At 43.7% G+C, this 288358-nt stretch overlaps 3 protein-coding genes across 5 annotated transcripts; 1 reads left to right on the top strand and 2 right to left on the bottom strand.

The window, feature by feature from the left end:
* The first annotated feature begins 73419 nt into the window (after positions 1-73419).
* On the top strand, positions 73420-137304 carry ALX4 (ALX homeobox 4). Its single transcript, XM_074957008.1, has 5 exons — positions 73420-73615; positions 74888-75277; positions 119103-119413; positions 128815-128943; positions 136629-137304. The coding sequence occupies exons 2-5, from the start codon at positions 74890-74892 to the stop codon at positions 136950-136952; spliced, it is 1152 nt and encodes a 383-aa protein (XP_074813109.1). The 5' UTR covers positions 73420-73615; positions 74888-74889; the 3' UTR covers positions 136953-137304.
* Positions 137305-155508: 18204 nt separating this feature from the next.
* Positions 155509-248263, bottom strand: EXT2 (exostosin glycosyltransferase 2). 3 transcript variants are annotated; one of them, XM_074955313.1, is made up of 14 exons: positions 248111-248263; positions 243247-243812; positions 242978-243067; positions 236119-236235; positions 231406-231601; positions 227588-227727; positions 226722-226815; positions 206202-206333; positions 194213-194402; positions 178428-178594; positions 167284-167427; positions 165829-165957; positions 164649-164731; positions 155509-155816 (listed from the first exon to the last, which is right to left on the bottom strand). In XM_074955313.1, the coding sequence occupies exons 2-14, from the start codon at positions 243780-243782 to the stop codon at positions 155678-155680; spliced, it is 2157 nt and encodes a 718-aa protein (XP_074811414.1). In that variant the 5' UTR covers positions 243783-243812; positions 248111-248263; the 3' UTR covers positions 155509-155677. The 3 variants fall into 3 exon arrangements, with proteins under 3 accessions (XP_074811414.1, XP_074811415.1, XP_074811416.1); XM_074955314.1 differs by lacking the exon at positions 248111-248263 and adding an exon at positions 247760-247894; XM_074955315.1 differs by lacking the exon at positions 206202-206333.
* Positions 248264-259098: 10835 nt separating this feature from the next.
* ACCS (1-aminocyclopropane-1-carboxylate synthase homolog (inactive)) lies at positions 259099-282240 on the bottom strand. The gene is made up of 15 exons (XM_074955312.1): positions 281383-282240; positions 279078-279700; positions 277465-277524; positions 274937-275007; positions 274236-274305; positions 273636-273702; positions 272958-273055; positions 272201-272278; positions 270309-270409; positions 269553-269642; positions 268419-268464; positions 268126-268267; positions 267343-267485; positions 266536-266689; positions 259099-266326 (listed from the first exon to the last, which is right to left on the bottom strand). The coding sequence occupies exons 1-15, from the start codon at positions 282017-282019 to the stop codon at positions 266028-266030; spliced, it is 2679 nt and encodes an 892-aa protein (XP_074811413.1). The 5' UTR covers positions 282020-282240; the 3' UTR covers positions 259099-266027.
* Between the last annotated feature and the right edge of the window lie 6118 nt (positions 282241-288358).

Raw genomic sequence — 288358 nt, 5'->3', positions numbered from 1 at the left:
CCCAAGACGGACCTGACTGAGGGGTCCTGTTCTCTGTACCTACAAGCTCTGTTTTAGACCGTGTTCCTGTCATCTAATAAACCTTCTGTTTTACTGGCTGAGAGTCACATCTGACTGCGGAATTGGGGTGCAGGACCCACTGGCTTCCCCAGGAGCCCCACCTCTGCGGACTCGCTGTGGGAAGTGCACTGTGTGGACAGGGATGCTGAATGCTCCGAGGTCAGACTCAGGAAGGCCGAAGCTGCGTAAGCTTCTTGCCCTGGAGACAGCCTGCTCTCAGAGAGGAGGCTCCCCCAGAGCCCTGACTGGCTTCATAGGGAGTAATTCCAGAGCATCGCCCGGTGACTCCGTGACAGGGATCCACCATTGTTGGCAGGGCTGTAAACACATCTTTGCCAGACCAGGGGAAATGGCCAGTCATTAGAATTTAAATGGTCATCTATTCAGGTGGAAACACCTGATTGACAATGGATTAGCTGAAGCTAATGAAGGGGAGAGAGTGGAAAGTCCCTAAATAGGAGAATCAGAAGTGACAAAGCAGCGGGTTAAAAAGGACTCATGGAGAAGGCTTTGGAGAGTCACATAGGAGAGGGGAACAGACAGGTTTGTTTTCATATCAGGGGAAGCCTGGCATAGCTAGAGGACAAACCCAGGTCAAAGCAAGCTGATCTGCAGAGCGAGAGAGGCTCTATGGTTGAGAAGACAAACCATGAGCTATAGGAGAAGGATCCTGGCTGCCACAGAGAATTCTGACCCCAGCCCAAACAATGTTGCAGAGTGGTGAGGAAACTGAGGCAGGGAAATGCATGTAGAATTTATTACATCTGTGAATTTCTCATGCTATTAAATAAAGAATAATGGCATTTTAGCATCCTGTGCAAAGTCTGTGGTGTTGTGTGATACTTATCACATATCCTGGAAGAGTTAACCTGTGAATCCAAAGAGTCCACAGGACTGGAGTTCTAGGGGAGCAGGGGGTAGGGGGATGTTTAAACTAAATCTGGGGAGTCAGCACTGGTCCCAGGAGCTAAGCAGTTGTCTGAGATCTCAAGCAGGGCTGCTGGAGAGAGGATCTGCACCCCAAGCATGTGCCTAGAGATCCCAAATCCAGGGCAGTGCCTGAACTCTGTTCAGACTCCAGAGGCTTAAAGGACACAGGGATTTAGCATTTGGATCCCCTCACAGCAGTCTGATGATTGTCAAGAGGAAGTAGCTCATTTAGATCTGAGACAGCATTTAAACCACTTTGTCTCTTCAACATGTTCAAGGACTTTCTACTCTCTCCCCTTCATCAGCCTCAGCTAACCCCTTGTCATTTAGGTGTTTCCATCTGTATAGGCAACCATAAGGTCTAACAACTTACCATTGTCCCTGTTATGGCAGAGATGCTTAGAGTCCTTTCAGCAATGGTGGATTCCACATTTACATAGAGACATTCAATGATATGGCAATTTTCATAGTAACTCCTTATTAATATCAACCAGAGCTCATAAGTTGTACGGACAGATACCCCAAAGCTTCACACTCAAGCTTAACTTTAAGCATATGCTCACATACATCCCCGTTCAGCAAAGCACAGAAGCATGTACTTTGCTAACCTGGAGTCTTCAAGCATCTCCCAGGCCACCTCCATCATTGTGTCCCCCATAAAGCCCTGACTGCTTTAAAGAGGCACTACCTTGACAGAACGCCCAAGGGAGGGCAGCTGTGCTAACACCACTGCACTCCTCAAAGGACGAATGCTCTATCACATGACACTGCCCCCAGTGACACATAAGGGTACAATCTGCACGGACACACACACACACATACACACACACCCTTGTGGCAGTGGTTGTGGATCAAGCCCCATGGTTTCAGTTGCAGGAGAAATTGTTTCTGAATTCAGACTGGCTTAGAAAATCCCACAAATCATTCAGGAAGTTTGCAAAACCCTGAATCCCACAGTAATATTTCCCTATCCCTCTTCTATATGATCTCTGAGGAGAGGTGGGGAGAAAAACTATAGCTGATGACTTTTTAGATATGGACATTTGTCAGCCCCTGTGTTCTGCTCTTTCTACGCTACAGTAATGAGCTGCCAGTGAAAATGCTGATGACGTGCAATGAACTGACATCAACATGTGCTACAACACTTCTTACATTATCAATCACTTTGTATTAGTGCTATGCAATAATGAAAAGAGAATGATAACATGTACGGCCCTAGGCCGGCAACACTTAGAAATGCACACAGAAATTCCAGTGGGAGTTTTGTATACACAAGGACTACAAGCTCTGGCTCATTCTGAGCCTGTTCAAAAGCCCATTGAAGTCAATAGAAGGTTTTCTACTGACTTCAATAGGCTTTGGATAAGTGGTGCTGTTTGGGAAATTTTGGGCAAACTATTTTTTGAGAAGTGCTGATTCATCAAAACCAAAACTGGTTGTGAAACACATTTTTGACAAATCGCCCAGCTCAAACTTTTTTTGAAAAAACAAATAGTTTGAAATGTTCTATTTTGACATGGAAAGTCTCCATTTTTCAAGTTGAAATGACTTTTTCTTTAACATTTTTTACTAAATGTAGATTAAACAAGGCTTTTAGAAAAAGAAAAAAAAAGGTCAAAAATCAAAACAAACCATTCTGAAATTATTAACATGATATATTTCAATTGACCTGACCCAAGAAACTTCAATTGGTTGGTGTCAAGGTTCCTTCCCCACTCTGAATTCTAGGGTACAGATGTGGGGACCCGCATGAAAGACCCCCTAAGCTTATTCTTACCAGCTTAGGTTAAAAACTTCCCCAAGGTACAAACTTTGCCTTGTCCTTGAACCCTATGCTGCCACCACCAAGCGTGTTAAACAAAGAACAGGGAAAGAGCCCACTTGGAGACATCTTCCCCCCAAAATATCCCCCCAAGCCCTACACCCCCTTTCCTGGGGAAGGCGTGCTAAAAATCCGCACCAATTTGCATAGGTGAACACAGACCCAAGCCCTTGGATCTTAAAAACAATGAAAAAAACAATCAGGTTCTTAAAAGAAGAATTTTAATTAAAGAAAAGGTAAAAGAATCACCTCTGTAAAATCAGGATGGTAAATACCTTACAGGGTAATCAGATTCAAAACATAGAGAATCCCTCTAGGCAAAACCTTAAGTTACAAAAAGACTCAAAAACAGGAATATACGTTCCATTCAGCACAGTTATTTTACCAGCCATTAAACAAAAGAAAATCTAACGCATTTCTAGCTAGATTACTTACTAACTTAACAGAAGTTCTGAAGAGCATTCCTGACCTGGTTCCGGCAAAAGCATCACACAGACAGACAGACCCTTTGTTTCCCCCACCCTCCAGCTTTGAAAGTATCTTGTCTGGCCATTGGTCATTTTGGTCAGGTGCCAGCGAGGTTATCTTAGCTTCTTAACCCTTTACAGGTGAAAGGGTTTTGCCTCTGGCCAGGAGGGATTTTATAGTTCTGTATACAGAAAGGTGGTTACCCTTCCCTTTATATTTATGACAGTTGGTTTATGAAAATATTTGAGATTTTGTCCTCGTTTGGGATGGGAAAAAATTTCAAAATCTCAAAAAATCTTCATGGGACAGGAAATCCATTTCCCAGCCTGCCCTATGGAGGGTAATTTAGTAACCACTGTTAATGGAATACATTGTGTGTGATTATATACAGAGAAAACAAGACAACAAGGTATATTGCCATGACATGGGATGAGTGCATTAAACAGGAGTGACCAGCTATGTGGTTATTAGCTCATTCCAAACCTTACATGCATCGCAGCTGGTGAGATTCATCTCTTACTCCTCCCCAGCACAGCTCAGCTTCCTCAGGGCATGACTGAATGCAAAGGGCCTGATTCTGCTCCCACTGATGTCAGTGAGAGGTTTGTCATTCACACAATCTGAGCACAATCCATGCTCTAAAGGAGTAGTGTAACAACTAAAGCATCTGACTGCAAGACAGGAGTCTTGGATTCTATTCCTAGCTCAGCCACTGAGTCATTGTGGGTATGTCTACACTACAATTAGAAACCCATGGCCCATGCCAGCTGACTCGGGCTCACAGGGCTCGGTCTAGGCAGCTGTTTAATTGTGGTGTAGACATTTGGGCTCAGGCTGCAGCTCAAGCTGACCCTCCTGCCTCACAGGGTCCTAAAGCCTGAGTCTGAACATCTACACCACAATTAAACAGCCCATTATACCAAGCCGTGCAAGCCCGAGTCAGCTGGCACAGGCCAGCCACTGGTCTTTAATTGCAGTGTAGACATACCATGTGTGACCCTGTGCAAGTCACTTCACTCTCTGTGCCTTAGTTTTCCCATCCACAAACTGGCGATATTAACCTCTACCTATCCTATGGCAGACATTACAGGATTATGAAGTTAAATTCCTAAAAGCCTGTGATATCCTCTGCTGTGGGAGTGGGAAACATTCTAATATTATTATCGCTCTATAGCAAGCAGGAAGGCGCAGTACGTGTAGTAAATATACATTTCAAAGCAGTTTATATTTCCTTTAAAAATCATTTCACTTTATTCTCCTAGGTGCTGTTCAAGGCAAATATAGTCTTACTGCTCACACTTGAAATGAAACAGAGAGCATCCCTGCAGTGCTGGTGTGAGGCAACTATACTCTGCTCTTTTCGTCACTTGCATATTTTCTTACCGGACCCTTTCAAAATTCAGCTCTGGTTTGTTGAAAATCCCTTCTCCCCACAAAAATACCCAACTTTGTGACAATCAGAGCCACACTGGCAATACACCAGGAGTTTAGGGGTACCCCTAATTCACATATGAAATAAATTCATAGCTCTGCCGGTTACTTGTGCGTATATTTCCCTTGGTGGATGAACAGAAATTACTTGATTGAGTTTCCCAGTCGTAAAATCTAGAAAAAACATGACAAGCCTAGAACCACCACACACAAATAGCCAACTTGGGCTCTGGCCTGCGAGAATCCTTCATCTCTAAGGGTTTTTCCTCCATACCTAACCTACAGCAAACCAGAAGGTCACATTTCAGGGCTTTGCAGGCTATGTTTAGTCTGTGGGCAGCCTTTGGATGACCCTGTTTTAGAGGATTGTCCTTGGGACTTTCACAACCATTCTGACAGCCTGCAAACATATTTTATTAATTATTAAATTATTAACAAATCATTAATAATAATAATTAATTAATATAATCATGGCCTTCAATAGCCCCTTTCATCCAAGGATCTCCAAGTGTTTTACAAACATGCATGACTTCAAGCCTCATAAGCGCCTTGGAAGGCAGGTCAGTATTACTAACTCCCTTGTTTACAGATGAGGAACCTAAGGACCAGAGAGATAAAGTGATCTGTCCAAGGCCACTCAACACATCAGTAGTGGAGCTGGGAATAGAATCTAGGAGCCCTAGCTTCCAAACATAAGCACTAATCACTGGACCACAGTCTACACAGTATCAAACAAGGAAGGTAACTACATAACATGAAGAATTAATTCCATTGAGGGGGCATTAGTGAGTCATACAACACAGGATCAAAGCTGGGCTCAGGGCTGGCCCTATCACTATTGGTGTCCTAGATGAAGAATTCCTTGGGATTGACAAAGTGCGTCTCTCATTTCTATACTTTCCCCTTGCCAAGATCTCCTGGATCTTTCTCTCTTTTCCCTAGGTCTTCCCACCTCTCCTTCCTTTCCCCAACTTCTCTATCTGTTTTCCTTTTTCTCCTTATTAGAGAAAACTTGTCTTCTGACTAGCCTACCTCCTCCCACAAATCACCTTTTGGGTAAGGACTCCTAAAATGTGTGGGTGTTCTGGTAAGATAGCTTCTTTGCAGTGCCATTCGTCCAGAACCATGGCAGTCCCTGGAAATGCAGTCCACTATCCAGCTGATACTGAAAGCCATGCTCTGGCTAATAACCCCAGAACCCTCCTTGAATTTGCTTTGTAATGTATTATTGGGGTTAGAAGGATGAGATTTTTATCAGCAAATGTTGGTAAACGTCGATTTCACCATACACACAAACTGATGAAAAATATTTTCATCGATAACAGAAATTTACAGGTAGGCAAAATAAGAAAAATGTTGGTTGAGAACTTATTAGAATTTGATTTAAAGCTGTTTACTTTGTATATTTTGACATGCAGTGTTGACAATTTGTATTTTAATGTTTAAAATGGTTTTTGAATCTGAGTCTGTTGTCATTAAATAATTATTGTTTGACACCCCCCCCCATTGTCTGACCTCACTGTAATTTCCCACCACTGTGAAAATTTAAATCCATAAAAACATAAAAAATGCTTAAAAGCCATAATTTTGTGCAACTGTGAAAATTTAAATTGGGGAAAAAATGGGTAAAAATAAACATCAATATTATCTGGCAAAATTATAAAAAAATACAAATTGAATTGAATCTGCCAAGCCTATGTATTACTATTTAATTACACTGTATTGCACTGTTGCCTATTTGTTAGTTCTAGCTAAGTCTGGAGTATTTGCATCCAAACTATTTTCTGTTTAGATTCCCTGTTCCAAACCAATGTATCCAGATGACATGAATAACAATAGGTTTTCTGCTCTGCTCTGCTGCTTCATAAGAATTTCATGAAACCACATATCATGGGGTATTTACAGACGTGGCAGCTAGCATTTGGGGAAAACCCATGGAGAGCAATACTCTGAAAAGAGAAAGCTGCACATTTGGCTTAAGGAGAATGGTACATTTTCAAAGGTCTTCAAAACTACAGTCTCCCAGATCCTCAGGCAAGAATACAAGACAGCAAAGCAAGGGAGTAGAAGAGGAATGCCTGAGAATGAATAAGTTAAAACTGGAAATGGGTCCAAATCATGAACCTGGAAGATCAGATCCAAATACCACTGATTCAGTGTTTGTTTCAGACTCAGAACCCAAATCTGAATCCAAACTTCTGCATTTGGCCCCTATCTTCCTGTCAATCTAGATACCACAGGACTGGGTACCTAACTAATGCTAATGCTAATAAGCAGACCTGGTAAAAGCATGAAAAAATAGCATCACTGGATATTTGGAAACAGTTTCTGTTTTTCAGGGTTCAAATAGACCCAATCTCAATTTTTTATAAAAGCTTCAGTGTGTTTTTATCAATATTTTTAATCAAAAAAATTTTTGATATGAAAATGTCATGGCAGCTTTTACAAACAGTGCAAAAGCTCTGTTTTCAATAAATGGCCATTTTTTGTAAAAAAAAAAAATTTATTATTAAAAAATCTCAACTCGCTGTATTAATAAGTAATAATTATAATTTTACTAAATATTATAAGGTACAGCATTGTCTGGAACTCACAACAGAAGAGACACAGAAAAGTCTTCTTGCCACAGTGCAAATGGGTTGGCAGTGTCTCGGGAGGTACAAAGGAGTATGACAAGTTACTAAGTTATTTGCCTCATTAATGTCCTGAAGCAGTGAGTTCCGCAGCCAATCCACTGACTGCTACTGAAAATATCAAGTATACCCTAACAGTGCATTGGCTTCAATGGGGAAGCAGCACAGTGAGTAATATGGCAGACCGGTAGCAAAAAAGACACTACGTTAACAAACTGTGGTCCTCTCACGACTGCAGAATAGTAGTGGGGAATCAGCTCCAGGGCTGAACATTTATCTTGTTTTTACTAATGGAGATAGAGCAAACAATGCAATTTATTGATAGATTTTATTTCTCATGTGTGCAAGTATGACCAGTATATGGATACAAACTGCCCATACCTACTGTACAGAATCAGGTGGCCACTGATGCTTAGTGCCTACTTAGCTGAACAGAGTCTTCAATAATTGGCAATAAAATTTGGCCACCTGGTATCCATCAGCCCCTCTTTCCCCATTTTCACAAGTGTCTATTAGAAACCCTGTATGCAGGATTCCTGCATTTTGGTTGTTAGAAAAATTAGCTGTTAACTATCAGGAAATGATCTGTTTCCCCAGCACAGTCACTCAGACCTATTACAGTCCCTGTTCTAAGTCCTCTTCTTATTGAATACAGTTTACAAGAGGTTTGTCATAATCCCTTTAAAATTAGTTTTTGGGTTGTTGTTTTTTTAAACTATTCAGGTTGTTACATGAATAAAATCTCCGGTAACAGAGAGAAAGTAACACCAGGGTAGGCAATGTAATGTCATATGTATCCAGAGTAGAGCTGGTGGGGAATTTTTCAACAAAACGGTTTTTCATTAGAAAATGCCAATTTGTCAAAACCATTTCTCAGGTCCAGGATGGAATTTCTGGCCAAAACCAGAAAGAGAGAGAGAGGGAGAGAGAGAGACATGCACCCAAGAATTTGATCTGATTCTCAGTCTCTTCAGTTGAAGTTGTTCCATTTTGTATAAACATTACTGGACAAGGGATAGACAGTGGCTCCATTGCCAGTGGTTAGAGCACTCACTTGGGTTGTGGGTATCAAGGACTTGAAGCTGAGTCTCCCATCTCTCCGGTGAGTAACCCCACCACCAGGAGGCTGGCTACTCTGGGGTGGATTTTTCATGAAAAAATTCTAAAGCTCTAGTTTTTGTTCCAATGCCGATCGAAAACAGATGTTGAAACCTTGAATTTTTTTGCAGAATAGAGTTCTTGTTTTCCAGCCATTCATAATCCAGAGTTCCTTATGATGGCTCTGCAGGGCAGGTTGTTCAATCCAAGAGAACATTTGTACAAAGGTACTAGGACCAGTAGTTATTGGTGAACCTCAGGGGGTTGACAGTTTAGTTTCATTCTAGAGTTAATCCTCCAAGTGTTAATTCTTATCCAAACCCCATCAGTCTGCAACACTCATGAGATCAGCTTTCCTTGTGGAATTGTGGTTTATTTTGAGCTGCTCAAGGACAGTTCAAAGGTAACTGAACATTTCAGAACCTTCAAAGAGATTCAGTTCTACAAATGGGCAAAGGTTACATTTTTTTCCGAGGGCAGGAGGAGGTTGGTTTAGTTTGGTTTCTGAAACATTAGGTTCCCTTCCTGAGTATCAGAAAGATGAGGCAAAGGTCCAGGAGAGGCAGGCACAAAACTCCACTCCACATTCTTCTTCTTATCCCAAGAGAATTGCGGGATGGCTAGAGGGAGCATTCTGTCTGCAGAACACCTCAGCAGGCATTGTGAGTCAACACTTTCCACCTGTAAAGATCACAGAAAAATTCTAAATTGGAATGGGCCCATCAGGAACAGAGGCTGGAGCTGTGCTAAATTGTATGCTAAACAGTCACACTCCAACCACTTCCACCTATTCACTGCACCTTTTAAATTGGTTTGCTGTAAATACATTACAGAAAATATGTTCCCCGTTACAGACAAGCAGGGCAGGGAGGTGGAAAACAATACAGTAAGTGCATTATGAACTGTAATTATAGGAAACTGTGGAAAACTTTCCGACAATCAAATGTATCAGAAATTGGAATAGTGCCCCAGGAGACGTGGTAGAAGCTTGAATTGTTTAAAACTATATTGGACAAAGCACTAGAAAATGTACTATAAGCAACAAGCCTGCCTTGGCCAGCGTCAGTCATCAGGAGATGGAGCTGTAACTCCCCTTCAGTGCCAAAGAAAGTAGGCAGCATGCTGCAGAATAAAACTCATTGCCCATAGAAAGTCATGACTGTGCTGAATCCAGAGGTGCCCCTGGTAAGCGATGATGGATCGTTCCTAGAGTTCAGGAACAATGATGTCTCATGACTTTAAGTCTTAATATCAAAGGGCTTCTCAGAGCTTGCTCCCCCCCCCCACACCCCATATCTGCATTATACAATTATGGCCTTCTATCTGGGGCTTTTTTTTTTTTTTTAGTAAATTTAATCAAGAGTTTGCTGTGATCTCTAACTCGCTTCATGTGCATTCAGTTTCAAGCTCCATCAGTTACAAAAGAGTTTTCTTCATGAGATGCAGCTTCGGGGTGAAGTGGCGGAGGGGGGAACATTCAATTATTTTCCCTTTAAATTATCCATATTTCTCCATCTAGCTAAGCCTTATGTGTGTGAACTAAGGAGTTTCTGATCCTGGTTTTTGGGTTCTGGAGCTTTTCTTGAATTTCCTATTGAAACCCTTGTATTCTTCATCTTGTACCCTGGATCAGGACTCACATTCCAATGACCTTCTGAGCTTGCAGACCATGCCATTTGGGGTCTCCAGACTGTGCATATTGCTTTGTAGCAGTCCCATGACTGGCTCATGGTGTTATTAGGCATTAATTAAGTCATATTTGTGTTGTTGTGGGGGGAAATGGGGAGAAGAGAAAGAGAGGTATAAAAGGGGGGAAAGGAGAAAAATGAAAATTTGATTCCCCCCCCCTTTTTGAAAACTAAACCAAAATGAAAATTTTATTTTTGTTTCTAAATTCCCCTTCAAAAAAAAATGTGAGGGGTTGAAACCAACTGCTGACTTATACATAGTCATATGTTCCACATTCCTTTATGTGCTTTTTATCAATAGCTATTTTTAACAAATGTTCATTGCTCCTCGACTGCTCAAACAGCTTTATTTTTCTGGCTTATGACAGATTTTAACAAAAGTGAAGAAAAAATTAGCCTCTCACCAGTTTTAGAATATTTTTCCCCACCTCAGATAAAACAATAATAAGAGAAGCTGAGGGGGAGTTGATCACTATTGCAGCAAAATCTCAGCCCAGTGCTGGTCTCAGTCTCTGGCTCTCCGCAAGTCCTGCTGGAACACCCTCCATTTCCTCACCTCAGCTGCTCCAATCCTCTCACGAGTGCTCTTCAAAAGGTTCAGCAGAAACCTTTCTTTCTGAGCAAGTAGAGAATGGTGAGCATTCGTCCTGGCTGCCATTTTAAGAAATGTAGGAAATGGTACCAGCAGTCAGAGGTTTATGGAGCATCTCTCAGGAATTACGGGAGTTCCCCACAATGCTCCTGGGCTCCTAAAAAGCCTTTCAAATCTCCCATCAGTTGCTGCTTTGGACAGTTGTGCTGGTAACTGTGGAACAGGTACCTACAAGGTAGTATAACTGCAATGGTGCAGTAGAGTTCAAAAAGGAAAGCAGAATAATAGTCAAACCAAAACAGCATGACCAGTGTGGGCAGGCTGTTTGGCACCATTGCCCAGTGCTGTCCCTCTGGTTCATTTATTGGTCTGTACTTGCTGGTCAGGGGTGGGGGGGTGTTTGTTTTGTTTTGGAGTATTTTTAAGTTTGCTGGTAGGGGGCAGTGTGCTGTGAGAGAAGCAGCACCTTTGATCACAGCAGAGCCCTGATTAGGAGGTGGGACTTCCCTGATTAGGTGGCCTATAAAGGCGGCCAAGCTGCCAGCTAGCAGCACAGAAGCCAGCAAACAGAGCTGGAAACAGGAGAGTCTGAGGCTATGTCTATACTGTGCACCTGACGGCAGTGCCACTGTAAGGCACACCATGTAGTCGCTCTTTGCTAGCAGGACAGAGCTCTCCCACTGACAAAGAGCTGTCCACACCGGTGCTTTTCATCGGTAAAACTTTTGTTGGTCAGGGGTGCAGCGAGGAAAGTGCAGCGTAGACATAGCCTGAGTGGAAGTCTGTAAGGGAGAGGGAGTGTGTGGTGTTCTGTTTTTGTTTTGTTTGTGTCTTTATTTTTCCCCTTGACCAGAGCTTAGATGGGAAGGCTATGACAAATACAGAGGCAGCAGTGGTAAGGACCCATGGAATGGAAGAGACAATGAGGATGACTGGATGTGGAAGCTGCAGCATATACATTATCCTGGAGAGGATACCTGAAAAGCATTTGTATGAAGTGCTGCCTAATAGAGCTGATGGAAAAGAAGGTCTAAGGTTTGGATACACAGATAGAAACTATGGTTGAGGTTCAAAGGGGAAGGCTGGAGATTCGCACAAACACCAGGAAGAGGCAGCTCTATGTGACTCAGGATTCCCTACTAAGAAGAATGGACAGGCCTGTCAAAAGAGATGAACTGGAGAAGAAGAAGGGTGTGCTCTCTGCCAGGAGGTAAGATACAGGATGTGGACCTGAGGCTGAAGAGGATCCTAATGGGAACTGAAAAGAATCCACTGATTGTCTCTCATGTGGGAACAAATGATACAACTTGATTCTCACTGGAATGCAGCAAGGGAGACTATGTCAGTCTGAGAAAGATACTTCAGTGGGATTCTACCTGTTGCTAGAGGAGGAGAGTGAAGGCGAGACAAGATTATGATGATGAACAGTTGCATCAGGCAGTGATGCCAGGGCTTTGGGATGTTCAACCACTGGGACACATGCATGGCCATGGGACTGTTCTTGTGGGATGGATTCCACCTGAATAGGAAGGGAAACAGACTTCTGGGATGGAGGTTGTCACAACTGATTAAAAGAGATTAAAATTAGGAATTCAGGGAAGATGGGTGGGAGATATTCATGTAAACTCCATGCCTGTTCCAAACACTGACCCAGGGGTGTGGTGTGGGGGGGTCTAGGTGCGTGGGGTGAAGCTTGGTGGGGTTGGGTGTAAGGGGGTCTGGATGCATGGGGATTTGGCAGACAGGGAGAACAGCTCCCCATACAGTGACCCTTTCCCCCAGCCCCGGAACCCCCCCCCCCACCGAGTCCCCTCTGCATCAGGAACCCATTCACCCCCCCCCAAACCTCCCTCACCCCACTAAGCCTCACCCCCTGCAGCGGCAACCCCCCAAACCTGGACCCCCACCCTACTGAGCCCCAACCAGCTGCACCCTGACCCACCATCCAACCAAGCTCCACTTGCCAAGCCCCCCTCTCCCCCCAAGCCCAAGCCACCTTCACCTGGACACCCCTGCAAAGTCCCATTCCCCTTCAAACAGAAACGCCCTGCCCCACCAAGCCCCTCTGCATCCAAATTTCCCCCCCACCCGCACTCAGACCCCCCCCCCCCCCCGAGCTGCCCACACCCAGATTGTACCACACTCCCTGGTACTCTAGAGGGAATTCTGTGCCAAAAAAATAAATATTTTAAAATTCTACACAGATCTGTATATTTTATTTGTCAAACACACAGTAACACAATAACAATATAATCACACCATTTTCAATTATTTGCTGACAAGTATTTTGAAATAAATTGCCAAAATAATTGAAAATGGTATGATTATATTGTATTGTTTAGACAAATAAAATATGCAGAATTTTAAAATATTGTGTGCAGAATTTTTAAATTTTGGCACAGAATTTTCTCTTTTTTTGCGCAAAATTTCCTCAGGAGTAATTATCATAGTGGCTCATTCTAGCCTTGACATCTATGAATCCCTCTCTCCCATCCTTTGTCCATCTTTGTCTTTTTAAACTGTTAACTCTTTGGGGAAGGGACTGCCTTTCTTTCTGTGTATGGAAAGCTCTGAGCACAGATGGGGCTCTGCTGCAATCTGTATGATTGATAATGCTCATAATAGTCATTTGTGAAGGTTGGCACTGAGCTTCCAGATTATTCTCATGTTCTCAGTCAATTCCTCTTTATTGTTATAAAAGTACATTCAGGATGGCTTCTTTTCTAGTTGGATTCTCTACCTTCTGGATCATATAGTTATCTTCACTGTCACATAAGTATCTAATTGTTGATGCATATTTGATTGTATTTGCTCCACTAGGGCTGTCCAGCTAGCCAAAGTCAGTGACCCATGAGTATGTATTTTATGGTTTCAAAGACCATAATAGCTAGTCCAAAAATGTGTCCTTCTCTCTCACCTCCAGCCCTCATGGGAGCCTACTGTAGCTTCCTTTGTTTTTTTACTCCCTATATTCTTCACCCAAACAATTTCTTCACCACATTATTCATTGCTGACTGGCATTGTAGACACACAACTCACAGACAGCCAAGCCTCTCTCACTTTTCTCCTCTATAGACTGTACCTATCAATTTTTAACATTCCTGTTTCCGAAAAAAGAAAAGGAGTACTTGTGGCACCTTAGAGACTAACCAGTAGGTCATCTCCATCATTTATCATAACCTTCAGTTCTTCTCACTTATTTCTCCTACATCTTACAATTATGAATGGACAATCTTCTTAGAGTACTCTCTACTACTCTTCTCTTCTATCAGAGAACCTTCTTCCTTGCTTTTCAGTTGGAAGAATTTGTCAGATTGCTTGAGTTATGGTGAAAGTCCCCTGCCCTCCACCATACAATATTATTGAAGCCAGTCAAAAAAGCCCACACAGTTTTGACCCCAAGATATTGGTGTCCTTTACGTTGAAGCAGAGAGCATAGAGAAGAGAAATAACCTGCCCAACCAACTCTACGCCGGATCAAGGAAAAGAACTCTGGAATCCTGACTCTCAGTCCCAGGAATCTTGACGCTTAGTCCCATGGTCTTAGCTGTAGAGTACTCCCTCCATTGTTCTAGGAAACAATGGTATATCACCTGTGATATTCCAGCTCGTCTCTAAACTGTGGTTGCACCATCCTGGTTTGCTCCTGGATCCCATCAAAGGCTGAGATTCCCAATTCTGGACCTGTTACACAGGGGAGTGGGAGGACAGAGCAAGTTGGCATTATGTTTAATCAGTCCCTAAAGTGTAATACTTTCCTTTGCGTGCTCTTTCTTATTCACACATCTATAAAACTTGCCACATCCGGGTGACAGCATCCCTCCAGTCAACCAGATTGTTTACTAACTGGAAAAGGCATTCTCTCTTGCTCTCTGCAGGGCGGGGGAGGGAGAAAATTTAACAAGTTGCTTGTGGTTTTCTCCTTCCAGGTTGAGCGATCAGGTCTCTGTAGGGGGTACGCGGCAATTTAAGGACATTTTATACCTCAGAAGAATCGCAATCAGTAAATTGCCAGGAATGTATTTGATTCTTCTGCCCTCCTCCCCTCGGCAGTGTGCCACCATTGAGTCTATTGCTATGGACATCTTGTTGTTTGTGGTCTCATGGATCCCCTCCTTTGCCAGCGGACACCAAATGAATTTCCCAGAATGCTGGTTCTCAGCCCAGCTCTCCTTACATCATAAATTTAAAAATGTTTCTTTTATAAAACTAAGAAATGAAAAATGAAAAGAAAAGGGAAAAAAACACATAACCAACCTATAAACAGAACATAAAAGCTATTTAATGGAGTGCATAATGAAGCAGAGAGGAAACAGGCTTGCATTGATTTTCTCTGACATTTCACCTATTAAATTATAAGCTTCTTGAGGAAGAGCTTGAATATTTCTTTCAGTCAATTAAAGCCCTTTAATGAGTAACAAAGCCACTATTGTCTTCAGCAGGCTGAGGTTGCATGACAGGCAAAAATCAAAGAAGAATAAGCTTTATGTGGAGACCCCAAAGAAAATGTTCTTCTCAGAGCATTCAATGGAGGGAGATACCCCAAGACCCCCCGAAATTGGCTGCCTGGGTTACTGGCATTTCACAATGGGGGTTAAAGGAAAATTGAGCGCTAAAGAGTAATATGATCAGGGAAGAACAAAACCAAGAATTAGGTTCATGGTCTAGTGATTTGAGCACAGGCCTAACACCCAGGGAACTTTCTAATCCCAGCTCTAACATGGACTGATTCTAGGTGCAGGTCACTTCTTTGCCAGTCCTCAAAGGCATCTAGGTGCCTAACTCTTATTGACTCCCACTGATGTGAATGGGAGTTAAGTACCTAAATAGGTTCAAGAATCTGGACCTTCATGTTTCCAACAACTCAGTTTCCCAAATTGTAAAACTGATAATGATATTGACCCACCTACCAAGGATGCTGTGAGGATTAGTTAATATTTGTAAAGTACTTTGAAGACAGAGTTTGTTATTATAATTCTTGTGGAGGTCTTTGTAAGCTTTTGAAAGCAATAGTTCAGAGATCTCAGCATGTACCAGAGGGTAAAGGCAGGCCAGATGATGACAGCCCCTTAATGAGGGACAAGATGGGGAAAGAGTAGTGCAGCAGCAAAGTGAGAAACAATGTATTTATTTATTCCTTTGGGCATAAATGATTTTTTTATTGTAACCTCAGTTTCACAATTCAGCATTTTCTGACGCAAAGATTCTCTAGCAATACAAGTGAGAGAATATGTGCGTGTGTGTGCGCGCACACATTAACTGTAACCAGGGGTAAGTAAAAGCTGAGGGAAATGACACCACCTGGTTGGCACCTCAGCTGCTGCTGAAAAATCATTTCTAGAATACAATGTAGAACAAGGACGCAAGAGTATATATCCATAGTGGGATTACTTAGCAGACGGGCTAATATTCAAATGCTTCAAAAAATACAGTTGAATAATGTTTCTCTTGTGGTTTGCTGCAGATGAGCAATTCTTATTAATTATTATCATTAATAAATAACATTACAGTACCATAAATTAAACAAACTCTATTAAAAATACAGCAAAGCATGTTCCCTGCTGTGAAGAGCTTACGACATAATCTTACAACATTGCATTTCCTCCAGTAAGTTTTCTTGCAGTTTTTAAACTGTACTGGGTTTGATTAGCCATTTCCATGTACTTGTTTAGTTATTTCACCAGTGCACATACATAGCACACGGGCATAAAATGCTGCCATTCTGATGCAGTAACATTTTACACTGGTGTAAAATACTACAAGGGCTCAGGCAAAGGAGAATCACCCCTATTCCTTTCAGCCCCATTGCAACCTTTCAAGGCTGTTATCAGAGTCAGCTAAAGAGCTCCTACAAGTTTCTGTCTGAATTTCATCCCTCACGGTCCCAGCTGAGCAGTTTTGCTAATAAACTAATCTAGAGTCAGATGAGAAGGGGTCCCTTTTGGTCTGGAACTACCCAGTCATTGCCCCAGGTGAACTGCATTACCTAATGAATGCCAGTTTGGCATCAAATGGGTTCTACATTATACAGTGATGAGTGCCAGCAAAGATAGGCAGAAAGTTCCATTGGCTTGTTTTACTGTTTAGATGAATGAGCTCACACATGACAATCTCAGGTGTTATAAACTGCATGCTAGAGAGAAGTGAGAGTGAGTTAGTCAGCTCTTTGCTGCATAGGTTAGATTTTGAAGCTGTAGGGCTTCAGCTATGCACCCAGCCCACAGTTTTGTTTGTTTTCTCATAAATTGTTGAGTTTACTAAGACAACAGGAAAATGAGCTATTTCTTTTGCTTTGGCTGTGAGCTCCTGGTTGCTGTGATTTCTAAGTCTCTGTCACTGATCCTGGCATTGTTGATAGATTGGGGAGGGAGGGTAGTTTTCTTAAGTCAAGGCCTTAAGAAATTTAAATTTAAAGTAAGGAAGAGATGACCTTGTCTGTCTTCTTGAAAGGATTAACAAAGGGTGAATTTTAAAAAAAAAACTCTCAAAACAATATGTATATAAATATATTTTTAAAATCTGAAAATAAAACCCTAATTCAGTAAGTAAAGCAACCTCAATAGTATTAAATAATGTATTCATGTATTTATTTGTCTTTAATGTGAAGATCCAGGTGGGTAGAGAAGGATGAAGCAACCTATGGGGTGGGAGCACCATTATAGTTAAAGTCCAAGTGCTGGTCTACACTACAGAATTACTTTGGTATAACTATGTTGCTCAGGGGTGTGAATAATCCACACCCTGAGCGATGTAGTTAAACTGACCTAAGCACTGGTGTAGACAGTGCTGTGTCGGTAGGAGAGCTTCTCCCACCAACATAACTTAGGGTGACCAGATGTCCTCTTTTATAGGGACAGTCCTGATTTTGGGGTCTTTTTCTTATATAGGCTCCTATTACCCCCTCACCCCCGTCCTGATTTTTCACACTTGCTGTCTGGTCACCCTAGCATAACTACTGCCTCTCACAGAGGTGGATTAACTAGGCCAATGGAAGAGCTCTCTCCCATCAGCATAGATGCAGCATTTTAAGTGTAGACCTCCCCTGAGACTCACTTACTGTTTAACAGTCTATTATCGATCCACCGGGGGTCAATTTAGCAGGTCTAGTGAAGACCACTAAATCGACCACCGATCGCTCTCCCATCGACTACAGTACTCCACCAGAATGAGAAGCATAAGGTAAGTCAACAGGAGAGTTTCTCCTATCGACCCAGTACGGTGTAGACACTGCAATAAGTGGACCTAAGGTTCGTCGACTCCAGCTACGTTATTCAAGTAGCTGAAGTTGTGTAATTTAGGTCGACTTAACCCCATAATGTAGACCTGCCCTATGATTCTGCAGGAGCTCTTTCTGAAAGTTTTACCCTAAAAGCAAATTTTGTGGTTTAAGAACCTGTAGTGGGATGGATTCCCCACTCTAGCCCTTCAAGAGCTGTACTAAGCCAGGTGGGCCCAATCAGTTAATTAGGCTCCAGGCAGGGGAGCTTTAGGCTGGGGGCAGCTAATTAAAGATAGGCTCACCTGTGCAGGAACAGGCAGAGTCTGTATAAAGCCAGGTGGCCAGTGATAGAGGGGTGGTTGCTGCTGCTGGGAAAGGCTGTAGGGAAGTAAGCTGCAGTCACTCCCTGAGCGTAGGGCATTGGAGGCTGACAAACCTAGAGAGTGGGGAAGCCAGATATGTAGGAAGAAGTCCAGGGAAACAACAAATGGTTGGATTGTAGGAGGACTGTGGCTGCTTGTTATAGGGTCCATGGGCTGGAACCCAGTGGAGAGGACAGGCCTGGGTTCCCCTACCAGCCACTGCGGAGTGGCAAGGGTGTTGGAGGTGCTAGACAGACAGCAGGTCTGGAAATTCTGTGAATTTCTTGGAAAAGGACTTTAGTGACCTGGCTAGAGGGCTATGCCACAGAGCGGAAGCTGTAGATCTGGGAATGAGCAGGGCAGCAGAGTGAGACAAGATGGGAAAAGATAACACTAGAGAAAGAGAGCAAGCTGGGAGAGCTAATCACCAGGATGGCCAGCAGGAGGTGCTACTGTGGTGAGTGGACTCCTTGACAGAGCCAATATTGCAAAACGTTCTAAAGTCTATATGCATACTTAGATTTTACTCTAACAGTATTGTCAAGGAAAAACGTGTGGTATCAGTAGAGCGAAGATGAAAGACTCTCTCTCTCATAAGCAGCCGTTCTAGGGTAATGCAGTCATGCTACATGCACCTTACACATTTCAAGCACAATGGGACTATGTGAGATCAAACAAAAGCAAGTAGCTGCAACTCTCATCAATGTCAGTATGATCAAAGGATTTGTCAACCATTAGGACATGTACCCATAATAGAGGGCTCCATTCTAAGGCCTGGAGTAAGGTCAATATTGACTAATGCAGTGCTGTCCAACAGTCAAAACAGTAATTTGTTTATCATGGAACAATAAACACAGCCTTTTCTGATGATGTATCTAGTCTACATAAATCAAAGATTTATACCTATCAGTGTTCCCCCCTCAACATGCTATTGTTTTGGAGAGAAGAGATTCAAGCAAAATGTCAGACACTAGGAAAATTTGTCATGTGGCCCTTTTGAAAACAGTGATACTAAATGTCAAATGATACTTTTCTTTCACAAAGTGCTATAGAGAAATCAAGCTGTGCGTAAACTCTAATAACCATTTTAAAATGAGACTTTAACCCAACAGACAGAATTTCTTACAAGGGTTTTCACATGTTTTAAAGGAGATCTTGGGGTAACCTTGCCTGTAATGGTGCTACTGCCCTACCATAAAATTGTTGACACATTAAAGCCAGGGTTTTACTGGTTTTCAGAGGTTTAAATATAGGTACATTCAACATTCTGGAAAGGTACAAAGTATTGCTGATCAACCTTAACTCTGCACTAACAAAGTTTACAGCAGCAAATTAAAATCCAGGTCCTTATTCTGTGTTGCATGGGGTGAAAGTCAAAGCAGAAGTTAGTTCTATATCTATGTAAATGTCCTTAACAATCTTATTAATGACACATTGAGTTATAATAATGGAAAGAATATTTAAAAAGTGGTTAAATGTTTGTGGGGATGGGTTATTTTCCATCTTCCTTTAGTTTAGACAGACAAACCAGACAGGACAATTTCACTTTCTGGACTTAATTCAAACTGAGATTAAGGGCATTTTATTCAATCTATTTCAACCTAGAGTGAAGCTAAATTGGTGCAGTTTACACTTTCTTCTGGCATCCTGAACTCTTCTATCACATAACTGACTCTCCCTCTAGAATCTCTTAGGTCAGGTCTACACTCCAGACCTATATCAGTATAACTACATTGCTCAGGGGTGTGAAAAATCCACAGCCCTGCATGACGTAGTTATACCAACCTCACCCCAACCCACCCCAATGAAGACAGCATTATGTCAATGGGAGAGCTTCTCCCACCGACCTAGCTACTGCCTCTCAGGGAGGGGATTAACTAGGCTGATGGGAGATCTGAAGAGACATAGCTAAACCGATGTAAGTTTGTACTATAGACCAGCCCTAAGCCTGACTGATCTAGACTTCTTTAGAACCACCCCGACTCACCATCTGTAACTGGCATACCCCTCTGCACATTGTAGTAGAGAGCAAGAGAGAGCTTGGAGCACTGGGTCTGGTGCATGACCTGAGGCCTGAATCACAATCAGCAAAACCAGGCCATGCTATGAGCAAGTCAGGCCCTGTCATAGGGCAAATGCTTGCTTACAAGTTCACTGTCAGATACATGAACTTGACAAAGGTACTGCTAGCATTGCTAATACACAGGCACACCTAAGTACTAGGTACTGGATATTCATGTGAACACATTCCTGGGAACGCACTGACCCCAAGACAGACAAGGATGGGGAGACAAAATAATGAATGGGGAAGTTTTGTTCGAATCAGCTGGTACAAGGTGTCGGGTTGGTAACTAACCATGTCAGAAGGGTAATACAGACAAGTTGCATATCAATGTATAGAAGAGAAATCATAAGAGGGGCATCTCTGTCTGGCCTAGTGGGCGGTGGAAAGTCCTTCCACTGACTGAGCTGCTCCATTGTAACAGGCATACATGTGTTAATGTACCTGTAACCACCGAGTCAGGGCACTAGGACCGTGCTTGGTTAACAATAAACCTGGATGAGTACAAGTCTGTGCTCTTTCTGGGTAGTACTATCAAGGTGTGCCAAGCCAGCTACCTACGCAGAGCTGAGACAGCACACACAGAAAGACAGACACTTTATATGTAAAATGAGTCTGTTTTTTTGGTGTGTGCCTCAGAGGATCATCTCCCCACCACTCCCAAACCTAAGGCAGACCATGTGCATGACAGGGCCTGACTTGCTCATAGCATAGCCTGGTTTTGCTGATTGTGATTCAGGCCTCAGGTCATGCACCAGGCCCAGTGCTCCAAGTTGTCTCTTGCTCTCTCCTACAATGTGCAAAGAAATCAGTGAATTACATTTGGGAGGGCATAACAGAAAACGCTTTCACAAGCCCACCCCAGAATTCTGTGGCCAATTGTACTTGTTAATTTCTGCCTTCTCTGAGGCTGGGGCTATGCTGTCCCCATGGCTGCTGTGTCATGAGGCAACCCCTATTGCCATGGCAGCTACTGCAACCCGAACTTTTTTATTTCCCCCATCATGCTTTTAAGAGTTTGAAGGATGCACCATATAATCCCCTTCTCCTACCCCCGGTGAGATTTTCCAACAGGGCCCAAGGAGGAGAGGAGAGAGGCTCCTTCAGTACCTGCTGCTGCCTACTATGCCCAGATCCCCAAAGAACTTTAGGCATCTAACTTTGATTAAAATCAATGGGAGTTAGGTACCTAAATACTTTTGGGGATCTAGGCACTAGTGCCTGCCTTCGCACCCTGCGCCAGCATGGAGTTTGAAGGGCCAGTACTGAGATGGAACCTGGATCCCTGTTGCACAACCGGCACTAAAGCTCTCTGTGCCAGCTAGGAGAAGTTTCCTCCCACATTAGCCAGGGTAGACTCACTCTCTTCCATTTTGCTCTTACCTTCTCTAGAATTCCCCGCACAGTTTCGCCTTTTCTTTGTGTCCTAAACTTTTGTGTAGCATTGCTGGCCACAGATATATAACTGTCATGTTCCGTCCCAGAAATAGCTGCATCTCAGGGGTATGTGAAGTGTATTCTCTATGATGGCACCGATGTTTTATATTGCATCCATTGCTGTACTATCTGAGCACCTTATGGAACAGAAGAATTCAAACCAGTATAGTGTCTACATTACTCTAGGAATCTTCGTGCGCATCTCCAGCGTTGGCTCACCAGCAAAGGCACCGAAGAAGCAGAAGGTATCACTATTATCATTTACTAGCTGCTTCTCATGCAGTGGCATGTGATGCAGCACGTAGCATTTAAAAAGAAAGGCACTTTATGTCTTTATGGGGAGGTGTATTCTGCTCATAGCTGATTTGTAGATGGAGAAGAGAAGCGGGTTACGTGCAAACTAATTCCTGGCTATTGTTGTCCTCTTTGAGCAGGGATAATTGGGCACATGGCTGACTGCTAATGCCCTGGAAACATAAAGCAAAGTAGGTATCCAGAAATAGTATGGCAAAATTCATATGGATACAATGGAGTGAAACAATAAGCGTCTTCTCAGGGTCGTCTTTGCCCTGACATAGGATTGAACCTTGAACCACTAAATTGGGTGAGTTGGTCCAGGGCTAAAGGTGAAGCTAGACCACTTGAGGCCCACATGGTTTGAGAAATTAACTAATTAGGACCTTTCAGCAGTGACGTCAAAGGGAGTTCCTGGTTCCACAGCTGGTTTGACACTGGCAAGGTTTTTGGACGCTCAGAAGGTCTGAAAGGTCAGCCATTCCCTGAAAGCTAGTCTGTTATGCTCCCTGTCTTCTTCCCCCCTCTCAGGCAAGCAGCAACTAAAACAAACCACAAAAATCATTTATTTATCTTTTTTCTTTTCTAGTGCATTGCTAGGAAGAGACACTTCCAGTCCGTGTAATTATCAATTATGAGAGGGGAAGTTCAAAAATAATCAAAAACACTGGAGCACCCTCAGCTCCCCAAACCATGGCTCTGCTCCTATATTCAATTAATGTGGTCATTAACTGGCTGCATGTGACCACCAAAGGAAGTTGAACTGGAGTCTGTTTTAATCTTGGCCCTTGCTGGTGACTTTATGGCAATGGGCCAGGATTCAGTTAACCATGATAATGAGCTGTCCCCCCAGTACCAGTGTGCCAATGTTGAAGATGCACAGTTGCAGAGCACATGCTGAGCACCCTTTAGTTTGCAGGAATGAATATGGAGGGTGGAAAGCTCCCACATTCAGGTAAGTTCCAGAGGATACTTTCCAATCCTATTTGTGCTCTCAGCCCTATACAAGATGGAGGCCTCCTTGGCACTACTACCATCCGTCCATCGCTGCTGGGAAGACCCAGATGCCTGCATGATAAAGGCTCTTCCATGCTGCTCCTGTGTCTCCGTTAGAGTAAAAAAATATTTAATGGTCCAAATAAAAACAAAATGGTTCACTTGACCACACCCAAATTTTTTCCCTATTTTCAATTCATGAAAATATTCAAGATTTTGACTTTTCATCTTGATTCGGGATGGGAACGTCTTTTGATAGCTCAACAGCTTTTCCATTGTGCTAAAATGTTTTCCACTCAGCTCTACTCCTGTCCATTATGTTGAAGAATTTGCCAAAGCCTCACTTTGCTTAGCCAATAAATGGGTGGGTAAAGGGATGGAGAAAGGAAAGAATGTGGCAAGCCTCAGCTGGAGCCAGCTGCAAATTGGAAAGACTGTACAAGTCACTCTTTTCTGCCTTTGACTGGATCTGGGGATCATCTCCACCTTACAAGGAGGGAACACTAGCTACAGGAGGCCTTTTACTTAGGAAGTTTGGAGAAGCTCTCTGAACCCAAAATGTTGCCATTGTTTTCTTTAAACATGGCATCAACTCTCCTGTTTCCTCCTGGGTGCATCTCCAGCATTTTATCTATTCTCCATAAGTCTGTTTTTTTCCCCTTTGCAGCACTATTTAGAGGAGAATTTTGAGTAACTGTTTCTTTTTGTCCTCTGCAGAGAAGGGCTGCTTTGTTCTTTCTCTGTCTTAACAGGCACAGGGATCTCTGGGTAGCAGGCAGCCTGCCCTCCATGACTAACAGGGTTTGGATGGAATAACAAGCCATCTCAAATGACTTTTTCCTCAGTGGAAATGGCTGGGTCTGTAATCCTGGAGTGCTCAAACACGGTAGTGCTCAGTGAAGCAGAATTTGATTCAGGGTGACTGCTCAGTGAAGCAGAACTTAATTAAGGGCACAGTTTTCTCTCTGAGATTCAGCGGCCCAAGAGCAGAGCTGTCTACATGATCTTGTCTTGTTGCCTGGGGACTATTCATGTTCTGGGGGAAATTCTTCTATTGCCACTAGCGACCATTAGCTTTGGGATTAAAAATAAATTACCCCCACAATTCTCTTGCTCTTCCCAGAACACCCCCGCAATTCAGAAGGCATCTTCATTTAACTATCAGATAACCACATTGGGTGAAATCCTGGTCACTGACTTCAATGGAGCCAGGATTTCACTCTTTATTTCAAGTAATTTTAATTTTTCTTCTCAAGAATGTTTTTCTGGAGTTCATTCCTTCTGTTTTCTCCCGCTTGTTAACAAGTACCTCCCAGTGTTGGGGTGGGATACATCCAAGCAAAAATGTGGTACAAGAGCCTTTAATCTTTTGGTTGCCAGCACAAATGGAGATAGTGACTGAAAGACATTGCAATTGGCGATTCAACATCCTATATGAAACGAGTTGGCAGGTCTCAGTCCAGTTTTTATTGGATAGGTCTCCCCATCATAGCAATCAACATGATAACTGGCAGCTGACTGGCAGCCTCAGCTTACAACGTTTGAAGAGGTCAGTGAGAATTAAGCCCTCATAGAAGCGATGTCCATCCAGGATCCAGGCTGACACACATTGTGGGAATCTTATAACGTTGTACTTGCTCTGTTGATGGGATTTTGGTTTCCAGGGCCATCAGTCGGGCACCTTTGCCCAATTCTTAAAGAACAAACAAAAACCACATCACTCAAACTCTGCAAGATAAGGACTTAAAAGTTCTGGAAAACAAAGTAAAAACATGGGAAAATAGAGGAAAACAGAAGTTGAAGGAAACATTCACAAAAGCTTATGCTCAAATAAATTTGTTAGTCTCTAAGGTGCCACAAGTACTCCTTTTCTTTTTGCAAATACAGACTAACAGGGCTGTTACTCTGAAACCTGTTATTATGCAAGGAACTGCATTTAGCCGTATGGAGTGGAAATCTATCAACTTCATGAAAAAACTCGTACCGATGAAGTGAGCTGTAGCTCACAAAAGCTTATGCTCAAATAAATTTGTTAGTCTCTAAGGTGCCACAAGTACTCCTTTTTCTTTTTGAGAATACAGACTAACACGGCTGCTACTCTGAAACCATTTACTGGAAAGGGATTTTTAAGATTAAGTAGCAAAAGTGGTCAGCAGAACCAAGTGTTACTGAGTCTTTCGAAGACTGTATCCCATTATAATTGGTCTTTGCTCTGTTTGTTAACCATCACCCAAGGCAGTACAAAGAAACTCTTGAAAGATACAGGATCTTGTTATATGGCAACACACAGAGCTACCAAAATCTTCATAACTATTCACTTGACATGTTATCTTCCAAAGTATCTTGTATTTCCCCAAAAATCTACACAAATTTAAAATTTTTGGTTTTCTTAGTTTAAATTTCTCAGGTTTTCTTCTGTTGCCTTTTAAAAAATACACACCACATTTTTTGCCCAAGCTCTTAAATACACACATTTGCCAGCTACCCCCCAAGCAAAATCTCTGAGAGCTGATGACATAAAGAGAGAGAGAGAATCAGTTTGGGGGTATAAAAATCCTAGAAAACTTTGTGATAAATTCCTGGAATAACAGGACTGTGTGTATCTGAGCAGATGAGTGAGAGACTTTTTTGTTTCAATTCTTTATTTTGCAGAATGCCCCTTTTCCTGTATCCCCATAGAGCCACTGACTGACACTACCTGCATGATATAGCCAGCTCACCTGGAGAGGAGCTCATCTGTGAGAGCAGCTGAATATTAAATCCATAACAGTGGCAGTATCCATGTACTATGGCAGGATCCAGGTTAAATCTGTACCTTCACTGAAGGCCTCATTTTCCCCCTTATCTGACCTCTACCATGTTGTTCTGACTCTCAGCGTAGTAGACTGAACACAGCTCCATTTAGAATTCTGCTAGGGCCTGATTGTGCAAGGATCTGACCATCTTCAGCCCCCAAGATGAGAGCAGGGACCATCTTGCAAGATTGGGCCCATATATTTCAGCTAATGTACTCAGCTAATGCAGCTCCTGATCAGCCAGCAGGGGTCACTGTTTAAGTACTACCCTATGTAGTACTCTGCTTCCTGGTGAACTTCAGAGCTAGATACCTAGGGCTTGGTCTACGCTGCCACTCACATTGGTATAAATTTACATCACTCGGGGGGGGGGGGGGGGGTTGAATAAGCCACCCCCCCCGAGCGATGTAAGTTATACTGACCTAAGTGTCGGTGTGCACAGCACTAGGTCAGTGGGAGAGCTTCTCCTGCCGACATAGCTACCACCTCTTGTGGAGGTAGATTTATTATGCTGACAAGAGAGCTCTGTCTCGTCAACATAGAGCATCTTCACCAGATGCATTAATGCAGCTGTGCTGCTGTAGTGCTTCTAGTGTAGACTAGCCCCTACTCAGAAGCATGGAGAGTTGTTCAGGGAAGAAGGTGAGAGATGGAGGGGTGATCTGAGTGTCATCTCTGCCTTGTTGCTCACAGACTTATTAAAAAACGCCATGAAGAGCAGTCTCCCCTAGGGACATGTGGGTGCAAAATGACACATTTTGAAAGTAAATTCCCAACAGCTTTGCATAGCCATATCAAGGAGTTTGGGAGACTGTGGAATAATAAGCTCCTTCTTAGGGAAAGGAAACTTTATTAAAAAGAGGATCTTGAGAGCTGCATGTGATATATGAGAAAGTGTGTAAAAATTATATGCTATCACTTTTAATTCTCAGGTTTTCTGGTCCTCCTTGAAGACTAGTGGGCTCTGCAGAGGAGCATCTCTTCTGCATAGCTAAAGGAGCACTCAAGGAACACAAAGCCATTGCATAGAAGTTAAATGAATTCTTTGCATCAGTCTTCACTGCAGAGGATGTCAGGGAGATTCACACTGAAGCCAGTCTGTCTGGGTGACAAATCTGAGGAACTGTCTAGATTGAGGTGTCAATAGAGGAGGTTTTGGAACAAATTGATACATTAAATAGTAACAAGTCACCAGGACTTGGTCCTTGTTTTGTCCTGTCCTTGTATTCACCCAAGAGTTTTGAAGGAACTCAAATATGAATTTTCAGAACTACTAACTGTGGTATGTAGCCTATCACTTATACCAGCCTCTGTACCAGATGCCTGTAGGGTAGCTGATGTAATGCTGATTTTTAAAAAGGATCTAGAGTCAACTGGGGCAATTACAGGCTAGTAAGCCTAACTTCAGTACCAAGTAAACTGGTTGAAACTATGGGAAAGAACAGAATTATCAGACACATAGATGAACACAATATGTTGGGAAAGAGTCAATACAACTTTTGTAAAGGGAAATCATGCTCCTCAATCTATTAGAATTCTTTCAGGGGATCAGCAAACATGGACAAGGGTGATCCAGTAGATATATTGTACTTGGACTTTCAGAAAACCTTTGACAAGGTCCCTCATCAAAGGATCTTAAGAAAAGTAGGCAGTCATGGGATAAGAGGGAAGGTTCTCTCATGGATCAATAACTGGCTAAAAGACAGGAAACAAAGGGTAGGAAAAAATGGTCAATTTTCACAGTGTAGAGACGCAAATAGTGCTGTGCCCTAAGGATCAGTACTAGGACTGGTATTGTTCAACATATTCACAAATGATTTGGAAAAAGGGGTAAGCAGTGAGGTGGCAAAGTTGGCAGATGATACAAAATTACTCAAAATAGTTAAGTCCAAAGCAGAGCACAAAGAATTACAAAGGTACCGCACAAAACTGGGTTAGTGAGTAAGAAAAAGGTTGATGAAGTTCAATGTTGATAAATTCAAAGTAATGCACATAACATAATCCCAACTATACATACAAAATGATGGGGTCTAAATTGACTGTTACCAGTCAAGAAGGAGGTCTTGGAGTCCTTGTGGATAGTTCTCTAAAACATCTGCTTAACGTGCAGCAGCAGTCAAAAAAGCTAACAGACTGTTAGGAAACATTAAGAAAGGGATAAGAAAATAAGACAGAATATACCATAATGCCACTATATAAATCCATGGTGCACCCACACCTTGAATACCAGAACTGCAGTTCTGGTGGCCCCATCTCAAAAAATATCTAGTTGAACTGGAAAAAGTACAGAGAAATTGAAAAATTATTAGGGGTGAGGAACAGTTTCCATGTGAGCAGAGATTTAAAAAATTGGGACTGTTCAGCTGGGAAAGAAAATGACTAAGGGAGTATGATAGAGGTCTATAAAATCATGAATGGTGTGGAGAAAGTGAATAAGGAAGTGTTATTTACCCCTTCACATAACACAAGAACCAGGGGTCACCCAATGAAATTAATTGGCAGCATGTTTAAAAGAAACATAAGGAAGTACTCCTGGTTGCCAGGGCATATTGTGAAGGCCAAAAGTATAACTGGCTCCAAAAAAATTAGATAAATTCATGGAGGATTGATCAATCGATGACTATTAGCTAAGATTGTCATGGATGCAACTCCATGCTCTGGTTGTCCCTAAATCTGTGACTGCCAGAAGCTGGGGCTGGACAACAAGAGAATGGATCACATGATAAATTGCCCTGTTCTGTTCACTCCCTCTGAAGCATTTGGCACTGGCCACTATCAGAAGACAGGATACTGGGCTAGATGGACCATTGGTCTGACCCAGTATGGCCGCTCTTATGTTCTTATCTGATCTGGATCTTTCAGCAGTCAGTTTGCAGAGGGCAAGCTTAGAGTAAGGTAGATTGAGTTGTGCTTCTCTGTTTTAGGGAAGACCTGTTTTCTCTCTCTCTGGTTTGGGGTTCTTGTGTGTTGTTCTTAATTCTAAGAAATAAAGTAGGATAGCAACTTTCCAACAAGAGTACTTTGTTTTTATCTAACTACTCTGTGTGTTTGCTGTGAACATAACACAGCATTCAGCCCTTCTAGGGTGTGTGAATTGGGTGGAAGAAGGGTCTTTGAGGGACTGAGAATAAAGAAGAAAAAGATGTGATGCCAAAGAATGTCTTCCCTCTTTTAAAAAAACAGCAACAACATCTTTTGTAATAAGACAAGGATCTTTCTGGAGGTATAGCATTAACATCCCTTGCATCAACAGACTTCTGGTGTGGCTTTTCTCCACTCAAGAGCAGACCATATTCCCAATTTACAAATAATCTGTGCAGATACTGCTTGTTTATCCCCACACGCAGAGATCTTGCTTCCCAACAGCTTGTAATAACCAATAGTAGTGACAGTCTCCAGTTCATTGGCACAAACCCTGCAGTGGTTAGGTTTGCTAAAAGAGATACTGTTGATTAGTATTAGGCCCGAACTTCATATTTAACTAAGGTGGAGGAGGATTTTAATTAAATTAAAAACAATGTTTCTTTTTTCCCCTGAATCTACCACAACTGCACTAGGGCAGCATATGAGAACTGGAAAGATTCTCACTAGGAAAAAGAAGCCTCGTTCTCACCACACTTACACCAGTGAAACTCCATTGACCTTGGTGGAGTTATACCCAGTTCACACAAGTGTGAACAAATTCAGAAGCCAGCCCTGGATGTGAAACTGATCAAGCCAAGTACTATATAGTGCAAAAAGGAAAGAAAAATACCAAGGATGGACAGCAAATTTTACTTTGAAAATCTCTGCAGTTCTTTCATTCTAACATGTTATGAGTAGCAAAGATAAGGAACTTCCTGCTGCTTTTTTTTTTATAAAACATCTGGTCCAGATTCTCTTGCAGTTACAGATGGTGTAAATCCATAGAATCATAGAATCATAGAATATCAGGGTTGGAAGGGACCCCAGAAGGTCATCTAGTCCAACCCCCTGCTCGAAGCAGGACCAATTCCCAGTTAAATCATCCCAGCCAGGGCTTTGTCAAGCCTGACCTTAAAATCCAGTGTAACTCCATGGAAATCAATGGAGTTATTTCCCATTTATATGGATGTACATGGGGTCAGAATTTCTCCCTATAAATTTTACATATGTAGCATCCCTTACCGCCCACCACCCCAGGTTAGGTTAGGTTAGATCTGTGACCGTTTATGTGGTGTAGTTGAAGAGGATATATATACACACGCCAGGCTGATCATGCGTCACACCGGGTAATCAATTCCTGGCCAAAAAATCTAATCAAAATGGAAGATGTGGTGAAAGGCAAGGGCTTCACGCAGGGCAGCGCTGCTCTGGTAGGATTCGAGTCTGAAGATCATGTCCCAGTTTAGCCCAGGCTGCAGAACCCCATTTGTTTTCCTGCATGCTGTACCACCCTTACCTGGAATGTCCCCGTCTGGAACATTCTTCATCAAAAAACTGAAAAGGGGCTGGACAGTGTATTTCCCAGCTCCAAAGCCTAATCACGCCTGAGTTCCTCCTACCAAGAAGGAATGAAGACTGGAGAGAAGAGAACTGATCTGTGTCTCCTTTTCATTCCCCTCCCCATTCCCCCACCCCACCCCCAAGCAATCAAGCTGAAGCAAGGTAGCAGGGTGCAGAGAGTGATTTGAGTCAACCCCTTTTATATCAATTTCAGTTTCTGCTGGGCATTCTTCTGACAGATTTCAAAAGGCTGCATTGCTAATGAAAAACACACAAGCTCTTGAAATTAAGTTAACTCCTTTTATAAAAAAGGAAAGGAAAAATCCCTTTTTGGCTCCATTGTTGCATATTAGAACCATATTGTACATCGCGCCACTTTCTGCCTTATGAGCAGAAATACAGTAGTTAGTGCAAAGTAGAAGAGCCAAGGTTTCCCCCTCATCCCTTTTTTGTTTTGGGAAGCAGGAGTAAAATAATTCAGACAGGCCCTGTTTAGACAAAACCATCCTAGTTTTGTTCCACTTCTTGTTTTTTTCAATAATTCCCCTTAAATTTTTCTTTACCATCCACTATAATTGCTTTGAATTAATAGGCCAAATGCTTCTGAATGCTGGGATTTTTGACCCAGATCCAGTTTAGGCTAGGAGTTGGAGTTTAGGTTCACAGTGGAACCAGAGCTAAGGTTTGGGTTTGGCACTGAAGTCTCATGAAATCAGTGACTCTTGCAAGATTTCTGCCACTGTGGCCATTTATTGGGGTGAAATTTCCACTATCTAGAGTGGCGTCCACACTTTGAATCCTCTTACAGTTTTGACTGCAAACTGGAACCAAAGGAACATGGGTAAGTTTGAGTCAGACAATTTAAAAGGATTTTATTTATTTAGATTTACCTGTTGCAAGGATTTAAGGTTCTCGTTCTATTCCATCTCTAATTTTCATATAAAGAATGTCAATCTCATGCTGGGTTTCCCCTGGAATTTATTGCTGATTACAGGGATAGAAGGATAGAAGGAGGATGCATTTTATTAATTAGTGGAAAGTTGTTGGGAGGTTTAACAAATGCTACCAGCTTAGACTGTGAATTCTTCAGGGTAAGGCTCATGTCTTCCTATGTGTTTGTACAGCACCTTACACAGAAAGGCCTTAGTCCTGACTGGTGCCTCTGGGTGCTACCTCAAGAGCAATGCTAAATAATAAGAAATGCAGGTTGGAATAAAATGAGTTAACTGGATCCAAATCTAAAAGGAACCATTTCTGAAGTCCAACAAGGTCCAGCTAATTTGTGTTAGTTTTTGTGTGGGCTTCCTAGTTCTTCCTGGAAGCAGAATTGCTGCAGAAATGCTATACGAAAGGCCATTTGTCTGGAATTACCAGCCTATCCAGAAATGGAAGGAGCAAGTCTGTCGCCAGAGACAGTGTTACTCAGATAAGTCTCTAGTTGGGTTTTATTAGAGCTGAAAGACTATCCCAGAATGCATATTTTCAGACCAAATTCAGATCTGTCAAAAGCGGATGCAATTGCAATGGAAATATGTTAAATAAATAAACGCACAGGTCCAAATTCTTGCCCCTCTGCTCTGTGGCCACAGAGCTCAGACACAGCTCTAGGGCCTGGCTAAGAGTGGAGAGCAAAGGGCAGAGAACAAATCTATCACCGCACATCCCGCAGGTTCCAGGGCTGCAAATAAGTTTGCAGGTCTGGAGATCACTAATGGCACTAGAGACACTTCAAGCTGCTGTCTGAAGCTGAGCTAGTTCCACTGCTGAGCAGCCACTGTGACCTCTGGTCATGAGAATCAGCCGCTAAATAGCACAAGAAGTAATGTAGTTTAGTGGGCTAAGAACAGTGTGGGGAGATAGATATTCCTGCATTATAGTCCTGGCTCAGACACTGACTCCCTCTGTGGCCTTGATCGAGTCATTTCACTTTTTGGCCTTAATTTCTCCATCTGAGAAATGGGGCTAATAATGTTTACTCACCTCAAAGGGGGGGTAGGGATGGCAATTAATGAAGATTGATAAAGCATTGTGTAAGTGCTAAAATCTACCAGAGTATGCACAATGCCCAGCAGTGGCTGGAAGTCTAGTGAACAATTGCCCCTTTCTTATTAGGCAATTGCATCTTGCAAAAAGAAAATGAAAAGGTTGCCAGTTATGCATAGACCTACCCCAGGATTCTGGATTCTATTTCTCCTGCAGTAACAGATTGGAGGAACCTGGAGATCCACTAACACAAATACTCTAGTTCTACAAAATGAAGTGGGTGCAAATTATAATGCTGGACCAGTATCAAGAAGTCTTAGGATAGATGAGAATCAGACCTTAATATTTTGCTTTTCTATGGCACTTCTCATCCCAGGATCCCCAAATGCATGTCAAACATTATCTAATCTTTATGACACCCCAGAAGATAGATAAATGCTGCTGTCCCCATTTTACAGAGTACTCCGAGCCTCAGAGAGGAGAAGGGACCCAGACTCTCAGCCTAGATAGTAAGATCTTCAGGACAGGCTGCATCTTTATTCTATGTGTAAAAATGCCATGCACAACAATAGGATCAAGACCTCTGTGTGTTGCTTGGTGATTTAATTTTGAAAATGAACCACACCATTCAAAGTTTAACTCATCTTAAGGCTTTGGGTTGTGCTGGGTTAAATCAGCCCTGCTTCCCCCAAAAAGGTTTATGAAGTTTAGGGAGCCTTTTGGTGAACTTTGGCTGAAATTGAGTTTGTAAAAAAACATAAAAGCAGGTGTATTTGACTTTGTTTCTGATTTTGTAACTAACGTTTTAGTGATTTTCATGGTCAGCAAAGATGGTCTTGAGTCAAAATGGTGATTCCGAATACCCTGCAATTTGGGGATGGTTCTGATCCAGATCTGAATTCTGGGGCTCAGGTTCACATCTAGTTTCAAGGAAACAGAAAGATGAGATGTCACATCTGCTTCCCCTGGCAAAGTACTACGTTCTGAATAACTTTCTTCAGATCATTTCGAAAGATTCTCCTTGTTTAGCAATGGCAAAGGAATAGTATGGCTGGATCACTTTTAAGTGACTCCTTTATCTTTCACAATTTTTTTTATAATGTCTTTTTTCCCTTTGGATAAATCTGATTATTGAAAGTCAAAGCTTCTGCCATGTTGTATTAGTTATCAGCAAAATTCAACATAGTTAAACTATGCTGGAAGCTTCTTTTCTGCCCCCTTCTCCTCTGTGAAGAGAGAACAAAGGTTTGGAACCACAAAGTGGGGAATGACCTGTGCAGCTAACTGCAAGGCTTCACTTCTGCTTTTTTCTGTGGATGCATGAGGAGATTTGCCAAAGTCTTGCAAGAAAGATGGAGAGGAAGGCAGGCTAATGACTTAAAGGAAGGAGAGCAGAAAGGAATATGTGCGGAAAATTTCTGTCCAAACCCCTCAACATCACTGGAATAAAAAGACAAAAAGGAAAAACAATTTAGACATAAAGGGGAACTGTCCTTAAGTAAACTATTTCCTCTGGGATTAATTGCTGTCATTCAAAGGCATTTATCTCATTCTGAGATGTCAGGGGCCCCTGGGGACCCACCATATAGTGGCGGGATGTGTTCCCATGGTGTTTGGGGAAAAGGATGTTACAGTTTGTGGATTCTGCTTGAGGATGGGGTAAGCAGGAGAAGGGAGACAGCTCATAAGAGAGAAAAATAATCCCCCATTTCAGGAGTCCTTTCTGCTAAACACAGAAGCATTGATCACTGTCTGGCTTTCTAAGCTATTGGGTTAGGAGGGGCTGAGGACTTGTGGGAGCAGATGAAGTGGCAGAACAAACATGTCAATTCATAGTTCATGCTACGGTGTGTTAACCAACTCTAAGTAGCTTGAGGACTGCCTGAAACATAGCTCAGGGCTGTCTGTTTTGTAACAGTTCATCTTTCATGGCCAATTGACTACTATGAAACAGAATGTTTATGGCACAACCCAAATAAAGAGGTGAGTGATTCATCCATTTCCAAGGTTTGAAAGGTTGGCTTGAGGAGTTGGGTAGGTTTGAAGTGAAAAGATAAAACTTGAAAAGATTAGAAGGTGGGCTTAGATTGACACCGTAGGCCAAGTTCCAGGGCAAAAGAAACCGATTCACAAACAATACACCAGTGCTTTCCTTGTCCTTTGCTTTCCTAGTTCCCACAATAGGAGGGAAATAATAACACTTACTGCACAAACAGTGCCTTCTCCACAAGGATCTCAAAGCACTTCACAAACAGTACTTTAGCCTTCACAGCACCCCTGAAAAGCAGATAATATCATTGTCTCCATTTGACAGATGAAGAAACTGAAGCACAGATAGGTCAAGTGACTTGACCAAGGTCTTACAGAAAGAAATTCACCTCAATATAGAAAGTCATCACTCACCAAATACACTGCTTAATTTTCAATTAACCCCTCAAAAAAGCTTACGTGCAACTTACATGGTGCATAAGCCTTCTGTGCTGGCCCACAGCATGCAGTGAATTTCAGCCATAGTGATTAATGTGGGAGATCCCCTGGTTCCCAGTCCTCTGCTCTAACCACAAGCAAGTGCTGCTTCTCCTAGCATAGTGCAGCAATGTTTATTCTAAAAGCAAGGTGGCAATAAAGCATCAATGAAGACACTGAACACTGTGTTCTACTTCTGTACCCGCTCCTCAAACCAATTACACAGCTTCTCTTTGACCCTGCAGATCCCCCTCATCTGACTGCTCCTTCCCCATCACACACCTGTCTCTTCTGAACAGCTGATGTTCTGTGATTCAGGGCATATTGTTTCACGTAAGAAAGGCCATACTGGGTTGAACCAATGGTCCACTGAGCCCAGGATCTTGTCTTCTGACAGTGGCCAGTACCAAACGCGTCAAAGGGAATGAACAGAACAGGGCAATTATGGAGTGATCCATCCCCTGTCATCCAGTCCCAGCATTTGGCAGTCAGAGGCTTAGGGACACCCAGAGTATAGGGTTGTGTCCCTGACCATCTTGGCTAATAGCCATTGATGGACCTCTCCTGGGAGCTACTAGGGGGCAGAAGAGCTGTCACAGAGAAGGTATGACAGAACTGGTCAGAGCTAGGGAACCCTGATGGATAGCAGGCTCATGTGGAGGTCCCTAGGTAAAGAAGGAGAACAGGCTAACCCAGGGGCAGGTCAAAACCAAGAGCAGGATGTCAAAACCAAGAGCAGGGTCCTGGAGCAGTTTGGCAGAGGTAGGGCTCCCAGGTGGAGGGACCTGAGGAGTTGAATGATGTGGGGAGCCCACTTACAGAGCCCTGGTCTCAGAGTGTGGTGAAACAGCTGTAAAAAGTATGGTGAGTGGCCAGTGGTGTGGAGAACTTGGAATAGGGATGTAGGAATTACAAAATGGTGTTTATTCACTCACAGATAGGTGGCCTATAGAATGGGCCCTGGAATAAGGACAAGAGAACTGCTGGCTTTTACTTGGGTGTCCAGGAATGATCTCGTTTTAGAACTGTATAAACAAATAATGCCTAGAGGCAGACCTTGAATTGGACTTGGAGAAAGACATCATGCCTTTCCTGGGCTCTTGTGATGGTTACTGATTGGGTCTGTAGGCAAAAGGATGGGCAACTCAGTTGGCTCTGGGGACAGCAAAAGGGTAACTGAGGTAGGACTTATCTTATCCCACTGTGGTTGGATGCTTGAGGGTGCCCTGGTGGGGTGTGCACTGTAATATAATGTAATGGAGCTTCTAAAAAAATCCACTATAATTGGAAGTGTCAGATAATCTAAATATAGGGGTCACTACCAGCTCCCCCTTTCTTAATAGCAATAAACTGTGGTAAGGCTGCTGGGTTAGATTTGATCTCTGGAGAAAATTGCCCTAACTCTTTTCCCCTTCACAATTTTGCTATAAAAATGCTTCAGTTAGCTGCTGCTGAAGCTATTGTGTGTGGCCACACAGCGTTAGGCAACCCTCTCTGCCAACAGCAAGGAGGGTTCCAGAAGCAACAAGCCTCTTGTGTAAATGTAAATAGAAAACATTCCTCTATTTTAATATATTTCCTTTTACCTGGAAAACTGTTGTTCCTGCAAATGCATAAAGTGTTTGTTTTATTTAATTTTGTGTCATTTTTCTTACATTCCCCCTCCCCTCCCCTCCCAGAATCTTGTTTGCTACAATGTAGCTGAAGTCAGCAGGTGGCAGACTATATACTGAAGGTACCACATGAAGGCTCACATAGAGCTCATTCCATGATCAGGAGCTAAAAGTGGGGAGGAAGGGGAGGGAAAAATAGATGTCTCAAATACTAAGGTCTTGTGCAACAGCTAAAATGGCAGCAGTTAGCCTACTGAGGCTGCCCTAGTAGAGGTTACCCTGTTTGTACCATTTATTAGTCAGAAAACAGTTACAAAATATCTACTAAACAGATCAGGAGGCAATAGTTTCAAAACTTCTTTTGGCCAAGTAGCATTCTGCCCGCCAATTGAAATGCTGGACAATTCAAGTGTATAATAAATATATTTCCAAGGTATGTAGGCCAGGAGAGGATGGGATTACAATAGGAGGTTTTGCTGTGGATCCGGAGTGAGGGGAATTGACAGGGCTGTATGTGAAGAGCCCGGGACTGAGGTGCATTGGCATAGCTGTGTGGCGGGGGAGCCCAAAACTGAAATAGCTGGAGTTGCTGCAAGCCAGAAGTCTGGACTGAGGAAAACTGGCAGAGCTATGGGTGGGAGGTTGTGTGTGGTCTAAGTTTATTTATTATAAAGAAGAGAGCTTCTATTTGAACAACATCTTTTACCAAATCCTCAGTGGTATTTAGGATCCTCTCTTCCAGTAAAATCAATGGAAGTGAGAAACCTAAATACCTTTCGAGGATCTGGGTCTTTGTAATTAACAGTGATGAGGAAGCAGATAAAAAGAAAGTGAATGGGAAACATATCTGGGGATAGAAGGTGTTTGAGAACAAAATATTAAAATGTGGCTGTGCTGTGGTCCTTTGTGCCAAAGACTGACTTCTTGATATAGAGACAGAGAAACAGAAAGGAATTTTATTGGCAGAATCAATTAGACACGACTAAGAAATAACACCAAAGGGTGGGGAAAGGGCCTTAGAGGCTTTCTTGAGCCAATTGAACCTTCCTTTGAAGACTTCATCTTATGCACATGTTCTCCAGCCAACAGGCAAAGAAATAAGTTCTTCAATCCAGTGCAAGGGACTTCATAAAATGCAGGTTAAGAGAGGCCTTATGTCTGGAAATGTACCAGTACTGAACTTCAAATAGTCTGGAGATGCTCTGTTCTAAAGGAGAGCAAATCAGTTCTAATCTAGGACTATTACTGTCAACCTATTTTAACCCATCCATGAGAGCAAGTGTTCTTTTCCCCTTGTGTTGGAGGTCAAGAATGTTCCCATCTGGCCCCCTAAATGCTCACAGTGAGAAATGCAGCACCAAAGAGGAGGACAGATGTTTGGTTTTTCTAATTTAGGTAACATTTTTCTAAGATTCCATTTTATTTAGTTCCTGTGACAGGTTCAGGATTAGCGTCCTGGAGAATAGAACCCTCGGTTTACCCCCATGGAATAGACAGAGCATGGGCATTGGCAGTGCAAGCATCCTTATGCTTTCTGCTAATGTACCCGCTGCCTGACATGGAGGCACAACCTATAAGAGTGAAGAGGCAGTTCAGGGTTCTTTCGATCTTTAGTTTCTCTTCTGAGACAGCCTATTAGTAATTAATACCAGCTATAGTGGTGGGAGGTGTTGTGATTGTATTTTTATGGTCTGTGATGATGTCATAAATATAAAGGGAAGGGTAAACCCCTTTAAAATCCCTCCTGGCCAGAGGAAATCTCCTCTCACCTGTAAAGGGTTAAGAAGCTAAAGGTAACCTCGCTGGCACCTGACCAAAATGACCAATGAGGAGACAAGATACTTTCAAAAGCTGGGAGGAGGGAGAGAAACAAAGGTTTTGTGGGTCTGTCTATATTTTGTCTTTGCTGGAGATAGACCAGGAATAAAGCCTTAGAACTTTTAGTAAGTAATCTAGCTAGGTACGTGTTAGATTATGATTTCTTTAAATGGCTGAGAAAAGAATTGTGCTGAATAGAATAACTATTTCTGTTTGTGTATCTTTTTGTAACTTAAGGTTTTTGCCTAGAGGGGTTCTCTATGTTTTGAATCTAATTACCCTGTAAGGTATCTACCATCCTGATTTTACGGGGGGGGATTTCTTTATTTCTAATTACTTCTATTTTTATTAAAAGTCTTTTTGTAAGAAAACTGAATGCTTTTTCATTGTTCTCAGATCCAAGGGTTTGGGTCTGTGGTCACCTATGCAAATTGGTGAGGCTTTTTATCCAACATTTCCCTGGAAAGGGGGGGGTGCAAGTGTTGGGAGGATTGTTCATTGTTCTTAAGATCCAAGGGTCTGGGTCTGTAGTCACCTAGGCAAATTGGTGAGGCTTTTTACCAAACCTTGTCCAGGAAGTGGGGTGCAAGGTTTTGGGAAGTATTTTGGGGGGAAAGACGTGTCCAAACAGCTCTTCCCCAGTAACCAGTATTTGTTTGGTGGTGGTAGTGGCCAATCCAAGGACAAAAGGGTGGAATATTTTGTACCTTGGGGAAGTTTTGACCTAAGCTGGTAAAGATAAGCTTAGGAGGTTTTTCATGCAGGTCCCCACATCTGTACCCTAGAGTTCAGAGTGGGGGAGGAACCTTGACAGATGAAGACATCCATCCTCTGGGAACTGGAAAGATCCCTACGAACTCACTTCACTTGGGTCACCAAACAGCCATCAGATGATAACACATTTCAGTTACCACATTTCAGCTGACTTGTTCTGGATTTGAATGTCTGAGGTAGCTATGGAAAGTTCTATAGTCCACTAGCAACAGCTTGAGTTATCTAGCCCCTAAAAAGAATTAGAAATTATATAAATAAGTGGAGCTGCAGTCACACTAGCTAGTATGGAAAAACATAAAGGATGGCAACCCTCATGCTTCAGAATATAAACCAAAGATTAATTGCCTGAGGTTATGAAGAAAAATCTTCTACTCAAGTTATGCCATAATTGTCCACAATGGGTTTTTTCACTTTCCTCTGAAGCATCTGCTACTGGCCCCAGTCTACATTAACTAAAGCAAGAAGTGCCAACATCCTCCTGTGTGATGATTTCAAAGATACATAACTTCATTTTGTTTGGATTTTTCATAGCCCACATGAAAATAATACCTAGTGCTTTTCCTCAGTAGGTCTGAGGTCAGTATCCATCTCATTATCCCCAGTTTGCGGAGGTGTGCACACAGGAAGTGGCTTGCCCAAGCTTACCCAGCATGCTACTAATTAGGAAGGCCAAAAAAGAATTTGAAGAACAGGTAGCCAAACACTCAAAAAGTAACAGCACAAAATTTTTTAAGTACATCAGAAACAGAAAGCCTGCTAAATAACCAGTGGGGCCACTGGATGATTGAGATGCTAAAGGGGCACTCAAGTAAGATGAGGCCATTGCGGAGAAACTAAATGAATTCTTTGCATCGGTCTTCACGGTTGAGGATGTGAGGGAGATTCCCACACCTGAGCCACTCTTTTTAGGTGACAAATCTGAGGAACTGTCCCAGATTGAGGTGACAGAGGAGGTTTTAGAACAAATTGATAAATTTAACAGCAATAAGTCACCAGGACCAGATGGTATTCATCCAAGCTTTCTGAAGGGACTCAAATGTGAAATTTCAGAACTACTAACTGTGGTATGTAACCACATATCAGCTTCTGTACCAAATGACTGGCAGATAGCTAATGTGATTTTAAAAGGCTCCAGAGGCAATCCTGGCAATTACAGGCCTGTAAACCTAACTTCAGTACTGGGCAAACTGGTTGAAACTATGGGAAAGAACAGAATTGTCAGACACATAGATGAACATGATTTGTTGGGGAAGAGTCAACATGTTTTTTGTAAAGTGAAATTGTGCCTCACCAATCTACTAGAATTCTTTGAGGGGGTCAACAAGCATGTGGACAAGGGTGATACAGTGGATATAGTGTACTTAGGTTTTCAAAAAGCATTTAACAAAGTCACTCACCAAAGGCTCTTAAGCAAAGTAAGCTGTTATGGGATAAGAGGGAAGGTCCCCTCATGGATCAGTAACTAGGTAAAAGATAGGAATCAACGGATAGGATTAAATTATCAGTTTTCAGAATGGAGAGAGGGAAACAATTTGTCCACCAGGGCTCTGTACTGAAACTAGTGCTGTTCAACATATCATTCATAAGTGATCTGGGAAAAGGGGTAAACAGTGGGGTGGCAAAATTTACAGATGATACAAAGCTACTCAAGATAGTTAAGTCCCAGGCAGACTGAGAAGAGCTACAAAAGGATCTCACAAAACTGGGTGACTGGACAACAAAATGGCAGATGTAATTCCATGTTGATAAATGTAAAGTAATGCATATTGGAAAACATAATCCGAACTATACATACTGTATAAAATGATGGGGTCTAAATTAGCTGTTACCACTGAAGAAAGAAATCTTGGAGTCATTGTCGATAGTTCCGTGAAAACACCCACTCAATGTGCAGCAGCAGTCAAAAAAAGCTAACAGAATGTAGGGAATCATTAGGAAAAGGATAGATAATAAGACAGAAAATATATTGCCTCTATATAAATCCATGGTACACCCACATCTTGAATACTGCGTGCAGATCAGGTTGCCCCATCTCAAAGAAGCTATATTGGGATTGGAAAAGGTACAGAAAAGAGCAACAAAAATGATTAGTGGTATGGAACAGCTTCCATATGAGGAGAGATTAATAAGAGTGGAACTCTTCAGCATGGAAAAGAGACAACTAAGGGGGCACATGATAGAGGTTTATAAAATTGTGATTGGTGTGGAGAAAGTAAATAAAGAAGTGTCATTTACTCCTCATAACACAAGAACAAGGATCACTAAATGAAATTAATAGGCACAGGCAACCTGCAGAACTCCTGGCCAGGGGATGCTGTGAAGTCCAAGGCTATTACAGGGTTCAAAAAAGAACTAGATAACTTCATGGAGGATAGGTCCATCAATGGCTATTAGCCAGGATAGCAGGAATGCAAAGCCATGCTCTAAAGTGTCCCTAACCTCTGTTGCCAGAAGCTGGGAATGGGCAACAGGAGATGGATCACTTGATGATTACTTGATGACCTAGTATGACTTGCCTCTAAGATACATATAAGAACAATCAATGAGCTCTGATCCTAGGAGATACTTGACATCAGCTGTTTGAGGTTGCCACACTGTGTTCATTGAAAAATGCTCATAAACTGAGGGACAAAAGTGAGAAGCCCCACCATGAGAAGGCATGATTTGCACCTGCACTCCAGTTAAATCTTTCTTTCCTGATACTCTGACCACACATCTCCCAGCTTTATGTCCTTCAGGGGCTGCCATTCATCTACATTGCATCTCATCTTCACTTTCAAATCTCTGTGTAATACTCCTCTATCTGTAGGTCTGCTCTCTCCTCTTCCAACTGCTCATGCTTCCTGGTCTGTCCCTAAGCCACATACCTCAATGGCCGACTCTCCCCTGCATGTCTCTTGCCATGCCACCTTTTACACCTGGAACTTGGGCTTGTGCTCCACTTGATCACCCTCTCTGTATTTACATCCCTCCTAAAACTCTATCAGTGTTAATCAAACTTACATAGCAATGTGGGTAATGATATTGCTGTGACAAGCATGCATTTAAGGTTAGACCATCCATTGAATCATAGAATATCAGGGTTGGAAGGGACCTCAGGAGGTCATCTAGTCCAACCCCCTGCTCAAAGCAGGACCAATCCCCAGCTAAATCATCCCAGCCAGGGCTTTGTCAAGCCTGACCTTAAAAATATCTAAGGAAGGAGATTCCACCACCTCCCTAGGTAACACATTCCAGTGTTTCACCACCCTCCTAGTGAAAAAGTTTTTCCTAATATCCAACCTAAATCTCCCCCACTGCAACTTGAGACCATTACTCCTTGTTCTGTCATCAGCTACCACTGAGAACAGTCTAGTTTCTGAACTGCGCGTGGGATTTAGAAAGTCATCTCCTTTGAGCCTGGGCTTGTATTTTCTATTTTTCATAAAAGGAGCGCTCAATCCTCAGTAAATAAAAGTAACAAATATTTGCTCATGTGCACTGCACCTACAGCATAGCTGAGCCTGTCCTGAATAGGCTGGTGAGAGGAAATCCTTCTTGTTGGTGGTGGGTTCACCACAATCCTAGAAGTGCTGCTAGGACTACTCCATCAATACCACCAGGGAAGGACACAACAGGAGATAAGAAGACACATTTTTCCAAAGTCAAATGATCTGATTTTTCCTAGTTGCTGAGCACAGTAGCTCTCACAAATCGGAGCAAAATACTTCCCAAACAGTCCCCATGAACATAAGAACATAAGAATGGCCATACTGGGTCAGACCAAAGCTCCATCTAGCCCAGTATCCTGTCTTCCGACATGGCCAATGCCAGGTGCCCCGGAGGGAATAACCAGAACAGGTAATTACCAAGTCATCCATCCCCTGTCGACCATTCCCAGCTTCTGGCAAACAGAGGCTAAGGATACCATCCCTGCCCATCCTGGCTAATAGCCATTGATAGACCTATCCACCATGAACTTATCTAGTTCTTTTTTGAACACTGTTATAGTCTTGACCTTCACAACATCCTCTGGCAAAAAGTTCCAAGGGTTGGCCACGTGTCAAAGCAACAGAAAGAACTGCCCTTGATCTGTAGCAATACTCTAATGTAGAAGATACTAGAGTGGAGTCTCCAAGGGAAAATGCACCAATTTCAGGCAGATTCAGGTGGAAAGAAAAATTTCACAGGAGACTGGAAGAAGCTAGAGGCCTTTCCAGCAGGTGCGAAAGTGTTGGTAGTCATGAGAGAGGGATTGCTCTGCCAGGGCTCCATTGGGGGTGTAACCAGGAGTGTAGGTTTGGTCAGGTTAAGAATGACAACTGAGTTCTATATCATAAGGATCACAATCTTTTCAGGCCACTGTATCAGCTTAGCAGCCTAATAACCCAGCCCCAATTCAGCAATCTAACCCTGTGGTGAACTGCTGGCTAGATCAACATCTCTGAATGGGAGGTGTAGGGCTCAGCGTTACAGTTTGAGGAAAGTTCTGGGAAGTTCCCAGTTCTGGAAAGCACTTAAGCACATGATCGGTTTGTTCACCACAGAAGGATCCCCCTGGCACCAAGCTGATCCTCACATGGCTAGATGCACTGGCTCGATAGCCAGAATCTGCTAGCAGGCCAACATAAACAAGACAAAGGAGACAAAGGAGAATCTGGCCCTCTATGCTTATTACCCACTTCTGCCAGATCATGTACAGAGGCCAGGGAAATATTTAGAGCTGTAACACTGTGGACTTGTCAGATTTTACAAATACAAAAATGTTCACTATTTTCTTCTTTGCTTGGAAAACTATATCTGTTTTCTTCGTAGTGTGGGGCTTCGGTTTAATCTACATGCAGCAATTTCACCTGGTAGAAAGAGGGGTCCCTGCCCTCCTTTGCCCAGCTGGGCCGTGGTCCTACAGGGTGCTGAGCAGCCCTCAATTCCCATTAGTGATTCTATGGCTGAGGTTATGATACCAGGTTCCCATTTAGATACTAGGGGCCATGAGATAATCTAGTGCCTCTTACACCTTCCAGTCTCTGATGTATAAACTATGCTAACTTAGATTAATTTAGACTCAGTTACATCCAGCATGGGCCTGATTCAGAGGTGATGAGTGTAGGGGTACATATTACATATTAGTATCACTTACATAAGGACATATTGTACCCTAATATTTTAGCAGATCTCTATTGATCTCAAAGTGCACCGTTCTATGACTATTTATCATAATGAGGTTAGAGAGCAGCAGTGTGCAGAACAAAGAGGAAGATGGGCCTGACACTAGGGATGCAAATGGTTAGGAGGGAAAGATGAGGCATAGTTTTCATTCATCAGCATGAGCTCCAAATCAAATTCTGGCAAGACATCAAGAAGAGAGGTGCCCACATGGCAGACTCCTGGATCTGACCAGGGCAGGAAGAGTGGAAAGAACATGTCACTCAGTACAGTACAAGGACACTCTGAGGGCTACCTTTCCCAGACCTGAAGAAGAGCCCTGTGTAAGCTCAAAAGCTTGTCTCTTTCACCAACAGAAATTGGTCCAATAAAAGATATTAACTCACTCACCTTGTCTGTCTAATATCGTGGGAGCAGCATGGGTACATCAGCACTGCAGTCAATATATTACAAAGGGCCATAATCTGATCTCATTCTGTGAATCCAGAGTATCTCTACTGAAATCGATTTACATCAGTGTCACTGATACCAGAATCTGGCCCTCTAATCTCAGAGAGGCCCCTTCAATGTTGCAGATGGTCTAAAATGCATATGTTTAGCTTAACATTCCTAAGATCCTTTTATGCCAGCAGATCCTCCTCCATTAATTCATAGGCGCACTAGACAATCACGACTTGTGCTACAACTTTGCAGTCAAGGCCACTATTAGAAATGCATAGACAGTGCTAATGAGCCAGCTTGGTTGTGTCAGTTTCATTAATGTCTGCCTGCAAGGATTCAGGTGAGAAAGGAAGAAGGGGGAAAAGTGAAGAAAGGACTAAAGGATTGTACCCAGGACCTGTTGGAATAAATCAGCCCATTTGTCTCCAATGGATTGCCCCATGATGTACCTGCCTCTGTCTGACATCGTGCTTTCCTGATCCCAAGTCAAAGGATCCCACCCCAACCCCGTGTCAAGGAGCATGTTATAAAGGAAGTGTTTATTTTAAGGGGTTTCATTAACATTATGAGTCAGGATGAAGTGCCGGGAGACTCATACAGGCTCAGCAGAGGCCTCTGAATGGAGCAAAAAAGCCCTTGTGCTCTCACATCATTGGTCTGAACAGCTATCAGGCTGAAATCTAAACCTAGCCGCCTGCCTGAGGGGTGGGAGGAATAATGCTAAAATAAACAAGCCCCCTGTTCAGTTTTCCTGAGCCTAGATGGGAATTGCTTGCAATTATACAGCAAAACTTTGAACTGTTCCTGACCACGGTGAAAGCTCTTCTCCTTTGCTAGGGCTAGCACTATGTGAGTAATTCTGAGTCCTACATTTGGAAAGACTCAGGCTGCTCTCTTTGCTTTTATGCCCTGATTCAGGAAAACAGTTAAGCACATGCTAAAATCTTATTTAGGACAGCAGTTAAGCATATGTTTAACTTTAAGCACATGCTCATCACATCACTATCTCCTCCCCATTTACACCAGCCTCTTCCCTCTGATTCTCCTGCAAGCATGGCCACACCACCCACCCTCTGCATAGAACACTCTCCCCTGCCTCTGCTTTGCCAGGCCACCTCCTTCACATCCTTCTGTAGGACTAACACTGTGATGCCTAAGAGAAGTGAGGCAATAATAATAACTTATTTATATTAGAAATTACACTAAAACCCTCAGCTGAGCTACTAAGATGATCTCATGCCTGTTGGGACTTGTATGGCTATATCTCTCATCCTTCCTCACCCTAAACCCTCCCTGCTGTCTTTAATTCCATTCACTGTGTTCTCTACAATTGGATAGTAAACTCTCTAGGGCCGGAACTGTGTTTTTGTTTGTTCTGTCAAGTGCCCAGCACATGCTGGGGTGCTGTAAAAGTAAAAATAATAATAATTAATAGTAACAAAAGATCTACTATGTGCTCTCCAGTGCAATTCTTTAATGAATGCTAATATCCATTTGCATCATGCCTCCTATCACAAAGGATTTTGCAAACTTAGACTGACATACAAACTCTACACAAAGGTCACTTTGCCTGCCCACCACTGCAATACAGCCACCTCATGCAGGAATGATTCACAGAGCGGAATCTCTAAGAATTTCAACTTGCAGAGTATCCTATGCATTCCTCCATAGGGAGGCAGGGTTTGCCTCACACATTCCCAATGGGAATTCCATGCCTTAATGCACCAATCCCCCAAGATCTTCTTTGGATCTCTGGGGATCTTCAGGAGGCAAAGGCATCCACACACTGCACTTGGCCTCAATCTCACAGATCTCCCCCAGCTCCTGAGTAGCACAGTTCATCCAAAAGGAGTGTTCCTAGAGACCTTCCTAGCTATCTGACAGTTTTCTATAGCCCATCACTGTCGTATCTATGCCCTTACCGTTGCTTCCCCCAGAAATTCCTATGGCATGGAGGAGGAAACACCGTAAGTCAAACCTCATGGGGGCAGGGAGGAGAATACAAAGAGTTCCAGCTGGCTTCCCTTCCCCGTCCACAACCATCCCTCCAGCTCTCCAGGCTTGGAACCCGTCCAAGGATGCAGAGGGGAGTTGAGGACTTTAAAACCTTCTCCATGATAAAGAAGCCTATTTCTCAGCCCTTAATGTATAAACTCTTGGGAAAGGAAGGTAAATTTCCACCGGCCTCTGTTTTTTAAACTTCTGCTGCTTTCTTTCCCCTGCCACAACTTAGCGTTTCTCATTGAGTCAAATGAAACCTTCCCATCTCCTGTCATCTTCTCCAAGGTCTCTGACATTAGTTTATACACCTAGCGCCAACCCCATTTGGACACATGCTTGCAGGTTATTGTGTCCTCCTGCCTTCTTTTGACAGCATTGAAATTTTAACTTTCACTTAGGTGCAATAATAACTCAAGTGATACATCCCTCCCTCACCATTAACCCCTGCAGTCAAGCCTCCTCATGTGCCTTTTCTTTTTCTACTGTAGACACAATTCATAATGATGCGCTTAATTCATGGTAAATGTCCAGAGAATTCTTCTGGGCAACCATATGACAACCATATTAGCACCAGATGAACTCAGCATGTTTATTGTTATTACAATGAATACCAAAGTGAATTAAGAATGATTGATCAGCCACTTATTATGACTTGCCCCCCTCAAAAAAAATTATTTTTGGGAGGCCTGGGGAATGCCAGAGGAAAAGAAACAAAAATCTGCTCTGCTCTTTTAAGACAATTTCTTTAAAAAATTGATTAACCTCATGATGTCCCTTGAATGTTAAAGAAACAAAGCTATTAGCTATTTTCACTATCATTGTACTAACCCAAGGGGACAGCTATAGAAATAACTTGGAAGTGTCACAGGGCAATCAATCGGTTCCTTATGGTTAAGAACTCTTTAAACTAGAGTACCAAAGATATTAATAAAACTAATAGGGCATTTAAAATCGTGCTGAAAGACAGGATCACATTTAGCCAGGAGAAAGTCAAGAATAAAGTGCTATGCCCAAAGTTCCTTATGCCTTGCCCGGAGCAAAAGGTTAGGAGATTCAAATGTCTGCATTTTCCTTGGTGTGGAATGCCCCTGCTGTCCCTGGAAAAAAGCAGGAACCCTTATTGAAAAGATTATCTTCCCCATCAATAATCCCCCTCTAAGATTTCTTTATTAGCAAACCCCATGGCAAAACCTGACATATTTACAGCTTGTAGTAAACTTTATGTATCTGCAACAATATTAATAATAGAGAGCCAGTGACCACAGCAAATCATTCAAGCCTTCAAAAAGTGAAAGCTTAGCTGCATTGAAAAAAGAGAGCCCTGACAAGTTTGAAATCCTTCCCAAACACCCCCTCTGAAAAGAGAACTTTACCAAGATGAAAAAAGTGTGTTGGAGGATTGGAAACATAAGAATACATATTCTTTTTAAAAAAAAAAAAAACAAGCCTGATATCACAGGCTGAGGCTGAGCTGAGACAGAAACCTGATCTTTTACATGGAATGGGTAACATTTGGGTCTGTTTTATGTGAATTGCTCCAAGCTGTTTTGGTTAGAAATGTATAGATTTTAAGGTAAGGCGTACCATATAGGCAGTGCAGGTCATACCCACTTTTGGAACAAGTTCCCCCATTACTTTTCAGCTGAAAAAGGTAGGGTCCGAACTTTTCTTTCCTTGCTGGGAAACTTCATTGCTTTTAACATGGAGATGAAGCAGGCAAAGGGACACTTGCATTTCCAGTGCCTGATTGCACTTTTCATCACTCTGTCAGTTCACTGCCTTTCTTCCTCTCCCCTCTTATGAACTATCTAATTTTAGTCACAAACCTGCAGGAATTTTTGGTTATGGTTATTTCTTCCTTTTAAAAAAATTTGCTTTTGTTTTTTTTTAGTAATTCTACAAACCCTTCTGTGGTGGGAAGAAAATGTTCAACATAAAAATCTCAGAATAATATTTTGGAAGAGATAAAATGTAAATAGTCCAATTCTTTTTATTTGCTTTTCACTCTAAGCAATTCAATGGTCCAATATCATTTATTTTTAATTAAATATCATCCATATTTATTCAAATATTTCCTGGTTTCTTAACTGAGAAATGGAATAACTTAATGCTCACCCAGTTTTAAAAAATGGATTTTTATTATATTTGGGTTCATTGTTTGTGTCTATATTTATACTGTTTGGAAAAGGAAATATTCTTGGTTATGCAAATTCCAATAATATTTAGAAACTAGAAATACCAAATATACAGTAATAATGTAAATAGGAATTATAACAGCTTTCTTCAAAGGTTTTTTTGGTTGTTTTTAATAAGAGGCAGTTTGTGGGATATCACTACAAAAATCAACAACTAGTTTAATGTTGTTTTTATTATTATATTATGGTAGTTCCATGGTATTCTAAAACTGAACATTCAAAAATAGTCAAGACAAACATTTCCATTTATTGCTGAATAATTAAAAATTTGTCCCATTCAACATTACCCCTGAAAACTGTAGCAGCAAAAATTATAAGAATCCATTCAATATTTTAAGCATTTAACTCAGGATTACTTTGTTTATTTCTCTTAATAATTATGTAGATGGGTTTTTAAATATTTAATTAAAATAAAATGTCTTAAAGCATAAAATTCTAACTAGCATTCAGATTATTCATGTTCAGTGTAGAATCAATCATGGCTTTAATATGTGCAAACGATAATACTGTGACATTTCTTTGCTACACACTAATTTTTGTTTTCAGTCTGTCTATTTTCTTTTATACGAGTACATATTTGAATGACAATGTGTATACAGAGAGATAAAAATATACATACACATATGTATGTATGCCTAGACACATGGTGTGGCTTGATTCTAAAGTGAGAACAAGAAAAATATGCAAGAACATGTTATATAAATCTCACCTTTTAAAACCATAGGGTTTTACAATTAACATTTGTGAGCTTTGCACATAAAGATGTCCCAAGATTGTGCCTTCAGATTTTTATCTGTATCAGCCATTGTTTTTTCTCCCAGTATGAGGGCAAATCACTTTGGTTTTGTTTGTTTCACCAGTTCTCTTCTTCAGTATTTTCAGCAAGTCTTTTCTACTGCTCTGCAGCGTTTGGGTTCTTTGCTTACTTGCTTGTTTTTGTGGGGAGTGTTTGCTTTTTTGTTTTGTTTTGTTCTGTTCTTTGTTTGTATTTTCCTCCTTGTCTGGATGATATTTAATCCTGCTATCTGCAGAAAAATCTATAGATTGCTGAAAAGAGGGGGGAAATAATTCTCATCTTTAAAATAAAAATCATACAGACAACAAAGCTTTGGTGTCTAAAACCTATTCAAAATGTTAAGTATCTAGAGATTTGAGAAAAAAATCAGCTACTTTCTTCTTACTTGGCTTTCTCTTAAATATCACATTTATTTTAATTACTTATTATTATTAATTATTATTATTATGCTCTAATACCTCTCCATAAATAGGTTGCACTGATTGTTCCCTATCATAGCATACTAATTAGCTAAACCTCAAAAAAGACATTTTTCTTTAAAAGTTTTCACTTTAATAATTGTGCCAGATTTGGAAATGAAGATGTTTACATTTTTAGAATTTACAATACTTAGATTTTAAAATTTAAATAGCCTTCTTTAAAGCAAGCATCATTATTCTTAAGGATATTAAGATTTAGAATACTTTTGGATATTTGACTATTTTTAAAGACTGCATCCCTACAGACTTAATATATATAAAATATTATGGGGACGGTGTGTATACATGCATACATACACACAGACCCCTACCCTAAAGACAGGTTATAAACTGCACAATGTTGACAGCTAGCAAGAAAATTATATGTAGGGAAAGCACTTTACATCCTAGCCTAGGGACAGAGGTATTCTTAATAATAAGCAAGGGAAACTAAAATGTTTTCTTTAAATTAAGAATCAAACAGAATTGTTTTAATGAATATCTAGAGTTGGAGAGTAACTTACAGGCTTCAGTTTGCTCCTACTATAACAAAATTTCCTTAGTGGTTTCCCCTGTAAGATCAAAAGGAGTCAATTAACTTTTGTATAAGGTAAACAAATTTGTAACTTGAAATATCCTTTTGAATTATCTGGGCTGTGGAGTCAGGCCTTTTCTGTGTTGTGTCTCTTGTTTTTACATTACAGACATTTTCCACGGTGCTGGGGAAGGGACACTAGTGTGCTTGTCTGGTGGGGATGCTGGGGGTCATTTCTGTTTTACAGCAAACCAAATATTTAAATCCAAATGCTGTAATCCTGCCAAACTGAGAGCATTTGGAAGATTAATAGAGTATTGTTCTGATAATATGAATTCATTCTTCCAAATCCTCTTTAAGTGGAGCCTTAGTCACAAAGAAACATACTGCAGAGACTGTAGGAAAGCTGGATGTTCAGATAGAACAGAAAGAGATGAGATAAGGGACCTGAGTTTATTTTCAGTAAACCCCAGGTACTGAGTTCTCTTTGCTGAAAGGGATGGGGTAGAGAGGCAGCCTTATATACCTTTTCTAGCCAGCCAGAACTGGCTGAAAGAAGAGACTGAGCTCAAATCCTTCTGAGCATCCAGGGAAAACTACCACTGGCAAGGCATCTTGCTTCCCAATGGGTTTTATTTTTATTATTTATGTTACAGAAACGCTTGGAGGTCCCAAGAGCCTTATTGTGCTAGATGCTGTAGGCATGCTATAGTAAGAGACCATCCCTGCCCCCAAAAGAGCCTGCAACAGGCAAAACAAATGACGTCACACATCACCTCCATATTGGTGCACACAACAAAATTCGTTGTTGGGAGAAGGGAAGTACTGCTACACCCTTTTGCAGATGGGGAATTGAGGAACGGGGAGATCAAGTGACTTGCCCATGGTCACCTAGGAAATCTGTGGCAAAGCTTAAAACTGAACCCAGCTCTCCTGAGTCCCACAACAGTGCTTTAAACCCAAGGCTATCCTTCTTCGCTTAACACTTCAGCTGAGTCTTACAGGATAATATAGTCTGAAACTGTTTCTGAAAGGTGACCTGGAAAGGATTTTTTCAAACAGGTATTTAAAATGTTTTGGGGACCTGCAAACTCTCTGTCTGTCTCTCCCGGTACTTCTCTGGCTCACATCCCCATAGTATCTTTGCTCTCTATCCTGCAAACGGATTCAAAGAGCCTCCTGAGGCAAATGAGGCTCCATCAGCTTGGAGAAGGGGGGGCCTTCATTAAAGTTTCCCCACCTCTGGCCCGTAAGTTAAGAACTGAAAAACCAGCATAGAGACTTCAGTGGTGGGTACTACAGAAAACCCTAGACCAGGCAGAAAACTCCCAGGATGTATGGCTGAGACATCCAAGTAGTCCTTCCTTCAGCAAAATCATTGATTACAAGACTTGGCATTCCTGGTATTTCTAACAGTGGACAGAGGAGGAAGGGGGCTGAACAAAAAACATCTCAAGTGTTCTTCATATGTCATAATACAGAAGCAAATTAAAAAGGGAGAGGGCACAAAACCAGTCCCTCCTCCGCATTGCTGGTTACTAAGACCCTTGCTCTCTTTCACCTCTGTCTGAATATTTACTCCAAAATGCCTTTTGCCCTGTTATACATGAAACCATTGCATTGCATCCCTGATTAGAACAAGATAGATCCTAAGGAAGCTTGTTATGATGAACAGCCTAATGCAGCTTTGCTATATTATCAAAAGTATCCACTGGGCCAGGCATAGCCATTCGCTTGCCTAGGATGATGATGGGGAGAAAAATGGAATGCCATATGCCATTTGCCCAGGCAGGGTAACATAATGCAAGTTTGTTTGATGGTGATTACAATCTTGCAGTGTGGTTTCTTGTGTAATTGGACCTGGGTTTGAGTCTTACCTTCTTTATCCTTAACAGATGTAAAGTTACTGTGGTTTGAGGTCATTGGCTGTATTGGTAGATATGAATTGTAGAAAGCAATCATCCCAAAGGGAAAAGGAATGGAGTTTTTTGGAGCTTAACAGTTATGTTTAAGCTTATGTTTACCCATTTTATCTTTGAAAGTGCCACTGAGATTAATTCTCCCTTAGGTACAGCAGAAAGCTGTTAATTTTTCTTTTTTTAATCAAACCCTACCCAGCGCTTTCTGTTTCTTTAACTGCAAATTGAAATTAAATTGTCCATTAGTGAGAGAAGCAGCAGCCCTTCCCTGTTTGCTAGCTCAAGTTAACAGGAGAGTTTTTCATAGTTGCCCTCTCTCTTTACTCTTGATTTATTAGAAGTATTGAGGTAGTGTCCACAATGTGCTGGAGAAAGACACAATCCCAGCCTTAAGTAGCTTCCAATCTAAGTAAATGTGGTAACTTCTTGAGGGAAGTTCTGGGGGTACCTCTCCCCTGCTGTTGCCAGTTTTCTTTACTTGCCTTGCTAGTCTAGAACAAAGAGACCAATCCTACAAACCCTTTACTAATACCAAGTAACCTACTCTCATATAATTTGTCACATTGACTTATGGGACTGCTCATGCCTGTGTAAGAACTACTCCCATCCAAATCAGGAGCCTAGATGTTATGGTGCTGGAAGCATTTAAAATGTTTAAACAGAGCGCCAATTGCTAGCATATAGTGCCCAGTAATTCACTATATGGAGTCTCCTGAACTCCCCAGTGACTTGAGTCAAAGTTGAGGGCATTCAGTACCTCTCATGAGGCACTCAGCTGCATGTTTCTAGGTCAGATTTAAGGAGTGGGTTCATTTTTATTCACAATAGCTTTCTTAGTTTTCATCTCATCTCAGTGTTGGGCACTAAAAAAATACCTTAGACCAGTAGATTGTGTGGTAGATTCCAGGATAAGGATGGGAGCCACAAATTTCAACCCTGTATTCATTTTAGTATAAGGATCTCAAAGCACTTCATAAGCTATATTGATCACTGAAATGCAGCCATCTCCGGGGTAGAGAGCAGCAGCTAGGGGGTGCGACATGTTGTACAATAGTGGGAGAAGGGAAGATTTGGTCAAGGACACTGTGCAAGCTCCTGCTCTTGCAAAAAATGTCCCCTGGGATCTCCAGTGTCTGCACAGAACAGGGAGGACCTCACTTTTTAAAGTCCCATCAGAAAACGAAATAATGCTCCATTACTGTGTGAAACCTTGTAGTGATCCCATCCCTGTCTCCCCTTCCCACCCACCCTGTTGTCCTGGAAACTATGAAGCTCTGCAGCTTTGGCCCTGCTGTGTGTTAGTGGGCCCTTATTATCATTAATATCTTATTCTAGAGCTTGCTGAACAAATGCAGGCTGGAATGTGGTCTTCTAGGGCATCTTGTTGGGTTTTTAAAAAGCCCTTTGCTGGGCCTGCAAAATATTGACCTTTGTGATGTGAGTACAGAAAGATCTAGCAACTAAATGCTAAGAAGCAAGGTAAATCTGCAAATGAGGTTAGCGATACCTATTGCTTTCCCCACAAAAGTTGCACTTTCTGAAGTAAGTCTCCCTAAAATTCCCTTGGCAATTCCTTGAAGCACCCGCATCTCCACGATTAGGACATTTGAACCTGGAGTCCATGCTTACATTGAGGAAGGAAAAGGAACAAATGACTAGTATTGCTTAATAAATAATTATTATACTAGTCATTCAAATGAATGCCTAGCACTGAGAGCCTGAGTCTCCTCTCACATTCATTTTTACACCAGTGTCATTTCACTGGCAGTAGTAAAGTTATTCCTGATTTTCACTAGTGTAAGTGAGATAATCATGAGGCCCTACATGATGTGTGTAGGGTTAATCCATCAGGTTAATAAAAGCCCAGGTTTCTGCTGGGCAAACCAGCCCGTAAGCCCTTCTTTGGGGGTTTGAGGGTGCAGATAGAATGGGGGGATGATTGTATATATATGACTGGGTGTTTATTTTAACCCTCAAGTGGGTTTAACTGCTAGGGTTTTTTTGGAGGGTGGGTTTTTTTTGGAGGGGGGGGGTCTATTCCAAGGGGGACCTAATGGTTTCTTGGGGTCTTTAGAATAGACTTTTCTGATCGTGTCACCAGTGACTGAAATTAAGACACCCTCTCCCCCCCACCCCCAACCTCTTCCTGCCAGATCCCTTTGGTGTGGGAAACGAGTTAGTAATATTCACAGATCTCAGTCATTAGCCTTTCCTGAATGATTTCTGAAGTGCACCAAGCGAAAGAGGTGTGGGGAGAAATAAAGAAAACCCGCTTTATTGTTCTGATGCTCATAAATTCCCTGTGGGGTGATTTACAGCAGCGGAGTGGAGCACCTAACTCAAGTCAATGCAAGAGGTTAATATGAAAGGTTAAGGAACTCAAGTCTAGCTGATTTATGGTCAGTCTGTTGGCTTTTATCCTGACCACAGCTCTGCAACTGTAGCTTGGAACTCTACAAAGCACAAGAGAGGGTGATGGTGTTTGGAAAAAAAAAGTGAATATAGATGTTATCCCTGCCTATAAAATAAAAGGCCCAAAGTGCTTAAATGACCAGGGAGCTTTAGTATCACCACATGCTACTGCAGGGGGAAGGCCACTCCCCTCTGGCCTTTGTTTGTCTTAGTACAACTGACTATTCCCCATAATCTTTTGTACGCTGCATTGCAATTTAACCCAGCCGCTGTACAGCCATGCCTCAGCCACTGAGTGTATTGCTAGTCGTCTCAATAGTTAATTACTTATTTGCACCAAGGGCCATACGCACACCCTAGTGATGTCCAAGAGAGCCTTTGTCAGTGATCTTTGGATTAAGCTCCAACCACCCTAGCATTCTATGTCATCAAAAATAAATGCTGTTAAGAAGCTGTTGCAAAATATCCAGTCTGTGGCATCAGAGTCCTGCAGAATCCAGAGACCAGTAAATATCCTTTTCCTTCTCAGATTGGCTGCCTTGAAGCAAGATAATCAGGTTATTATTTGCTCAGTATTGCCTGGTTGACAGAATATGATAAGCTAAGAACTCAGGATCTGTCTCAAGCACTTGCCTTGTGGATTGACTTCATTTCCACAGCTTCTTACCAGCCCTTCAGTGAAGGTGTATGCTCCCTTTCCAAGCTCTGGGAAGGATGTATGTGGCCATCGCTAAGTAGTGCCCTGTGGTATACTAAGGAGATAAAGTAATAGGAAGAGAAAATGAGCAGGGTAGAAACAGAGAGCTGGGTTTGTGGAGTTACTCTACATTTACACCACTGTAATGGAGAGCAGAATCTGGGTCAGTGTGATTGCCACTTTGTGTTTGCAGGGGGCTGGGCAGGAGGCCTAGAAATACATCTCTACACTAATATTCCTCAGCAATCATCCAAACCCACAAGCAATACCCAGGCCTATAAATCTTTTACTAGATTACAGAGGGTTGGCTTTACCTTCCCCACAACCCTTCCATTCGGTTCTCAACATTTGGCCATACACCGCTGGGGAACTAAGATTTATTTAAGACCGAGCCTGTAACCATAAGTGTTGATTTCCCATTAAAGAGAGAGAGAGATTGAGAAATTAGGAGATTGTTTGATGGTTCTTGTCTTCTTCTTTTCCCAGCAACGCTGTAATAATTCAATTGCCATGAGGAGAGCATGGTGTTCTCCAGAATGATTTATTGAACCCATGTCAGTGTTAGTCTTTGCCCATACAATTCAAAAACACCATTCACATGACTTCCATTAGAGAGCTGCTTTCTCAACTGCTCCATTCCAGTATGGCTTAGAAAGGATGTTCATTTACCAACTGGGCAGCCGCACAGAGGAGACAGTGTAACTGTCTGTTTACAAATGCTTTTCCCTTTACTTGCCAAGAATACACTCTGGGTCAAAAATAGCCTTTGAGTTTATACGGGTTGGTTAAACAAATCATAAAGCTTTTAACCCCATTTGAAACCCAAGTCTCCTGGGGATTTCTGATCAGAGAGCTTTGGGAAAGGCATTGTTTGTTTCTTAGCCATATAACTTTTATTTTTAGTCAATTACTACAGAATTAGTCAGAAGGACTTTTAATATCTGTATATTTACACTGCTAGCGGCTGCTGCTGCTTCTAGAGAAGAGGGAATGTTAGGCTTATGATCAATATGAAAGAGACAATGAAATTAGTGAAAGTGAGAGATCAATTTTTTCCTGCCCATGTCCCCAGCTCCTCTGCTGTCCACTGGGCAGGGAGCTTGGGAGGCCGGAAGGCTAGGTGGAAGAGATGAGGTTTGCAGTTAGCTTTGAATGTGGCAAGGTTAATGATCATTCTTATTTCATCTAACAGAAAGTTGCATAGCCTTGGTCCAGCTCTGTTGAAAGTTTTGTCTTCCTCAGGCACAGAGCTCTCTCTTTTGGTCAGCAGCTTCATGGAATGAGTGAAATGTAGCTGTCATGGGAGGTCATTGTTATAGAGAGAGAGAGTGTGTGTCTTAGATAGTATCACCAGTCCCTGAAAGGGCTCTGGAATTCAGAACAGAGACCTTGAACTAGCCTCTTTGTTCAATAGGGAGTCAGTGCAGAGAGTGGGGTGAAGTGTTCACAGTGACCTGAGCTGTCAAAGCGGTAGACTGATGTGCTTTATACTGGTTGGAGCTTTTTCAGTGAGAGTGGCTTCATTTGTAGATATTATGAGATGTTATAAACCAGCCTGGAAGTCACAAATGTGTGGATCACTGTGGCCAGATCTGTGTCTGAAAGGATGAGGTGTGGTCTTCCAGTCTCAGATGAAAGTGAGCATTTTTTGCTGCCACAGCTCTTTAGGAATTGAAAGTAAGAGAGAATTTAAGAGGACCCTTTCTTTGGACCACTTGAACAATCTCAGAGCAGATGCTGGTGATGGAGGCATATGCCTGTGAGGCTATGATATATTGAGTTATATCATGTCCTTTGTGAGACTTAAAGCAAACTGCATCACCTGTAGGGTTCTCCTCACTTACTTCTGGAATGCAGAAGCCATTATAACAGCACCAGCAATGCTACCCAACAGTTTAGAGTTCAGCAGTGAGGAATAAAGTATCAATGTAATGTACAGAAGCATTTAGACAGACAAAATGTAAATACCCATTGTAGGTACCTGAGTTCTGTTCCCAGCTTTCTCAGTGACTTGCTGTGTGACCTTGGGCAGGACTCTTCCCCTCCCTGTGCAAGCATTTCCAATTTTGTACAATGGGAATAACTGTATTTGCATTCCTTTGGAAAGTGGTTTGACATCTGCAGCTGAAAAGTGCTAGACAAGAGCTAAGTATTATCATCACACTGGACTCCCTGATTCTTGCAGAAAGTGCCCTGAGATCTTTAAGGACTTTCACATCTTTTTTAAAAGACAGCACCTCCAGCAGCACAACACCCTGTCGCATCACACTGTGAAAATGGAGCTCAGCATTAATCGTAAAAAAGACTGTAACTGAATCATCCACTCCCCTTCCTGTAGCACATGGATGTCTCTTGGTATCTCCCATGCCCAAGCAGTAACTCAGCCTCACAGCTTGCAGCCCAGTGGAACACAGCTAGAAGCAAAATAAAAGTTTCATTGGGTTTTTGAACCTGAGACCTTGGATGTAATTTCACTTCAACCCCAACCAGCACGGTAATCAAGTTCTTGTGTGTGTGGTATCTGTGAGTCTCTGCCTGGTTGTGTGGTTCAGTGGGCTGCTCCTTGCTGTTTATCCAAAAGCAAAACAAATGTATGGCCATTCAGGGAGTCTGCAGCATTTAAAATAAATCTCTTCCTAGCCCCTCAAAAACTTTTAAAAAGTCTCATTTCACCTGTTTACATTGTTTAAATGATATCACACACACTCACACCCCAGTGAACCTCACCCTCAAGAGCTGCCTGGACTGTGAGGTGGATGGGTGCAGATGCAACTGAAGTACACCAGAATGACATGTTATTCCCATTCTCCAATAATAATAATTACACAATATTACAATTACAATGTTACAATAATATTAACACAGTAAAAAAAAAGTTCTAATACCAAATGAAATGCTGAGCGTCTTGGAACTGATATTAGTCCACAGGGTCAACTTAAGGGTCTTAGAGAATACGTTTCCTTCGTGCAGCTCAAGACCTTGAGGAGGAACTTCCTCTCTTCTCCCAACATTTTGTAGTTTCTCATAAAATAAAACAAAACAGATGAAGGCCTCCCTTGAGAAGGAAGATGGGAATAAATATAACAGGTAAGTGTTAGGATCCTGTGTCTTGAACTCTGTCTGCAACAGGGGTGTCAAACTCCTGGCCCATGAGTTGGATCCAGGCTGGTGGTTGTATTTATTAGAATAGGTCAAATGCTCCAAATAACATTAATTGAAAAAATGATTGTGCAAGCGTTCCTGCTATTCACTGCAGAGCATGTCTGATAAATAGTATTTTCCCAGCTCTAATACTTATCAGTCCTGCTTAACAGATTCAGGGTTTGCAGCATTTAAGCTTCTATTTTTAAAAATACAATAAATAATTTTAAAAGACGGACCAGATCCTTAACTAGTACAAATCCGTCTCGTTCCAATAATTTTCTAGCCCTCCTGGTTGTGAAGATTGCAAATGTGACCATGGCCCAGAACTGTCTTCTACGGCCTCAAAAACAGTTACAAGAGAGCTATGAGCTACTCTCATGTTCACTAACAGGAGCCTGACAATGATAGCAGAGGAGGTATATTTTCAAATTATGTAGGCATGCAACAGCCTGCACTTAAAGTTTTGATGCACAGTTACTCATGTGTAAATGGGGTAAATGCACATGCAAATGGCCAAATTAACCAAAAGCAGGAAGCAGAAAGCATTTACTAACTTTATAGCAGGAATACCCGCAGCACCTCCCCTTCTCCATAGCAATGCACCTGGCATCACATCTTGACACTTTGTTCCAAGCTGCCAAAGAGGGGTCATTCTACCTTAGTGTGAGTTTGACTAGAGTCTACTTGGCCATCAAAACTCTCTTTGTGGTTTGGATTGCATTAAGACTAGTGCCTATTTCCCAGGGTCCTGACATATGCTACTCAAGTGACACTGAGACAGCGCAAAGTTCTCCCCAGTAGTAACAAGATGTACTCCTGAGATCTGGTTTGTTCCTCTAAAGTCCTGTCACCTATGATGCAGTTTGTAAATATGTCAGAGGAGCTGAGCTCAAAAAGTCCTTTAGATATCAATAGGTGGTCACAGGTCCCAGTACTTCTGAAAATCAGGACCACAATCCATAATTTACCAGCTCCCACTGGACCAAGGAATACAGTGTAACATGGATTGAATCTACAGTGCCTCCATATATATCAGAGACTTAAGTATCTTTAACCCCACAATTCTGGATGTTGGTGACTAACTCAGAGCTGGCCTTACCATAGGTGAGATGGTCTCCAAAAATGAATCCCCAAGCCACTTGAACTGAATTGGATGGTGACTATTTAGTCCCTCAGCCCCAGGGTGGGAAATCGTTCCTCCCCATCTGATCTCATTACCAGATAGTGGGAAGATCAGATGATGAGTTGCTCATGTCCTTTGGACTCAGTCCAGAGAGGAAGATACCACAGTAATGGATGTTCAGATACCATAGTGATCAACACAGTATAAAAATCTATAGATGAGATAGAATTGACCTGGTCCCTAAATTACTGAGTCTTCATGGGGCCAGTGAACAGCTGCAAATGGGGGGTGTGGGGGGGGGGGTAAATATTTGTAGTTATGAGATGTCAAGGAGAAAAAATATTTCCTGCTTATGTTGTGTCCATTTGGGGTCTGGAATGATTTGGGGGATTATAAGATTATTTTTCTCTAAAAGGAGGAAGCAATCTGAAAAATCCAGATCTCAGTTGAGCTGGGTAGAACAAAGACAGTGACATGTATGCCCTTGTGTGATCCTCCTTATATTACTGTCCAGACTGCCCTTTAGTTGATACAGGGTGAAATTCACCCCTGTGCAGGCAGCAAGCACAAGGCCTATGCAGCGCTTAAATCCCACTTAACCCTAACCCCATAAGCTTTTTCTGGTCTTCTGCACAGTGCTGAATTTGATCCACAGTGAGTGACCCAAGATCTACCACATGTACAGTTTACACATTAACTATAAGCATGGGGCCCTTCAGTTGTCAGTCATCAGCCTGATTCTATGTTCTGTTGCAGTTCTCATCAGCCACAAGTCAATTTTTGCCTCCCTTGAATCAGGTACGGTACAAGGATTTCTGCTCCTGGGTAAGTGATCAGAAGCTAATTCCCACCTGGGTAAATATTCAGTGATGTATGGGGTTTTAATTACTCCTACTTGGGTCAATAATCATTGCTTGGAGCTTGCATACTAGGTAAACATTGTCGTGGCTCATTTGTGTGTGTCAGTGGTGGGTTTGTCTGGTTGATTTTCCTGTTTAATGATGAATGTGAGTTAGTGCTGGTGAAAGGGAGGAACTGATGGCTTAATATATGCAGGTCAAGCTTTACGCTGCTCCTCCAAGAACCTCAGAAGAGATCTGCAGCACCAGCTTCTATTCCATCACCTGATCCTGTGTAACTCTACCAATATCCCTCTGTCCTAACCTCCATCCCTCTGCTATTCCAGCCCTGTGCCTCCAAACAGTTCTGCCAACGCACTTCACTCATGACCTGCAGCCCACACAGTGTTCCAGCTCTGAGCCTTTTCTAAGCACAGCCACCAACTGTGCCCCGTTGGTTGGGATGTTCAGATATGATGAAATAGTGGAATAGAATGGGAAGCTGCCCAATACATTCCACTTGTGACTTAAGTCAAGATTTGAACCCAGGCCTCAATAAGTCACTGCATAAGAGTCAGTGACTTCCACAGGAGTTTTGCCCAAGAGTTTCACTAACCAGCTGCTCCAACTGATAAGCTCTCTTGTTTGCCTCCCTTCTTTTCCTAAGTGTTTGTTTCCCAGTTTGCACTGACTTTTATTGAAAACATCAGGCTAATAGCAACAGGGGGGGAAGTCGATTTTGCCTCTTTTCCCTTTTCTTTCTGGAATGCAGCCATCAAAATAAACATTAAATACAAAATGCTGGGGTTTGAGTTATTACTTGTGAGGGTGCTGGGAGGGAAATTTATGGCAGTATTACTGTGTTTTGCTAGAAATCTCTTAATGCACCAAAGTGGGGAGGTGTGTGTGTTTTTTATTAAAATGTTACACTCTATAAATCTGAGCAGCGGGGAGGACACAGGTGGCCCCGGGACTCAGCTGATTGGACTGTCATTTCTAACTGTCTTCCCACTCCATCCAACCACCAAATAAGTGCAACCCATAGTCCATCTCAATCCCAAACTGGAATTACTCTGGAGTGACTGATGTTAGCTTCAGTATTGTTGTTGTTGTGTTGTTGTTTTGTCTTGATTCCCTGCATTTTGTTCTCCTGACCTTTAACCCCCCAAAGATCACACTTCATAATCAATCCTTCCTCTGTCTTGTTCATCCTGCTGCATTACTGAATGTTGAAATTCTCTGCGTCTCTTCCTTGTGTTGTTCCAGGTTTGTCCTATTGACAGGGTTCCATTTTTGGGTGACTGAGGTTTTACAATTTGAGGATGACTACTGAGCATAGTTTGTTCTAGATTGCAATGGGAAATCACTCAGGCCACAATTTTCAAACCCGAATGCCTAAAGTTAGGTTTCTAAATGCACAGTTAGGGACCTAAATATGAGTGAGCTGATTTTCAGAGGAGCTGAGCTCCTGCAGCTTTAATGAACTTCCCTAGGATTTGTGGGTGTTCAGTGTTTTTGGAAATCAGCCACTTTTCTTTAGATGCCTAAATATGGATTTAGCAATCTAGCTGTAGGCACCCAGGTTTGAAACTCTGGAACACAGTTAATAGATTGTATGTATTGATTTGTAAATCACTTGTGATGGGAGATTTAGTGGTTAGAGCCTGGGACGGAGAATCAGGGCTCCTGAGTTCTATTGCCGGATCCGCAAGTGATTAGCTGTGTGCTCCTGGAAAAGTCACTTCACCCGCGTGCCTCAGTTTCCCCATCTGAAAAGCGGAGATAATCATGTTTTCCTGGTTGTAAGGTTTAATGCGTTAATAAGCCATCCTCTTCTGGTGTGTAAATGGGTAGCTTCTCTGGCTTATAATGGCAGAAGATCTGCCCCAGGGTTTGCACAATATTTTAAGATCAACACTTTGAAACGGGTTTTTTAAAACAAGAAATCTGATCATTTCTGCCTATTTTTATGCGCTGTGATTCTGGGTTGTTGGGGGGGGGAGTTTGTTTGTTTGTTTGTTTAATCAATGCAGTTCTCATTGTAAGATATAATTAATCTTCAAGTTCTTGTAAACAAAAAGAAGGAAAATGTTTTTGGAGGAAAAATGGAATGAGGAAAAGAAAAGAAAATGTCATTGAAGTGACCCCCAGGACCATAGCAAGAAGCTTCACAGGGGGACATTCAACCCCTGCTAGAATCACATCTTCTTGGCGGTCTTATCATAACGGCAGGGAAACGCTTGTAATAATAACAGGTTCGACCCTTTCGAATTATATGACAGTTTAATCAAAATACGACCTCCAATGATGTCTATATCATGTGCTCTGTTTATGGCAAAGGGAAACTTAACATTTATTCTCCTATTCAGGGGCTGAGCCTAGCAACAGATGCGATAGTGTTAAGGTTTCCATTCTCCTGTAATAAACTGAGAATTTGGGGCAACCTCCAATATTATCTAATAACTGGAAGAGTGGGTGGGTGCTGCCCGACTCATTGCCTGATTTAAACAGTGACAATGAGCCAAGCAAATTATTTTAAAGTGAGTCACTATTAAATGAATAAGAAAAGCTCAGGGCAGAAGGATGTTATAAATGCAGCGGCGGGGATGGGTTTGATTCCTCTCCTAAATTAAAGCCACTAAAATGTCTTGTCTCATCCTCTGGTGTTGCTTCCTTCTTCACTCTCGGGGGCATTTTGTTGTACTTTTGCAAGAGAGGTTTGGGTTTGTTCGCTTGTGTAACCCAAAAGCACTGTTTCTTCTCCTTTTCAAGTCAGCCTGACAGCGATCCTGTACGAGAGAGGATTTGCTTTGGGGGGAAGAGGGGATGTTTGCTACTGGCCAGAGCAGAGCTCACTATTCCACTGCAATGGAAATCAAGGCTTGTGCTCCAGGGCATTAGCTCCGATCGTTGGGCTAATTAAAATGTCTTTAGACGGGGCACATTTATTTTAACTGTGCAATTATGAAAGTGATTTCCCTTTACATAAATGGGAAGCGAGTTTGATCTCCGATACGTGTGAGCCACATGCTGTACTCACACACGGTGAGACTCTGTACATCTTAATATTAGTAATAAATATCCCCCAGGGAATAATGATGTAATAACTGCACTGTACATTATTTTACTATTAATAATCGTGCGCGTTCTGTTGCTGTTCTTACAATTAGTAATAAATACACAATTGGATTAGGATGTAGTGACCACATTGTGTATTACTTGTATTTTTCACAGCCCGGTGCTATTTATTACTCTTTTTTTGTTTCAAATGATCATGGAATTTAACCCCCATCAGAAATAAGTGACAACAAGAACGACAAACGAAAAAGAACTGCAGTGTGATACAAAATTCAGTTATATTTCTTTATTATATTGGCAAAATCGGCTCTAAAAGCCAGTCAGCGCCTGGGGAAGTTCGTACAAACTGCACAGGTCTCCTTTAAAAGGCGAACGCAAAGGGTTTAGTCATTTTCAAGTGTGAGATTAGCCTGGTACTGGGAATAAGGGATTCAGTGCCTGGAGAATATTGAGGTGTCGCTACGGCCTGGGGTTTTCTATCGCTGAGCACAGAATAATTACAAATATCCCCACTTCGCTTCTTCTCCTCAGTTCTCTGCAGCAGGCACCAGCTGCTCCCCAGTGAAGGGAAAGTGAGACGCTGCAAGCCAAGGGATGCTTTCGTTAGGAGCTGGGTTACAGGGTGAGCGGGTATCCGAGCGGGGGAGAAAACATTGTGCAGTGCGGGACTGTTCAAATCTCTGGGGGTGTCGTGCCGCGCTCCTGGCTCAGGGAGCGCACTGTTCACCTCCAATGCTGGCTGTTAGCTGCAGAAATATTAGCCCTGGAGAGCAATCAAATACTGATACGCCCTTAAAATCCTAGCCTTGCCTCTCCCATGCAACCTTTTACACGCATCCCTCCACGCTGCAGCTGTCTTCTTCCCCTGTAGTCCGTCACGGCCTCTCTCATCCCCCAGCTCTCATGGTCACAGAGTCTCTCTCTCTCTTCCCGCTCCCCTTTCCCTTTCCCCCCATCTCTTTCTTCCCCTTCACCGCCTCCCGCCTCTCCGCCCCCCATGCGTGGGCGGCCGCATTGGCTCGAGCTTGTCCCGTGCTTGTGAAGGTCATGGTGATCTGCTCAAGCTGCGCATTGACAGGTGCACGAAATGCCAGTAGATGCCTTTCGATATGAAGCCCCTTCGCCGCCCCCTCCCTCCCCTGCCCTCTTTGTATTGTGTCCCCGGGTAGAGGGCATAGAGGAAATTCCCAGGCTTGGGACGCATCCCACGGGGGCGGTAAATGCCACAACTGCGGGAGAGCTGATGCCAAGGGGCCGCCGCCGCAGCGCTTCCCACTGACCTCCAGGAAGGTCGCGGGCACCCTGGAGAGAAGTCCTGGCTGGGGCTGAAATACCCCATTCAGAGCGATCGGCCCTGCCACCCGCTGACCCCTCTCCTTGCCTGCACCATAAGGAAGCACGGAGCAAGCTCCCCTTCTGCTGCCCTCTCTAACGGGAAACTCCCCTCCGCCTTCTAGACTGTGGGTCCAGTCAGAGTTCACTTGAGGGAAAATTCATTTCGATCCCACAGATGAAGGGCTTGATTAAAACCCATTGAAGTCAATAGAAAGACTGCACTTGACTTCTATGGGCTTTGGACCAGGCTGAATTACTCAACACAAACTGTTCCCCAGTGTGGCAAAAAAAAACCTGTCCTGGTTTCTGATTCAAATACAACAGTGGGAAAGTGTCCCGGCTCGCCCCGTCTCCTGTATACGACTAAAGCTTGCACACCAGGAAGGTTTTTAAAAGCAATCTAGAGCTAGCTAGAAGGACCATACGAAAAATAGCCACAGCAGAGCACTGGCTGAGCATCACTCACTGGCTTTGGCCCAGGCAGCCTGTGGAGAAGTGAAGTGATCCTTAGCTGTGGACAGATGCCTAGCATATTGGTGGCTCTTTCTGTGTTAATTGTTGTTCTTAAGCTAAAGAGTAAAATGTATTAAAACGGCAACACTGGTCTGTAGAATAAACTAAATGGTGTATTCAGTAATTTGCTTTCTCAAAAATGACTTGACGATTATGGGGTGCCTTAGTCTTTCGGTCCCCTATTAGTGACAATTTACAGGGGGCTGATTTTCAGAAAGGGATGAGCAGCTACCCTCTGAAATCCAGGGCCCTTGAAATGTCTCAAGTTGGGCATAGTCAAAACCAGAAGCATCCAATCACCAGTCACTTTTGGAAATGGTAGGCCACTGAATCCAAGCTGGTTTTGTAAATGTGGGATGGGATCCTGGCTTTACTGAAATCAATGGGAGTTTTGGCACTGTTTTTCAGTGGGACCAGGATTTCATTCCATAAACACAATCCATTTTCTAAATCCATAGAAACAATCTTTTTAATCAACCTTTCCCCATTTTAGGGGATTCTTTTTTTATTCGGCTCCCTTGCACGTTGCTGTGTGGTTCACTGTAAAGAATGACTCTGGAAAGCCAAGCAGAAGCAATAATAAGGATGAGGGGGTGTTGTAAAAAAAAAAGTATAAACTAAAGTCTCACTCGCTCATCCTAAGCAAGCCCTTCTGGAGGGAAATATCTATAAGAACGTAAAAAAATAATGTGTAAAAATACTGTCAAACAAGACAGCTTGTCCCTGCACAAAGTCATTCCAGAAGAGGCCATAACATCATTCAGAACAGCTTCCGGGCCTCCTCCTTGAATTTTTAATCAACTTTATTTCTTATTATATGGCCTCTACTCAGACAAAATATCCACTGCCTTCAACAGGACTCTTGTCTCTGTAGGCTCAGACCTCCATTCAAAATAACAGCTTATAAGACAAAACTCCAAGGAAGTTAATAGCAATGGGATTTTTCTTTCCTCCAGCAAGATACCCATTGAAAATTCCAGTCCGCTGCTGCTGTTACATCAGAGAACTTTGAGCTAGCCTCTCTGGGGATCGTTGGAATTTGGATGAAGGTTGAAGTTTAGTTTTAAAACTCTGCGGCAGATCGGACTATCAGAACATCTTGGTGAAGTTTTGGTAAGATGTAACAATGGCCTGTACATCAGAGGAGTAGAAGAAGAAGGAGAAGGAGGAGGAGGAGGAAGGAGAAGGAGGAGGAGAAGAAGGAGAAGGAGGAGGAAGAACAAGGAGGAGGAGGAGAAGGAGGAGGAGGAGGAGAAGAAGAAGGAGAAAAGAGAGAATAAGTTTGTATATTTCTGGAAAATAAAGATCAGTTTTTCACAACTTTTAAAAAAATAGCCAGAGGAAAGAAGCTCCTTGGGGCACAGCTGGAGGATGGCTCAACCATGAATAAGTGAGCAATCTAAACCATCCAGGAGTCAGACGAAATCGAGTGGCCAGCTCTGCTTTAGGAGTTGAGCACCCAATGCTAAAAAGATTATTTCCTGGTTCTTTGAAATGATGAAGGGGTTTAGATAGGGAAATGGAGGGAAGGGAGAAAAAAGAAGGAAGGATAGAGGGAATAAGTTCAAGGGTTTGACTTGATTTGGTCTGTGGTGCTCCTTTCTGTTTCCCCACACTGCTTTGCTCCGCAGCTCAGTGTCAGGTCCCAGAAACTCTCCCATCTGCTGTACTCCACAGCTCAGTCCTCGGGCTGCAGCATTGCAGAAGCTCCCTTGCCTTTCTCATTTCTTCTTGTGCTCAGTCTCTACATAACATAAGAGATGCCCCCAACCTGCCTGTTTGCCAGGTCTTTTGTTTTTGTTGTTGCCATTCTGAGTTCTGCAAATGACCAGCTATTTCAAGATCTGGAATCTAATTCTGAAAACTGAAGACTTAGTTGCCTCTGAAGTTTGAATTGACACGCACTTTTGCAGCATTTCTTCATTTAATATAATTGAGGAGAGTTATTGATGTGGTCATTTACTATACAACATATGTAATGGGTGTATGTACGTGCCTAGACTTAAATCTCATCTACTCAGACTTTTAATTGTCCCTTATTTTTCTAAGTCGTTGGATGATATGAAGTCTTATGCAACATTTAATATTTTTCAGTTCTATATTTTTCTTGAGGTGAGGGAATAGTAACTGAAAGGACTTTTTGAGGCTTCGTCTTCTGGACATCAGCTACTCAGTTAATCACAAATAAAGGACAAATTTTCGTAGGGATTCCCTCCTGCCCAGGAATCCTTGGATACAGTCAATCTCAGTATTTTTCCTCACACAGCAAATCTTGGAAGATTTAAAAATGAAACATCACATTGTTACTATATCTCAAAATAAGAAGGTCCCGGTGCACGTAACATTCCAAATATTTATATAAATTTGCAAGAAATTCTTAAAGGAAACTAAACCAGTGTGCATCACACAGTTTGACCCATGGAATTGGAATCAGGACTCCTGGGTTTGTCTTTTTCTGAATCTGTCACTAAAATAGTGGCAAAAAACCCTTCCGTGAAACTTCTACCTCCAGTCTGTCCTTTGATACTTTCATCATTCATGGTTAAGGCTGCAGGTAAAAGAGTAGGGGAAAGTATATTCACTTCTTTCCCTGATAATTCACAAATCGATTCAAATATTAATTCTGGATTGAAGAGCAGGATCCAATCTGTTCTATTACATACATTCTTGTTGGTATATATACCTGCGTCTAAACAAGTAACACGCACACGAGTGGAATGAATATACCCAGCTTCATATCACATATCTGAAAACTCTACGGCTATTTTGGAAGGGGGGGGGCCCGGAGTTGCACAAACCTGTGATTAAAAAAGAAGGATCTCATCACCCCGCCTCAAATCAATGAGATTGATACATAATTCATAAAAGTGACAATAGGCTCCTGGACAGAGGAGAAGATGGGACGACTTGGCTTGTCATGGCCAGTCCCAATGGACAGTAAAATCTGAGGGGAATGACAAAGACACCGTGAAATCTGTAAAGTCTTTGCCTCCTGCAACAGAAAATAGCTGAACGGGAAATTTAAAGACAGAATTAGGGGATCCTTTCTGTACAGTTTTTAGAATTCTCCCTGCCAAGGGTGCATGCAAATGAGACCGAAGGGTCCCACGATAGTTTCTCTTCCGAAGCCCATTGATACTTTTATTTTGTTTTGCACGAAATTATTTTGTCGTTTGTTCCTGATGTTTCTCGTAACATCGGAGTAGAATGCAATCTTTAAAGCAGTGCGTCTGAAGCAGGGACCCTCTTCTCCACAAGCTTTCTAGAGGCTGCCCAGCCACTGAACAGGTGTTGAGTTTACCGGGAAATATTTGACTAGCATGAGCAAACTGTGTTCCAAAGCAAAACAGGGAGACCCAAAATGAAACAGTGGACAGAAGAAATTCTCTTCTCCTGGGATCAAAGTACTGATGGAAACCGCGCTTTGATCAGATACAAAAAATCGTTGTGCAAAGCAAACACGAAATAGCGTCTGTTCTCCTAAGAAGCTAGAGCATGTGGGAAAAGAGGGAGACCTCGATGCAAAACCCCAGCAATTCTTCAACAAGCCAGCCTCTCAGATCCACACTGGCCGCTCTCCGAAGTTTCTGTTTGATTGAAGTGGCGCTAAAAGGAAGCCGCAGAATAACCGAAATTTACGGAGCAGATGCGGGTACAAGAGCTACCGCTCTTTAACTCTTTGGTATCAGGGTGAAAAGAAAGGGGGGGTGACGATTAGTGCGGCATTTCGACAAGGTTGAGATTTCCCCGCTGAGGAAAGAAAGTCTCTGAACCCGCAGGGACAGCCCTTGACTCCTTAGGGTGGGGAAGTGGAGAGTGAGGTGGGATGGGGGAGAAACTTTGAAACATACCGCGGCGCTGTACCCAGAGTGGGGGGGGGGGACACCGCTCCGATGTTTCTGATTTTCTCTGAGTCCTAAAAGTGAAAGATTAAAAACAGCTATGTTATACAGCCCGTGCTTCAGGGGAAGCCCGTGCTCTGTGGGAATTTAGCAAACAGTTCAGAAGGTTCCCTCTAGATTAGCTATCGTGGAGGGGCAATTGAGAAGCCAGAATAGCAAGAGAGGAGCTGGATATATCATTGTATCCATCCACATGGGAAGGTAGAGGCGCGTAGTGACTTGATGCAAGGGAAAAAATGAGCCAAATTCAGCCTTGGTGTCAACTGTTTGGGTTGATGTTGAATTATACCAGGAAAGGATTTGGCCAGTAACGGACCAGGAGCCTGATCCAAAGTCAATTGAAGACTCCTACTGACTTCAGTGAGGGGGTTGGATCAGGTCCCATTTCCTCAGAGTGGCCTTTCATCACCCAAGAAATGTGCTTTAAAACAAAAAACAAAAACAAAAAAAACCCTCAGAGAAAAACCACCAGGACAGAGGAAGAGCAATGAAATCAGAGAGCAATGAAACCAGCTTCTCCCACCAGTACCCTGCATGGACTGCGTTAGTTTAGTAGGAGACAAAAATAAAAGGTAAAAAGCATAACACAAGGAAGGGCCAAGAGCTCTGTTGCTCTGCAAACTAAGCCGTGAGCTCCTGAAATAAAGATGCAACATTAATTCCTCTGCCAAAAGTTTTGGAGGTTAGCACAAAACGTATCCCACCATCACTACCCGCAGCACCAGCGATAGCGTTAGAAACCAGGTACAAAAAGGCGCTGGCGGCTTGGTAGTCTGGGGCAAAGCCGGTGAGAAAACAAACTCGGGATAGGTTCCAAGAGCAGGTCTCGGCCAAAAAAAGGAGGGGAAGAAAGTGTAAAAACCTCCCCCTCCCCCACGCTTTGAAAGGAGCCCACTCGCGGAATTAGGGGAATTTATTCACAACTTGGAACCATCTCCTCCTCTCAAAGACTAACAGGAGAAAGATAGGCAAGGGATTGCAGGAGAGCGCTGGAGCCGCCCCACCGCCTTCCAAGCTATTCCCCTGCACAGCTCCGGGCTGGAGCCAGTCACAATAAAAGGGGTCCTTTAGCAAAGCGAGGATGCAAAAGGGGAAGCAACCAGAGCCTGAAAAAAAGGATGATGGTTTTGGATGGGAAAGAGTGGCGGATTTAGCCTCACAATGAATATTTTAACCGGGAATCCCAGTCCTTCCCATTCCCATTGATTCCGCTCCGCTCTGGCTTTTAAAATAGAAATTGAATCCAGTCACTTGTTCAAAGCTGTATTGGTGAGCAGTTTGCCCAGAGAAATATGTTCTCTATCTGACAGATTATATCATTAAGAATCATTAATCCGAGAGATCAATACAAATGCCAGGTAGGTCATAAATCATATAATCAACCTTATATATATATATGAAAGGATATGCTAGAATCTCTGTAGATAACATCATATAAATGTGTATGAATAATATACGTCTCTGTATATACACGTATGCATATAGATTAATTGCTGACCACTGTATTTTTCATTAGATACCACACGAGCCTGGGTTTTCCATTAGACCGAAATAGACGTTTATTTTGGAGTCTGAACTGCCTGAATAATCCTCTATCAAAAGACTGCATCGCTACCATTTAAATCGACTCGTCTGTTTCTATTCCAATAAAGACTATCTGCTTGAAATTAAAACTTTGCAAGGATGCCACGCGCTATTTATTTCCCCAGCGAGAGGCTGCGGTGCAGCTGTGACAGCGTGGAGCTGATAAGCGTTATCAATTTCAGGGTACAGGTCTGATTTCCCAAAGTAGCCCAGACTCTGGTGGTTTGGAAAACACAATGGATTTCGCAAATAGGTCTGGTGCATTCAAAACTGTCTCGGTCAAACTCAACTGTTCATAGGCACGTGGAGTTTCAATATATCTAATCCTTACTCAGCAAGGACTTCTTTTCAAAACAACAATAAACTGTTGTGATCATGATTTGAATTGAAAAGCTATCCAGGATTTTTTATATTTATTTATTATAAAAGCAGGCTGGGGCTGATCAGAGAAAGGTGAGCTTTGGTTTTCGAATCGATTTTATACTGATCAACAGATAGTGGGGTCGCTTCAGTCAGATAATGGCCTGTTCAATAGCTTTCCTGCAAATATTAAATGCATTTGATAACATATTCTTGAGTCTGGCTTTCTAGGACTGCCGGAAAGTCGAAAAAGATTTTACTTTTTTCTTCCTTTTAAATATAGGAACGAAAATCTGTTCCCATTCAGTAAACCTGATAGTCTGGGGAAATCAGCTGTGTGCTTATATTAATTTGGAGCTGAGACCGTGTATAATTATAGACTTGGTGTTTGCTTCTATTTGTTTACACAGCTTCGTTTACAACCAAAAATAATCATCGTTCGGATTTGCTAAGGGACTTTGGACACAACAAAATAACATAGATATGAAAAGCAATTCTCCAATTATTTTTAATCGCTAGATTTCAATGTATTTTCCAAACACCCTTTAACTCGGTAACGGTTCCTGCGTTAACCTCTCACTTCCAGTGACACAAATTGGTCATTAGAGAGAGAGTTTTATAGCAAACCTTTTCACAGTGCTGCAGATTATCCTCGATTGGAAGCTAATTGAATTTTCGTTACAACAGAATGCAACTAGGGGCTGGGTTAGCGAGTGGTGAATAGATTCACTGCACAGAACCTTGCTTTCAACCATCGAGAGATGCAGTTTTGACCATTACCAGTGTATGTTTCTTGTTGTAGTTCAGGACCTTGGGAATCTCATTCCTTTTTAATGGTGGCTTTGTTGAAGAGAAATGCAAACGCCGAGTACCATGCCGTACATTCTTATTCCAAGCGTTTTGAAATACCCCCAGCATTTCTTGATTAGAGTGGTTGAGGCGGTGCTGATCCTTTGCCAATAGAATTGCCCTCGAAACCACTGGCTAGAAACCCCTTTATTCAACACGCACAAATATGTATTCTCCTTCATTTCTGTGTCTAGAAGTTCAATGAACTCGAGCTACTGGTTATAAAACTGGACCCAGACCTGGAAAAGATGTGGTTATCTTCGAGGCTAGATACTCACCCTGCAGAAAGAGACCCAGAACAGAATCCCAGGCTCGCATGGTTTAGTTTTCTCTGAGGATTTCCCACTGGACGTCCAGAAGCGGGTTTTTTTAGAAAGACGTGAATGCATTGAGTTGATTTGGTTTTTATTAAGTCATAAGAGAGAGGGAGAGCCGGGGGGGGGGGGGGGAGGACGGGGGACGGGGAGGAACAAAAAATGAGGAAAGAATTAAGCAGGTAATAAAGAGAATAGGGAAGGAAAATCCGCTGAAAGCTTTCTTGGACCAGAAACTTGAGCAAGCCCAGCTCTGCTGCTCTGCTCCGAGGGAGACTTGAAAATGTTTTGAAATCTAATAAATGAATCCATCTTTGGCTATTTAACTAGGACCTCACTAGAAACCCTGGCGTGTCGTTGGGATAAAGGGCAGCCCTCCCTTGCCGCATCGTAATGTACTTAGTACTAATGTGCGATATAGTTTTGTCAGACAACGATATTTACAATGCTGGTTATTATTGTAAAATCTCCCTGCCTACTGTAACAATCCCCTTGCAAGTGTCTAAACGGCTTCACTCCCCAATCCCCTCCCTTCCAGGTTATTCCCTTGCAATCAGGGTTATTATTCCCTGTTGAATTCAGGTTTTGCAAATTTGCTTTTCCGACTATGTAACTAAATCTAAAAACGTGAGTCTGTGTCCCCCCTAGTCCGAAGTGAGGGGTGGAGCAGGGAAAGGAGGGAAGAGAACACATCTGCAAAAGCCCCGAGTGTATATTTATAGACAAACGTCAATTCTCGTCTCCCCTCCCCCCTCCCTCACCACGCTTTGCACGGCCCTTGGGCCCACTGACTTCCTTAGGAGCAGGAGCCGGGCCTTCTGTCTTTAGCGATATTTGGGCTCATCTCCCTCTCGGCGGTGCGCAGAAATGATCGTCCGGCTACGGGCGGCGAGGAAAGGGTTAAGGGCCTTTTTGACTGAAGAGCTGTGGGTGCAGTTGGCGTAATATCTTTATTACTGAAAACTTCAAGGTAAGAGCGCGATAGAAACCAGATGTGAGGGATGGAAGAAAGGCCGGATAAAAAAAAATAAATAAATAAGTGTCAGGGGCAGCAGGAGTTAACTGGGGAAGCAGGAGTGGAGTCCGGTTCAGCTGATGGGACCGGGGCTGATACCGATTTGCGGTTGAACCCCTTTGAGGTTGCAATTGACCTTTCAGTCCCGAAAAGGCTTCTTCCAGTCCTAGTCCCCTCTACAAGTTCCAGTCTCGCCGGCTCGGAGGCAGGTTATCTAGTAAAACACTGCTCTGCTGCCAGAGGGATTTTAATAAAAACATCACGAGCAACAAAGAATTGTTTACATCTGATAGAAAAATGTGAAAATCTTCCCTGGCTTGTAATAATAATAATCAATTAATTCATTAATAATACCGCCAGAAGCAAGAACGAACTTGCCCTGGGTAGAGCTGTCTTCAGCTCGTAACAAGGGGCAGAAAAACACCTCACAAAGCAACGCTGAAAGGGTCTAACAAAGTCATTGCCAGTCCTGGAGATGGCAGAGGGAGCGGGGCTGCTGCCAAAGGGTTAATTGGGGGGAAGGGTGAGGGTCTTAAAGGGATATGGCTCGGGGGAGGGGGGAAATCCATATTGCTTTTAATAAAGGACCTAATGGGGAGGGAGGGGGTTACAAAGTCTAAGGTCCCTGCAGCTGCGTTGCAAAGTCAATAGTGAAGAGGGCCAGAACGAATCGAGTGTGTCATACCCATTAAATTGTTCCCTGCTCTTCCGCCGTGCACAGATCCCCATATTCATCCCCTAATTGCATTAATGTCATGTGTTTGATTTTCTATTTTTTAATCATAAAAAGTTTTTTTATGCAAAAGATCTGACCTCCCCCCCCCACACACACACACCGCGCGCGCGCTCCCCTCCTTCCCTGGCCCCCTCCCCTCCACTGTCATCATCTACATATTAATTGTGGGAGAGGTCTCGGGTTTTGTATGTGTGTGGGGGGAAAACTGTTGAGAAGAGTCTCTTTGGACTGTAGATAGCTTGGAGGGTGAGACAGAGAGTGAGTGTGAGAGAGAGAGGGAGGAAAGGGGGGCAGATCCCTTTCGCGCTGCAAGATCTTGAGGAGGCTTTGGAGATCTGGTCAGCTTTCAAGAACATCTGAATCCTCTTAGAGTTCCCTGGCCCAGCTGTGAGTGTGCATGTGAGACAGAGAGCGAGAGAGGGAGAGGGAGAGAGGCAGGCTCCTGGTGCCCCTCCAAGCGCATTAAGGACACTCGGGCCTTTTAATTTTAGGAATGAATGCTGATACTTGTGTTTCTTATTGTGATCCGGCTGCCATGGATTCCTACTACAACGCAGCCTCCCAGAGCACAGAGGGCTCCTCGCCTTTTAGGGCATTTCAAGCAAGTGACAAGTTCAGCCCTACTTTCCTGGCCAGCAAAGGACAAGGCTTTGGTGACAGCAGCAGTAAGTGCCGGAGCCGCTATAGCCAGCAGGAATGCCAGTCCCTGGATGGCAGCGGGCAGGCTCCCAGCTCTGCTGGGGCACAAGGCTCCTTTAACAAATACCAGCAGCAGCAGCATCTCTACATGCAGCGAGGCCCCTGCAAAACTCCCCCGGAGAGCAACCTCAAGCTGCAGGAGACCAGCAGCCACAACGGAGCCCTGCAGGTCTCCTGCTACGGTGAGTCCCGTGCACACGGCTCCGGTAGGGGTGTGTTTGCTGCTGAACGTGGCTGGGGCGGGGGAAAGGAAGGTGGGAAGAGGGGCTCGCAGATAAACTGAAGTGCCAGGAAAAGGGAAGAACGTGAAACAGAGAAAGCAGGGCGCCTTTGGTGGACAGGGGCCACATGCTTGGGACCCGCTTCTCCCTCACTGTGTGCTCTGTCCCTAGTCTGGCTAAAGCCCTGCTGGAGACAAGGGGGATCCGTGCCAGAGTAAGGACTGCGGGATCGGGCCTGTTTCTGTCGGAGAGAGGTCAATAGGTTCGGTGTCGTACCGGTGTCTTTCCAGCATGCTCTTTGAGCAGTAACCCAACGCGAGCCGTTCCCCTGATACCGTGCACCCTTTTGCCGGCTTCGGGATCCCGTCTTCCAGTGCCGAAGAGACCACATAACGGGAGAGGATGGAAGAAAACAACCGCATCCCCTCCCCTACAAATGCACATGCTCCCAGGAAAAGAGTGGGGTGGGATGTATAAAAGCTCCCCCCTACACGTTTTCCTGAGGTTGCTCTGAAATTGTCCCAGTAATGTCGGGGGGTGGGGGGATATGCACGTTTTGAAACAAAGCAACCACATGCCCTTGGGAGAAACAATGGGTTTTATTCTGGTTTTTTATTTCGCATAGAAAGACTTAAGTCATGTACAGACTCGCGTCCCTCGATTGTAATTTTATTGTTGTTGCTATTATTATTATTATTATTATTTATTATTATAAAATCAATGCCTCTTTGTGTTTCCAAACACAGCCGTGTTCCAAACAACTGTATTTTCTATGACAGCAGCTTATTTCCTTTCGGCCTGCTGCAATGTAGTGTTATAATTTCTCTAGATCTGATGCACACCTAGAGATTGCTATTCTGCCATTACAAATGAAAGAAAATCCGTAACTGTGTTCTTAAAAAAAGACAAGTTTTAGTTAATCCCTACTCAGAATATTCCCTAAAGTGGCCTTCTGTTTAAATGTGAATGCTGAGAGAAATCTGCTCTCCCCATCACTGGGTTATCTTTACTATTCGCCTCCACCCCCGTTGATTTCTGCCCTGCGTTTGAATCATCAAAGGTAACACACTTGCATCCTCTTCATTTCATTAGTGGCAATTAAGATATCTCACCGCATTGACGCTAACCTGAATAGAATTAAACCGGATTTATTCTCATTATCTTTCAGGGGATGTACTTAAAATGACAAACATTTGTTTAGGCGTTTCCGTTCTACTTGGAGGTTAAAAACAATCCTCTTCTTCTGGTTAAGGGAAAGTGAAAATAAAAATCTATCTTTCTCACTATCTATCTGTCTTCCCTGTTTCTACTCAAATGCTGGTTAATTAACTCCACCAGTCTGCATTCACTGCAGTCTGAATTCACTGCTATTTCAAAACCAAGTCTCAGTGAAAGTTCATTTTTTCCACTGTTCCATCAATCAAAAGTTACCCAAAGCAGCCCTAGACCGGGAACAAACTAGAGGAATAAAGAGAAAGCAAAACACGAGCGATGCCAGTCAAAGTGAGCAATGGAGAAGTATTACAAAAGGGAGATCAGAAGTGCAAGGGAAAGCTAAGTCTTCTGCAGCTCCTGCTTTTCCACGGTACAGCAGCGGTGTGCTGAGGTTACTTCCCTTCCGTCCTTCTTTAGTTCCATTTTCTTTGAACCCTGGTTTGGATTATGTCTGAGCTTCTCCAATTGCTTTTATTTTATTATTTACTTTCTCTCCATGCACCTCCCTTCCCCCTTTCCAGACTTGAAACAAGTCAAAGGCACCTACCTTCCCCCCTACTACCCCTCCTAAACATCTCCTGAAGGCTTGGAGTGTTTGCTGACTATAGGAAAAGCTGGAAGGGACGGGGCCTGGGGTTACATTAACAAGCCATCCATCACTCGTGCTGCAAGGAGCCGGCCTGGGCAGCCCCTCTCAAAGGGGTGCAGCGGAGAAAGATGCTTTGAAATATGTGTACGGCCAATCTTCAGCCGTATTGTACCTCGCCCTGTTAGCTTCATTTATTTCCCCGAATGACAGCTGACTCCAGAGACATAGATCGAACCAGAGACTCCTAACGTCCCATGGGGAAAGGTCTTCTTTGTCCCAGTAACTTGAAAGCTTCTTGCCTTTTGCAAAGGAGTTCCCCACCTTTGGTGAAGTGCAGGGCAAATCTGTACGCTGTGCACCCCCAAATGGCTCAGGCACCGCGCGCACTGTAGGGAGAAAGGCAGCTAGGCAAGGGATCTCTGATCCACAGGCTGCTAACCCCATCAATAATGAAAAAGCCAGACAGCACAACATGTAATCGCTGCAAAAAAAAGAAAGCAGCCCCTTAGAATGCTCCGAAGAAGCCCCTCTCCTCGCCTGCCAAGGGTCTGGCCTTGCGAGCTCCAGTCCCTAACTTTCCCATTCTGGATGGGAGGAATCTGGGACCTTCCTTCCCAGAAACGACCCCGCGCAGAAGAAACCAAAGCGATTTAGATTCATTTCCCCGATAACTGAAATTAAGCTACCAGCGCCCCAGACTTCACACCCAAACATTTTTCTTCAGGGGCTTTTGATGACACAGCGCAGTGAGAGGGGAGAATTCCCCCAGAAATGCTGCAGGGAAATGGGCAGTGGAGTTGCCTGGATTTTGTACGCCGTGGCTTGTAGCACGAGTTCTTCCCCCCATCGCATAAGGCCAGGTCTGGAAACTCATCGTGGCTGAACTTTCGGAAAGAAACAGTGCAGGGCAAATCCTTTGTGTCCATGTGGAATAGAGACAATGGGGACTATGTCTATTCTTCTTTACACTGCTCAGTGGAGCTACTCCAGACCTGCAGCGATGTAACCGAGATCAGCCTCTGGCCCTGGGTCACTTCATGGGCGGGAAGAAAGATTTAGTGCATAAGGGGGGGTTGCACGAGTCTGAAAAAGAAATACAGCTACAGCTTCCCCCATTCGGTGTGATTTCAAAGGCTGTTTCCAAATTCCCCACACCCCAGCGCTTTGAAATTCCCTTGCGCGGTTCTGTAACTCCGCGCACCACGAAGGGAATCCCAAGAGGGAATGCACCGTGTCAGAGACCGACACCGTGAGTTACAGCGCGGATGAAGTGTAATGCGTACGATGCCGAGCACTCCGAGTTACCTGATACAGAGTTGTAACAGCCACATGCTCACCTGGAACGGTACATGTCATTACCCTCAACCTTTCAGCCACTCATTTCCCAATACACCTCCCTGCGAATTTCAGGACGATAAATCAGAAGGCGCTGGGGGAGGGTGGGAAGTGTCTCTCGTTATACTCCCCAAACATATGCCATCGGTATGTTTTAAATAACGACTTTCATTATATTGGACTCCACTAAATAAGTCTCTGGGCCTTTAACATAGATTGTAAACTCTTTGGGTCTATCTGCATGATTTCTGGGGCAATGGACGTGGACGGCGCTGCATAAATCATTACTGAGTAATTAGCAGTGAATAAATAGTATTTGAGGCCATTCGTCAGAGGTGCCTGATTTCTCTGAAAACTCTCTGCTAACTGGATTTCTTTTTTTTTAGGTTGAAAAATCCAGGGCAACATCTTAGCATCCGATGACCCATTACAAGGCTGTATAGAACCAAATGAATGTATCACCCACATTAGTGCCACCAGGATTCTGCATGCCTATCGGTTGCATATTTAGGCGTTCGTTTATTTATTTGCTATTAAGCAGCATTCCCAATTGACTAGTGGTACCATGGAACCCCTAACCGGTTTAAAATACGGTGTGGTGTGGTGTGGCTCAGAATACATGGCAATGCAATAAAAGCCACCTGGGTCTGTGAGGACAATTAACACTACGAATAATAATGGCTAATGATTAAAATAGTTTCTGGTTAACAGTAAATATCCACTGTAAGATTTGGACTGATTGCTGCATAGAGGGAAGAGTGGCACGCCAGACCCATAGAATTTCTTCTTTTCTAAAATTAAATGAAAAGTTCTGAGCCGTGTGAGTTTATGGGGTTCTGTATCTGGAATTTAAAGGGAGGATTAACCCTTCCTTTGCGGGTTGCACCATGCCAGAGATAGCATTCCTGCTGCACAAGCAGCGAAGAGGAGGGGGTGGGAGAGAAGCGAGAATCTGCTGGGCCTCCTGCTCAGGAGACCGGGCCAGGGCGAGCTTCCCAGAGAGCCCGCGCTGTGTTTTTCGGAATCATTCCCCCACCGCTGTATTGAGTCGGCACTCGCACGCATGCCGCTGTACCCCGGAATGATTTGTATACATTGGAAATTAGCATAATTGCAATAATGAATAATCGCTCTCTTGTATTTCTGGTTAACCGAGGCTTGCAGTTTTGCCAAACCCCAGTCAGCGTTGTCTTTTTACTAATCTCGGGCTTTCGGAGTCCAGTCACTCTAGGCTGAGTTTAGCTCCAGAATCCATTGCCCTGTTAATAGGGCATAAATCTGCGGCGGGGAGAAATGTACCAATGAACAGAGCAGGCGACTGCCTGATATGAGGGGACCACATCTGTACGCAGTATTCAAGAGGTGGGCTTACCATGGATTTATATAAGGGCAATAAAATATTCTCCGTCTCCTTAAAAGAGGGATAGAGAATAGGACGGAGAATATCTTATTGCCCCTAATATAAATCCATGGTATGCCCACATCTTGAATACTGCCTACAGATATGTCCCCTCATCTCAGAAAAGATATACTGGCATTAGAAAAGGTTCAGAAAAGGGCAACTAAAATGATTCGGGGTTTGGAACAGGTCCAATATGAGGAGAGATTAAAGAGGCTAGGACTTTTCAGCTTGGAAAAGAGGAGATTAAGGAGGGCTGTGATTGAGGTATATAAAATCATGAGTAGTGTGGATAAAGTGAATAAGGAAAAGTTATTTACTTGTTCCCATAATATAAGAACTAGGGGCCACCAAATGAAATTAATGAGTAGCAGGTTTAGGAAGTTCTTCACACAGCACACAGTCAACCTGTGGAACTCCTTGCCTGAGGAGGTTGTGAAGGCTGGGACTATAACAGGGTTTAAAAGAGAACTGGATAAATTAATGCAGGTTAAATCCATTAATGGCTATTAGCCAGGATGGATAAGGAATGGTGTTCCTAGCCTCTGTTTGACGGAGGGTGGAGATGGATGGCAGGAGAGAGATCACTTGATCATTACCTGTTAGGTTCACTCCCTCTGGGGCACCTGGCATTGGCCACTGTCGGAAGACAGGATACTGGGCTAGATGGACCTTTGGTCTGACCCAGTATGGCCATTCTTATGTTCTTATGTCCTTTGGGGCAGCTGTTTCTATCTCTGTGTCAGCTCCTTCGTGGCTAGGCTAATCCCAAACCGTGACACTATCTATGCTGCCGGGCCCTATTCTATCCTCCAGGGCATCCGTTTTGGACTGGCGTTGCCCACTGGCCTCACCGGAGTTACTCCTCATTTACCCTGGTCTGAGGGGAGATTCGGACCTTGGTGCCATTGAGGGGTCACAGTTCGGGTGAGGATGAAACACACTTGTGGAAAGAGACTTATGCCAAAGGGGGGAAAGGGGCTGATTCTAGCGGGTTCCAGAATCTACAGGAACCATAGGGGGGACCCTTCTCAAGCGTCATCACAACCACCCTCCTGGATCGGTTAATGTCCATCGTGCAGTGCTGAGGCTCTGGGCGCCTTTGCCATGGAAGGATCCCTGTTCCCGCAGCTGGGCCAGAGTTCACCTTGCTCCTACGGAGCTGCTCAGAACGGTGTCTGCTGGAGCTCGGGCTGCTTGGGGTGCTGCCGCACCCCCTGGCTTGAAGTGGGTTCCAGGGTTCTATCCAGTTTGGTTCAATGGCTTTCAGCAGCCCCAAGATACACATCGTCCCAGCCGCCCGAGATGTGGGCCGTATCCGATCCCAGGCCGGGCTGCGGGCTTCAATTTAGAGATGGGGCTGCGAGAAGCCTTCATTTGGGTTCTCAAAACGCTGTAATAAGGCATTCCGGCGCACTACGTCGCCCGCTTCCTGCGGGCCCCACGCAGCTTTTCTTCGCTGGGCTGAGCGTGACCAACAAGTGTGGAGAGTTGAAGGTTTGGCGCTAATGGCCTCTGCAAACCAGGAAAAATGCAGTTTTATTTGCTTATTTGTCTCCCCGTTTACTGCTGAGTGATCCGGACTGTGTCTCGCTGGTAAGCTGGAGGGAGATCAGTTTAGGAGTGCCGAGAAAGTCTTTCTGGCAGTGCCTGCGCGGGTTTGTTGCACTGGCTTTATTCCCAATTCCCAGCTGAGCCTTTTCCTTGGCCCCTTTATCTCGCGGTACTGCCCTTTCTAACCTCTCCACTTTGCCCCTGCTAATGCCTCTCAGCCGATCCTTTTGGGCCTCCGTGTAGCGTAGTGTATCCCGAATCTGAACAATAAGGTCCCATCTTCCCCCCAGAGCCCCCAAATCCCCAGTGAAGCTATGGAGTGTTGGATGAGGCAAAGAATGCACATAGGAGGGGGCCTGGGGTGGCCAGATGTCTCGATTTTATAGAGACATTCCCGATATTTCGGGCTTTTTTTTATATGGGCTCCTATTACCCCCCGCCCCGTATCCCACTGTTTCACACTTGCTATGTGGTCACCCAAAGGGGGCCGATCCGGAGCCAGGGCCGGCTCCAGGCACCAGTGTTCCAAGCAGGTGCTTGGGGCGGTCGGCAGTGTGAACGGGGCAGCAGTGTTTCCGCGGCAGCCGCAAATAGGCTGCAGCTTCTCGCTTCAGCCAAATCGGAGGCAGCTTCTCCCTTTTGCCATCCGCGGCAGCAGTTTTTTCCCTCTGCTTGGGGCCAAAAACTGTAGAGCCGGCCCTGCCCAGAGCTCAGTAGCCTTCCTTCCACCAGGCCTTGTCTTCACTAGAAAACTAGGACGAGATAAAATCCTGATTCTACCCCCGCCGGATGGCAGGACTTGCGCTAGGAAGGGAGGGCCACTGGAGCGAATCCTGCCAACAGGATCGGCCCTTACCTCCTCCTCTTTCTGAGTAGCTGTTTTCCTTTGTTAATTTCAACCGGCTTAGCCGTGGTGATTTCCGCTGGGTTTGGCCAGCTTCTTATGACTTCTAAAAATGCTGTCCCGCGCCACCCTCCTCTACCTGCATCAAAAACACACCAAGCCCCTTAACTCGGCCCTCTGCATTTTTCTGATGATCAGCATCTAAAGAATGGGAATAAAGCGACTGCGGGACTCTGTGCTGGTATCTCACTTTAAACACTGTTAGGTCCTTGGCTGGAATGTAATGTCCAAACGTAGAGCTACGAAACAAAGAGCAAAGATCCCCTGATGGAGAGAGGTTTTAAAGGTATATATTTTTTCATAAACACGTTGTTTTGAAGCTTTAAAAAGCGTGTGGCGGCCCTACGCTACTATCCAGGCCATCTATCGGATAGTAGCTGTGAATATAGCTTAAGGAGAGTTATAGTCAAGGATAATAACGAAGCGACAACAGAAATGCTTCCGGTTCATTTAGGGCGGATTTCGACCGTGGGGTCACTGAGGCGAACGCAAGGTTTTAGTTTGCTTAGTGATATTCACGGGTTTTCCCATTTGGCATTGCGGGCACAACACCTCCACTAGTCCGAGCTGCGATTTTTGCAAAAGCAAAGGAAATGGGCGAATCACTTATAACGTTTAATTTCCAAATTGTATTTGTTTTCGCTGAAATCAAAGGAGAGTGACTCAGACAGGGCACGCACCAAGGCAGGTCGTGGCAACCAGATTTCGGAGCCTAGAGTCAAAGAACTCCGGTCTGATGTTTGTACAATAGACCTTTATACACTACTAAGGGAAATGCCGTGCTGTACGCACGCTGAAGGCGCCTCTGTCCCCTGAATGCAGCTGCAGTGCTTCCCTTTTTTTACTGCAGTCAGACTACCAGTTACGGGTTACTCCCTACACTGGAACCCGGGGAAAAGCACGGCTTCTATCTTGGGTTCGAGGTGCGGGGGGCGGGACATCAAGTGGTTTATGTATTAAAGTAATCTGAATGGCCGTTTCTTTTACGTAGAGGTGATGTAAGTCACCGTTCTTGGAAATACATATTGCTGTCTTGAAATACGGGGTTTTTTTTGGGGGGGGGAACCCTTTCGGGGAATGAAAGAGAAATATGCATTGGGATGTTTGCTCAGCGGGTTAGGTGAATGCACACTGTTTTTCCTGGCATAGGAAAATCTTTAAGCATAAGGTTATGCAACTAATAACGATCTATTTTATTTTCGTGCAAATATCAAGTGCAATCTCTAACGCTTTATCCATCAGAGCAGAAAGACATTGCCATAGGAATGAAGGGATCGCTCCACACGGTTTTTTCTGATATATTTCTAATGCACTTTCTTCATTTTTATTTTTACGTTTGCAAAATAGCGTCTAAGAATTGTCAAGCATTTTAAAATGTAGAAATAGGAGAAATAACCTGGCTCCAGAATGAGCCTTTCGCTGACGTTGAAGGCTTATAAAATATTTGGGGCCTGCTCCAAAGCCCACTGAAGTCAATGGAAAGGCTCCCATTGACTTTAATGGACTTTGGATCAGGCGCATAATTTGCAAAAATCCCTGTTTTGAAGGTATTCGTTGAGAAGCACTAATCGGCTGTGATCTGGGCAGCCAGTCTCCTCTTCTCTGCGCGCTCCAAGCAGGGCTACAGGCTCATGGAGGTGACACGTCGTAGTGGGATTCTCCTGCCATTTGCTCTCTACGTGTGAAGCGGTTTTATTGAGGGAACTATCAGCGCTTCCACATCTGCCTGCGTCAGAATGTGTGTGTGTGTGGGGGGGGGGAGAGAAGACGGGTTAGGGGCTTGTGGTTCACACGTAAAGGGTAAGGGGTCGCCACAGTTTCGATGTGGACATTTTAATGAAGGGGTGGAAATATAAGGACCCCTATAGAGAAACATACCCAAGGAGAGCCCTGCGCATTGCGTGTGGCTGGAGGCGCCGCCACAGTGCTAGCTAAGGAGAGGAGGCTCCTTTTGGTGTATCTCGCGATTTACACTATGTCTAATGATTTCCCGCCAATAAGGCTGCCTTTCTTTTCGGGTTCTCTCTGCCCGGCAGATCCTCCGGTGCCAGGAAGTCGGGGAAGGGGCATCCTGAGACGCTTCCCCTTCCCTCTGCAATGCCCCTTCCCCTCCTTTGCGTTCAGAGGGGCTGGGAGGCTGCTGGCAGCACCTTTGCAGTGTGGCCACTGGGAGATATTTTTGTTTATTTGTTGCTTGCTATCCCCATCCAGGTGCAGGAGCGTCCCCGACGCGGAATTCCCCGAAGTCTCCATTCGCAATGTGTTCAAAATGCCCCCCCCCCCCCCCCCGTGTGTGAGTGTGAATGTGAGTGTGTGCGCGCGCTTCTGGTGCCTTAGCGCGGCTCCAGGGCGGGTCCCAATTCAGTGAAAGTAAAAGATCCTTCGGATTCAGCAAGGTACAAGGGAGACGCGGGCTGGAGGCGAGGAACCGAAGCAACACGCTGGGCCTGCGGGGTCAGAGATAACGGTGCATGACTAAGTACCGGGTGTTTTTGCCTCTCCCCTGGGGGACCTCTGGTCACCCTTCGCTGGGGAATGTATCATTTATACTTCCCTACCCCTGAACATAAACAACCTCCCCGCCTCCTCTTTCACTTCTCTCGGTGATACTTACTGAAGCATTTCGACAGCCATGGAAATAGGAGTCGAATTAGACTCTCTGCTACCTGGGAAGGGGGAGGGGGGTGGCTGTGAGGTGACTCGTTGCATATGGTGGACAGGGATCAGAGCTGCGAAAGAGTTTGCAGAGGGGCCAGTGGGGAGAAAGCAGTGCAGTCCCCTCCGTAGTTAATATCCCCCGGCCTCAGTGTGATTCAGACCATCAGCAGGTGGAGTTGAACAACCATCTCTGTCTCCCCTTGGGGAAACGGGCAATTGTACATGTAAACAAACTATCCATTAACAACACAACGCTTTTTTAAAAATGTGGGGCTCCATCCTCCAAGGAACCCGCCTGTTGCGTCGGTCAAAGGCAGCGGAGATGCAGAGAGAAGTTTGTTTCAGACCCAATTTTTCTTCCTTTAATCTGCCCCCACACGAGCAATACTAGACTGAAAGTCGTAGAGGGGGAACACACAACGGGAGGGACCCACTAGGGCTGTGTCACCAGGGCAGCGCCTGGCACTGTCTGAAGAGGGGATTACACACACATATCCTGCCCCCATCTCGTTTCCCCGCTCCATCTCCCCTCATCTAAAGCCCCTTCCTGCCCCGCAGTACTGCACTGAAGCCAGATGTGACGGGTAGGGATCAGAGGGGAACCCAGGTTCCAGATGTGACTGATAGGGATCAGAGCCCAAGTGGATCTCAGGAGGGAGTCAGACTTTCTCTAGGCCGGGGCTGAATGGGGCCGGTTTTACAGGTCCTGAACTTTCACTCCCCTCCGAAGCTTTGAACTGGGCTCCGCTCCTGACAAGAGTCCTCGCATACAGATCAAAGGGACTCCGGGTATCTACAGACTGGGGAAGAGCAAGCGGGGGGGAGTTGGGGTAGAGGAGTAAATATGTTTTGGAGATACATCACTGGAGTGAAATTAAAGACTACACCAGAGAGCGAGCTGAAGTAGGAAGGAAAGGCGAGAAGACAAGCCGGGGGGGTGCGGGAAAAGCAAGCCTAGCACGGAGAGAACGGACAGAAAGAAACCCGGCATGAAAAACAAGCAAAGCCTGGGGAGCGGGGGAAAGGAGACGCTCCCCCGAAAAGCCAGGCAGGGAGCAGGAGCGACGGGCCAGAAGAACAGGAAGGAAGAAGAGAAAGCGGCGAGCAATGACATGAGACAAGCCCAGAGGAAGGGAAGCAGGCTGGGGGAAAGGAGGCAGGAACCAAGGGAGCGCAGCAGGCAGACGTGCAGCCGGTCCGTGGGCTCGCCTCTGGCGCAGCTGGCTCCTGTGAGAAGCGGCCTCTTCCCAGGGTTTATAACGCCGGGTTTCTGTTCCAGGTTCGCGGCTTCGGGCTCCCCGGGGTGCAGCTGACGCTGCTTTGGCAATGGCTTTCTCTTTTTTACAATAGGGCCACCAGATCTGCCATTCAACGGCTCCAGCAGCATCCCCCCCACCCCCACCCCCAGGGAGGGGAGGGAGAGGGCGCCAAGAAGTTTGGCTAAACTCTAGGTGTAAGCGGACACTGGAGGTAGCGGAGTCTCCCCCATCTGCGCACACAGATCTGTAGGATTTCCTCAGTGAGCTAATCGAGCAGCGGAGGAGTCGAAGGTATGGCTCGTGCGTGTTCCTGGGTCTTCGCAAGATGATTTATTTGAGTCTGTTTCTAAACCGTTTTGCTTCTCTTGGCTTGGCCGGTAGATCTGGCTTGAGAGTTTTATAGGATTCCTGAACCAAGCTGTTTATAACACTGATGTGTCAACCTCCCCTTTATTTGTATCTTTCTTTTCTAGACAGGAAGGTTTCCTTTCGCACTAGGGCTGTTTATTTTCAAGTTGTCCTGTGCTGATTGGATTGAACTCTGCTTTATCCACCGCTTTCTGCAAAGGTTTTACCAGCGGCAGCAGGAGGAAAAAAGAGTCTTAAACGTTTATTAGTCTGAATTGTTTTGAAAGCAACACGCTGCAAAACAGATGAAGACGCTGATGGGGAGAGAGAGACTTGGGGATGCTTAACAAATGTGTCTTTTACTAAGGGTTTGATGTAGGAGTCCCATTAACAATATATATTGATGCCAGATAGCACAAATGAGCTCTATGTGTGTGTTATCTGGGGCTGCAGGCTGTTTATTTTGTGCTCCTTTTTGAGTGTACGTTCACTGTGGTTGCATGACTAACTGGCGGGAGTGATTCACTGGCTGCTTTATGGCTGACTGCTCTAAACAAGTTGTGAATCAAAAGAGATTTTTTGGCTTAGGTTTCTAACCTCCCAAGTTAATGCACTCGGAGTTTAAGGGGGAGCTAATGTGGAGACTTCAGTCCCTCAGATCTAAAAGATTTATTCCCTTTCCAAGTTCTGCATGCAAAGCCTTGATGAGTTTCCCTTGTAAGAGGGAGGAGGTGTCTTGGTGGCTTTCAGCCAATGTCTAGTCCTTAAGGAGATCTCCAGCCACATCCTTAGCCACTTAGTTGTCCAAGTGTCTGGCTCTGTTGTCAATTACACATTGAAATCTTTAAAGCCATTGATTATCTTATCAATAACATTGCACTTCTATAGTGGCTTTCATCCATTGAGCTCTAAACACGTTGCCAACATGGGAAAGTATCATTATCCCCATTTTACAGTTCGAGAAATTGAGGCACAGAGAAGGAAAGTGACTTGCCCAGGGCTCAACTGTGAGTCAGTGGCAGAATCAGGGATAGAAACTAGATCTCTTGATCGGCAGACACTTATTCAAAGTATTAAATTGTAGCTGATCAGATGTTTTCATGTGCCCTGACCTTTCTATATCTTAAACTGGTTAACTTTGCAAAAGACATTAATGGCCTTAATTTTCAAAAGTGAGTAGTAAATATGGATGACTCAGTTCTGGGTGTCTAACTTGAGGCACCTGAAAGGGCTCAGACTTTCAGAAAATGCTGAACACAAGCCCTCTGAAAATCAGGTCTCTAAGATGTCCCAGAGTGGGCATTCAAAAAATGAATGCACCCAAAATCACAAGTCATTTTTGAAAATTTGAAAATTGATATTACAGCCAATATATTTGTAGAAAAGTGTTTTCAAAAAGGAAAGAACGTTAGTTCAAAATTAGGAACAACCTGAGGGGTTCCCCAGCAAGACTAGGACCTTTGCGATTCAAGAATATTTACATAAAGATGAACAGAAATATTTCATATAAATAAGGAGAATGTTATGGTAATTTATACCAATCACTGGTTTTTCAGATGCTCCAGACTTTTAAATGGCAGTATACATATTGAAGGAAGAAAACTATATATCTTTAAACAAATGATGTTTAGCTATACTTGAATATTATATTTTCTTCAAAAATATTCTTTATTGCACTTCACAGTTTTTGCTTCTGCTCTAGTGAATGGAGATCCATATTTCAACTGTTAATTAAGAAGAGATGCTATGATAGGAATGGTTCTAATGTCCTTGATCTTTCTGGGATCTTCTTTCCATCAGAAAGAGATTTGGGGAAGGAGAGGAGAAATATGAGGGTGGAAAGGGAGTGGAGGGAGAGAGATGCAAAGAAAGAGAGAAACAGAGAGAGCTGGGAACAGAGTGGTGAGAAGGGACAGGCAAAACTTTCTGTGATGTGGGCAGAGGGGTTTCACTGGGATCTTTGATTGCAGAGGGCTGGGTATTGATTTAGTGCAGCTGTGGAGCTGTGTGGGCAGATGCAGTCAGAAACCCCTCAAAAGCAAACAGAAAAGGCAATGAGGAAGACAAGAAGAGCCAGAGAAGCATCTGTAGTGTGAGCCTGAGAGAAAAGCTGAGAGAGTTTTTTGGGTAGAGTGCTGGCTAGAAAAAGAGGCTTGGAATATTGACCAAGGAAACTGTCTTCTGTTTGGCTCCCATTTAGTTCAGGGAAACAAAATTTTGTTTGTACCTTGTAAATAAACAGGACTGTGTAAAAAAAAAATACCAAGCTCTATCATCAATGGCTCCTCCCCACAACCCACAAGACCCCAAATATTGACTAACTGCTCATGTCAAAAGGGTTAAGCTGGTGTTAAGGCTGGGATCCGGTTTCCAAGGAGAAAAATTGTGAGCCAGTGATTCCTAATGACCTCAGGTGGCACACATAATCAGTGTGCTCACAGAAATCATAGATGGACAAAAGGAAGTAAAACAAAACCAGAAGGAATTAAATCAAGATCTAAATCAAAAGCTGGAAGCTTCGCAAAAGGAAATAAAGTCATATCTGGAGGTTTCCCAGGAAGGGAATGAAAATTGACCTGCAGGCAGAGATGAAATCATTCTTGGGGCAGCAACTACACAGTGTCTAGGGACAATGAGAGGCCCAGGTGCAACATTCCCAGTTTGAAATGGCAAGATGGATCAATGAGGTGACCAGTTACCTGACTGCCATGTCCCAGAAGATTTTCCATGAAATAGGGGAGACGAGGAATGCTTTGGCCAAATTGGAACTTGCAAACATTGACGAGCTGCAGCAAGGACATAGGGAACTGAAAAATCACCTTCAGAAGGAGATCAAAGAGTCACAGACCACAGTGGAAGGCAGCCACCTGGATGAGGAATTGGGCCAGCCAGAGGATTTGGATAAGGTAGGACATTTACAACACTGCTCTCTCCCACTTGTAACCCACAGAGGCCCAGAGGGGATAGGTCAAATTGTCCCAGCTCAAATAGTGCAAAACCCCACTGTCTTTGGAGGGAAAACTCCCTGGGAGGTTTATTTGGCTCAGTTTAATGCCATAAGTCGAATAAATTGCTGGGAAGATGAACAGAAAGTAAGGTTTCTAGCGGCCAGCTAGGGTGATCCAGCTCTAATGGTGCTGAAGAACTTAGCCCCAGAAAAGACACTGACCAGACTTGGTACAAGCCTTTGATATTTGATTTGGAGACAGTCATCAGTCTGAGCTGGCTAGGGCACAGCTAAGAGCTAGAAGGAGAGGGAAGAAGACACTGCATCTGAAATAGCAGCGGGCCTAAGGAGACTTGTGTTCCTGGCATATCAACTTACCAGTGAGGACCGATTTTCCAGGATAAATTTGCAATGGACCAGTTTATAGATGCTCAGTGGGACCTGGATTTGCAGATCAACCAAAGGAGGCCAAAGACACTTGGAAGGACTGTGGAATTTATCACAGGACTTGAATCTTTTCTTGCAGCTGTTCACCAGAGGAAGAAACAGCTGCTAGTGAGGAAGCTAGAAGCTGACTGCCATGAGCCCTGTAAGTACAGCTCTGTGTCTAATATGTATGATTGAAAAGGGTATTCTAATCTGGTTTATTACATTTTTGAATTATTAGAAAAATGATTCATTTGGTTTGTAAAACAAGGGAAATTGACAATGAAAAAATGAAGGAAAGCAGTTCAGTTAAATGCTGGTAGTGTGAAAAAACTGGCCACAAAAAGGATTGTTATAAATATAAAGCAGGCCAGGACAGAGCATCACAAATGCCTAGTGAAAGCCCCTCTCCCAGCTCAGGAAATGTGGAGGCACCCAAACTGAGTGGACAAAGCTTGGAGATACAAGGATTAGCCCCATAGTTTTGGTTGAGATCTGGGCTGTTCAACAACAACAACAGTGGGAGTTTGCCTATTGAATGTGTGATAGGATCTGTGAATTAAATGGTAATAGTGGACACTGGCTCAAACATAATAGTTATTAGATCAGTCATAAAGGACAGGGAATAGGGGATCCAAAACTGACCCATGTAATTGGTCTCAAATGGAGACAGTGACTGGAACAAAGACATTGGTCCAAAACTGGGCAAAATTGTATTTTGAACCTCTGGAATTCAGACAAGAAGTCTGGATAGCCAAGACAGTGGATGAGCTAATTTTGGTTTGGGTTTCATTATGGCTGATAACTGTGTAATAAATGCCAGAAAAGATGTCCTACTAATTCAGTCTGTGGAAATTCCCTTTAAAGATGTGGCCCAGGTGAAGCACATGGTTTACAGGCAATTGTCTTTCAGTGAACAAGATGTCCTGCCTCCAGGAGCAGAAATGATAACATCAGCTACATAAACCTGCTTTGAGATCCAGGGTCTCAGGAGGGGAATCGAGGTTATATCTGCTAAAGTTCTTGTGGATCTGAATCAGAAACAGATTCCTGATCATTTGCTGATTGTTTCTAACAAGCAGCAAATAGTTTAAAAAACAAAAAAAGGAACCACTATTGCAAAATGTAAACCAGTGGATCTAATACATGCTGGAATAAAAGAAAACTACAAGAGGCAGGGGGGAAGGTGAGCTCCCAGAGTTTCTACTGGACTTATTCCAGTGCAGTGGAATATTTAAATGAGGAGCAGTTGAACAGTCTAAAAGATTTCTGGTTAGGAATCAGGAGTTGTTCTTCCTAACTCACAAAGATGTAGGTTGCACTGCACTGGTCCAGCACCAGATTGATGTTGGGGAAAACTAACCCATTAAATAGCCACCTCAGCATTTACCAATAGCAAAGAGGGAAGTGGCTTTACAGCCCATTGTGGAAACAAATCAGTAAAGCATAATTGAGCCTTCAACCAGCCCTTGGCCTCACCCATAGTTCTGGTTAAGAAGAAAAGATGGCAACATCAGATTCGATGCGTACTATAGAAAACGAAATGAAGTCACGTATCCATTGCCATGAATAGATGATATGCTGTATCAGGTTCAATCTGGCTTTCCATATTGGATCTTAGAAGTGGATATTGGCAAGTGGAAGAAGATCCAAAGGACAGAGAAAAGACTCCTTTCATGGCAGGGCAAGGCCTGTGGCAATTGAAAGGGATGGCTTTTGGCCTGTGTATCAGACACATTTGAGAGGCTAATGGACGGGGTATGGAACGGCACACCACTCTTAGCTTATTTGCTATACTGATATGATATCCTGGTGCATGCTAATACCTGATGAACATGACCTGATACATTTATAAATGGTCTGCCATAAGCTTAAAGCTCCCCAGAGGAAAGTGAAATGTGAGCTGTGTCAAAAAGAGGTAACTTACTTTCTTGGGTACAGAGTCAATGAGGGGAGAATCTCCACTGACAAAAAGAAAATCAAGGCTGTACAGAATTGGCCTGTCCGCCAGACACTCACAGATATGCACATTGTGTAGGTTTCTATTCCTGTTACGGAAGGTTTATTTGTGGCTTTGCAAATATTACAAAACCACTGCCTAAGTCGAATCAGAAAGGCGAATTTCAGTAGTCAGCAGAGTGCGATTTAGCATTTTCAGAGTTGAAAAGGCTTTTGTGACTGCTCCTGTCTTAGCCTACCCATGTTTCAAAACCCCTTTCATATTGGACACAGGTGTTAGTGCTTATGGTTGGGGGGCAGTATTGACCCAAGAGCACAAGGGACTTGAGAGGGTGGCGGTTTATTGCAGCAATAGTCTAAATTCTCCAGAGAGAACCAGAAAAGAACTCCTGGCAGTGGTTAAATGTATAGAATATTTTCACTACTATTTGTATGGCAGAAAGTTTGTGGTCAGGAGAGACCATGCATCCCTGCAACGGCTCTTTAGTTTCAGGAATCCTGAGGGGCTACTTGCCAAGTGGTTGGAAAAACTGCAGTGCTGTGATTTCCATAGTCACAGACAGGACTGGGCACCAGCATGGAAATGCTGATGACTTGTCCAGATGCCCTTACTAGGAGGCTCATTACAAACACTGCCCAAAGTAGAAGAGCAAGGCGTTGGCTGCCCAAAGGAATGAGTGTGCTCAGGAACTGATGGCTGTCGCCTCTCTTCCCATAATTTGCAGAAGTGCAAATGTTCCTGGTTCATCCACTGGAACACTGGATGTGAGTTTGCAGGAATGAACTCCAGAGCAGCTAAAAGCTTCCCAAAGAGAAGATCCTAATATCAGGATAGTGTGTGATTGGAAAATCATTTGGCAAATGCAGCCACCTTGGAATATAGTATCCCCTCAGAATGCCACAATACAAGCTTTCTGCTCAGAGTGGAGAAGCTTGGAATTTAAAGATGAAATATTGTACAGGAGATGGGAAAACCCTGGAGACGATAAATATAGTTGAGAGGTCTCTCCTGGTTATACCATATTGAAAAAGGAGGTTTTGAGGTTATGTCATGATTTGAAAACTGCTGGGCATTTTGGAGTTGCAAAACCCTTTGCCAAGCTAAGGAAGAATTTCTACTGGCTGAAATGCGGACAGGATGTAGAAAACTGGCACAAGAAATGTGATGCATGCCTTGCAAAGAATGGTCCTGCTAAGACAGGGAGAGCCTCCAGGCAGCAGTATCTCATGGGGACACCAAGGGAGTGCATTACTGTTGATGCACTTGGACCTCTGCCTGAGAAAGTCTGGCAATCCATATTAGTTTGTAGCCATGGACTGTTTTACAAAATGGCCTGAAGCTTATCTAATAAGGAATCAAGAGGCTGTGACAGTAGGTAGGGTCCTAGTGAATGAATTTTTCACCAGATTTGGGGTACCAGGTGAGTTACACACAGATCCAGGGAGAAACTTTTGAATTTAAAATGTTTCAGCAGGTATATGAGATTCTAGGCATCCGCAAAACTTGCAACACCCCAGCACACCTGCGATCTGATTGGATGGAGCAAAAGGTTCAATAGGACTCTGGGACTACCTTTGTAGAACAACACCAAAGGGAATGGAACCAGCATATCCCATGCCTTTTGATGGCTTATAGAACAACAGTATAAAGTGTACCCTAGCGCTCTTCATGTTTGGGCATGAGCTCAGGACCCCAGCAAACTTTTTGTATGGAGTTCCTGAGGTGGAACAAAGATTTGAACCATGTGGACTATGTAGAAACCCTACAATCCAAAACTGAAAAAGCCCACACCTTAGCTGGAGAAAATTTGATAGCCTCTGAAAAAAATGAAAAAAACCACAACCCTCTATGATGGAAGGTCATATAAGGAAAGAAGGGATTTGGTTTGGTTTCACCATCCCGACGTGAAAGAAGGGTAACAGCCCTAAACTGGATAAACCTTGAGAAAGACCCTCTACAGTACTGACCTAAATAAATGATGTTATGTATAGGATAAAGTTGGGTCCCAGGACTAAACCCAACATTATTCATAAGGACCATCTGAGGAGGTACCAGGGGGACCCAATTTCAGCGTGGCTACCCCTCCAAAACTGAGAATGTAGCTGTGGAAGCTGAGGCTGGGAGAGTCGTGACAATGAGTTCCCCATTAGAACAGAATGGGCAGTTTCTGTCTGTCAGCCAGCATTACAACAGACAATTTTTGATGAGCTCTACTTGGGTGGTGGAAAGGAAATTGGGCAGGGAGAGAAGAACGTCAAGGAGACTTGGACTAGAGTAAAATCAGTTTGGATTGGTGATGTGAATGTGTTCTGACAGAAAAACATTATGCAATTTATATGAACTATGAAACATGGCCCTTCACTGTCAAGATATAAAAGAAGTTGGACACCATTCAGATGAAGCATCTCCGAATAACTGAAAACATCAAATTGTATAAACTGAAGTTGAACGAAGAGATCCATTTGCTGTTCTCTCAGTCACCAAATCTCTTTTAAAGTGCTTTGATCATCTGGGCTAAATCCCTACCAATTTCCCTGTGAGACTCATCTTTGATTTCAGCCTAATGAAAGCAGGATGGAAACGGCCAACCAGAAGACCTAAAACATGGTGGCTGGATGGCGTCAACAGATATGTGCCCCTCACAGGCATCCTACCTCATAATGCAGCAGATTTGGCTCTGGACAATATATAATGGAAGCACATAATGTGTTCGTTGGCCTCTGCACCGTCCAAGAAACAGTATGAGAACTAACCAATTAAATGAGTAGCTAAGCTTCTGTCATTCATAACTGGTAAATGTTTTTTCTTTCCATTAGGGAGGGGTCAAAAAGGGCATCACCATTTTGAACTCGCTGGGCACAATGGATCAGTTAAGATAGGGGCATGGTTATGCTGGGAATTAGATGAAATCTCATTGGAGCTGGTGGGTGTGACAACTGCCTATTGTTCAGGATCAATGTAAGAAGAGTTAAACTCATTCTGGAGTAAAATAGCTGAGACAATACACAGACCATATGCAAGGTGGGTCAGGAGCTGGGCTGTGTGAGTGGAGGGGTTTTGCTGGGGACTGAATGCAAATGCAGAGGGTTGGGTATTGTTTTGGTGGAGCCGTGTGTCTATGAATGGATGCAGTCAGAAACATCTCAGAAGCAGATAGAGAAGGCAACAAGGAAGCCCAGGACAGCCAGAGAAGCATCTGTAGTGTGACCCTAAGAGAGAGCTTTTTGGGTAGAGTGCTGGCTGGAAAAAGAGGTTTGGAATATGGAGCAAAAAAATGGCCTCCTGTTGTTTGATTCCTACTGTGCTCAGGAAAACAGAACATTATGCTCATTCCTTGTAAACAAAGAGGGTTGTATCAAATAATTCTTGGCTCCATCATCAACTTCTCCTGCAAGACCCCAAATACTGTCTAACCATTCAGGTGAACAAGGGTAACAGCTGCATCCTTCCTCTATCTTGTCATTCGGTATAATTTTCTCTTGTATCAGAACAAATCCCAGTAAACAGGTCATTCAATCTCAAGCCCCATAAATCAATCTCTTTGCATAAACTAGGAGAGCCATAGTAAGGGGCGTTTTGGGCCCCCAGGCTCGTACAGTGTACGTTACTATGGTCCTATAAAAAGCGTGTGTGTGTGTGTGTATACATATCAGTTTGGTGCTTGTGAAAAGTACTGGCCTATTTAACAGCCCTACAAAGTGAAGTCTTTTACCCACAGAACAAGTCAAGCAAAGGCTATAAAATAGCCCCTGCCTAAGTGCTTCAGATCTGAAGTAAGTGTTAGAGGGGATTTTAATCTCTGCGTCCCATTCAGTATTAGGGTCTGTGCAGGGAAGGAGACAATTAGTGCCAGTTGTGCTGGTGTGTTTGTGGTGCCCATAGTTGTCCACTAGAAACTAACCTAAGATCCAACAAATGCACTTCACATTGGCTGCTGAACAGTCATCAGCTGACAGCAACTTTGGCCACCTGACCCTCTCTGGATTCATACAAGCAGACTGAAGGTGAAAGACATCATGGCCCAGATCTTCAAAGGTCCATTGTTTTCACTGGAAGTTAGGAGCCTAAATTCCTGTGAGGCTCTGGGCCCATTCCCATCCCCTTGAGGCTTGCCATCTGCCTACATTATTTTCTGATACTTTGAACATTTCTCTTGTCCTTCATTGGAGGCTATCAAAGTGAACAGTTACTATTTAATCCTATTATCTGTCTCACGTCTTATTGTAGCATCTGAGCCCCACAACTTCCCTGCCCCTAATGAGGAAGGCAAGTATTATCATCCCCATTTTACAGAGGGGAAACTGAGGTAGAGTCACTTAGCAAAGAATCCGGACCTTCGAACTCCCATTCTCCTGTTGGAAACATTAGACCATCCTCCTAGAAAGTCACAGAGACCTAGGGTTCCACATGCAGGATTTTCCCATTGCCGTCACTTAACTGTTTAGCTCAGACCATGTGCTTTGCAAAGACACAAAGATGATACTTCCTCCATTCCAGCTTTACCCTTTGCACCTGGGGCAGTGCTTCCACAGTGTCCCTCAGGACTGAAGCTGTAGTTCTGAAATCCCAGCTTTCTGAAATATACAGGCTCAGTGGGAGACGGTCTAACTGTTTCCACTGAAGGAGTTGTGGGGTCAGGAAAATCATTATTCACTTCTGACTAGATCTAGTCTCCTGAGATGCCTGTGGTGGCACAAACAAAACGGGCTGCCTGAAAACAACTCAGTGAGGAAAATCTCTCTTACGCTTTTCTGCCTTTGTAGGGACCCTGCACAAGTCTGACCCAAATAGAAAGTGAGCTAGAAAACTAAGGCAACAGTGAAGCATGAATCCTATTTTTAAACAAACAGAAACAACCCCACCTCCTCCCCCCCTCCCAAACACAACTTTTCTTTCAATCATTCCACTGATCCTGGAGTCTGGAACAGTTTGGGGGTCAGTCTCTGGCAATACTAAGCAAATTTCTTCCCTCCCTCCTATTCCCTGTGGTGAATTCCATGATTCTCCCGGCACTGGAACCTGAATTGTTTCTCCGTTCTTCTTCCTTAATTTCATTCTTTCCAGACCCCTGCAGATAGGCCCATCACTAAAGAACTGAGCGGAAGGAAATGGGTGGGGGCAGGGAGAGCTTGGTTACTGTCAGATATGAAATTCTGAAACAAGAAGTACCTTTTGGACATGTCTCTTTAACAAATGTTGGTGCAATTTAATTTTTTATGACCATTGATTTTTACCCTTGCCATGCATACACCATTCACATATACCTGCTCTGACTCACATGTTCCATTAAATTCTCCCAGCTATTTTTCCCCCACTTGCACTCTGACTAGAAGAGGCATAATTTAAGGACTATAATCCTGGTCATGCAATCTCCTCCATATGGACAGACCCTTTTGCCCGTGCAGAGCTCTACTGAATTCAATAGAACTCTGTGCATGCACAAAGTTCCTCCCACGTGGATCAGATTGTAAGATCCAGGGACTAAATTCACTATCCAGGACTAGAGATGAGTGAATTATCCTTTTTTCTGTTTGTGAATTGTCCAGGAGACATTTATAATTTTTGCAGATTTGTTGATCCAAGATTATTCCCTGAGCAGTTTTTGTGAGTAATCCTTGGGCCAGGGCCAGCCCAAAGGGGGATGCAGAGTCCGGAGCAGAAGTGACAAATCCGTCACTTCTGGGACCGACCCGTCACTTCCGGGACCAACCATGCCAGCCAATCAGTCTGGCCCACAGGGCCCGGAGCAGTCACCCCGGTTTGCCGTACCCTAGGGATGGCTCTGCCTTGGGCTGTAGAGTGTATGTGAGGCATTCATTTGAAATCTGATCTGTGTAGGTTAGCTGCAATTAGATGCATTAGGCTGTTTCTTGTTCCCTGACTGAAGAAGCATGACTGGGCAATGAGACTGGCACTGAGATGAGAAGCCTGAGGTATGGAGACTGGGAATGGCTGAGTGAGGAAGAGAGAGGACCAGGACAGGGACAGTTTGGAGGAAATGGGGCAGAAGGGCTCATGCTTGGGGGAAACAGGCAGAAGAATCTGTTCCCACTACAGCACGCTTCTCTCCAGAGCCTGAAATGGCACCCAAGATTCCTGAGTCTCACCATTCCTCTGCTGTCAGCAAATATCTGTGAAGCCCACTGGCAACGTCTGCCATCCCTCTCTAGTGCTGGTCCACATAGAGGATGACAACCTACTACTGCTATCAATTACTCTCTTAGCTCAAGTGGCAGAAGTCTGTGTGGTTGATCTAACAGTTCCAACCCAGCTGATGACCTTTTTGGGTATGAATATGATGCCACATGATGGAATATCTGGGGCGGGGGGTTCCATTTGCTTTCTTAAAAATTAAGTTTTTACGTGTAATTTCCTATGTTAAAAGAATTTCATTAAGGTTGCAAAGCTGAGAACTCAAAAGTTAGGAAATGCCAATATTAAGACTGTCTGCGGAACCTTCATTCAGCCCCCATAATGCACGTGCATTACGATTCAGCTTTTCATTACATGATCACATACTATTTTTTCCACTGTATGTTTACGGTATAAAAATCTTGAACCAGATCCAGTTCCCATTAAAGTCAATGGCCATACTCCCATTGAAGTCACTAGTGCAGAATCAAGCCTTTAGGAAGACAGAGTAGTAAGGGGTGGGATACTGAAAAACTGACAAACAGATGATTGTGACAACAAAGCCAAAACAGTGATGTAGGAAAAAACAAAGAGAAAAATTCCGTTGGACTCACATAATCTTAGTTTTATTGTTTGTTTGTGACAATTAAAATGATTGCAGGCACTATTGACATTTTAAGCGAGAAAAATTCACCATTTCATGCACTGCCATGAAAAGAACTAGTGAATGATTTCAAAGGAGCAATTTATCCACTGAATAATTCATCACCTCTTTTAAAGTTCTACAAACAGAGTACAATTGTCTCAAAGTTTTGGTTGCTCAAAATTATCCAATGGCGTTTTTGAATGAATTTCATTTTCTCTTTGCCTCGTTATATACAAATAAAACAGATCAACCTTGAGCCAGGTTGGTTAGTTGTGATGGGAGCTGGCTAAGCTATAGATTTTGAATATTCTTTATGAATTTAGCTCCCTTGCTGGCTAAGAAGTCATTTGCAAATTGATCTCAGTTTCTGTGAATGTCTGTTATTTGTAAGCATTTGCCATATCATTTCTGTGGATCATGTTCAGCCTTTGGATTGTTTGTGAACAATGTGTTTTGACTCTTGGGCAATTGTGGTGTGTCATTGGTTGCCCAAATCGTGGTAGTGTTTCCACTCCCTGATTGGATAGTAAAAGCCTGTTAAAGGGGCGAATAATTAGCTTTGCATGTATGTGTTCAAGTGAATAAAACAGCTGTGTTAAATCTGGTGAAACCTTCAGTATTTTCAAACATCTTCATAAGTTCACAGTGGTTGTGTCAGTGGATGGAGGCCTCCTGTCATCCAAGTTCAAGACCTGGCTTGGTCCCAAATTCTCTGGGCTAGTGGGATGAGTTCTGACCTTTGGGGGTGAACACCTCCTCTTTGCCCATTGAGGAGCCACTGTGGTGACAGAGAGTTGCATCTAACCTTCTTCAGTCAAAAAGACAATCCAACTTTGAAGGCTTACATAGAGTCATAGAGATTAAGGCCAGAAGGGGCCACTCGGTCACCTCCCCCACCGAAAAAATAGGAGGTGTGAGACTGTAGCAGCCGCTTAGAGCTGTGATTGATTGAACACTGTTAGGTGCTTTACCAGTCAGATCAGAAGCAAGAGCAGCACTAATGAGTCCCCCATATTGGCAGCTGCTGTTCATACTGAATGCCAATGTAATAAGTCATGGAGGAAAGACAGAGGGGGAAGGGGTCTGTGGAGGGAGCCAACAGAGGCCAAGAGTTTATTAAACTTCAATTTAACTGCAGTTGAAATATGCTCCTCTAACTCAGGGCAGCAGAGGTTAATGGAGTCCTGTTTGTAGATGTTTTATGGCGCTCTTCTGGGATACATATAAAAGACTGGGGCATTTTGAGTAATTTAAATAAATATTTGTTTAGACTGTGTAAGGGGCACCGGGAGTTTCCAGGCAGGTCAGACTCAGACCCTTTCTTTCTTTCTAGTTGAGCGACTAGATTCAGTGATTTACATTAAGAAGAACATATCACTTTGACATCAATTCAGTAAGATGTTATGTTCTAGGTATAGGAATATGTTTCATGATGAGTTCAAGAGCACATTAAGCACTGGTCTGTGCTACAAACGTATGTTGGTACAACTACCAATCCCCTAAACAATGCAGTTATATCGACCTAACTCCTAGCATAGACAGCAGTGTAGGGCTTCTCCCATCAACATAGCTACCACCTCTCGGGGAGGTGGGGTACCTACACCGCAGGAGAAGCTCTCCCGTCGGTCTAGGTAGTGTCTTCACCAAGTACTACAATGGCACATCTGCACTGGTTGCAGATGCAGCGCTGTAAGTGTAGACAAACCCTAAGATAAAAGCTTTCTTTGTCACACAGACCTCTGTGTCTATGTATGTCACATTTAATGCAGCAGGGGTACCAGTGGACTGAAGGGGTTGACAACATCCTCTAGATAATAGATGCCTCCGTGCCATATAATATTCTTTAGGGCCAAAGAATCCGGGCTTGTTGATGCTGGCTTCTTTTCCAACCCCTACCCCATCACATCCATGAACATTGGCAGGATTTGGCTCCCAGAATCCAGATTTATCTCCAGTATATTTACAAACGTTTTATGCCTGTCGGGACATTAGCAATTCCCAGTCCTGTAATGGGCAGTGAGAATGGACATAAATTTTAGCCTTGTTTCTAAGAGCAGGCCTGTTGGTAAAGGAATGAGGTGGGAAGAGAAAATAATTTTTTGTAATTTTTTTTGCATCTGAATATATATATATATTTTTTGCTGATCCCTTGTTTAAAACTGGCAGAACAGTCTGGGGAAAGCACCGGGACCAAACATTGGCCCAAAATTCAAAAGCAAGCTGTTTTGTGCTTCAAAGTTCAGCCACCTTTTTTTTTTTTCTTTTTTTTTTTTTTCCCTTTCATTTTCAGATGGCTCTCAATTTCCAGCTGATAAGGAAAGAGCCAAAATTCCCCAAAGAAGTGCTGTTCTTGGCTAGAAATGGCTCTGAACTAGTACCCCAGATCATGAGCGTAGTTTGGAGGGAAGAGGGGGCATTGCCCCCTCAATCTGCAAGCCACAAGCAGGCATGGAATTTGCGCCCCCTCCCCGCCTCCCCACGCAGGACCTTATTGGCCTGACTGGAGCTGCCCCCACCAAAAATAGAAGTCAAACTATGCCTCTGCCCCAGATCCAAACCCCTCTAGACCCTTGGGTTTGTTGAGATCCGGATCCAAATGATTTTGAGTCTCCAAATTATCTCTGTTGTGGTGTTTCTGGCACCAGAAACCTCATGGGAACCTATCTTGGGAGATTGTTAGATCCGTTTTGCAGCCCCAAGATGCTCACCAGGGCCATGATCCAGCAAAGCACTTAAGCACATGCTTAACTTTACAAGCGAGTAATCACACTGACATCAGCAGAGTTATGCACCTGCTTAAGTCCTTTGCTGGGTCAGGGCCATAGTTTAGTTAAGTTTCAGATAAGCATCCACCATATTGGATGCCTCTTTGGATTGTATCTCCAAGCCTTCTGAAGTTTGCTTGTCACTAGTTTGAAACAGGATCCCGTAGTGCTAAGGTGGCTGAGCTCTTGCTCAGCTCATGACAAAATGACTCTAAGCTGCTTCCTTCCCTCCATTCAGTCCACTTATTATCTTACCTTGAGCTCTTTTATGAGAGGCACAAAGCAGGTGTCTTGAGTCACCTCTGGGAGGTAGCTGAGCTTCAATGATGTATTCTTGACAAGACTGTTTAATCTGTTCTGTTTGCAAAGGAGACTGACAGACAGCTGGAGACAGACAGACAAATCACATAACCCCTGTCTATCTTGGCACTTTTTCAGTGTGCTGAGTTGAATCATGCTATTACTATAAGGTGCATGCACAACTGGTTGAAAGACCATACTCGGAGAGTACTTATCAGTGGTTCACTATCAAATTAGAAAGGTTTATCTATAGAGCCCTGCACACATACAAATGTATATCTGCGGATATAAATCGGTATCCGCGGAATAGCAGGGCTCTCCTGGGAACCGCAGCAGAGAAAGGAGCAGAAAGTGGGGCCGCTGCTCCCAGGAGGCAGGCAGCTCCTCCGGCCTGGCTGTACTACCCCTAGCTCCGTCCACTGGGGCACCAGGCTCACTGGCAGATGTCCTGGGTCACACGCTTGTGTTCAAGCAGCATGCGCGCCCCCAGAGAGGAGACACAGACAGCTGCGTGGAAGGGGTGGGAGGCAGGGCTATGGACAGTACAGCCGTGCTGGAGGAGCTGCCAGCACGGGGCACTGGATCCTGGGAGTGGCAGCCCCACATTCTGTTCCTTTTGCTGCTGTCGTTCCCGGGAGAGCCCTGAGGTTCCTCGGATACCGATTTATATCTGCAGATATCCGCATCCGCGGATATAAATTTGTATCCATGCAGGGCTCTATTTATCTAGTGGGGTCCCACAGGGGTTAGTCCTGGGTCCAGCACTAGTTAATATTTTCATTAATGACTTGGATAATGGAGTGGAGCATACGTTTATAAAAATTGCAGATAACACCAAGCTGGAAGGGGTTGTAAGCACTTTGGAGGACAGGATTAGTATACAAAATGCCCTTGTCAAATTGGAGAATTAGTTTGAAATCAACAGGATGAAATTCGATCAAGACAAGTGCAAAATATTTTACTTAAGAAGGAAAATTCAAACACACAACTACAAAATGGGGAATAACTGGCTAGGTGGTGGTACGGTACTGCTGAAAAGGATCTGGAGGTTATAGTAGATCACAAATTAAATATGAGTCAGCAATGAGATGTAGTTGCAAAAAAAGCTAATATTAATATTCTGTGGTATATTAATAGGAATATCATATGTAAGACATGGGAGATAATTGTCCTGCTCTACTCAGAACTGGTGAGGTCTCAGATGAAGTACAGTGGCCAGTTCTGGGAATATGGGGACAAATTGGAGAGAGTACAGAGGAGAGCCACAAAAATTATAAAAGGTTTAGAAAACCTGACCTATGAGGAAAGGTTAAAAACATTGAGCATGTTTAGCAATGAGAAAAGAAGACTGAGGTGGGACCTGATAACTGACTTCAAATATGTTCAGGGCTGTTAAAAAGAGGACGGTGATAAATTGTTCTCCATGATCACTGAAGATAGCACAAGAAATAATGGGCTTAATCTGCAGCAAGGAAGATTTAGGTTACATTTAGGAAAACACACTAACTCTAAGGGTAGTTAGGCTCAGGACCAGGCTTCCAAGGGTAGCTGTGGAATCCCCATCATTGCAGGTTTTTAAGAACAGGTTAGACAAACATTTGTCACGGATGGTTTAGGTTTACTTGGTCCTGCCTCAGCGCAGGGGGCTGGACTAGATGACCTCTCGAGGTCTCGTGCAGCCCTACATTACTATGATTCTGTGATCAAAGTATGCAGTACATAGCTCCAGAGCCTGGCTGTGGTATGTTCAAATCCCTCTAGTGGAGTAAGCTTTGAAGTGGGGTTTTCCTTTTGTAACAATTTGGCTGATTTCTATGTGGGGCCTGCAGTTGCCTCACTCTGTCAGTAATTTGGATGATTATACTGATAACTTTCACCTCCATTTGACCCTGATAGTCCAGATTCTCAGGTTACTCAGTGTCTAGCCTTTAAACGGCAAAACGCTGAGGCTCATTGCAGAGAAGATGGAGGCAATGCCAATTTGCTGGGGAAACGTCTGAAGGAGATGACCGACTGGGTATCTGCCCTGCTCAATAAAGGGGGATGCCCACCTTTTGTTATTAAGATGCTCAATCTAAGGATCTTTTTAGGCCCCTGGCTGCTAAGCAGGTCCAATAGTGGCATTGGCCAGGACTGTTATTTTTAACACCTGCTTCTGATTGGGAGACTGAAGGTACTGAAACATTTTCTTTCAGATCCAGAACTCACCTACGTGACCCAGACCTTCCTCATCATGAAGGCTATCAAGTCCCAAATCTAAAGGAAGCTGCAAATTTGTTTAAGGTGCCCTGGAAAAACTCTTTAGCCTCATTCTGCACTATACAGGCTCTGACTGAAAATACACTGCAAGGAAATGGGGGGGAGGGGTTTAGCACCTTTCTTGTTAAAAGCAATGAGTTCTGCCTGGTCTACACTTAAAAATTAGATGAACCAAGCTACATCACTCAGGGCTATGGAAAAAGTTTGCACCCTGAGCGCCATAATAAGGTCAACCTAGCCCCCAGGGTAGACGCAGCTAGGTCATTGGAAGAATTCTTCCATTGAGCTACCTACTGCCCTTACCTACAGTAATGGGAAAAACCCTTCTGTTGCTGTAGTAGGCATTTACACCACAGTCGCACAAGAGTGTAAACATGCCCTCAGATACCAACAGTGCAATGTCAGTGCAGGGAAAGGCAGAGACTTGGAATAGCTCACACACATGTTTATGGAGACAGGGAAGTGAGCCCAGAAGCTGGGTTAGGATTTACTCCCCAGCTCTGTAAGGGCACATATATGCTAGGGGGGAAAAGTGGTGTGTAAAAATGCAATAGCTAACCCACTTTAACTAATGTGACTTTATACAGGACTTTGCTTCTAATCCAGACAGGGCAAATCATGTTTAAAAACTCATTAGCTGATCATGGTCAACCCAAGGGAGGAATCCTGCTCAAGTGGGACTTCAGTAATGCATGGGCCTTGGGCTGACCTTGTACACACCAGTGAATTTCACTTTTAATGATCATGTTAATTTCATTTAAAGTGCCACCTAGTAGCTGATCTTGATCAAGGCTGCATGAGGTTTCTAACATATTGTGTAAATCATCTGTGGCCACTGTAGAATTTCACATTTGTTACAATGCTGAAAACCATGGCCGCTCAGAAATTCATGGGGCCAGCAAAGAGAGAACTAAGATCTTTCTACTCCAAACTGACAAGCTCTTAACTCAAGGAGATTACTGCTTCATTTGTCAGCAGTATAGCACCTCTGACACGCAGTTGAGGAATTTTATGCTTGTCCAGCAGAGGGCAGTGGCAAGCACATGCACACAGACCAGTTCATTACAATATTTTGCATTCTGAAAGTTGGGAAGTGAGCAGTGGCATAAGCTGCATATTAAAGCAGCAGTAAAAGCTTTACTGTCCAACTCTGTCTTTTCTTCTAGTTCAGCTAAGTGCTATAGTAAGAAGAACAACTCAGGGCATTAACCATGCCCTGTTTGAATTCGAGCCATAGCCTTAGTTCAGGGCCTTCAGCATACATTATCTTGTACAAAAGTGAGTTTAGTTAGTGTCTTTTAACAAGCATGAGAGAGAAACAGACAATACCAGCTGCATTTAAACTGATGATGTTGTGCTTCCCAAGTAGCCACAGGGTGCATGAATTCAACAAATCAGTAAACAAAGCAATATGTGCCTCTAAAGCAGATGTTTTATGGGATAAAAGAGACATGGTTTTAAGAAACCCAACAAAAACAACAATAACCATAGAGAATAAAATTACTCATGCATAAAAACGCACACATGCTCTGTTGCTGGAACTGACATGGTGCGGGCTTGTTAGATGCGCTGAAGTTAAGGTTTACAAATCAGATCTTTTATTCTAAAAACCCACATAGGGATTATCAAAACAAAACATAGCCAGCCAGTCAGTCAGTCGGGTGTTGTGTGTCAGTTGTGTGCAGCCTGGCATAAGCAAAGGATGACTCTCATGCAAGTCTCTGGGCCAAACACACTGGGGACAGAACTGGTGTTGTAGGTTACACATTGGGTGTCAGAGGAACAGAAACCCAATGGACCAACTTACAATGTGTAGCTTACAGCACCCTTTACATCACTTCTGTGCTAGGCTCTCAAAGCCCAGACTCTTTTCAGGCCAGTGTGTTGGGAAGGGTGTCTGTGACTACCCATCATTCTCTGCTCCAGAGTTTACATACCATCATCCTTGCCGTCTGCTCCGCTTAGAGAAACACGTCTTTCTTGAAGAGACAGGGCTTGGCTACTGTTACAATGAGTGCATTGGATAGACAGAAATTGGCCCTCTTACCTTCCCCCCAGGAGGAGGCATGTTCTGGCCAGACTGCAGCATCTATAGCCATTTCATGCTCTAACATAACTGGCCAGCACCACCCAGGAACTTCACAGTTGTCTTCATGCTGCAAATTTGACCCATTTGGAACGTCACGGCAGCAGAGGAATGGGAACTCAGATCCTATTGCTCCAAAACCACAGCTTCCACCATTTGAGTTAAAGAATCTCCACCAGCAGCTAGCAGGACATGGCCTATGAGACAGACTTGGGCTACTGTGCGTCCATTCAGCAGAGGGCAGTGATACATACCCACGTACTAGCCAGTTCCACACACGAGTCTCCTCTAGACGAGTGCAAAGCAGTGTGTGTCTTACCATGAGCGGGGCAGCGATCCAGAATTCTGAGGCACGTCACCAGCTTTCTTCAGTTTCTGCAAGAGCAGCCAGACTTTTTCTTTGGTGTGGGTAAACAAAGCATCCCAAGACCAAACATTCATGCAGGACTCCACCCCATCACACACACACCCCTGCGTAACGATGGTGGCAGACACCAAAAGATGTGACCCAGGAATTTGTGTTCATCCTTATCCAGAGCTGAGGCAGCCTAATGCAGAGATGACCTATGGAGGGCACAGCATGCCATGGACTAAACCTGCTCCAAAGGGCACCGCATCTGAAGTGGGCTTTCAGTCGGCAGAGTCTGCAGCGTCCAAAGGGAGGCATCTAGCTGCTCATTTTATTTCGACTTTTAGCCCCTGGAGAAGAAACCCACTGGGGAATTGGAAATGACCTGCATTTTATATGTGGCCTAAGGAAAAAATAAGTAGATCCCTTAGTCAGCACTTGGGGCCTGATTCACCACGGCCTAGCGCCTTGTGCAAAGTGGGCATAAAATGTTCCCGCATCAGAATGATGGTGTTCACACCCGCTTTGCAGTAGGATAAGTGACCGTACAAGGTGCGGGGCAATGGGGAATCAGGGCCTTTGAATCTCCTTCTAATTCCAGTCACTTAGCAAGGTAACTGGTGCAGACGTGTGGTTAGACTCTGTACTCTGCTGCAGATCATGGGCTGGCCCAGGCTTTTGGTGGGTTAGGAGCCTCTCAATTGTGTCAGGGCTTCTGCTGGGATAGTGCTGGGAACACAGAGGTCCAGTGTTGTGGGGATTGGCTTCCAGACTGTCAGGACCTTCACCCAGAGCTCCTGCTCTATCTGAGGAGTAGCCCTGATAATGGACGCCTGCCTTTAACCCTTAGCTGCTGCACTTGACTGTTAAACTCCTCAAAATACCTGATCTCCTATAGGAACATCAATGCTTCAGTGGCAACATGGCTGCTGTGAGAAGGGAGGAGAACTGGAAGTGCTCTTTGCCCCACATTATCTGGTATTTTCTCCAGCACTGAAGAGGTTAATTGATCTGCCAAAGCAAGCATGGACTGTAGGCAACTTCCTCTATTTACCTGTATGAAAATGCATGCAGGAAACTACGAACAGGCTGGTGCTTCCTTCACAGGGAGCAAAGCAGGAGCAATACCTTTGCAATGAAAGGAGTTACCCCAAAATGATAGCAGAACTAAGCCCTGTATTGTGTTTATGGATCCATTTGACATTCCTTGTGCTGACCACTTGTGATCATTAAGGATCCCTGGGTATTTTTCATGGTAGTGAGCCAGCCCTGCAATAGTAGCCACGAGAATCAGTTCCAGATGCTTATGGTGTTGAGGCCAAATTCCAGTTGGGTTAATGACATTCCACCTATTGTGCCTAAATTCCACCGACAGTTGCAACTGATCATTGTAATCTTTGATTCTTCTAGAAAGTCTAACAGCTGCCACATCCCTCCCCAGAGATGGCTGCATTTTTAGTGGGGAGCAAGTGTTCCCTATCTGTTTGGGATCGCTCAGGAGGAAAGGCTTTATAAAACACTCAGTAATCATTAATAAAGTGATAAAAGCCAAGACATTCAGATCTAAGGGTTGTGTCTCCCTCTGTGCTTGGGCAGCACCAGGGTCTTTGCTCACTGAATGTGAATAACTCTCAGTGTTTTGGCTTTTGTGAATCAAAATGCAGAAGCTCCATTTTATCTTTTAAACGAATACTTGGTTTGGTTTTTAAATGACAGCCACGTGTCAACTTCTCAACTGAAGTAGACAAGAGACATAAATAAAGGGCTGTAACAGACAACTTGGGGAAAAAATATAATAGCTTCCGCATGTGTTAGTTAGGGCAAGATCACAAAGACTGGATATATTTACTACAGATGGCCAAGTCTATGGAGTGCATTGGTAATGTAAATCTTCCTCGCTAGCTAATCTGCTCCCCCGTCCATATCTGGGGGAAAGTTTAGCAGTGATGTTAAAACAGGGGTTCAAACATGGCATGAAGAGCCTAGATTAGGTTACAGAATCTCCCAAAAATTGGGGCCTGAGAAATTAAAACCAAAATAAACTTAATTGCTCAAAGAAATAAGGGTTACATCATGACCTGATTTGCCGTGCTGGAGAGAAAGGGGTGTAGCACTTCTCCAGCAGCAGCTAGTCCGGCAGGCTTGGGCAGTTCTGGGTCCATTCAGCAGAGGACAGTGGTACATACACTCATGCTAGCCAGTTCCATACAATATTCTGCTCTATATAAGTGGAAAGCAGTGTGTATCTTACCATGAGCAGGGCGCTTGCCCAGAATTCTTCTCACCCTAGACCTTCAAAGGTTTTTAGGTGTCAAACTCTCATTGATTTCACAGGGAGTTAAGAGCCTAAATTCCTCTGATGAGCTGAGCGCTCCTTACTCCCCTGCCCAGGTTACCCACCTCACAGGTGGCTGCGCAGCGGGAACATAGCCTCCTCAAAGCAGCTGTGATCTATCCCATGCAGAGAGAGAGCAGGACAGGGTGCCCCTCATTTAGTGCTCATGGCAAAGCCACGATTTAGGCAGCCCTTTAACACTAGACTGGTCACCACTCGCCAGGAGGAATGGGCTAGATAGGGCTAACAGGACTCTTCTTTCACCAATAGCTATGGTTCAATGATGGAGCTAGAATATCATGATGTATAAAGATACATGGTAAAGTCATAACATCAACCTGGTAACAACTACATAGACCCTACCTACATTAGCAATGGCAGGTTCCTGCAGGCCTCTTTGGTTCACTAGTGATTACTAGGGGATCTGCAGTACTAAAAGACAGTGATAACCATGGCTTTTCAGTGTAAGTGCATCTCCCTGATCATGTAATTGTCTTGCAGTTTGTATCTATATGAGGCCCTGAGACTGCAATGGGCTCCATGCAGACACAAGGCTTTAGCCACATGCAACAATTTGCAGGATCAGGGCCTTAAATATAATGTGTGTGGAAATTAGAGGCAGGGCCAAATTTCATGTCAAAACATTTGTCATTTCAACTTGGGCCTAGTGGTGTTGTCTTTGTGTGAAATCTTCACATTTCACTGCAGTGTGAACATTTCACTGTAACTGTTGAACTCAGTCTGAATGAAATGACAGAATTCCGGGAAGGCACGGCCCTATTACCCTCCCCAAAATATAGTGCCCATTTGGAGCGACATAGGGTCGAGCTGCTAATCCATGCAGCCCTAGTGATTGCATGACAAAAGTCTGTTACTCTGCTACAGGGACAATACCGGTAGGATCCACCTTAACAGGATTCAATAACGGTCCAAGTGGGTGGATAAAAGTGGTGTCTCAGTGGTGGGCTACAATGCTAGGTTACGATCATTTGGGTTCACATTGAAAAGCTGATTGGCCAGAACTGAGGTCAGGAAAAAATGTTCCCCCTGAGTTTATTGGGAGGGACCTTCCTGGGGGTTTGCCATTCTCTGGCACACTGGGCATCGTCTGCTAAAATCTGGTGGGTGGGTTCCAAATGCTTAGTCCCCTGCAGTAGGGGCGATTCTTTTCCTCAGAGTAGCTGACGTCAGCTGTCCCCAGAGTTATCCAGTGGGAGGAATGATACATTTTGTCAACAAAGGCCCTTCCTTTCACCGGACTTGTGTGTGTGTTTGGGGGGGAAGGAGGAGCAGAATCTGGGTGTGGGAGAATCTCCTCAGTCTTGGGCTCCTGCATAGCAATGGAACAATAATGCTGTTCAGGAGCTCTGCGCCAAACTATACTAGTTTGCCGTTGCACACTGACAAATTGTATCCGGTGGCTTGGGGATTCTGACAGCAGGTCACATGGTGTCCTCTGACTGAAAGGCAGAGGCACCGGCACAGCTCAGGAGCTGAATAGGTCTCCCTGTGCTGCTGCTCAGGGCAGCTAAGGGGTTCTGGGGAGCAGAGGGAAGGCACTGAACTGTATATCTGGGTTTTTAGAGCCTGAAGGGTGTAATGAGAATAAGTGATGCTTACATTGCTTCCTGGTCAAGGAAATCTTCATCATGATGTAGCTCAGAGTGACTAGAAAAAAGCCTGCATCCAAAACCCTCAAACTTTAGATCTAAACTTTGAGGTTATCTCTGCTTACTAGAAGTCAGAACTTGTCTATCCCTAGGCAGATGTAGGTAATTTACTTCATGTCGATATTTAACAGAACTATCTTGAGGTTATTAGACAGGGGTGACCCTTTTCCTTGGGAAAGGCAAGTTCCCCTCTCTTGGCAACCCTCTCTAGGCAACCACCCCCTCCATACAGGTCTGACATATTCCCTGCAGTCCACTCCTTGCCATTCCCACTTCTAACTGACCATGGGTTATAAATGGGTTTGCTCTTGCTCCAGCCCCAGTCACAGCTGGGTGAACACTGGGATGGAACTGGCACTTCAGAGACTGCCTGTTTCTGCTAATGACCGAAGAGAGCAGACGGCAAATGGCGCCACATCCATTCCTGGGGTACCTCTGTTGATATCAATGGCTTCACACCAGGTCAGAAGTTGTCTCATGGAGTTCAGTGGTGGCCATTTTTATGTTTGTTCATTAGGGATGACCGTAACTGAACCCTCCTGGCTTTGCTTCTCTCCACCAGTCCTGGCATCATCCTGAACAGGGGCCATAAGAACCAAGTCACTCTATAAAGAAATGTATAATGCTACTATGGGGATCATTTGTGCCATTAAGGCACCGCCTCAGGTTGGAGATTCCTCCTTGACACTCAGAGGCAGTGCATCTGCTACAACATAGCTGCATGGCTAGCTAGCTCCACTGGCCTGTGGTCACTACGCCCCCACCCCTGTCCCTTTCAGAGTGTCTCGATCTCCAGGGGACACAAAAGGAGCTGCTCTTGTGCCATGCTGCTGTGCAGAGAAGAGAGCCCTGCCCTTCCCTTCCTTTGCCTTTCAGAGCAGCAGGGCACAGTCTGGCCTATTGTGCTTTTCACCTGAGGATCTTGTAGCACTTTGCAAATACCTTTAAAGTGTGCCAGCCTGCCTGGAGGTAGTTACATATGTAAGAGTCCATTTTACAGACTAGGACATTATGGCTCAACTTGGCCAGGGTTGTGCACTGACAGAGCTGGGAACAGAGCCCAGGAGTCTCAACCCGCACACGCAGCCCCCGTCTGTAACCACTAGAATGGCTCTCATCTAATCATGTGATCTGCAGTCCCGCAGTCAGATTTTTTTATCCCGCCCTACAGATGAAAGGTATGTAGAGGGTCTGAGTGAGTATCACATTCTGATTATTTATGTAAAGTACATTTTAATTCCTTCTCATTCTTAGCACGGATGATCATCTCTATTGGACTGTGGAATTGTCTCCCCAAAGCACATGGTGGGTTCCCCACCACCTGGGACTTTTACAACTAGACTGCACAAATCTCTGGAGAAGATACCAAAGGAACAATCTTGCTTTGACACCCAAAAGGAATGAACTAGCTTTTTCTCCTTCGAATTTCTGAGAGTCACATATTTGGGTGTATTTCCAAGAGATAGGACACTAGGACCCAGGGCTCCTGAGTTCTAGTCTTAGCTCTGCCCATCACACCCTGCATGACCTTGGGCAAGGAACATCCCTGCTCTGTGCCTCAGTTTCCCCTTCTGTAAAATGAGGCAATTAACACGGTATCCCCCATTGTACCGTGTTGAGATCTTCACACAAAAAGCACCTAATAAGGGCAAAATATTCAGTATACGTTATTCTAAAGATACCCCTTGTCCCTCTAGCCAGTCCAAGTAAAGGGAGGGAAGAGTGACAAAAGAAGGGTGGGAGGAAGAGAAGGTTTTGTTACAAATTCTGCAACCATCACTAAGTCCTTGCTACTGCAGGTTCTGCCTGTCACCTGGCACCATCTTGAAGGTAGCCAGTTCAAGAGTCTCTACAGGCAGGGTGAGGGCAGGGTAGCTCAGCTCTGCTGTTCAGGCGTGAAAACAATCACCCTTGTCAAAAAAGAATCCTCTGAGAAATATCCCATGAAATAAGGGCAACAAATAAAGGGCTGGAGGGCTGGAGGACTTGAAAGGAAAGGAGGCTAAGGGGGTTTGGAACTGACCCCACGAAGCCAGGGCAATCCCTGCTACTGACAGATCCAGTATATATTGTCCTTGGGGTTGCATAACAGTGCTGTTTGTAAATCAAGGGCTGTTTGCTTTCAGCTGAGCTAAATATCTCCACTGAATGCCCTGGGTCCAACCCCTAGCTGCAGTTTATGTTATGCAATCAACGAAGTTAGATCAAACCCAGTGCTCTCCTATGTTGCTGTGTGTGGTTTTTTTCCCCTTCCCTCCTGTAGTCATTATTAGGGCCTGCAGGCCACAGCCCCTCCCCCCCACCCTGGGCCTAGTGAACAGGGAAAGAAGACATAGAGGGTGAAGGTGGGGGGGGGGAGGCTTGGCAGATGGCAGCTGACCACTTCTCCAAGCCATTGTTCTCAGGCTGCTCCACTGCCAGTTCCACAGAGGGAATTTGCGTGGCTCTGGTTTGATGGGCAGAGCCCTTCCAATTCTGGCTCTTCTGCCTTGTCTCCCTTCCTTGCTTCCCTGGCCCTCCCTACTGCTACAGAAGTACTTGCATGTCCCTGTCACACATGCTTCTTTCCCCTTGAAGACTAACTGCTGGAGGTTCAGGCTGCTGGCTTTATGAGTCCAGTGTATACAAATGCCTGGGCAGCTACGTGTTGCACCTACATATATGTACCATCCCATGCTCCACACACTGAAAGTGCCCCTCCCTCCTTCTCTGTGGCATAGCTGCAAAGTAACAACCACAGCAGAAGTCAGTGCTCCAACCCCGCTGGGAATGGCATAGCCACTGGCCTCTCCATCTGGGCTGTCAAGACACCCTGTCATTACCAGGTGGGCCAGATTCACCCCTGCATCTGCAAGAGCAGCTGCGCCTTGGAGGACTTTGGCAGTACCACTGCCACCATCCCCAGGCAATTGCATTCAGGGAGGTCTGCTTCAAAATCCAGCCAGGATGCCATATGAGCTTTGTTAGCAGAGGGCACTTAGTGGAGGAGTTCAATTATTTGGCTGCCCCGTTCCCTCCCCCCCCCACCACCACCACACACACACACTGGGGGTAGCATCAGCTGGTTCCAGATCTCCAGCTAGAGAAGGGGGGGATTTAGGCAGCTAATGCAGTGTGCCTCCATTCCTGGTGGACGTTCTGTGCCAATATAGAACTCCTTGTGCTTCTGGAACCTAAGGGTTAAATCCAGGCCAGTGGCTTATTCATGGGAGAGAATAAAGTGCAGGGCCAAATTCTCCTCTCAGTGAATGCAATGCAATGCATCAAAGTCAACAAAATTATCTCAGTGTCATGAAGAGGAGAATTTGGCATATATACAACACCATCCACTCAGATCTCAAAGCACTTTATAAACACAGAGAGTCATATTCTACAGTCATTAATCAACAGTATTGCTCCATTAAGATGACCTGAATTGTTTAATCCCCCAAAATTATGATGCAGAGGTAACTCTTGTTGCCCGCTGTCATGGAGAGGTGTGCCTGTGCAGGGTAATTTGGGGGAGAAGCTATTTCCTTAGATTGCATCCTCTCTCTCTCATGTCATTTTTTTCCTCTGGGGTGATTCTCCTCCTAGCAACACAGTTTACTGCAAACAGGGAGGGACAAACCTCAAACTGTTTGGAGCAAGCCTGGGTTCAGAACAGATGCTTCCCCAATTATTTGAGCCATTTAAGACTCTAAGACAGGGCAGAAGATCTCATGGGGAAAGACTTCCCTGCAAAATGTCCTTTTCTTAGACTTCTACTTATTAGATCAGCTAGAACTTGATAGTACTGGATCAACCAAAATAAATAGACGGGGGGAGAATGAACTGAGATTCTTGGAACCCCCCAAAAGACAAGGCTTAGATCTACTAAATATCTATAGCCTGTCCTGCCCCTATTTCCTACTCCTGTCCTGCCACTTCCAAAATTCTGCCTGTGCATCTTTTCTTATGTTCCCCATGTGTCTCCTTCTTCCAGTTGTCTTTGTCCTTCTTTCACCTTTGGATGCATAGCGAGTGCCCTCCCGGTCACTTCCCAATCCCTTCTGACAAGCTGTTCCACCAGCTCTGCCCATGACAACAGCCACATTACACTCTCTGATTTTTCACCTGAATTGTGCCTGTCTATCTCCTTAGATCATGAGAATAGGAGGAGGGATTTTGTCTGTTTTCCTGTTGCAAATCCCCACATGTGCCCTCAAATATGTGCTTGTGATAAAACCCCATGTGCAATGAATGAGTTATAAGGAGGTTGTAACCAGGCACGAGTGTCTGAAAAATGCAAGGGGGGTGGTTAAGGTGGTACTGGTACAAGGCGGACTGAGCTAAGGGTAGTGGGTTGACAACTTGGCTGAATAGCATAGACAATGTCCTAATGGTGAAAGCCATTAGGACATTTAGAATTGTTGCCCAAGGATAGTGATGGAAGCCCCTTGCCTCAAGATGTTTCAAAGCTGGCTAGAGAATAGACTGTAGGGAACAATCTTGAATTGGTAAAGGGGTTATGGATGAGAAGACCTAATGCACCGTTTCCATCTTTAACTTCCCGGACTCTAATATATGGAATTCAAAATTAAACTTGAAAAGTTTGCCGATTCCACCCTCTCTTCTCTCATAGAATCATAGAAGATTAGGGTTGGAAGAGAGCTCAGGAGGTCATTTAGTCCAACCCCCTGCTCAAAGCAGGACCATCCCAACTAAATCATCCCAGCCAGAGCTTTGTCAAGCCAGCCCTTGAAAACCTCTAAGGATGGAGATTCCACCACCTCCCTAGGAAACCCATTCCAGTGCTTCACCACCCTCCTCGTGAAATAGTGTTTCCTAATATCCAACCAGACCTCCTGCACTGCAACTTGAGACCATTGCTCCTTGTTCGGTCAGCTGCCACCACTGAGAACTGCTGGGCTCCATCCTTTTTGGAACCCCCTTCAGGTAGTTGAAGGCTGCTATCAAATCTCCCCTCACTCTTCTCTTCTGCAGACTAAACAAGCCCAGTTCCCTCAGCCTCTCCTCGTAAGTCATGTGCCCCAGCCCCCTGATCATTTTTGTTGCCCTCCGCTGGACTTTCTCCTATTTGTCCACATCCCTTCTGTAGTGTGGGGCCCAAAACTAGATGCAGTACTCTAGATGTGTCCTCACCAGTGCCAAATAGAGGGAAATAATCACTTCCCTCGATCTGCTGGCAACGCTCCTACTAATGCAGCCCAATATGCCATTAGCCTTCTTGGCAACAAGGGCACACGGCTGACTCATATCCAGTTTCTCATCCACTGTAATCCCCAGGTCCTTTTCTGCAGAACTGCCAGTCGGTCCCCAGCCTGTAGCGGTTCAGTTCAGCTTTCCCCTTTATTCTGCTACAGTCACTGATTAGCAAAGTTAGCCGTGAAGTAATGGGAGTAATCTGGCTGAGGAGCTGTGATTCTTAACCACATCACGCTCCACTGTACTCAGTCTTTGCAAAATGTGCTTTGGAAAACCCTTACATGTCACAGGCTTGCAAAATCCATGTACAGTACAGGTTAGGGCAGCCCACAGTGTGACTAAGAGAGTTCTACAGTGTGCAGACACACCCTGTGTTCAACACAAGGGGTCATCCCAGATCCCAGAATGCAGTGCTCCACCTTGACTTGCCAGGCCAGGCCAGGCCACTTGGAGCACTGTATGCTGGGAACTATAGTTGCCTGGAGATGTCCTTCCCTGTTGAAGAGAGGAGTAGCAAAATCTGCTCCATTCTATGCAGATTACGCATGGCCATTGGGCTCATAGCACAATGCTGAGCCAAGTGTGGACATCTCTGGTATAGGACCCGGCTAGGACAACCCAAATTAACCACTCCCATAGACGGGACTGTGGGGAGGAGGTGGGTACACACCAGGCTGGCACTGCTCAGACATTAGTGCAACAGCACAAGTACTAGGGCAGGGCGGAGTGAGCAAGTTGATAGCCACATACTCACCCAGTCACCTGGAGTCCTGACAAGTCTGACCCTATCTTAGATTGGGCTTAAAACCCAGCTGTTCCAGAGCGGGAGCTGTGTTCCGCTCAAAGCGGTGACATGGCAACACAAATCAGCTGTGGCTAAATGAACCAATAAGACATGGCAAGGTGTAAAGTAGTGTGTATGAATTCACACCTAGTATGTCGAGGGAGGGCCGTCAGCACAACCAGGCTGGATTTATACCCCACCCTTCCTACCCTCGCAAGTGGGGTCTAGTTGCTTTGGAATGAAATGTTAGGTTGGAGAAATATATATATAATGACTCTGTTGATGAGAGCAATAAGAGATTTATTATTCTTTCTTACATGCATATGATTTATTATTTTACAGAGCCCCTCAAGTGTGTCTAGCATGTTCTGGTCAATTATAAAATGAGAGCTACCTGCCCTATATTGTACATGCTGTAGTCTATTTAATAAATCATCTAGCAATTACATAGCACATCGTGTGTTCACAGTTCTTTACAATTATTCACTGATTAATCCTCAAACATTTAAACAGGTGTGCACTGTAGGGTTCCCATTTTATAGATGGGGACTGCGAGCCATGGAGAGAGGTTAAATGAGTTGTCCATGGTTCCAGAGGCAGTTGCTAGTGGACCTGGGATTAGCAAGTGGGACTTCCTAATTCCCATTATTTAACCATGGTGACTTCCATCCCATAGGATCCCGAAGCCATTACCTGTATAAAGATCACCTCACCCACCACTGAAAGTCAGCCACCTCTGGCATGGAACATGGTAGCTGTTTAACAGCTGACAGGGACTTACATGACAGTTGGGGAGAGAAAGTAAAGGAACAATTCATATCCAGTTAAAAGATTGTCAATAAGATCCTTCCCTTTATCATTGCATTTAAAGAAATAAAACATAATTTTTCTTTTCTTTTATGTACATAGCTCTAGGTATGTTTTTAAAGAAGCCTCAAAGAGGTTCTAGCCTTCAGGACAGGGGTTGAGAGAGAAATTAACACACATTACCAATAAAATTATTAACCTCTTTCTTCACTCTACTGTTTTTATATGTCACTTGGTTAATTATTAATTACGGGGGACAGCCTGATGGGAAGCAGCAAGTGGATTCCCTTTGTTTCTCTGCGGCTGGAAACTGAATTGGGGTGTTGTTGTTTTTCTGTTCTATTACCTTATCACTTTCTTCAGTGATTGCTATCATTTTCTTCTTCCTCCTCTCTTCCAAAAATTGTTGAAGCCCTAACAAAACATAGTGGGTCTGGTTCCCCTCTCATTTTCACTGGTGTAAATCAGAGTAATTCTCCTGATGCCAGTGACGCTATATGAGTGTACATGACAGGGGAACAGGGCCTATTGAACATAATATGTAGCTACCATTTGCAGTTGTTTTTCTAGCAACCTGTATTCAACAGGAGAAGATGCATGGTCCAGAAGTTAGGCTGCTGACCTGGGATGTCCAGGTTCAGTCCCTTGCTCTGCTATTGATTTCCTACATGGCCTTGCTCAAATCTCTCTGCCTTCCAATGCTTCAGTTCCCCCTGTGTAGAATGGAACAATGGGGGGGGGGGTGCTGTGAGGGTGAATACACTAAAGACTGTGAGGTGCTCAGCTAACATGGTAATGGCCGTATATGCACTGTAGAGAGATTTAGTTCAGATGACCTATTCCCATAGGAGGGAGCAGATTGCACTCATCTGAACTGGAAATGATAGCCATTCCATACGCTGTTACCCCTTTTGGTACACAGGAGTCTATGCTGGACGCGCAGGTCTATGGAGGGTGATATTGCTTTGATCAGCCTTCACTGGCATAATAAACATCATCTGAAATTTAAAAATACAATTAGAGTCAAATTTGACCCCCACAGACCAGATACTGAGAGCCCCCAAAACCCTGGGAAAGTTCCATCCTGAGGTCGAGCTCTAGTGACAGTCAGTCCTCGGGAAATCAGCAAAGGCAAGGAGGTTTGAGTTGGTTTGGTGCTCAATCTGTGTAAATCTCAGCAATTTCCCTTTGTAGACAGCTGCAGGAACCTGCCTCTGTTTCCACTCTATGGTGTGGGCTTCACCAGGCCTCCTACATTTGGCTGTGAGTTTCACATTGAAACGGGCTTCCAAAACTCCAACCGGAACTGGGTGGGAGAGGCCCAGTTTGGCTCCATTCTTTCCAGGGACGTTCTGAGCAGGTGGAATCCTTATCCCTCCTCCTCCCTATGGAGTCACGGGCTGCTTCGGTCTGCTTCTGCCCGCTGGTGGCATCAGTCTCAATTTCTGCCATGGGTTTCATCTGAGGCATTATTACCAGACTCGCAAAATTCCAACTGAATATAAATTAAGGTGTTGTTAATCTTCCCTTATGCCATAAAAAGAGTCCCCCTCTCTCTCCCGCTCTTCCCATTCATCTCCCAGCCCTCTCGTGTTCTAGCTCTAATCCAAGCCCCACAGCCCTGTTTCTCTCCTCATGTCCCTCTCCTTTCTCAGGGCCCCATTCTCCCATTGGCCTCTGTTCCTTCCCTCACCCCATCTCTAACACTCCCTCCTTCCTCCTCACCCATCTGATCCTTGCTCTATCTGTTAATTTTTCTTTTCCCTACTGGAGTGACTCCTGTTCAAACTGATTCATTTGTCCTGGGCTTTACATTCTTTTCTTTCTCTCTCTCCCTCTATCCCTGTTTCCCCCTCTCTCCCATACAAACAGGGAAAGAGAGCTCCTTGGGAGAGGCTGAGTTACAGCCAAGCTCTGACCCTGCGGGAATGGACGGCAGCTACCTCAGTGTGAAGGAGGCCGGGGTGAAGGTGCCCCAGGACAGGGCCAGCACTGACCTCCCCAGCCCCATGGACAAGACCGACTCGGAGAGCAACAAGGGCAAGAAGCGGCGGAACCGCACCACCTTCACCAGCTACCAGCTGGAGGAGCTGGAGAAAGTCTTCCAGAAGACCCACTACCCAGACGTCTATGCCAGGGAGCAGCTAGCCATGAGGACCGATCTCACTGAGGCCCGAGTACAGGTAATGGGGGAAGCTTTGGGGTGGATGGGAGCAGTGGGGTTTTCAGTGTGTGAATGAAGAATATTCCAGGCAGCAAGATAATGAGTCTTATAATTCACTGGGACTTAACAGATCTGGAATATGGCTCTGTATTACAATGTTACATCTTAGCCGAGGTTGCCTAGAACCTCACCCCTAATTCCACTTAAACTTACAGCCTACGGGGCTGTACCCAAAGTCCATGCTACAGACTCATGCTCTTCTCTTAGGCAATGGGCATCAACAGACCAAGATACAGGGAACCTTATTTCTGCCTGGTGTTAGTGCAGACTTCTTTGTTTTGGATTAGAATCCTCTGAGGTTCACAGAGGAGCGTGCTGTTCCTTGAGTTAATGGAGCAGTTTTGCAAGCAACAAGGCAGCAGGTAGTCTTCAGCGATAGTTACTCCAGCAAGGCTCTCATGTAAATTATTTTGCTCCAAAAGAATCAGATGGGGACACCAGCTCACTAGCCACGGTGGCGCCAACCTTTCTCATGCTACATCCCATTGCTGGCAAGGTGGGGGAGGCAGAGGTCATCATGACCTGCCAGGCCAGGGATGCAGAGACAGAGAATGCAGAGACACAATTGAAATGGGTTTTGCTGCCTGGTTGGCCGAGCAGGCTCAGAGACAAAGCAGGAAGCCTATTGTTTGGGGGCAAAAAGGTATGGCTGCCACCTCCAAAAGAACAGGGGAGTCCAATAACAACCCCAGGCTGCAAAGCTGCCAGGTCTCACACAGTTGTAAGCTGAGGCTTCATCAGGGCTTGCATAGACGAGATCCCAGGAAGTGGCTATTGATAGTATTTTTTGGAGACACATCGCAAATGCTGATGGTTTCTCCTGGAGGTCCGGGTACAATCTCAGGTTTACTGATCACATGCTGCACAGACTGACTTCTTTTGCTCAGGAGCGGCAATCCTATGTCAGTAGTAGTGGGAGGGGGGACTCTCCTTCTCATGCTCAGCCCAGAGCCTCTGGTTCATGCATCTTAGCTTCTCCAAGGGTACTCCAGAGGGTGTAGAGGAGAGGATTTGGTACCTGATCTTCCATGGCCTTGCATGTTTCATCATCGTTCACACCTGTGCACAGTGAGTGATAGTACTGTACACTTTGCCCTAGTAGTGGCAATGACAACACAGAGTGCAAGGCTGCAGTGAGTTGGGCCCTGTACATGTTTGAGGGAATGAATGATCTTCCCTTCTAGAGTTTGGCCTGTAGACAGGTTAGGGGGCCTACCGCTGCTGTTAACTAATGGAGCACTCCCTCATCTCTACAGTGACAGAAGCTTGTATTCTGGAGCCAAAGGACCGGGGTTCTAGGCCTGGCTCATGTGTGAGAGACTTAGCTAATATTTGTGTCTGTTGTCTGCAGACCTGGGTTTTGTTAAAATGGAGTGACCAGATTGTTAATCGTACGCTCCAAAGCCGACCAGCTTTGCCCTGCTGCTGCCCCTCCACTTAAGACCTGTGCCAGAGAAAGGTGGCCTACAGAACTGAGGGTGACAGAAACTGTCCTGAGAATGGGCAGGGATCTGTGGAGATGGAGGAAGTGGCCAAGGTCACTGGAGTCCTTTACCTAAGGAAGCTCAAGCTGCAAGAAACAAGAGAAAACCTAGTGTTAGAACACACAACAAGTTACCTGAGTCCCCACCATGGTATTTTTTTCACCTGCCAAATGGTGGCAACATACTTGAATGGATTTCACCTGCCACATGAGCCCCTTTTCCTGGTGGCTACCAATCACCATAGCTCCATTGACTTTGATGGAAGTTTGCTGCCTGAGGCTCTAACCTGTAGTGTGTGACTGTGTGGCTGGCCCATAACCGAACCTGAGACTCCAACAGGGAGCTTTATGGTCCCTAAGGAGCAGATATTGTAATAGGTGAACCAAAAGCCAGACCTTTCTTCTCCCTAGCCTGATGGGGAGGAGATGAGGTGGTCTGTGCTGTGACTTGCCTCAGTAAAAGCCTGGCCTGGTCCTGGAACTGCCTTCCCTCTGGCCAAGCTGGTCTCCCTCCAGAACTAAACAGTCCCCAAAGCACAAGGTTGTAGCAGAGACAGAGCCCAGACAGACAAGTCACTGGTCTGGTTCTTTCCAAACCTCTCCCCAGCTCACACTTTGCGAGTGAAATACCCGACTGGGAGCCAGGCACCTGGAGAAGAACTCACCCCACCAGCAGGCCCGGCACAGTGGGCTCTGTCTGCGGAGCTCTGGAATGGAGTGTCTTTGGAAATCATTCCACAGCTTGGCCCCTTTCCAGACACTGAAGAGGCCACTTTTCTGCCTGCTTTGGATTCTAATCTCCACAGCTGGTGTCTACAGGCAATAAAGCTGAGTTTCCCCTGAGGTGCAGCGTGCTGTTCGTTTTCTCACTCCCCACCTGCAGATGCCCCTGAACCTTATTTAAAGGAGCCAGCTAGCTGAGATATCGCATGGTCCAAACTGCAGCGACCTTAGTAGTCGACAATCCCAATGTGCTGCAAGGTTGCTGCAGTGACAGGGGCACCTTTACAAAAGTAAGCACTCAACAAACTTCTCCTACCCTTACATGCTACATGTAAACAAAGGCAGGAAGGCATGCAACCTCCAGCATAGCTTTTTCCCCTTCAATTATTCTGGGCCATGGAGGTTCTCCTGGAGTCAGAAGGAAGTTACAGAACTATAGAACCATGGAAGCTAAAGTCTCTGGGCCCTCTTGGAAATACCCATAGGGAGTAAATGCTTGGTAACAAACTTTTAAACAGGGGCAGCAGGGGAAGGAAAGGCTGGGGCTAGGACGGGGATGATGGGTCAGGCACAAAAGGTTGCTCCCCCAAAGAGGGCCGCTGGCCATGTCTATGCATTTCCTTCTGCTCCCCCTCTCCCATAAGTGGGTGGTGAGCCCCCCTGAGCAGCACTGCAGCTTGGCGTGTGTCTATCACAAATAACCTACCACGGAAACCAGTACGGTGTAAGAGGCTGAGACAAATCTGTAGGACTTAGTGGATCAATGCAACTAGGTACCAACTCTCCCTCCAAGTCCAGGACCCCTGCCTTGCTTCCTCCCTCAGGTCCCCACTCCTGGAGTCCCACCTACTTTTCCTTATATGGATCTGGTCTAGTTCTTTGGTGTGAGAGCTGCAGAAGGCTATGTGACCAGGGACAGGATCCCAAGGGGGCTCTTTGAGGTTTGATTGATCCCACATATATTGAGAAATATATAACCCAACTGCATGACCCTCCACCACACCCCATAAAACACACACACACACACACACACACACACACGCACAGCTCCTTCCTTGGGCACATGTGCGCAGATCTTCTGTCAGACACCCATCCCTATACATAAATGCACACACAGACATCATTGCACCCCCCCACCTGTCTGATGCATTCACACACACCATTGCGAAGTCTCCATCCCTGCATATATGCACATGCACACACACAGAGGTACACACTTGTGTACACACACGTACCACTGAGCCTCCCCCTCCCCAGGCATACCCATACAATTGCTTATATGCAGCCCCTCCCAACCTCCATTCAGTGCACCCCAGCTCAATACCAGCACATGAGCATACCTCTCACTGGCTGCAAGTTTCTCTTTGGCAGACAGTAGCTGTGATTCGGGTTTGCCACCTCCGTATGGGGTCAGCGCCAGGGAATGTCACCCCACTGCCCCTCCCCAGGGCAGGCCTCCTTATTGCAGGGCTGTTAATGAAAATCTTTTCAGGGTTGACCCTGTGATGCGGCAAGGGCTTGAAAGCAAGGGGGAAATGTCAAACTCTGCTGTAGCAAAAATCACTGCCTTGATAAAAAAAGCAAAGCAAAGCAAGAAGTAATATATCTTGATCCCTTTTCCCCCATAAAACCCTGGGAGGCTGGTGGAAGGAGCGGAAAGACTGAGCTAAGCCTGCAGGAAATTAAACATGAAATGAAAACAAGCTCAAGTTATTCAATTCTCTCATCCCAGGCTCCAATTTCCCATTCCAGGCCACTGATAAAATGGTGTCCAGTTTCAGTGCTTAAGGATGAATTCTGGCTCTGTTCTTGCAGGCTGGAAAGTGAAGGGCTTGTGGCCCTCACCAAGGGAAGGGGAGACAGCCTGGCCTTGAAAAGGGAGGAGCTGAGACAGACAGACACTGACAGACTGTGAGCCTGAGCGTGAGAGAGAAAAGGGCAGCGAGAGAGGAAGAAAAAGAGACAGAGACCGTGAGAAAGAGAAAGATAGACAAGAGGCAGAGACCATGAGAGAGAGCTTGTGAGGGATTGCAACAGAGAAACAGCTGGAGCTGGACAGTGACAGAGGCAGAGAAATGCAGCCATAGACAGGGAGCCAGAAACCCAAAGAGCTTCCCCTAGAGCTGAGCCCAGCCCCAGCCTCAGCCCCAACCCCTGCTCCCTGAATGTTGAAGCGTGTGGGGGTTGGCTCTGAAATCCAGATCTCAATTCTGCAGAATGAGCCCCTCTTTCCTTTAACTATACTGAGCTCCTCACCCCCTCTCCCCCATCACTTCTGTTGGCATCAGAAGCATAGGGGGATGTAAGCATGGGAGTGGGGTGTTCAGAATACCCAGCTGACCACTGTGAGGAGGGGGAACATTTTCCCGCTGTGTGAGAACAGGCAGCACCAGCTGAATGGGGGGACTGCAGAGGGGTGGAGAGGAGGAAGTTACTGACCTCTTTGTTACAAACTATTCCCTGCCTCCCCTACCCCCAATATCTATCCATGTATATGGATCGATGTACCACTATAAGGCTAGATGTGTATGGAGACATAGACCATTTATTCTAGTCTATAGATTTTACAGGACTGATTTGTTCCTGTGCTAGATCACAGCTTGTCAACATGCAGCCTGCAGGTGAAGAACACGCTACACTACACTGCTACCATTAGCATGGAGCTGCAGACCACGGTCCGGTCCGCACTGCTGCCTCCTGATCCTAGTGGATAGGCCACATTGCATGCTGGGACCTGTAGTCTCCTCACTATTAAAGGTGCCCCGCTAAGAAAAGTACATTGGGTTTGTACCATTTTCTGTTTCTTTCGAATTCGCTGAGAAGGCCTGGAAAGGTTTGTTTTCTTTCCTTGCTTAGAGCATTATATTATATGTCTTGTCTGCCCTGTTTTTCCTGGAAGACTTTATGGAAGACTGGAGGCCTAACAGGTTTATGAGAACAAAGCTACAAAGCAACTAAAACATGACAGAGCAAAGGGACTGGGATTGTTTAAAGCATCTGGGTTTTGTAAACACTAGTTGAAGCTGAATGCCTGAATAAACAGCGGGGAGGAAAGCTCGGTGTTAAAAATAAAACACTTCCCCCCCCTACCCACAAAGGGCTCAGAAAACTCCCACTTCATAAGTGAGACCTTCATCCAGAGTTTTGCTGGAGGTTTCCCTGAAGAGACCTAAGGTCTCTGGTATTTCAAGACCCAAAACAACAAAAGAGAGCGCTGTGCGCTGTTTTTATTCCTTTGACGTTTTCCTGTAAAGCTGAAGGGTGCCGGGGTATGCTCAGTTTCATACAGATTAGCAGCCAGACGCTGTCCTAGGCTCTGGCAGTGTAAAGGAGACCTAAAGTCAGAATATCAGGACACTTAAGGATTTCCCTTGCCTGGGGAAGTCCCGGGTAGCATAGAGTTGCCAGAATGGGACGCACTCTGTTGTGACTCAGTGGGGCGCTCAGGTGTGTGGGATGGGGGATGTGCACTTTGCATGAGACAGTCATATGTGTTTGTCATGCTCAGAGATGGGCACATGTGTGTGGCATATGTTCTCACCAGCCTTGTGTGCAGTGCACAGCACACCCCCTAGCTGCTACCCATCTTCTATGCACAGCATGGTCTCCCCAGCATAGGGAGTAGCAGGGTCACCACCACTGACTGCATCTGCAGATCAAAGCTCTATGGAGCTGGCCAGCACTGGGACTGGCCTCCAGCTGGGCTGCTCGGAGGTGGGGCCAGTGCTAGCACAAAGCAGACAGATGCCTGGGGCCCCAAACCTGTTCCACTGGGATATTATTCAAATGCAGCATTCTCGCTATATTTCGGAGCCCCCTTTGCTTTCATTACTTCCCGGAAACCTCCTACCTTTGGAGGGGGTGGGGGGGTTGCTAATTGCTGCACAGGATGCAGGCTATCCCTAAATGGGAAGCTGGCCGCTGACAGGGCTGCAGCTAGCAGGCTCCATTGCAGATGCCATTGCATGTATGTGAGTGATCTCCCTGCTGTCCCACTGACAGGTTCTAACCCATCCCCAGACCACATGGCGAGGAGATCGGCTCATAAGCAACGGAGCTGGTTCTCTCCCACGAGCCTGCCTTTGACTTGACTGAACAGTCAGCGCTAAATGCTCCCTGAGCTGCCATGTAGCTCCTGGCAGCTCCTTTCATGCGCCAGCCTGACCTGGGCTTTCCTGCCCCTAGTGACTGCATGCATCTGTCAGAGCCCTTCAAAGCAGCTCTTGATGGATGCGTTTCACTGACCCACAGCTTCAGGAGGCTTTGAACACACAGGAACGGGCTTTACAGGTGTAAAACATGAGTGACTCCATTGAAGTTGTGGTGGATAATCAGCTGAACGGGAGCTCCCAGTGCGATGCTGTGGCCAAATGGGTTAATGTGATCCTTGGCTACCCACACAGAGGAATCTCAAATTGGAGTAGAGAGGTTATTTTACCTCTGTGACCACTGCTGGAATACTGTGTCCCATTCTGGTGTCTGCAAGTCAAGAAGACTATTGATATATTGAAGAGGGTTCAGAGGAGAGCCATGAGAATGATTAAGGGATTAGAAAACCTGCCTAATGCTGATAGACTCAAGGAACTCAACCTATTTTGCTTAACAAAGAGAGGGTTAAGGGGTGGCATGATCACATATCTACATGGGGAACAAATATTTGATAATCGGCTGTTCAATCTTCAGTCAAGCAAAGAAAGGTGTAACATGAGCCAATGGCTGGAAGTTAAAGCTAGACAAATTCAGACTGGATATAAAGTGATAATTTCTAAATTTTTAACAGTGAGAGTAATGAACCATTGAACAATTGATCAAGGGCTGTGTTGGATTCTCCGTCACTGACCATTTGTATGTCAGGATTGACTGTTTTTCTAAAATCTCTACTCTAGGAATTATTGTGGGGAAGTTCAATGGCCTCTATCACACAGGAGGTCAGAACAGATGAGCAAAATGGTCCCTTCTGGCCTTGGGATCTATGAAGTCAGTGGAGTTACATTGATGTGCAGTCAGAAAAAGTCAGATCAGAATCGGGGTCTGAGGCTTTCCACTGCCGAGACAAGACCTGAACAACTAGATTTCAGCTAAGTAGTTATTAAACCTCCATAGATAAACAGCTGTAAAATAAGGGATGTGTGATGATAATACTGACTGAGCACTTTTAAGCATGAAGCAAGTGCCCACTACATTTCATGGAGCTTTACAAATGAGAAAACTAAGGCAGAGAGATTAGTGAGTTACCCAAGACCCTAGAGTTACCCATTGTCAGAGCCGGGATTAAAACTCACGATCTCCTGGGTCCCAGATCTATACTCTGAACTTGGCACCAACAAACAGTCTATTTATTGAAGATCTTCATTTGATCCACATTGCTGATCCTTTGATCCAGAGGGTGATAATTCAGCTCAGCTGAAGGAGCTATCAGGGCAGGAATAGGGAAGCAGACACAGTCCAGTAACGTTCCTGTTCACTCCCAGGATCTCCAAATCAGGGAGGGTTTGGTTAGGGCTAGGCTGAGATCATGGGCAAAAACATCAGTTGGCCCAAATGAGTCTTGTTAGAAGTTGCCCAGCACAGCCCCAACGCAGTGAGTCTCCTGTGGCAGGCAGTGGGGTGCAGTATGGAAGAAGCTGGCACTACTGCTACCTGATCAGTAGCTAAGTACATGAATTGACAGAGGCTGCACTAGCCACAGGCAAACAAGGAAGCTGCTAGGGTGACAGATGTGGCCCAGGCACCCCCGATGGAGGAGCAGCTGAGCCAAACCTGAGTGGCACTGTGACCGCCATACACCAGGTTATTACACCATTCCCTTAAATTTGGTCCAGCTGCCCTTCCATCATGACAGAGGGGCAGCTGGGACAAATTGGAGTGGCGTGGCGGGGGGGAACCCTGAAGTGTTGTGTAGGGGGCAGACTGCCAGGAGGGGCCTCTGTGAATTGAGACTCCAGGGCTGTTGAGCTCTTACGTACTTTTATACAGCACCTCTCACCTAATAGGAATGAATTAATATACACAGCAACCAGGAGAGGTGGGTCAGGATTATCATCTTTATAGAGAGGGGATAGGACATGCCCAAGGTCACAGAGAGTCAGTAGCAGAGCTAGGACTGGAATCCAAGTTTCGTCACTCCTGGATCAGCATCATTTCCATTGGATCTCTCTGCCCTACTGTAAAAATAATACCAGGTTTATACATGAGACAACTATGCTTTTCCTTTCATTCAAGGAATTTTTTCAGTGGATTTCTATGGCTCACACAGGAATCCCTTGCACCAGAAAGATCCAACAATGGAAAAACCCAGATCTCAGCTCTGTAAATGTAGAGGAGATTCTCTTCCCTCGTGAACTAGGAAGTGTTTCCTACTTCCCTTCATCTTAGGAGGAAGCTCAGTTCTCAAGGACTGGGATCCTCGAGAAAGAGGGAAGTTTCCATCTATTTTTTGTGAAAACAATTTGTTGGGGGATTTACAATTTCCCCAGAGTGTCAGAAAGTGGGATCAGCAGCCATGGGACCCCTGGAATGAAACTGAACAGAAAGTGAAAATGACAGGGCTAGTGTCTTTCTCTGAGCTGATGAAGGTGCTGAAAGAAACCACACCGGATTATTGGTACAAAGAAAAAAACAGATTTTAAAATTCTTTCCAGTTGACTAATGTCTGGGCGGGGACTTATCAGTGATGCAGGGACATTCGTCTCAACAGCATCTCTTTTACTTTAGCAGGTAAGAAATTGCATCTAGCCAAAAATAAGCAAGAGACTCTGATTCACCGAATTCTAGGGCAAGCAGTTGCCTTATATGGGAGCTCAAGTGGGTGACTAGATATCTAGAACTGGGATTTGGGGCCCACTTCCATTGTATTGAAATCAAAGGAAGTTAGGAGCCTAAATACCTTTGAGATTTGGGCCTTTGTGCAACTGCATGTGGGCACTTGGCATCATGTTAACATGCCTACAATCGAAAATTGTCCCTTGCCCCCAGTTAGGTTTGGGACTTCTATTGCAAAGCACTCTGGGTACAGCGCAAGAGGTGTTATCTGGCAAAAGTCTCCCCACGTTGGTGTTCCGGGAGCTCTACCCCCCACTCTCTCTGGAGGTGCTTTGAGCTCACTCCTTGCTCCCATCCTCTCTGATCTCTGCCGTCTGTGCTTGTCCCCTCAGGTTTGGTTTCAGAACCGACGGGCAAAATGGAGGAAGCGAGAGCGCTTTGGTCAGATGCAGCAGGTTCGCACCCACTTCTCAACGGCCTATGAGCTGCCCCTCCTGACCCGAGCAGAGAACTATGCCCAGGTGAGTGTCCTCTGCCCTGCCCCACTCCGGCCTCTTGACTGCCCTGTTCAGCTTCTTTCAGTCTCCCCCTCCCTAACCCTGAGGCTATCCATCATTGTGATGCACTGGGGCAATGCTGGCCCCGCTGGGAGGTAGTGGGCCGAGACCAGAGTCACTTCTAGTGTCTGGGCAACAGATGCCTGACACAACATTCACTCATAGTCCCTTGTGCTTCCACAATAAGTCGGTCCTTCTGCTGAAAGACAAACTGTACTGACCCTGTGAGCATCTCAGGCACAGTCTGGGGTAGCACAGTGTGGAGCTATACATCATCCTCTTTCAGACTTACCTCTGCGCTGCTGCCTTCAAAACACTGGCAGCTGATGACTGCTATGCAAGTGGTGCAGTGAAGCCACTGTCTACTGGGCTAATTCTGCTCCTCTTGCTGTTACCTTGTTCTTCCCACTGCCCCCTTCATTTGTCTTCCCTGTTGGCTTCACATGTCCTGTCAGAAACCTAGATTGCATGCTCTCTGGGGCAGGGACGGTCTTGGTGTTTGTACAGCACCTAGCACTGTCAGTTCCTGATCCTGGATTCTACCCCAAAGTGCTGCCGTAATGCAAATCAATACATAGATAACAATTATCATTACACAGCTCTCCCCAGCTCTTAAGAGTGGGCAGGTTGATCTGGATTTCCCATGCCCTAATATAGGGCTGTCCTTTTCAGCCTCCCCTAGGGGCGACACCAAGACCAACCCAACACCAAGCAGCAAGGACAATGATTCATTGGCCACACTCCATTCATTCCAATTCTGTTCTATTCAGTTCTTAAATTATATTCTGTTCTGATCCCTGGATATTTTAGCTCCTGAAAACATTTAATTGGTTTAGAAAAGGTGTGACTGGACCTTTAAAGTCACCCTTAAACAAATTCCCCAGATGTCCCTTCCCTTTTAACACTAGTCCCTGCATGAATCAAGTAGGAGTCATTAGGCGCAGGCGTCTCATCTGTTTCAATCTCCCAGGACAAGCTTGTCCCTCTGTGATATCACCTGATGTAGCCTTCTTATATATTCATGCGGGAGGAGACACCAAACACCCTGCTCAGGGATTCTCCATTTAGCTAGATACTTGTATGTCCCCCTTCAGCACAGCTGAGCACCTCATAATTGGTAATGTATTTATCCTCGTAACACCCTGTGAGATAGGAAAATGCTATTACCCCCCATTTTACCCATAAGGAACAAAGGCACCAAGAGGCTAAGAGTAGGAGCCACAAAAGTAAACCCCAATAGGCACCTAAGCCCCTGTTTTAGTCACTTAAGTTCCTATTTTGGCTCCACTGTGATCCACAAAATTTCCATCAAGTCCATTAGGTACCTAAACTCATTCAGTGACTAAGTTTTCAGGGTAAAAATTCCCTTGCGGCTTGTGTTTCTGACTCTGAGCATGTGCACTGCTGCTTGCCTCTAAGTGCCCGTATGCCTATCTCCCACCTAAGCTGTGGAGCAATTCATGAACCGGGGGAAGACAGGTGTTTGGCCACTTAAGTCACATGCTGGGCCCAATCCCATAGGTGTGCTCAGAGGCTGCCTGCCAGATCAGGTCCCATTCAAAGCCCAGAGTTATTCTCACACTCTGTCTCCCTCTGGCCCACTGACTGTTCCACTATGGATAAATACTTAAATAGTCATTGGACCAAACAGAGAGAGAGAAGATAACTCCCTAGCCCAGTGTTGGGACACCCATCTGGGAGGTGACCCAGGCTCCAGTCCCCCTGCTCCAACCATTCTTTCATTATTTATCACCAGAATAGATTGAGGGAGTCCCCACATGGGACTATCCCATAGCTCAGTAGTTAGAGCACACTCCTGAGAGGTGGGACACCCCTGTTAAAATCCTTTCTCCCTCTCTGCCTGCAAGGGGGTGAACTGAACCTGGGTCTGCCACATCCCAGAGAGAGGTCTAACCACTGGGCTAGAAGGTGGGGGCCCCTCCTTGAGCCATTTTGTGTGGAGCACACGTAACTTGTTCCGCAAGAAATGTCTTAGGTGCCTAAGCCACCTGACTCCAGGCAGCAGGTTCCCTTTCACGGATTTCTAAGCAGAGATAGGCATCTCCTTACAGCTTGCCTTCCATGGGTGGGGGAGGCAGAATTAGCATCTCCCGTTGGCTAACTTAAACAGCTCCCACCTAGTGCTGATATTTGTGGATTGCATTCTTAGGTGCCTATCTTTCCCCATTCATCGTATGGGGGGGGGCTAGGCACTTACCTCCGGCTTTCTTCTTGTGTTCTTCCTGTGATTGTCAAGTTGCCATGACACTCACCATTGCAACGCCTAAGTCCCGTTGGGGATCCCACCCTGAGTGACATGCCCAAGGTCACACTGGGAGCCTGTGCCAGAGCAGAGAATCAAACCTGCCTCTCCCAACGCTTAGGCCAGCACTCTAAAGAGTGACCCAGCCTTCCTCTCCCATGTTCTCAGAAGGCTGCCAAGGGAAGGACTCAAACTCTCAGTGGTAGTTGGGTTCGGTGGCCACAGCATGTCCCCTTGAGCCACCCAGTCTTTGTCATGCAGGATCCAAGAAATCCTGGGGTTTGCCAGGTCAGATGTTTTACAGCTGAGCTTTTGCTCCCCTCAGCTGCTGGGATTTCCCCTCCAACCCTGAGCTGTCAGATGCATGGTTGGCCTTCCTGGAGAGCACAGCAAGCAGGCTTTCCTGCATCAAGGCCAAGAGCACTTGACCTTTCCCCTTGGTTGGCTTCCCCTTTGTATTGGAAGGAATAAGAGGCCCTTATTAAACAGCTGAGAAACACCAAAGGATCTTTCAAGCAAAGGACGCACTAGACCACACTTTGTAACACTCTCTCTTCTGCCTTTGTACTTTCATCGCCTCCCTCACTCCTCACCACCTCCTCCCCCAGCCTAAAAAAATGTACTTTGCAGGAGGTAAAAGGTCAGTAGTGGAACAGAAGCCAGTGATGCTGCCTGCTGAGGAATGTTGGGCTCTTCACACTCTCGCTCCATCTGGATCTTCTCTTGTTGCATTCTTTCATCTTACCCCCCCGCCCAACACACCTATTCCCCAAGGAAGGGCCTCCCGTTGCCAAACACTGCTCTTCTTCTGCAGTATCATTTTGTTTTATTATTAAGATTCAGGATCCCAGATGGCCGGACACTTGAATCTGACTTTGCTTTCTGGGGAGTGGGGGGCACAAGCAGGGGTTTCCTTTTCTCTCTCTAACCAGCCTGCATATGCTAAGCAAAAATTAAGGCAAGCAAATGGGAAATGGTCTGTCCCAGAGACTGCATGCTGACCACACCTGTGTCTCTTCGACAAGCATACTGGAGTGCTGCAAACACTTTATTACCTATTTGTATTACACTAGTACTTAGAGGCCCTCACCAAGGTCAGGGCCCAACTGAGCCAGGAACTGTATGCTCCCAAACGATGGGAACAGCCATGGATACTAGGGTGGCTCCCCAATATGCCCACCTCTTCATGGCCCACTTTGAGGAAGAATTTCTGGACAAATGCACAGTGAAATCAATGGTATATCTGAGATACGTCAATAATATTGTCATCCTCTGGACAGACCTAAGCTCCCTCATAGATTTCCACCATCCATCTATTCAGTTCTCTCTCGAACACTCACTCCTGCACCAGCATCAACTTCCTGGACACCACAATCAGCTTCAGCAATGGAACCCTACTGACAACTACATACAAGAAACCCACAGATCACCATCCTTACCTTCACAGATCCAGTAACCACCCCCAAGGCCCCAAGATATCTGTTATCTACAAACAGGCCCTCAGATATCACAGAATATGCTTCAAGGAGAAAGTCCAGGATACCTACCTTAAAACAAGGACACTCCACCAGAGAAGTAGATCGCATCATGGAATGGGCCACCCAAATACCCCAAGAGAACCTGCTTCCATATCGGAAAAAAAACCAACCTCTGACTGCACACCCCTCGTTGTCACCTATCACCCCACACTGGAACCCATGCAGGGCATCATTAAACAATTACAACCTATACTCGATGGGAACCACATTCTGAAAGAACTCTTTCCTTAATCCACACTTCTGGCCTTCAAACAATCCCCCAGCCTCTCCAAACTCATCATCAGAAGCAAGGTCTTCACAGCCCAGGACCCACAAACTCAATGCAGCACCAAACCCTCCTATAACAATAGATGCAAAACTTGTAGACATATCTCCACTGCTTTGATGATCAACACCCCTCCCCAACACACCTATCAAGATTAATTGGTCCTACTTATGCCTATCACAACACATGGTGTACCTCATCCAATGGACTAAATGCCACAATAAAAACTACATTGGCAAAACCAGAGCATCACTATGCTCTTGCATGAACTCACACAGAAAAATGATAAAGGATGAAAACAACATAACACCTACGGGTGCACACTTGTCACAAAGTGATCACTCCATATCTGACCCCTCAACCCTTGTCCTCAAAGGAAACCTGCACATTACCTTCAAAAGACGAGCATGGGCACCTACATTTTCATAACTTTGCTAGACACTAAAAAGCACGGGCTTAATAAAAACACTGGATTTATGGCTTATTACAACAATCTGGCCAGTGACCACAGGGGTATTAACAAGCCACTTTGCCATAGAATATGCTAAACAAGCTGTTCCTCCTTGTATTTAGCTGTGACGCTCTGCGTACCTTTCCCAGACCTGAAGAAGGGCCTGGTGTAGCTCAAAAGTTTCCTTTTCACCAACAGAAGTGGGCCCAATAAAAGATATTACTTCCCCCACCTTATCTCTGTAATATCCTAGGTCTAATACAGCTACAATGGCATTGCAAGGAACTGAATAGTCATACAACAAGAAACAAGCTCTGACCTAAAGTGCTGGCAGTCTAACTAGAGAAGGCAAAGGGGGCGGGCAGGAAAACGTAGGCGAAGAGAGGTGAAATGGCTTGCTCAGCATCACACAGTAGGGCAGAAGAAGAACCCCAGTCTCCTGAGTCCCAGTCTGCAGCCCTATCGACTAGATTCAATGCCTCTCAGTCAGATTTAGTGTGAATGGGTGCTAGTCCACTGACGTCAGTGGAGCTGCACTCGCTTTTCCATTGGGTCTAAATGTGACCTGCAGGCTTTGAGCAGTAATTTCTGGTCTGGATTGCTAAACTTCTAAACATAATCTGTCGTACCAATAAGTAATTAATTCCCCAAGAAGAGATGTGCCTTGTAAGGGCCTTTACTTAAAGGTGAACGTAATATCCTGGTGATGGCCTTTCTGTATTCCTGCCCAGGACTGTGGAACAGCCAAAGAAGCCTAGCTCAGAGAACCTATTGCAGGTTTCAGCTGGAGCCCAGTGCACATTGGGAAAGGACTTTGCAGATCTACTGGATGCTCTGAGGATCCCCAGACAGTACCTCCTATGGAGGCTGTGTGATTTGTTTTTAGAGTGCTCTCAATCCTCTGGGACATAAGAATGACCTCAAACATTTTTCCCTGCATAAACCAGCATTCTAGGTTCTGCTTTTCCTTGGCCTCAAGTAGTGACTGTGCTAACATCTAAAGCAGGGCAGAGAGCTGACCTCCTTGTGCTGCTTTAGGCATTTGTGGTGTCATTCTTTGTTACAGGGTAAATACCCTGCACTCAAGCCTTGGCAGATAAGTAAAGGCACAGTGATCTGCTGTCTGATGAACCTAGTCCATAGCACCTAATAGTAGCCAATTCTGAGACTGGGGTCAGTTGCACTGGGAAATCCTCTGAAAACTATGAACCTGCTAGCAAATGCTCAGGATGTCATTGTTCTTTCCCTTGACTTGATAAGCCTTCCTGATTTATGTAGATAGCATCTGAAGTCTACGGAGCCTTCCACTTAACCAATTCACTGGTTAATTTGACCCCCCTCTTTAATTTGAACAAAAATCTCTGGACATATGAACACAACCTCGCCCCCCTTCAGTTTGATCATTTCATGCCTATGTTACAAAAAGGGAAGCTTCTCTCCCTAGCTAAGGTAAGTTCATTAGTCAATTCATAAGGAAATTCTGTGGAAGTTGGAAGATGGAAGAGGCCAGGGAAGATCCAGGTGGTGATAAAAGAGTACAGCTACTGAATTAGCATTATTAGCACACCCATGTGCCATGCCTGGTGTGACGTGCACACTGCATGGTTGCATGGATGACTTGACTGAGCACTTTCACCAACCAGCCTGCTAGGAATGGACTTGATGCCAATAGAGCGGATTCCTCTGCATTTCATTGTTGATCTGAGACCTTATGTCATATTGCCATTTTAACCTGAAGACGTGTCCGTCAAATTTCTCAGGTGAAGGGAGGAAGGAGAGTTGACTCAGGTCCCATTTCCCTCCTCCTCCCTGCAAACCACCTGCCTAGCACCACAACGGGAGCCCCTCTCAGCTCCTTAGCCTGCACTTTAGACAGCTGAGAAGCGTTGCTCCCTAGCACCTTCTCCCCAGTGACCTCGGCTCCCTCACCAGCCACACCTTCAGCACACGACTGCTTCTGGCTTCCACAGCAGGAAGTACCTGGCTTAACTTCTTGGGCTCTGCTGCTTCCCTGGGTAGGGCAGACCCAGCAAGTGTAGAATCTGGGGCAAGCCTTTCCCACAGGCCAGGTCAGGAGGGAAATGTCCCAGAAGCAGGCTGGGTGCTTCAGGAGGACCACTCAGTGCTCCCTGCCCTCTCCTCTTCAGCAGCCTCTCCCCAAACCCAGGAACCCATCCCCATGGTGTAAAGCATCTTGGGATTAGCCAGTATCCCTATTCACTGAGCAAAACAGCATGGCCCAACTTCAGCTCAGGTGGTTTTGGGGCTAATATGGCACTCACTCCTTCACTCATGAGTCTCCTGGCTGGGGGATGCTCTGTATGAATCCAGACACGCCCACCCAATGTCTCTGGAAAATGTTCCTTAACACAGAACTGGATTTACTCCCCACACACATTTAAGAATTCTCCCCCTCTGCTCTTACACCTTTCCCTTGCTCGGGGGTTACCTACACCAAGTTCGTGGCTAACGGGCCTTCTTTCAACCCTATTACCTGGCCAGCAGGATTGACAGTCCCAAGTGCTCATAACCAACCCAGGAACAGCAGCTGCCAGACCCCAGAGGGCTGCCGATGTTGCTTGTGCTCTTAGCCCTTTCATTCCCATGGCTCACATGTTCTTTCAAGCTAACCCATTCCAATGGTCAGCAGGTGCTCAGTGTATACGGGGTCATGGGAGCAATTTTCTGGCTGTACCCAGTATATTATGTCAAGCTACATTAAGTGGAGTTTAAAATGAAGGGCTGTGGGGACTGGAAATAGACACAGAATATTTTCCCTCTAGGTCTTTATTCAAATCTAGGCCAGCTTGGCCCAGGTTGCAAGTTGTTCTCATGCAATGGCTGTTTGGGGCCCTCGTGAAATGGGCTGATGGTTTTCAGTCCAGTTTCTGGTGGCCCGGTGTCCAGAGCACAGCTTGCATTAGCTGGCCCCCTTGCTAATGGTCTCAGCTGGGAGACTGACGGGCCACAGACCCTGACTGTCCCTCTCCCCTCTAGAGGGGGCCCCTGTGGGTCAGGGTGGAGGCCCATGGGGGCAACAGAAGCCAGGACTGTTCCTCCCTGTGCTGTACCAGTTCTTCCATCTCCAGGGCTGCCCAGGAGCTAACACTGTGGTTCCTTTTCCTCCCTCAGATCCAGAACCCATCCTGGATTGGCAACAATGGCACTGCCTCCCCCGTGCCCGCCTGCGTGGTCCCCTGTGACACAGTACCCTCCTGCATGTCCCCCCACGGACACCCCCATGCAGCTGGTGGTGTCTCCGAGTTCCTGAGTGTCTCCGGCCCTGGCAGCCACGTGGGACAGACTCACATGGGCAGCCTCTTTGGCACCGCTGGGATCAGCCCGGGCATCAATGGCTATGAGCTGAGCGGCGAGCCTGACCGCAAAACCTCCAGCATTGCGGCCCTGAGGATGAAGGCAAAGGAGCACAGTGCTGCCATCTCCTGGGCGACATGACAGGGCTGCAGCCAACGCCCTCAAGACACTGACAGAGCAAACGGGGACAACCAAAAAAACCCACCATCCGCTTGGACTCAAGACAGCCATTGCCTCCTTGGGGAGCCGAATGCAGCACTTTTAGCTACAGCGAACACGTACCTTACCGTAAGTGGAGTGTTTCAAACGTACACACAGGGAGCTCCCAGCTTCCTGTGCTCAAGCAGGATAAGAGGAAGTGGCGGAATCGCTCCTATCCCAGCTAGACTTGTGTTTTCTTCTAACAGGTGGCGTTTCCCTTTCACTGTCATGCTTGCGTTTGCCAATGACCAGGGCATTTTTCTCCCCATGCCAGAGCGGACTTTCCAATCAACCGCCCATCATTTTCAGTTGATTTCCCCCTCCCTCCACCCATGTGTTGAAGTGTCTTTTCTAATCCATTTTATTCTGTCCCATACAGGCAACAAGTGTGGGGGGTGATGCCTGGCACCAGCAAGGAGGCACCTCCTGGCGGTGGCGGGGGGGGGGCCGCAGGGCCATCACTCTTGGCCTCTTAGCAGGAGTCACAACTAGCGATTTGAGTTTGCAATAGAGCTGGGGGGAGAATCTTGGTCCAAAAGAAAGAGAAATTACCCTCATTGACTCCTGCCCTGGTTCCTCTCCGTGTTGCACAAGCTTAGCTGAAGCAAGGACTTGCAGAGACACTAAGGGAGGATGGGGAAAGGGATGGCATGTCTTTCCCTACAGAGCTAAGTACCACCATTGCTGGAAAAGCTTGAAGTTACAGGCTAAGACAATCAGCTGCACCCTACTTCACTCACCTCCATTCAGGCTCACTAAGGGAGATAGCAGCTTCTCTGCCTTTTAGGTGCTCAGAGGGGGATTAGCACCCAGTAAGCTAAGGTTCCTTCACCCCATCTAGGAAATAGCTGGCATTAGTTGGTTTGTAAGCACAGGTCCACAGCAGGGAGGGAAAGGCAGGCCTTTAATCTTCCATCTCTTTTAGGAGGTGTTTATTGGGTCAGCAGTTACTGGCATCTACCTACAGCTAGCAACTGTATAAGTGCAGCTGCTATGTGGGCCCTGCCCAGCATGGGTCTGTTGGTCTTCGTAGCAGAAGGGAGGTTCCCTTGAATCACAACTCAAGTGCTGGCATGCGCCCCCTGCTTGTTGGCTTTCATGTGTGATGGAATCCCCCGCGCACATGCAGCCGCTGTCCTGACGTCCGTATGTACGGAATGATGCCTTGTCACTTCACCACCATCCTCTACGGAACAGCATGCAGTCGCGGGGCAGTGGCCTCCAGTGTGCGTCCTCTGAAACGCTGGTCAGCAGGGTGCAGATGGGCAGAACCTCCCTGGGCTCTCTGTGTCCTTTGAGTCAATGGCACTTCTTGATTTCTCTCTGTGGTTCCTATTTGTTTCCTGTTACCTGGGGCTGCATTAACTATTCAAAGTTAAACTGTAAACGGTTGGACGAGTTTTCCCCTGCAAGGCCAAGTTCTTCCCAACCTTTCCATTGAGTCTGTGGTGCCAGGGATAGTCTCAGAAGCTCCCATTGCACCATTGCTTAAAGCCATTGATGCTTGAAGCAGCACTAGAAACAGCACGGTGTAATTCTGGCAGCATATGTAACACATGCACATGCCTCAAGAGATGATGTTAAACAGCATTGGCTAGGGGCAGCTGGCTTTGGCACCTTGGCTCATGAGAAAGAGAAGCTGCATCATAGCTTCATCTCTCTCTTTGTCACAAGAGCTATGGCAGACCTGCCTATCCCACGTGACATGGAGGCTCATTTCATCCCACGTGCAAGTCCAGTAACTTCCGGAGCATTAAATCAGGATGAACTTGGCCCAGCATGTTAGGGGCAACAGGGAGTGTTGTTGTAGCCATGTCCGTCCCAGGCTATTAGAGAGACAACGTGGGTGAGGTTCTTTCATTGGACCAACTTCTGTGGGGGGGGAGAGACAAGTCTCTCCCCCCCCACAGAAGTTGGTCCAATGAAAGACACTGCCACTCCTTGTCTCTGGGTGCTAGGAAGTCAGTTCATTTGGGAGTATTAAGGGTTCTTTTCAGAGTCTTGTTTCATAATGGTTGGACTGTCTCCAAAGAAACTACTTCCAAAATTCAGGTTTCTGGCTATGTGTATATATTATTATTTATGTACTGCCTAGCACACTGCTGTGCCCTATATAAATAATACACCTATATTAGATCTAACATTCACATGTATTTATTAGACTAAGTGAAACTAATACTTCTGTCTCTTTTTTCCTCAAAAGTCTTTGGGGTCAGTAGAATTCTAAGTGAAGCTTTCCCCCACACTCAGTGAGGGAGGTGTCATGCACGTATCCAGAAGTCCATGTGTAATAATGAGTCTATGTCAGCCAAGGATGAACAGGAGTTGTGCCTCAGGGTGGAAGATTAGCTTAATGATCAGCCAGCAGTTCTCAAACTTCATTGCAACCCTCTTCTAACAACAAAAATTACTACACAACCCCAGGAGTGGGGACTGAAGCCTGAGCCTGCCTGAGCCCCACCGCCGCGGGGGCCGCCAAAGCCTAAGGGCTTCAGCCTTGGGTGGGGGGCAAGTCTAATACAGCCCTGGTGACCCCATTAGAACAGGGTCACAACCCACTTTGAGGTCTCACCCCACAGTTTGAGAACTGCTGGATTAGGCAGATGGTCCCTGCGTGCGTTTTCAACTTGCTGAAACAAGGCTGCCTACCACATCAGACAGAGGCACAGGGGAGAACTTAAGCCCTTCTTGAAAGTTTCTCCAGTTTTTCATGTATGTTTTAAAGAGATAACGCCGAGGTTAAAAAACAAACACACACATTTTAACTCCCTCTTCCACAAAAAAACAATACAACCCCCCCCCCACCTAGTGTCAGTAAAAGCTCCTTTCTCCAATAAAAATGGAAAGGATTTTTTAACCTCTAAAGGTCCAGAGCGTGGAGTAGAATCCAGGTAGATGGCTCCAAGGGCTTGTGCAGAGCCAGAGGCTCCAGTGGAAGGACTGGGGCCCAAACTGACTTTTCCCCACTGTTGCAGCTCATTTCGTTTTCGCCCCTCACTCTGCATCATCAACATTGCTGGTCTGGTCACTTTCACCCTCCGTTTCTCCTGCCCGAGAGCCGGTTTGCGTTGATTGTTGTTTTCATTTCCTCCGCCCATTGCTACTTGGTTTTACAAAAAAACCTTTTAAAATAACCTTATTTAAGCAGAAATCTAACAGCCACGCCCCCAGTGTGATGCTGGGGCAGATCTAGTGCCCACTCCAAACCCCCTCAGCCAGACTGAGCAGCCCTCTGTGATTTGAAAAGTGCTTCTGCCACCCACTGCCCTGTAGAGAAAAAAAGAGACAGGACCCAGCTGGGATGACTATAAAGAGGATCCCTTACTGAATCTGTTGGACAAAGACAGACCCGGTGGTTCACTCTGGCTCCCTAGCTCTCAGCTACTTAATGTCACCAACAGGCTCTTTAAATCCAGGCGGCCTGAACTAAGCAGCTGTTGGAGGGACTGTTGACTACACTATCCTCCCCATACTAGCTGGGGCTCCGCAGAGCCCCGACCTTGGAAAAGGAGCAGTGTTCTCCTACATGGCCCTGATCTCACGCAGTTTGCTAAAGAGATGCTAGATTTGGGGGGGAACAACAAACCTATCCTGTAAATTTCAGCTGGAATTTGATGTTGGGGGGGGGGCATGGGGGTGAAGGGAACATGGTACAGTTCTTCTCCTCCCCCATTAGCCCAACATATGCCCTTCCCCTCACCCCCCCTCCCCTGAAATGGACTCACATCTGTCACTGAAAGTGAGGTGGTCCTGGGCTAAGTAGGGACAGTTCCCAGGACGTGTCTGCCTTAGCCGATGATTTACTGCTGAAGGCTGCAGAGTGCAACAAACATGCTCCCTCACTTATATGTCAGGCAGAAGCTGCCTCTCATAGGGGAACTACAAACAGCCCCAGCGGGAGGCAGCGCCCGTGCACTACACGCAGAGTGGGGACACATGAGGCGAGCTGCTCTTAGCTACATTTCTAGTGAGAGACAAATATTCCCGGGGGTGGGGGGGGGGAGAGTGGGGCTGTTAGGGGGAGTTATCTCGACAGTTATAAGGGAGGCAGTTTTAGAGGAGCACAAGGTAGGACTGGGCCCGATCCAGCAGGGGACTGAGCACTGTCCACTCTTTCCATATAGCAGAGACATGACATTAGCAGGGTGGTTCAGCCCCAAATTTCACTTACCCTAAAATCCTTACACAACATATTCTTTAGAGTCATTGTTGAAAACAACCAATAGTGCCCAGCTCTGTGACCTCAGCTAGCGAAACACAGTGACTATGTGACATGGCATCCCAAATGACGTGTTCACGCGTTAGTTAAGCAATACCTGCCACTGTTTCAGTCTCGCACGCTCAACGGCAGCTGCCATCTGCGTGTCACTTCTGCACAGGGCCCCAGTGTTGATGCCCCAAAGTAAGGCTGAAAGAATGAGTGCGGACATTTGAAAACATCAGAAATCACTTTCGCAGCTAGGCAAAGAGGCGTCTATGCACTATGCTGAAGCAATTTTTTTAGTTAATTTAAGAATGTGTTTTACCCAACTGTTAAATTAACTAGAAAAACAAATATTTTAAAATCGAGTGCTTCCTTTAGCCCAGCTGCAGATTACTCTGCTTTCCTAATTATTGTAATGGCACTGCTGAGTCTTCACGCCTCCTCTGCATTGAGGTGCCAGGATGGCACCTTTAGATTCACGTTTATTCTCTTTATGATCCCGTCAATACGTCCTTTATCTTGGGCTTTTCTCCGCACTATAATTTGCCATTGTGATGATTTTGCTCTGGCCATGCCTTTAGAAAGGACAACACACCTGCCATAGTTCACGAGACACAAGGCACCAGCCCACAAGTGAGCTCTCTGGGGAAGGGACTGGCTTTTTGGTCTGTGTTTGCACAGCTCCTCGTATACCAGAGCCCTGGCCCGTGACCGAAATGGCTAGCTTTTACAGGAACAGCACTAACAACAAGAATACCTGGTGAGGGGATTTTCAACAGCTGTGGATAGTGAGCAGGAGAAGCATCTTCCTCTTGGGGCCTCGGCCCAATGCCCGCAATGGGGGTTTGCTGTCCCCTGTGCCTGCTGCTAGTATCCAGAGGCAGTCGATTTACAAAACTTTCCCCTGAACAGCAGCGACTGCGGCCATACAGCCATGCCACCAAGAGGGATGTAAACAGCAGCCACCACCTTGCTCCACCATCGTTAGAAACGCAAGAGGGGGAGGACATTGGGGTTTGGAAATGGGAATGGGCAAAACTGAGAGCAACAGCAGCCTGGTTTTCAGAGCTGGTTTTACAAGCAGCGGAGCGTAGATCGCGACCCAGGTGCCTGGCAGAACAGCTGTGTTGGGAGTAGAAACGCTTCTGTAACAACTTGCAAATGTTTACTCATTACCCTTGGTCCCCAGTCCCATCCCCCCACTGCTTCGCTTGCGCACTGCTGTCCTCTGCCAGTCACCAGGAAGGGCTGCCACAGACCATACTTCAAGAACTGCTGCGCTTTACCCTAATCCCACTCTAGAGGGCGTGGAGATGCATTTGCTCCAGCTCTGTCACATGGACTTTGCAGGTCTCTGAAAGGGTATGAAACGCCACTCTGCAGTTGCAGAACAAGCATCTTAAGAGACCACTGGGCTGTGTGCGTAGGTGAGTGCTGAGGCAAGAGGACATGCTTCCCTCCACCCAGCAGGCTCCAAAACTCCTCTTGGCCAAGCTCCTCATAGGCCCTTAAGCCAGCTGCTGTGCTTGTGTTGTTTCCTTTAAAAATGTGCTATGAATTCAGAGACTCATCTCTCAGGCGCTTGTATTGCTAGTCCCCTGGAACGGCGGGCAGAAATGTCAAGTCAAAGGAGAATTTGCTTGACCTGTTGTCCTAGAGCTAGAGTCTGGCCGGTCGTGTCTAGATAATAAAACACAAGAGAGAAAAGTGTGTGTGTGTGTATGTATGTATCCATTTGTAACTATGTCCATATGTTCCAAGACATGTGTGGGAGGGGTGCGCATTGTATGCATACTGTATATGTACAGTATGTAAAGCATGAATGCCCTGCACGTATGCATACGCAATGTGTGTTGTGTGTACATACCACGGTATCTGTATGTGGTCAGTGTGTATCTGGATAGTGTGCATTGTACAGATGTGTACATACAGTGTAGAGCGTGTCTGTGCCGGGGCAGGGGGGTCTTTTCCATGTGTTCCTTTTTGACAGCATACACCCAGACATCGCAGTATGTTGTAAAACACTCTAAAAACAAACAAAGGCGAAAAGGTAGTTTCCTGGAAAGGGCTGCAAAAATAATCAAATGGCCGTGCAGGACTGTGTTTATTTTGCTGTTCTGACTGACATAGCGAAAAGCAAACAGATTGAATCAAGGATTAAACCCAAATGGGAACTGGGGCAGAATCAGCCTGAAACTCACTCAGCCAGTTTCAACTCTGCTGATGGTACTGCAGGGCGGTGAAAGACCGACCTTATACCCTAGTAACTCTTTGCTGGTAACATGATTACCCACCCAATCCCACATAGCTAGATCCATAGATAGAGCTAGGACTTTTATACTACTGATTTTGAAGGACAGTTTTCAATGTATAATAATATATCAGTTTAGGTGTGCAGTGTTTGAAAGAGAGAATGGGAGAGAAGGAGAAAGAAAGAAAACAAACCTCAATCAATATTATTGGCCTTGCTGTAAAATATTGTAACCTTGTATAAACGCAACTTTTTTCTTTAGCTTAACAGCCTGGGGTAGAATATATTAAAAAAATAAAATTAAAAAAAAAGTTCAGGAAAAAAATGACTAAAAAATCATGAAAAGATATTGCAATGTGAGGTTTGTGCCATACAATTTTACTGCCTATACAGACATGTATTACGAGTTTGTTACAGTGTAATATTAAAAAAAGAACAAACCGCTTTGCATCTTGGTTCTTTTTGAATGGTTTTGGGAGTAAGTTATTGCACTTCGAACTTTTTTTTTTTTTTTTTTGGGTGAGGTGGGAGGGGTTGGAATATCTAGGTGCCAATGTTTTTTTAAAGGAGTCAAAATGAACTGAATTACTCACAGCCCTGTCTGAGGAGACCCAACTGTTGTTGCTGTTGTTATTGTTATTGTTTGCAATAAACTCCTTCTCTTCTCTCCTCCCAACTGGAATCTGTCTATTTTGTTCCTGACTTCATGACAGATGAAATGCGATCAGAGGGGGCCTCCGAAATCTCACATTAATTGAAGTTGGCAAAAAATTCTAACCGTGCCCTTTTGAACTGCTGACACAGTGCAGAATGGATTAGCCGGGGCTAGATTAACAACAGGTGGCAGCTCACAGGACTGCTGCCTCGACCCCCACACAAAGAGATTGTTAGCAGCCAAAACCCAGCCCTGGCAATACCCCACAGGCAAACTTAAAGCTAGTGAGTGCTTTTCGCACCTACAAAAAGAGTGCACTTTAACGTGGCTGGTAGTAGGTGAACTGGAGAGCATGATCAGAGGTAAGCGGGTGGTACTATTCCCACTGCATAGTATCAGGAACTATTTCTGCTGGGGGAGATCAAACCCTCTAAAGCAATAAATAATACCTGGCGCTTCTCCAGCTCCTTCACTTTACGGTCTCAGAACACTTCCCAAATAGTAATGAATGAAGCCATCTGATAATACACCCCACTTCACAGATGGGGAAACAGAGGCATGGAAAAGCGAAGTGATTTGTCAAAGGTCCCACAAGTCAGCAGCAGCAGCGGGAATAAAATCCAAGAATAAAACTCCTCAGTCCTCTACTAACCAGTAGACCACACTGCATTTCAAAAGGCCATTGGCTATAATAGCTCAGATATAGTGACTCCGGGTTTCTGAGGGACAAAGGGGAAACATGAGTGTATTGGGAATTAGCCTCCGAGAGGGCAACTTTGTCCCATGTATCAGGTATTCAAAACTCACCAACCACATCCCCTTTCCCCATGTCACAGGTGGCTAAGAGTCCAGTGGGAGCCTGCTGGGCCTTACTACTCAGGGTCCCTTGCACTCTCAGCCGCTGCCAAGTTTCAAAGATGGGCTTGATGATGATCAGACAAGGTTCAGCCTCCCCCTTAGCAGTGCCCTTCAATCAGCATTAGCTCTTCCCACTCCAGAGGGGCTGCGAGTAGCAGCTCGAGTGGCTCCCCAGTCTGCAGCTTCTCAAGGGCAGGACGAGGCCGAGACTAGAGGGTATGGAGCAGGTTTTGTCTCCTGTTGGCCCCTTTGCTCTGCTTTTTCACACCTTCTCCACTGCCTCAGCTCTGAGTGAAGGAAATTAGTGCTCTGTGGGGAAATCTTCTGTTGCTTTCCTTTGGGGAATCACCTCTAGCTGCAGCCATATTTTTACGCTGAGAATCTACAGACTAATCTTGCAAACTCATCAGGTTCGCCACCAGCAGCCAGTAACTGGGATTAGCCCAAACCTCTGCATTCCCGACTAGCTCCAAACTCTGATAACGCTTGGATCGGGATCTGAACTTTGCCCTTCGGGCCCATGCGGAGCTGAGACGCACTCAAACTGTCGTGCCTGCACAGGGGTCTCTTGTTTTGCCTTCAGTGAGCTGCCAAGCGTCACATTAGCTCAGACATAGCATAACTGTTTTCCTTCTCACAAGGCACCGTGTAACTAACAATAAAATTCTGTGTAACCCTGGTCTATTCCTCTCCATGGATTGGATCACTTGTAAGAGAAGAATTCCTCTGGCCCTCAAGCACTAGATGTCAGATTCTCCACATGCTGGCAAAGCCTTGTTTGTTGGCGGCTTAAACCCAGTTTCAGTATTTCCTGTTTTCAGGGGTTTACACAACCAGCATAAAAATTTGCTCTTCGTTTGAAGGTTGACATGGAAGGCTGGGCCCTTTGCTGAGCTGTCTGAGTAGGGCTAATGATACCATTTTTAAAATTAAACCTACAATAATGGAGCTTATACGTAGCGATATTTAGCCTGGGCTTTCACATATTCAGAGCACTGTACAAACAGATAACAGCACCACATCCATAAGAACTAGGAAGTATTGTTTTACAGCTGGGGATGTTGGATGCCCTGCTCAGCACCTGTCTGAGGCCATGGCGGAGGTGGATTAGACCACAGCACCTCCCCACAACCAACCAATGTGGCAGAGGCTAGTTTCCAACTGAAACGCCAAGAGGAATTTAGGGAGGCAGAATGTAATTTCCCGCATGGGGATTTGGCGAGGACACCAAGGGTAACATCCCTTCTCTTTTGGCAAGTGCGACCTCTCTCTCTTCCTCTCTCTCTGTGTTAGTGTACTAAACATGCAAATGAAAAACAATTTTTTCAAAAATGCTACTAGTCCAAACAGCTTTGGGTTCTTTTCCTCTTTCTTTTTTAAAAGCAGGCGACTAATCTTTAATAATATGGAGCAATCACAACCTGCACCTTTGAGGAAAAAGGCAAAATACATGAAAGCTGCATCTGTTTATGGCCATATGGCGTCCATGTGTTAAGGTGTTGCATTTAATCTGAGACAAATATGAGTTTATTACTTGTAAAAGATCTTCCACTTCCCCGTCTCAACTGCATAAATGTTCAGACTATTTGTAACAATGACGAGACAAAGACAGACGCTCACACCTAGTAGTTTACTCCTTTTGCTGCTTTCTTCCTAGACTTCACTTTTCAATTCTTTTACATTTAGACCTTTTTTTCTAACCTGTATAAAGTGGCCTGGATACACTCAGCAAGGGTAAAATTATAGGGCCAGGTCCTCAGTTGGTGTGAATCAGCACTGACTTCAATGGAAATACACTGAGGATCTGGCCCATAATTCCAGTAATATACAGTCACAAAACTCTCGATAGTTTAAAAAATTACCTAGAAAATAGAGTAAACCAGCTGTGAAATATAAGTATATTCATGAGTAAAACAGCTCACAGCTATATGAAAGGTGGGTCAAAAATAAACACACACACACGAGGGAACAAAGGGGCCTTTGATCTGAGTGGTTCAGGTTCATTGCCAAGTGGCCACAGGTGTGCACCACATGAGCAGGTAAGAGTGAGATGCTAAGTGATGACAGTTGTGCGGGTGTCCATCATGCATGGGTCAAAAGGGGCACCTGCACACTGGTTCCATACTTTGACATTTTATTGGTCACACTGAAGCCCGTGACCGAGGGTCTGAACCTCAACAAAAATAAAGTGCAAGTGGGGGTGTGGCAGGAAGCAGATTTTTACCACCCAGCTGAATGCTCCTGGAACCCATTGCTTCTCATGAAAGTGCTTATGCCTCACGCTCCTTGTGTCTCCATTAGAACCAACAGAAAATTCCAATTCACTCCTCAGTCCAATCCCTCATGAAGCATAACTTCAGTCAAAAAATCTATCAAGAAGTGAACTAGCCATTCAGCCAAAAAATACCTTTGCGCACCAACACAAGTCTTCAGTCACCATCTGATTATGTTTATGGAAGCCTGGCTTTCCCTTCTCCATTCTCCTGTTTTCTCTCTCATTTGTATCTCGTCCAAGTTTCAGGCTCCACTCCTACCATTAGATCTACTTGGTGGAGCCTTGCATTCATGCTGGAGGCCCATTGACTTCAAGGGTGCTCAGTGGAAGCTCAAGGATCTCCCCACATTGATCTGATTTCAGGATTGGGTTTCTGGTTGTATGTTTTTCGGGCAGCATTCTTGTCTAGCTGTTTTGAGAGTCCCCCGTCACACCTCTGGGTGCATTACAGTCATCAACAAACAAACAAACAAACAAACAAACAACAGAAGTTTGCAGATTTACACTCTCAAAAGCATCATTCTTCACTGAAAATAAAATACAACAAAATGACAAAGTAACCAAACATACAAAAATTAAAGAGATGCTGTAAGGTTCAAATCTATGCTTTCTGTCTTTAAAAGAAGGATTATTTATTTATTTATTTACAAGTGTTAATCTTTAGAATTCTTCCCATTTTTAATTATTTGTTTGACAGTTTTGCTTACTTTTTGCACTACACTCCCCTTGTGCAATTAAAACCATCTAGTCACGTTCACATCTGTGTACAGTTCTATGCATACTTTAGCAGACTGGTGCACCATTTTGGATGCCACAAACATGCAAGAGAAAATTATTCCTGCAAATGAAACTGTTTCCATAGTTATACAAACAGCACTGTGGAAACATTTCCAGTGATGTTTGGTTTTGGAAAAGCTTGTTTTTAAACCAAACCTACATTTGGGACTTGAACTGACCTTTGTCCATATAAAAGCTGAACTATATTAGCCCAGAGGAGAAGAGGTGCAAAAGGAGTGGGCAGGACATGCATCACTGCTCTATATTCCAACTAATGCACCAGCCCAGCAAATGACAAAGTGGGTTAGATGATTCCAATTCAAGAAACAGCATTACTGGTCCTTCTGTACCAGTTCGTAACAGAATACCTCCCCATAAGTGGCAGTCTCCATACAAGCTCTGATTCATTCCTTTATGATTGAACTCATTTCAGAGCCATGAGTGCCAGGTTATCATTTCATATATGTACATAGAGAATGACTGGGGAACTGTGTGGCTCAGAAGACTGGGGATGATGTATGAAGCCTTTCATCTTTATGCCTTGTATCACACAGTGACTGATGATGATTGAAAATTATTACCATCCTATAGCTGTTCATTGTGTCATGTGAAATGAGTTGCTGGAGTCTCAGGCCAGCTCTTCATGGACAAATGGCCTCCAAAAAACAAACAAACCCGCAACTCTGTGTTACGAGTTTCAGCAAAGAGGCTAAGTGAATGGGCCACAGGGACCGAGCTTCCTTGCAGTGACAGGGGACAGTGAAAAAGGAAGCCTGCATCACTGGTGCCTGTTGTGTGGACAAAACTTTAATCTCCACTGCTTGGCCTTGCACAGATACTGTAGAAGTATAGTAATCCCACGTTGTGGCCATCTCCCAAGGTGGGATAGAAAGGATTGCAGAGCTGTCACTCCAGTCTGGAGAGGAAGGAGTTAACAAAGCATTCCATCTTTCTCCAAGTAAACAGACAATCAAGGCATTCAGGGATAAATTTGGAGAATTGCTGCAACCATCTCCAGAAAACGAAGACAGCGAGCAGGCAGCCTTGCAGTATTGCCAGGATTTCTGCTGTGAATATCCATCAGGGCTGTGCTGTGTTTCCTCAGGTGTGTAATGCCCTGGCCACCATCCCCACCACTCCATTTCAGCTAATTGCCTCAATTGTTGCTGTCACCCCTTAACGAAAACCACAAGTTGCCATGGAAGCAGCAGCTACGAGATCCTGGCAGACACTGGAATCCTGAAGATCAGCAGACACGGGACCGCTTACCAGCAGTTTACCTCAAACTACAATTACACTGAGCGCACTGGGAACGATTTTAAACCGCTTCAAACAAGGGCAGGCCAAGTCATGCTCACACGGATAACCAAGACAGTCCTGGGGCTTTCCAGTGCTCCAGGAAAATGGCACTTAAGAAAAGGATGGCCATGTTGCTAAGACACAGGGCTGGGATGCCTGGGTTCTATTCCCAGCTTTGCCGAGGAAGACTGTGCAAGAACTTGGGTAACTCACAGCTTCTCTGCACCTCCGTTTAGTCAATTGTAACAACAGGAACAATAAATACTGACTGACCTCCCGGAGGGGGTTAAGTGAGCAACTCACAGAGAGGGGAGTGGGAACGCGCTGAGTACCTGAAGCATCTTCACTTTATTGCTTGTGAGGTACGTGGACTTGCACACAAGTGTGGTGCGAGGCTAAAAGCCCCACTAATATCAAATGTGAATCTACACTGTCCTAGCTAACCTTGCTCTCAGACAGATTGCAATGAGGGGGGGACAGAGAGGGGAGGTGGAATGCAGCATAAAGATCCTCCTCCTCCTCCCTACCCAGGTATGTTTGCAGACTGGTTTCTGGGAGCTGGATTTTTTTTAGTGGCTTAAATGCTCATGTGAAGGGAGCTGCAGCTGTTTAGCTCAAGACCGTGCAGCTTCCAGCGGAGAGATGCAGTTATTGCTGGGCTTGGGGGAAGGTTTTTTGTTGTTTTTTTTTTGCCACAACAACTTTCTTGGGCTCCCATTGTCTGTCAGTACGGTTCGAACTTCTCGATGGTCTTTGCTCTGCTCTTCGCAGCTCCTCAGCAAGACAGTGCAGCCAACTTAGCTTTTCCCAGGTTCCACCTCACCTAGCATCTGCTATAGGCACTGGACAGTGCCGTTTTTGTCTTTGTTTCTCCCCCCTACCCCTGCTTTTACTGCAAGAAAGAATCTACATGACAGCAGGAAAATGAAACATCCGTCCTGTAGAAGTGGAAGCTACTGTTTGATTTTGAAAAAAAATAAGCCCTGCAGCTGTTCCGATAAATTGAAAATCCGTGAGCCTTTAAAACTAATTCCAAGAAAACTGGAATACTTACCTTTGTCCTGCCTCAATTCCAGCTCAGATCATTACAATCTGCCTCCCTGAATCAGCCCACCACTCTTCACCTCTTGACCTACACGGTTGTAGTTTTGCTGTTACAACCGCAGTGATTCTTCACTGCGGACGAGGCTATATTTCATTGGTGGATGAGTAGATTTCTGTGCGGCCGATAAACCACTGTGGGATGCTTCCAAGCAAACGGCATTCTTATAGAGGTCTATTACGGCATAACACACTCTGCTTCCATACTGCATCCGCACAAGCATCCACAGAGTGACCTCATTTTATAGAATAATCTGTCGTCATAAAGCTCAGGTCAGTATTTTCAAACCCAAATGCCTAAAAGTAAGCCTCCTAAATCCATACTTAGGCACCTTAACACAAGTGGCCTGCTTTAACGCTCACCCATGAACTGAAAGAAATGGGAGTTGCAGGTCCTGAGAACCTTTGAAAATAAGGCCACTTTTATTTTCATATGGATTTAGGAGCCTAATTTAGGCATCCAGGGTTCGAAGAGCTGACGGTTGAGCTGAATATTAAATGCAGTTAGAAAGATAGTTGCTGCAGTAAAGCAAGTTAAAGTAATACTAGTGAACGTGCAACGGGGGGCTCAGGGTAAGAGCTGGAGACAGCAGGAAAGCAGCAGTTCAGAACGCTGGGGACTTAATCGGCATGTCCTGTAATCAGATAGCAGAGCTCTGAAGTGGGCAAGAGACTGAGCTGACAAATCATTTACAGGGTCAGTGAGGCTAAAAATGTATCCCTGAGACTTGCACAATTGGCTGGGTAACCATCCCACTTTGTCCTCCTATACACATGACAAGGTGCCCCCACCATCATTTCGATAATTTTGCAGCATGCAATGTATTTTAATAAACACATGGCAGTGTCTCTGAACAGAGAGGAAATAAGAAGCTGCCATTGCAAAGAATGCCACTGTCAAGATAGCTTATCCACCTGCCCTTCTCCCAAGATCCAGACCCTTCATGTTTGCAGCCTCCTTGTTTGTAAGGAAGTCCCCTTCTTTTATTCAGGTGGGTCATTTCAAAGGTCTCCCAAATTATCTCCTGAGCACATAACCCTTAATGCTGCAAAGAGTGACCACTCCCAGCAAAGTGGGAAGCGATGAATTCTGACACATCCATAGCATTACAATTAAACCATTGAGTAAAAGGGAAGTTATCCTTCCTCCCCGCCCCCCCCCGAAACCTCCCCCCCCCAAACCTTCAATAGTACTGTCAAATAATGGCAAATCTACCCTCTCTGGAGGGGTATATGGGAAGAGTTTGTCCAGAGTAAAAGCTCCCACTGAAAGACACCAGCACCATTAACAGTTGTGAAGATGTTAAAATAATGATGATTATTTCTAGAGAGTGTTGTGGATATTCATGTTTTAATACAGATTTATTTAGCAAAAAGAACCAATCCCTGCAGTTTTCCTTTCAGAATACTTCCACAGTTCCTTATGGAATGTACACAATCACCTCTTCAGAAGTAAAACAGAACACAATCAATACTTTTGAGCTAATTTTTTTAATAAAACATACAAGCTGAACAGTTAACAATTCTCTTAATTTAATGACCGACAATAGAATCATCCCAATTCTCTCACACACACTTTGCTATTTTACAGTTTTTGAATCGTTTTCAGAAACAAACAACAATTATAAATGCGTTGAGGAAGTGGCCCAGCTTATAGACTTACACAGCTCCCCAACTTTATATTCTGGTCACTTTCCATACCACAGAACGGAGACATACCGTCATTAAATAGAGCTTGGAATATAAGAAACACCTGTGAAATGATGCAGGACAAAATGTGACAGGTTAATTGACGTAATGGCTCTTGGGCTTATCAAGGAAGATACACTTGCTCAAGCCCAAAAGATCTTGGTCACGAGGGGCTGTTGCCCACTTAGTGTCAAACCTAGAGATGACTTTAGGTGGGTTTCAGAGAGACAAGGTGGGTGAGGTAAAATCTTTTATTGGACCAACTTCTGCTGGTGAGAGATACAAGCTTTCGAGCTAAACAGAGCTCTTCTTTGTCAGGCTACCACCCACCACTTCTATTTCTAGGCCGTCATATTCCCCCCAGTCTGAAATCTGCCTTGTGCTATAAGTGTTTGTGCAAAAGCTACACGCACCCTTTGCCTATGAACTTGAGAAGGAACTACTAGGTTGCAGCAGTTTCAAGACTGTGTGCAGGGGAGTTCTCTCTCTGGAACACTCCCAAACCTCTGCCACCCTGAGACCCCCCCCACCTCTGGGTCAATTCAGTAGCATATTATGCCGTCATAATTTCCCTTTTAGAAAAAAGCTGCTTAATGGAAAGTGAGCTGCAGTCTGTGGGACAAGGACATAATTCAGACATAAACTAACAGACTCAGGAAGTAAGTGCATGTGTGGAGGCTGCAGGGAAGAACTGCTCAGCAGCAGAGAAACAGTGTTCCTCACCCAGTGGTACCCCCTGTATGCAAACAGTCATTAGCATTACCATCACCGGGACAGCTATCCCCGCCATTGCCTACTACCATCCCCCACAGCACAGTCAGAACACAGCAAAGACTGCAAGGTCCTAGAAACAAGTCCTAGAATTTATCGGTAATTAAAACATTCCCAAGAATGCGAGAATTTAGTTTACAGCAGGAGTGGGCAAACTTTTTGGCCTGAGGGCCACATCGGGTTTCCAAAATTGTATGGAGGGCCGGTTAGGGGAGGCTGTCTCCCCCCAAACAGCCAGGAGTGGCCTGGCCCCCGCCTCCTATCCAACCCCCCCACTTCTCGCCCCCTGACAGCTCTCCCTGGATTCCTGCCCCATCTAACCCTCCATTCCCTGTCCCCTGACCACTCCCGGATCCTCCACCCCTGACTGCCCCCTGCTGCCCCATCCAACCCTCCCCCCACTCCTAACTGCCCCCCCGGGACCTCTGCCCCATACAACCCCCCTGTTCCCTGTTCTCTGACCGCCCCGACCTCCCCTGCCCTCTATCCAACCCCCCCTGCCTCCTTACCGCGCTGCCTGGAGTACCGGTGGCTGGTGGTGCTGCAGTCACACCGCCCAGAGCACCAGGTCAGGCTATGGCTCTGCAACTGTGCTGCCGAGCCGCCCAGAGCGTTGCGCCAGCAGCGCGGGGTGCTGAGGCTGCGCGGGAGGCGTCAGGCGCTAGCCTCCCGGGCCAGGAGCTCAGGGGCCGGGCAGGAGGGTCCCGTGGGTTGGATGTGGCCAGCAGGCTGTAGTTTGCCCACCTCTGGTTTACAGACACTTCCCTTGGGAGTTCTAAATTGAAGTATCCCCTCACAGCTACTGTTCTAACAGGCTTCTCATTCCCAACACCTCCACGGTGTTGGGCAATGAGGGAAGTTTTACTGGGGTGACAGAAACAGGGAGCAGATGTTTCCTGTTTCTGGCCTGACTTCCATTTGATTTTTGCCATTGCTGCCTGTCACTCTCAGGGCAGAGGGATGAACTAAGAGTGCTAACACTTGCCCTGCTGTTTGGAGTTTGGCAGAACTATAAGAATGGTCATACTGTAACAGAAAGATTGTCCATCAAATATGATGCCTCCAACAGTTTGCTTAGTAAGGAAAGTGCAAACTGCCCATAATGCACCAAATAGATGGACACTATACCATTTGGGTAAAGAGGAGACTTCCTCTCTGGTTCCAGCTTGGGATCAGTTTATATGCTGGAGCACAAGGACTGATCATCCTTGAAAGTTTTATTGTCTCTAGTGTAGACAGATAATATTCAGATCAACTTTAACCATGGAGAAACAGCTTCACTCACCATAACAAATGTCTAACCTTTAAAAATTATACTAAGCCATTTGTTCAAGTAAGATCCTGTGGCACTGCGTTCTCTAGGTTAATCACAGGCTAACACTTGGCAATTTTTCAAATAAGAGCAGCTTGTGTGGGTTTGCTTGCTAAGTATGTGTTATTAATATATTCCACATACACACACCAGCTGTAAAGTGGAAGTCCTGCAGATGGAGGTGTATGACAATCTATCCTACAGCACATTGTTTTCTGAAGAGGGTTCACATATACAAACATGCATCTTAGCTGTTACCCCAGTACATGGGTACGCCAAATGAACAAACAACTGTTCCATCTTGATAAGAGCGAGCTTTGGGGATAGCAAAAACATAGTAAGGCCAGAAGATACATTTTCCTCTCCATAAAATGTCTTTTATATTGAATGGACTTCGCTTCTATGAGTATAGCAGAATACCTGAGGTTTATACACACATATGAGAGGTGTAGTGATGGTAGGGATAGTCTAAGGCCTGGTCTACACTGGGAGAAGGGGGCTCGGGGGGGGGGGGGGGGAATCGACCTAAGATACGCAACTTCAGCTACGAGAATAGCGTGGCTGAAATTGACGTACCTTAGGTCGACTTACCCCGCGTCCTCACGGTGCGGGGTCAACTGCCGCCGCTCCCCCATTGACTCCGCTTCCGCCTTTTGCTGCGGAGGAGTACAGGAGTCGATGGCAGAGCGATCAGCGATCAATTTATCACGTCTACAGTAGACGTGATAATCGATCCCCGATAGATCGATCGCTACCTGCCGATCTGGCAGGTAGTGTAGACGTACCCTAAGTCTTTAAATTAAGGAGACCGTCCCATTGGCTGTGATCTGTGTCTATTCCCACTGAAATATTTTTCATTTAATGCAAAAATGTTTAGCCCCCTAAACCCTATGACAAAAGATTGTATTATATTTTTTATTTTTTTTTAAGAAAAGCATTTTTCTTGCTAAGCAAAAAAGCCAGGCAGGGATCTTTGTTGGTCAATTACTTAAAGCCAACAACTAACCTCAATGGAGGTAGGCATGCCATCCTCATAGGGAGAAAAACAGGCTGGATACATATTGTAGCCAGTATTGAAAGCAGTTTGCATTTATACTGGTGATTGCATCAAACTAAAAGAGTGTATTTAACAGAACAGGTGAGTCATGTAAGGCACCCTTACACAGCAAGATTCTGCTCTATTCTTCCGTATAAGCAACTTCCACTGGAAAAAAGCATTTGGCATTTTCAGTAGACTCAAGCATAGAGCCTGTCCTGTATTTGTCTAATACAGAAATAGCTTCTGTGCTCTGCATTACTGTTCCGTGTATTGTGAAGGACGGACTAATATATCAGAACCTGGCATTAATCCCCTTCCCCTCAGTTATAACCCACACGCTGGCATTTTCCTTCAAGGCCTCAGGCTCATCTTAGCACTGCTCATCTTTTTTCTCTCACTGTTTTTTATATTCAAGTTTGCCGCCAAGCTGCCTTTTACAAGCTGCCGATGTTGGGGAAGCTCTTCAGTTTCTCAGGGAAGTCATCTTTGTACAGGACAGGATCAGCACGATGCTCCACCACTTTCAGGGGCATGGTCCCAAAGACAGAGGCAAACTTATTGATGCATTCGGACCTGTGTGAAAAAGACAGCAATGTAACTAAGTGACCATGCCAGCTACTTACTCCCACCCCAAAATAACTAGTTTAAAAAGCGGCCTGTGGCATCTTATAGACTAACAGACGTATTGGAGCATAAGATTTCGTGGGTGAATACCCACTTCGTCAGATGCAAGTTTAAAAAGAACTCAATAACCTTCTCTCATGTTCCTGGAAAGATTTCTCCACACTGGCTACTAGGAAATAGGAGAGGGAGTCTCGCTACACAGAGGGTTTGGAAGAGGGCTAGTGCTCTTTGATTTATCCATTTAATCACAGTGAAGAGCAAGGGGATGCTGCCAGCAACACATGTGCACATGGAGGTCAGAGCTTCCCTTCTCCCTCCCCCTAGAATTCCAGTCATTCTTAAAGCAACACATGCTGTAAAGTAGAACAGATTAGCTGCCAACACATCTCAAAGTGCCACTGGTGGGTCAAATTTAACTCAATGAAGGTTTTGCAAAAACCAAGCATTTATGAAACTGAAGACCTATGGAAATGTTATTTCTGGTTTTTAGACTCCATCAGAAATGGTTTTTCTTTACTAAATAAACAAACATTCCTGTATGAAGTCAGCAGCATTGATTGTGCTTGGGATCCTAAAAGTGAAGCAGAATAAAAAACTAAAGTGAAACTGATGAGTCTGTCTGTCCATATGAAGCAAAACTGAACAGTAAAGCATCAAAATTAGTGAAAAAATTAATTAGATTTCTGATAATTCTTTCACTTGTAATAATCTCAGGTGTCAGTAGCAGAGTAACAGAGAGGGTTATTTGTTTTTTTAAAGTGCATGATTTTTAACCTTACAGTCCCCCTTTAATCTCTTCATTGCAAGGCAGGGAGTGGTGGAGGCAGAGTAAGGAAAACCTAGCTAATCTTATCTCAGCCAGTGTTTAGCTAATTTTAGGTCTGTGTTTAGCACAATAGTTTTAAAAAGCTTCTGACACTGAAAGTCACAGCAAGTGAGCCTCCAAGATGCTCAAACAATGGAGAGCCATTCACAAAATAAAGGGTCACTGCTTCTTTTGCTGATCACAAATTAAAAGAACAGACAAAAGAGTAGCAAGAATTTTGGCTAGAGAAAGCAAGCTAGGACTGCTCCAGACAGTGGTGTGCTGTAAACAGTCTCAGGGCAAGTCTCTCCTGCTCTCCACCCCCATGCTCACTTTCAACCCTTCTAAGGGTGAGGGGGTCATTCAGTCTCCAGTATAGCTTTCCTGAGCAGACTTGGCCAATCACACCAAGTGTGACAGTTTTGCAATGGGGACTGCTTCAGCACTACCCAACAAACTCTCAAGACTGGATTTCAAAAGTTAATTCCTCATCTTTTAAGCCATCCCTTAGCTCCCTGTTTAACTACAGTAAGAGTAAACAATTGAAAACAGAGTCAGAGTTTTTGAAAGTGCTACATTTCTGCACAGTTGTTTTCAACCTGTAACAGTCACTCTCGTACTAGCTTAAAAATGTGGAAAGGGTTTGAAGCTAAGCAGTGCAAACGATTCATGCTCTGCCCTCGCCCTCTTTTCCCCTCCAAAGGTGTTCAAATCCTTACAGTAGGAAACAAACAAGAAGGAGTTTGGAGGGTAAAATGGGAGCAACTGGGTGCATCACAGAACACCTGATAAATTGGCACAAATATTCTCTGCTCAGGAAAGGCCCAGGCCTGGAACAGTAACGGAACTGTAGGTCAGAACTGAGGGAGAGAGAGAGAGAACCAGCTGTCAAAAATGTGGACTACCCAGGGCTGTTGTAGGGCCTAGTTAGGGTGCACTGGCAGAGAGAGGAATGTGGGGACTAGAGGAGTAGGACTAGAACAATATAGAGTGCAGCAGATTAGGATTCAGGGTCAAGGTTTTCAAAGTGATTTTTAGTGTCTCAATTTTTGGGTGTCCACTGTGAGCCACCATCAAGGGCACTGATTTTCTGAAAGTGCCGAACATCCACCCTCTCACTAATTACTTTTGAAAATTTTGGCTGGGGTGCATAATCCAAGTTGTGTGTTGAAGTCCTGCAAATGGAATAGCACAGAGTTCCAGGAGCTAGATGGACTAAAAGAACCGTGCGTGAGAAGTTTGCACGAGAAGTTTGTATAACGGCTGTCCCTCAGTGGCTTATGGAATACAGAGCCTTTCACTTCTAGGTTACGGTTTCAACTCCTGCCCAGACTAATAATGACTGAAAGTCATTGTAACATAGCAATAGTCAGTTGTCTCAGTCTAGTTCCCAATGGGCAGGTGTCCACATCATAAAAGCCACTGTCAGAACTGACACTAAATGGCAGCCCAATAGCAAAAACCAAAACTGAATGGATCCTCTTCCCTCCAGAGGTCATCCATCTAGGTCAAAGATTAGGCAGAATGGCAGAAAACAGTGTAGGGAAATCTTACATTGCTGTGGCTCATGCTGTACTTATTCTGGGGATAGACTATTCAGGCTGCCAACATGTCACATGTAACCATCATGAAAGCTGCTTCATTTTAAAAAGAAATTATAAAAGGAAAAATCCAAATTAAAATCCTTAATGAACTTTCACCTTCACTCACAAAAGTCACTTCTCTGCAAACATCAGAACAAGGCTGAAGAACAGCATTTAAAAAAAAATAATTTTAAACCAAAAAATGTGTCAGACACAAGTCGTACAATGTGTCTATGGGGAGAAGTGCCTCCCTAGCAGGGAGCTTTCATCTCCTGCATGGAGCTGAACAGGTCCAGCTTGCATTCTGCAGGATCTGCCAATTCTGGATAACACAAAACAACAGACACCTAAAGCATTAAACATTTTATGCTAGGAAGCCAAGAAAACATAGTAGGTTATCTCATACAGAGGGGCAGGTGTTTTGGCTGGCAGCTTTCATAGCTCTGCACATTTAAATTAACACACGCATCTTTGCTTCCAAGAATTATTTAATCTTTTCCTTACTTTGCCAACACCACAGAATTGTGCTCAACATGAAATTAAGTTAGTGTGAATTGAAAAACAAGACTTCAGTTGGCTTTGACAGATTGGATCAGCTTTCTGGCCAATCAAGCCTTTGAATCAGTTCTCTCCCCTGTAACCAGACCTAATTTTAGCATAACCTCTCAGATAAGAAAAGAGTTCAGTTTTCATCATCTAGTCACTCCTTTCTCCCTGCTGAGACTGCCAACGATGGGCCCACAGATGGTTTTGCTAGGTGATCATCTGTCCTCAAGGAATAGGATGAAGATCACCAACTCTTTTCACATGTCACTAAACAGCCACCTCCTGGTATCTGTGGGTCACTGTGCTGGTTTTGAAAAAGAAACCTCAAAGCAAAAACTCTGTACCTCCATTAGTAGCCCTGTACACCATCCATTTCACAACAATAGATTGATCCCCGGTCATTTGGGCCTGGTACTAACTCAAATGCTAAGACCAACGTGTGCATTCCAGGGAATCACTAGTCTGGTATGCAAATGAACCTGTTATGGAACACTGTCATATATCCCAGGGCATCATTCTGGGCCCTGGATATTACATAGTTAACTATAAGAATTGTTCTTCAAAGTTTCTTGTTGACATGGGCACCTCTCTCATTTAGATTCTCTCCTAATCTAACAGAAGACAGTTGACATATCTGACCAGTGTCTGCATGAATTATAGGTATGGATGCTAAGCCCTGAAACCAAAGCAGAGTTCTATCCATTGCTAAGTTAATGGGAACTTGCACTGAGAATCCTGTAGTTTATCATCACATTAAAACAAATAGGTAGCTTATGGGATTCCATAAAAAACACCTGCAAGTTTTTCAGCTAGCGCCCACTAATTTCAAATTGACAGTAGTAACATGGGACTACATGGACCCTGACAGTTGGTTGGTATGTCCGCTCACTCTTACAACAAGTAATGGTTTATACTGCTGAAGCCAGGTCAACCTAAAGAGTAAGGGCAATCTTTAAAATATAAAAATCAAATATGACTATAACCCAGTTGCGTATCACTGCAGTTCTTCTCCAAGGCGCAGTTGCTAAATTCCTTGCTAAATTCCTCTAGCTGGATAATCAAGTAGTTTTATAAACAAATTTGATTTGCTATTACTTTCTGATACTTTCTCCAGCTTAGTTATCTCCACTGGTAGAAACTTAAATGTGGGGAAGAACACAGTTTGAGAGTATACTCACTAAACTGTCAGTAACATTTTACTTTTGGGACACCATTATTGTTACATGGTAGATAACATATCCTTTTGATAAAATTATAATGTTCTTTGGAATAGAGCCTGCATTTTTGCTGTGTGTTTTTTAAAGGGACTAGCATAGAATCACACATATACAAGCCTGGAAGAGACCTGAGAGGACATCTAATCCAGCCACTTGAGCTGAGGTAGGACCAAGTATACCTACATCATTCATAACAGATGTTTGTCCAATCTGTTCTTAAAAACCTCCAATGATGGAGATTTCACTACCTCACTTGGAAGCCTAGTCCAGTGCTTACCTATCTTTATAGTTTTTCCTAATATCCAACCTAAATCTTCCTTGCTCCAGATTAAGCCAGTTATTTGTTGTCATACATTCAGTGGATACAGACAACAATTGATCACTGTCCTCTTTATGACAGGTTTCAGAGTAACAGCCGTGTTAGTCTGTATTCGCAAAAAGAAAAGGAGTACTTGTGGCACCTTAGAGACTAACCAATTTATTTGAGCATGAGCTTTCGTGAGCTACAGCTCACTCCGATGAAGTGAGCTGTAGCTCACGAAAGCTCATGCTCAAATAAATTGGTTAGTCTCTAAGGTGCCACAAGTACTCCTGTCCTCTTTATAACAGCCCTTAATACATTTGAAAAAAATGTATCAGGTTCCCTCTCAGTCTTCTTTTCTCAAGACTAAACATGCCCAGTTTTTTTAACCTTTCCTCATTTGTGTTGCTCTCCTCTGGACTCTCCCCAATTTGTATACATCTTTCTTAAAGTGTGATGTCCCAAACTAGACACTATACCCCAGCAGAGGCCTCACCAGTGACAAGTAGAACGGGATAATTACCTACCACATCTTACATATTACATTCCTATTAATACACCCCAGAATGGTATTTGCCTTTTTCACAACTGCATCCCATTAGTGGATCACAAACTGAATATGAGTCAACATAACCCCTAGACCCTTTTCTGCAGTAGTACTGTCTACCCAGTTATTCCCTATTTTGGAATGGTGCATATGATTTTTCCTTCCTAAGTGTAATAGGGTCCTGGCCCATAACAAACTCCTGGGTGTTACTGCAATACAAACAACACACAACAACAACAACAACAACAGGAAAGAACTACCTCAGACAATACAGGAATGTAGTCCATTCCTCAGACAATACAGGATTGTTCCATATAGTATATTTTCTAGTGCTTCATCTAGTTTATGTTTAAATTTCCCAAGGCTTCCATACTCCTTCCTTGAGAAATTATTCTATACAACAACAGATCTTACTGTTAGGAAGTACTTCCTGATTTTCATCTGACTTTTTCCTTTTCTTAATTTAATCCCTTCTAGAGTAATATATCCTTATAGCACTGTGAGGAACTCATCTCTGTCCTCGGTATTTACACTCTTCGGTACCTGAAGACTGTTATATCTCCATTTAGTCATCATTTAGCAAAGCTGTATATACTTCGCTCTTTTAATCTCGTGTCATAAAATCAATCCTTCCAGCCTACTAACCACTTTTGCAGCTATTCACTGAACTCACTTCAATATGTCAATATATTTCTAGTAATGAAGAGCACACAAATGAATGCAGTGTTCCAGGTGCAGTCTCATCAGAGCAATGTGGAGAGGGTCTGTAGATGTTGTGGTGATAAGTGCATTCAAAATATCTGCACTTAGGACGGAAGAACCCAATGCACAGCTACAGACTAGGGACCGAATGGCTAGGCAGCAGTTCTGCGGAAAAGGACCTGGGGGTGACAGTGGACGAGAAGCTGGATATGAGTCAGCAGTGTGCCCTTGTTGCCAAGAAGGCCAATGGCATTTTGGAATGTATAAGTAGGGGCATAGCGAGCAGATCGAGGGACGTGATCGTTCCCCTCTATTCGACATTGGTGAGGCCTCATCTGGAGTACTGTGTCCAGTTTTGGGCCCCACACTACAAGAAGGATGTGGATAAATTGGAGAGAGTCCAGCGAAGGGCAACAAAAATGATTAGGGGTCTGGAACACATGACTTATGAGGAGAGGCTGAGGGAACTGGGATTGTTTAGTCTGCAGAAGAGAAGAATGAGGGGGGATTTGATAGCTGCTTTCAACTACCTGAGAGGTGGTTCCAAAGAGGATGGTTCTAGACTATTCTCAGTGGTAGAAGATGACAGGACAAGGAGTAATGGTCTCAAGTTGCAGTGGGGGAGGTTTAGTTTGGATATTAGGAAAAACTTTTTCACTAAGAGGGTGGTGAAACACTGGAATGCGTTACCTAGGGAGGTGGTAGAATCTCCTTCCTTAGAAGTTTTTAAGGTCAGGCTTGACAAAGCCCTGGCTGGGATGATTTAATTGGGGATTGGTCCTGCTTTGAGCAGGGGGTTGGACTAGATGACCTCCTGAGGTCCCTTCCAACCCTGATATTCTATGATTCTATTTCCAGTAGGGATAAGGAGGTTTTAGTACCGTTATACAAGGCACTGGTGAGACCTCACCTGGAATACTGTGTGCAGTTCTGGTCTCCCATGTTTAAGAAGGATGAATTCAAACTGGAACAGATACAGAGAAGGGCTACTAGGATGATCCAAGGAATGGAAAACTTGTCTTATGAAAGGAGACTCAAGGAGCTTGGCTTGTTTAGCCTAACTAAAAGAAGGTTGAGGGGAGATACGATTGCTCTCTATAAATATATCAGAGGGATAAATACCGGAGAGGGAGAGGAATTATTTAAGCTCAGTACCAATGTGAACACAAGAACAAATGGATATAAACTGGCCACCAGGAAATTTAGACTAGAAATTAGACGAAGGTTTCTAACCATCAGAGGAGTGAAGTTTTGGAATAGCCTTCCAAGGGAAGCAGTGGGGGCAAAAGATCTATCTGGCTTTAAGATTAAACTCGATAACTTTATGGAGGAGATGGTATGATGGGATAACATGGTTTTGGTAATTAAATATTCATGGTAAATAGGCCCAATGGCCTGTGATGGGATATTAGATGGGGTGGGATCTGAGTTACCCAGGAAAGAATTTTCTGTAGTATCTGGCTGATGAATCTTGCCCGTATGCTCAGGGTTTAGCTGATCGCCATATTTGGGGTCGGGAAGGAATTTTCCTCCAGGGCAGATTGGAAGAGGCCCTGGAGGTTTTTCGCCTTCCTCTGTACCATCGGGCACGGGTCACTTGCTGGAGGATTCTCTGCTCCTTGAGGTCTTTAAACTACGATTTGAGGACTTCAATAGCACAGATACAGGTGTGAGATTTTTTGCAGGAGTGGTGGGTGAAATTCTGTGGCCTGCGTTGTGCGGGAGGTCAGACTAGATGATCATAATGGTCCCTTCTGACCTACATATCTATGAATCTATGAATCTACAGCTAGACAATTTCCTTCCTGTTTCATGACTTGATGCCCCTGCAGCTAAGGCTTCCATTGGCCTATTTTACTGCCCTATCAGCCACAAACATGTCTAATTTGTTGTTTACTATCATCACTAGTATAGGTCTCCCGCAGCATTATTGCTTCCGTTGTTTCTTCCTCCCATGAAGGGGAGGCATGTGTGCATTTCAGATTATTTTTCTCCAAATGTGTTTGTGACCAAATGCATTATTCCGTGCACTTGACAAAATGAGAATGACTGATAAAAAGTAAGTCTGAACATAAAATATGCAGCAGTATAACTGATCTTGGAAGGAAGAAACATATATACTAACCACTCAGCAGACTATAGCCACGAGGCCTGCAGAGGAGACACAACAGACTAAAGAGCTCATAGGACATGCTTGGGGTATGTAGGTGTGTCAGTTCTGGGATTCTGGCTAAACTCAAACAAATAATTAAGAAGTAATATTTTATTCTCAGATAGCCCTTTATATACAAGCATCTCAAAGCACTTTACAAAAGGTAAGTAAATATTTTCCCTGTTGAGAAGTTGAGGCACAGAAAGCTTTAGTGTCTTTTCCAAAGTTACAAAACTAGTCAACTGCAGACTGCAGAACAGAACTCAGATGTTTCTGATTCCCAGTATTTTGCCCTAAAACCTTTACAAAACTGTCTCTCCAAATACATATCACCTTTCAAAAATAGTTCGCCCTATCATATAATGTTGCAACCACTGTTAAATAGCTGCCATGTTCAACCACACAGGTGACTGCACTTCAGCAGAAGTGGGCTTTGGGATCTTTGGAGGAAAGAGACTGTATAAACATCAGCTATTACAGCATCAATAACACTTCCCCTTTATCAGTCATTTTTATCCTTGTTAGCCAATTGCTCTCTGACAGTTTATCAACTTCCTGTGTTTTTAAATATGTTTGAACACTCATTACATTTAAATTTCCATCATAAAATGAAAAATTTGTATAAAAACTATTGTTGGCAACCTAAATTTCATACAATCTGTGTGTTTTACAACCGAGCTGTTGAACTGGGTGCCCTTTCAAAGCTCTTCCTTTAAACAGATTACTTGTCACTACAGATCACATGCAGTGCGCCCTATTACGCATTGTAGGAATCACCCCATATGTGGGTTGACCAGATTTAGATAGCAATTTCAGAGTTCAGGAATATGGGCAGTGGACACTTTTAATCCTAATTTCAGAGAGACCTGGAAACTGGCCCTGGGAATCACAGTGAGGCACCCTCAGCAATGAAAGGAGGCCCACTCACCTTTCCACCATGTGTGTCTGGTCCAATGACAATCCATCTATGGCTGTGCACTCTGGACATTTAAACTTCTTTCGTGGGGTCACCTGCACAAAGGCACGACAGAAGGGATATTAATCCCCTTGGTTGGAAAGTAGAGCAATGCCTCTGAACATGCCTGCAGTGTAAGTCGAGCCCTCTTGAAAACTTTAAAAAAAGCCATGCCATTCCCTCATTCAGCTCCATCTGGCCCGGCTAACTGCAAAATTCACAGGGGCCCAATAAAAATGGTTTGGAGGGGTTTTGCCTTCTGTAACCGAAAAGTGGCGGCGATGACAAGCTCCTTAATTCCTGTTTAATGACTGTTTTCTCACTGCCAAGGTCCCTGTATAAACACCATTTGTTCTTGCAGCCATAACAGTGATGAAATATAGCTTCCCATACTTCACCGTAACCTTAATCCAACAGACGCTCTTTTGCTCACTTGAGTTAATAGCTGACTGGCAAACTCTGCAAGACTCTCCCAATTGCATTGAGGTGCCAAATTACTCTACAGTGCCCTTGTACAGCTCAAAAACTTTTTCAGAAAAAACACACACTTTATCTTCTAAAGACTTTTCTAGGAAACACAGCCACCAGTCCCGGTAAATGATGATAGACAGGAGGGAAAGCGGACCTTGCTAATTGAAGTAATGCCTGGCAGCCTCTAAATCTCATTCCAAGTTGACACACTTTGAAATGAATGTACAGAGTGAATGTCCAGACCTGAAAACATGTCGAAATATGTCAGGAAATTAATTCAGGGATAAAAAGTTCATTTAAAACTGATCTTGCAATTAACATTCTTGCAATTAACATTCCTATAAATCAGCTGTTGCCCGTCAAGATACACAGGGTGAGGATAGTTGGAGATTTTTTCCTCCCAGCAAACTCAACAAATATTTTTTTATAATTTAACTTATCCTCTCTGTGTAGGCAGCCACAATGATCAATAGTCAATCCTGTGTTCCCAACTGGCGTGCTAGTCTCAATGAACTGGTCTATTCCTATTGTGGAAGGGAAACAGAATCATTCCAGAGGTAAATAAGAGGAAGAAAGCAGATAAAGGAGGATATTCAAAACCCACTAAACTGAACTCACATATCAATTTGTGACATTTTTGTATTAGAGAGATACATCAGATAAAAGCTGCTGAAAATCAGACCTTAATAACTGCTTTGCCAGTAACATTTGCCACTAGAAAATTCATGGCGATATCTTCACAATTCATGTGGGCGTCCACCCAGTTCTTGATGTCTCCAGGCATTTTGTAGGTGTAAAGGTAGTTAAAATACTGCAGGATAGAAAGGTAAGGGAGAAAGGAGAATGCAACTTTAAATACATTTACAGTGACTGCCTGCCTCCCTGCAAAATATTCCAGTTATTGGGAACAGCAGACAACTAAGGAATGGAATGTGAGCAAACCCTGATCCTCACAGTCTAGCGGTTGGAGCTGCATTTGTGACATTTCACCTTAAAAGTGAAAGAGTTGCTGCTTCCTTTTAGCCAGTCACAGCTTTAGCCTGCTAGGCACACAAAGATGGCTCTCTATTTGTGCACAACAACTATGTCTTCTTTGCCATACCCCATGTGTAGAAAAAGGAAATATTTCTGCATTTGCTTTTCTTCTTTTAAAATTTTAATTGCAATCCTGTATTCACTGTGCAGTAACACGCCCCACAAACTTATACTATTTAATTGTGTTTTTCTATAAGTTCACCAAAACAGTTCTAGACAGAATAGGTGTTTCTATAGCAAGAGCAGGAGAATATAGCTTTCGGAAGGTCTGCAACTGGTTTTTGAATTGCTCTAGAAACTGTAACCATAGCCTCACGAAATGAACTCCAAACAACAGTGCTACAGATGTGGACAAAAACACACCCCATCCTTTTAAATATTTAATATGGTGTATTGTTGGAGTCTCTTCTGCATCTCCAGGCACCTTGCTTGCTCTTAGGGTGCCTGCACCTTCTCACTTTCTAAGAATGCATCAGGTAATATTTTGTGCCTCCACAAAAAGGTGGATAGAGGCCATCACTGACAAAAGACAACAAAGAGGGAAAGGGGTCAAACATGAGAGCCAGATTTTCAAATGGGCCCAGTTTATTCTCAGTGGAAGCTGCTGAGCCCTTCTGAAAATCTGACCACTTTATTTAGATGCCTAAGGAGAGGAGCATCTCTTCTGAAAATATGGTCCTTTATTTACAAACACAATTGCATTGCCATAATTAGGGTAATTAGGGTTGAGAAAGACATTTGAAAGTTCAAGTATAAGTCAGGAGTTTCCCAAAAGTTGTATATTAAATTGCAAGCTCTTCAGGGCAGGGACCACATCTTCCTATATATTTGTACAGTACCTAGCTCAATGTGGGCTCTATCTGGATATAAAAAAATACATTGATTTTTCTTGTTTTTTTTCCTATTTAACTCCCACACACACAATTCATACAATACCTTTCTGTGCCATCAATATTATACCACTTTTAAAAGTTTTGCAATGCCATCTGTAGTAAATGACCAAAAAAGCAGTACAATAAAATGAAGACTTGAATTCTCAAATGAAAAATTATCAGAAATGTTAGTCCATAAACTTCCTATTTATCCTGGAAATCAGTGCTACCTTGTGATAAAAAGCTGCTCCAGTAAGCACCATGGAGACTTCATTGGTCCACTCTGATTCATACTTCCATTTGTTCATCTCATGGTCCCACAGATGCAGGCGACCTGGATACCCAACCAGCCTGTCAGGAAACTCCCGCCAAACCTGCAGAGAGTAACAGAGGTGTTAAAGCCAGCACTGGCACAAACAGTGAGCTTACTCAATAGAAACGATTCAGGGACGCTACTTAGAGAAGTCACATTTATACTGTTCCCTGGACCACTCCACCAACTCCCACAGGGAAAAAATACTCAAGCAGGTGAGACAGCCTAGCATTTAGATCTTGGCAGAATGCACTGTACATTTAGGGAAATTTGCATTGTGTAATAGCTGTTCAGCCCCCACGCTTTGTACAGTTCATTCTTGCTTAGTAAACAAAAATCTTTTGATGAGTTTTTATAGCTCTGAACAAGAGTATAGCTATTTAACTTACATTTTCTATACATGTTCCCATCACTGCCAATTCTCTGAGTTAGGTGTTAAATTCAGAAGTTAGGGATGGGAAAAGCCTATTGGGTTCCAATCTATTAGGGTTCTTTTCTCTTGGGCCATTGAAGGATTGTTCTTTATTTTCTATTGCTTTCTCCAGTCTAGTTTTAAATGGCTCAAGAGGCTTCTATCATTTCCCTTAAAAATTATAACACAAACTAACAAATTTCTCCATTACGAAGCTTTCCCTGACTCAACCTATTTCTGCCCCTTCATTTCCCCCAAGCCCCCACGTGCTTCCTTAAATGATCCTAAACAGCTTCATCTTTCAAACTGCTGCTACTCAGTTCATTCTGTGACACTAATGTGAGCATTTGTGACATTAAAATTCACAGTGCTAGAAGAAGCTTCTACTGAGAAACAAGGAATTTTGAAATAATGAAAGTCTGGGAAGGAAATACATGTAAGTAACTGTTTTATTTTGAGTTTGTTTTAAAAGAACCCAACATTTTCAAGTGTGGATGTGGCTCTTTAATTAATGCAAGAAGACAGGAAAACAGCACCAATTTTCCTGTTAAAGGGAACAACTGTTCTGCTCAAAAAGAGTTAACATTGTTTAAGAGCCAAGCATGGTTAAAATGGAACTTTACACATGGTGGTTAAGGCTACAACCTAATCTGCTCTCAGGAGTGACGTTGGGTCTAATACGCCGCTTTCCTTTAACAGGGACATGTTCAAAAGCTACATGTTATATTTCTTTATATTCTTCAATGGGTGCTTTGGTGAAGCTATTGCTACATGACAGGCATCTTTGCCCTTGACTTGTTCCAGGCAGCTGGATACAATCAAGATACCATCCTTGTCACTTCATACATTACTCTGCAGCTGACTACAGGATCAAACACAAGTGGGCAAGAACAGGGACAGGGCATCATTAATGCAGCCCCCGTTCTACACGATGCTGGCCACATTAAACAACGCACAATTTCCCAGGAGGGGAAAACGGATACAGTGTTCAAATTATTTACTAGGAGCAAATACTAGTGAAATATATGGGATTTTCTATTTGGCAATAACGAAGGTAACATTTATTTTGTGCCACTAATTTTAACCTTACAGCATTATTTTTATCCCAGTGAGTGTCAGACCCACTTGGATATGACGCCTGACTGTTAAAGCTTAAAATATAGCGTAGGGCCACAAATATTTCTGATTCAGATTGGTGGGGTGCAAATGCAAATGCAAACTAAACCATTCATGTCCAGGTTTCACTCTTTCTACATGTCAGCAAGGAATTCCCTTTAACTGCCTCATCTTCATTCCATAAGCATTCCATCTTCATTCACCCATAAAGCTGGATTCACAGCAAAAGGGTTATCAAGAGTGCTATTTTACTGAAAGTCACATTGTGCAATTTATCTGCAATTCCCTTAGTCAGGGCACCTCGTACATGCCAGTGCCTTTTAACGACATGACTTGGACTGTAAAAACTCTACTAAAGTAAAGTAAGATAAAACAGTCAGTACTAGTTCTTGAACTGTCTTTTATAGGCTTCTACTGTAGGTACATTACTACTATTTTACATTTCTATATCCCTTTCCATTCAAAGATCTCCACACCTTTTGCAACTGTCAATGATTATACTTTTGGAATTCCCCATAGGAGGAAAATTATTATCCCTATTTTACAGATAATAAGACATGCCAAAAATCACACAGAAACCAGGAACGAAAATCAGATCTTCTGACTCTGACCAGTACCTTAACCGTAAGACCACCTTTCCTAGTAATTATAGGGCATGATCTCAGTAGTATCTAAGTAATTATGTGAGAGAGCCCTCTATTAGAAGGCTACTGCAGGCAAAAAATGTCTTTGGAAGCTTTATAGCTCTCAAGAGAGAAGAGGCACTCAAGTTTTTGTCATAACTGGGTGTCATCAGCTGATAAGGAACTATGTGACTGCCAAAGAACCCAACAAAGGCTTAAATTACATTCCACTGCTTCTTTATAACATAGTTTCAAAATATCAATGCACAGCAGAACAAGTATACAGCTCACAGCCCCCTCCCACTCAAGTCCTATTGCAACTTTCCTAGGACTTATATTTTTAATTATTACATTTTAAATTTAAAAAACCCTACTGTCCCCAACTGTTGAACTGCACCACAACATAAGCTATTGAGGCTCAGCAAAGGATTTGAGAGAACACAGCAGATTTGTAACACACACTCACAGCTAAGAACTCCTGTACAAAGAATGACATGCATATTGAAGGCAGCTGAAGGAAGGATTAAACTCAACTACTGCTTCCCAAGGGACTGCAGTGCCCTTGTAGCACAGGAAAGGCTGCTTCATATTCCTTTTAGCTTTGCTGCTCCTTCAGTGAGAGATTTGCTAAAGTCCCACTTGACAAAGTAAAAACTAGGTTTTATGGACGGTGGCTTACAGTCTTCTAAAAGCACCAATGCAGGACGCACCACTAGCTTCTGGCCTCTGGAAACTGACAGCCTGCAGCAGCTAAAATATATAACCCAGTTGTTTCAAACAAAGATTGCTTTTAAAACTACTGCTAGTGAACTCAATGGAAATGTTGGTTTTTTCCTAATGTTCATCAGTAGTTCATTCGATGGCTGTTCTTGGAAGGACTCCAGATAGCTACCTTCAATTCATAGCCCAAATCAATACAAGTACTTCCACAGTCAAGTTAATACATCCAGCTTCTGTTTCTATGGGAGATTTCACAATAGCTTATACTTAACCTTATACTTAATATTCATTTCGTATTACTGTCCTTTTTTGATTTGAGGGTTAGCTGCCATGTATGAATCTGCTAGGAATCCTTGACACTTTGGCTTGTGATCTTGACATTTCTCTAAAGATAAGGAAGGTCGGGCTTGGATGGGAGATATTTAAGAAAATCCTTAAGTGCTGACAATTCAGTAGGGAGTACTCATCTCACTTGTCAGCACAGTTCCAATGCTTCAGCATGATAGAGTATGAATGCTTTTATACATGCCATCTTTCGTAAAATCCTAGAAATGTAGGGCTGGTGGGGTCCTTGAGAGGTCATCAAGCCCACTGAGCTATAGTAGGACCAAGTACACGTAGACCAATTGTTTTCAAACTGTGGGTCAGGACCCCTAATGGGGTCGCCAGGGCTGGTGTTAGACTTGCTGGGACCCGGGGCTGAAGCCGAAGCCCAAGTGCCACCACCTGGGGCTTTAGCCCTTGGGCTTGGGCCCCCAAGCTTGGGGTGGTGGGGCTTCAGCTTTGTCTCCCCAGCCCGGCATGGCAGGGCTCGGGTGGGATTAGGCTTCCGTCCCCCTCCTGTGGGCATGTAGTATTTTTTTTGTTGTCAGAAGGAAATTGCGGCACAATGAAGTTTGAGAACTGCTGACCTAGACCATCCCTGACAGGAATTTATCCAAACTGTTCTTAAAAACCTTCAATGAGGGGATTCCACAACCTCCTTTGGAAGGCTAGTCCACTGCTTAACTATCCTTATAATTAGAAAGATTTTCCTAGTAAACCTAAATCTTCCTTGCTGCAGATTAAGCCAGTTACTTTTTGTCTTACCTTCAGTGGGCATGGAGAACAACTGATCACTGTCCTCTTCATAACAGCCCTTAATACATTTGAAAACTTATCAGGTTCCCTCTCAGTCTCCTTTTCTCAAGACTAAACATGCCCAGGTTTTTTTTTAAACTATTCCTCATAAGTCAAGTTTTCGAAACCTTTTATCATTTTTGTTGCTCTCCTCTGGGCTCTCTCCAATTTGTCTACATTTTTCCTTAAGAGCAGCATCTGGAACTGGACAAAGTATTCCAGCTGAGACCTTGCCAGTACTGAGTAGAGTGGAACAATTATGTCCCACATCTTACATACAAAATTCCTGTTAAAATACCCCAGAATATTAGCTTTTTTCACAACTGTGTCGCATTACTAACCCATACTCGTGATCCACTGTAACCCCCAGCTCCTTTCCAGCAGTACTACTGCCTGTCAGTTATTTCCCACTTTGCAGGTGTGCATTTGATTTTTTTCTTCCTAAGCCTAGTACTTTTCACTTGTCTTTTCTGAATTTTGTCTTGTTGAGTTAAGACCAAATCTCCAATTTGTCAAGGTCATTTTGAATTCAGCTCCTGTTCTCCAAAATGTTTGCAACCACTCCCAGCTTGCTGTCCTTCACAAATGTTATAAGAATACGCTCTGTTCCATTATCCAAGTCATTAATGAGAATAGTGAATAGCACTGGACCCAAGACTGACCCCAATGAGAGACAATAGATACATCCCCCAGTTTGACTTTGAACCATTAATAACTACTCTGAGTATGGTCCTTCAACCAATTGTGCTCCCACCTGAATTAATTCATCTAGACCACATTTCTATGGTTTGCTTATGAGAATGTTAAGTAGGACTGTATTAAAAGCCTTACAAAATCAAGATACATCACACCTACAGTCTCCCACTCTGCACTAGGCCAGTAACCCTGTCAGAGAAGGAAGCTGGTGTGGCATGATTTGTTCTTGACAAATCCATGTTGGTTATTCCTTATACTCTATTATTCTTTAGGTGCTTACAAAATGATGGTTTAATAATTTGTTCCAATATTTTTCCCACGTATTGAAGTTTGTCTGACTGGTCTATAATTCCCTGTGTCCTCTTGGCTTCCCCTTTTTCAAGACAGCTACTAAATTTGCTCTTTTTCAGGCTTCTGGGACCTGAGTTCTCAAAGATCATTGCTAATAGTGCAGAGATTGCTTCAGCTAGTTCCTCAAATACCGTATGATGAATTTCATCAGACCCGGGTAACTCAAATACATTAATTTATCGAAATATTCTTTAATCTGTTCCTTCCCCCTTGTTGTTAATATTAACTGTGTTAAGTCTCTGGTCACCATTAACCTTTTTACTGATGACTGAAACAAAACAGGCATTAAACACCTCAGCCTTCTTGACATTGTGCATTATTAGCTCTTCTTCCCTGCTAAGTAGAAGACTTACACTATCCATCTTTCTCTTGCTTCTAATATATTTATAGAACCTCTTATTGTCTTTTATGTCCCTTGCTAGTTGTAACTCATATTGTGCTTTAGTCTTTCTGATTTTGTCCCCTAGATGCTTGTGCTATTCTTTGGTACTCCTCCTTAGCAATCTGTCCATGTTTCCACTTTCTGTAGGATTTCTGTTTGATTTTCAGGTGATTAAAGAGCCCCGATGGAGCCATACTGGCCTCTTACTATTCTTCCTATCTTTCTTTGGCATCAGGATAGTTTGCAGATGAGATTTCAAAACAGAAGTTCTGACAATCTGGGCTTATTAAAGATCTTAGGGTACTAGCATATCATAGAATATCAGGGTTGGAAGGGACCTCAGGAGGTCATCTAGTCCAACCCCCTGCTCAAAGCAGGACCAATCCCCAATTTTTGCCCCACATCCCTAAATGGCCCCCTCAAAGATTGAACTCACAACCCTGGGTTTAGCAGGCCAATGCTCAAACCACTGAGCTATTACACAAAAACAAGATATTAATCCAAGTGTCCAAGCCTAATTCCAAAATGAGTGTTTATATTATGTCTCACTAAAGTGCCCTCTGTAGTTTCACTTAGATACAGTGTGCTTTACCTCTTGGCCCAAACTATTGTGTAATGTTGCTGTGCAATAAAAAAACAGCTGCCACCATCCATTCCAGAGGTGGCTTGAGTGATTTCTTCTTGTAGAGCACAATGGATGAAAGCTGCTATTGTAATAAAGATATGAGCAATGGATGCACCAAATTAAGAGTTTTCTGATCTATTTTAGAACCAGTAGCAGAAAGAATAAAGTAGTTCCAAAAGAAGGAAATAAAGTGTAGTCCTATAAAAGTGAAATGCTGTGGCTCTCTTATGTGGAGTAAGGAAAATGCAATAAATCGGGACTCTGGATCTTTCTCTCTCACACTCCATGGGCAGTCTTTTCTCGCTAGTGTTGCTGTTAAACAACATAAATAAGAATCCCAGACCAAGACAACGGATGCCTTCCATGATTCCAATTTGAAGAAAAAAAATTTACCGCAACAGCAGAGTTAGAGAAGTCTCAAGGGCGGCATGTAGGTTCCAAACATAACATAACATACAAATCCTCTTTTAGAAAGCAAAATGGTTACATTATTCCTGCTTTGAAGGGGAGAAAGATTGTACTAAAAACCACCCTTTTACTGGGGCTATCCAAAACTTTAATTAAGATCACTTTTTGATTAATATGGATGTAATGGGTGTAATAAATTCATCAATGAGCAGGCCATGATTTTTACTTTTGAAGTATGGCAGAAAAATTGAGACCTTCAAAGTGAACCTTGGGGTAAGGCAAGACAACCATCGAACAGAAGCAGGCAATATGTTTACAATTCCAACCAACTGGGGCCAACTCTTTCCTAGGTATATACAGATAACATGCAATCTGAAAGACTTCAGAGTAAAAATAGCTTGGAGGGAATAAAGTAATTCCATCTTAAGTTTTTTTTCTTATTACTTTTAATATTAAATGGTTATACAGTACTTTGAAGTTGTAAAGTACTAAATATTTATTAATAAGTCCTCCCAAAAATCCATGTTTGGAAATTATCATCCCTGTTTTACAGATGGACAAACTGAGGCACAGAAAGATTAAGCAATTTGCCTTGAGACCACGCAACAACCCAATTGTATCCTAAAGAGCAGGCTCCAAGTCCCTTGCTCAAAAGTAAAAACCAATGGATTTCCCCTCAATTTTTTTTTAATTATGATAATCTGAATATATTTAGTTTCTTGACTTTTTTAGTAATCTGCCTTGAAATGAAAATAGCAGAGGCTAATGAATGGTTAGAAAAGTTGTCTCGTTCCGTTTAGTACTTTAGTTTGTTATTACCTCTACTTTGGTGAAATTTTGTCACAGGTTTCTACAGAGATCCTATTTCAATTTGCAATATTTTAGGTATTCCTATACCTCCTTATAACAGCAGCAGACAGGAACAGCTTGCGCCTATAGTTTTTACATTATGTAATAAATCATTGAACTGTAAAAGTTCACTTTTAACAAGTAAAAAATGCCTGACACTGAGTGTTACTACAATTTTTTATGGCAGAAATTGTATGGAGATCAAACTTGTGGGGCTTTTGTTTTGAGTTTTATTTATTAATTTATTTTTTAAGATCCTACTCTATACATCCACATAAGTCTGTGTGACAGAGGGGTTTTGCCACATGTTTAAAAACAGAATTTCAAGGATGAGGGGAGAAGCGAAGAAAGTAACTAAATGTCACGTTTCCAAATGCTTCTTGTGACTGAAGCAGAAGCAGACGTACTTTTAAAAGAAAACTTTCTTGTAACATTATATGCTGCTACTATTCCCTCTGGATTCCCCTGCAAATGAGTCAAGAACTCAAGAGATACTTTCCTGGTAAAATACATAAACAGATAAATAAATTATCACAGGCTGAGGACAATTTAAACATCTGGTAGCCAGTTCAGGCCTGTCAAGCAAGTCAAAGACACTCAGGGCCAGAGAAGATCAATCTGCAGTCCCTGATTTCTGGGCTGGAGAGCAGGAACTTATCACCCCCGCTGCCTTAAGAGGAAAAATTGTATAAGTAAAATAAGTTGCCATACTTTTGTATGATTCAGCATTTTTAAAAAAACTAGTAATCTAAAAATATATTGATTCAAACTAGCCTTGGGTTTGCTTCAGTTACATGTTTGATGAGGTATTTTACTATTCTATCTGTATGGCAGTGTATTAAACTAGAATGGTTTTACAGTTAAACTGGGGGACTGCAAAATATGTCTCCCAGACAAAGTAATGCTGTATCGAAACAGCTAAATTCACCCATGCAAGCTGTTACTCAGGCAGTCCTGAAATCCAAGCATCTGGCCCACAGCAGGCAAATAAGGGTTTCTCTACATGGAGAATCACTGTGCAGCAAGCCAAGGTGTAAATCTATAGTACACTAGCCTGCCGAACACTAAGTCACCTACTGTGTGCTAGAAGTTCCCTAGTATGCTTTGACATACTGCTGTTTCACACACGGCAACTCAGCACACAAAAGCCTAGTGTGCTATACAGTCACACACTGGCTTGCCCTTCACTAAGTCTCCATGCAGACAAGCCCTGGACTGGATAACGTGGTCTAATGGTTTGAGCTGATGGGTCATCATGAGTACTGGATTTAAATTCCTGATGCTGAGTAAATGTAAACTTGAGGAAGTCACGTGCACTATTTTTTGCCACAATTTTCCCCATGAGGATAATAATCTCCTAACATGGAGGCATAAGAGACTTAACACCTGTGAAGTGCTTTGTTATGTAAGTGTAAAGTATTACGTCTTTGGATATTCACGCTCCTTATTTTTGATTATGATGATTTCCTGCTGAAATACAACCTAAGATCACCTGCAGTAGTGTCTTTAAACAGAAGCCCTCGGAGCTTTGCACCACCAGTAGTGAAGGCTCATTCTGGAACTACTTAGGATACTTTTTAGGTTTTCTTGAATTTATTTTTGTTTCAGTTTGAGCCAGACTTCTGGTGACATAAGAATTAAACTGGTAATGGAGGCAGTGTTTACATTGCACACCAGTCAAAAGCTCTGTTAACATTACATTTTTCTCCTCTAAAACTTTCCACCACTACTATCACCAGTTCAGCCCCACAGCTAGTAGCAAGAGTAGAAGCACTAATATAGATAGGGCTCTGATGGCTGTCAGTGATATCACCACTTTGCTATCTAACCCTTTTCAGAACAGTTCTATGCAGTACAGAGTTTAAAATGCTCAGGGCAGCAGACTTTCTTATGGTGGAGATGAACTGTCATTAGCAATGCGGGGGGAACATCAAGGGGAAAACACAGTATAGAAAAGACCAACATGGCCATAAAGAATCCTTCCCACAATTGTCTTTTTAGTTCTCCTTTCATGTCTCACATACTAACGTGTAACTGTTACACTCCCAAGGGGCATATTTCCCTGTGACCACATGTGGTACTCCACTACTTAAAAAAAAAATTTGTTATTGTTTAAGTTAACATATCTAAGTTTCCACAAATAACTTCTTGAATCCAAAACCTGGTAATTGGCTGAAAGTTTCTCTCACTTGGGAAGGATTCACATTATAGGGATACTAAAGTTATACGTCTTGACAAAACCCTATGTTAGCAGGTTAGATTAGTAACAGAGAACAGATTGCAACATTTATTTTACTTTCTAGTCTTTTATGCTGTTTGATTTTGTTATTTCACTCTGGGCAATGAAATTAACTCATCAGTTTCACAGTCCAGCTCTCACGCATTAAGCCCAGTGTCATTTTATTTGGACTTCCCGTTCTCCAGCAAAGTGTAAATAATACATACATACATTTAAAAAAACAAACAGAACAAAAAACGCTTTCCTGACCTGGTTTTAAAAGAAAATTTTAATTTACTTAATATTTCTATTAATACTAGATTTTGGAAAAAAAGTCTATTTCCACAACACAGAGCATTGTTGTTTGTACACAAGTGTTATAGTAATGTCAGATTCTATATACTTAGTCACATATCCAAATATAAAAAAAGAAGGAGAAAATAAATGCCATAAGAGAAATTTCAACCCCCTTCTTTAAAATCTAAATTTCAGAAGCGAGTGAAACTCACTACTTCCCTTTAAATGTGTGGTCATTTTGACAGATGATTCACGTACAGATTTGAAAATTTCACCTTCCTTCTAATGCCATGGCTAATTGATTTGGACTCTATTTTTCTATTTGTTGATACCATCACTAACAGCAGCCGCTGCGTCCTCACTGCCTCCACCATGTGTGTTGTGTATCTCCCATTTGACAGACAATATCAATCCCCCTTTTTGTTGTGCCACACCTAGTTCTAAAGCACTTGCCCCTCAGGAGGCCTTTCCTGTTCTTAATACTTAACCTCTGGACCTTGCCTTGTCCACTACTTCATACAGAAAGGAGGTGTAGATAAGGTACTATCCACTGGAGCAACTGCTGGCTACTGATCTAAGAGACCAGTAAACAGAAAATTTTCAGTCACATTTGATTCCCATTTGTTAGAATAGCTCAGGTGTTATGCTTACTGAGAATCATTCATTTATCTGAAGGTGCTTACCTGCTAAAAATATTCTAGAGCAATGTAACAATATTTATTTCTGTTGTTCACAGAACAAACTGTCACAGTTGGACCCACCAAATCCAAGTTGGGCAATAATAAAGAATGGACACATGTGAACCTTATTTACTGTGAAGCTCTCCCATAGACACAGACCTGAGGTATTAACTTTGGCAAAACCTCTGTGACTTGGCATGCCAGTAGAAGTTACTGAAATTGAAGAGCCATAGACTCCATTCCCACCTAGCAGGGATTTCTTTTGTCTAAAGTATACAGAATTTTCTGGAGACTCATGGCACTGACAGGCCATTTACAAGGTATTTACTGTTGGCTAAGAATTTTACCATAGTTAAAAGGCTTTTCAAAAAGTCATGAGCCCCCAACCTTTTTTAGGCCAGATCCTCAGTGGGCGTAAATTGGCACTGATTTACTGACGTCAATGGAGCTATGACGACTTATACCAGCTCATCATCTGGCCCTTTTCCCCATGCGATACTCATATATACACACACAGTGTTAGGCAGATAGCATAACATGGCGAGGAAAAAAGTAATCCTCTTACCTCATAACCAAACTGCAGTTCATCTGACGTCAACATGATGATATCATCATCAATGGCCAAGACTGCCTCCGTTTCAATCTCATCATAGGGGAAGAAGCGGTTACTAAGCTTGTTTTCTGTGGTCTTCACAACCTTCAGTGGAACCCGAATCTTTGGCCAGAGAGAGTCTTAGGAGAAACATTGAGAGAGAAAGAATTCACCATTACATTTTGATTCTTATTAAGACTGCATCCCAGCCTCAACTTGACTTTTCCCTCAGTATTCTAACCCCTCACAAAAGGTTGTGGGTGTTTGATTTATATCTTATTTTCAACTAGGCAAAAATAGCAACAAGAGAGATAACCTGGTTTTTTCCACAGTGCAATTAAGACTTTTACAAACATATATACACAGGGGTTACTAAGCCTATCACTGAAATGCAGCCACCACTGGCGTGGTATGTGGGAACTGTTTAACAGGACATAGCAATACTATGTGACAGTTTAAGACATGAAACAAATAAGAATATTTTATCCAATTGAAACTGTAGGGAGAATTGAGGGAGGCAGAAAGTCATCACCTACATCAGAATCTGTACAGGCCATAAAGAATTTGAAAGGGAAGTTTACTCTTTACAGCTCCAAACAAAGCTAAATTCTAAATGCGTCAGAGAAAAACAGAGATAGCTAAAAGGTTCATTGCCATTAATGGTTACAAACTGAATTATCACATATGGGAAAATTAATTTATGGGGGTTTTTCTTCTGAAAAATCTAAAGTATCAGGATTAAACCAAGCTAAAAAAGAATTCTAAAAGTACATTTTGAGATTTCCACCACTGAAAGTGGGGTGGAGAGTAAGGCACCCTGTTACACTAACTGACAAATTATACAAAATGGCTTAACTAGTAATAAAGTATACATGTGCAAATGGAGCATGTCAACTTTGCTATGAGAATATTACAGTTTGGGTTTCTGTGCTTAAATTTGGTAATTGAAACAACTGTATTAACACTTATTTGCAGTTACAATATATTACAACATACTACATGTGCATCTATTGTTGCATAATTTATTCTATTCTATCAGAGACCGCTTGAGTAATTAAAAATATTGTAACAAGCACAAAGTAATAGAGCTAAGATTTCAATATTAAGCATCAACTCTTCATTTTCTAAATTTGCATGTTTAAAAACAATCTTTCTAATGCAAAAGATTAACAATGGTTGCTATTGCACAAGTGATGGTTTGCAACAGTATCAAATTATCTAAAAGCTTTTTAAAATAAAATAAGTAGATAGCTAACCTTGCCTACTCCACAACCCAGCCAACGCTGGCGGACTGATCTCTTGTAGTCACAGGCTTTTTTTAGGACAATTGGAATGAGGAGAGAGGGTAGTGACCTCATGAAGGAGGGTGTATAAGAGAGTGTAGAAGATGATACAGATATTTGTGGGAGAAGAGACATTTGGACATTGAAGATTGGTATTAATGGTGGAGTGGAGTAGGCAAGGGAGTAACAAGATACAAGACCATTAAAAGTAGGGAGGCACATGTTAAATGGATTAAGAACTGGCTAACTGACAGACCTCATAAGGTCCATGGGGAATCATAATTGAATGAGGATGCATCTAACAGGGTACTGTAGGGACTGGTAGTAGACCTGACGTTATTCAACATTTTCAATGACCTCGAAGCACATATAAAATCGCTGCTGATAAAATCTGCAGAGGGCACCAAGATTGGCAGAACAGGGGAGTCTGTCTGGGAAAGCAGTGACTCTGAAAAGGATTTAGGGATCACAGTTGACAAGCAACTCAACATGAGCTCCCAGTACAATGCTGTGGCAAAAAAAGCCCAATGCGATCTTTGGATATCTAAAGAGAAGAGTAGTGAGTAAAAGCAGGGAGGGGACTTTACCTCTGTATAGGTCATTCATAGATTCCAAGGACAGAAGGGACCAGTGTGATCATATAGTCTGACCTCCTGTATGGCACAGGCCACAGGATTTCCCCAAAATAATTCCTAGAGTAGAGCTTTTAAGGGAAAAAAAAAATCCAATCTTGATTTCAAAATGGTCAGTGATGGAGAATCCACTACAACCTTTAGTAAATTGTTTCAATGGTTAATTACCCTTACTGTTAAAAATGTACGCCTCACTTACCACCTGAATTTATATAGCTTCAACTTCCAGCCATTGGATTGTGTTATACTTTTGGGGTGAGACCGACAGGAAGTTCTATTGTCCACATTTTAAAAAGGATGTGGAAAATCTGAAGCAGCTGTAGAAAATAGCCACAAAAGTGATTAGAAGGCTGGCGAAAATGCCTTAAATAGTGGCAATCAAAAAGAGAGATGACTTGATTACAGTGTACAAGTGCCTTCATGGGTACTAAAGAGCTCTTCAACTGAGTGAAGAAAACATAAAAAGAACCAATTTTTGGAAGCAGATGCCCGACAAATTAAAAAAAAAATGCACCTTATTTTTAACAGTGAGGGTGATTAACCACTGGAACAAACTACCAAGAGAAGTGGTGGATTCTCCTTTTGAAGTCTTCAGATCAAGACTGGATGTCACCAGCAGTGACAAAGAACGCAGTGGGGAGGGATGTACAAATTATACATGCACACATTCCCTACTCCATAGTAGTACAGAATCAGCCCCCAGAGTTGAGTTCCAGCTCTGCTTCTTTTTACGACTTGCAAGTAAACAGACATTCCCACTGTTAGTCCATTAACACTAAAATGAGTTCAGAACCTAATTAAAGAGCAAAGAGCAGACACTGGAATACTGCTAGTACCACAGGGGAACACACAGCCACTTCATTCCAACACTCACACGAGTGGAGCTTGCTGCTGTGGGTGAATGTGCATGTTCTCACTACCAGCTAGGACTCTCAGACTTTATGGCTGATACAATACTCAAAAAAGTCCCAGAGCTTTGCACAGTTCATAAGCACTGGCATCCAAACACAAGACTACTTTACTGGGAAAACAAAAAACCCCTTCCAAACCACACTGAAGAATCATCAGGAGCAGGTTTTTCTTGGAAAGATATTTTGGAAGGAAGGGTTGGCACGTGTGAGTGGCCAAAAGAAAGGAGAAGCAATGCATGATATTTACTGGAAATATGATTTCAGATTCCTACCCTGAGGTGGTTCTTGAAACTGTAACAAAAAAAAAAACCCCACACAAACATTTTAGAAAATTCATTTTTTTCTGGGTAGTCTTGTGGGACCCATGCTCTGTCTTTGGCAGACAAGTGGTTTACCTCTGATTCCAGTCTCCCTCCCTCCTTGTATTGGAAGGCAGTGAGATTAACACTTGTGGGTGCTCAAATGACTTGTAATACTCAGCTTGTCAGCACCACAGCTCAATCTGCAGACTCCAAAGTACGTCACAATCAGTCATCAGCTGAAAAGGGGCAGCAAGTGACTTGGGGTCTCAAAGCTATGGAGGATAAAGTAATATGGGGGAAATGAAAAAATCCACGGGGCTCTGAGAGTAGGTGAAGAATTTTTTATATCCCTGAATAGCAATCAAACTGTGTGTTCACACTCATCCAGCACCTACATACTACAGTGCTAAACAAAAGCAACTGGCTCTCAGCCATTCAGGTCATCAGTAGTTAAGCACGTGAAAGCTGCATTGTTCTAACCAGAAACAGTTTTAGGAAGTCCTTTGCCATAGTTAGATTCCAGTCAAAGTCCTTGCAGCAAACAAATTCTAAATTTCACTTTCCATTTGTAAAAACAACAGAAACAGAGTTGCTATTATTTTATGAACAGAAGACTAATAATTTTTCATGGCAATTATTAGTATTTTAATACAATTCACAGAGCAACAGATGATTTCTGCACAGCTTAGAGCAAGGTTGTCTCTAAACAAATATGGAATAAAGTTGTATTGATTACTTTCTCTATTTAAGTTAGTAAGGAAGATGGATGTTCTAAAACAACTCTCGTCTTCCTTGCTCTCCATGCTAGTAGATGATCCAACTGATTTGAGTAGAGTGCTGGGTCTCTAATCCTAACCATTATCACCATTGAAACTCAATGTCTGATTCAGCACTGAGAACATTTATTTTCCCTAGTAATGTTCAATAAAAACTCCAATACATTTTTCATTTTACTAGTCATCTTAACATCAGGAGATACCATGTTTTAATAGTTAGAACCATTTATTAGGAGCTAGGACTCTAATGTTCTATTCACACTCTGCTACTGATTTACTCTATAATGTGCAAGTCACTTACACCTCTCTCTGTTTCCTTTTATCTATAATCATATGCACAAACGTGGTGTAAGGTTTAATGTTTGTAAGACACTGAGATCTTTTAGAGGAAACACACTTGTGGATATAAATTGGTATTACTACATTCAAATAGTTTGTGACCCCTCTAAAGGCCCCTGTCTTCTATGTTTTGAAAGCCACCAGAACCCTGCTAGAGCAGCAGTGTGTATTTGTAACTAGGCCTTGCACGTTCCCTACACTTAGGAAATGTGGTTATTTGTATCTCCCTGTGTGGTTTCTTCATATTACATACGTTGTGTAAAAACTAAACGACAACACTGTAGAAGGGCAAAGTATTAACAACTTTGTCCTGTCTACCCCATCCACCCTTTTAGTCCAAGGTATCCACCAAATAAACAACAGTGGAGGTGATATTAATGTCTAATTAAGCAAATCTCAACACTTAATTAAAAAAATATAGTTTAGAGAAGCACTTTGGGTTGATGGCACTATGTAATACCAAGAATATATGAAATTGCAGCACAAAGTAATGGCCACAGCGATGACCATCCAAAGTAAACACCCTCCAAAGTCATAGGCTTGAGAACAAACATGGGGGATGCTGGAGGGGAGAGGTTCTTCTTCTGCCTAAAACTAACATGATGAAAACTTGTTGGAAACTTCTATCACATGCTGTATGTATTTTCTTAAACTTCAAAACCAGTAATTTAGACTTATATGCGAGCAAAAAGGGAGGAGGGAAGTATTTGATAGGATGGAGAGACTTTAAAGAAAACATTTCTGCCTACACAAATATTCCAGCAGCAGACATTTAGACCACAATATTTATTTTAGTAAATGCAGTGAGTGAAAAACATCACTTTCTCCTATAATATTTCAAAGCTTTAAACCATTTTTTTTTTTATTAATACCGTACATGTAAAGTCATGTTTGTCTGCTGGCACTACAGCTGGGCTGACAACCCATTTACATACAGTTCGTATCCCATGCAGTCAAGAGTGACTGCAGGACCAGGACCAGAACCAGAGAGATGTGTTTAAAGGGGCATTGAAAAGGGGGTTACATTCAAAATTAGACATGTTTTTAAATGGTTATCAGCCAGGGGATTTCTTCTCAATTTTGTTTCAAAACAAAAATCCACCACTCTTACCAAGAAATTAAATACAAATGCCACAAAAATTTCATGGGGTCTTCAAAAGATTTTTTTTTTTTTTTTTTTTTGCTGTTAGTGCATTCTTCTACAGCTGCAATTACATTCTATTCCTAGAACATTGCTCATGACATGGGTTCAAAAGCAAGGGACTGGGATCTTGTTTTCCTGTGTCATCTAAAAGCACGTAATCTAACGCTACACTGGGGCATAGGCTTAGCAATGACTGAATCATCACTGCCAGTACTTGCAAGCACTTTGGTTTTGGGAGGGGAGGAAAGTGGCTGGGGGGACGCGTCTTCCATTCAAGCACTGGTCGAGCCCAACCTAAGCTTACTTTACAGAATCTAAAAAAATCACAGCTCAAGATGAAAGATTACAAATCTTAAAATCCAAATCAATGCTTTCCCTCCTAACCTATTACTATTAATAGGGCTGTCGAGCGATTAAAAAAAATGAATCACGCTTAATTGCACTGTTAATAACAGAATACCATTTATTTAAATATTTTTGTTGTTTTCAACATTTTCAAATATATTGATTTTAATTACTACACAGAATACAAAGTGTACAGTGCTCACTTGATTTTTTTATTAAATATTTTCACTGTAAAAAACAATAGTATTTTTCAATTCACCTAAGTACTGTACCGCAATCTCTTTATTATGAAAGTTGAACTTACAAATGTAGAAAAATGTACAAAAAAACTGCATTAAAAAATGAAACAAAGTAAAATTTTAGAGCGTACAAGTCCACTCAGTCTTATTTCTTGTTCAGCCAATCGCTCAAACACATTTTTTTACATTTGCAGGAGATAATGCTGCCTGCTTCTTGTTCACAATGTCACCTGAAAGCGAGAACGGGCGTTCACATGGCACTGTTGCAGCCGGCATCACAAGATATTTACAGGCCAGGTGCGCTAAAGATTCATATGTCCCTTCATGTTTCATCCACCATTCCAGAGGACATGTGTCCATGCTGATGACAGGTTCTGCTTGATAACAATCCAAAGCAGTGCGGACCGATGCATGTTTATTTTCATAATCTGAGTCAGATGCCACGAGCAGAAGGTTGACTATCTTTTTTGGTGGTTCAGGTTCTGTAGTTTCAGCATCAGAGTGTTGCTCTTTTAAGACTTCTGAAAGCATGCTCCACAACTCATCCCTCTCAGATTTTGGAAGGCACTTCAGATTTACCTTGGGTCAAGTATTGTAGCTATCTTTAGAAATCTCACACTGGTACCTTCTTTGCATTTTTGTCAAATCTGCAGCGAAAATGTTCTTAAAATGAACATGTACTGAGACATCATCCAAGACTGTGATGACATGGAATATATGGCAAAGTGCAGATAAAACAGAGTTGGAGACCTACAGTTCTCCCCCAAGGAGTTCAGTCACAAATTTAATTAACTTTTTTTTTTTTTTTTTTTAAAAACGAGCATCATCAGCATGGAAGCATGTCCTCTGGAATGGTGGCCAAAGCATGAAGGGGCATACGAATGTTTAGCGTATCTGGCACGTAAATACCTTGCAATGCTGGCTACAAAAATCCCATGCGAACGCCTGTTCTCACTTTCTGGTGACACTGTAAATATGAAGTGGGCAGCATTATCTCCCGTAAATGTAAACAAACTTGTTTGCTTAGCAAACAAGAAGTAGGACTGAGTGGACTTGTAGGCTCTAAAGTTTTACATTGTTTTGTTTTTGAGTGCAGTTATGTAACAAAAAAACCCCTACATTTGTAAGTTGCATTTTCACGATAAAGAGATTGCATACAGTACTTGTATGAGGTCAAGTGAAAAATACTATTTCTTTTACCATTTTATCAGTGCAAATATTTGTAATGAAAAATAATATAAAGTGAGCAAGTGTACACTTTGTATTCTGTGTTGTAACTGAAATCAGTATATGTAGAAAAACATCCAAAAATATTTAATAAATTTCAATTGGTATTCTAATGTTTAACAGGGCAATTAAAACTGCGATTGTGATTAATTTTTTTATCACAATTAATTTTTTTGAGTTAATCGTGTGAGTTAACTGTGATGAATCAACAGCCCTATTAATTATTATTATTCCAAACAAAAAATGCCAGAAGGGAGATGTTATATTACAGATAGAACACGAATCTAGAAATAAGGGCTCCTGGCGCTCTGATTCACTGGCATGGTTTTCATCATATTAGTAACAGGCGGAAGAAGAATGATTCACTGTATGACCTTGCACACCAAACTTAACCTCTCTCTTACCTCACTATCTAAAATGGTAAAATGGGAATATAGCTCATAGTGTGTTTTGCCAAGTGCTTTGAGATGCTCAGATGAAAAATGTTAAGTAAACAAAGTACACAAAGTACTATAATTAAAGAACTTTGCTCTTTGTGCATTATAATTTAAGAGTTGTTTAAATATTTTTAATTTCTTATTTTAAGGAAGACATGCCATCTTTCCAGTATTCACAGGGGTGTTGGAACAATTTTTATAATGGGGATACTGAGAGCCATTGAACCAAACTGTAAACCCTGTACATAATGAAAACCACTTCAACCCAGGGGGTGTGGCAGCATCCCCAGCACCTCTAGTTCCAGCACCTATGATATTCAGACTAGAAATCCTCTATATCAACATTGTTTTTTCAAGTGCTACATCCAGTTTTGCCTATTTCACATGAACGAGTCTGAGGGTAGCTACAACTCCCTTACAGAAGTCTCAGATGATTAATATGGCAGTTACTAAGGTATGCTTAGTCATGCAACAACACTAAGTAGACAGTAGGTGATCACCTCATAGGAAGGGGGAGAAAATGTATGTGGATAGACACCACCAGTATGTATTTATTTAAATAATGTATTTGGTTACCTTTAACCTATTTTACATTTTAACATTTTCAACTGACTGACCGATTGCAATATTTGGCATCCAATTAACCAATCAACCAAGCAAGCCTCATTTCCAATTCTGAATTAACTGGATTAATCCCATGGCTTATTTTTTAGTTTCTTGCACAGTTATAGAAAGCATCAAAAAATAGGACACTGGTTTTCTTTAGCCTCTGAAAACTGGCCTCCATAATTGCATGTGTTAAAGTAAGGAGCACAAAATGTACTCAAAACACACTGAAAAGTGATGCAAGTTCCCTACCCATTCCAGAGCTCCTTGCAGCCTTCCTGACTCTGGTGAGTTTTGAGCAAAGGCAGGTGAGAACATAACAGAAGACCAGCCATACTCGGTCATACCGATGGTCCATCTAGCCAAGGACCCTGTCTTCCAACAGTAGTCAGTGCCTGGTGCTTCAGAAGGAATTAACAGAACAGGGCAACTATCAAGTGATCCATCCCCTTTCCTCCTCTCCCAGCTTCTGGCAATCAGAGTCTGTGAACACCCAGAGCATGGGGTTGCATGCCTGACCATCTTGGCTAATAGCCATTGATGGACTTATCCTCTGTGGACTTATCTAATTATTTTTTGAGCCCAGTTATACTTTGGACTTCACAGCATCCCCAACAATGAGTTCCATAGGTTGACTGTGCATTATGTGAAGAACTACTTCCTTTTGTTTGTTTTAAACCTGCTGTCTATTAATGTCATTGGGTGACCCCTGGTTTGTGTGTTATGTGAAATAGTAAACACTTCTTTCTTCACTTTTTCCACACCATTCATGATTTCAAAGACCTCAACCATACCGTCCCTTAGTCATCTCTTTTCCATGCTGAAAAGTCCCAGAGTTTTTAATCTCTCCTCATATGGAAGCCGTTCTAACACGGGGGAATACAAAGGGGAGAACACAAAAAAATGAGGAAGTTAGTTAAACAGAAATTAAAAGGTACAGTGACAAAAGTGTAATCCCTGAAAGCTGCAGGGAAACTTTTTAAAGACACCATAATAGAGGCTCAACTTAAATGCATGCCCCAACTAAAAAACATAATGAGAACAAAAAAAAAAGTGCCACCATGGCTAACCAACGAAGTAAGAGAATCAGTGAGAGACAAAAAGGCGTCCTTTAAACAGTAGAAATTAAATCCTAGTGAGGAAAATAGAAAGGAGCATAAACTCTGGCAAATGAAGTGTAAAAATATAACAAAGTATTAGCAAAAAAAAAAATTTTTTTAAGTACATCAGAAACAAGAAGCCTGCTAAATAACCAGTGGGGCCACTGGACGATCGAGATGCTAAACGAGCACTCAAGGACAATAAGGCCATTGCGGAGAAACTAAATGAATTCTTTGCATCAGTCTTCACAGCTGAGGATGTGAGGGAAATTCCCAAACCTGAGCCATTCTTTTTAGGTGACAAATCTGAGGAACTGTCCCAGACTGAGCTGTCAATACAGGAGATTTTGGAACTAACTGATAAATTAAACAGTAATAAGTCACCAGTACCAGATGGTATCCACCCAAGAGTTCTGAAGGAACTCAAATGTGAAACTGCAGAACTACTAACTGTAGTTTGTAACCTATCATTTAATCAGCTTCTGTGTGACTGAAGGATAGCTAATATGACACCAATTTTTAAAAAGGGATCCAGAGGTGATCCCGGCAATTACAGGCTGGTAAGCCTGACTTCAGTACCAGGCAAACTGGTTGAAACTATAGTAAAGAACAAAATTGTCAGACACATAGATGAACATAATTGTTGGGGAAGAGTCAACATGGTTTTTGTAAAGGGAAATCATGCCTCACCAATCTACTAGAATTCTTTGAGGGGGTCAACAAGCATGTGGACAAGGGGAATCCAGTGGATACAGTGTATCTAGATTTTCAGAAAGCCTTTGACAAGGTCCCTCACCAAAGACTCTTAAGCAAAGTAAACTGTCATGGGATAAGAGGGAAGATCCTCTCATGGACTGGTAACTAGTTTAAAAGATAGGAAACAAAGGTAGAAATAAATGATCAGTTTTCAGAATGGAGAGAGGTAAATAGTGTTGTCCCCCAGGGGTCTGTACTGGGACCAGTCCTATTTAACATATTCATAAATGATCTGGAAAAAGGGGTAAACAGCAAGGTGGCAAAATTTGCATATGATACAAAACTACTCAAAATAGTTCAGTTCCAAGCAGACTGTGAACAGCTACAAAAGAATCTCTCAAAACTGGGTGACTGGGCAACAAAATGGCAGTTGAAATTCAATGTTTATAAATGCAAAGTAACGCAAACTGGAAAAGATAATCCCAACTATACATATAAAATAATGGGATCTAAATTAGCTGTTACCACTCAAGAAAGATCTTGGATAGTTCTCTGAAAACATCCACTCAATGTGCCGCGATAGTCAAAAAAGTGAACAGAATGTTGGGAATCATTAGGAAAGGGATAGATAATAAGACAGAAAATATCATATTGCCTCTATATAAATCCATAGTATGCCCGAATCTTTAATACTGCAGGCAGTTCTGGTCGCCCCATCTCAAAAAAGATATATTGGAATTGGAAAAGGCTCAGAAAAGGGCAACAAAAATTATTACGGGTATAGAACGGCTGCTGTATGAGGACAGATTAATAAGACTGGTACTTTTTAGCTTGGAAAAGAGACGACTAAGGGGGTATATGATAGAGGTCAATAAAATCATGACTGGTATGGAGAAAGTAAAGTATTATTTACTCCTTCTCATAACACAAGAGCTAGGGGTCACCAAATGAAATTAATAGGGCAGCAGGTTTAAAAAAAAAAAGGAAGTATTTTTTCACACAACGCACCATCAACCTGTGGAACTCCTTGCCAGGAGATGCTGTGAAGGCCAAGACTATAACAAGGTTCAAAAAAGAACTAGAAAAATTCATGGATGATTGGTCCATGAATGGCTATTTGCCAGGATGGGAAGGGATGGTGTCCCTAGCCTCTGTTTGCCAGAAGCTGGGAATGGGAAACAGGGGATGAATCACTGGATGATTACCTGTTCTGTTCATTCCCTCTGGGGCATCTGGCATTGGCCACTGTCAGAAGACAGGATACTGGGCTAGATGGACCTTTGGTCTGACCCAGTATGGCCATTCTTATGTTCCATATCCTTATTCAGTTTTGTTGCTCTTCTCTGTACCTTTTCCATTCTAATATATCTTTTTTGAGATGGGGTGACCAGAACTGCATGCAGTATTCAAGATTCGAGAGTACCATGTATTTATATAGTGAGCGGCATTATGATATTTTCTGTCTTATTATCTATCCCTTTCCTAATGGTTCCTAACATCGTTTGCTTTTTTGACTGCTACTAAATGTTGAGTTTCAGAGTAACAGCCGTGTTAGTCTGTATTCGCAAAAAGAAAAGGAGTACTTGTGGCACCTTAGAGACTAACCAATTTATTTGAGCATAAGCTTTCGTGAGCTACAGCTCACTTCATCGGATGCATACTGTGGAAACTGCAGAAGACATTATATGCACACAGAGACCATGAAACAATATCTCCTCCCACCACACTCTCCTGCTGGTAATAGCTTATCTAAAGTGATCACTCTCCTTACAATGTGTATAATAATCAAGTTGGGCCATTTCCAGCACAAATTTCCAGGAAATCCACCTTTCCTGATCACTCTCCTGATCATACAGTGTGTACGGTAACACCCATTGTTTCATGTTCTCTATGTATATAAATCTCCCCACTGTATTTTCCACTGAATGCATCCGATGAAATGAGCTGTAGCTCACGAAAGCTTATGCTCAAATAAATTTGTTAGTCTCTAAGGTGCCACAAGTCCTCCTTTTCTTTTTGAGAATACAGACTAACCCGGCTGCTACTCTGAAACCTGACAATATACACTGGATCACCACTGTCCACCTATCTGTTGACTCCCCCTCAAAGAATTCTAATAGATCAGTGAGACATAATTTTCCTTTACAAAAGCCATGTTTACTCTTCCCAAACAAACTGTGTCCATCTACATGTCTGATAATTCTGTTCTTCACTATAGTTTCAACCAATTTGCCTGGTACTCAAGTTAGGCTTACCAGCCGGTAACTGCCAGGATTGCCTCAGAAGCCTTTTTTAAAAATTGGTGTCACATTAGCTATCCTCCAGTCATCTGGTAGAGAAGCTAATTTAAATGATAGGTTACATACTATAGTTAGTAGTGCTGCACTTTCATGTCTGAGTTCCTTCAAAACTCTTGGGTGAATGTGATCTAGTAATGGTGACTTATTACTATTTAATTCATCAGTTAGTTCTAAAATCTCCTCTATTGACATCTCAATCTGGGACAGTTCCTCAGAGGCATCATCAGTTGCAATTTCACTATATCTTTCTAACTAGACCGATGAAAGAGTTTGGTTCCACATATCTGAGATGCCATCTGTCCCTGTATCACATAGCAGCAATTAAGATCAGCTTCAAATTCTTATATTAGGGGCCAAAAAGCAGGACATTCTTGGTAGAGGACCTTTGATTGGAATTTACTTTCAACCCTTGGTCTGACAGAGTCTGTAGTTGTTGACTTTTAGAATCCATTGCAAAGTTTATCTTTCTACTTAGGCTATTAATAATTTGGGGGCAGACTGGGAAGGATTCTAGACATAAAACCCTTGATTATATAACCCAGTCTCAAAGTGAGTGATAATTTTAAGCAGGAAAATCATTTGGTATAGTTTTAATTTGTAAAATTACTCTGGAGCGGACGTGGGAAAGTTAAGTGACATGCCTGTGTAGCACCGCACTAGCCTTGCCTCTGGAGACCTGGGTTCAAATCTGGATTTATTGCAGGTCATCACAAGGGAAAATTACTTTGATGTTTTCATCCCAGCCACCATATATGCACATCGAAAAATCCACTGGCTCTGACAGCAGAAGCCCTGATTTGCCTTTGCACAGCAGACCCAGAAATGTGTCCCCTATATGGCAATGACCAGGAAATCCTGCATTTGATGCACTAGTACGTTAACTGTCCCAGCTTTACAATAACCAATTAAAAGAGAATAGCCATAAAAGTGCTGATACTACCGTAGGGTAATAAACTAGACCTTATCAGTGACAGTGGTGCACATTACAAACTTCAAACTCATTCCTTGCCCTAATCCATCAGAAACTTCCTGGCTTTAATAGGCTATAAATGGCAGAAGCTTTGAAGTCCAAGGATTAGAATTGCTAATAGACAAACTGAACGAGTGACTAAGTGCAGCCAAGGCCTGCTACCCCACTGAAGAGCCAGGTGGAACGCACTGCACGGATCTGTATTAAAACAAATTAAATTAATTTACTCAAACTGCCCTCTCCTCAGCTGCAGTCCAGGAGATTACATCAAAGTGTTAAAAATAAATGGACAAAGGGGGGAGATAAGAGCCACACGAGGAAACATAATTTATTAAAACACATATTTACTACCATGCAAGACCAGTTTGAACATAACAGCCCAATAACCAAAGCTCTCAACTGGGACCTATGATCATTAGGTTCACAGGCAAATTCATTCTTTTTCTGGAGATAATGATTTATGATTTAATAATATCTGAGCAAACATAAGGAAGACAGAAAATGTATATGCCTATAAAAAGAATTTACATCACTAAGATTATTAAAAATTATTAATATGAAATTTTTCAAATCAGTAATTTGTTTTAATTCTCCCTTACCTGCCTTACAGGAAAGAATATATGGAAACAACCCATTTGGGGCAGAAATTAATATTTTTTGTTATATTCACGGTGTACGCAGTGTTTACTCTACTGGAGTAATACCTCAACTACATGTTATGAATATGTTTTCAATAAAAACTTCAGAGTACACAAAAATAACACCTTCCCTTTATATGCAACACTTTTAATCTCAGATGATTACCAACCACAACTAGATGTAAGAATCACTTCATCTGTCAGTGATGGGCAACCACATCTAGTGCGTTTTACACAGCAGTGCTAAACAACCAGTTGAGACAAGAAATGAATACTGTGTCCAATTTAAACCGGAACAAGAATATAAAGAGGCAGAATGCAAAGCACCAAAACTGGAAATGGGCCAGGACAATGGGGTTAATAGCCTGACTCCTGCAAAAGTGCCATGGAATTTTAGATGAGTGCAAGTGATCAGGAACTCAGTTTAATATTGTACCTAACATACATAAATGGCCAGTTTATCTCACAGGTTGTCAGTACATTCTTATATAGGAGAATTACAAACCCAAAGAGTTCTCAAAGATTCACTTGATTGGCTACTGGAAACAGAAGAGAGATTATTAATAATTCACAGGGTTCTACAGCCATAGATTTTAATTTTTTAGAACAGTTATTCTAGCTAGAGGAAGCACTTTTGCCCAAAGAGAATCTCCTTCATATTTTAGGGAGGATGCCCAATTAGTATTAGCTAAGGAGAGGTAAGCTTATTTTTCTTAAATTCAAAGTCACTCAAACATTGTGGGTTGGAAAGTTTAATTTGCACGCTAACATCATAGAGTTCACATTCAGGTTAGGAAAGACTGAAAAAAGGGAACAGAGATCAGAGGAAATAATTCAATGGGGGAAGAGAACAGAAAACAAATAGACTGAAAAATACAGAGAGCTTGTAAGATAAAGAAAGGGGAGGAAGAGAAAAATTCTAAATAGACACTGTATATAGGGCACCTACTTGTCGTGTTCTGATTTTTGGAGCAGGTGGCTCCTTACCTCCAATACAGAGCAAAAACTTCTCTTTGGTATGTTTTTGAAACCAAATCTGCCTTGAAAATAATACGGATTTAAATGACATGAAAAAAGGTTCATGAGCATCAAATAATTTTATAAACCCATGAACTCAAAATAAGACTGCAAGGGTCAAAAGTCCTCCAAACTCCATGAGGTTTGCTCATCACTGATATAAATAGAATCATCTGTGTTTTAAACATAAATATTTAAATAAAAAGAGACCATTCACCTCACTTTTATCAGGACAGTCTTAGAGTTTTTACATGATAACCCGATGTCCCAGAAACTTCTTTCTGGACACACAGAATGTCTCAGGTTTTTATTTCATCAGTTAAAATGTTCGTTTATTTTATAACCACAAAATGTCCAACCTGCATTCCTGCATCAAGCCAATTTGTTCTGTGTTTACAGAGAACAGTGTAGTGGAACAAGTGTTCACTGTGATTAATAGTGTCTGTAGAAAAAAATCAAATGAGTGTAGACAAATTAAGGCTTCCCTGTCCCGCCCCACTCAAAGCAAAAAAAGTCCTCCATTGAGAAATTTGCATGGCTTCTTGTTGAATCATCAGCTGGCAAAGGCAACACCAGCACAGATCCTTTTAAAAACGTAATTTGAATTTTGCAACTTTAAAAAAAGTGCCATGAAAACGTACCCTTTTTTTTTAATTTGAGAAGTATTGCAAAATAGTTTAAAATAGTTTTACGTTTAAAAGTACATAAAGAGAGAGGTTGCATTGTACTAGATGTACAGTCAGTGTTCTGCCACTACTCTAACACGTACCACCTCCCTCCAACATGCATACCTTACCTTCTGGTGGATTCTTATTCTGATTGTTCCAGACAACTAACAGCTTGGATAGACTGGGCACCTTGGACACCTCAGTGATGACTCGGAAGAGGCTTTCCACCCTGTCATATGTCAGGACTATAGCAGTGAAGCCTTGAGACTGTGGTGGGATTAATGGAAGGAAGAGTGGGTTGCTCACACTGCTCCATTTCTGTAAAAGCAGAGAGGATGTTGGATCAGATCAAGGTCAATTAAAACTATAAAAGGGGAATGTAGGCAGTCAGAATGTAAGTACCAGAGCTGGAATTTAGTTAAGGTAGGTCTCTTTGGTCAACACCCTAACTCTTGGGAAAAGTAACCTTTCAAAAAGTCCGATTTTCTTTTTCATAATTCACAGTCCTGTAAAACCTTCATGCCAACTCCATTTCCTAATGTCAATTTCTATCATTGCCTGACAATGACTTTATACGAAGGGATGGGCTTCAAACAAAGTGGAGAAGGGATGGAAAGACTTTTGGGGAAAGGGAACTAGGAGGCATTTTAAACCCAGCTAGCATGGCACGGTTCTCATTTGCTACTCTCTGCTTGAAAGTATTTTGCTTTTTATAGTCAGTCGTTGGCCAACAAGCAGAGAGCCAGCTCTGAGCCACCATTTCAGAGTGGAAATAGAATTAAAAACAGCAAATGCATAATCCTGACACAAAATGGGCACACAAATAAAAAAGACAAATGCTGACATTACAATCAAGAGGGATAAAATATTAATTTCAACAAGACTAGGTTTATTCTGTGTGAAAGAAAAGCTATTACACCGTTAAATAGAAAACCCTATAAGAGACGCAAAGATCGATTTCAGAGTTATTTACTCCATCTGAATTTTAACTAGGGGGTCCCTTTTAAGACTTTAAAGCTCTTATTTCAATGCACTGCAAGCATAAGGAAGCCAGCTCAGTTGGCAAGAGACAAGACAGACAACTCTGTTCTCACTGAGTGTGCCAACTCCATTTGGAGCCGAAGATGTGGGGGGAGGCAGCTGCAAAGGAACCATTAGATGGGAATGAAATTGTAGGCATTTTGACTTTCAACTTTTTCATTCCAGCTTGCTATTCAGATGCTGACATCCACGCTAGGACAGAGATGCAGAGGAGAAAATAAGACTTATTTGGAGGTGGGGGAAAGAAAGCGTTTGGGAGTTGGGAAAGGAGAAGCTGACACTGTTTTGCAGGGAAGCCTTTGAATCTCAGCCGACAAAGAACTAGGAACACTTCTAATAGTCTAGAAACACTGCCCAATAACTGCCAACACTTTCCTGCAATACTGTAAGAAACCCCAGTTAAATACATACTGCTAGTATCGGGAGAAAGATAAACTTTATGTACCCAAAGTTATCAGCTCATATTTGCTGGCAGGAGGTATGGAGCTTCACCATTTCCTTAAAGTGTCTTTGGGGGTTTTTTCCCCCCCTCACACCTCAAAGGTGGCTGCCTTATCCACCTTTACCTGATGCCATTACACTACTAAAATAGTCTGCATGTCTACTGGTCTGTCTTGGTGACACTAGCTGTTGACATGTGCAGGAACAGATTTCAGATGCTCACATTTTCTGAAATGCCAGTTTTTAGGCTTATTTTCTTTAATATTTATTGGGACCTGAAGAGCAGGGGTAGAACTCTCTGATTATGGAGCAGTCCCAAGAACTTCTAGGGTGAATCACAATCTAAACTGGAATAGGGCACGGCCAACCTCATTAGACCTTTAATGAACAACTTCAAAAACTGCATTTTCTCTCTCAAAGATCCTGAATATCAAGTTTTCCCCAACTTCCCACCTCCTCCAAATGATCCTTTTAAAGTTGAGAATCTTTTTTGTGCATCCTTCACAAGCCTGCTTGTATTAATACTTTCAGCAGGGGGTTAGCTGCATAACCAATACAGTGCCAAGAAAATCCTGCATTTCTGCCCAACAAGAAGAAATAACTGGTGAAGTAATCTTATAGACAATAAATATCCTTTTTATTATTTAATGGTGACCCCCACCATCCAAATTAAGAGCTCCCATATGAAGTTTCCTCTATTGTGCAAGTTCCTTTCTGGCTGCAGTATATCTTAATAGAATGTGTTAGCACCCAGCACTATGGGGCCCTGGTCCTTGACTTCAGGCTCTCAGGCAGTATGGTAATAGAAATAGTAAATAATAGAATTTGCAAGGATTACTCCGTTCATCATCATCTTCTGACAGTACTTTAAAAAAAAAAAACATTTAAAACTGCTAGGTATTTCACAAAATATATACAGACAACCCCTGCGAAGAGAGCATTAACATAAGCAACAATCAAGGGTTTTAAACATGACATGATGTCAGTTCCAACTGATCCTACTCTCTGTCCAAAGTACAATACTTCCTCATAACAGAATCTTCTTAGGGAAAGAAAGGTAACCTCTCAAAAGAAGTATGTTTATTTCATCTTATGCCCCTGGTAAGTGGTGTCCAAGTAAAGGAAAAGCTTGAACTCTGCTCCTTAGAACCTAATGGGGAAAGAAAACCAAGGCCCCTTGTTTGAGGGAAACATTTCAAAAAGGCATTTAGGCATCTCTGAAGTGCCATTAAAGAGCTAACCCCCTGCTGCCTGCCTGAAGTGTGTGTCTACAGTCTCAGACCTCTTGACCCCACTTTCTGCAGGAAATTGGGCAAATTCAAACCTCCATAATTTACTTGAGTCTTCCAGACTTCTGCTGGGGAAAGGCAAACAATGCAGGCAATTAACTCAACAGAAACCTAATTAAATCTCTATTATGGCAGCAGGGCATGAAATGCATCATGGCATCAAGATGACTACTCCCAACCACTGGCAGCTGGAGAAGTCGACACGGTGAGAGAACATTTGTTTTAGTCCCATCATTATTATGGGTGCCCATCTGAACTTTCACCGTCAGAAAGAAGAGCAAGAGGTAGTGGTGGAGAGATCATTTATCACTTTCCATGACAAAGTGTTGACACTCAGCTATGGATATGGCAATCCTTTCCCCTCTTCATCCCTCCCATGCTAATATTCATTACAAGAGCCATGGTAATTAACCCAAGATTGACAGTTTGTTTATTGTGAATCACTTTTATGGGCAAGCAGTATCAGGTTGCAAATGGCAGCTTCCTAACAGCGATCTCACATCACTGTCTGTCTGTCTGTCTAAGTTGTTACGCAAGCCTCTCCACACACAACGTGGAAAGCCCAAGGACTGGAACCCACAATGTGAGAGAGGGCTGGGGAGACTGGCCTGAAGTTGGTGAGGTGTGAGAATTCTTTAAAGGGATGAGTCCGTGAGAAGGGATTCAAGCTATTGCAGCTGGCTTGTGCATGACTGCCACAAGGAAAAAAAAAGTTTCCATTTGCTAGTAAGGTATTTTCCCCTTGTTACTGGAACATTATTCTGCTCCTTTCTTATTGAATGCAACATGATTATATTTTAAGAGCAGTTAAAGCAATGGAGGCAATGGGACAAGGAAAACCCCACCATTAGAGATATTTAAGACTGCACTTGATACCAATCTCTCATGTGCGAGGGAGCAAAGGGTGTGTTAAGTATAACAAAATCAATCTTGCTAGGATGCCGGTGTGGGATATTTGACATCTGAGAAATCATATCCAACCCCAATTATTCTATAACTGGCTAATCACTGTACGCATTATAACATCTGTATAGTACCAATAACATGCTACACAGAGCTAATACAATGCCTCTACCCCAAAAAGCTTACAATCTAAGTATAAACAAAGGAAGGAGATATTAAAGGCAATAAGCAAGCAGTGAAGCTAAACACACATTTTATGGAGTTCCATGATTTTTTTGAAAAAATTGTTTATGTTTGTTGAGCAACATTACTTAGTCAGGTGGTAAAGGGACAATGGAAAGAGGAGCATATTAAGGAAAGACTTGAAGGGGGAGAAGGTGGAGACATGACAGACAGGGTCAGGGAGGGGGCTCTAGGAACTTGAGGCTGTGTGGAAGAAGGTCCATCTCCTGGCAGAAGGGTTAACAATTCCAAGATACCATTTAGTAGGAAAAACTGCAATAATATAGCACATAGATTCCCTTGCTCTCATGAACAAGAACCGTGGCTTTTTCCTCCCTATACATTTTATTTTCAACAACCATCAGACTTAATACTTGTTAACCACACTTTTTAGTAAAACCATATTCAATTTGAACAAGGACAACCCACCGTCATTAAAAAGCCAAGAGGCAAGGACTGAGGAGTATGAGGCGCTGAATGGTACAGTAACTAAACAGTTCTTCCGTGTACCCAGCAAAGCAGAGATGTACTTATCCCCTACCTCTGCATGGAGGGTTTTTTTGGTTGGATTGTTTTACATATCAATCTTAACCTCAATGTGGTTTCAATTATGAATTAGCAGACCAAAAAAGCCTTGATTTATTCTATTTTGCTCCAATTATGCATGATGTGTTTCCTCTGAATACTTTGAGAAAGTATTTCATCATGCTTCCCATCCTCAAGTGGTCAAAGGGCAAAACCAGAGGAGTTAACCCACTCCACTTCTCCACAGTCAAAGTGATTACATTGTGGATTCAGAAATAGGACTTTTTGCCAGACTGGACAAGATCATTGGTCTGTGGAGTTTAGTACACTCCCATCAGTAGCATGTATTATACTCTGTTACAATATACATGGGGGTTCCACAAGTGCACACAGGGGTTACTCATGTGAATTCCTTGTGAACTCCTGTGGCTGCTCCCCTGAAGCAAGATCTTTGATTACCAATTTTTAGCTCATAACTACAAATACGAAATTATGCAGTACCTTTTTAAAGTCTAGCTAAATCTATTTTACTCTCTCTGCCCTCCTACAACTGTGAATTCTATAGTCTGACTACATTCTGCGATTATTTGCAGTGTTTTTGTAGCTGCGTTGGTCCAGGATATTAGAGAGACAAGGTGGGTGAGGCAATATCTTTTATTGGACCAACTTCTGCTGGTGAAAGAAAAAAGCTTTCGAGCTATTCAGAGTGCTTCTTCAGGTCGGTGTAGCTTGAAAGCTTGTCTCTTTCACCAACAGAAGTTGATCCAATAAAAGATGTTCTCTCACTCACCTCATCTCCCTGCATTCTGTGAAGTATTAATTTCAGTTTTAAGTTTTTTCCTTCTTTCCATTAATTTCAATAATATGCCAATGGAGTGGATTTGAGGAAGGGGGACGGTGAGCGCCGTTTAGAACAGAGTGCATATTTACAAATGTCATAGTGACTGGAATCTTTAGGATCTCTCCATCTATCAAGGTATTCATGTTCTATTGGTGCTAATCACCGTAGCATCCAGGAATGGGATTCATGTTTTCTTTAAAATAAAACTCTACAGTGCAGTCTCCTGACAGAGCAGACAGTGTAACATACTCTAAATTGGGAAAACAAACCTTGAAATCAATTGTAGGGCTGCAAGGCCCCACCCCTAGGGCCAGAAAAGGTTGAGTGCATTATGAAGGTGAAGCTTGGGATAAAAAGAAGCTGACTAAATTCTACTACTGTACATTTCTATTGAGCCATTAATGAAGACCAAGCCTCCTACTTTCCAGGCCACAAGGAGAGCAACGGAGACCAGCCGGTGAAATAAGAAGGGTTATTATAAGGAAAGGGGCAGATAATAGAGTCATTTCAGAATAAGATGGCAGACAAAAATCCTATAGTTTCTTCAGGCTAGCCTACATTAAACAACTGCCATGAGAAGAAGAAACACAACCCCTACATATACATTTGTGTATGTACTTCTCTCTTCAGTCTCTCCCATATTAAAGATGAAGCAAAAAGCTCTCTAAAAATCTAACAGTATTAGATACAGACAGATTGCGTGTGGACTTAAAATTACAACTGACATTAAAGTGAAACATCTGAACCTCCACTGCATGCCAAGAACCAAGTCCAGGAGTCTGTTTCTCATGCCACAGAGGATATCACAAGCAGATGAAGTTAAACTTTCTCTACATTAGGTACCAGCCACACTGCATTAGATAAGTATTATGTCATCTTTTACCATATAAGCAGAGAATCCTGAACCCTACTCTTGGCAGGTAAGGCAAGGAGAAATTGACTGTCAAATTTTGCTTCAGCAAGAAAATATATTTTTAAGTCTGAATAATCATATATTTGGTACACATGACCTATCATAATACAAACACTGCAGAAGTGTATTAGTAACTACATCTTCTATCAAGACATGGCAAGAAATCCAACATGGCAAATAAGACAAAATCCCACCCAACCGATCCAACACATCTCACAAGTAAAATTTAATGTGGCTGGAAGTAGACTGGATGTTATGAAATCTAATAATTTCAGAAAAATGTGGCAATGAAAAATTGAGTTATACCATGTGTGTCAGCCAATAAGACTGCTGGAGGATTTCCTCTCATACACACAAATGTTTATTCAACGTTTTGAAGGTGAAGAGTGTTATTGGGGCACAAGCAGAAAATACAATACAGTGGAATCATCTGTTTAACACTTATTATTTAAACTTGGATGAGTGATGTTTTTGATTGGCAACCCTCAGGATCTAGATTATTCACAGGAACACTGAGATGTAAAATGCCAGCCAAACAGCTCAGAAATTATTTTAAGTGTTTTAAAGGCTCAGTTGGTTGCCAGTTAGCTGAAACACACAATCCATTCTCTAAATGAACATCTGACTTAGGTTTTGTTAAGTGAATAGCAACTACGCTACTGTTACTCAGAGAAAAAGTCATTTTTTGCATTAAATTAATTTGTCTATTACTTTAGTTTAAATAGGGTGGAGATCCTCTTTTCTGTCTTACTGAAAATACAATGTCTGGCCGTCACTCAACAGGAGAATGGAGGTCTGCTAGAGAAGTGCATTTATTTTTTGGAGCATAGCAATTCTCTCGACAATTATTAAACTAGAAACTATTAAACTACAGTTTATAACATTCAAGTTCAAAACTCTAAGGCAGACACAATAATGGGGCCAAACCTTTTATAGCTCTGTGCTAAAAGCAGGCCTGAAAGAATTCCACAAACACCAGCGAAAGAAAACCTGGGAAACAACAACATTATTGTCATTCTCAATCATCTACATATGTTGGGAAGGTACAGGGACACACAGAGAGAGACTTTAAATAGTCTCCAAAATCTAGAGTTGCAATGACTAATTTATCTCTGTATTAGATAATTAAAAAGCATCTAATTGAGGGAGACTAATAGTAGGATAAGGAGTCTTTCAACTCAAGGTTATTTGTTCTACTCCAGTTTGGTAGAGACCAAAAATCATGACTACCACCTGATAGATGGTTAGTGATTTATGTGAAGTCAGTAATCTCAGTCCAGTTTATAATGGATAATGGCTGAATCAGTAAACAAATGGCAATAACTGGCACACTTGTGTATTCTCAGCAAAGGTGCCAGAGCTGTCAATTTGGCACCTTTCACTAGCACTATATTAATTTACTAAAAGAAGGAAACATCTAGATGTGAGTGGGTGTACACACACACACACACACACACACAGAGTATTGTATCATAATATATAAAACAAAGCAAATGTTTAGGTATTTGTTACTATTTTTCCCTTCTCCCTCAGCCCCAATGGAAAGATCTATTAACACAGATGTTGCTCCACTTCACATGGAAACCTTTATTTTTAAAAAGGGCTAAAAACTTTCAGTCAGCCAACCAATTTGAATAGGTGAAATTGCTTTGATCACTTCCTTAATGTATAACATACTCAACATGTGATGCATTACACATGCGTTCATGTCTCATGTAACTTACATTCCCTTATGCTCAAAGAACACTCAAGTGTTGCTGCTGCACACAAATTGTGGCAGCAACACTCAGCGTAGGAGGGGTTCAATGAAGGAAATAGAAATAAAGCTGAGCTACACACAGACCTAGCTGTGAACCTCCTCACTATGAACTTTAGTGTATAAACACCATTTCCATCCTCACTGTCAAACAATAGCCAACGCCTCAAATACCAGAATCACTGAAATTCTGCTCAAAGGAGTATCTAACCATCTGAATATTTCCAAGACTGAAGATATGTCCCTGCCCCCACATTTCAAGGTGATGGTGTGGTCAAGGTAACCTTAAAATGAAAACGCTTAGAAAATTAACTTGCATTTTGCAACAATCCCAACATGTTGTTGCCAATTTGGTGAAGACAGCATTGTGAAAGCGCCAGATTCCTCCTCAGAGATGAGGTTGTTAGAAACCTGTCTAAGGAAACATTCAGATCCCTGGCAAACTCCTGTGTGTAGCACTTTTACAGGTTATCATCCCATTTAAAAAAAAAAATTAATTCAGAACTAATTCAAATTAATGTTAAAGTCCTGTAGCATTGCGTCAAATCTTGGGAAATAAGGGATTGAAATGAAAAGGTGACTCAAATCAAGGTAGCCTCATGAGGTCACAGAGAAGAATTTTACATGCAGGGGAGTTACAGGAATTGAACAAGTTACGTGGACTGTTAAGCTGGAAAACAATCACTTACTGCTCTACTGTATAGCTCTGAACTGCACATAATTTGTCCAGTGACATAATTTGTAATAGGGTAAGGCACGTTACTGAACACTTATTTCTGATGTTTGCAGTGACTGTAAGAGTCAGGTTACTATGTGGGGCACGAATTACATTTAATGTCTACAGATAAGAACACTACACAAATGATGTAGGACCGCTAGAAGCCCAGTAAGAATGATCACTAGTTCCTCCTTTGTGTGATGAACTTTACAGTAGGCTCTTATTCTGTTACATTAAGTAGTAAGGAAGGTTTCCCTTTTCCATCTGCCCAAACTCATATCACTTGCTCCAGTAAAAGCAGGTCTTTTCTGCACAACTGCATAACTACCTGTAAGCAAATCTGACAGGTTTCAGAGTAGCAGCCATGATAGCCTGTGTCCGCAAAAAGAAAAGGAGTACTTGTGGCACCTTAGAGACTAACATTTATTTGAGCATAAGCTTTCGTGAGCTGTAGCTCACGAAACCTTATGCTCAAATAAATTTGTTAGTCTCTAAGGTGCCACAAGTACTCCTTTTCTTTTTGTAAGCAAATCTGTGTTCTCTATTCACTCAGGGCCATTAGCAGCCAGTGCACAGGGATCTGCATAATAAAATGTTAGGTTAATAACTGTATAGTGACCACATAAATCTCTTATGAGCTGCTGTAAATCCCTTGGTACCAAAAAGCTACTGCACTCTCTGCACCTCTCACTGATTTTGCCCACAGCACACATGGTTGCCTCATCTTCTGACCCCCTCCCCAAATCTGTCACTCCAGTGTCCAGTCTACACTGCACAATGGAACTATAGTGTAGCTGGACCTGCATTCAATATAAAATGTAGCATTAGGAGGGGTGATGGAAAGAGGAAGGAGAAGGAGCCAGATGATGAGTCAGCCATATTTGTTGTGGGAATGTGAATGGCAAATTCTGACGGCAAAAGCCAATAATAGAAGAGGGATTTACAAGAGCCCAGTGGAGTGCATATTTCACTACTAATGCTATAGTGACTTGAGGATGCTCCTTGTTAAATGATTAATAACTATATCCTAGACTAAGAGAAGTCTGATGTCCTAAGTTTCAGAGTTTATTTGCTGTACATGTCTCAGCCTCGAAATTTATTTAGCCCAGAATACGGCTATCATTTGTAAACTGGTAGCATTCTCAAACTAACTTTAAATTACTCACTCTATTTTCATATCTGGATCTGATGGCACCTTTCGCTCTCCTAAAAGATACTGTGTCAAATCTCTACATGCATAAATGTATCTTTAGAATCATAATTTCCCACCAGGATTAATCAGAAATTAACAATGTCATTATAAATGCATGTTATCTAGGAACAAATCAAGATAAGAAACATGCTTATGGCTCAAGTGGGACATTATTCCTTTTGATAAGCACAGACCATCTATGGAATTCTGGCAACTGGATAGTGCAACTATTTAAAGAAATAACTCAATGATTTATTAAGTTGACTGGCAGATACTATATAATCACTCGCAGCCCAAAGTGTCTGAAATTATAAATTAGCTGGACCCTGCGGAGGAGGCTGCCTAGAAGACTGCAATGATAATAAGCTCACCTCCAAGAGATAAAATATCTCTAAAGCAAAAAAATTTTACAATGGATAAAATCATAGCTACTGAAGGCTCCAGTTATTTGCTTCCACTATTAGAGCAAGGGTCAAAAGATACAAGCTACAGACTTTAGCCAGTTAAATAAGAAGTGATTGAATCAATTATACTTTTATATGCATTCATACTGGAGTGATAAATACTTACCAAAAATTGATGGTCACTAATGTCACAGAACGGCGTGGGTCTGTTCAGGAGCAATTAAATACAAAGAACAATTCCTGATCTGAACTGTAGTTTCTTTTACTGATCCTGTAAGAGGGGGTCACAAGAGATCTCTATACATAGCTGGCTGACAGAACTTACACAGCTCAAAGGATGTTTTTATGACTTTTTTTTTCCATACTGAAGCAAGAAAAATATTCATGCATGCATTGAGACTCTTTCAGCTGAAATATAAATCCAAGGAACTGACCATTAGTGGGCATGAAAGAGTCTCAGTATGGCATGTGGCTGGACAAATTCCAGTTTGGCTAATTACTAGAGTCTCCTTAAGTTTTCTCTGCAATTTTACATGGATAGAGTATTCCTCTTTACTACCTGTATTATGCTATTGTGTACTGTTGCTGTGTATTGCTGACCAGTTTCAGTGTTACACTCTAGAGATTGCTGTGTTTGTTTGGTGACCGATCTCTTGTAAAGTGCTTTAGGATCTTTCATCCCACAGGATCCCAAAAAATACAGAGTTTCCTTTAAATATAAGTTATAAACAAAAAAACAGGGGCTTATCTGTCCCCCACAGCAGAAGGAACTGTCATTGAAGTCAGTGGGTATCCTACTAGAAGGAGAGCGGAGAAGAAGCAGCCTGAGAGGTGGCTTTTAATGCTGGGTGTTTCCAAATCCCTATTTTTCTTTTACCATGAAACTCAGGCCAGGTGTCAGGGCATTCTTGCTGAGCTAAGGCATGGTCTAAATAGTCTACTAAGGTGTTCTGATCTCCTCATTCTTGAGTAACTGCTTCCTTCTTTCATACCTCAACCTTCACACTAGACATCTGTCAGTGCCATGCTCGCCTCTCACTCAGCGATGCTAATGGATCAGTATCCTAGGCGAGGCCTGTTGAAAATGCTATCATTCTCCAATAATTTAGGGAGTTTAATATCAAAAAACTATTCCTGAGCTCTCTTCTCTTGTACAGTTGAAAACTGTCCTGCTACCAACCCTTTGACTGAGCTTTTGCAGGATAGTTTACAAAAAGGAAATGCAGGTATTAATTTTTCTTTATGTGTAAAGAATAAACTAAGGGAGAAATTAGTTTTCAAAATTCTGCAATGTAAGAAAATAAATACGGTTGAATGGTGCAGCAGGTTAATTAATACACTAGTACGTCCTCCTCAGAGAGCTGGGTTCAAATCCTGGCCAAGTAAAAAGAGTGGAAATGAGTTTGTCCCAAAAGTAGATCACTCAGGAAGATTATCAGCTTCTGTACAAGCAAGTTCTAGGACTAGAATACCAAGGGTGTATATTCACAGGGCTGTGTGGAGAAGACAACAGCCGGGAGAAGAAAACTGGAGGTAGGGGAGGTATTCCTCACATAGAATCTATTTATACCGTGTGACTTTTGCTATCACTTCAGTTATTCCCTTTCAAAGGTATCAAATTCACACAAAATTTAACAAAAACACTCTCTCTCTCTCTCTCTCTCTCTATATATATATATATATATATACACACACACACACACACACACACACACACCAGAATATCATAAAAACATTCATTTTGTGCAACTTACAAATACAACAAACCTTTAAATAGTAATGTTACCAAGATGCATAGTACATACCTCAGCAATGACCTGAAAGAAAAAAATCTTATTTTATGACAAAGTCACAGAAGTACATTCTACTTACAACAGCTGGGGGATCATTCCATTCTTCATAAGACATGGCAGCATATGGGTATATCCTGTCATTGATAATCTGAAGGGTGGCCAGAGCAATAGCTTTCATTGACCGAAAATACGCTTCCCAGAACCACCTTGCCTGCAAGGAAAGGATGAAATGCACTTTCAGACCCTGCTAACTCCACAGACCTGATGCCTAATAATCAGTTTTTGTTTGTCATATGCAATCTGCTCAATGCTGCTGAGAAATCAGTTGGAAATTAAATTAGGAGGCAAATTCACTGGAACGAGGGATGTTTCCACAGAGGCTGGAGTCCTCAAACTGAAAAAGTTATTGGGGAAAAAAAAAAATGAACTGAAGTTGTAGAACAATCAATCAATCAAGAAGGACATGCAGAGGAAACCATTTCAATGCATTCATGAGTGGGCTAGTGGAATAAAACTCCATGCAAATATATGAAGGAGCCAGTTTCTTTCATATTTTTATCAGTTTTTCCCCTCAAAATGTCAAAAGTGATTTAACCACAGCAGAGAATAATTTACTTTTATATTTGGGTTTTCTAATTTGGGGGAACTCAAAGTGCAGCCCAATAGCCAACTGAAGCAGTGAAGCCTAAAATACAGCTGCCTTGTAATTGCAGCATGTGGAAAAGCTGATCTGCAGCAGGTTTTTGCTACTGGTAAACTCTACCAAACAAGCAATTTCTATTCTTCTACGAAGAATAAAAAGATAGGGCCCTACCAAATTCATGGCCATGAAAAAAGGTGTCACTGTCCGTGAAATCTGGTCTCCCTCTGTGAAATCTGGTCTTTTGTGTGCTTTTACCTTATACTGTACTGATTTCATCGGGGAGACCAGCGTTTCTCAAATTTGAGGGTCCTGACCCAAAAGGGAGTTGCAGGGGGGTTGCAGTATTGCCACCCTTACTTCTGCACTGCCTTCAGAGCTGGGTGGCCGGAGGGTGAAGGCTGTTGGCCGGGCACCAGGCTCTGAAGGCAGTGTCCCACCAGCAGCAGTGTAGAAGTAAGGGTGGCAATGCCATACCATGCCACCCTTACTTCTGCCTTGCTGCCTTCAGAGCTGGGCGGCCAGAGAGTGGCGGCCGCTGACTGAGGGCCCAGCTCTGCAGGAGCTGCACAGAAGCAAGGGTGGCGATACCATACCATGCCATCCTTACTTCTGTGCAGTTGCTGACAGTGGATCTGCCTTCAGAGCTGGGCTCCCAGCCAGCAGCTGCGGCTCTCCAGCTGCCCTACTCTGAAGGCAGCACTGCCACCGCCTCCAGCAGTGCAGAGGTAAGGGTAGAAGTACCACAACCCCCCCGCCCTACAGTAACTTGGTGACCCCTCCTCACAACTCCTTTTTGGGTCAGAACCCCTACAAGTACAACAGCATGAAATTTCAGATTTAAATAGCTGAAATCATGAAATTTACGATTTTAAAAATCCTATGACCATGAAATTGACCAAAATGGACCATGAATTTGGTAAGGCCCTACATACATGCAAGCAAATATTAGCATTTCTTTTATATAAAAATGTATGTGTTTGCAAATTAGTTGTAGTCCTTGATCCTGGCAAGTTTTCAACACAGCCATGGGTGTTGTAAAATTTGCATGTCTTTGGTCTAAACTGAGGCTCTTTTTAAAAAAATAAATGCGATATTCAAACAGGTAAGTATACAGAATTTCAAAGATGAATCAATTCTAGGCTGAGACTCTATATGAAAAGTTTCAATCCAGATTCAGTTTTTACCCAAGACAAACCTTTGGTGCTGGAGGAAAAACAGGATTTGGTAATGAATATGCTGACTGATACAATTCCGTAGTAGAGACACACACTTACTTTTTTAAAAGCCTGGAATCAAATTATACCAAAGAACCACATCCAACCCAAAAGGAAATGTGCTTTGCCAATGATCATAGCTCAAGTGCCTTGGCCTAATAAAAGTGAATTTCCTGAGCTTAGTTGTTTCTGCAGGAATTTCCAGCACCTTGAAGTGTCCAGAAGACACTTCTTTTTAGGATCTCCCCAAGCCTGCAGGAGTGTGCACGTGTGTCTAGGTGGGAGAGCAAGTGCTAGGAAAGACATTTCCAGATGCACTGGCAGCATATGAAGCTTGCGGAGCCAGAAGACAAACAACAAGGATAATATATATCTCTGGCCAAGTGCTATTTAACTATGCCAAGGGGACTTTTCAAACAATGCAAAAAGGCCAGGTCTAGTGATATGCTAGCAAAGTATCAAATCTTCCTCAGTTTTTTGGGGGGAATCCCATTGTCTTGGCAGAACAGGCTTTTGGATAGAAAATTAAACTGTTTTGTGTAGTTGTGCAATGCTAAACAGCAGCTGCATTCCATCCTACAGGTGGCTGCTCCTCAGTAAAGTGCAAAGTGATTCCTGTATGTACAATTTGTAAAGCTCTTTGGGATTCTTCAGGTTGAACAGCAGCATATATAAATACAATAAATCCAAAATTTTACTTCTAAAAAAGTGTTGAGGATGCAAGTTCACAAGCAGACTCAATTATGTTCCTGAGCAATGGCACCATCCTGTGTGTTGTTTTGAATATTAGTAATACAACTGAGAAGAAAATAGGGGTCTGTTGCCAAGTCTTCACCCCCATCACTCACTCTGGAGGCAGTTTTTAAGTCAGGTTCTTCAGAATGTTATGGTTTTATACTTCAGAGGGGAAAAGCCACTCAAATGGTACAAAAAGCAACAAACCCTTAACTCAATAGGAAGAGCGATCATAGAGAAAGACAATGGGTAGCGTCACCTAGAATACTTTTTACCCTACTATGGGGAAAGAACAATAATCACAGGGCTCAACACCTAAGAATATTCAAAGGATATTCCAGGAGGCAGGTGAGTTTATCCAACAATTAGTTACATTTGTACAAGGCCTTTCACCCAGAGGGAACCCAAATCGTTTTACAAACCATATATAGACTGAATCTACAAAAATACACCCACTAAAGAAATACATTCTCTCTCTGGAACCAAATAGGAACCACTCACGAATTTAGGCCAGAAATGAACACTGTACCCAACTGGAAGTACAGGAGAAATATAAAAAGGTAATTTACCAATATTATAAAAAATAAATATTTAGAACTCTAAAATACTTTACAAAAATTAAATAATCCTCCAAGTGTCCCCAGAAACCAGGACAAAAAGTGAAGAATCAGATACCAAGGGTATGTCTACACTACAGTTAAAAACCCATGGCTGGCCCAGGCCAGCTGACTCAGGCTCATGGGGATCGGGCTAACGGGCTGTTTAACTGCAATGTAGACATTCGGGCTCAGGTTGGAGCGTGGGCTCTAGGACTTTGCAAGGTGGGAGAGTCCCGGAGCTCATGCTGCAGCCTGAGCCCCAACGTCAACATCACAGTTAAACAGCCCCTTAGCCTGAGCCCCATGAGTCCGAGTCAGCTGGCATGGGCAGTGTAGACATACCCATAGAAAGGGGTAAGTTACAAGTATCTTACACAAGATCCTAAAGAAAACCAAGGACAGAGCAAGGATAAAATTTGACCAGGACAGTCCATTTAACAGCCCTTCTCTTCCAAAACCTGTAATGACCACAAGTAGATACAACTAGAGCTCTGCAAATCCGTGGATATCCACTTTACATCCACACACCATTTTTGCGGATTGGATGCGAATACAAATTTTGTATCCTCACAGGGCTCTAGATAGAACACAGATTTTACATTACATCTGCATGTTAACTTATTAATTGATAAGTAGTTTTAGAGAACTATCATTTGTAAGAGAGAAATTAATTGCTAGAGAAATAAATTTTACATGGGCTACCTAGGTACAGTAGCAGCACAAGTTACATACAAATCAGCTGCAGAACCCAGCATGCTACTTTAGCTAGTAAGTGTTGCACTCCATTTCGCCTCATCTGGTAAATCTGTACTGGCAATGCTAGATTGGTGATTATTCTCTGATAACCAACTCCTCCTGACAAATGGTTACATGTAGAACCTATTTAGACACTCTCTCCCTCCCGTTGACTACTGCAGAAATTAATCTGAACCCACTTCTTTTTGCTGCAAGAAGGTTTGCAGTGTCAGACAATTATATTTTCACACCAGCAACAGGACAGGAGAAGCAGGTGAAGGGAATTTACTCTTTACAAACTAATATTTATGTAATTATTAATTTTGGGTGAAGAGCTAGCAACTGTTTCAACATTTGGTCGTAATTTTTCAGAACTGAGTTTCTTTAAGGCAAAACCCAAAACCTTCTAAGGGAACTGCAAGTCTCCAGACAGATGTTTTGAGGGCTCATTATTTCCTTCCCACCTTGTTTGCTTTTATAAAACAGAAGTGATTAACATGGCTAGCTATTCTTGCTTGTCCAACATGGTAAGTTATTGAGCATTATTGGAAAGTTATTCTCCTAGGGAAATTGTTGCATTTCCCGGTTTCATCCAAAATAATTTTAATTTTCTATTTTACAGTGTATGTGATTGAAAAGCTTTTATCAGAGGGTAACAAAGATGTAGTAGGAATTGGGTGGGGAGTCAATGATACTCATCAGTCTATTAGCATAGTCCAAGCATAGGACAGGGACTAGAGAAAACTTGAGTTCTACTCCTGGCTTTGACACCGACACCCTCTGTGTCCTGGGGCAAATCACAAACTCCCGTCAATGGCTCGTACATGAGCTTTCTCTTTACTTTGTCTTTACAAGCCATCTATAATTGAAGTGTGAAGGAAGGACACTAGGGGACAAGCAATACAAACTTCAGAGTTCAACAAATATTTTTTATGCCACCAAGTGATGTTTTATGCCATGGCTGTGACAAAATGTTCTTGCTTCCTTTGACAAGGCATCTGCAGAGGGTTGATCGGTGGACTTCAGCGTGTAGACATTCTGCTGAATCGGGGTATCTGGCCTCACTCAGAAAACCCTTGAGTGTTCCTTACTGTGAGAAGTTCTCCAGTGTCACAGATAAAGTTAATCGCACATGATGGATAAGATCAGCTGGGAAGCTCCCACTGACAAGCCCTATTATATTCTAGATAGGCTCTTGTACCATGCTCATTACTACAGTAGCTGAGTACCTTTCAGCAGTGCATTAAGCAATGAGACCACACATCTGTCACATGCCATTTGTTTGCTCATCCCCTCCCCAAGGGGAGAAGCAAGTAGAGTGGGGTATCTTGTTTTGGTAGGGTGTACAGTCTTTTTTGTTTGTTTGTGTTTTGTTTTGATATAAACGCTGCTCTGTATTTATGTTGAGGGCAGCTCAAAGAAATGTGCCTTGCCTTTGGAGTGGAAGGTGCTCACGTCTGCGATGGTCCTTAGCTCCTGGGGAGTTCATTGCACAGTCTTGGTCTGGCACACAAGAAAGTTCCATTTCCCATACAAATGAGTAGTACCTTATTGAATCCTAAATTTTCATACTAGCTGCTATGATACTGGCCTTACTATCTGACCTCCAGGGTAAAGGTACACAGGACACAAACTGGAAAGGCCCTCCTGGGTCATCAAACCCAGGCCACTGCTATTGCATGCTGCACAGATTATTTTCACAAGGTGACTGTGCAGAGCTGCATTTCTTCCATGTTTTGAAGACATTTTTCAAGTTTGTGCCATTCTAAGTATTAACCTATGTTATTTTATAGATTTGGTGGAAATGGGCACTTTATAAAATAAAATAAAAACTATGCCCAAATATTAGCAGGGATAGAGTTCTAAACCAAGAGGACACAGACAACTAGTAGGAGAGCAACACAAACCATAGTAACCATGGTTATTCCCGAGCCCAGATACCCACAATCTTCAAAATGTGCCATGATGCCAGCTATGAAAGGGAACTTATTCCTATATGGATGAAAGCAGGAGCACTCCAAGGATTCTCTAAAGCGTTCTCAATTTAACCCTGCGCTAGTCTTTCCCACCTAAATGCTGGTGCCTAGACAATCACCAACTTTAACTACATAAATTAGGCTCAAATAGACATTTAAACCCACTGTTAAAAGTACAATGGAGAACTGACACTAGTCCAGGAGTTCTCAACCTAGGGGGTTGCAACCTGCAGGGGATCACGAACAGGTGACCAGGAGTTGCAACCACCCTGACTTTCCCATGTTGCTAAATGCGCAAGAGATCCTGGACAGATCCAGTGTGGAAAAACAAGAGAACCTCTGCCAGAGAGTCTAGCTCCACCAATCAGCAGAACATTCAAATTTAAGAGACTGGATGGCCCAATGAATGGAGAATGACTTAGAGAGCCTTTAGGTTGCCAGCTAAGCTGCTACCACTAAATGGCTGTTCAGTAACCTATATGAAATGGTCTCAGTCCAATAGCTACAATCCATTTTACAAAACACACCACTGCAGCTAATACCATTTGCCATCCTTGTTCATAGTCCCAGGAAAGTAACCAAAGACTGAACGAACGATGGGGACTGAACTCTCTTCTCTCTCCCCCCTCCCCGCAAGTTGTGATCTCTGTAAGCCAAAAGTTGTTCCCTCATCAGTGTAGAGGAAGCTTTCACCATCATTGCTGACATTCTGCTAAGCTGTCAATTCCAGCATTTCCCACCTAAAGTTGCTTAAAATATATATTTAAAAAAGAAAAAGACTGAAGTGATCTCTTTATGAAAAGGACCCAACATCCAATTCGTACAGAATTATTTGGGGGGTGGGTTGAGAAAGCAATTTTTGTAGTATATCTAGTAGCTGTAGCAATATTTGTAAGATGGAGAATAAATCAAGTCCCTAGCAAATTCAAGAAAAAATAGTTACAAAGCAAAAAAGAAAGGCACCACTCCAATGTACTGCTCATAAATACTTATTCTCAGAATCCCTTTAGTAAGATGACACAAAGCATCCAAACCTATGATTTCCTTCTACTTGGCTGCAGCCTTACAACTTTGGTCAAGTGGACTGCAGAGACACAAGGTGTTCCAGGTACCAATACACACATCACTTTAACAGATGAGGAGCATGGGACAGAAGCATTTACAGCTAATTTCACAGGAAGCAAGAGATAGCCTGCAACAAGAAGGTAGCCCTCTCACTAAAAGTAACATTTATTTAAGCAAGGTGTTATTTTTCTTAGAAATAAACACACTTGGGGGCCCAGCATCTCTTTACAAGCTCTTTACAAGCCAACATAGTATCAGGTTACACAGTCCATTCATATAATGTTTACAAGACCTAGTGTTAATGCCACTAATGGTGCTCCGACATAGAGTACAAGACAGATCAACACAAACCTTCTGCTTACATTGATAAAAAAAACACTGGGCATCAGGAAAGGAGCACTATATGGTACAACTCAAGGGAGTGTGTACCCCGGCAGGGAGAACTATGCTCCTTGAAAGGAAGCTTCTAGGTTTCTATCAGTTACCCACCCAGTTTGGTGAGAATGGGGAAAGTCAACAGAAAAGAGAATTGGAAGAAAGCAATAAAAGTTAACTGCCCATAAAGCACCACTTCTCCCAACCTCTAGGTCAGGCGCCATGCTATTGTAAGATTTTATTCCATTGCAGGAGCCAAGTGCTCCCAAAGTGTCACACTTGAAAAGGTTTATGAGGCCTTGAAGTGTTACCATTTTCACACTGGCTGAGGTTACTCTACTTTAACTGCTTTCCTTTTGTATGGTATAGATTCAGATACTCACTTCCATCCCACAGTGTTTTTTCAAATAAACTTTTTACTCCGTGACCAGGTAGGCTCGGGAAGCTCTGGTAATAGGAAGGCATGTAACCTAGAGGCTACACTGGGAGCCAGGTATCTTCAGTTTTATTCCTGGCTCTGCCATTTATTCACTGTTTAACTTTATACAATTCACTTAAACTCTGTGCTTCTGTTTTCCCATCTGTGCAACATGTGCAATCCCCATCTCACAGAAGTGTTGTGAGGCTCAGTTGTTTGTAAAGCACGTTGAAATCCTTGGATGGATGGTCCTATAGAAGAACAGTGTTACTCAATCGCCAGTCCCCGAGATCTCCCTGACACAGTTTAGGAAGGCAACAAGCCTGTCCCTGGTATCAAACAGATTGAGAAACACTGCTATAAAAGGACAAAACATTTTCCGTCCTGTTATTTGTAAAATTCCAAAACTTCAAAACCTATAATTTAGCTAACCAGTATTACTACCGTAATTGATAACTGCAACTCTCTGGTCCTTTGCTAAATACTTTTTCACAAAATGCACAGTAAGCCTGTGGACCTCCTTGTCCGAGGATGTTGTGAAGGCCAAGACTATAACAGTGTTAAAAAAAGAACTAGATAAGTTCATGGAGGATAGGTCCATCAGTGGCTATTAGCTAGGATGGGCAGGGATGGTGTCCCTAGCCTCTGTTTGCCAGAAGCTGGGAATGAACGACAGGGGATGGATCACTTGATGATTACCTGTTCTGCTCATTCCGTCTGAAGCACCTGGCATTGGCCACTGTTGGAAGACAGGATACTGGGCTAAACGGACCTTTGGTCTGACCCAGTATGGCCGTTCTTATGGTACCATGAGCAGACAGACTCTTTCAGGGTGGCACAAAGTAACATGCAAAATTTCGCCCAGCTGAAGGTTCATTTGGAAGCTTGCCCAGAGAGGCCTTTCAGACTCAAAATTTACATAAAGTAGAACTAATTGAAGCCACACATCTTCAATAACGAAGCAGAGACCTCAGGGACTACAAATCCTAGCATGCGATGCTCTATCTTGTTCCAAGCTGCCTCCAACCATACCATATGGACCCACAGAACATTCCCACATTCAAGTGTTTAAGCTGCCATTTCTCAATCCCCCATACTGGATGTCCCTCTCTATCTATGACTAGCTTGCTGTGCTGATGAATTCCTTACTGGCAGCATGTGAATCAGTTTCTCTGTATTCAGCTCCATGGGAAAAACTTCCAAATGCTTCAGTTACGATCAGCATCATTTTTTGCTTCCTCTGCTAGGCAGGGCTTGAGAGAAATTTACTGGAGACTGCACAATTTTGGGTCATTCAACAATATGTAGTTTACAGTGGGGGATAAAGATCTAGGGTAAAATTTTCAAAAGTGCTTAAGTGTCTTAGGAGCCTACATCCTATTTTCAGAAACGACTTAGACACTTTGGAATTCACATCCCATTGATTTTCCCAATGGGACAAACAGAGTTTGTATGAAACAGAAAAGAATGTAGGCTAAATGTTCAAAAGAGATTAGCTAGTTTTGGCTGACTTAGCAGGTAGCTCAACACTTCCTGAAAAATCAGGCCCCTTTAAGGTGTCTTAATTTGGTTGCCCAAAAATTGAGGCATCCAAAATTAAGTCACTTTTGAAAATTTGGGCTGAAAGTAAAAAATTAAAGCCTCTTCTCATGTATAGGAGTGTTAACATTAGACCTATTAAATCAATGGAGTATTGGTAAACTCATGCTGTATTTCCTGACCAAAAACAGCTTCTAAAATATTTATGTTCATCTTCTATAAAATATGAAAAAGTGTCTTTCAAAGTTGAGCGAAGCAGGTTGTAGTGTGGCTAGTTTCCAAGAGCGATCTATTTCTCAAGGCTATTATACAGGTACTGTACAGACAAGATTTCTAAAGTGAGTGAGTGTTTAAAATGGGGAAGTTGTACTTTGATTTAAAAAAATAAATAAATAAAAAGTCATTTGGTTCCACATCACCTGAAATAAAGGCCAAACCATAATTTAACCTGGTTTGGGTTTCTGATAAACCAGTGAAGAGCGAACAGAGAAGAGTGACGTGTAGAAATATATACTTACTACATTTTCTTATATGTTTAACATAATATTTTAACGTTATTTCTATTCGCTCATCTACTCCTCCTCCCATTTCCCAATTGTGCTGAACTGCATAAGTACCAGGACCTCATGAAGCCAGAAGTAGATTGCATTTATTTAACTTTACCTAACCACATGAGAGGCCTATGGAGGTAAAAATCCTTTATTTCAAGCAGCTTGTGTAGGCTGAACAGGACACAAATATACGTCAATATTGTCCTACCTCTCAACTGTCCTTCATTAGTCACAAATGTACTTGTTTGGTTTCTTGCCTTAGGCATCAGAAATGCTGGTTATGACAATGTATATCACAGGGTAAGAGCAGATGTAAAATAATCCATGGCCCCTCTTGCCACCCCTACAACCTAAATCCATCTGAAACACTGGCTAAGACACGTCACAAGCATTGAGCAGATTTAGGTGAGAACCAGGGACATTCTAACCCAGATATTTTTATAAGGTGACTCAATACCGGGGGAGTTGGGGGGGTGTTGGTGCTAATACTAGGTACAGTTTCATTTTAATTTGACCTGATAAAATTCTCTCAATGTATTTAATAATCTAATCCAATATCTGCTTTCAATCTACACTGCAGTCATTTTAATCATGGATTAAACAAGTATATTTGGCCTCTTCAGAAACAGAATGAAGAGAGGAAACCAAATCTTTACCACTGCCACTTTTTTTTTTTTGGGGGGGGGGGGGGAGAGATAGTTGTCAATGCTCAGAGATGGAGAGGTCAGGGTTCAAAATGCTAGTCTGACCCTCAAGATACTAGTCGCCTGGGAGCAGACTTCTAGGAGTTCTCAGTTTTATTGCTGTAAACTTCTGACATCACAAATGCTGACTCCTGGAGCTGAGGTTAAAGGGAAATGTTAGTGCTAGCAAGATATAAACTCCACATCACCTTAAGTTTCTTGCACTATGATTTTTCTTGGGTCCTTGCCTCACATTTTGGCTGTGGTAGTTCACAAGGTATAATTACAGCAGTGCATGCATTTGACACTCAGATACCAAAATGATGCACTACATCAAGCAGATCTCTGTTAAAGATTAGATTTACCAAGTCTTTCCTTTATCATGTTTGTTTTGTTCATAAGTTTTCATCCTCAATTCTCATCTCACTTTTGCTAGTTCACAATAGCATCACTTTGCTCAAAATCCAGCTGCAACTACACTGCACACAAAACTACTATTTGACAGGAAGAAGGGTTTCCATGCTGTCCCATGAGACAGCTGCACTTTTGTGGCCCTTAAATCCAAGAGTATCTTGATCCCTAATATACTGCCAACATACTAGGATTTAAGGCAGTGTTTCCCATCCTGGGGATGTCAGACTAGTTTTGGGAATGGGGGCATGGAGGACAGAAGAGAAGAACAGAGTGTGGGGGGAATCCTGCATAAGTTGGATCTACTGTGACACCCCCATTGCAAACACTCTGCTGCGAGTACTGCATGGAATAGCACTTTGAAACCCAACTCTCCTCTCTGCTCCTGCAAGAGGCAGATACAGCAGTCTCAGACTCAGGAAGATTGACTGACACAAACTTAGTATCTCCGTCCCAGATCAGCAGCATAAATATGTTCCAGTCACAGAACCAGTAAAGGACCCAAAAACATAGAGCCTTCTGGTTGAGGGGAATGGGGCCAAAACATGCAGAAGCACCCCCTGGGAAGAAGAACAAAACAAAACTAAATGGTGTAAAGGGAAAAAACAGTTAAAGTGCACTTATACTCTGAAGAGTATGTATGCAGAAACAGACCCTATTTTCTGAACATCTTTGCTCCTGTTGGCTTTTCACCTTATATAGTCCTAATTTACAGCAAACAAGGGTTTACATTTGTAGACACCATAGAGACAATACAACTACAGGACAGCAAGCTGGACTCTAGTCTGCCTTATGGATAATCATATTTGTCAGATACATTGGTGAAGGTGTAAAAGGCAGAAGTGAACACAGCTTGATTTTTTAGATCGCAGATGAGGTTGCAACGTTGACTGATCCTTTTAGTCCAACAGGCAGTCATTGAGAAAGGACAGATATAAACCTATACAATGCCATTTTAAACAGCCATTTTGACTATAACTACACGATAAGATTAGTCTCTGCTTTGAAAATTTGAAAATTCCCTCTCCATTAACCACACACAACCAAAATTATGACAATCTAGATTTCTGCTATAACTGTTACAAAGGCAGGAATAGTCAAGAGAAGAACAAAAATCAGTCATGGGTATACAATTGTAGGAACATTCAAATGTTATATGACTACCCAGTGAAAGGAGAGGGAAAGGGAAGGGGAGGTTCAGCCACATTTCTTGAAAAGTGATGGACATCTCCTGAAACACAAAGCAATAGGTTTCAAGTCTCGGGGGTATCGCCTTCAAATATGTCTATGTTCTAAGGGTAGATCAGTTTTCTCTGCTGTAGACATCCTGCTGAGAGGTGAGGTCCCCAGCAAAACACAGGAATCTGACTGCAAGCCTTTGAGGTGGCAGGAGCCAAGAGTGGTTCAAAGGCAAGGCCGGCGGGTGGGCAGCACCTCTGAGTATTGTAAAGGTTAGAGGTTAGTAAAGCAGGAGCCACTGGCCAATAAAACAGTGTTTGCAGAGCCCACTCTGCAGCTAAATTAGGGATCTGTTTACACCTTTCCCAGCTTTCTGAGTTACACACACCGATGCTTCCCACTGTGATCTTGTCCAGTGTCCGCTAGCATCTCCCCTGGTCAGCAGCTGCCCAGCTCTCTACTGGCTAGCTTTATAACATGGCTAAAAGATGCTTGGAAACTTTTAATCAGTATCCAACATCAAAAATAAATAAATAAAAGCACAACTTGTGTCAACTGCTGCAATAAGATCCATCTTGTTTGAGATTTCCCATGACTACCATGCTAATGCCGGGAGAATGGAAGTTTCAATTCCCTTGACAGGAGAGGTTAAACACAAAACAAGCCCAGTGCCAATCACACACATGAAAGACCAGCATTTTGCAGTAACGAAAAAAATGTGTCCGGTTACTGCAATGTTGTAACTTGCAAAAGAACAGTACACTCCTATTTCAGAGCACAAGCCATATTCCATAAGGCATGTTTATCCCCTTTGCTTATTATAGTCTGTTAACTGTGAAATATGGATTTTTATATATGTATAAACACACACAATGGAAGCCGTTAAACAGCCATAGGCGTTGCTGCCAGCTCCGCCTACAAACATATTTTAGTGACACCCATGTTGGTGAAAGCCACTGGAGTGAGAGCCTTGGAGTCTGAAATTCTTTACCTAGCTTCCCCCATACCTTAAGCAAATGAAACCATCTCTCAGGGTGCAAAAGTACTTCACCCTTCATGGCCCAATCAGTTTTTGCCTCTCTACTGAGGCTGAGAACCAGGGGGTCAATTACTGCCAAATGCGATGGTGCCATGTGATGTACAAACTTGTCCAGCAAGAAAGTAGTTGGAGATAAAATTAATTTTATCTAGACCACAAAACAGCTGTTAGGTAGTTACTGAAAGCATTTCTTTCAGCCTGGAACATATTCAAAACTCCATCCTAGAAGCAAATGGAACATGTAGCTCTCCTGTTAACTACTATTTCTGAACATCTCTAAAAATGAGTCACTTAAAACAAACATTTTTAATGACACATCCAAGTTCTGTTCCCATGTCTAAAGGATGTTCAAAATTAGCAGCTAAAAAAGGTAAAACTAGAGAAAGAACTTCATGGCTGTTTCAGAATCTAAGGGCACCACAATGCATTCCTAACACTGACAGCTGGAGGGTACACAAACTCTTACAGTGACATCAGGCAGGAGATGGAACAGGTTCCAAAGAGTTGTGTCAACACTAGAAGTTAGTTCACAACAGCTGCACTATTTCCACTTGCTCTGTAATTTATGCTGTGGTAGCTGCTCAACTGCTGGCTAGTCCATCCCTGAAAGAGCTATGTGGCGTTCAAGAAAATGTATCCAAAAAGGTCGATTTGCACAACTGCTATCCAACAAGTCAACAAGGTAACAAACATATATGAAAACTATCCAGTAGCAGATTGAGTGCCACTATAGGGCACCTAAAAACTTTGTAATTTAAAACCAAACATTCTTACTGTATAAGGAAACATGATCTAGTGGTTAAAGCAGAAGACTCAGAGTCAGGAATCCCAGGTTCCATTAGACTATCAGTCTGACCTTGTGTAAATAAATTATTTGTGTATGCCTTACACATTTATATGTTATATAAATACCCCATAGCAGCTCTGAAGGATTTAATTACTGCCTTTACGAACCTTAAATAGAAAGTGCTATAAAAATGCAATTTTTTATTGTATAGGTAAACACTAATTTTACAATGATCTCAATTAGTAGGCAGGCTGTGGATTTGGGCAAGAGAACTGTGGTACAGTCCAAATAACAGAAGGGGGAAACAGAGTGGAAACTGGGTTGAGCACCAGGACCAGATGATCATAAACACTGTTTGACTGAAGCAGCTGGTTGCAGACTAACAGTGCAAAATATTCTCAATTGGAAGAAATCCTGAAATTTCAGATTTGGATAATCTGCATTTAACTGTTGTATGCCCAAGATATCCCTTGACTAGGAACTGGCATGCAGCAACCTTCCAAGCTTTGGTAGTAAGATGTCCAGATTCACAGCAGCATTTTCACTAGTTTAAAGTGGAATGGTTGACTTAAGTTAGCATAATTACTCTCTTAAAAGTTCAGGTCTAACTGGGCTAGGAATTATAGGATGGTACCACACTCTCTTTGTGAATCTACCTCCTCCCAAGCACCCAAAAAAATGTTTGGCCTGAACTATTAGTTTAATTCATATCAAGTTCACAAATAGTTCTGAGTTGACCAAAACTGCATTTTTCAACTAATAACCTATTCATCCAAAAAAATTTGCCTAGCTCCAATTCTAATAAAACATAGCTCTGATCCATAAAATCATTCAGTGTTGTGCTTCCTGCTCTCAGGGACTTCTCAACTATCCCATATGTTGTAGCATGGAGATTGTTCCGCTCCATAAGTAATAAGAAGACAATTTGCTTCTTTCTGGAAGGCAAAGATGGGGGTAGGAATATGAAGAATCTAGGGTAAGGGTGCTGTTTTCAAGCGACACAAAAAAATTCTGATCAGTGAATGCCAAGGATTCTGCTACTCCCTTAGTGCTCCTGGCAATAAGCCAGGTAATCGTTTTTCCTTTCCCCTGCTGTCTGCTGCAACAGACCAAGAGGGAGAAGGGGGCTGGAGCTAACTCCAGTGCAGCTGATAAGATGGCAAACTGTCCATGCCTGACATTTATGGAGGACCCAGGGTTCCATGGAAGCACTCTGGGAGGATTAAAGTGGGGTTAGCCTCTCTAATCACACTCCCTAAAATTCTACAAATGTCAGATGGATGAAAGTTTTTATATTCGATAACGATGATTCTAAAGAGCCCTGAGACAGAAGTTGCTCTCCATCAAGGAAAGATATAAAGCTGGAAGTCAATTTAAAAAAAAAAAAAAAAAAAAGCTTGTAAGACCAAACCATGCACCCTTAAGAACTGCCTTGCTGCTCTCTACAAATGGCAGAGCCAATATATCCTGGAACTACATTTCAAATGACAAGATAAAAAACAGCCCTTTGGAAGCTCACTCTCTCTCATTCCTCCCTCTATGAGTGTCCAAATATTGAAATTAAGTTTGGCTGGAAATAGACACTTCTCTCAGTATCGACCAATTACTGCTAACAATCGTACCTCTTATATGTGCCTCACCCTGCAAAAAAAAATCCATACAATCCTTTTGGTTAAACTTTGTCCAGGACCATTTCAGTGTAAGAATGAGAAGTTTCACACGCCTGCACTCACTGCCTGGAGCCAGCAGAAGGCTCATAGCTGTCAGCAAACTGATAAGGGCTGAAATTACTCCACAAAGTCCTCTTTAAAGAGAAGAGTCAAAGAAGCACATTAAATAGGAAGGGGAAGGGGTCAGACACACTAGCCACTCATGTTTTAATGTGACAGTAAAATAAGTCACTGATTTATGCATGTGCTAGTGTCTTCAGTTTCCTTTGACCTGGAGAGCTTGAGGCATGGGGGATATGAGCTAGAAAAACTACAGTGGTATTGCTCATACATTATTTGTTCTGGGAATAGCACTTCCCAAGCCAACATTGAAAACTCACTCTAAAATGACTCACAATTTCTTTTAAAAATTGGGCTTGTCTTTTTTTTTCTTTTTTTTTTTAAAGAGAGCATAAAGGAGGCCTGAAAAGGTGTGGGGTTATGTTTATTTAACTTTTTCTGACTGTTTTTGCCTCAGGGCAACACAAATCTCAAGTCTGGTCTTCTTTAGCTCTCTAAGTGGATCTCTTACAGAATTTTGAAGGGGGTGTAGCATAAGCTCATATATTAGCTGAATGGGTCAGGGGGTTGTACCTTTAACAAAGACATTCTCTTCCTAAGTGTTAAAACACACTTAAAAAGTTTTAATAGTATGACTAAAATAAATCCCTTTCCTCAGTTGTGTCAGCTTTTAGCTTCTTCACTCTTGCCATCACAAGTGATCATCATCAGAGTAGACAATACCTTAATTTCTAATGTAAAAAACAAAGCAGGGGAATGAAAAAAAAAAAAAAACAACTCCCCACACCCTCTGGCACTCCCCTCTCCCCCCACCTTGAAGGTTATCCTTAAATTCCAGTCCTAGGTAGTAATGAGTTTATCTGTGTTTGCTGGATTTGGGGCAATGAGTTGGGATTTATGATATCAGTAGCACATAAATTTTCAAGACATACAATACTCTGCTAAACGAATCTGCAGACCAAAAAAAAAGACAAAAATCAGAAGGACTCTGGAAGTCTGTTTACCCTACAAATTACAAAGTGAAAAACAGATTTGTCCTGAGGAAGGAGGTTTCATAAGGGATGGTTTTAGCGGTAGCCATGGAGGTGTTGTGTTTTCCTTTCCCTTTTCCTCACTCTGCTCCTCTCCTTCCCCTTACTTCAATCCTTCTCCCTCTTCCTCACCTTCATCTCTCACCCTCCACTCCTCCTCTGCCATACTCCTATCACATCCACTCCCTGTCCTTCCCCCTCTTCCCTCCTCACTATTCTGCCACAATGTTGCTGTTAACTTGTGGCACAGGGAAAGTGAAAGTAGAACAATGGATGCTGTCCACAGTACAGCTCAGCAACTGTGAAGAAGAATCAAAGTATATGAGTAGTTTGGCGTGAATGAGGAATAAGAGAAGCTCTAAAATGGTCAGTGATACTCTGGAACAGGGGTCCCCAAAGCGGTGACCGTGGATGCAATGGCGCCCGCCGGGGCATTTTTGTGCACCCACAGGACACCCCGCTGCCAAAATGCCACCGAGAAGCGTTGCCGTTTCTCGGCGCTATTTCAGCAGCAACGCTTCTTGCCGCTGCCGCTTCTCATCGGCAGCCTTTCAGCGGCGGGGTGTCAGGTGCCCTGCCACAGTCTTCTGTGCTATTATCATCATCATCATCATCATCATCTTGTGGGAATTCCCACAAGAAAGGTTGGGGACCACTGCTCTGGAACTTATAACAATGGCTAGTGCAGACCATTTATATGCCAGAAAACTCCATATCAAAACGTCACTGATCCTCTCCAACCAAACACTAACTTGACTTGGTGGGGAAGGATAAAATTGGAGATAGCACACAAGTGCTGGGTACTAAAATGCATAAGGGTTGTGGTGAATATGGAGTATTTTACATTGGCAGCTCAAACATTCTAAGGAACTTTTTTTTAAAATATATTTTAATTCAAAGTAGCTGGCAAAGATTTCATACATATATAGGGGCATGTGTACATATTAACAACTCTAATAGGTGCTGTTTTTAGCACCTATTAGAGTTGTGAATATGTACACATCTCTGGCAGTTGACCTCAAGATAACACAGCCATAGTAATTAACTGGAGTGGGGTGAAAAAAGGGAATGGAAACCTCTGTTGGCTGCTGTGATACTTGCAAAGGCTTCTGTTCTGCATACAAGGAAAGTTAAACTAGTTATAGAAATTAGACATGAAGGAAATGGAAGATTAAGTTCTCTAGTCTATTCTTTCCGCCAGGACATGCAGAATGGATCCATATAGTTAGGGCTCTATCAAATTCATGGTCCATTCTGGTCAATTTCATGGCCATAGGATTTGAAAATTAGTCAATTTCACATTTTCAGATGCTTACATCTGAAATTTCAGTGTTGTAATCATGGGGGTCCTGACCTAAAAGAGGGTTGTGGGGGGTGAAGGTGGGGACGCGTAGCTGTTGTAGAGGGGGTCAGGGGATTGCCACCCTCACTTCTGTGAGCCCAGCTGTGGAGCTTCCTGCAGCAGGGGGAGGTACCCAGAGGTGGGTCTCACTCCCCTCCACCCCGAGAGCAACTGCGCAGGGGAAGAGTAAGTCCCATGCCTCCCCAGCCTCGGGACTAGCAACTGGAGCCTGAGGAACAGTAGGAGCCCCCGGCTCGGCTGCCCCCAGCCCTACCCCTCCCACTCCCCTGTGAAATCTAGCTATTGGAGGGGAGTGCTTATTTCACGGTCCATGACAAGTTTTTCACAGCCGTGAATTTAGTAAGGCCCTACATATAGTATAGCTTCCAGCACTGTGTAGTTACAAGTGACTTGAACAATGGGACTTCTATTACTTGGAGAGACTATTCCACATATTAAAAAAATCTCACCATAAGGAATATTTTCTGATATTTATCTTAAATTTCCTATTTCTGAATTTCATCTCCTTACTCCTACTTATACCTCTTGGACCACAAACATTTTCTCCTCTTCTTGATATTTACAAGTATCATGAGGGAGGAAGGATGGCCTTGTGGCTAAGGTTATAACTTGGGACTCCAGAGGCCTGGGTTCAATTCCTGCTCTGCCACAGAAATCCTATATGACTTTAAACAAGTCCCTTAGTTCTCCATCTGTGAAAGAGGGATAACAGTACTTCTCTACCCACAGTGGTGGTGTAAGACTAAATACATCAATAACTGTGAGGCACTCAATGACAAGGGTGACAGAAATACCTTACATAAAAGTATTTGTGAAATACAAATATCCTTCTTTCCCAATGCCTCCAAAATGTAATTCTACTTTACATATTCAAAACACCATGCAAACAATGTTATGTTTGAACCCTACTGTACATGTTAATTTTATAGCCAAAGTCCTCTCCAAGATGCTCAGCCACTTTACCACAATCTGCCTACAGCCAACAATTGTATTGATCTGCTCAGCTGAGTCACTGACACACACACCTGCATGAGAATGCTCAGGTCAGAGTAAGTATCTGGTATTATGGACACTAACAATCTGTGCCAAATAGGCAATATCATCTACTGGACTGAACTGAAAACTGAGTTGATTATATTCCTGGCTCCGCTCAATTCATTCCATGACCTTATATAAATCACAACCTCTCTATGCCTCTTTTCCCCTGGAAAAACAAACAAACAACATCTTACAGAGATGAGCTTGTGTAATTAACGTACATAAAGCATTTTGCATTTAACTACCACCTTTCATCCAAAGATTTCAAAGTATATTTATAGATCTGGACATATGTAGGGTCAGCAGAATTCATGACTCTCTCACTTCAATGAATTTAGCGATGGTTGAGCAGGAAGCTAAAAATTTGCACTGTGGTTTTATCAGAAACTTGTCTTAACTTGTTTCAGAGTAGCAGCCGTGTTAGTCTGTATTTGCAAAAATAAAAAGGAGTACTTGTGACACCTTAGAGACTAACAACTTTATTTGAGCATAAGCTTTCGTGAGCTACAGCTCACTTCATCGGATGCATTCAGTGGAAAATACAGTGGGGAGATTTATATACACAGAGAACATGAAACAATGGGTGTTACCATACACACTGTAATGGTATTAGCTCATCTTAAGTGATCATTCTCCTTACAGTGTGTATGGTAACACCCATTGTTTCATGTTCTCTGTGTATATAAATCTCCCCACTGTATTTTCCACTGAATGCATCCGATGAAGTGAGCTGTAGCTCACGAAAGCTTATGCTCAAATAAATTTGTTAGTCTCTAAGGTGCCACAAGTACTCCTTTTCTTTTTTTCTTAACTTGCAAGAGAAGAGGAATAAAACTGAACTCTGCAGGAATTTGATCATCACTGTGTACTGAGAAAGCAGGGAGAACACAGAGTAAAGTGAAATTACTTACAGTGGAATTTGGCCAGCTACTGGGGTAAGCACCCCTGCTCTTGTGGAAAGTACCATGGGATCTTTAATGAACAGGTGGTCTGGACCTCAGTTTTACTTTTCACAGTATTTACGCAGTCCATGTTCGGAAGACCCTGACCATTGTGGGCACTGAAGATCCTATAACATCTTTCACAAGAGTATGGATGTTAACATAGCATGCCGGAGAAATTCCAATGTGGGTAACTGAATTCTGCCTACTCAAGCGTTCTTCTACAATTGCAATCATATGCAGTGTTCTTAAATTCCTGACCTAAACTACACTGTAGTATTGTTAAACAGCTGCTCTCCAGCAGATTTAGTTGTGCCAGAGATGGATAAAATTATCTTTGCATATTCAGTATTTAAGTATTCTGAGCATTATATAAATGTTATTGTATTTTTAGTGCAAAAAATCAGCAAGCTGAATGAACTGAACTTTAATAATATGAGAGTATGCAGAATGCTTCTACTCCCAACCACACTTCACACACATACACAAGCACTAGACACATATGAACTCATGTATAGATTTAAATGCTATATTCAGGCTATTTTACCTGTCTTTGCATCTCCTCAATCTGCCGCTGGGGAATGCTTTGCAGAATGCTGTACATTTCAGGCATCTTTTCTTCAGGTATCACAACAGAGGCTCTAAATGCAAAAAAGTGAAGGGAAAAAAGTATAAAAATGCCACATGAGAACATACCTATAGTCCATGTAAACTGGTATCATAACGTGCTACGCTCTAGAGGTTTCAGAGGAAAGCATAAGCCCCTGTAATGCAATTAATTATTCAATACTAGACCATTGGGAAATTTCTTCATGACTCCAGCTGCTCAGCCTAAGGGAAATACCCAAAAACTCTGTGGGGTGCATTTGCAGAAGAGCAGCTGCAAGTGGCTACATAGAGGAGTGTGGTCTAATGAATTAAGTATGGACTGGGAGCCAAGAATTCCTGTGTTCTAATTCCAGCTCTATCAATGACTTGGTGTAATTCTGAATAAATCATTTAGGGGAAAAGAGTGTTAAGTGCGTACACTTGTATGTATACAAAATCTCTGCTGTGACTCAGTTACTCACACCTGTAAAATGGGGATACTTCTTTGCCTCACAGGGGTTTGGGAGGTGTAAACTGCTAGAAGTGAATTTAAACAGCTTGCGTGCAAATACAAGTGTGAAAAGGCCAATAATTTTTGTTCTATAGATGAATATCGTGAGCTGCAAGAAACAGGAAATCCAATACCAAAACTGGATAGTCTGTGCTGCTCACCACCCTTTTGTCCCCTCATTTTCCTGCTCCATTACTTCCTATGCTTGAATGCATCCTGTTTTCAGCCCCCCGCATATTCTGTTCCTTCATTTCTAGGTTGTGAGGTTTCAAGTGGTTTGAATTTACGGTGGGTGCAAACCAATAAGTACGAACCTCTTCCAGTCCAGAACTTCAGAGAAAGGCAAAATATAGGAGTCAGCAATAACAATAGGCACACAGCCAGCCTGAAGTACGTCACTTAGCACAGCTTGTCCCAAGCGAGCACCACGCAGAACAATGCAGAATGTGGCTTCCTGTCAGTGAATAGCAACCAGAAAACGAAGATGAAAAAGGGAACAAATATTACATCCCTATAATTTATACATTCATTCCCCTCTGAACATACAGGTTTAATGAAATCACCACTCAAGTTTGCTCTCTGCCATCATCATGTTCTGAGTTATCATCAGATTCAAAATAAATGTGCAACTTTATTCTCCACTGGCCACTGGGTGTAAGGTGAAAAATGAGGACTGGATGAACTAATAGGACTTTTCCATCTTGTGTTTTAGTGATCTCATGTCAGAAGTCTAATCCATCAGGAAAGACAAAAGAATGCCAAACCCTTTACAAATCTAACATCTTAATGGCTGACTATGATCATGATTACGGCTCCGATTATGTCACGGAGGTTGCAGACATCACGGAATCCATGACTTCCAGAAACCTCCATGATATTGGGGCACCCCAGCAACCGCTGGCAGCAGGAGACCCTCCCGCAGCAGCCCAGCTACCACAGGCAGCAGGGGCCGCCCCACAGCTCTCAGCCCTTCAGGGGAGTGGGGGATCCCCACACAGCTCCCAGCAACTGGGGAGGGGTGGGGAGCCACCACTCCCAGCCACTTCATGCAGCGGGGCAGGGTGCTGGACCCTCCTCCCTCCCCATTTTGTCAGGGATGTTTTTACTACAAGTCAGGGACAGGTCATGGCTTCGGTAAATTTTTGTTTATTGTCAGTGACCTGTCCATGACTTTTACTAAAAATACCATGACAAAATTGAAGCCTTAATCATGGTTATTCAGCTGATACAATATATAAATGCTCTGGAATGTCAGTGGAGACACTCTGAGAAACAATTTTCCCTGTGTTGATATATGCATTAGAAAAAAAGAGTACTATATAACGCTGTTCGTTAAACAAACATCAGTTATTTTTGCTGGGGAACTGGTTCAGGGACTGGAGTGAGTCAAAGATTTTTCACCTCCAGGTCACTGGTTCAAAACTAGTTCAGGATATTAGTAAGTTTTCTGTTTACAATCCAGCTTCCAGAAGACAGTATCCACAGAAACCACCATTCCCATTGGCATTAATTGACAAGTTGGTGGGCAACAAAAGCAGAGAAACGGAGAACCAAGTGGGACATATAAGGTGAAAGAATATTTCAGCCTTCAAGTGGCTTTTGTAGGGCAGGGGTGAGGTACATTGGCTAGGCAGCATTGGTGAAGCTTGAGCTGCTGCTGCTATTGTATTAATACTGCACTAACAGGACTTTGTTCCCCGGGGCTGTCAGTCTGGAAGCTTTCTCTAGCTCCAAAAAAAGTCACTCAAAAATTGTTTATAGATTTATTTATTTATTAAGAAAGGATCTAGTGAATCTATTAACCAAGAGCCCAAGAAAACAGAAAGAACACGGTATGTGAAGAGGCATATAGACTTTAAGGCCAGAAGAAGCCATCATGATCGTCTAGTCGGACCTCTTGCACATCACAGGACACAGAACCGCACTCATCCGCTCCTGTAATAGGCCCATAACATTGGGCTGAGCTACTGAAGTCCTCAAATCTTGATTGAAGGCTTCAAGTTTCAGAAAATCCACCACTTACTCTAATTCAAAGCAGCAAGTGACCTGTGCCCCATGTTGCAGAGGAAGGCAAAAAACTCAGCGTCTCTGCCAATCTGACCCAGGGGAAAATTCTTTTCCAATACCAAATATTCCAGTCAGTTAAACCATGAGCATGTGAGCAAGACCACCCACCAGACACACAGGAAAGAATTCTCTATATTAATTCAAAGCCTTCTCCATCTAGTGTCACATCTCTCCTATTGGAGATATTTGCTAATAGTCGTGGATGGGCCGTGAGCCACTGTAGGCAACTTCATCATACCATCCCCTCCATAAAATTTATCAAGCTCAGTCTTGAAACAAGCTAGGTTTTTTGCTCCCACAACTTGCCTTGGAAGGCTGGTCCAGAACTTCACTCTTCTGATGGTTAGAAACCGGTGTCTAATTTCGAGCCTGAACTTGTTGGTGGCCAGCTTATATCCACTTGTTCTTGTGTCAACATTGACCCTTAACCTGAGTAACTCCTCTCCCTCCCTGGTGTTTATCCCTCTCTTGTATTTATAGAGGGCAATCAGATCTCCCTTCAGCCTTCATTTTGTTAGGCTGAACGAACCAAGCTCCTTAAGACTCCTCTTGTAAGGTAGGTTCTCCATTCCTGTGTCATCCTAGTCGCCCTGCTCTGCACCTGTTCCAGTTTGAAGTCTTCTTTCTTGAACACGGGTGACCAGAAATGCACAGAATTTCAGATGAGGTCTCACCAGTGCCTTGTACAATGGTACAATATTCATATGAGACTATTCGTGGCATCCAATTTGCTTTCTGTAGCGGGGCAGTTAAATATGAGAACTTGGAATTAAAAGTCTTTGCTGTCCCCTCACTTGCTTCCCAACAAAGCTGTGAAACCTACGTTCATAACAGGACACTGCTGAGCTGTCCTAAAATCTCAGCCAAGAGAAGATTGCAAAACAGGATGCATTAGCAACCCAGGAGTCTGTTTAATAAGATGACAGTAAAGGGAGTGCAGGAAAGGATGTGCTGGGATCAAATCTCAGACTGCTTTGGGGAGGGTGGAGGAAAAAGGAGCAAAACATTTTAAAACACCTACTCGATAGATCACAAGGCAGCAGGTGGAAGACTCTGGGTAGGTCTGGGGGAATAAGAAAAGAGCCCCAGATGTGGACACACATGCCCATCTGCCCAGATAACCATTTTTCCTGTCTAGACAAAAGTTACTATAAATATATCTCCTCGTATCATTGCTGTTATCAGCCAGACATTCCAAAGGGAGATGCAGGGCTCTGCAAGGGAAAGTATTTTAGCAATCTCTGCATGTGTCAGCTCTCAAGTTAAAAATATTATATCCCTCACCTGCTATCCTTGAATGATACAGTCTACATTAAAGAAGCAAAGTGAAGAGAAATCATTTTTTCTTCTGGATAAAGGTTTACAAATCAGAACTCTTCCCTTCCTCTCACCCTCCTCCACTTGGAATTTTAAACATCTTTCCAACAAAACATAAAACTGAAGGAAAATTTGTTTTTCTACTGTGTATTTGTTGTTTTATCGTAATTTGTTGAAGTTCAAAGATGGATTACATGCTGGGGGCCAGAGATGGAGTACAGTGGAATATTCCCCAACTGGCCAAAGGTATAGTTGGCTTTACCACACTGCATGCTAAAGTACTTCTACTCTGTTTTCGGGGCTTGCCAGAAGACAAGAGTTTGAGAAAGCTTATCTGGTTTTATCTTCATTGACACATCAAAAGCCCTCTGGAAGTTGGGCCAAGGCCAAACACATTTCTCCTAGATGTTTCCATAGCTGCATGCTGTAAAATCTTCTCACTTTGTCATGGGTACACAGGGCACTGTGTGGTATTGTTTTTCAAACACTAAACTGCCAACCCCTTTAATCCCTTCAAGTTCATAACACACTTTTGGTCCTTCAAGTTCAATGAGTATTTAACTGTAAATTAGAATATAATTTACTTTAAGGATACAACACTCAGTTTAATTAAATGGACTTTTCATTTCAAATTCTTCCAGCAATTTCACTGAAAATTAAGGAAGCGTGCTATATAAACTAAACAAAAACTCTTTGCTAAGTTAAGCATCATTGGGTCTGTGGGGCTATGCAGGTTAAGCAGCCTTACCTGAAGCACCTGAGGGTAATCAAAGACCTGGTTCTTGTGACAACGTTTACGAACAGAAGGAACTCCCTCTGACAGATTTGTGCACTTGTCCAGGATCAGCACAGACTCTCCGTTCTCAGCCTGAAGAGCCTCCAAGTCAGAACGGTATTCTGGGTGAAGAGCCATTTGGGATGACAGGATGAAGTACCTACGAGGACTGAAAAGTGGAACCAAGGTGACCTGACATTTCCAGGAGTTTTCTCTAAAAATTCTGGAACGCATTTCCTTCTATCTTGGCGCAACGGAGTCCAGATTTACTTACCTGTTTGACACACCACAAAACTCAGCTTTTTCCCTCCAACGTTTGGGGAGAGAACAGGATGAGAGTTGGAAGGAGTTATTAACTGATATAGCATAATTAAGATTTGGCCAGATTTAATTATAATTGCATGGACAACAGGAAGTAAGAGATAAGCAGCTCAGAGTGATGTACAGTGATGTATGTAGAGTGATGTATGTAAATTTTATGTCTTGAAAAGTGTACTCTTCATCTGCTTCATAAACTGAAACAAAAATAACTTTGCAACATACTGAGAAAGCCTCTGATGTAAGACTATTGCACTATGTGTTCACTTGGTTATATTTTTACATGATGTTACTGTTTTATTGTAAAGAACCTAGAACACTTTGGATGACTGATGCTAGGTTCTTCTGCTTGTAGACATTTTAGTTAATTTTGTATGGGTGAAAGGTGCTGACAGCCCTGCCACCCTATGTTGATCCACAGAATAGATATAGTAAGGGCAGTAGTTAGACAAGTTCTCCTCACTGACTCAGTCTTGTGCCTTTGTGTTATCCTGGTAGGACCACTTATAGGACAGAAGTCAGAGTTTAGCATCATGGGCCCATTCAGCCATTGACCTCTGCTGAGAAAAACAAATTTATATTTATAATGTAAATTGCTAACATGCTAAATAACTTATTTTAATACCAACATATTCAAAAATGTTCTTTAACAGCTGAGGTCAAAAATGCAGGGATATAGTCCCAATTTAGCTGTTCATGGCTTTAAGCTGTGTAGCTCATTCATGCAGGAGTACAGCACATTGCACCAAAAACACAGTGCTAAAATTTATTCTGATCCTTCATTTAAAAAAAATCAGCTAACACGGACTACTCCACTATGTCTGATGCAAGGAAATACACAGTATGTGCCTTCCCCCATGCTGCCAAGAAAACTCAGGAAATATGAGGCCTCTATTTAGGATTCCAATTTCCCTCCACTTGATGGCTGGCTTTTTTTTTTTTTTTTTTTTTTAAACTATACAGCTCTGAAGCACACTTTATAAAGCTGAACTCTACCCTACCCACCTTACCATCTCCGACACCAGCAGTTTTGGCTGCTCCAATTAGACAATTGAGTTACATGAACTTTTTTCTTTGTAATGCTATTTTTGTAACTTGCAGAGGCTTGCTGGAATATTTACTTCTGGCATCACTGAATGTAAAACTCTGTTCTAGGCAACTAAACTATAAAGAAACTAAATCAAACTCTCAATTCAGCTCTTTAAAGGAAACAAAAATAAAATTTACCTTACAAGCCAGCACAGCTGTTGGTAAGTGCTAATAATGGCAATGGCCAGCCAGAAGTTGCATAAGGTCGATCATTTTTATGCTTTAATGGTTTAAGACCAAAATTCTGGCATACCACTGTTAACATCCCATGACACTAAAACCCTGTGATCCAAGTCTTGCTATAAATGGATGTAAAGTCCTAATGTATACCAAGCCTGATAGTTTTGAATAATGGTATATAATTGTATCTACCAACCTATGATTGAATTTTGACTGGCTTTCTTTTGTCATTTTTTCCCCCACTGCCACCACAAAAGAAAAATAAAATTCATGTGACCAATTGTTTTTAAACTTACATTAATGATGATTGACCACCAGATGGCACTCTACCCAAGCTGTAGCCAACAACCTCTGCCAATAAGTATCAGTGTGCAATGATACATGGTGATTCCAAAATATTCACTAAATCGGTGACTGAGGCACTTGCTCCCAGATACACATCTGTTCTCTGGTGCACTGCAACCAGCCACGCCACCTGGCTGATCACGTGGACATGAACTATGAAGAAGTCTGTACTAAAGAGAGAAACCATAGATGATGAGGTCTACCAGATGCATTTTGTTTCCAATACGGGAACATGATGTTCTTTCCCTCTGTGCTTAAGGTAACAATTTATCAAATGCCAACTTGGATTCACTTAAGTGTCACTGGATTGTTCATATACAAGAATATTTGAAGCAGGCACGTTAAGAGAAAAACACATACATGAAGGATTGCAGGACAACCCTGAGCAGTGGTCGTTTACCTTAGTGTTTGTGACCTGAAATTCAAAATAATTCAGGTTTACAGCCCTCAAAAGAAGAACAGTAGAAACACTGACATTGTCAGCAGAAGAATAGGCACAGAGTACTGCCACTCAATGTAAATTTCTGATCTGAAGTTGACAGCATCCCTTTAACCACTTGGGTGCTGCCTCAAGTACCCAGGATATGCAGGTTAAAAATGCATCATTGTTAGCATTGCCCGATGTAGCAGATATTTCATATGTGAAGGGAGTGATCATCACACAAAGGACTGGGTTATATTCATGGTTCTGTATCTGTTTTGCTGTGACATGTGAACAAGTCACTTAAGTTTACTGCCTCGGTTTACTCATCTGTTAAACAGGTAAGTAAGGCTTCATAGTTGAGTGCTTTTGGCTGCTCAGATAAAAGGTATTATGAACACAATATTAAAAAAAAAAAAAAAAAAAAAACCAGATTAATAGATTTTAAGGCCAAAAAGGACAGTTAAATCATCTAGTCTGACCTTTTGTACATTACAGGCCAAAGGATTTCACCCAGTTACTCCTGTAATGAGCCCAATAATTTGTATTTGACTAAAACAGATATTCCAAAAAGGCAACCAGTCTTAATTTGGAGACATCAAGAGATGAAGAATCCACCACTTTCCTTGGTTGTCTGTTCCAACGGGTTAATACCCTCACTTAAAAATGTGTGTTTTATTTTTAATTTGAAATTGTCTGGCTTTAACTTCCAACCATTGGTTCTTGTTATGCCTTTCTCCAATAAATTAAAGGAGACCATTAGTATCCAGTATTTTCTCCTCATCAAAGTACCCAAATACTAATCAACTCTCTTGCTGATCTACTAAACAGAATGACCTCTTTAAGTGCGTCACTTTTTTTAGCCTTCTAATTATTTGTGTCTTTTATGCACCCTCACCAAGTTTAACATCTTTTTAAAATGTGGACCACCAGAATTGGACACAGTATTCCAATTATCAGTCTCAACAATGCCATATACAGAGGTAAAATCCCTCCCTACTCCTACTCACTATTCCCCTTTTACACACCCAAGGCTGCATTTCCCCTCCTTTTTTGCCACAGCATTGCAATGGAAGCTTATGTTGAATTGTTTGTCCACTAAATCCTGTTCAGAGTCACCGCTTTCCAAGATATAGTCCCCCGTTCTGTATGTATGGCATACATTCTTTGTTCCTAGATGTATAATCTTGCATTTGGCTGTATGAAAACATTTTGTCTGAATAGGCCCAGCTTACCAGGCAATCCATATTTCTCTGAATAACTGCTCTACCCTCATTATTTACCATTTCTCCAGTCTTTATGTCGCCTGAAAATTTTATCAACAATGATTATATATTTTTAATCCCAGCACAACTCACTAGAAACACGCCCATTTGAAGACGACCACCACTGCAATCTCTGAAGTGGGGCCAGCCAAAAGGAATTATGCTTATTCCATGTAAGTATCACCTACCTAGGTCTCAGACAGCCACTGGTGAGGGAACATCCCTATATTCTAACAGCAATCCCTCCCACCATTCCCCAGCACACAAGAATGGCCATACTGGATCAGACCAAAGGTCCATCTAGCCCAGTATCCTGTCTTCCAACAGCGGCCAATGCCAGGTGCCCCAGAGGGAATGAACAGAACAGGTAATCATCAAGTGATCCAGCCCCTGTTGCCCATTCCCAGCTTCTGGCAAACAGAGGCTAGGGACACCATCCCTGCCCATCCTGGCCAATAGCCATTGATGGACATATCTTCCATTAATTTATCTAGTTCTTTTTTGAACCCTGTTATAGTCTTGGCCTTCACAACATCCTCTGGCAAAGAGTTCCACAGGTTGAGTGTGCATTGTGTGAAAAAATAAATTTTTGTTTGTTTGAAACCTGCTGCCTATTAATTTCATTTGGTGACCCCTAGTTCTTGTGTTATGAGAAGGAGTAAACAACACTTCCTTATTTACTTTCTCCACACCAGTCATGATTTTATAGACCTCTATCATATCCCCCCTTAGTCGTCTCTTTTCCAAGCTGAAAAGTCCCAGTCTGATTAATCTCTCCTCATACAGCAGCCGTTCCATACCCCTAATAATTTTTGTTGCCCTTTTCTGAACCTTTTCCAATTCCAATATATCTTTTTTGAGATGGTGCGACCACATCTGCACACAGTATTCAAGATGTGGGTGTACCATGGATTTATACACACAAACCTATAACACTTCCGTTATCACCATTTCTTACAAACCTGCCCAGTGCCATAAGCAAGTCTGAAGTTATATCTAGATGCTAACACCACACATATTTAACAAGTTAGTGAATGCAAGCAGTTCAATTCACCAGGATCAGCTTACCCTGGTCCCCTTTCTGGCAGCTCCACCTCTGCAGACAGAGGGCTGTAAACAGGAATACTGACATCGTAGCCTTGTCGATAGGTCCATGTGGAGAATCCTCCTCCAGCCAACAGGGCTCTGACAGTGTAAGGAAATGAAAAGACTGTGAATGGAGCACATCGGATATTACGTTTGAATTCCAGGTCGTGGTACTTTGTCATCATTCCTAGCATATCAGCTGGCTTTTCTGCTTTGAGGTGTCAGTGTCTGTAGCACTTTAATCAGTGGCTTTCCCATGAAAGTTTATTTTAACTTATCCCAGCTGCAGTGCAAAACAAAAGGGAACTGTGAACATTTCTTTAATATGCAGTTATACTGGCTCAGAACTAAAAGATACCAAACTCCCACAAAGGACCAGCCTGGTTTGGGTGCCCCAGAATAGCTTTGATAATTCAAAAGGTGGTACTCTTCTCTTTGAATCTTCACTGAACCAGTGTTTCCACTGGTTTTTGGGGCACAGTGCTGGTAGAGGTGGTGTATTTTGGATGAGATGGTCCTGATCACTTGTTGTCATTAATGATCCTGTTGTCATAGCTACATTTCAGTTTGAGGAATTACATCCTAAATTCCTTCTATCAGTTTAGCTCAACACCAAACTCTTCAGTTCCTGCCTTACTTTTTGTCTGATGTTGCTCTGAACCATTAGAGGCAACCTGAGTTTCAGATATAGGTGTAGTGATTTTGTATTTCTTAAAACACAAAGATTCTTCAGGACCGAAGGCTCTATAGAATTGTTAACTATTGTATTTCAGAATACACCACATAAAATAGTCAGTTTACTTAGATTTTACCGTAAGGAAAAGGATATAAATGGCAAACACAATGACAAAAGATAAACCATATGCTCTGAAACAAACCTCAGAGCAGATAAAGCTTGTAGTACTGTCTACTGAGAAACAGAAGAGTAAAAAAAGATGGTTATCATAGAACAATAGAAATGCATGGCTGGAAAGGATCTCGAGAGGTCATCTAGTCCAGCCCCCTGTGTTGAGAGAGGACCAAGTATGCCTAGATCATTCCTGACAAGTTTCTGTAGAATCCCCATCATTGAAGATTTTTAAAAATAGGTTAGGAAACTTCCCTATATGTAGAGCCCTGAAAGTCTGCAGATATCTGCTTTATAGCCATGGATATCCGCAGACCATGTTTACAGATGGATGCAGATCCAAATTTTATATCTAGAGCCCTGTGAATATCTGCAGATCACATACAGATACAAATTTTGTACCCATGTAGGGCTCTACATATATGAAGATACAATGTATCCTCCCAATGGGAATGCCTTGACTGTCATGCAGATAGTCCATCTGTGGCTTTTCCTGTATAGGGCAACCTTTTGACAGACAGAAGGGAAGAGCTTTAAGGACTGGAAAAGAACATGTAGGAGAAAAAATAATGAATCTTTCATATTGCCAGCAGAAATTTGAACTCTAGTGTATTACACATTTGCTATTCCTGACTGAGCTTTGAAATATGCTAGTAGAGAGAGACCACCTTTCAGTCCCCACTTCACCCCCAGTGGCCAAGTGGCACAATGAATGCGTTGCCCTAATTCAGGAAATCCTGGATTCAACTTCTTTCAGTCAGCCTTCCTGAACAGTTCATTACACCCAGTCATTCACTACAGAACGCTTGAAATTGTCGTAGGGATACTGGGTCTGCTCAAATTACCGTATAAAATAATTTACGTTGTGGAAAAATATGTATTTTTCCAATTCCAGTTCCACCCATTTTCTGGAGAAAAGAAGCAGAACATGACATACCACTGTACTAGGCAGTACTGAAAGAATCCTGAGGAGCAGCATTCATTGTCTGGAACGATTAAGATGATTATGGATAGTAGCCATATTGCCTCAAGCTGGGGTATCGTCAGAGTTCACTAGCTAAGCAGGGATATGTCTTGTCAGTACTTGAATGGGAGACATCCAAAAAATGCCAGGGTGCAACAGGAAGCAATACTGATGATTCATGAGGTGGCTCTTGTCATAATATAAAGGGAAGGGTAACCACCTTTCTGTGCACAGTGCTATAAAATCCCTCCTGGCCAGAGGCAACATCCTGTTACCTGTAAAGGGTTAAGAAGCTCAGCTAACCTGCCTGGCACCTGACCCAAAGGACCAATAAGGGGACAAGATACTTTCAAATTTGGGGGGGGGGGGGGGGAGGAAGGCTTTTTTCTGTGCTCTTTGTTTACGTGTTTGTTCTCTCTTGGGACTGAGAGAGGCCAGACAGAAATCCATCTTCTCCAACCCAACCTAATCCAAGTCTCCAATATTGCAACCAGTACAGGTAAGCCAGGCAAGGCGGATTAGTTTATCTTTTGTTTTATGTGAATTTTCCCTGTGTTAAGAGAGAGGTTTATTCCTGTTTTCTGTAACTTTAAGGTTTTGCCCAGAGAGAGATCCTCTGTGTTTTGATTCTGAATACCCTGTAAAGTATTTTCCATCCTGATTTTACAGAGATGATTTTTACCTCTTTTTTTTTTTTTTTTTTAAATAAAACCCTTCTTTTAAGAACCTGACTGATTTTTCTATTGTTCCAAGATCCAGGGGTTTGGGTCTTTGATGATTTTGTAACCAATTGGTTAGGATATTATTCTCAAGCCTACTCAGGAAAGGGAGTGTGTAGGGCTTGGGGGAAAGACATCTCCAAGTGGTCTCTTTCCCTGTTCTTTGTTTAAGACGCTTGGTGGTGGCAGCATACTGTTCAAGGACAAGGCAAAGTTTGTACCCTGGGGAAGTTTTTAACCTAAGCTGGTAAGAATAAGCTTAGGGGGTCTTTCATGCAGGTCCCCACATCTGTACCCTAGAGTTCAGAGTGGGGAAGGAACCCTGACAGCTCACTTGCTTGGAATTAGCACCAAACTAATTCCTTAGCATGGTGTTTGGAGATGCTGTCTTTCATGTTTGATGTAAAACTAAGCTTGCAGATTACTCTCAAAGACTATTATTTTTCATCAGAGCAAGGTGTCTTGGTCAGATTCCAATAAAATAACTGCTTTAATAACCTTGAAGTTTCAAAAGGATGCTTCACTGCCTGTCCTAAACAGTAGCGTGGAGTTGTTCTGTGCTATTAAAAAGCTACCACCCTTTACTCCAGATATCGCTGCACTGCAGTGGTGATGAAAGCAAAATATATTTAGTTTGTGAAGTGCTTTGACAGTTCTGAGTTCAAGACGAAAGGCGCTATAGAAATACAAGAGATTCTGAACTTGCAGTTCTGTATAGGTAATCAAACCCAAACATACCAGCACTGGCTAATTAGACATTACAGAGAAAGAGGTTATTTGAGCACAGGATGAAAAATTAAAAAGGTGCTAAGTGAGAATTCAGGTTCCAAAGCCAGAGTGTTTATTTTGGATTGCAATGCCTCACCTTTAGTCACTGTGTGTCGAATGTTGCTGTGACTATTTCCCACCCTTCAAATTTCATGTTCCTGGTCTCATTCACATTAATTCAATTGCAAGGCAAGGAATGAAAAATTGGATTTGGCTCATGTCTTGCTCTTCTCACGTTTTTACACCCAGGTTATTTTTATCCCTTAATGAGAAAACTGCAACCAGATTGTTTTAATTGGATCCGGTGCATGACATGACGGCACCTCATCAGCCTTGAGAAAGCAGGTGTGCATCACACAGACTTTTACCAAAATAAACCCACAGGAACCAATACCAGTTAAATAACTCCACTCAGATTTTCATCATGCAGTGCAGTAAGAGAATCAAGATATTAACCTCTAGAGTACTGAAGACAAGTAGTCTTTAAATTGCATTGAACTAAAGATGAGTGAACATGTTCTCTTTTTCCTCCCTTCCACCCCACCCTAACCTCTTCCCAGTCATTGATCGCTTTTTTCACTTCAAAAAGTACAAAAAACTGTCTGCATTCCCATCTGCTGTAAGTTTTCTTGTTCGTGTCCCATACTTACTCTGGAGCATCACCAGTTCTCTCCCCAGTCTTGTAAACCCACCCTCCTAAACATCAGTGCTGGGATGTAAATAGCCGTTAAAAAAAGTCACCATGTAACCGATTAAAAATTCATCGGTTAAACGTTTAACCGGGAAACTAGGCGTGCGGGAGGTGCTATAGCACCCCCATGTTTTACACAGCCCCCTGCCGCCAGAATCCCTCCCGACTGCCAGGCCCTGGGGCAGCAGTGGAGTCCTGGGCTCCAACCAGCTGCAGAGTTTAATTGTTAACCGAAACCGATAAGACTGATGCTTACCGGTTAAACTTTTACATCCCTAATGAGTGCCCAATTCAACACTTAATTCAAGAACTAATAGCAAGGAGGCAGGCTACCTGGGGACTTGTTAGGTAGGGTTTCCTTCTATAGACTAGGTTTAGGTTTACCCCAAGAAAAAGTTCTGAATTGCCTTGTCTCCCAGCTAATGGAAAACTTTCTTCATCCCTATGATAGCAACCACTATATTACCTGATAAAAAATTCTCAGGAGAGTCTGTTTTCCAGGCATTAAGGCTAGAAGACTACATATTCTACAACACTGTCAGCAAAGCAGTTTCTGCACCAATTAAAACACATTACTTAGTACTGACAACCCATGTTTCCATCTTCAAGGTCATGAAATCAAAAGCTTTTAAGCTGCCTTCTGGAAATTCTGATATTGGTTTTAAAGCTCTAACAACAACAACAAAACACTAGTGAGGTAACCTAGGTAAAAATTTTCCAGCTACAGGAATACCATAAAAGATATCACTACTCTCCTCTGCGCAATGGTCTTATTTTACCCAGATTAATGTTCAGCACTGAATCAACACAACATATTTGTCATATTTCATGAACCTTACAATGCACTGTTTTGGGGCCACATACCAGATTTGGTACATGCCAAAGAAATAAAGTAGACTCTCTGTGCAAGCTTCCCAGACAGCACCAATGTTGACCTGCTGCACTCCTAGGAAGTCTAGTCCTAGAGCCTTACAGAGACTACTAATGCACTTCATTCTTGACCTTCAACTCTGTACAGCTGGTCTTGTTAGATCTGAACTGAGGTCTTCAAAAGTGAAAGCCTCGTGTAATAACGCCTACCACTCAGGCTCTCTGAAGATATTCTGACTACAAACAAATGTGTCACTGATGGCAAGTTTTACCAAAATGGAGAGTCATGATTTGTTACACAGGACTCATGACTTTCTGTTGCAACAAAGCAGTTTCTTTCACTCTTGTCTGATCCTGTTCCCCCTGTAACTAATAGATCTCAGAGGATTCAGAACTACCTGACTTCTCCCAGTAGTATGGCATATGCTTAAAACAAACACCTATTGAAATAATATATTTCCTGTGTTTGAAGTCCAAGACGCACAAGGTCAATTTCAAATGGATGCCTGATACAAAAGAGGTTAATAAAACAAAGTTGTGAAGCACATAGTAAATCTATTGCATTAATTCAACAGATCTATTCCTTTCATAGGTACCGTTGCTATTATATATTATGTACCAAAACAGAGCATTCCATTAAACAGAATACAAATGAAATGAAAACCTCTCAAAATGATAGAACTTAAGAGAACTCGAGTGTGAAAGTGAGAGAGAAGTTACATGTTTAACAAGTTTTGACTGTAAAAGAATTATGCTTGGCTGCCCTCTTCAGGCCAAGTTTGTGTCAAATGCACCTAACATATTTTGGTTTTTCCTTTTCTGACTGCAACTACAGTTTAAGATCAGTCAAGTCACTCCAAGAAGTATACTGAACACTGCAGAGAAAATCTACTCTGCTTTGGAATAAAAAGATAATCTGTTGCCTATGTTGCAAACAAACCAAGATCTAAAAATCCAGCCACATTCTGCCTCTCATGCTATCATCGGTAGTAAAGATCCTGTAATCATATTTTAGCCAGAATTTTGCTGATCATGTGGCAGAAGACGTCCATCTTGCTCTCTAATCGCTGTATTGGTTTTGTAAGGCCTACTGCATGTGGGTCAGTGAAGCACAAAGATTTACTTTTTTAAGCTTAATATAGTTGGAAATTTCTTCCCTTTCCCATATTTCTTCCTAAAGTGTCTGTTCTTTATTATACCTATGTTCTTCATACCCTTGTTCCCTCTTTTCCCCTTCCCAGAATGCCTGTAGCGGAACCTACCCTACAACTAACAATTAAGATAAGAGTTCAAAACTACTAATTTCCTGGCAGTAATTTTCAAAATGCACACACCAGAGAAGGATAGAGAAAACCAACAGTATTAAAGTCAGCGATAAATTACTCGATTAGTGTAATTCCTGAAGTCTCTCACACACATACACAACAAATCAAGTTCTGGTGTCAAAATCATCACATTCAATGCTGAGTCAGCTAGAATGGCAATACTGTTTCTTTTGAATACAAAGCAGAAGCAGCCAAACTTTGCCCAGCAGAGGCAGCTAGAGAGAAGCCCAAGAATGGCTCCTAATTTGAATTAAATGGAACACACTCGGTCATTCTTCATCTTCACTAAGATGAACCCTGTGGAGGCTACAGGTCTAAGCACAGAATGCTTCACCTTGATCAGAGGAGCCTAGCAGCTCAGATCAAGATGGAGCATTGATAGCTGCAATATTACCATGGGCCACACTCCGTGTGAATTTAAGGATGAGCAACATTGTAGAATGCCATGGGCAAACAGTTGTCCTCTCAACTTAAAGAAGCTAGACAGTCCATCTCCTACCAAAACAGGGTAAGACATATTCCACCTATTTAAGACTCAGGAATTGTAGCATTTGCATTGGGACTACCAAGAGTTCTGAGCCCCACTTCCTCTTTAAAGACATTTTATCCTACACATGCCGCCCTCCAATGTACTCAAAGAAGCAGCATGATGCCTACCTATCTCTGGGAACATCCAGTGCTGTGTTGTAGTCAGGTGGCCCCCCAGGTAGCATGTTGAACAGCAGATGGTTTGTGCCTCGATCCCACCTAAAGAGAAGAAATCATTAAAGCCAGTTAGAGAGCTGTTCCCTGAGACATGGATGCCAGACTCTCCCAAATTCTGATCTCAGCTCTGACCAGGGATCACTGCAGAACTTTTCCCATCACTAACCTTAACCTTTCCAGCTCTAACTTTATGATTCACACAGTAAGGTTTCTGTAGGTACCTGGATAACTGTGCCAAGGCTTGAGCAGTTTCCTTGATGCGGAGCGTGTTCTGGTTCAGCACATCTATGGACGGCACAAAGAGGCAGGCCCGGTTGACATCATCTGTGTAGAAGTCACTGTCAGAGATAGCAGTCAGCAGCTCGTTGTACTCCCGAGAGATAGTGTTGCTAACCAGCATCCCATACTCATCCACATATTTCTTCAGTGAATAGATATAGACCTTGATCTTGTTTTTGGGGTTGAAGCCACAGCGATAGACATCAAAGCAGGTATGCATCCTACAGCTGAGGTCTCCCCGTTCTGGGATGGGGCTGTCAGCAGGAAGCTTGACTAGAGGCACATCATGGACACTGCGCTTCTCCACTGTCCAGTCACTGGATGACTCAATGGAGTGTGGCCAGAACTGGAACATACCTGTGGCTATAAGGCCAAGCAGGACAATGGAAAAAAGTGTGATGTAGTAGATGCGGTGCTTGGTCTTCATTCTTGGGATGAGGGCTGGACCCCGGGTGTTATATTTGGCTGACGCACACATAATGGAACTAGCCACTTCTACCTCGTGTCTCTAAAGGATGGGGAGACAAATGCACAAGGTAAGAACAGGGACAATTTTAAGTGTGATAGAAGAGACACAGGTATCACAAAGAACAGGAACGGCAGGGCAGAAATATATTCAGCTCCCTTTTGGGAAGGCTCCTTTGCCTCAGAGGATTGTACTGACATTCTTCAGATATTCATGTCTTCCATTGGAATGTCAGGTGCTTGCTACCCTCTGTTTCAGGGATGACACTTGGAAGCACCAACACGAAACAGGTACTTGCTGGGACCAACAAAAGCATACTGGGACCACAGACCAACATCCTTATAAAATAGTTCAACCAAACTGTTAGCAACCATCATGTCAGAATAACAAACGGGCCTGAGCTTAAAAAAAAAATAAAATCAGATAGATAGGAAAAGTCATTATATAGGTCCCACCCAGTCCATCTCCCAGAGTGTTCCCAATGTACGTTTCCTAGTATTGTGTGCTCAAGGACTGAGGAAAAGCAGTTAAATCTACATTAAGTATATAAACTGAGGGAGCAGGGGAATGTCCAATGCCAAACTCAACCTTATTCAACTCTGATTAATGGGTATGTGTCATTGACACCCAGCTTTGGGCAAATAAAGAGTATCATACAGGACTCGCAATCAAGGTGCAGTCACTAATCTAGGGTGCGTTGTAAAAAAAAAAAAAAGTCTACAGTAATCCTGTATAATCACCACCCGTCCACCCTGTGTGGACTAGAAAGATACTAAAGTACTTTTTGTAAGAGTAGGTGATTGCCCTGGTGTTCTTGGCAAATGTGCTCTTCCACCCAAGTGCAGCATCAGCTGGTGTTCTCCCAACAATGTAGAGGCACTTCAGTAGTGCTATGTGTATATCCCTGTGAAATACTTTGGGATGAAAAGCACAATATGAATATAAAAAACATTAACTGTAGCTGGGGACTGATATTTTCCAGGACTGATCATGTAGGTTAGTTTTTGTGCTTTTAAAATTCTGGTTACTAAACAAAGCCAACTTGTAAACTTCAGGGTGAAGGAACAGCAACTCGAGAGACACACATAACCAAACTATGTTTGTTACATATATAGGGTGTTTTGGTTTTTGGGTTCCAACATAGCTAGAACTCAAAACTTCTCACAATAAGGAAACTGATCATGGCTCCAATTTGTAAACTGTTCAGCAGCAAATTTTTGCAACATGTTATCAGTGCTTTGCTCCACTAGAGCATGGCTGACAATCATATATTCTTCCTTTTGTGGAAAAGTGCAGAGGGCCATTTTTGAGAACTGAAAGAGAAATTTAATGGGCAAATGTTAGCCAGACAGAAATTATACAAACAACAACAAACCACCACCACCAAACATGAAGAAATAGAAGAGTATGTCAAAAACAACAGTTTTTACCAGAGAACGTTGGGACAGAGGTTGTTTGCAACTTGAAGTGAAATCTTGCTCTGCTGCATAAGTGCTGTTTTATACACCACTTAAGAAGTTCTCAACTTTTAATGCTTCAGGTCAAACTAGGTTCACATTCTGATTTCAATTAAATAGTTTTGCCAGCCTACTGATGAACACTCAGCAGATAAAAGATTGAAGTCATAGTGTAGCCAGGAAAAGAACAGGAATTTCACAGTATTACTGTCAGTATTATAGCCCAAGATCTTCTATGTTTCTTCTGCCTTTAGTCAACTTATTTCCTCACTCCCCCCATACATTGCTGGAATCATCTGATTTATCACAGATATCATACATTTGTGACAGGCTCTTGAGTCACTGAGAAAGACTGCTTTTTCCCTCAGTCTCAGACAAGGAACTATTTATTCATTTTTACACACTGCATAATTAATCTCTAGAACTCACTGCCACCAGATAAAGGCAAAGTACTTAAAAGTATTCAAAAAGGAATTAGACATGTATAGGATAATAAGAATTAACACAGTTACATTAGAAACCATTGAAAAAAATTAAGAAAAAATATTAGCCTCTCTGTTTCAGGGCATCAAGGATAAAATATCAATTATTAGGAAGAAGCTTCCCCTATCAACAGGCTATCCCATAACCATTCATGAACAGACCCTTTAATTCAATTTCCCCTAACTCTAGACTTCCTAGGCATTACAGGGTTGCTTCCATCTTCCTCTGAAGCGGTACTTGTTTCTACTAGATGGATACTAGTTTAGACAGACCTCTGGTCTGATTCAGCTTCGTATCTCCCTCCCATGTTCCTAAAAACTATGAACCTTGAGTTGAGTGTGGGAATGAGTTTCTGGAGAATTCTCAGATTACAATTTTAGAAAATTGTTAGGTTAGAACCCCTTATCACTCTCAAGTTGTCAAAGAACAGGCCTAGCACTAGCCTGGTTAGCCCAGAAAGCCTTGGTTAAAATCAAACTTCTCCACAAAAGCATTTCACACTTCAAGACTCCACACAGAGATGCATCCATACAAGAAAAGTTGAGGGAGCGGAATGACACTTCAGCAGTACTGAGAAACACTAACAGGAGAATTGAAAGTAAGTGGGTGATAGGTCCCCCCCCCTCAGTGATTTCTCGTGCACCTCCCAACACAAGATTTAAAATCAGTTTCAACCCATATTAACAACAGAGGGTAAAAGAGATGTGGTTTAGGGTCTGCCCACATATAATAAGAAAAAAGAAAAAAAGTCTTTAAAATAATAGGAATTATGGCTAGACAAGTGCCTTACTTCAGTACAAGTTTTCAGAGGAGCACAGCATCTGAACAGTGAATCCTCCCCGTATGCGAGTCCCAGTTTCTCCCCACAGTCACAGATACAGCACACCACAAGATCCATTGTCTACAGCCAAGCTCTGCGATACAACCGCGTTTGCTCCAATCCCTCAGACAGAGACAAACACCTATAAGGTCTCTATCAAGCATTTTTAAAACTACAATACCCACCTGCTGAAGTGGAAAAAAAAGACTGACAGAGCCAGAAGAGTACCCAAAAGTCACCTACTACAGGACAGGCCCAACAAAGAAAATAACAGAATGCCACTAGCTGTCACCTTCAGCCCCAACTAAAACCTCTCCAGCACATCATCAAAGATTTACAACCTATCCTGAAAAATGATCCCTCGCTCTCACAGATCTTGGGAGACACACTAGTCCTCGCTTACAGACAGCCCCCCAACCTGAAAAAAATACCCACCAGCAACCACACACCACTCAACAAAAACACTAACCCAGGAACCTATCCTTGCAACAAAGCCCGATGCCAACTCTGTCCACATATTTATTCAAGTGACACCATTGTAGGACCTAATCACACTAGCCACGCCATCAGGGGCTCGTTCACCTGCACATCTACCAATGTGATATATGCCATCATGTGCCAGCAATGCCCCTCTGCCACGTACACTGGCCAAACCGGACAGTCTCTACGCAAAAGAATAAATGGACACAAATCTGACATCAGGAATCATAACATTCAATAACCGGTAGGAGAACACTTCAACCTCTCTGGCCACTCAGTAACAGACTTAAAGGTGGCAATTTTGCAACAGAAAAGCTTCAAAAACAGACTCCAACGAGAAACTGCTAAGCTTGAATTAATATGCAAACTAGATGCCATTAACTTGGGTTTGAATAGAGACTGGGAGTGGCTGGGTCATTACACATATTGAATCTATTTCCTTAAGTTAAATATCCTCACACCTTCTTGTCAACTGTCTAAATGGGCCATTTTGATTATCACTACAAAAGTTCTTTTCTCCCGCTGATAATGACTCATCTTAATTAATTAGCCTCTCACAGTTTGTATGGTAACTTCCAACTTACCTGTGTGTGTGTATATATATATATATATATATATATCTTACTATATGTTCCATTCTATGCACCCAATGAAGTGGGCTGTAGCCCACCAAAGCTTAGTCTCTAAGGAGCCACAAGTCCTCCTTTTCTTTTGGCGGATACAGACTAACACGGCTGGTACTCTGATACCTGTCAGAAATGTAAGGGAGCAAGGGGCTGAACGCCTCCGGCTGGCGATGCACACCCTGAACGTGTTCTCCCGCCTGCCCTGCCAGGCCGCTGGACGCATCAGTCCCCGCCCGCCTTCCCGGTGACAGGCCTCCTCCTGCCTGGCTTGGAGCTGGCTGCCTCCCTGAGCCGCTCGGCCAGCCCGCCCGTTCCCCCTTGTCCCTCCCGGCGGCAGAGGCGCAGGCCCCCGGAGCTGGGGCTGCGCGGCCGCGAGGCTCATCGCTCTCCGCCGCCCGCCCGCCCAGGAACGCCAAGGCCCAGCCCCCAGCCAGCAGCCCGGCTCCCCGCCCCCAGCTCGCTCCCCGGCCTCACCTCAGCCAGCAGCGGCGCAGGCTCACAGCCTCATGTCAGACCGAGCGGCCCCGTCCAGCGGCAGGGCCGGGGCGCTGGGCCGGCGCTCGGAGCAGCTGCCGGCGCAGAGCTACCTACCCAAGCCGCCGGGCCAGGGCTCAGAGCGCATGCGCGGGAGAGAAGATTCCCCGCGCATGGCAGCTACTGTCACAGCCAGCTGTGTCTGCAACCTGACATGATGGGTGCGCACGCGCAGTAAGAGTACCTCGCTGGCCCCGTGGAGAAGCAGCATGTGGCTCTGCGTCTGCCCGCGCCTACTCCAGGGCCGGGAGCTGGCCCCGACGCACCGCGAACCGGCGGCGGTTGGGTTGGATGTCGCCGGGTGTCGCTGTCAGCAATTCTGTATGGCGCTGTATGGCGCTGGCAGCAATTCTGTATGGCGCAAGAGTTGGGGGACACGGCTGGGGCCAGCGGAGATCAGAGGGGCGGGATAGCTCAGTGGTGTGAGCAATGGGCTGCTAAACCCAGGGGTGTGAGTTCAATCCTTGAGGGGGCCACTGAGGCATCTGGGGGCAAAAATTGGGGCGTGGTCCTGCTTTGAGCAGGGGGTTGGACTAGATGACCTCCTGAGGTCCCTTCCAACCCTGATATTCTATGATGGGGTACAGAGTTGCCGAGTCCCCAGGAATTAAAGATTATGTCATGTGATTAAATCTCCAGGAATACGTCCAGCCGAAAGTGGCAACTCTACAGGGTGACCAGGTGTCTAACTTTCGACCAGAACACTCCGTTGAAAAGGGACCCTGGCGGCTCTGGTCAGCACCAAGGACTGGGCCGTTGAAAGTCCCTACTAGCAGGTCCAGCACCTAGGCGAGGTGGTCGCACGCTGGCCCCGCCCCAAGCACCGACTCCACACTCCCATTGGTCGGGTGAGAGCAGTGTGCTGTGGAGCCTCCCACTCGCCTAGGAGCCAGACCTGCTGGCTGCTTCCAGGGTGCAGCGTGGTGCCCCAGGTCAGGCAGCCAGCCTGCCTTAGCCTCACTGACTGGGAGCTGCCCGACCTTGACCCCAGCCCTAAGCCCCCCCCCAAACCCAGAGCCCTGTCCTAAACCCCAGAGCCCATATCTCCAGCCGGAGCCCTCACCTCCCCTCCTGCATCCCAATTCCTTGCCCCAGCCCAGAGCCCCATCCCGCACCCTGAACCCCTCATTTCTGGCCCTACCCCAGAGCCTACACCCCCATTTAGAGCCCTCACCCACTCCCAGTGAAAGTGAGTGAGGTTGGGGGAGAGTGAGTCACCGAGGGAGAGGGAATGTAGTGAGCAGGGAGGAGGGGGTGCCTTGGGGAAGGGGTGTGGCTAAGGTGTTCAATTTTGTGCCAATAGAAAGTTGGCAACCTACAACCCTAGGCATGGCTGGTGGTGGTGGCAGCAGGGATGGGGACATGGCTGGTGGTAGGGATTGGGGGTGGTTGATGGTGGTGTCAGGAATGGTGATGGGGCTGGGGATCAAGGGCACGGTTGGTGGTGGAGGTGAGGATTGGGGGCAATGGCTGGTAGTGGGGATCAGGGGGCAATGGCTGATGGTGGGATTGGGGGGCATGACTGGTGGGGATTGGGGGCATGGCTGGGGAGGACTCAGGGGCATGGCTGGTGGGGGATTGGGGCATGGCTGGTGGGAGATTGGGGCATCGATTGGGGGTGGGGTGGTGGGGTTCGGGGGGCACTGCTGGTCCTAGCTGTGGAGAGGATGGTGTGGTTGGTGTTGCCCAGGTCAAGGGTTAGGGAGACACCATTGGTGCCACCTGCCCGCATAGCTCTAGCTCCACAGGGGACCCTACAGCTACAGAATCATTTCCAAGTTCTGTGGTACACTATCAAGTTAAGGCTCACCATTAGGAGGATCACGTCCTGACATCATGTTACATAAGGGGGTGATGACATCGCAATGCAATGACATCTTTGACATGAGGTCAGAGGCCTGTGGCATGCAGATGTTCTGATAAGATGTAACTGAGTTGTGTAACCAGGTGATAACATTACAGTGTACTATGATAACATTCTGGCTCAATGTTGTGTTCCATCACGTTGTTTATTTTCCACAAGGTACCAGTGTTATAAATATGGCCACAATCATTCATATGGTATCTGGGGCTCAGATTGGGTGATGTTCAGCACTAAAAGCTCACGCCCCTCTCACTAGAGCAAAAGGAGTAACTCCTTCAGCTGTAAGTAAGAAACAGACTGTAATACACACTGGAGAGTCTGGTGCATATGATCCCACACACAAAGCTGGTGCACCTCACTAGGCATTGTGCACAAACAGAAAAAGATACTATGATACCTACAAAAAACTTGACAGTGGTTAGGCCACTGGTGTGCCGAGACCACAGCCTCTCATGCTGATCACTATTGCCTCATTAGTTCCTTGTACACCCTCATCTGTCTTTCGGTATCCATCTGTTAGTCTCTTGTCTTATACTTAGATCGGGGTGGGCAAACTTTTTGGCCCAGGGGCCACATCTGGGTGGGGAAATTGCATGCAGGGCCATGAAAGTAGGGCTGGGGCAGGGGGTTGGGGTGCGAGAGGGAGTGTGGGGTGTGGGAGGGGGTGCGGTGTGCAGGAAGGGGCTCAGGGCAAGGGGTTGGGACAGAGGAGGGGTGCAGGGTGTACGAGGGGGCTCAGGGCAGGGGGTTGGGGTGCAAGAGGGGTGCAGAGTGTGGGAGGGGGTTGGGGTGCAGGAGGGGTGTGGGGTGTGGCAGGGGGCTCAGGGCAGGGGGGTGGGGTGCAGGATGTGACAAGGGGTTGGGGTGCAGGCAGGGGGCTCAGGGCAGGGAGTTGGGGGGGGGGGTTGCAGGAGGGATTCGGGCTCCAGCCCGGCGCCGCTTACCTGGAGCAGCTCCGGGGTGGCAGCGGTGCGCACCAGGGCCAGGGCCGGCTCCCTGCTGGCCCTGGCCTAGCACTGCACGGCTCTGCTCCGGGAAGCAGCTGGCACCATGTCCCTGCGGCCCTTGGGGTGGGGAGGGGGTAGAGAGCTCCATGTGCTGCCCTTGCCTGTGGGTTCCACACCCAAAGCTCCCATTGGCCGCGGTTCCCCGTTCCCAGCCAATGGGAGCTTCAGGGGAGGTACCCACAGGCAAGAGCAGTGCACGGAACCCTCTGCCCCCACTCTCCCAGGGGCCGCAGGGATGTGGTGCCAGCCGCTTCCTGGAGCAGAGTGGGGCTCGTGGCACCACGGGGGGCAATCCCGCAGGCCAGATCCAAAGCCCTGAGGGGCCAGATCCAGCCAGCAGGCTGTAGTTTGCCCACCCCTGACTTAGATTGCAAATCCGTCAGGGCAGGGATTGTCTTTGTTCTGTATTTGTACAGCACCTAGCACAAGGGAGTCCTGGTCCATGTCTGGGGTACTACAATAATATAAAATAATAACTGTCCCACTCCAAAAAATTCACATGGAGCGTGCAGAAACAGCATTGCCACATAATACTCAGATCACAACAGCCATGCTTGTGTCATATACAGAACTCAGAAAAGTGGAAAACCCCAGAAATGGGAGAAGTTAATCCTATTATAAGTATCACCTGCACTTTTGTGCTTCCAGTGCAGCTGCATGTGCCACCAGAGATGGTATGAAAGGAATTTCCTATCTTCAAGCTGCAACAATTCAAAATCCCATTTCCTCTCTTCCCCTTGGGCATCTTTCCCTTCACTTGCAGTGCAAAAACTGGAGCCAGGAAAGCTACATTTTCTTAATGAATCCCCTTAAGAAGGGGATTCATTTCTTCAGCAACACTTGTATCCTGCAATCATTTCCTCATCTGCCACTGAGGTAGGGAGCAAGAAACCAAGGGAACTGAGAGTAGTGCAGAAGCTCTAAGTAGTTTGTTTTCATTTCTAGCTTCTTTGGAAGCTTCCACCAAGTTTCCTCAAGCACTTCAATTTATAGTGCAAAGAGCCAGAAGTGACAAATATCAAGATCTATTTTGAATGTTGGGGTATTCCTTAGTTCGAAGTGACCTTTGTGTTGCTGTGCCAGATTATTAAGAACCCTGAGGACTGAGGCTTTCTGCACAGAATAAATCCAACACAGGAAGCAACCATGCAAGCCTTTCCCATACAAACCACTCCCTTCTCATTGCGATTTAACCCTGGCCTAGAGGGACTAGTCCTGAGAGGGGAGTTCAGTGATTTGTTTTTTAAACTGAATGTACAATGTGCTTCATTTTCCCAGCTGCTGCCTCCCTGTCTCTTTTGTACATTTTCATTTGGTTTCATTCATTGCCCATATTCCTTGCTAACTAGTAAGAAGGGAGAAAGAAGGATTTTCTCAATTTCTTACTGTAACAACAACTCTCAGCACCTCTGAACTACTGCAGATGCCAAAGCGTCCTGTATTTGATGCACAATCCTGCACAGCTGGCAATGTTGCCATTTTTCAGAGCTAGTGAAGGGCTTCCAAATGGGGCTGGGCCACAATGTTGACCATATAGCCAACTGTGGATAGAGCCACAAGCAGAGTGAGGATGGCTGAAACAGCTGTCTATGTTTACTAACTGGGGAGGGCTGCACCAGATACTGGGTCACTTCTGCAAAATTGTATAATCTCGCCAACCCCCACCAACTAAAGCCAGGGTCAGCTCCAGCTTTTTTGCTGCCCCAAGCGGCGAAGGGGAAAAAAAACAACAAGCCTGGTTGAGCTGCCGCTGAAGAGGAAGAGAGGGACTGCAGGGCCTGCCGCCAAATTGCCACCGAAGACCCGGGCGTGCCACCCCGATGACGGACGGAGTGCCGCCCCTTTCTACTGGCCGCCCCAAGCACCTGCTTCCTTCGCTGGTGCCTGGAGCCGGCCCTGACTAAAGCTCAAGCAACCACTCCTATTGGGCACTCTCCCTTCTGTCTCCCCCAGCTCCATCCACTCTCACTTCCTGGCTTTCTGTCCCATGTATTGGTCTTTCCAGCCTCTCTCTTTCCCCTCCAGCACTGTTGGACGCCAAACAGGTCTTTGTCATTGTTGCCTTTGTGATGGCTGGGGGCAGCTTCTACGTCCATCTGATCATCATGTGCTGCTGCTCTCCTCTCCCAAGCCTGGCCCAAGCCAACCACTCCAGTTTAGGATTTTGCTGCAGGCTGTGCTGCTTCCTTCAGGTGGTATAGTGCAGGGAAGCTGCTTTCCCTAGGTGGTGAGACTGGGTCTTTGACTGTAGTACTGCTGTATTCAGCTACTCCACCTACACTGAAGAGGGAAATGACATCATGAAGCAGCTGGATGTTGGATGCACGGGAGTGGAGATGGCTGTGCGAAGATGTATAATGTACATTGTTTATTTCCGTCGGGTCGGAAGTCCTGGTGTCCATCTTAGTGGGAGCAGTCAGACTTAAGGCAAGAGTGAAAAGCCTGGATTGGGCCAAAAACAATTAAATTAAATCTCATTGTGAATTTAAAACTGAAACATCAATGGGAGTGTGTTAAGTGCGAGACAGAGCAATGAGCACTCCTGGTGAAGTAAGAGATTGGTCGTGGCCAATGGGTCCCTTCCTGGATTCTCAGCCAGGTGCACTGCCAATTAACATCATCATTCTACTTAACCCACCTGCCTAGGTGCTCAGAAACCATAGCAATAGGCAATGCCTAGACTGGAGAGATTAGAAAGCTGTCCATTACCATGGTATCCACATGTCATTTCTAAACATTCCAACAGCACAGTGATGGGTCTCATATGAAAACTCAGATGGACAGATCCTTCCTCCCTCCACCACAAATAAGATCAGGAGACAATGCGACATAATTAAAACCTAACTGAAATTTCAAAAGAGGGTTTTACATTTTACAAAAATTGTTTTAAATGGATAAAACCAAATGGATATGTATGCGAGCCACAGGGGATTTGACACACAAAGGAGGAAAAGGGATTGTGGATAAGGGGGCCAGTAATATATCTGAAGTCACAAGAGGTCATAATAGAAAACCTAATTTTTTTTTTTAAGTTTGAGAGCTCTTTCAACAGTGGAGTGAGATAAACAGACCTGGATTGAGGGTGGAACAAGCTCTGAATCTTAGGGCAAAGGGCTCCACTCCTAACATCCTAAAGTGGGGGGAGGGGATTGCTAAAAGTTAGCAGATGTCAGAGCACAGATATCTGTTGGGATGAGGTTCAAAGGATGAAGATTTTGAAAGAATGATTATTGTTATTTATTTACTATTAACCAAGTGCTGGATACCACAGACATATGATGAGAAGCTGCCCCAAGAAGCTTTAAAATCTCCATGAACATGGGATGCTACAAAACCCAAGTAAACAGTCAGTGATGTTTAGCCCATGTCTGGATAGTTTGCTATTTTAAATTATTGCATTAATGCTTCCTTGATGGGAGGACTTGAGCAGGTGTGGGGCACAAGAGTTTATGTTTTATCAAATTTGCAGACCAAAATTGCCTTAGTCGGTTCCTTGGAAATAAGAAAAAGACTGCAGGCATCCTCTTCTTTAATCCAGAGTGGTATGCCACAGGGACTCCGGTACCAGCATGCAATGCATCAGTTTGTTCAGAAGCAGAAGACCAAAACACACAAGGCTGAATTCAGCCTTGGCATAAGTGGGCACATCTGTACTGAAGTCAATGGAAATTGAATGCACTTACACCACTAATGAAGCTGGTCCCCTCTGATTAAAGCAGAGGGCAGAGGCTGGCCATATTTGCTTGCCCCCGCCCTCCCCCAACCCCACTCTAGCTCTTTGCCCCACTCCCTGCATTAACCCCACTACAGCAGGGTGCTGTCAGAAACACTCTTCTGAAATGCATGGGCTGGATTCAGTTCACCTCACCTGCTTTGCGCTTTTCTATGCTGTTGCTGGCTGGATTGATTGGTTGGTTTTCACAGTGCCGCACGGGACGGCATTCAGGGGGATAGCAGGAAAATCCCAGCTCGGTCCTAGCTATGGTTTGCTTGGCTCATGCCCTTGGGGCTTGTGCCGCTTGCCAACGCCAGCCTGTTGCATGACAGCACCTCGGTGGACCGGCAGGCAGCAGCAGCTCGTGGCAGCCCCTGTCGCAGCGTTACGCCAAACCATGCTGGGGCCTGTGGTCCCGGAGACCGGCCCATGGCGGGCGCCACCCACGCGACACAGTGGCTGGGACTTGGCGAGAACCGCCCTGTCGGCCAAGGCAGGTACTACAGTTCGTGCTGCGGCGTACGCGGCTCGCGGCGGCTAGGAGTCAGCGGGCGGATCCCACCGGGCGGGTCACGGCGAGCTCAGCGGAGCAGCGGCGTTGCCGCTGGGACTAAGGCGGCGGGGGAGGGCTGCCTGCAGGGGCTCCTGGTCTGGAAGAGTCGGGCTGGGAGGAGGTAGAGGACTTCCCTCCTGGTGCAGGAGCGATGAGCTGGGGAGGAAGCCTGCAGGGGGTAAATGCGCCACCGCGAGAGTCAGGCTGGTACCTGGTGTGATCTGTGAGGTGCTCTGTGGGAGCCTGGGCGGTCTGTGTCTGTCCTACAAGAGAGCCAGTGTTTTCCTGAGCAGCACCCCGCTTAGCTGCTGCTGGCCCCGCTTCTGGATAAGAAAGAAAACACCAGACCTGGCACCCCCACCTGTTTTGATGTTTTTGCTCTTTATTTTTCCTTTCTTCTTTCTCCTGGCATGATGTGACATGGCCATGGCCACTCAGTGGGGGGGGGGACCTCCCTCTTTTCTTAGTTTTTCAAGATTTGGGTTTTCTTTTCCATTATCTTTAATGTTCCTCCTTTGTCGCCTTCTGTCTGGACAATACATGGATACAACTTATTTTGTGTAAACATCTGCTTTGGGAATAGCCCCTCCCCGCTGTAAGCAGTACTTTAAAATGTAGTACAGGTCATGAGCCTACTAGTCTCTAAACATTCATAACCACAGTCTGTATATCTATCTTATAATGACCGTGGAGTTCAGAACATTACAAGATTTCACTTGACATTTTTATACACAAAAACATTGCATAAACCCAGTTGTTCCAATTGCTTACTTTGGGTGGGGGCGAGTCAGAACCCCTGTCCTCCCCTGGGGGTGTGGCAAGGTGTCCCCAATTTTTTTTTCTGTTAGAATTCTTGTACTTTCAGATTTAGGACTACACCACTACTAACTGTGGGCTGGGACGATGAAGGCAGGAGGGGATACAGACCCCTTGCATACAACTGTGTTTTCTATTGTTCTCCAGGCTGAGCTCACCAAGTAGCCAAGCTGCACTCAGTGCAGCTGAGGAGAAAACAAAAATGATTTTATATCACCTTGTTGGGTCCCCCTCCCACAAACCTCGGGGCACCCTAGGGCCAGTTCAGGACCCGGAGAAACTTAGCCCAGTCTCTAAGTTTTGGCATCTGATGATAACACCTCATGGGGCAATTCCATCATTCCTAGAGCCCAATGGTGCTCTGGCCATGCCCTCGTCCCCTGACATCATCCCTTCAATAGTTCTGCACCACCTGGGAACGTCCTCTGTGCCAAAGGCATCCCAACTCTGCTAATAAAGGAGGCATTTATTCCACCAGCTTTGTGCTGCCAGAGTGGGGCAAAGCAGGCAGAATGTGGGAGGGACACGAAATGGCTTTCTTGCTACCTAACCCGATAGCTAAGATACCCAGGTGTTTAAAAGTGTCAGGCTCCTTCCCCTAAAAGCACATTTCTCCCCTCTGCTATTTTATTGTATCCGTCCTCATCCATTGTTACCTCATGTGTGGTTGCAGTCCTGTGGCACTGCCACGTGAGTGCGAGAGACATTGTGTGGGGCCTGACCCAGTTTTGTAGGGAGTGCCTGGTGCACATGTTGTGTAAAGCCTTTTGGAGCAATCTTAACCCTTACTGTCAAAGGGTTAAGCCCGTTCACCTCAGCGTCTCCAAAAACAAACGTGTCCAAAGCCCACCTTTATGCGCGCGCACCCCCCCACCGCCACCCCCCAGTGCTTCCCTGTGGAAAAAGCATCCGCGAAATGCTCTCTCTGCAGTCAGCCCTGTTCTCTGCTATAGGCGCCTCTATGCATAACGTCCCCACTTTTATTTACATTATCTGTATCTTTACAATATTATCATGTTCTTCAGTTTACGAAACATACACATCAAGCAATCAGGCCACAGTGTCCCCATTGACTTTGATGTATTTGTGACTAGGGTTTTCCCTGTCATTAATTCAGATTTTATTTATTATGACACAAGATGCTTTTGTTTTTAAACCTTCTGGTAAAACGTGCTGTGAGGTTGCCTGTGCATTGATCAAAAGCAATAATTTTCCTTGATTTTAGTTCCATTAATAAATTGAAACAAACAGTACATCCTGAATTGACCATTGCCACTTTTATGAATCGAGCACGGCACCATTCATGTGCTCGGGCTCCGTGCTGCCATGAATGTGGTGATCCCTGTGAGCAACAGGACTCATCTGGGTGAATGGTGATTGGATGTGACTGAGCCATAGAAGGGTGAGCTGCGTCTGTGACAAGAACATTGGCTAGTCCATGTGCTGCTGAGGGAAGGGAGGGGAAGGGGACGGAGGTTGCTGAACGCAGCGGGCTGATGGATGCCCATACAGCGCCCACAGGCACTTCCTCTATCTCTCTGTGCTGTTCCAGGGAGAATAAAATGCATCTAATCAATCGTAGCTGAAAGATTTAAGGAGGCTTTATGGTAGTTTCTTTCCTATAGGAAAATTTGGGAAGTTTTCCACCGAGAAAGAGTTTTGCAAATTATTAATGGCTAAGTGAAGTAAATGCAAGGAGCCCTTGCTGTTCTGTTTAGCAACCGCAAGAAAGACACGCTATATCTTTTGACAGAGATTTCCCTGGAACTTCAGAAACACTAGCTTTACTAGTTTGTATTCCAGTGGTGTAGCTGAACCAGACAAGTCTGCAGCACGCTGTATTATTTTTAGACTCTTCTAGGTTGCCATTTTTTATCCTGTAAAAATACTCATCAGCTTCTGGGTGACTGGCCATCAATTTTTATAAATGTGTCAGAGTCCAGATTTTTTTTTTCGCCCTGCTCTCTCTCCTCCTTTTAAAGCCTGCTGTATACAAGTCTTTTGAGATGGTGGGGTGTGCATGATTTCAATTCGTGCATCAGATTCTTCCATTCACAGATCTTTAGCATCACAAGATGCATTCTTCTGCTGCACACAGCTCTGCTTATCGTCTATAATGGGTGAACTGTCCAAGTACATAGAATTGAAGGCACGGGCAGGTAGAATCACCATAGTGCCTGGTTATGACTCTTCAGTCAGCTCAGCATTCCTTTGCAATATTATATCTCCTCCATGTACAATGGTGCAATGGGTGTGTCAGATTCAGGGATATCGCTACTCAGTGCTGTGACAGCACATTCTCAGAAGCCACTTTAATATAAAGGGAGATCATTGCAAAAGTGAATGACCAATTAACCTACGGGGGCCATCCCTTCCACTTTTCTTTAGCCCTATGAGGCAGCATAACCACCAAATAAAGGTTCATATTTTGCTTTGAAGCATCTGGTATGGACAACAGTCGGAGATGTAGACTAGATACAACACAGTTCTGTTCCGGTGCAGGAGGAGTCAGGATATCATAATAGACTGACCATTGGTCTGATCCAGTATTTTAGTTTTCTGTATTCCAACAAAATGGCAACCTCATTGAACTGAGCCTTTTCACTTCCTTAGTCAATGCAATTTTAATCAGTGGCCAAAAAGTTATGCTACTGAGCAGGGTGCATCACATAGACTATATCAAGCCGCATAGACTATCTCCCTGTGCCCCCCACTTGCTGGGGGAGAAGAAATGTATTGTATAGCCATGACAAAGCCTATACTGGTTGATGTCTATATTCCCACTTGCTGGGGGAGAAAAAATTTATTATATAGTTATGTTGCCAGCACAGAGTGCCCAAGGCAACCAACAGCTGGGTTCGTTGCCCAGTGTGCGTCGCGCCAATGACCACAACGGGGTGGAGAAGCAGAGAGATTTATTTGGAGCTCCAAATAGGGCGCAGGGAGACTGAGCTGTCTCAAGTCCTGCAGCAGTGCAGCAGATTCCAGTATACATTTTATACCTTTGCCTACTTCACTACACAAGCTTATGCAACCAATCACCTGTTGCCCCATACAATACCATAGCCAATCAGCTAAAGCAGCCAGTTGTGTTTTTCCTCAGTAGTATTGCCTGAGCCTTGCCTTATTTGGTCCTATTTGTTACCAGTTTTTGCTAAACATTTCTGCCTTCTCTATCTGTTTCCCAGGCCGAAGCTGGCCTTGGCTGGTGAGCCGTGTACACACCTGTTTGTGTGCTAGCTTCCTCGGAGTTATGCAGGATCACAGAGGGTTCAAGAAGCAAAGGGACCTTCGTTTATTCGGGCCAAGAGCAGGAGGGCTTCCTCGACACTCGTGGTCTTCCACCCTCCCGAGTTACCTAGTGTAGTGCCCAGTGTCCCCAACAGTTATGACATAGCCTATATTGCTTGATGTCTACAGCCCAATGCCCCCCCCACACACTTGCTGGAGGGGTTGGGGAGAAGAAAGGTATTGCACTTTAGAACCCTGCTTCTCATAGCACCAGTTTAAGAGCAGGAAATGCTAGGGGTACCTTGCAGCCAAGTTTTCCACAGAAATGCTCATGTAATAGAAATACTGATTGCAAGTTGTCTGTCATTCTATATTCTTCTCCTTCCCAAAAGCACTCAGACAAAAGGCAGCTATCACGCTTTGCAGTGGTATTAATCTTTAATCAGTCGAGTGTTTTCTGCATTCAGGTGTTCAGGGAAAAAAGGGTCACAAGGAGGATCTGTCTAGAATAACTAAGCACATGTGCGTAGGCTGTGCAATCAGAATCTGGTGGGTAACTGCAGGGAATAGAGAGAGCAGCTAAAAATAGTATTTGCTTCCAGGCTTTCTCCAGTCTATTTTTGATGCTAGATTTTAATAAGGTGGTTGACTTCTTACTAAAAATGACTGTTCCTAGCAAATTAAGGACAAAAAGTAGAATATTTTTAACCAACACAGACTAAAGTACTTTTGTTGACTACAGCTAAATTGAGAACAAGGCAATGGTCAGTTGCCAGTGATTTATATAATCAGTAATAAATAAGACACTGCTTACTACTCTATTAATTTTGGTGAAATTTGGAAAACTGGAAGGAAGAAATGGGGGGCACACAGAGCCCCTAGCATCTGGTTAGCCAACCCAGCACTTCAATCAGGTCACAACTGTCTACAAATCAAAGAACTGGTTGATGGCAGCCACTAACATGCTCGAACATAATAACCCCCATCTCAGTCCTGGGTCATCCTCCCAATAGAGTTTAACATGCTGATAAATCATTCAAGGGATCTCCCAGACACAAAGAAAATAAGTAATAATTGTGGGGGGAAAGGACTGAGGGGAGCACATAGAACGCCTGGTGAGGGGAGAACAGGAGACACTGGTGGGGAAAAGGGGGAAATGGAGGGGAATACAAAGTCCCTACTATGGAGGGGTATAATGGGGGACAATGGGGACACAGAGCCCTGTTGGGAAGGGGGAGACACACAAAACCCCTGCTGGGCAGGGGAACGAAGGACTCTGCTATGGGGGGAGGGGGTAGAGGGAATGGAAGGACACAGCACCCCAGGCTTATGGCAGAGGTTGGAACAGAGATTTTCCCCCTGTGCCAGGTACTGTGTATGGGGGACAATGGTATGGGGAAGGTGAAATTGGGGGGAATTTTAGGGAGTTCCTGAAATGGAGCAGAATGGGAGGGTGGAACATAAGGATATTGTGGTGGGAGGGGAAACGGAAGAATGCAAAGAGCTCCTGTGGTAGGCAATGAGCTCAGCCTACAGAAAGTACAAAGTGTGCATGTTGTTCTGTCAGGACCTTTTCACATCAACATCACAATCTTACTCCCATCCAAATGATGAAATACATCCTAGAATATCTAAGGAGCTGACTGAGGAGATATCTGAGCCATTAGCCATTATCTTCTAAAAGTCACAGAAGACTGGTGAGATTCCAGAGGACTGGAAAAGGGCAAATACAGGGCCAGTCTATAACAAGGGGAATAAAGACAACCTGAGGAATTACAGATCAGTGAGCTTCGCTTCAGTACCCAGAAAGTTAATGGAGCAAATAATTAAGCAATCAATTTGCAAATATCTAGAAGATAATAAAATTGATAAGTAACAGTCAGCATAGACTTGTCAAGAACAAATCATGTCAAACTAACCTAATATCTTTCTTTGACAAAGTAACAAGCACTGTGGATAGGGGGAAAGCGCTAGATGTGGTATATCTTGACTTTAGTAAGACTTTTGATACTGTCTCTCATGACCTTCTCATAAACAAACTAGGGAAATACAACCTAGATAGAGCTACTATAAGGTGGGTGTATAACTGGTTGGAAAACCATTCCCTGAGAATCGTTATCAGTGGTTCACAGTGAAGCTGGAAGGACATACTGAGTGAGGTCCCGCAGGCATCAGTTCTGGGTCTGGTTTTGTTCGATATCTTCATCAATAATTTAGATAATGGCATGGAGAGTACACTTATAAAGTGTGCGGACAGTACCAAGCTGGGAGGGGTTTCAAGTACTTTGGAGGATAGGATTAAAATTCAAAATGATCTGGACAAACTGGAGAAATGGTCTGAATTAAACAGGATGAAATTCAATAAAAGGACGAATGCAAAGTACTCCATTTAGGAAGGAACAATCAGTTGCACACATACAAAATGGCAAATGACTGCCTAGGAAGGAGTACTGTGGAAAAGGATGTGGGGGTCATAGTGGATCAAAAGCTAAATATGAATCAACAGCGTAACACTATTGCAAAAAAAAAAAAAAAAAAAAAAAAGCAAACATTCTGGAATATATTAGCACAAGTGTTGTAAGCAAGACATAAGTAGTAATTCTTCTGCTCTACTCTGCACTGATACGGCCTCAGCTGGAGTATCGCGTCCTGTTCTGGGTGCCACATTTCAGCAAAGATGTGGACAAACTGGAGAAAGTCCAGAGAAGAGCAACAAAAATGATTAAAGGTCTAGAAAACATGACTTATGAGGGAAGATTGAAAAAACTGGGTTTGTTTAGTCTGGAGAAGAGAAGACTGAATGGGGACATAACAGTTTTCAAATACATAAAAGGCTGTTACAAGAAGGACGGAGAAAAATTGTTTTCCTTATCCTCCGAGGATAGGACAAGAAGCAATAGGCTTAAATTGCAGCAAGGGAGGTTTAGGTTGGACATTAGGGAAAACTTCCGGTCAGGGTAATTAAGCACTGGAATAAATTGCCTAAGGCAGTTGTGGAATCTCCATCATTAGAGACTGTTAAGAGTAGGGTGACCAGATGTCCCATTTTTACAGGGACAGTTGCGTTTTTCGGGACTTTTTCTTATATAGGCACCTATTACCCTCCCGTCCCGTTTTTTCACAGTTGCTATCTGGTCACCCTAGTTAAGAGCAGGTTAGACAAACACCTGTCAGGGCTGGTCTAGATAATACTTAGTCCTGCCTTGAGTGTAGGGGACTGAACTGGAAGACCTCTCAAGGTCCCTTCCAGTCCTACAATTCTATGAAATCTTTCCAATTTATTTTCAGCCAGCCGGGAGGAGTCACTTTCAAGGGGCTTCTGACAACAGTCTATTGTTTCTGAAGAGTGTTAGCTGGGACAGAGTTTCCCTTTTCTGTTCCAAAGGGAATTCAAACAGTCACAACTCATCTTGCCTCTGCTTCCACAGCTACATTCTCAGTTTCTGGGGACAGCCAAGCTTAAGAGTCTGGCCCACGGATACCTTCTTAGATGGTCCTCACACCTGTAAAACCATTTGCATGTAAAAATTGGCTAACACGCAGCACACATGAACAACAAAGCATGCAACCCTCTAGTATTGTTTTCCTTACATTAAAAAAAAACAAAAAACCAACAGTCCCCCTCTTGCAAATATGCACGTCTCGTTGGCTCTTTTAGTGTACAAGAAGTAAAATAACCCCCTTAGTATTGTTAAGAAGAAACATTTTACCGACCAGTGAACATGAACAGCTGGGAAACACCCATTTCAGAGCTGTATATTAAAATAATTTCAGAGTTGTATATTAAAATGCACCAGTTCTGGGAACTACTAAAAATCAAGGAGAAAATAGAGCCAGCACCAGTTAATGGCTTGCTTTTGTTTATTACAGAAATCTAAAAAAGAAATAAAATAAAATAGTGTTTTGATTTATTACTGCCTAAAAAGTCTTTTCATGTTCTTCATTTCAGAGAGCCTTCTTCACTTTGCTACTGCTAGACTGAAATTTGTGCAGCTCAGCGACTCCTTGGGAATGTCACAAAGGGGAAGGGAGTCAATTTGTCTTTCCTTTGGCTATCTGTTCTGGCATTTCTCTTCCCACCCTCTTCAAAGATGTAACCATCTCAATAACTTAAATCATGCTTTACCTTTCACAAGCAGAAATTCGTGTAAATGCGAAATAAATTTTAAATCAGCACAGACAGAATTTACTAAAAAAATATGGCTAAAATCTGAGAAAAAAAGGATGAATTAGTAAGCAGATAGAAAGCTTTTAACTACTGCATTGTTTTGGAACCATACCCTTTTCTAGCCTCCTCCACTTAGGCATCTAAAAGCACTTTATGAACATTCTCACTCCATGCCTGAAAGCTGGGGAACATTATCCCCCTTTTACATTTGATTCGCATTTGTCACATTGATTGTGGCAAGAATTAATTCACTCCTAAAATCATATAAACCCAATTTTTAGATAATGTAAGCTGCTTCCCATCCCATTTAATGATAGACACTGCTACCTTATCCCTCACTTTATACAGATTAACTGTTCCTTTTTCCTTGATAGAGGAGAGGCTACATACTTGCATGGAGTGAGCTGGGAATTGGTATTCGCATCAGCGATGTCTTTCAGTCAGAGGAAAGGTGTCTCTTTTGAAGCCAATGGCTTCTTGAGAGATATACTGCAGGAAAGGACCTTCTTGTGTAGGGTGAGTGGTTGTACGTACTTAATGCTCTTTCCCTTATTGCTTGAAACACCCCAATCATTGCTGGTATGAATGCCTGTGAGATCTGGGAGCCCACCTCTTTCTGTTAACTCTCAATCTTGTTCTTCACATATAATATCAATGCTGAGAGGAAAGTTCCAGGCTGGATCAAAGAATACTTTTGTCAGTGTAGCTCCTGTTGCTCTGGAAGATAGTTTTACTATACTGATGGATAAACCCCTTCTATCAGCATAGGCTATACTACAGGATTTTGCTAGCACAGCTACAGTGCTGTGGCTGTGCTGGTATAGTCCTCATAGAGGTAGACATGACCGTTATCAGATTTCAGTAAATTCAGCTATGTTAAAACACAAGCTTAGTTACCACCAATGGTACACCTGGGCACGTAACAGGAGTGGAGATCCCCTTCATAGGTTATATTCACAATCATTATTTCTTTCTTTTCCAGGGCACGATTTGCTCTTGGTCTGCATTAACATGGATGGCCTAATCTACACTTAAAAAAGATAGGTTGACATAGCTACAGCACTCACAGGTGTGAAAAATCTACACCCAAAGACCATAGGTATGCCCATTTAACACCCAGTATAGATGCAGCTAGGTCGACAAAAGAATGCTTCCATCACTCGGGGAGGCGGTGTTCCTATATTGCTGGAGAAAACCCTTCCATCACTGTCGGAAGCATCTACACTATAGCACTACAGAGGCATAGCTGTGCTGCTGTAGCACCTATACTGTAGACATTCTGTAACTCCTGGATGTGAACATAATAAATCTTGCTTTGTCTCAGAGGAAATCAAACTAAGGGCAAAGGAAAATGCTTTATACCGAGAGATCAGTTTACCAGCTACATTACAGTTTACCACCATCACACAGAATGCAACTCAAACAGGCCCTTTCAAAGAAAACTAAAGAATCTTGTGTAACCAGAAAGTTACCCTCAGAAGCTGTCTGATGTAACAGTCTAGATTACATTTTTTAAAAGTTTTTCGATTTTGGGGGAAGGTGCTGACTTGTCGGCTCTGAAGAGCCTGGCAGCAGCAGGGTGAACACTCTCTATACTGTCCTGCCAGAGTGCCTTATTTCTAACCAGAACATCCTCCTAGCATAGTGGAGCTGTCTATTCTCCATGACCCTCTGCATCCTTTGCCCATTTTGTTGGCAGTTCCTGCTGAGAAGCTATCATACCCAGTTGTGATGATGTTCTTTTATATGAACACAAAAAGCTAGACTGAGATAGCCAAGCTCATTTAACACAGGGCACCAGATCGCTGTATTATATATTTTAAAATCACAATGGACCTGAGGCTGTAGGGGAACTAGTGATCCAGAAGTGAAAGGCTCCATAGTACTAGTTACCGAAGTCATTCGATCCCCTCTGTTGGAATGTCTCTCTCTCTCTCTCACACACACACACTCTCTCTCTCTAAGTGGTCTATATATGAATACACGCTTATTTACCCCCAGCTGAGAGTCAGGGCAAGTGCTTGGTTCTAACGGTCAATACATGTCATATTACAGTGGCTTGATGAGGAAACACATATTCTGGGGCTGAAGGAATTAGTTGTCTCTGCACCGCATTCAGGGAAGAATATAAAAAATCTTAATTATCTCAAGTTTCTGTCTCCCTGGGAACAGTGAGAGGAAACAAGAAGCAGCATAAACGATGACACCATGGTGCCTTATAAAAAGAGCCAAGAGCTCATTCATTTGAAATGAATTATAAAATATGAGGCAAGGGGCAGTGGCAGAAGTGAGCCCTGCATCCCCCACCCATACCCCAATACAGGGAAATGGACTATACAATACAAAGCAGAGATTCCAAGGAGGGGGCCTGGGTAGCAGGCTTTACAAAGTGATTTCCTCGCTATACAGAAAATATATTCTTTGCGAGAAGTCAAATACCAAGCACTTAGGGTCTCCGGTGTCAATCCCTGCTCAGATAAGGCCCATGGAGGAACAGGGGTCCCTATTGTTTCCCCACCAGTTTGCTGAACACGTCATAGATTTCTGGCTTCTCCTGTGCAAACTGCTCTGCTGTGTTCTTCTGCAGCCAGTCAGATGAGCGCATCTGCTGCTGCAGGAGGCCAATGAGGTCACCAAGGTTGGAGCCCCCAGTAGAACCAGGCTCCTGGTGACGGGACACAAAGATGACCTCGTCTGTACTATCTGCTTTGCCATCCTGGTCCGACTGGCAGAGCTGGTCCTTGTCCTCAGAAAGGATCTCATGCTCCCTCTCTTCCAGGACTCTACGGATCCGCTGCATGCCTGGGATGGTGTGAGGGAGAAAAAAAACACAAGGGTGACAACAAAAGCACAAGAATCCCCAAACCTTTGTCAAATCCAAATGGACTTGGGGTAGGGAAGTGAAGAAAAATGGAGGAGCCCAGGAATAGAAGGTAATTTGAGAAGGGAATGAGGTGGCGAGAGCTGCAGACAAGACTGGGTGATGGAAAGGGGAAGGAAATGCCACACACCTAACTGTAGTCGGTGGGTTTTGTCAGCAAAGATGATACGGAACCACCCCGGCTCACTGCACTCAAAGGCTTTGCCACAGGACAGCAGAACCTTGTTATCCAGGAATCGCCTCCAGAGCAGCATCTCCTCCTCAAACGTTCCTGTCCTAAGGTACTGGGAGCAGAAGAGTAAGGGGTTAGTAACTTGCAGGTCACTCCACTTGGAAGCCTCAGTGCTCAAGATCAGTAGTAATGGAATTGGGACACAGCCCACAGAGCTCTAAGGAGAAGGCTTTCACATGGAAGATGGAGAAGTTTGGGTACCCAACTCTCTTTAGCCACAGGGAGGAGCAGCAGGACATGGGAGCACTGAATTGAGGCGGGGGAGGGGGGAAGTGGGCAGCCCCCACCAAGGAAAAAAGATGAGTAAACTAGAACAGCCTGCAGAGATTTTTCTGTGTCCCAGCTGCTGTGAATGGGTCAAGCAGTGATCCCCATGGGACCTGGGAGACTGGTGAGTAGCTAGGATCCCTGAGGAATTGAAGCATTTGTGGTTCCTATGAAGAGGGGTTGGGGCAAAGATGGTGAAAAGAGACAGGATGCAGTTAGAAAAGATCCCTAGCAAGAAGGAAAACGTGTATACAAACTAGATGGACCCATGAACCATGCTTACAAAAATATCCTGCACCTCTTCCCTCCAGCTCATCAGAATGATTAATTAGGATTTAACAATGTGTTCATACAACTACATCCAACTCTCCTCCAGAATCTATTGTGCCAAATGTTTGCCTAGCCAGAGGAGCAGCCTCCTCTCCTGAGACCACTGACCTTTCGGAAATCGATCCAAACAAAGAAGCCGGCATTGCGGTTGAGGAAGGGAACCCCAAGGGTCTTCAACTCATCTGTCACATAGGTATGGGCAGCTTTGAGACGGGCATGGTTGGCCCGCAGGTATACTTGATTGATCCAGTCTAGCCAGGAGGAGAAGAAACTTCACAAACTGACCAATAATTCAGTTCCAAAAAGATTTCCTCCATGATTATCTCTGATATATGGAGTGGGATCATAAAGCCTCTATCCATCTTTCACCCTAGCCCCTTCTTTTTTCATCCTCACATTCTCCTCCACTGCAGTACCCTAGAACAAAAACACTATTCAAGAACTTGGTGCCTGTCTTGAATTCTATCCTCTTATCTAATCTCCTGGTGGAAGTTTCCCTAGGCCTCAGATGTCTGTTGTGAAGCCTCTGCAATTTGCTAGTGTGCAGTCCAAGACAGAGCTAGAAATCTAGTTCTGTTTCACTCCTCCCAGAAGCTCATATCCCTTTAATTCTCCCCAGCAGACTTTTCAAAATGGTGACCGCTGTTGTCCAAGTAACTGCCTCCAAGCTGTTGCTTTAGCCCTGCTCACCCTGAGTGCACGTTCTCTTTCAATGACAATCCTGTAAAATTGTCAACCACATCTGACATGCAGCCCCAGGATTATGGAAGATTGTCATTTTAGCTGCTTTAGCTAGAGACCCCTTGGGAATGTAGAGGACAGATCCTCTGAGCTCCCAGGATAATAGAGAAAGGCAGATGACTATGTGTGAAACCACTCTCTCAGACTCGCCTCTGTCTCGGAGCAGCTGTGCCACTTTGTGTTGGACAGGTCCACAAACTCCATGGAAGTAACACAAGGAGGCCACTGCATTGGCAACATCTTGGTTCTCAGTATACAAAGTGCCAAAACGAATCCCAGAGACAGCAAAATCCTGCAGCAAATACACACACACTGATTACCCTACTGCAAAGGAATGCAGGATCCCATCACCACTATCTTATTCTTTCCAGCGCAGGGTTAAGGCCTCGTGGAACATCAGGCTGATTGCATAGCTGAGTTAGACCTGGCATGACTGCACTCACCTTGCTAATTCCCCACATCACATGAGTCCTCTGTGGATCAGGCAATCTGCATGTAGAAGGATGCACACAAGGCAGTTAGTGTCATAGGTGCTGAAGCTTTTGGATCACCAGTGCAACATTCCAGAAGCAAAGCAGCAACATTTCACAAGGACAGACAACACGCCAGGAAACACAAGTGAAGCAGTACAAGGCTAAATGGAACCTACCTTTAAAGGGACACTAGGAACTCATTTTAGACCCAACTTTTGTATGTCTTAGGTATTTATAAGGCATACATCATTATATTATCTAAGTGTGATACTAGTTCCAAATTATAGGCCAGACTGTTAGAGCTGCACATACAAAAGTGCACTCAATTCTAAAAGAATCAGGCCCCTGCCAATATGTTTTATAAAAACTAAAATGACTTTTTCCACCAATTGTTTTAAAAATGTCAATGAAAACATGAGATTTTTGGGGGTGGATTTAAATTTTCCCTTGCAGTGTTGTGAATCCAAATTCAGCAACAGTGGGCTAGCACCTGAAACTGAAACTGACTAGAACCAGAAAATAAAATGGACCAATCCAGTTTCACTGTCCCAACTGAATAGTGCACAAATAAGAAAAACAGATTAAATGGGAAAAAGTAAAAGTAAATTTAAAAGTTCTCTGTTCAGCAATCAAATGGGTTATTAGCAACACAAGCAAGGAATATTTTTAAATATGTGCTTTGTAACTGCTGTGTCCCTTTAAAGCATTAACTAATAAAACCCGTTCCCGGATAAGTAGTAAGATCCCAGTACTGCTGCTCCTGCATAAAACAAAAGTAAAGAATGAAAAAGACTACAATCCTTACATGCACCATTAGAACCAGGGGAAGGGGCAGCAGTGTTTGGCAAAGAAAAAGAAAGATAATGATCAGCGGGAAATGAAACCTCCTTTTCAAGTTTTTAGAAACCTTGCAAACAATGGACTAATAAACACATTCAAAAGTGTATCAACTTGCTAAGTGCACTGGCAAGAAGGAAACTGTGAAGCAATCAACATGAGGCAGAGTCTACTGGGGCACAAGTCAAATCCCAGCCACAAACCACCAACATGACAACATGCTGCACAGTTGCTAACAGGTGGCCAAGGAAGCAGTGCAGACTTTACCTGTCCATGCCCAGAACGCTATGGAATGTGGCTGATTCATCAAAAACCGACAGCATGTAGATCTCGTCGACTATTACATGCAATTCATGCCTGGAAGGGAGAAAATGGAGATTCTGAGAGAATTGTACTCTCATAGTCTGAGAGCTGCATCATGTATGCAGAAAAGCAGATTGAGGTCCATCAAACTCATTTCTTGTCACTCACCACAGCCATGACACATAAAGAGTTTTTAGACATTGCTAATGCAGGCTTACTAACTCTCTCATTTAATATCCCACTTGAGTAAACTCTATCACCATCTACAAACGAAAGACAGAAATTTAAACGGGAGCGGGTGGTACATGAGAAGGCTGTAATCCCACAACTGTCTGTCTTCTAATGTGCACAAATGGAACAGCTGTATCCCATGAAAGGAGCATAGCTGAGCTGCTGTATCTCACCATATCCCCATGAGTACGCAGCAGACATAGCAAATTAGCGTCTTGCATAGCTCACTAGAACTCCAATAAACTGGTGTGGCCAGTTTCTCTTTGGGCAAGTGGTTGGCCAATCCAAGGGTGGAGAAATGACTGCGTGGTCCACCATCCTATCTCCCCATTCTCTAGTCTTAAGCCCTTTGCTGTGTGTACCAGAATAAGTTATTTTCATGGCAGAGAGGAAAGTTAGAGCCAGAAAGACACAGACACACTGACTGTTTCATCAGACTCAGAAAGCCATCTTTGATCTGGGTCTCCTCAGACCCTTAAACTGCCGCACCTTTTAGCAAACTCCAGGTAGTCCCGTAATTCTGACAGGGAGTAGAGGTCCCCTAAGGGATTTTGGGGGTTCAGGAGAATTAAGGCTTTCACACCAACACCCTATAAAACAAAAACACAATATAATGTTAAAGGAACAATACCTGTGGGGTAAATCTTCAACCCCCTTTTCTAAAACCATGAGACTCCCCTAATAACTCACACCTTCACCATGCACAGCAATGGCATTGCACCCCAGTGCCCAGAGCTGTAGGAGAAATTCAACTATGGGATGTTTTAGCAGGAGGATGAAGAGATTCTTGAAGCTACCTGGTTCATAAAGTACTTTGGAGCCTGAGGGATGAATGAGCTTCTGGTTTTAAGCACCACTGACATCTGGTATACTCATCCCTGACAAAGACTATCCTACATTTTCCCCACTGTGAAGAGGAGCTGAATAGATGCTGCAGCTGTGCCACTGCAGCACTTCTGTGTAGACACTACGTGCGCCAACAGGAGGGATTCTTTCATCAGTGTAGGTAATCCACCTCCCTGAGAGGTAGTAACTAGGTCAATGGAAGAATTCTTCCCTCAACCTAGCGCAGTCTACACTAGGGGGTAGGATGGTTTGCTGAGGAGCATGGATTTTTCATACCCCTGAACAATGTAGTTAAGCTAACTTAATTTCCTAGTGTAGACCAAGCCTTAGATGGGAAGAATAGAGTGGTGATGGTATCAATGAGTGGAGTGGGGAAGTCAGAACTCCCAAGAGCATGATCAGAAACTGCTCACATCCCAGCAATTCTTTGGAATGGGAGACCACAGAGTGGATAAAAAATGATTATTAAAAAAATAATAAATCAACATTTTAAATTTAAATTAAATTAGAAATTGACAACCTACATTAATGCCTAAACTTCTTATAATCTATTAAAATAATTTAAATAAAATAAAATATTATAATATTAAGCAGTACATCTCTGCTGCCAAGTTTTAAAGAAAGTCAGATCACTGAACTGTTGGAAGTCACTAGCTAAGCAACTGGAACCAGAGTCTGTTGACATGCTAAACCAGCTTTTGACAGCCATAGCCAGTTCCGCAGATACAGAGAGAATATTTTCCCCATTTCAGTTTATTCAACTAGTTCAGTTCAATGATTAATTAATTCAAAGTCAAGAACCTAACCGGGAGTTGAAAAAGCAGGAAAGCTCGTTTTCCCTCTTCCAATCAATGAAAAAGAATTAGGTGTGAGAAGATGAGATCTGCTAGTTCTAAAATCTTAAAGAACATGGTGACCAGAAACAACTAAATTCATTATCTACAGATAATACTTCATTTGTTTAATAATTAGTTTTAAATGCATACAGGTTTTGATAATTTTTTTTCTATATGTACCCTGCACATTTAAGGTCATTTTATTTCTTTTAAAAAATGCTGTTATTGTGCATTTCCATCCAAACAAAGCTTGACACAAATCAATAGTAAAAAGTCAAATGATATAATTGCTTAAATAAAAGTGCATAGATACAGTGTATTCTCCTGCTAGCAGGAAGAGGCACCACATTTAGTGTAAAGGCTATTAGTTTCAAATCAACATTTTTAATGGTTCCCAACCAATGAGAATCAACCTTTCTTTAGGAAAATAACTAAAAAGTGCAAAGGAAAAACATGATTAAGATTGATGATTTAAATCATGATTAAAATTGGTGATTTAAAAATCAATCTACCCTGGGAGATCCCAGAGCAGATGATGTTCCAGTGATGCAGAAGTATGTATGAGGAGGTTCTACACCTGTATTAGAACTCGCAGTTAAAATCTGCCCAACGCTTCTTCATCCTTCTAGATCTGCACCCCCACTTTCTCCTGCAGACACCACCAATGGTCCCAACAAGGCAAGGTTCAGCCACACTCACCTCTGACCGGGCATCCTGTAGGGCCTTCTCTAGCTTGTCCACTGTGAGCTGGAAGGGCCGGGTGCTTGTTCCGGTGATCTGAAAGGCACCCACAAGATAAAAGCAAACAATGTTTCTACAGATCCTCCATCAACCATTTCTGCACAAAAGTATTTCCCAAACCACAAAAGCCCAGCAACAACCCAGATTCCCTCTTCCTCACACTACGGAGGGAACAAGGAAATAAATAAAATCAAGGAGATATCGATACTGGATCTGCCATATACACACATATTGTCTGGTTATCCTTGGACAGACAGGACAATGCAAAGCTCCCATATGCTGCCCCATCCCTGGGATCACCTTGAGGAGGAGAGTTCAGTTGAGACTTATTCTATTCTTGGTTTTGCTCTGTAAAAAATGTCAGGCTTGCAAATTTCCAAAATTCCATTAATGTTTGTTTAATGGGAGTAAAATGCTGGACAGAAAGCTAGTGATCACATCATAAAACTGGAAGCCAGTCAGGGAATCTAGAATTCTAATCCTGGTTTGCACACTGAAACTCGTTGTGGCTTGGTAAATCACTTAAACTCTATGTGCCTCAGTTTCTTCAACTGTAAAATGGTGGTGCTACATGTAAGCTACAACTAAGGAGTGTTGTGAGGACTCTTTGCAAAGCTCTCTGAAGCCAGAAAGCACAATGGCAGTGTTATTGTGCCTTCCACCAATACCAATCCTTTCCACCTGCAAAGATTTGTCCCCCCACCCCAATTCTTACCTTACTGTCTAAATAGGCATAGACCAGCTTGACGTTGCCATACAGGAACAGACTCTGGGTGATACCACCATAAAAGGGGGTGGCAATCAGAACAGCTTCTAAAAATCAAGAAAACAAAGCCAGTTATCCACTAAACTCATGATCTTTTCTTCCTTACTAGGGCACTCCATCCGAGCTTGGAAGCTTTTGCTTATGGTTCCATTTTTGAGGTCCACGGGAATGTTTAAGAGTTAAATTTTGTTTGCTTCCCTTTAGCAATAATTTTGTTTTACTTTTAACTCCCAATTCCAGGTCTCAGAGCATCAAACATTCCCTGTTGAGAATCCACTCAACATGAGTGCAGTCCACATTTCTAGAGCTACATCCAGAGGTGCAACTACATTAAAATCGGAAAGAGAGCAGGGAGAACCAGAAGTGAGAATGCAGGAGACCTACAGTCCCACTGAGGAGGATATACATTTGATAGTAAAAAGTTCGAGGAGACATCCTCCTCACTTGTAGCTGCACTGAAAAAATATGGCATTTGGCAGAAACTTGGCAGAAATTCCACAGTAAGTCACGGCCACTCCGCAGTCACACCCCAACATACAGTATTTGTATTTTGTTGTATTTTGACTACCATGTTGCCACCAAACAAAAAAGTATATTTTCAAAAAATCATCCAATAACCCCACTTACCCCCTGGATCACAGAGAACTGTAGCCAATGCAGAAAACAGAGAGCCACAACCATTCAACACAATAACCTACAAAAGAGACAATGGGAGCTGATGTTAATCCGGTTCACTGGAATGTACCACCACAAAAATAATTCTTGACAATAGCACTGGAATCTGCTCTCTCCTCAATCCTTTAGCGGACCAAAACTACTCTTGACTCAGTTATGAATCCAGCTTCAGGTGAATCAGCAGAACAGTGCAAGGGGGCCCTGGAACTGGAATGACTAAGGTGCACTGGCATAGTAGGGCCCAAGACTGGCGCAAAAGGGGTTACTACAAAGAATGACTGAGGGCCACTTGCAGGATGGCGTTGGATGCAAGAGTGAAAGAACAAAGGAAGCTACATTGTAGGACTGAAATACATTAGCTGAGCTGCATGTGAAGAATGTCTGGAAAGGTTGCATGTCACCTTCCTGACACTAGTGATCAATCCCTCCCATTTACATGATAAAAGATTGAGACAGGTCACACTTAAACATTAGTAAAATAAGATAGAAGAACCTGTTTCACAGTTCATGGCAATATGTTAGAAGATACATCAGTGAAAAGCAGATACCCACATTTTCTGCCTTGAGAGGTGCAGGGGCCTTGCAATAATAGGTCAAAAATCGAGCCACTTCCTCCCGTAAACTGAGAAAGACAAAAAAGCAAAGATTGATTCAGTTTATTCTCCAAGAGGCTGGGCTCTCCACAGGTCCTCATCACAAAGAAATAAAGCCAGGACACTTGACAGACTAATGTATACAGCTAGGAAAAAATAAACAAAGAGGAAAACACATACCCTGGGCCACTTATTCCATACTATGGAGGTGGCTTGCATACACAGCAAAGGTCATGGAAATGATTTATAACTCCACATATATTTCTGAAGAATTTAATTTGTCAAGACATAGAACATAGGAAGGAATAATGGTCCAGCAATGTCCATTACAATTGTAGAGAACAGTGGGCACATCCACCTACTAGACATGCACAATACTCTTCTTAAAAAACAAAACAAACACAAACTGGAACCCACTCAGATATTTTGGAATTGGATGAACAGACAAGGCGATCACGTAGGGATTTAGAAGGAAGAGGAGAAGGATATAATAGCCTAGAGAAGCTTTATCCAACCAATCCAGCAGAGCTGGTTTGTACTTATGCATTCTGAACAACCTCAAGGTGGCCTTTTCCCATAGATGCATGAGGAGAACATCTGTATTATATTTAGAAAGCAAGTATTTACAAAGGGAAACTTCTGGGAGATGAGGCTACTTACAACATATGTCCTTTCCAATCAGGATATTGCAGCAGTGGAGGCTCCATGAGGTTCATATCACTCTGCGTCAGCTGTCAGCAACAAGAAGGGGACAGGTACAACCATTAAAATCAGAAACACAAACCAATTTATGGACCATACTCACATGTACATACACACACCCCCCACTGACTTCAGCAGCCTTATGAGGGTTTTAGAAACTACTTGGCCATCAAAATTATGCAACAATGCTTCCTTGCACAGAGATCTGCAAAAAGGAAGCACAAAGGCTAATACAAAATGAACGCCCATGCAAAAGAGATCTCTGTGGAGGACTTTTTGAACAAAGCAGTCCTTAGGGCCCTGATGAGGGCCTGCCCCAAGTTCTGAGGATAGTAGCTTTCAACTAACTGGGAAAGGTGAAGTTAACTTCTTGAAAGTGCTCCTTTGGGTCTTTCTCATGAGGAAGGAACTCCTTTGGGTTTCAAAAGGAGTTTCACCTTAGTTGAGGGGCTGAATCAGTTGCCTTTAACAATTTTTTTCCAGATTACACTTAAAAAGTAAGTATACGGTCTTCATTTAATTATTTTCAAAGCTGTAGCTTGCAGAGTTTCAAACAGCCCAGTCCAAACAAGTCACAAAGGGAAGCAAAGCAGTGATCAGAGGGGGTGTATTTTATATGAATGGAAATGAATCAACAAACATTTACATATGGTGCATTCTCATAGATTTCATAAAAGGAGCCCAGATTTAAGGGTGGGGACCAAAGGGGGAAGAAATGCAAAGGACTAAGAGGGAAACCAACATGCAGATGTTAAATCTTATAAAGTAATTTAAAAAAAATCTGGGTTGGGGTTCTGATGCTGTGAGCTGGGGCTCTGATGACTTGAGCTACTGCTCTGGGGGTTTAATGGGATTGCCTTTCATCCCATGTAGAATAACAACCTTGGGCGGTATAATCTTTTACTCTATTTACACAGTTGGATATGTATCCTGAAGTCTGTGCAACACACAAGTGTGCCTCATTTGCCTTCTCTCCTAAACTCAGCTGGCACAGAACTGGAACATATCAGCAGGCTTGGCCCAAATGACAACACAATGGGAAGTAAGGAGTCCTTGAGGGTGATGCTGCAGAGGATGATGAAGCCAACTGGGCCAACTGGTAGGGAACAACATCCGAGACCTCATCTCTGGGCTGTCAAGTCCACAGAACATCACCGGACTTAGGGGTAATGAACTGCAGACAGAAATCTGGTCAGTTACTGTTTTCACTTACAAAATATAGGCACTGGCTTCCAAGTTAGTGGCAAGATTGCCTTCTAATAACCTCCAGTAGCATACTGTTCTGTGAGTCAGTGCAGTAGCACTAGAATGTGGCAGTTCATAAATTGGAAGAAACATCTTTTCTCAGCTCTGAGCCTGTTCCAGTATGCACGAGAACAAGCTCATCTGGTTGCTGCTGATAGGCAGGAGCAAGTAACCCACTGTCATAACAAGGCTAATCAAGATGCAGTTGTTCTTTCTCTGACATGTTAACTGCAGACATTACACTAAGTCTCAGGGGAAGAGGTAATGGGGGAAAGGAAGGAACAGCCTAGACATCCTAAAAGGCACCTTTCAGGCTTCTGCACACAGCTATCAGGCAGAAGTTCTGCCTTACCTGTTCTGTTAGCTGGAAGGCCGAGTGTTGGGGTAATGTCCCCCCGAGTCAGTGGCATGGCAGGCAGAAATAAAACAAGGAACATTTTGAGGGTTGGCAGTGATGGAGTGGGAGTGAAAGAACTTTAACCAACTACAGTAGAGACTTGCTGTGCCACAAACTGAGTACCCCACCCTTCCTCACCTCTAGTTAGGACAAACTGCTGTCTCCCCAAAAAATAGCCTGAATCTGGGTACATGGCTTAATGAGAAACAAGACAGCTTCCTTTGGCCCAAGCAGTCTACAGTTTGAATTATACTGTCTGTACTGGGCCTTTCCCTGGTGTAACTAAGCAAGACCACCAGTGCTTCACCCAGTTTATTGGTAATACCCTCACTGGTACCAAATCCCCTCAAGCTTTGAGACAGTTCAGAATTGGATCAAAACTGTGCAGCTTGATAACGGGCCAAATCAAGCCCCCTCTGTCCCTAGATCTGGACACCCCTGAATTGTGAGACTTGGGCTCACCTCTACGTTAACTGAAGAGCTGTCAGCAGGAGAAAAGCAAATGTACTTTACTTTCATTTGGCTCTGTATGCCAGGCAGTGCCCCAAAGGCAAGGCCACAACTGGGTGATTAGAAGACACCATCATTTCCAATCTATCTCTGAGAAGATAACTTAAAGAAATGCACAACCCAAAATGAAATAGGGAAAATGGACCAGCCAATGGCCTTCTGCATCAGTGCCAGCATGGAAGAAAGGAAGAGACATGACAGCTAAAAGGTTAAGCGCTCTGGGAAATTATTGCTCTGTGAGGGATCTGAGCAACAGTTGCAATCCAAGCACATCATCAGTACTAAGTAGAAATTAAGTGGAGTATTACATATTTCTTCTGGGGATTGGACTTACCCGCTTGGACATTAGATCAAAGCAGAGTTTATTCTCACTGGTACCAAAATTAATTATTCCCTGGAGAAAGAAATAAATCATTGTTTAGGGAGACAAACTACCACTAGGCAGCACTACTTGCATTTCAGCTTTGCTGTTGCCCCTGCTGCTGTTACTCAAAAATCCTAGCAAGGTAAAGGAGATAACAATGGATGAAAAACAAGCTTCACAGAACACTCATCACATATGTATAAACTAGTAATTTATACAAGTGCTTAATTTATTAGTCAGTAAATACTCTAGGGATGGGTATAAAACAAGGGTTTATATTAGTTTATATAATGTGTATAAGTAATTTAACGTTAAATTGACTTGTTAATGTAAATCTGACCTTAACACAAGTTTATACAATTTTTCCTAGCTGAGAAAGCTGGGATTTATATTGCTGTGACACACAAATTGTGCTTTGGAAATATTTCCATGTTCAAAATGTGTGTTCATCAGATAATGACATTGTATTCCACCAATTTACTCATGGATATGGAAACTTCATTTTTTACACAGTGCCAAGTATAAAGGCAGGTTAGAGTATTAGCCTTTTCTCCTGGCATGCTCATATCAAAGTACAATAAAGTACTGAGAGAGAAAAAAAAATTAACATATTTTCACTTCTGAGGCTAGGGTGGGTCACTGAACAAATTAAAAAAAAATACACAGGGTGGTATACTTATGACATTATTACAGGTTGGAGCCAGTTTTAGGTATTGAATTTTAATACCTCTTGTAAACAAATGTAGGCAACACTGAAGAAATGATAACGTTTGTTCCTTGGGTTGCACTTATTGTATTGAATAATAATGTGATATTGGTATACTTTGTTTTAAAGGTTCTAATATACAACTCTCATGATACTGCATTGCAGGAGAGACAGTGTTTGATGAAGTTAAGATTAGTAATTTTAAGTTAAAATTGTTGATGTTTAGGCTCAGAACCTAGGGCTTATTTGTAAAAAGCTCACATAATTATTTCTTTAAAAATTTAAAAAAAAATACATTACCCTGAAATGTTGTAAATCTCATACCTTTGCAACAAGCCTGATTATATTGTACAGAGTAAGTGACAGGCAAAAGGTAAACAGGCAGCATCAGCTTTGAATGGTGAATTTAAAAAAAAAAAAAAAAAAAGACAGCTTTCTAAATGTCAATGGTGCAAACTGCTCCTTGGGTTCTGAAAAGCCAGCTGGGTCTTTCTGCCTCTTGCATCATCAACAGTGATAACATGTTGCAACCGGAACTTAGTGGATGACATTGGAGATGATGCAGAAGGGAGAATAAAGTTCCACTTGCTCTCCTGTAACTCTATTGGCTCTACAGGCCTAACAATAGTTTTTGACAGGAAATTGAGCAGCCGTGACCCAAAGCTACACAGGGTGCCGCTCCCTGCTGTACAGGGGAGCTCATTTTATGTAATGAATTTTCTATGCTTTATTAAAATGAAAAGATTGACCTGACTGGCATCTGTGAGATAAAAAAAGTCATGTTCTAACACAAGCCTTGTCGGTGAGTCTAAGAAATGACCCTGTTTGGTGTTTCCCCTAGCAAGAAAGAAACGCACAGAAGTGGAACCTCACTCACATTGGGGTTTTTGTCTTCATCGTACTTGTCAGCATGATAGGCCTTGTATCCCTCTTCTGTCGAGCCACGAAAGAGATTGGCAATGTTTCCACGAGCTGAGAGGAAGGGGCTGCTCTGGAACTCGCCAGGGTTACAGAAATTGTACATGTCGGTCCTTCTCTCAGAATGTGGTCGCCCTACATGCATGGCCCTCGCCTCCTGTAGGCCCCCTCCTCCTCCCATCCCAGCGATGTCAGACAGCACCTGGATGAAATCCAAGCCCCGGGGCAGTGCAACAGAAGAGGAGGAGCCGCTGTTGCTCTGCTTTAAGATGCTAAGCATCTGAGCAAAGACATTGAACATGCGGAACTCATGCTCCCGCTCCAGTTCAAAACGTCGCTGCTCTAGCTGCATCCGCCGTTCCTCCACTTCCATATCCCGCTGTAACCGCCGCTCCTCCATCTGCAGAAAGCGCTCCTCCATGGCCCGCTGTGATGTCAGGGTCTTCAGTAGGAGGTCATCAAGGGGGTCCTTCACTCGCTGGCCTTTCCGTTTCTTCCGAAGGCGGTGCAAGGTGGAGAAGCCAGGCCGAGGGCCCACACTCTGCATCCGGGATGAGGAAGCCAGGTTGGGCTCACTGAAACCTGCAGATATTCAGAGACAAAGGGAAAACTAAATTTGCAGCAATTCATTCTAATGATGACACTGCAGCATACTGACTGATGTGAACATACACTACTGCCCTCTACTGGACCAGTTTGACCCAGGTCTGCTTAAGTAGCCCCATTGCCTTTCTCTGACAAGAATCAGATCTGTCCATGGTAGAATCCCACAGGAAGGGTGAAGTCAAATCTACTAGGTACATCCTGAATGTTGAAAAGAAAAAAAAACAAACATGTTTTTCCTTTAACCTCATATGTTGAATTTGACATTATGCAACCAAGCATTGGTCTATCTAGTTCAGTATTCTGCCTCTGGCAATGATCCAAACTAACTCTAATGAATGACAAACCCCCTCTCCTAAATAGTGCACTTGGCCAGTTGAGCAAGCATAAGGGTGAATGGAAGAGAGGATTCCTTCCTGACCTCACAGTGATCAGCATGAGGTCATTGTCTCTCTCCCGCACCACCATGCTGTCTGTATCCAAGACTCCATCCATTCCAGACTGCTCTGAAATCCCAATGACAGGTTTCAGAGTAGCAACCGTGTTAGTCTGTATCCGCAAAAAGAACAGAAGTACTTGTGGCACCTTAGAGACGAACAAATTTATTTGAGCATAAGCTTTCGTGGGCTACAGCCCACCTCATCGTATGCATAGAATGGAACATATAGTAAGAAGATAGATAGATAGATAGATAGATAGATATACACACACACACATATACACACATACAGAGAACATGAAAAAGTGGAGTAAGAGGCTAATTAATTAAGATGAGCTATTATCAGCAGGAGAAAAAAAAAAACTTTTGTAGTGATATCATAACATTCAAAAACCGGTAGGAGAACACTTCAACCTCTCTGGCCACTCAGTAACAGACTTAAAGGTGGCAATTTTGCAACAGAAAAGCTTCAAAAACAGACTCCAACGAGAAACTGCTGAGCTTGAATTAATATGCAAACTAGATACCATTAACTTGGGTTTGAATAAAGACTGGAAGTGGCTGAGTCGTTACACATATTGAATCTATTTCCCCGTGGTAAGCATCCTTACACCTTCTTGTCAACTGTCTACATGAGCCATCTTGATGATCACTACAGAAGTTTTTTTCTCCTGCTGATAATAGCTCATCTTAATTAATTAGCCTCTTACTCCACTTTTTCATGTTCTCTGATATATATATCTTTTGTATTTGCACAGGGCTCTAGGAATGCAAGGTCAGTGGATTCATCCAGAGGGTTCTAGCCTATCAGTGAAAAGAACAGGGACTCCTATCACAATGTGGTATGAGGACTCAAGAGAGCCCTTTTAATGTTCAAATGAGACCACAAAATATGAAAATTCTATCTGGATTTGAGATGCTTTGATAGAATTAACTACATGTAGGAATCTTGCACAGCACCTATGCCTGCCTCTAGGAGGTGTCAGTCCCTCAATTTCACACACCGTAAAGTGCACTGATTTTATGTCTTTTATACCAACCTGCACTAAGGGACATTTCAGGAAATACTGAAAGGCTATTAATGCAGAACCTATTACTCTACATTAAAATTGTTTAGGATAAGGAAACTCAACAGAATACAGAGGTGGTAACATCGAGACGCACGCTCTCTGTGGGAAATAAGACAGAAGCCTCAGGCTTGAATGAGAAGAGACTGTCCTACCTGAAGGTGAAACACTGGTTTCAATGGGAATTTCCACCCTGGAGATAGGAGAGTCATTCTGGGCCCTGTCCAGAAAAGCTCTCTCCATCTCATGCTCCTCAGGGGAGCCCTGTTGGTAAGACATGGATAGTGGGGGCTCCGGGGTCAAGCAGTGTTCATCAGAGTCCACCTCTTCACATTTGATTTCCATCAGCTCAGGGTGCTGAGAGTGTCCGAAAGGTAGAGCTGAGGGGGTGAAGTGGTGATGGTAGTTCTCCACCATGCTCCCTTGCAGTGCCTGCTGAGACACCACACTGCCACTCAAGGAACTGTAGGAGATGGAGGGCCGGCTGGTCAGCACCCGGTCCATCACCTCATAGAATTTCCAAGTCCTGCCACCCCTTGGGGTCTTGTTGTTGTCCTTGATCCTGCGGTACTCCAGCTTCATTTTTTTGATTTTCTCCCGGCACTGATCCCCAGTCCGGTGGATGCCCTTCTCCCTCAACACCTCAGCAATCCGGTTGAAGACATGCTGGTTTCTCAGGCAGCTCTCCAGCTCCATCTGAACTGACTCATCAGCCCAAAGCTGCAGGAGCTCCACCACTTCAGGGTCTGACCAATTACTGCCCCGCTCGTACTTCTTCCCCCGAAAATCCATTATTCCTGCCCCACCCCAGTAAAGGCAGGAACTCCTGGGGCACGTGGCCAGGAGTAACTGAAGGGATGGGGGGTGAGGAGATGGTGACAGAGTTTCCGTACTTAGCCCAGGTGTAACAAACCCCCAGGAACGGGGGGGGAAGGGCTACTAACACGGAGCTGGGGTCATTTGTGACAGGAAGGCCTGGCTTAGCCAAACCATTGGGGCAATTCTCCACCTCAGCTGCCTCAGGAAGGTTCTGCCCGGGGTTGGGGGGCTCTGCCCCCCTTTTCCCCGCCTCGCGGGAGCTCTGCCACTTCCCTTTCCCTCGGGCGGAGGCTCTGCCTCCCTTCCCCCCAGGCGGACAGCTAGCTCGCTTGGGCCCGGCCAGGCTCGGCTCGGCTCGGCTCAGCCCAGCACGGGTCAGCCAGTTCGCTCTAGCCAGGCTTCTAAGGGACTGGGCGGCATGTTCACATCCGGGGTGACGGCACATGCGTGCTGCCCTTATTCCGGGATAACTTTGGTCCGTGTCAGTCACTCGCCTCGCTCTCCGCGGCCGGGCTGGGCGAGCCGCACGGAGCCCCTCTTCGGCCTGGCCCCGCCTCCGCCCCTCCCCCTGCGCCCGATCGGCTCCTGCTCATCCAACAACGGGCGGAGCCAGCGGCGCTTGTGCCCGGGCAGGGGCTGAGGATGAAACTTTGCGCTGGAGGCGGGGCGGGTTTGTCGGAGAGCCACGGCCGCTGCCGGCGGCGAGCTGAGTTCCTCGGCCCGGGCAGAGCCGTTCTCCCCCAGCCCCTCCGCGGCGGGCTGCCTCCGCCCCAGCAGCTCCCCGGGTTTTACTGAACCCCCGCCCTGCCCCCAGGCTCAGCTGTTCTCTGCTCGGCGCTGCCGCCCCCAGATGCTGAGGGACCGGACGCAGCCCGGGGTGGAGGAGGCAGTAGGGCGGGGCCCGGGCCGGGAACCGCGCCAAGATCCCCCAGCAGCAGAGCGAGGGGCGCTGGAGGGAGCGGACGCTGTCCCGCTGATTTCCTGTCGGAGTGGCGGTCGGGGACGCGGGCCTGGGGGGCGCCGCAGGTACGGGCACGCCGCGCGCGCACGGTCCCGGCCGGGCACTGCCGATGCGGGGAGCGCCGCTGCTGCAACCGGGCCGAGCCCCCTTTCCCTAAACTGCCTTTAGCCCCGTTCTACAAAACCAGCCTGGCCCGCTCCTCGGGCGTGGCCTCCGCCAAGGGCAGGAGCGCCGCGGTTACTTTCCGCTGGCCTTCGCCGAGGAACCTTATTAGGACAGGGGAAAGACCGTGGTCCCTCAAGCTACTCTGCCTCTGGAGAGGTGTTGGCGTCTGGACCCTTGTCCAGCGTGCCTGTTTTTCTACTACAGCTTCACAGACTCTCCTCCCGTGGTGGGTCTGTGGGGAATGTGTGTGCCACAGGTCGCAGAGCCGCATTTTTGGCTGCAATTAATGAGACTAAAATTTCCCGAGTCTTTTTTGCTTTACAAGAACACAGGATAGTCGGTTTGTTGGGCAGGCGAAACGGTCCCTCTAACAACTGCGGTGATTAAAGGTGGGGAGCAGATGAAGGGACTTTTTACTTCTGCAGTCACCAACTCAAATCCCTCATGATTCCAGATAAAGATTATTTCAAATTAGACACCAGGCACAGATCTGAAGTCTAAGAGAGCTGCCTCTTCACATTAAAGATGAAGATGGCGGCTAGAAGCAGCATCGTGGAATTTAATAAACTGTACTTCGGCCACTCTAGTTCAATCCGTAGCACATCCAGTTGTAAATTTCCAGTCCAGACTTGAGCTCTCGGGGTGTAAGAAAGGTCCTATCATTTACTGTCTGTGAAGCAGCACGCACACTGTCAGCTATTAAATAATAGACCAATGCATGTATGTGCTCTGTCACATCACAGCGCTTATCCATTAGTTTCCATAGTGTTAATCACACAAAAAGGTGGTGCTTTTCTTTTTAGAGAGAGTGGTCTGAGCACAAGAATTCCTAAAATCTTAGCTCTCCTACTCACTCCTTCTGTGGACTTGAGTAAGGCTTAGCCTCTCCATGACTCAGTTTCCCGATCTTCAAAATGGGGACAAAAATCCTGACGCGCTCTCTCTAAACAACCCTAATGATTCCTCTCCAAATAGCAGCACCCATCCTTTTAACTAGAACTGTTTTGTACCACTTTGCAAAGCGGACACTGTTGGGTGGTCCCTTAAGAAAGGCTTTCCTGTACACTCTTGGGCTCCTTAGAGTCCTACCAAATGTAACAACTACCAAACTATTGAAAATTAAGAATGTGAAAGACATAACAACCTTGGCTGTATCCTGTCAGCATAGACCAAGTTCATTAAGGTGTCAAAGGATCTTCTGACACGTCCACAGCTGCTTTTCCATTCCCCTCATATCCACCTCTGGGACCAGAGGCGACCCGTGCCTGCCGATTGGTGGGGGGGGGGAGGGGAGGGGGAGAGGCGGAGTGAGGGCAGCCGGCTTCAGCAGTGTTACTGAGCATGCTCAGTCCATGTGCGCATGCTCAGTCCAAACCAAGCAGCAAATCGGGAGGGGGCGACCCTGCCTCCCCTCGCCCATACGCGTCCCTTCTGTCTAGGACTGGGAAACAGTTTACCCTAAAATCCAAAAGCACGATTACCACCAACAAAAACTACCTTCACTTTTATTAGCCAAAGGTGAGCATGAGCTGCCACTTGTGGATTTAACATTTCCAAAACTTTGGGAATATCTAGACCAGTGGTCCCCAAACTGTGGGGCACGACCCCCTAGGAGTGCAGGGGAGGGGAACTTCTGGCGGGGGGCGGCGCAGTGGCCCAGTTCTACTCCTTGCCCCTGCTCCCAGATGCGGCTCATCCGCCAGCCCGGTCCCTACTCTTAACCCTCAGTTCCCAGCCGCCCCACAAGTCTGCTCCTGGCCTGGGCTGGGGGGAAAGCCACTGAAATATTCTATTACTGGTAAGGGGGGGTCATGAGAGGAAAAGTTGGGGGACCACTGGTTTAGACTCAGGGGTTATGTTTTGTTCTCCAGTTATCAATGCTGACAAAAGCGAGACACGGACCCAGTTCACCATTACCCTGCTGCACCCTGCTTGGTCATTTACACCAGCGCAAGTGATAAACACGATCAGTCTGATTTGTTAGCATTTTAAACTGACTTTGCACCTTGTGTACATGACTACACCAGGGATAGGGCAATAGTGAATTGGGCCCATCGTGACATACCCGTAGTGTCAGGGTCCGTGGAAGGGATGCAAGAAGTTTCAGTCAATGCGATGTTTAGGAACCAGAGGCCAATGGGCAGGTCCAAAGTCAGGAGCAAGGTGTCAGCTGAAAGTCAGAGCCAGGATCAGCAGGAAACAAAAGCCAAAGCTGAGGGGTCAGTGCTGAGCTGGAAACCAAAGAGCTGCAGCCTAAGGTCAGGGCCAAAGCAGTCAGAAAACAGGGCAATGGGACTGGAACAAGTTGAAGGCACAGGGAACCTGGAACAGGGTAGAGCTGAAGTCAGAAACCAGGGATGAGGCCAGGAATCAGGTAGAAGGGTCTGCTGCAGGATCCACCTGGTTGGGCAGACAACTTCCTGTCTCTCTTTCTGGCTTAAATAGTATACTGAACCCAATCTGCAGCTCCAGACAGGGTTGCCAGGTATCTGGTTTTCAACTGGAATGCCCGGTCTAAAAGGGATCCTGGCGGTTAAAAGTCCGGTCAGCGGTGCTGCAGGTCTGAGGCAGGCTATTCCCTACCTGTCCTGGCGCCGCACTGCGCCCCGGAAGTGGCCAGAAGGTCTGACTCCTAGGCAGGGGGCACGAGGATCCATGTGCTACCCTCACCCTGAGCACCGGCTTTGCAATCCTATTGGCTGGGAACCGCAGCCAATGGGCGCTGGGGGCGGTGCCTGCAGGTGACAGCAGCGCACAGAACCTCCTAGCCCCCCCGCCTAGGAACTGGACGTGCTGCTGGCTGCTTCCGGAGTGCAGTGCGGAGCCAGGACAGGCAGGGAGCCTGCCTTAGGGCTGCTGCACTGCTGACCAGGAGCCACCTGAGGTAAATCCACAGCCCAACCCCCAGCCCTGAGCCCCCTCTCCCTTGTGCCCCAAACTCCTCATCCCTGGCCCCACTCCAGAGCCTGCACCCCCAGCCGGAGCCCTCACCACCCCCCCCACACACCCCAACCCCCTGCCCCAGCCCAGAGCCTCCTCCCACACCCTGAACCCCTTTTCCCCAGCTCCACCGCAGAGCCTGTACCCTCTTCTGCACCCCAACCCCCTGCCTCAACCCACAGCCCCCTCCCACACTCCAAATCCCTTGGCCCCACGCCCACAGCCTGGAGCCTTCTCCTGCATCTGAAATCCCTCATCCCTGGCCCCACCCCAGAGCCCACACCCCAACTCCCTGCCCCAGCCCAGAGCCCCCTCCCATACCCTGAACTCCTCATTTCTGGTCCCACCCCAGAGCCCACACCCCCAGCCCAGAGCCTATAACCCCTCCCACACCCCAAGCCCCTGCCGCAGCCCTGTGAAAGTGAGTGAGGGTGGGGGAGAGGGAATGTTGTGAGTGAGAGGCGGGGCCTCTGGGAAGCGGTGCAGCTAGGGTGTTCAGTTTTGTGCAATTAGAAAGTTGGCAACCCTAGCTCCAGAGTTCCTCCACTCAGGTCTCAGTGGGCAGTACCTTTAGTGGAGCAAAAGGCCTTAGAGCTCCCAATTCTCTTGTCACTAGTAGAGCCATTGGGTGACATGGTGGATGCGGCCATGGGCCCCATGTTCAGGACCTACAGATCCTCACACATAGCAGCACATAGAAATGGCTTTTGTAGCAGGGTGTAGGGGTCTTTTGGCAGCCCCTGAAGAGGATCCCAGAGCAGAGCCCCTGCTGAACCCTGCCCTGCCTGTATCCCTAAAAGGTGGCCCTGCTGAGCCAGGCAACAGTTTGGGATTCTAGGAGTTTACCCGCAGTCAGGGTTCAGAGGAAGTCAGTATTGATCATCCCAGCATTCAAAAAGCATGAATGAGGTCCCCAGAGAGAACTGAGATGGTCTCAAAATTGATGAGATTTTTTGAAAAATAATAAATGTTGGATTCTTTTTGTCTTCCAGTTTTTAAGCCTTCAGGGTGCACTCACTTCACATTTTCAAGCTTTCCTCCACTACTATGTGAGCAAGAAACTTTATTTTTAAATTAAAGTGAAATTCTTACGCAATCTCTTAATTCCAGCATCTGAGGCTTTCAAAAAAACCTGTGTCTGCCACGTGGAGTGGGTCGGTGCGTATGCACAATAAGAGTACCTCGCTGGCCCAGTGAAGAAGCAGCATGTGGCTCTGCGTCTGCCCACACCTATTCAAGGACCGTGAGGCGGCCCCGACACACCGCGAACCGGTGGCGGTTGGGTTGGACGTCGCCGGGTGTCGCTGTCTGGCAGCAATTCTGTATGGAGCAAGAGTTGGGGGACACAGCTGGGGCCAGCAGAGATCAGAGGGGCAGGATAGCTCAGTGGTTTGAGCATTGGCCTGCTAAACCCAGGGTTGTGAGTTGAATCCTTGAGGGGGCCATTGAGGGATCTGGGGGTAAAAATTGGGGATTGGTCCTTCTTTGAGCAGGGGGTTGGACTGGATGACTCCTGAGTCCCTTCCAACTCTGATATTCTATGAAACACACAACAAAATTAGTAGCAGTGGTCACACTGGAAAGCTCAGAGCTAATGTGATATGGAGTCAAGCCTTAAAAATAAAGGTGTGATGTACTAAGATGAAATGAGCGATAAGGGGTGTTGTGCTGACAAGGTGTAAGAACCCTGGAATTTTTGTGCAGATTTGCATAGTGCAAGTTACCTAGGTTTTCTTGTTTTGTTTGGTGGTTCATGCTCTGCAGAAATGGGTTTGTGCATGCATTTTTTTTTTTAAACTAAGATGTATTTACTAGGAATAATCCGTTTGGCTCACATTAACCCCCTCCTACAGGACTTTGGCAAAGTACTCCAATACATTAATTTACTCTGGACAGCTGTGCCTCTTGAGTGATTGATGGTCTTGGGCCTCTGCCACATTACACAGGCAGCTACGCAACTTGTCATGGGATGCAGTGTGTTGTTAGCTGATCACCCCTGTTGTAAGATCAGAGTTGGAACAATAAGGGAGAAAAGTTCAGAAGAGGTTTAGGTTTGAACATGAAGTGTACTTTCTGGGTTTCATATTTATTGCACCTTAGAGACTAACCAATTTATTTGTAGCTCACGAAAGCTTATGCTCAAATAAATTGGTTAGTCTCTAAGGTGCCACAAGTACTCCTTTTCTTTTTGCGAATACAGACTAACACGGCTGTTACTCTGAAACCTATATTTATTGCAGAGGTTT

Source organism: Natator depressus, chromosome 6 (genome assembly GCF_965152275.1).
Source record: "Natator depressus isolate rNatDep1 chromosome 6, rNatDep2.hap1, whole genome shotgun sequence".
In the NCBI taxonomy this organism is placed as follows: domain Eukaryota; kingdom Metazoa; phylum Chordata; order Testudines; family Cheloniidae; genus Natator; species Natator depressus.
Note: the sequence above shows the minus strand (reverse complement) of the source record. Positions and strands in the feature narration are given on the sequence as shown.

Excerpts from the sequence above, each read along its gene's own strand:
- ALX4 (XM_074957008.1), top strand. The coding sequence starts at position 74,890 with ATGAATGCTGATACTTGTGTTTCTTATTGTGATCCGGCTGCCATGGAT. Across the intron at positions 75,278-119,102 it reads CCTGCAGGTCTCCTGCTACG|GGAAAGAGAGCTCCTTGGGA; the intron begins GTGAGTCCCGTG and ends CCATACAAACAG. Across the intron at positions 119,414-128,814 it reads TCACTGAGGCCCGAGTACAG|GTTTGGTTTCAGAACCGACG; the intron begins GTAATGGGGGAA and ends TTGTCCCCTCAG.
- ACCS (XM_074955312.1), bottom strand. The coding sequence starts at position 282,019 with ATGGATTTTCGGGGGAAGAAGTACGAGCGGGGCAGTAATTGGTCAGAC. Across the intron at positions 277,525-279,077 it reads ATGAAGACAAAAACCCCAAT|GGAATAATTAATTTTGGTAC; the intron begins GTGAGTGAGGTT and ends TTCTTTCTCCAG. Across the intron at positions 273,703-274,235 it reads CACCTCTCAAGGCAGAAAAT|GTTATTGTGTTGAATGGTTG; the intron begins GTGGGTATCTGC and ends TCTCTTTTGTAG.
- EXT2 (XM_074955313.1), bottom strand. The coding sequence starts at position 243,782 with ATGTGTGCGTCAGCCAAATATAACACCCGGGGTCCAGCCCTCATCCCA. Across the intron at positions 231,602-236,118 it reads CTGCCAGAAAGGGGACCAGG|TCCTCGTAGGTACTTCATCC; the intron begins GTAAGCTGATCC and ends TCCACTTTTCAG. Across the intron at positions 155,817-164,648 it reads CAGACACACATGGTGGAAAG|GTCCGAATGCATCAATAAGT; the intron begins GTGAGTGGGCCT and ends TTTTTCACACAG.